Source organism: Anser brachyrhynchus (assembly GCF_964034855.1).
Source record: "Anser brachyrhynchus genome assembly, chromosome: W".
In the NCBI taxonomy this organism is placed as follows: Eukaryota; Metazoa; Chordata; class Aves; order Anseriformes; family Anatidae; genus Anser; species Anser brachyrhynchus.
In genome coordinates, this window is record NC_137704.1 from 15,222,262 (window position 1) to 15,488,257 (window position 265,996).

At 44.6% G+C, this 265,996-nt stretch overlaps 1 protein-coding gene and 1 long non-coding RNA gene across 5 annotated transcripts; one reads left to right on the forward strand and one right to left on the reverse strand.

Annotated features, from left to right (window-relative positions):
• Positions 1-61,008: 61,008 nt before the first annotated feature.
• On the reverse strand, positions 61,009-62,316 carry LOC308184868. Of its 2 annotated transcripts, none has more exons than XR_013942974.1 (3): positions 62,270-62,316; positions 61,920-62,148; positions 61,009-61,823 (listed from the first exon to the last, which is right to left on the reverse strand). It is a non-coding gene; the product is annotated as an uncharacterized lncRNA (long non-coding RNA). The 2 variants fall into 2 exon arrangements; XR_013942975.1 differs by having other exon boundaries at positions 62,273-62,309.
• A 15,028-nt stretch (positions 62,317-77,344) lies between these two features.
• LOC308184778 (guanine nucleotide-binding protein G(q) subunit alpha-like) lies at positions 77,345-212,779 on the forward strand. 3 transcript variants are annotated; one of them, XM_080572318.1, is made up of 8 exons: positions 77,345-77,430; positions 77,971-78,115; positions 96,302-96,486; positions 136,323-136,477; positions 168,745-168,873; positions 170,859-170,988; positions 199,351-199,504; positions 209,868-212,779. In XM_080572318.1, exons 2-8 carry the CDS (start codon positions 77,980-77,982, stop codon positions 210,056-210,058), a joined length of 1,080 nt encoding a protein of 359 aa, XP_080428444.1. In that variant the 5' UTR covers positions 77,345-77,430; positions 77,971-77,979; the 3' UTR covers positions 210,059-212,779. The 3 variants fall into 3 exon arrangements, with proteins under 3 accessions (XP_080428444.1, XP_080428443.1, XP_080428445.1); XM_080572317.1 differs by lacking the exon at positions 77,345-77,430 and adding an exon at positions 77,440-77,554; XM_080572319.1 differs by lacking the exon at positions 77,345-77,430 and adding an exon at positions 78,643-78,746 and having other exon boundaries at positions 77,978-78,115.
• The last annotated feature ends 53,217 nt before the right edge of the window (positions 212,780-265,996 follow it).

Below are 265,996 nucleotides of genomic sequence, written 5' to 3' on the forward strand. Positions count from 1 at the left end.
GTACAAATTCACTCCAGGTTGGAATGGGGGAGTGTGGATTTCGCCTATGACCACGATCACCATCCCTACGAGCAGCTTGTATGTGATCCTGGGTATTTGCTATGAACATCTTAAGACAATCAGGGAGTCCACAGATGAGAGAGGTTAATCGAGCTGGGTCAATAGGAGCTAATATCGGGGATTTCCTGAATTCATCTCTTTCATATATCGCCTGAATGCAGGCAGCTTTCTGTACTGCTACAGCCAGGTCAGAATAGCTTGCGGCTCTAATTTCTAGTGGTTCCCCTCTCCCCTGGGGATCTGCACCACCTGCCCAGTATGCAGCCTGTGCAGTTATAGAGTAATTATGGTCTCCTAGTGTGGTAGTTAAAAATACTCCAGGTCCCCAAAAGCCTCCTGCCTCTTCCTCACTCAACATAATTCACTCTCCTCCTTCAAGAGAAACTCGCCACACATACTCAACTTCCGATTCTCCTGACCGCCTTGAGAACTTCTCCTGTATTTTAACCAACTCTGCTGGTGACCATGGAATTATTCTCACAGTAGTGCAGATTTAATCATCATCATCAATGGTAGTCTCCTTTTTAACCAAAGGTCTCAAGGAAGTCGATTGAGGTTCAGAATCGGCAATCTCTTTGACATCATCATCCCTGTCAAACCAAAAATCACCATTCCAGCTTTCAGGGTCTGCACTATGCATCAGTCTATGAACCTGCTTAACTGGAGCAGAAGGCTGTGTTCTATTTAACAGATGGCTAAACCTCTCCAGCAACTGTTTAAGATGATCATTCTCACTCACAAGTTTATAATTTTCAGTCACAAGTTTGTTATACTCATACCAACATGAAAACCAATATGAAAAAATGGTTTAGAGAGTCAGATCGTTTAGAACGCAGAACAACTCCTACTAAGACTACATATGGAGAAGACGAGGCTGGACCTCAGAGGAAAAGGAAGACGAAGATGAAGATGTCAAAAAAACATCAATAACTACCCGAAACCTATACCAGCATGAGCTACGAGATGTGCGAAAAGATTTCGGTTGTTGTCTAGGTAAGCATCTCATCACCTGGCTGCTCCAGCGCTGGGACACCGGAGCCAATTGTCTGGAATTAGAGGGCAGGGAAGCCAGGCGGCTGGGATCCATTGCTAGGGACGCAGGCATTGAAAAAGCAATTGGAAGTGGAGAACAAGGCTTGAGCCTCTGGAGGCGTCTCCTGTCAGGCGTGAAGGAAAGGTATCCCTTCAAGGAAGATCTTGTATGTCTACCGGGCAAGTGGACCACCATGGAGAGGGGAATCCAGTACCTGAGGGAATTAGCCGTACGGGAGGTGATTTATAGGGACCTAGACAACGAACAGCTATCCAAAGATCCAGATAAAGTCAAGTGTACATGACCTATGTGGCAGAAGTTTGTACGGAGTGCACCATCATCATATTCCAGCTGATTGGCAGTAATGACCTGGAAGAACCATGAGGAACCCACAGTGGATGAATTAACTAAACAACTCCGGCAGTATGAGGAAAGTCTCTCCTCTTCCCTACAGGCCAGCGTCTCGGCTGCGGAAAAACTTCCTCAAGAGTTCCACCTACTAAAAGAGAATAATTTGGAGAAACTTTCTGAAAAGGTCCACCAACTTAGAATTTATCTTCCTCCCCACCTTTACAAACCAGTGTCTCAGCTATCAGGGGTAAGCATCCTTCTGAGCAAGGAACTCAATATAGTGGGTACACACCCCATGCCACCCTGTGGTTTTACCTACATGACCATGGAGAGGACATGAGAAAATGGGATGGAAAATCTACCGCGACCCTAGAGGCACGGGTACGTCAGTTGCAAGGAAAAACAGTCGGGAAAAAGGGGTTCTCTGAGAAGCTTGCTGCTCCTATTTCCAGCGGGCAGTCCTCCAGACACAGGAATGAAGATTCTGATAAGGACTAGAGGGGCCCTGCCTCCAGCCAGGGGGAGGAAAGGGACAATCGGGTTTATTGGACTGTGTGGATTCGATGGCCTCGCACATCAGACGCACAGAAGTATAAGGCTTTAGTAGACACCGGTGCACAATGTACTCTAATGCCATCAAGCTATAAAGGGCCAGAGCCCATCTGTATTTATGGGGTGACGGGGGGATCCCAGCAGTTAACTGTATTGGAGGCTGAAGTGAGTCTAACTGGGAATGAGTGGCAAAAGCACCGTATTGTGACTGGCCTGGATGCTCCGTGCATCCTTGGCATAGACTGTCTCAGGAGGGGATATTTCAAGGACCCAAAAGGGTTCCGCTGGGCTTTTGGCATAGCTGCCTTAGAGACAGAGGACATGAAACAGTTGTCTACCGTGCCGGGTCTCTCAGAGGACCCTTCTGTTGTGGGGCTGCTGAGGGTTGAAGAACAGCAAGTGCCAATTGCTACCACAACTGTGCACTGGCGGCAATATCGCACCAACCGAGACTCCCTGATTCCCATCCATAAGCTAATTCGTCAACTGGAGAGCCAAGGAGTGATCAGCAAGACTCATTCACCTTTTAATAGTCCCATATGGCCAGTGCGAAAGTCTAATGGTGAGTGGAGACTAACAGTGGACTATCATGACCTGAACGAAGTCACGCCACCACTGAGTGATGCAGTGCCGGACATGCTAGAACTCCAGTACGAACTGGAATCAAAGGCAGCCAAGTGGTATGCCACAATTGATATCGCTAATGCATTTTTCTCCATCCCTCTAGCAGCACAGTGCAGGCCACAGTTTGCTTTCACTTGGAGGGGAGTCCAATACACCTGGAATCGGTTGACCCAGGGGTGGAAACACAGCCCTACCATTTGCCATGGACTGATCCAGTCTGCGCTGGAACAGGGGGAAGCTCCTGAACACCTGCAGTACACTGATGACATCAATGTGTGGGGTGACACTGCAGAGGAAGTTTTCGAGAAAGGGAAGAAAATAGTCCAAATCCTTCTGAAGGCCGGTTTTGCCATAAAACAAAATAAAGTTAAAGGACCTGCATGAGAGATCCAGTTTTTAGGAATGGAAAACTTTAAGACGGATGTCATCAAATCCCAATGGATGTGATCAACAAAATAACAGCTATGTCTGCACCAACTAACATAAAAGAAACACAAACTTTCCTAGGTGTCGTGGGGTTTTGGAGAATGCATATTCCAAACTTACAGTCTGATTGTAAACCCGCTCTACCAAGTAACCCATAAGTAGAACAATTTCGAATGGGGCCCTGAGCAACGACAAGCCTTTGAACAAATTAAGCAGGAAATAGTTCATGCAGTAGCCCTTGGGCCAGTCCGAACAGGACCAGATGTAAAGAATGTGCTCTACACCGCAGCCGGGGGGAATGGCCCCACCTGGAGCCTCTGGCAGGAAGAACCTGGGGAAACTCGAGGTCGACCCCTGGGGTTTTGGAGTCGGGGATACAGAGGATCTGAGGCCTGCTATACTCCAACCGAAAAGGAGATATTGGCAGCATATGAAGGAGTTCGATCTGCTTCGGAAGTGGTCAGTACTGAAGCGCAGCTCCTCCTGGCACCCCGACTGCCGGTACTGGGCTGGATGTTCAAAGGAAGGGTCCCCTCTACGCATCATGCAACTGATGCTACATGGAGCAAGTGGGTTGCACTGATTACTCAGCGGGCTCGAATAGGAAACCCCAGTCGCCCAGGAATCTTGGAAGTGATTATGGACTGGCCAGAAGGCAAATACTTTGGGATATCACCAGAGGAGGAGGTGGCCCGTGCTGAAGAAGCCCCATTGTACAACAAGCTGCCAGAAAATGAGAAGAAATATGCCTTGTTCACTGATGGGTCCTGTCGTATTGTGGGAAAGCATCAGAGATGGAAGGCTGCTGTATGGAGTCCTACACGACGAGTTGCAGAAGCTGCTGAGGGAGAAGGTGAATCGAGTCAGTTTGCAGAAGTGAAAGCCACTCAGCTGGCTTTAGATATTGCTGAACGAGAAAAGTGGCCAGTTCTCTCTCTATATACTGATTCATGGATGGTAGCTAATGCCCTGTGGGGGTGGTTACAGCAATGGAAGCAGAACAACTGGCAGCGCAGGGGCAAACCCTTCTGGGCTGCTGCACTGTGGCAAGATATTGCTGCCCGGGTAGAGAACCTGGTTGTAAAGGTACGCCATGTAGATGCTCATGTGCCCAAGAATCGGGCCACTGAAGAACATCAAAACAACCAGCAGGTGGATCAGGCTGCTAAGATTGAAGTGGCTCAGGTGGACCTGGACTGGCAACATAAAGGTGAATTATTTATAGCCCGATGGGCCCATGACACCTCGGGCCATCAAGGTAGAGATGCAACATACAGATGGGCTCGTGATCGAGGGGTGGACCTGACCATGGACACTATAGCACAGGTTATTCATGATTGTGAAACATGTGCTGCAGTCAAGCAAGCCAAGCGGTCAAAACCTCTTTGGTATGGAGGACGATGGCTGAAATATAAATATGGAGAGGCCTGGCAGATTGATTACATCACACTCCCTCAAACCTGCAACGGCAAGCGCCACGTACTTACAGTGGTGGAAGCAACCACCGGATGGCTGGAAACACATCCTGTGCCCCATGCCACCGCCCGGAACACTATCCTGGGCCTTGAAAAGCAAGCCCTATGGTGACATGGCACCCCAGAAAGAATTGAGTCAGACAATGGGACTCATTTCCAAAACAACCTTATGGACACTTGGGCCAAAGACCATGGTATTGAGTGGGTGTATCACATCCCCTATCATGCACCAGCCTCTGGGGAAGTTGAGCGATACAGTGGACTGTTAAAGACTACACTCAAAGCAATGGGTGCTGGGACATTCAAAAACTGGGACACGCATTTGGCAAAGGCCACCTGGTTAGTCAATACTAGGGGATCTGCCAACCGAGCTGGACCTGCCCAATCAAACCTGTTACGTACTGTAGAAGGGGATGAAGTTCCTGTAGTGCACATAAGAAACATGCTGGGTAAAACAGTCTGGGCTACCCCTGCCTCAGGAAAAGGCAAACCCATTCGTGGGATTGCTTTTGCTCAGGGACCTGGATGCACTTGGTGGGTAAAGCAAAAGAATGGGGAGGTCCGGTGTGTACCTCAAAGGGATTTAATACTGGGTGAGAATAGCCCATGAGTTTAATTGTATTTAGCACAACACAGGGGACGAGAGTGACCGAGAAGGAAAGGCAGAGAAGAAGCGCTATAGACTGACCATAACCCCGCATTCCCCCGTTCCCCTGCGCCGCTCGGGGGGAGGAGGTGGAAGAGGGTGGAGCGGGGGGAAGGTGCTTTTGGTTTCTTTCCTTTGTTTCTCGCTTCTCTAGCTTGTTAGTAATAAGCAATAAATCTTACTATCTCCCTATGCTGAATCTGTTTTGCCCGTCACGATAATTACTGTGTGATCTCCCTGTCCTTATCTCAACCCTTGAGCCCTTTTCATCGTATTTTCTCCCCGTTCCTCTTTGAGGAGGTGGAGTGAGAGAGCGGTTGTGGTGGAGCTCGGCCGCCCATCCGAGTAAAACCACCACAGTTTCCCAGCGAGGTTGTGGAGTCTCCTTCTCTGGAGATATTCAAAACCCACCTGGATGTCATCCTGTGCAATGTGCTCTAGGTGATCCTGCTTGGCAAGAGGTTCAGACTAGATGATCTTCAGAGGTCCCTTCTAACCTCGTCCATTCTGTGATTCTGTGCGAAGGAGGAACCTTACCCACTGAAATTCAAAAATTGATTTGGGATAACGCTTCAGAATTTGAAAAGGAGTTTCAAGCATGGTGGCAGTTAGTCAACTTTACCTATTATGCAGAAAATGGTAAAATTATTGCCTTTATACTTACCATAAGTAATTCCATTGTATACAATGTATATCCAATCATTGCATTAGGACTCAATCATAATGGAACTATGCTTTATCCTAAGGAGCATAAAGTATGGGCCCATCAAAAGGAAGGAAAGTGGCAGACAATTAATGTAAATGCATGTATTGTGAGCAAACAAAAAGGCTTCATTTGTGAAAGTAACACGCTCAAAGCCCAAGACATTTGCCTTGACACTGAACAAAATATTTGTCACTTTGAGATACATCCCGATGAACCCCCTGAAACTGTACTTGTATATATTGGAAAATGCTGTGTTTGCATGAGAATCTGTTGTGATTCTATAGTCATAGATAATACTACTGTAGATACCAGTAAGCACTCCAATGTTTGTGCTTATAACTTTGCAAAAATTCTAGGGTGTGATTTTATTTACTCAGCTCCCATCACGACTTAACAACTTATTACATCCGATTATACTTTACTTCATGACCTGCTGCCTACCTCTATTGGAATGGATGTTTAATCGATTTCCCTTAGGATCATAAGAGTCCTCTCTGCTTCCAAATTGCCCCGTGTACATGCACCAAAGGCATATTTTGAGTCTGTCCATATGTTAATTCTTTTCCCTTTTGCCAGCTCAAGAGCTCTTATCAAGGTGATGATTTCTGCCTTTTGGGCTGATGTTCCAGGGGAAAGCAGCTTCGCATCAATTACGTTATTAAGTGTTGTTACCGCATATCTTACAAGGCGAACTCCCTGGCAAACGAAGCTGCTGCCATCTATATACCAATCCTCCGCATCTTCTAGGGGTGTATCCTTTAAATCTGGTCGGCTGGAGTATACTGTTTCCATGGTCTCGATGGAATTGTGAACTGAGGAAAGAGGCTGGGTTCACAATATTAGTGAGTCATTGCTGTACCAGCTGGGCTTTCTGTTGAGAAACTCGATATCCAATTAATCCAAGAAAATTTAATAAACTAATAGTCCATTCTACACACTCCTTTTCTTCTTCGGTAGCTATCAACAGGTCATCTACGTATTGCAACAGTGTCTCCTTTCCCAGAGGGGTTTTCCAAGACTCAAGATCATGGGCTAGTTGGTTCCTGAATATGATGGGGCTATTCTTGAACCCCTGTGGTAACACCATCCAAGTAAGCTGAGTTTTTCTTCATGTATTGGGATTTTCCTATTCAAAGGCAAAGATTTTATGGCTTTCAGTCACCACGGGCAGGCAGGAAAAGGCATCCCTTAAATCTAGTACCGTGAACCAAACTTGACTGTTTTCTAATTTTGTCAAAAGGTTATAGGGGTTGGCTACTACAGGGTGTAAATCTTTTGTGATCCTATTTGATGGCCCTTAAGTCCTGGACTACACAATAGGTTTCATCTGCCTTTCTAACTGGGAGAATAGGAGTATTATATTCTGACTCACATTCTACTAATAGTCCATATTTAAGAAAGTTATTAATTATTCCTTCCATTCCCCTTCTGTCTTCCACCTTTAGCGGGTATTGCTTTTGGCATACCCTGGGAGCATTTTCCTTTAAATCAATTTTTACAGGTACTGCATTCTTTGCTCTCCCGGGTATTCCTGTAACCCAAACTCCCGGATACGCTTGGTTCATAATTACATCCATTCAGGCAGTCCTGCCTGGAGCTGCTTCTGGACTCGCCAGGGATAGACTTAAGAGTTTAATATGTTCATCATTGTCCTGGTTCCAGTTAGGACAGAGTTAAGTAGCTCATAGTAGCTGGTAGGGTGCTATGTTTTGGATTAGGATGAGAAGAGCTCTGATAACATGCTGATGTTTTAATTGTTGCAGAGCAGTGTTTACACCAGGCCAAGGACTTTTCGGCTTCTTGCTCTGTCCTGCCAGCGAGCAGGCTAGGGGTGCAGCAGGAGCTGGGAGGGGACAGACCCAGGACAGCTGACCCAAACTGGCCAAAGGGGTATTCCATACCATCTGACGTCATGCTAAACAATATATAGGGGTGGCTGGCCGGGGTGGGGGGCCGGCTGCTCGGGAACAGGCTGGGCATCGGTCAGCGGGTGGTGAGCAATTGCATTGTGCATCACTTGTTTTCTTACAAATTATTATTATTAATACTATTACCATTATCACTATTATTATTATTATTGTTATTATTATTTTCCTGTCTTAATAAACTGTCTTTATCTCAACTCACCGGCTTCTCTTTCCCGTTTCTCTCCCCCATCCCAGAGAGGGAGGGGGGAGGGTGAGCGAACGGCTGTGTGGTGTTTAGCTGCCAGCCGGGTTAAACCACAACAGTCTTTTTGGCGCCCAACGTGGGTCCCGAAGGGTTGAGATATCGACAAATCTGACCAGAGTGTGTTAAACTAAAATTGGTATAAGTATTGGACCTGCTTAATAGTTGCTAGTCACGATGTTGATTGCCTTAATCTCCAGTCTGCTGTACCTGTATTCCAAATTGAGTTTTATGGTGCGTTACTTTCTGTATGTGCTCCCTGTTGCACTGTTTATCCTTTCCGGGCCCTGGTTTAAGATTGTTATGGTACTGTGCGGTGTAGCAATGGCTTATGAAATGATGAGATATCTGGTCACGACTTTAACCTGGTATTTGTACTCAGCACTGACGTCGACTCTATACTTTGGAACCCATATCTCGGAAACTATTAGCAATTACACCTATTGCCTGTTTTCGTTAGGGAGCCAATCTGTGAAGGGGACAGGGGAAGACATGTTTCCCTACCTGTTCACTCTCCCTTTCTCCTTCACCACCACCCTCTTATCCCCCGAGTTAGTTACGGTGGTTCTCCGAGATGTTGAATATCCTTGGGATACTCAGACCAGCCTGCTCTTGTTGTTATGTCTCCTGAATGCGCTTCAGATTTTGTGGAGGGTTAAACAACTACTTAGGAATCTCATCCGGAGATCTGTCTTGAGGCGGGATAGTTGCGAGTGGCAGGGAGTGTGGGAGGATATGGGCAGGTTTCTAGAGCAGTGGTCACCTCCAGTGTTTTGGACATTCACCCCTGAACAACTGCAAAATCCTAAAAAGCTGGCAGAATGCTTGAAAAAAAGGTGTCATGACTCTGGCAGTTCCAAAGTGACACAAATCACTGTAGTGTGCTGGGGTCTGGCTTGTGCCTATCGAGCTGCAATTGATGCTACTAGCAACCTAGCTCCAGCTCCTGCAGCTGTTCCAGTTCCAGCTCCTGCAGCCGCTCCAGCTGCAGCTCCTGCAGCCGCTCCAGCTCCAGCTCCTGCAGCCGCTCCAGCTCCAGCTCCTGCAGCCGCTCGAGCTCCAGCTCCTGCAGCCGCTCCAGCTCCAGCTCCTGCAGCCGCTCCAGCTCCAGCTCCTGCAGCCGCTCCAGTTCCAGCTCCTGCAGCTACTCCAGCTCCAGCTCCTGCAGCCGCTCCAGCTCCTGCAGCCGTTCCAGTCCCAGCTCCTGCAGCCGCTCCAGCTCCTGCAGCCGTTCCGGCTCCTGCAGCCGCTCCAGCTCCAGCCCCTGCAGCCACTCCAGCTCCAGCTCCTGCAGCCGCTCCAGCTCCTGCAGCCGCTCCAGCCCCTGCAGCCACTCCAGCTCCAGCTCCTGCAGCCGCTCCAGCTCCAGCTCCTGCAGCCGTTCCGGCTCCTGCAGCCGCTCCAGCTCCAGCCCCTGCAGCCGCTCCAGCTCCAGCCCCTGCAGCCGCTCCAGCTCCTGCAGCTGCCCCAGCTCGTGCAGCTGCTCCCACTCCTGTGTCTGGGTCAGAGAAACGAGCTGTAGCAGTGCAAGTTGACCCCGCAGAGGGTATTCCAACCCCTGTGGCAGACCCTGCGTCTGGGTCAGAGAAACGAGCTGTAGCAGTGCAAGTTGACCCCGCAGAGGGTATTCCAACCCCTGTGGCAGACCCTGTGGCTGGGTCAGAGAAACGAGCTGTAGCAGTGCAAGTTGCCCCTGTAGACAAGGTGAAAAAATGGTATAGAGGCTCAGGTCGTTTAAAACGCAGACAGTCTTCTGCTAAGTCTGGGCGTAGTGAAGACGAGGCTGGGCCATCAAAGGTGCAGGAGACTGAAGATGAGGATGAGGATGGCGAAAAATCAACAGTAACTACCCGGACTCCATACCAGCCATCAAAGGTGCAGGAGACTGAAGATGAGGATGAGGATGTCGGAAAATCAACAGTAACTACCCGGACTCTACACCGGCCATCAAAGGTGCAGAAGACTGAAGATGAGGATGAGGATGTCGAAAAATCAACAGTAATTACCCGGACTCTATACCAGCGTGAGCTACGAGATGTGCGAAAAGATTTTGGTCGCTGTATAGGCGAGCAGCTTGTCACCTGGCTGCTCCGGTGCTGGGACACGGGAGCCAATTATGTGGAATTGGAGGGCAAGGAAGCCAGGCGGCTGGGATCCCTTGCTAGGGACGCATGCATTGACAAAGCAATTGGAGATGGAGCACAATCTCGCAGCCTCTGGAGGCGTCTCCTGTCAGCTGTGAAGGAAAGGTATCTCTTCAAGGAAGAACTTGTATGTTTACCAAGCAAATGGACCACCATGGAGAAGGGAATTCAGTACCTGAGGGAATTGGCCGTACGGGAAGTAATTTATAAGGACCTAGACGACGCACAAACATCCGCAGATCCAGATGCAGTCCGGTGTACACTACCCATGTGGCGGAAGTTTGTACAGAGTGCCCCATCATCATATGCCAGCTCATTGGCAATGCTAGCCTGGAAAACGGAGGAGAATCCCACAGTGAATGAAGTGACTAAAATACTCCGGCAGTACGAAGGAAATCTCTCCTCTTCCCTAAAGGCCTGTGTCTCAGCTGTGGAGAAACTCTCTGAAGAGGTCCACCAACTTAAAGAGAATTTATCTTCCCCTCCACCTGAACGAACCAGTGTCCACCAGCTAAAAGAGAATGCTTTAGAGAAACTTTCTGAAAAGATCCACCAACTTGAAGAAAGATTATCTTCCCCTTCACCTGAACGAACCAGTGTCCACCAGCTAAAAGAGAATGCTTTGGAGAAACTTTCTGAAAAGATCCACCAACTTGAAGAAAGATTATCTTCCCCTTCACCTGAACGAACCAATGTCCACCTACTAAAAGAGAATACCTTGGAGAAACTTTCTGAAGAGATCCACCAACTTAAAGAGAGTTTATTTTCCTCCCCACCTGTACAAACCACTGTCTCAGCTATTAGGGGTAAACGTTCATCTATGCAAGGAAGACAATATGGTGGGCACACACACCGCGCCACCCTGTGGTTTTACCTACGTGACCATGGAGAGGACATGAGAAAATGGGATGGAAAATCTACTGCGACCCTAGAGGCACGGGTACGTGAATTGCAAAGGAAAACAATTGGGAAAAAGGAGTTCTCTGAAAGGTTTGCTGCTCCAACTTCCAGCAGGCAGTCCTTTAAACACAGAAATGAAGATTCTGACCAGGACTAGAGGGGCCCTGCCTCCAGCCAGGGGGAGGAAAGGGACAATCGAGTTTATTGGACTGTGTGGATTCGATGGCCTGGCACGTCAGACGCACAGAAGTATAAGGCTTTGGTAGACACCGGTGCACAATGTACTCTAATGCCATCAAGCTATAAAGGGCCAGAGCCCATCTGTATTTATGGTGTGACGGGGGGATCCCAGCAGTTAACTGTATTGGAGGCTGAAGTGAGTCTAACCGGTAATGAGTGGCAAAAGCACCGTATTGTGACTGGCCCAGATGCTCCGTGCATCCTTGGCATAGACTATCTTAGAAGAGGATATTTCAAGGACCCAAAAGGGTTCCGCTGGGCTTTTGGCATAGCTGCTTTGGAGACAGAGGACATTAAACAGTTGTCTACCTTGCCTGGTCTCTCAGAGGACCCTTCTGTTGTGGGGTTGCTGAGGGTTGAAGAACAGCAAGTGCCGATCGCTACCACAACTGTGCACCGGCGGCAATATCGCACCAACCGAGACTCCCTGAGTCCCATCCATAAGCTAATTCGTCAACTGGAGAGCCAAGGAGTGATCAGCAAGACTCATTCACCTTTTAATAGTCCCATATGGCCAGTGCGAAAGTCTAATGGTGAGTGGAGACTAACAGTGGACTATCGTGGCCTGAACGAAGTCACGCCACCACTGAGTGCTGCAGTGCCGGACATGCTAGAACTCCAGTATGAACTGGAATCAAAGGCAGCCAAGTGGTATGCCACAATTGATATCGCTAATGCATTTTTCTCCATCCCTCTAGCAGCACAGTGCAGGCCACAGTTTGCTTTCACTTGGAGGGGAGTCCAATATACTTGGAATCGGCTGCCCCAGGGGTGGAAACACAGCCCTACCATTTGCCATGGACTGATCCAGTCTGCGCTGGAGCAGGGGGAAGCTCCTGAACACCTGCAGTACATCGATGACATCATTGTGTGGGGTGACACTGCAGAAGAAGTTTTCGAGAAAGGGAAGAAAATAGTCCAAATCCTTCTGAAGGCTGGTTTTGCCATAAAACAGAATAAAGTTAAAGGACCTGCACGAGAGATCCAGTTTTTAGGAATAAAATGGCAAGATGGACGCCGTGAAATCCCAATGGATGTGATCAACAAAATAACAGCTATGTCTCCACCAACTAGCAAAAAAGAAACACAAACTTTCCTAGGTGTCGTGGGGTTTTGGAGAATGCATATTCCAAATTACAGTCTGATTGTAAACCCGCTCTACCAAGTAACCCGTAAGAAGAATGCTTTTGAATGGGGCCCTGAGCAACGACAAGCCTTTGAACAAATTAAGCAGGAAATAGTTCATGCAGTAGCCCTCGGGCCAGTCCGAACAGGACCAGATGTAAAGAATGTGCTCTACACCGCAGCCGGAGAGAATGGTCCCACCTGGAGCCTCTGGCAGAAAGAACCTGGGGAAACTCGAGGTCGACCCCTGGGGTTTTGGAGTCGGGGATACAGAGGATCTGAAGCCCGCTATACTCCAACTGAAAAGGAGATATTGGCAGCATATGAAGGAGTTCGATCTGCTTCGGAAGTGGTCGGTACTGAAGCGCAGCTCCTCCTGGCACCCCGACTGCCGGTACTAGGCTGGATGTTCAAAGGAAGGGTCCCCTCTACGCATCATGCAACTGATGCTACATGGAGCAAGTGGGTTGCACTGATTACTCAGCGGGCTCGAATAGGAAACCCCAGTCGCCCAGGAATCTTGGAGGTGATTATGGACTGGCCAGAAGGCAAATACTTTGGGATATCATCAGAGGAGGAGGTGGTTCGTGCTGAAGAAGCCCCCCTGTACAACAAGCTACCAGAAAATGAGAAGAAATATGCCTTGTTCACTGACGGGTCCTGTCGTATTGTGGGAAAGCATCGGAGATGGAAAGCTGCTGTATGGAGTCCTACACGACGAGTTGCAGAAGCTGCTGAGGGAGAAGGTGAATCGAGTCAGTTTGCAGAAGTAAAAGCCATTCAGCTGGCTTTAGATATTGCTGAACGAGAAAAGTGGCCAGTTCTCTATCTCTATACTGATTCATGGATGGTAGCAAATGCCCTGTGGGGGTGGTTACAGCAATGGAAGCAGAACAACTGGCAGCGCAGGGGCAAGCCCATCTGGGCTGCGGCATTGTGGCAAGATATTGCTGCCCGGGTAGAGAACCTGGTTGTAAAGGTACGCCATGTAGATGCTCATGTGCCCAAGAATCGGGCTACTGAAGAACACCAAAACAACCAGCAGGTGGATCAGGCTGCTAAGATTGAAGTGGCTCAGGTGGACCTGGACTGGCAACATAAAGGTGAATTATTTATAGCCCGATGGGCCCATGACACCTCAGGCCATCAAGGTAGAGATGCAACCTACAGATGGGCTCGTGATCGAGGGGTGGACCTGACCATGGACACTATAGCACAGGTTATTCATGACTGTGAAACATGTGCTGCAATCAAGCAAGCCAAACGGTCAAAACCTCTTTGGTATGGAGGACGATGGCTGAAATATAAATATGGAGAGGCCTGGCAGATTGATTACATCACACTCCCTCAAACCCGCAACGGCAAGCGCCACGTACTTACAATGGTGGAAGCAACCACCGGATGGCTGAAACATATCCTGTGCCCCATGCCACCGCCCGGAACACTATCCTGGGCCTTGAAAAGCAAGTCTTATGGCGACATGGCACCCCAGAGAGAATTGAGTCAGACAACGGGACTCATTTCCGAAACAACCTTATAGACACTTGGGCCAAAGAACATGGTATTGAGTGGGTGTATCACATCCCCTATCATGCACCAGCCTCTGGAAAAGTTGAACGATACAATGGACTGTTGAAGACTACACTGAAAGCAATGGGTGCTGGGACATTCAAAAATTGGGATACACATTTGGCAAAGGCCACCTGGTTAGTCAATACCAGGGGATCTGCCAACCGAGCTGGACCTGCCCAATCAAACCTGTTACGCACTGTAGAAGGGGATAAAGTTCCTGTAGTGCACGTAAGAAACATGCTGGGTAAAACAGTCTGGGCTACTCCTGCCTCAGGAAAAGGCAAACCCATTCGTGGAATTGCTTTTGCTCAGGGACCTGGATGCACTTGGTGGGTAATGCAAAAGAATGGGGAGGTCCGGTGTGTACCTCAAGGGGATTTGATACTGGGTGAGAATAGCCCATGAGTTGAATTGTAGTATGTTAATTATTTTATAATAATGTATGTCATCACTACCATGATTGCTATATATCATAGATGAAAATGGTGATTAATTAGAATGTATTGGACAGAGTGTAACCTGAGCATGACATAAATGGTATGGAATAAGGGGTGGATATCTGTCCTGGTTCCAGTTAGGACAGAGTTAAGTAGCTCATAGTAGCTGGTAGGGTGCTATGTTTTGGATTAGGATGAGAAGAGCTCTGATAACATGCTGATGTTTTAATTGTTGCAGAGCAGTGTTTACACCAGGCCAAGGACTTTTCGGCTTCTTGCTCTGTCCTGCCAGCGAGCAGGCTGGGGGTGCAGCAGGAGCTGGGAGGGGACAGACCCAGGACAGCTGACCCAAACTGGCCAAAGGGGTATTCCATACCATCTGACATCATGCTAAACAATATATAGGGGTGGCTGGCCGGGGTGGGGGGCCGGCTGCTCGGGAATAGGCTGGGCATCGGTCAGCGGGTGGTGAGCAATTGCATTGTGCATCACTTGTTTTCTTACACATTATTATTGTTAATACTATTACCATTATCACTATTATTATTATTATTGTTATTATTATTTTCCTGTCTTAATAAACTGTCTTTATCTCAACTCACAGGCTTCACTTTCCCGTTTCTCTCCCCCATCCCAGAGAGGGAGGGGGGAGGGTGAGCGAACGGCTGTGTGGTGTTTAGCTGCCAGCCGGGTTAAACCACAACAATCATCCTTGACTTTTATTTCCATTTTCCCTTGTTCAAAAGAAATTTTTGCATCCAATTTTTCCAGCAAGTCCCTTCCTAAGAAGGGCCTTGGCGAATTGGGTAAAAAACTGGGACACGCATTTGGCAAAGGCCATCTGGTTAGTCAATACTAGGGGATCTGCCAACCGAGCTGGACCTGCCCAATCAAACCTGTTACGTACTGTAGAAGGGGATGAAGTTCCTGTAGTGCACATAAGAAACATGCTGGGTAAAACAGTCTGGGCTACCCCTACCTCAGGAAAAGGCAAACCCATTCGTGGGATTGCTTTTGCTCAGGGACCTGGATGCACTTGGTGGGTAAAGCAAAAGAATGGGGAGGTCCGGTGTGTACCTCAAGGGGATTTAATACTGGGTGAGAATAGCCCTTGAGTGTAATTGTATTATGTTAATTATTAAATAATACTGTATGTCATCACCATTGTGATTGCTATATGTTAATGTCCCATTAATCGTATCACAGGAACTGTCCAGCAGATAGCAACGAATGGATGTTAATAGAATTGGACAAGCACAGTGATGCAATGGAACCAGAACGAGCTTCAATGTGTGACAGTCCAACATCACACACCATCTCTTCTGCCCTGAAAGACTGCTGAGACAGATGGAGCTCGAATTCAGTCACAGACTAAACAAACTTAGTGGACATTTCATATACATATATGAAGGTGGTGACTAACTGGAATGTATTGGTAAGTGTGGGACCTAAGCATGAAATAAATGGTATGGAGTAAGGTGTGAGAAACTAAGTTGTGTTTTTGCAGTAGAGAACTAATTTTCTGTATTCAAAGGTAGTTGTGTAGTCATAACAAGGAGAAATGCTAAGTAGATAAGTGGACAGTAGAAGGCCTCACTGTTCCAAAATAAAGTAGAAGCTTGAGAAAAACAAGATGAGCAGTGTGAGAACAGTAAAACAAAGATGACAAGTTCTCAAAACATAAGAAAGGAGAAAAAAAAAAGAGAAAAATGAGAAATTAAAGGGTTGATCAGAAAAAAATGTACATATATGGTATAGAGGAGCATCGAGTAGGTTGTGAACCTGTAGTACTCAGCCAATGAGGAAACAGGGGAGGTGATCAGGTGTCGGGTAATAGGGAATAAAAAGTTATGATTTGTTTACTATAATGTGCTCCTAATTGGCAGGATGCCCGCCATTGCAATCGCGAATAAAATAGCTTCACAGAAGATCCTGTCTGAAGAAAATTATTGAGATTTTTCTCACAAAGGGGTGGATACTGTCCTGGTTTCAGCTAGGATAGAGTTAATTTTCCTCCTAGTAGATGGTAGGGTGCTGTTTTGGGGATTTAGGATGAGAATAATGTCGATAACACACTGATGTTTAATTGTTGCAGAGCAGTGCTTACACCAAGCCAAGGACTTTTCAGCTTCTCGCTCTGTCCTGCCAGCGGGCAAGCTGGGGGTGCATCAGGAGCTGGGAGGGGACAGACCCAGGACAGCTGACCAGAACTGGCCAAAGGGGTATTCCATACCATCTGACATCATGCTGAACAATTAATATGAATGGGTGGCCAGGGTGTGGGGACCGGCTTCTCGGGGATAGGCTGGGCATCTGTCAGCGGGTGGTGAGCAATTGCATTGTGCATCACTTGTTTGTACGCTTTATTAGTAGTAGTACTGTTATTATTGTTGTTATTATTCTCCTTTCTCTCCTGTCCTAATAAACTGACTTTATCTCAACCCACAGGTTTTCATTTCTTTCTGATTCTCTCCCCCATCCCAGAGAGGGAGCGGGGAATGGTGAGCAAATGGCTGTGTCGTGCTTAGCTGCCGGCCAGGTTAAACCACAACACTTTCTTAAATATGTTCTCACAGAGGTACAACCAATGTTGCAATGTAACTATTGACTCAGCTTTGGCCAGCGGTGGGACCCTGTTGGAGTCAGCTGGAACTGGCTCTTATCTAATAGGGGGCAGCTTCTGGAGACTTCTCACAGAGGCCACCCCTGCAGCCCTGCAGTTCCAAAACTGCCACATAAACCCATTCAGGTTTTCCATTAGGGGGAGCTTTGGAATACAGATAAATGGCATTTGAGCTTCTGCCCAATAGTGCATCTCTGGGGACCAGCAATGTGTGTAGTTTGGTCCTAACTGAGAACGCTGCAAGCTTCCCATCTGATTTTGTCGTGGTGACCCATTCATGCTCCCATATAGATCTCATATTAAAATCTGCTCTCTTTATGTTGGCCATATTTTGTTGTGCTGTGTAATATAAATACCCAAAGGTAGCCCCCATAGCCATCAGTGAGGAGGCTTCTGCTTGATATTCACCACCTTGTAACACATAATGGATTTGAATATTTTCCCTTTTGGGCACTGTCATGATCTAAAGGGATACCTGGCATGCAGGTGTATAGAGATTGCAACACTGGGTTCGTAGGTTTACATAACACACAAGGACACAGAGGGTTTATTTTAAAAAAAAAAAATTATTTATTACAGTTAACTATGTTAAGGGTGGTAAAGAAGAGCAACGAGAGCATGTGGCCACCTTCTCCAGCTACTCTGGCCCAGGACCTTTCCTATCTGACCACTGGGGCCCAGTCCAGTGTCTGGGGACCCAGGCTGAAGGATGCAGCTGCTGCTTTCCCCTTTTCAGGTTCAGATGGTAGCAAAGCTGAGCATGTATCCCAGAGACACACACAGACAGGACACTGACACGAGTGGCTAGAAAGGCTGCCCCGGCCAAGAGCTGCCTTCAACAGCACTTACATACAGGACTCACGCAAAATGGACACAGACAGCCAAGACCCCTTCCTCCTCTCCATCTGGTAGAGATAGAAGTTCACCTGTGAAGGCACACACACAGCATTCTCTAGGTTCACAAGCACACACATTCACAGATCCTTTGAGTACTTTGCACAGCCCCTCTGTCCACCTGGCACCCCTGCCTACATCCTCGTCCCTTTTACCTGCTTCACGGGTCGCCTACTCACCAGACAGTCCAGTTTGAAGTTTGCTGCAAATGCACACACTCATCTCTCATGCACACCACATTCTCAAGTCCCCCTGGGAGTACCAGCATGGACCCACTGTTCGCCTGATACCCCAGCCTGGAATTGAGTCCCCCACTACTCTCCAGCTAGTCCAGCTTAAAGTTTGCTACTGAATACACATGCACATCCCTCACACACCAGGTTTGGTGAAGATACAACAGCCTGCACCAAGCACTCAGGCTGTGACCTGCAGCCCTGCTCCAGCCGTCAGTGCAGAGCCCCACACTTGCCTCACTCACACCGGTCCCCTCCAATAACTAGTTTGGGAACACACGCTGTTCCTGCCCCAATGGCTGGGAGTAGAAGACCCCTCCAGAAGATGACACTAGGAACCTACTCGCTCCAGTAACTGGCACCACAGGCTGGGGGGTTCCTACACCCCCAGTCTGACTCCAATAGCTGGCACCCAGTCACAGAATCACAGAATTGTAGGGGTTGGAAGGGACCTCCAGAGATCATCGGGTCCAACCCCCCTGCCAGAGCAGGTTCCCTAGAGCAGGCTGCCCAGGTAGGCATCCAGATGGGCCTTGAATATCTCCAGAGAAGGAGACTCCACAACCTCCCCGGGCAGCCTGTTCCAGCGCTCCGTCACCCTCACCGTGAAGAAGTTCTTTCGCATGTTGGTGCGGAACTTCCTGTGATTCATTTTATGGCCATTGCCCCTTGTCCTATCCCCACAAACCACTGAAAAGAGGTTGGCCAAATCCCACTGTCTCCCACACTTAAGATATTTGTAATCATTGATAAGATCCCCTCTCAGTCTTCTCAAGGCTGAACAGACCCAGGTCTCTCAGTCTTTGCTCATAGGGGAGATGCTCCAGGCCCCGTATCACCTTTGTTGCCCTCCGCTGGACTCTTTCCAGGAGATCCCTGTCTCTTTTTGTACTGGGGAGCCCAGAACCGGACACGGTACTCCAGGCGAGGTCTGCCCAGGGCAGAGTAGAGGGGGAGGATCACCTCCCTTGACCTGCCGGCCACGCTCCTTTTAACGCACGCCAGGATCCCATTGGCCTTCTTGGCCACCAGGGCACGCCGCTGGCTCATGGTCAACCTGTCGTCCACCAGGACCCCCGGGTCCTTCTCCGCAGCGCTCCTCTCCAGCAGGTCATCCCCCAGCCTGTACTGATACGTGCGGTTGTTCCTTCCCAGGTGCAGGACTCTACGCTTGCTCTTGTTAAACTTCATTTGGCTTCTTCCTGCCCAGCTCTCCAGCCCGCCCAGGTCTCGCTGAATGGCAGCACAGCCTTCTGGCGTGTCGGCCACTCCTCCCAGCTTTGTATCATCGGCGTACTTGCTGAGGGTGGACACTATTCCCTTGTCAAGGTCGGCGATGAAGATGTTGAACAAGACCGGACCCAGCACCGACCCCTGGGGAACACCGCTCGTCACAGATTTCCATATGTTTGGATATGTTTGTGCCAATAACTTAAGGCTCCCAAAGCTTGTTGTAATTCCTTTACGCTAGGTCTTTGTCCATGTTCTATTTTTTCCAGGGTGTCCTGAGGAATAGAAGCAGCTTCATTAATGCACCAGACCCCCAGGAATTTAACTTCCTTTGCGGGTCCCTGACACTTTGAATTTGGGATTTCTAATCCTAAATCGAGCAGTGTCCTCCGAATGCTTTCCGTTGTGTCTCTTACACTTTTCTGACTCTTTCCCCCATCAGGATGTCATCAATATACTGATATATTGTACTATCATGTGAAATAGTAATCTCTGCTAAGATTTTAGCCAAAGCTTTGTGTGCAGTTGTGGGGGAGTGTTTATATCCTTGTGGAAGCCTGTTAAAAGTATATTGGATCCCTTTCCACGTAAAAACGCATGAAGATGAAAAAACACGATAAAGCAAACTGTGCTTTATCCTGTTGAAGGAGAGGAATCATAAAGAACATATCTTTAACATATAAGGCAGCCATCCAAGGACGGGAAGCGCCTTGTATCAATGTCACTATTTCTGCCATGTTTGGAACTGCGGCAGTCAAAGGTGTGGTGTTAGCATTTAACTGTTGGTAATATGCTGTAAAACGCCATTGCCCAGTTGGTTTCTTTACCAGCCACAACGGTGAACTGTAGGGTAAGTGGGTCCTTTTAATAATGCCTCTTTCTTCCAATTCTGTTACCACCCTGTCAATCCCCATAAGTGCTGCTGCTGGCAACAGATATTGCTGAACATTAGTGATTTTAGTGGGGGGTAAGGGTATGAATGTTTGTAACAGACTCCATCTCACTGTGCCTGAATCCCTTTGATGTGTTGCAAAACTCCACACAGTTCCATCTGGGAGTTTCCACATTCATCCACGCAGTATATCAAATCCTAAAATATTAGTATATGCAGCACAGACTAATACTTCTGCCCTGGTTAATTTTTGTTCCCCTGGCAGCCAGAGTGAAATTTTTGCAGTGGGGCATTGTTTTTCCACACCATCGATTCCTGTGAATTTAACCCTGCGTCGACCAGGTCTTGTGCCCGGGGTTTGTGCTGTCTCATGGATAATTACTGATATTTGGGCCCCAGTGTCAATGAGAAAGTTTACCAATATTTTTCAGGGTCCAACGGGACTGGTAATGGTAGGGTCAGAGTATTCATCAGAGAGACATTGAATTGCTAATACCCGCCGAGCAGGGTGGCTCACTGCCCTCCCTGGGGATAGGAGGGTTTTTTTGCTGAGATTCTGCCTCGTCAACTGGGCTCGGTGCAGAAGGTGCACTTTCCTTAAGGGTTGGGGTTTTTCCAGTTAGGCAATTCTCCCCAGCTGGAATATTTATCTTACCCAGAGATTGGACTAATGTATGGAGAACCTCCGTAAAGACACCACGCAAGATTGGTCGGGGTACACCCAAATCTAGGGCCTTATGCCACAACTCACCCTGTTCCTTATTAGTTTTGAACCTCTCTTTGAATTTTTGGTATCTGGGTTTTTGAGTATGGATTTGGCACACTCACCGGGAGTGATCTGAGGGCTTAGTACTGGATGAACTAATCCAGCCCATTCAGCATCCATACTTATCTATGGTTTGTACAAATTCACTCCAGGTGGGAATGGGGGAGTGCAGATTTCATCTACAACCGCGATCACCATCCCTACGAGCAGCTTGTATGCGATCCTGGGTATTTGCTACAAACATCCTAAGACAATCAGGGAGGCCACGAATAAGAGGGGTTAATTGAGCTGGGTGGATAGGAGCTAATATCGGGGATTTCCTGAATTCATCTCTTTCATATACCACCTGTATGCAGGATGCTTTCTGTACTGCTACAGCCAGGTCAGAATAGCCTGCGGCTCTAATTTCTAGTGGTTCCCCTCTCTCCTGGGGATCTATACCACCTGCCCAGTATGCAGCCTGTGCAGTTGAGGAGTAATTATGCTCTCCCGGTGTGGTAGTTAAAAATACTCCTGGTCCCAAAAGCCTCCCGCTTCTTCCTCACTCAACATAATTTGGTCAAAAAACACTGTATTTTTGCAGCAGCTTATCTATGGCAATCCTGCCGACTACGCCAATTTTTCTGTTGCGTTAAAGGTTAAAGTAATTGGGAGTGATGCCCAATTAGCCGGTTTAAGTCCGGTTGCGTTCAGTGTACTGAACTATCACGATTACGGATTCACAAATAACATAATACACTCTCAATCTAGTCACGGTCCATGAACTACCATGGCCACACTTAGAGTTTGGTTGTGTTCAGTGAGAACTATCACGGCCAGATTTAATGAGCAGTGCAATTTATTAAAGCAACAGATACACAGATGCTTTGGATAGCCGGTGATAAATTCACTGTCTGCAAAGCACATGCAAATACCAAAAGTATGAGTAATACAGCCTGGCTACAAATGCGTTAAAAGATATGAAGCACCTCTATAGAGATTTCTAAGTTTCCCGGGGAGGCACTTGGTGTAACCAAGTGTTCGAATCTTACCCAAAGGCGTCCCAGTGCGAGGGAAGAGAGGCTCAGCCCGTCGACTGATCCCAGGAGTCAGAAGGTATCTTTCAAGATGATCTCTCTTCCTTCACAATATCTTCCCTAACGTCCTCTCTTCCTTAAGCTAATTTATATTATTTCTTATCAGTCAGGTGGAGCTTGAATGACTCTAGTCATACATCCCTTTGTTACGATTGGTGCTAAATTTTCTCGCTTTTGTTTAAAGGTATAGGCTCCGAGAAATTCAGAGCACATGCTCAGTGAGGGGTGGTCGCACCTTGGAGGCGGGTAGCTTTTGGGATGGAGGTGCGTTTTGTTATTATAATGACATTATAATGAGCAAAGTTCACCAAAGTACAGCATTTTGTCAAAAACATGGCAGGTCGTTGGCCCACGGTAGCAAATATGCAGCTTATCGGTTCCAATGTACCTTTGAGTTCCCATCTTATCACAGAGCCTGGCCACGGTGTCTCCACTCCGCTCTACCCTCCATACAGTTCCTCTTAGAGTCAGCACGCCAAGTTCCCCTGGTGTGGCCAACATCTAAGGTTGAAGGCCTAGGGAACTTCTATGGAATGCAGCTAGACTCCACCCTGGAAGCTTCTTCAATGCTTTATCTTTTCTTAAAAATGTGAATATAAGCTTAATTTCTAAGTCACCTCAGGCAATTATTCCACACATCCTAACTCCAAATTTACACATAACCCTAATCCTAACCCTAAAAATGAACCCAAACACTCAGCCTAACCCCCTAACCTCTAACCATAACCCTAACCCAAAGCTAACCCAAACACTAATACTAACTGCTAACCCTAACTGTAACATAACCCATAACATTAACTCCAACTCTAAACCTAACACTAATCTAACCCGTAATGCTAACCCTAACACTAACCGTCTCCCTAACAACCTAACCTGAATTTACCCTTTACCCTAACTTTTTACCCTAACCTGAATTTAACCTTTACCCTAACCCTAACCTGAATCTATACTGCTAATAATAAACCCTAACCCTAATTTGTTCCTCTAACCCTAATACAAACCCAAAGCCTAACCGTAACACCTAACCCTAATCCTAATCAGAAGCCCAAACCTAAACCCTAACCCCAGCCCAAATGCATAATCCTAAAACTAAACCCTAACCCTAATGCTCTCCCCTGACCCTAATTTGAAACCCTAACCCTTAACCTAAACCTAATCTGAACCATAACCCTAACCGTAACACTAAACCCTAAATTTTACCCTAACTTGAATCTGAACCCGAATGTGAACCCTAACCCAAACCGGAACCTTTAGCCCTAACGCGAAATGCAAAACCAAACCAAAATGCTAACCTGAGCCTGAACTCTAACACGAACCCCGATCACTAAGATAACAATAATGTCCCCACAAACTAAGTAGAAAGAAACACAAACTTTCCTAGGCCTTGTGGGACTCTGGACAACGTATGCTCCAGGCTATAGTCAGTTTGTGAGCCCTCTATATCGAGTGACTCGAAAGAGGAACTATTTTGAGTGGGGTACAACAACAAGCCATTGAACAGATTAAACAGGAAAAAGCTTGTGCAGTATCCCTTGGGCCTATCTGTACAGGACCAGCTGTGCAAAACGTGCTTTATGCTGCAGCTGGGGAGCATGGCCTCACATGGAGCCCCTGGCAGAAAACCCCGGGAGAAACTTGAGGTCAACCTCTGGGGTTCTGGGCTATTGAGGATCAGAAGCCCAATACACCCTGCCTGAAAAGGAGATACGAACAGCATATGAGGGGGTTCGAACTGCTTCAGAAGTCACACTCAGCAATAAAAGCTGGGGAAGGGGAAGGGTGTGTGTCCCACTATGAAAACGTCCATCTTCCTGAGCAATGGCTGCACTTATTGAGGCCCTCCTTCCCAAGGACATGGCCAAACATTGCTCACTGATGGGAAGTAGAGAATAACTGTGTTGTTGTTGTTGTTGTTGTTGTTGTTGTTTTTCCCTCTTTGCTTCCACATGGTCTTTGCTTGTTTTTTCCCCTCTTTCTTTTCCCTTTAATTAAATTATCCTTATCTCAACCTGTGAGCCTTTTTCTTTCCATCATACTTTCTTCTCCCCCTCTTCTTTTGAGCAGGGGGGGTGAGAGAGCAGTTGTGGTGGAGTTTAGCTGCCCAGCAGAGTAAAACCACCACAATCTCCTTAACTTACGTGAGAAACACTCCGTAGCCAATAACTTAGGCTCAGGCGAGGATCTCAGTGTAGTAATTTATTCGCGATTGCAATGGCGGGCGTCCCACAAGCAGGAGAGCACCGCACCTACTAGTCACACAGTAAGGTTTATATACTATATTTCTCAATGACCAGGACCCTCCCCTGTTTCCCCATTGACTGGGTAATCCAGGTTCACAACCTATCTGATGCTTCACAGACAATACATGGCCTTCAGTTGCTGGCCTGTTAAATTTCAAATTTCTTTTGACTTTTTTACTGTTTGAAGTGGTAATGTTTCTTCACTTATCTGACTTGACACTGTGATTTTCACCTAATTGTTCTAAGGAGTCTGGTTGTCTGCATTTTACAAGGTCGCCTGCTAAGCTTTCTTATCACTGCAAGCATATCTCAATACCACATTCCTTACCTTTAAACAATGTAACTCTGCAAAAACATTTTTATTCCCACAATTCCCCCCTTTTCTTCTTTTTTTATAAATTGTTGATTTTTGCAAAACTTTTCTCTAAGGTGTAATTTGGTAGATATCTTCTTCTTCTTCACCTTCTTTAACTCGATCCACATTCTTATTGATTGTTACCCACCAGAACAGTGACTCAAACCCTGCAGCAATTTGATTCCTGGCTCCCTGTTCATCGGGAACTCCTCTAGGCACCCCAATAGAATCTATGTACGCTCTATCATCAAATGATACTCCTAAGCTTCTTTTACTTCTTCTGGGTATTTGTGATGTTTCTCTTTCAAATGCCAGGGTGAAGGGTATAGCTAATTGAACAAGTGTACAAGTGCCTCCCCAGTTACATGGTAGGGTGGACCGTAAGATCTTCCCTCCACAGTACCACCAGAGATCTGCCCTGGGGATCTCAAGTCTTGAGCAGTTTCCCATCAAGTCCTTGGTAGCATTCAAGGTCCTCGTGCACAAGGCAAATTCTCCCAGATGCCGGGTAGCACTCACACCCTGCCGTGAGAGGCAAGCTGTACGGTTACCTATAGCTGTAGAGAATACAGGGGGAACCCTGATATTGCTATCATGCAAGGAAGGGAACAGCAAAGAGAGAGACAGGCCTCATTTACAGGCAGTCTTTTCTTGGTACAATGCAATCATACATCGCATCCCCTGGGAATCCTTGGTCCACCCCAATGGGCAGGGCACTATCTGGGCAATCAGTCATCCCGAGGCACAAGCATAGCAATTGCTATGGTTGAGACTCTGGACAGTATATTTGACCCATTCTATCCAGGCATTCACATCCCCATACCCTGTTTCAATCTCAAATGTTTGAACTGCCACATTTCAAAGAGGGCCTCCTGTTTTCTCTCCTGTTTTCTCCTTGAGTTTCTCCCTTTCTCTGATGGCAATAGAGGATCGTTTCCATACAGCTATTCTCAATCTGGCTGTTGGGTCTCTACCAGTTATTTGTTCTCTCTGCTCAATTGTCATTGGGCATTTAAATCTCCACAAGCTAAAACCTCACAAGCATCAAACATGACAGATTGTGGTACGTAACCCTCTGTCACATTCACCCATATTTTGACAGGGTATCCCGTCTTACTGTTATCTGGTCATGCCTTTTCCAAGTTGCCAATTGACCAAGGCCTTCTCTGAGGTCTACAGTCACTAGAAACAAAAATTAATAATTGATTTTTCCCTGTCATTATTTTTAAACCTTAGGTTTCCAAATAATTGTCGATACAAAGAATAAGAAATATGTACACTACTACTAGAACAAAAACCCCGTGGGAGCACTTCAATTCGCTATAGTCCAGTCCTTTCTCTCACTCGCAAGTCACACTCATTAGTTACCTGTGAAAATAAAAGGTTAGTTTACAATTGTAAGCTTTTATCCTGCTCAGAGTCTATTATGAGATTTTTCTCTTCAATTTCAACTTCCAACAAGTCTTCTGTAGAAACAGCTTCCAAGGTACTAGGGTCGACGGATGCCTTCACTCGAGTATAGTGAGTCCAACCTTTTTCCGCAGTTCTTATGGCTGTTTCAGTGGTTAGTAGTACTTGGAATAGTCCTTCCCATTCAGGCCAGAGTTTTGATTCTTTCCAGGTCCGAATCAGGACCCAATTTCCTGGTTGATGGTGGTGAATGGGGAATTCCAAAGGTGGGGGTTGAGCCAACAACCCACAGGTCCTGAAAGATAACAAAGAAGAGGACAACCCCAGAATACAGTTCTTAAGAAAACTCTCTTGTTTTGAATTGTGGTATTCCATCCCTTCTGCCCAGAAAGGGCAATCCGAACAGCATCTCATATGGTGAAATTCCTATATCCTTTCTTGGTGCTGTTTGAACCTGTAGGAGTGCTAAAGGTAAGCATTTTACCCAAGGAAGTTGGGTTTCTAACACTAATTTAGTTAATGGCTTCTTTAACGTCTGGTTCATTCGCTCCACCTTCCCAGAAGAGGAGGGGTGCCAGGGGGTGTAAAAATTCCACTCAATCTCTAAGGCCTGCATTAACCCTTGCAGTACTTGTGAAGTGAAATGACCTCCTTGATCTGAATCAATGTTTTCAGCTATCCCATATCTAGGGACTATTTGCTCCAGTGATACCTTAGCCACCGTGTTTGCAGTGGCAGATATGGAGGGGAAAGCTTACACCCATCCAGTCACGTGGTCAATTAGGACAAACAAGTATTTAAGTCTCCCTCCTTTAGGTAACTCAGTAAAGTCTACCTGTATACTTTGAAAAAGTCGAATCTCTGGCTCCCATCCCCCTCTAGGTGGGTTACGGATGACCTTTTTATTTACCTTTTGACATATGGCACATCCTCTGCATATTTGCTTCACTGAAGTGTATATTCCTACATAGACATACTTACTTTTTTTAGCACAACATCACACATTGCTTGCACCCCCCAATGACTCTCTTGATGTAAAACGATTAATATTTACCTCATTGGTGCTTTATTCAGCATTTCTCTCCCATCAGGGAGTATCCATTTTCCCTCAGACTTCGTGGCTCCTGATTCCTTAAAAAAAAATCTTTCTCTTAAAACTTTTTAGTTCTTTCTTAGTTTTCAACAATTCCCTGAATCCTCTCTGGATTTATTCTCAGTTTTCCCTCAGACATTAGATGCCTTAAATACCTGACTTCTCTTTCTACATATTGTAATTTATTTTTCAATACTCCCAAGCCCTGCTTTCCCAGAAAGTTGAATAGCTTGTTAGTAGCTTCCTTCACAACTTTCTCCTGTCCTGACAATAAAAGATCATCTACATATTTGTAACAGTAATACCTCCTCAGGAGGTTGGAATTGCTCCAAAATCTGTTCGAGAAATTGCCCAAATAAATCGGTGGCTCTGTAAACCCCTGAGGTAAAACTGTCCATCTGTATTGTTGCTTCCGCCCCCATTTCAGGGTCTTTCCAGTCAGAGGTGAATATATCTTTGCTCTCAGGGCCTGAGAGCCCTCCATTAATACCACTGTTATTCCAGTCTAACAATTTACTATTTGAATGCCCAATTTCATCATCAAATCCCTTCCCAACAAGTTAGTCCCTGCCTTGGGTACATACAATAATTGCCCAGAGATCATTTTATCCCCTAGTCTCAGCTTGGTATCCCCCAAAGGTGGCACTGTTATCCCAGCCCCTTCTACCCCCATCACTTGTTAGGGTTTCATTAGTTAATTTAATCCCTGATACTTTACAGGCAAGTAATGACCTAGCTGCCCCACTGTATTGGGTTCACATGGCAAGGTTCGTGGGGGTGGGGGGGGGAGGCTGCAGTGGCAGCCCCCACGAGGAGAATCCAGAAGCCTCCCCATGGCAGATAAGGGACAATTTCATCCGGCCCCAGAGGGGCCCACCGCTGCCCAGAGCCAAGCCGTGAGCAACACAGTCCGTGCCTCTGTGAGAGCACATCCAAGGAAACAAAAACAAACAAACAAACAAAAACCTGCTGCTCAACAGCAGCTGGGAGAGCGAGGAGCGAGAAACCTCCCCGCAGACACCAAAGTCAGTGCAGAAGGAGGGGGAGGAGGCGCTCCAGGCACCGGAGCCGAAGACCCCTGCAGCCTGTGGAGAGGCCCCTGGTGGAGCAGGCTGCCCCCCCCCCCGTCCCCCCCCCTTCCCGATACTTGGGAAACTGACCAAACACCACAGCAAATATACCAAAACTTCTAGACTGTTACTTAGATAATGCCTACATCCTCTTTCCCTGCTCATTCAACTTTCCCAACCCATTCAAAAAACAGCTCTGTCAAACATTACATACCACACCTTTAACACCTTCAATAACCCTTTTTAACACTTCTTCTTATCTTTCTCCAGCCTGTACTTTCCCATTTTCCTTCTCTCCTCCTGTTCCTATTTGAAGTGGCCAGCCTGGCCACACTTCAAAGCCTGTACCTGAGCTTTCCTTGCCTGCCGTTCCTTCATCTCTCTTCCTCTCCTTTCCATCCTGGCCCTGACTCCTCCTGAAAAATTTCTTCCTCTTTCTCCAATCCTCTGCCTCACTACCAGGTACACTGTCAATACCATTAGTTTCGCTCTCTGCTTTTCCTTCTCATCTCCCCTCCTGACATACAACTTCAGGGCCTCCCTCAGGAGGGCCCCCCACAGTGACTGTTCACTACATCCTCCCACCCTCCGGAGCTTTTTCTGTGTATCTGGGCAGGCTTTAATCACAAAATGAACTTTCAAGAGCCCCCAGGACACCGGGTCCCCGGGTCTCACCCCGAGCACTCCCCCACCCCGACCCCAAGTCTCCCACATGACCCCTGTGTAGCGCACTATCACCACTCCAGCCAGGATCGGCAAGTGGGCACCCCTGCTCTGCAGGTATTACCCCTGGTCCTGGAGGATGAGCTCCTTCCCATTCTTGTATAGCAGCTCTCCTCCTGATCATTCTCATTTCTTCCCCTGTAAACAACATACTTAGTATAGACATCATTTCCCCCCAAGAGTATAAGTTAGGTCCTAGGAACTGGTCTAATTGTTCAGCTAGCCTGATGGGGTCCTCAATTAAAGACTTCATCTCCTTCTTAAAACCCCTAACACCTCTCTGCCGGTAAGGAGAGGGGGGAGTTCACCGAAGAGGATACACAGTTAGCGTTAGTACTGTTAGTATCAGGGAAGGCAAAATTCTCAGTATCTCTTCTACATTGTTCTAATTTTTACCAGAGCCTAGAGTACGCTCCTTCTCTAGGGACAGTGTTAATCACAGTCCCTGTCTCCCTTCCTGGAGCGACTGCTGCTGCCATCGGTGCAATATTAGGATTATAGGGAGCATAACTTGGCTCCTTCTCTGAAAAAGGAATCTTATTGTTTACATGTAAATTTAAAGCCTGAATTTTCATCAGACCCGTGTTTTGGCCAAAATACTGCTGTTTCCTTAATTGGTTCTTTTGTCCAGACTGATACACAATATTTAACCATTTTCTTCTTTTATCATCTCCTCTAATTTTGGGATTATTTTTCCAATTTCTTATCATTCTTCAGGAAGAACTGTCGGTAGGCACTCCCCCAGGGATATCCCCCTGTCCTCTGGAACCCATATTTTCCCATTTTTCCTAGCCCTTGTCAGTGTGCTGCTACAGAAATTTCCCTCCTGCAGGGTACCACACACTAATGTTCCGATTCTGGAAAATGGGGGTGTACTGCCAAGCACTTCACCGTGCAAGGGGTACCGTACACCAAATTTCCCGAGACACTTCCTTTCTCTCCCTTATCTCACGCTTCGTCCATCTCCAGCCGCGCCCTTCAAGGAGCTACGGAACCGCGGATCAGGACTCCACACTCGCTCCGTACAAAAGTACATCTCAATCACACGTCACACAGAGTCTCACCCGACCCCCAAGGCAATACTTAATATTTCTTACCTTGGCCTGTGCACAGAGCTACCAAATCAGTTCTTAAACCCCAAGTGCCTACCTTCTTCCCTTCCCCACTACTTCACGGATCCTGCCTCTTTAATCAGTCTCGGGCCCTCTGTCAGCTCTCTGCAGAACCGCCACTGTTGATGCACAGGACCGCTGAAATCAGCAGGGCATGCCTTCCTGCTGCTGCGGCGGTGGGGCTCCCCCGTAGGTGACTGGATCCCGGACCAGCCCCCAAATTGTGAGAAACACTCTGTAGCCAGTAACTTAGGCTCAGGCGAGGATCTCAGTGAAGAAGTAATTTATTCGCGATTGCAATGGCGGGCGTCCCACAAGCAGGAGTGCACCTACTAGTCACACAGTACGGTTTATATACTTTATTTCTCGATGACCAGGACCCTCCCCTGTTTCCCCATTGACTGGGTAATCCAGGTTCACAACCTATCCGATGCTTCACAGACAATACATGGCCTTCAGTTGCTGGCCTGTTAAAATTCAAATTTCTTTTTCTTTTTTCTTTTTTTTCTTTTTTTTCTTTTTTTCTTTTTTTCAATTTCTTTTTTACTGTTTGAAGTGGTAAAGTTTCTTCACTTATCTGACTTGACTTGACACCGTGATTTTCACCTAATTGCTCTAAGGAGTCTGGTTGTCTGCATTTTACAAGGTCACCTGCTAAATTTTCTTATCACTGCAAGTATATCTCAATACCACATTCCTTACCTTTAAACAATGTAACTCTGCAAAAACAACATTTTTATTCCCACAGTGACTAACAGGGTAGTGGATTTTCCCCCTCTCCCCCTGCACTTCTATATTAAGAATCTCCTTTTCCTCTCTTTCCCTAAAGGCTTTTCTAACTTAGACATAAAATATCAACCAATAAAATATGACCCTGTTGTTCTTGCCTTTTTGAATTTAAAAATACATTTGGTCAAATTTAGAAATGGAAAAGGAGAGTTAGACTTAGCTTAGCATAATTTGTTCTCTTAACAGATGCCAGTATGTATTTTGCTTTGAGAATGGCATTTTAGTTGTTTTAATTTAAAAACGGCCTTATATTCAATCACACAAGATTACACTTCAGATTTGTTACAATGCAGAGAAATGGGAAAACATTACTGATATCCATTGTGCACCAATGTGTAAGTAAAATCTGTGTACCTAAGCTCCTGGTCTTGAATTATTCCTCTGAATCTTCCTGGTAGCCAGCACATGAAGTTTGAAGTCACTCTGCCATGAGCTGCATTGCCACCTATCTGAAATGAACCACGTTGTAAGTTTTTTCCGTAAGTTTCACAGAGCAAAGCATATTCTGTTTTACCATTTTGTAGTTTCATTTTTCAGGATTTGCACCAAGAAAAATAGCAGCAATGCAATAAACTGTGCATGATGTTTGTGTATAAGGGGTTAATGCTGCATTTAAGCAATTTGACTTCCTTCCCAGCTCTGCTATCAGTAAAATCCACGCTCCACCAGGAATAATGCTGTAATCATTGCAGCTTTGTTTAGCTAACCCTGGGGATTCATTATGCCCAACTTTTCCTTGATTTGTTGTAGTTAACAACCTTGCTTGTTTTTTTTCCCCCAACTATTCTAGTTGTGGGGGAAGTATCTGAGCAAATCCCTGGAGGCATGCATGTATTTTGTGTTCTGCCACTACTAAGAAGCTTTCTTTTTACCTAAAGAGGATTTTTTACAGACATACTTTACTTCATAAGTAAAAAAAAAACAAACAATACTTTAAACTTTCTCTGTGTGCTTTTCTTGTCAGTTACAGTTTAAAAATATTGACTTTCTTCCCCTTGATCATAACAATCTAAGAGAAGCTATTAATGTGAAGATTTGATAAGTTCCTGCATATTGTGCTGAAAATGACCATGTTCCCTTCCTAATAATTTCTGTGCAATCCCGTAAATTTTATTATATCTATCATTCATATTCTTTTATTCTATTTTGGTGCATTCTGTGCTGGAAACTTTCCACGATTTCCTTTTTTACTAGGACTGCTTTTCACACTTTGCTCCTGTACATGTGATGCTACATGCAGTTAAGGAGGACTCAAAATGTTCTCATCATTGTTGCTGCTGGATTAACCACAAAAATTACAGTCTGTGGGAAGAAACAGGATGGTTTTTGAGCATTGGCCTGAGAAGGGGCAAAACTGAGGAAGCACACGAGCAGAGAGAAATAACATTTCTATACATGTACATATAGTATTATACATTGTGCGTGTGTGTGGCTATATGAAAAAAGACATTGGGTCCAACCCTGTCCATTTACAGACTTCCAGAAAAGCTGAAGATAGGAGTAAAAATAGTTTTAATACAGAACCAGTGAATCGTAATCTTTGCAAATTTTGGTATACCTTTAGATCGTGAAATATAATTTGTTATCAGCCTTTGGCTGACAGAGCCTTAGTATAGTACCACCCAATTAAAGAATCACAAAGCTGAACAAGGTCTAGACTCCTTATGTTTTACATACTCCTCTGGATTTTTGTTTGCCTATATATTGCAATTTCTATAGACTCATTTTCAAAGTGTAAATAATCTGAAATAGTCTTCTCTACTGTAATGCAGTTGGCTTTATTGGCATGTTTTCTTTTCAATTGTGTGTGATTTTGATTGCTACCTAAACTCCCAGTAAAGAATTAAAAGAATCACAAGGTCTGATTTTTATTTCATTTTATTTTTAAACAAAGTATATGATACAAACATGTTCTTACCATCTCAGTTGCTAAATTTGCATTTTGTGATTCTTTTTGAAGGGATATGGATTCCCTCTTAAAGAAGCATCATGTTAACCAAAAATGGAAGTTACTTTGTGTTCCAATGATTTACAGTCATTTGGTGCAAATTATTTTTTTTATGTATTAGTTAAAGCAAAATTCTCATTTGTTAATCATGTCAAAAAGACATGCCACATACTATTCTGTGTTTTATGGGTTCACAGACTTTTGTACCTAAATGTGTGGTGTATATTTTGTGGGAAAAACTGAAAAATATTACAGAATGTGTGATATGCTATTTTATTTCACTTCATATATAAAAACATGACTCCATTGTGTAGGTTTCAGAGAAAGGGAAAAACTGAGATCTAAGGGTAGCCAAAACCTATTTTTAGTATGCAGTAGTTCTGTATTGCCTAAGTCTGTAATTTTATAAACTTGAGAAGTCATGTTCTTTCCCCTCTGGTAGATTACATCCTGGTGGCCAGTCAGTACCTTGCAGAGATGGTCTGTGTATTTGGTGCTCTGTATCTAACATTGTGCTTGACTTTCTGGGAATGTGTGTGTAAGGAAGACTTGTTTTAGAAGTTTGTTTTCTACACGTGGGAGATGGGGCTGAAGGTTTCAAAACGAAGTCCATGGTAAAAGCAAAAGATTTTAGAGGCTTCCAGGTTAGATTTTGCAATGTGCTACCTCAGAAGGACTTAAGGGTTGCCAGCGCAGCATTGTGCTTTAACATTGCATTGCATTGCTTGTGTAATACTCTACTCTGAGACACCAAAAACATCATGTAAAGCATAAGGCTTCCTTTGTCCTAGGAGCCAAGTATTATGGCATGAATCCAGGCTGAAAGGCTGAGAAGCACTGCATGCAGGTAAATGCATTGCATTTTGTGGAGGGCTAAGTAGCTAGGCAAACATACAGCATTCATATGGCTGTGCAACTGTTCGTTCTAAATTTCGATTTCTCTTTATAAATTATTCATATGTTTGCTTAGATAAGCTCTCCTAATCACAGAGGATGAGGTCACTGAATTGGGCCAAAGAAAAAGATGCTGCGTGATATATTCTGTGAAATTCCCAACAAGCAGATCTTAACTTTAAATTTACAAACATTCAGAATGTTAACTTAAAAACTTATTATTTGTGCTTTGTGTAAAGTACAAAGATGCAAAGAAATTTAAAGGAAGGAATGACTGCCCATTAAAAAATATGAGCCAAATTTTAATTAAAATGGATTTTATATGTTTCTGAGGTAAAGATTGCAGAACTGTAATTATATAGAACTAATTGCCTTTCTAACATTTATGTATTGGTTGTATACCAATTGTTGCTTATCATAATGTCCTGAAGGTTGGCCAAGCAAGATTTCTTTTTCTTACTCTATGAGTAAAAACCTATCATAGTAATTCCCCAACATTAGATGTTGTTGAGAACTATATCTTCAGGAATGGGGATTTATGGTTATATGGTTATAATTTTAAATACGCAATGGTATATTATAGATATTTTGGAGTGTATATTTTGTTTTAGTTATTAGCTATTAACTAGCTCATTGCTATCTATTTCTATTTCTATTTTGTCTTCAAAATAAAAGTTTTAATTCGGTGTTGCTTCAGTTGTTACTATAATACTGCTGTTTTGATGTTTAACTTGTCCTTGTAGTCACCATGTAAGCAACGCAACCACTTGACAATGTTCTGTCCTGCACTGAACAAGCTGTCTGCTTTGTGCAGAAAAGTCATCTCTCTGTCCAGTGGCTGAAGTATATTCTTCTTATTTGTCTTGCAGGCACAGGAGAGAGTGGCAAAAGCACGTTCATCAAACAGATGAGAATCATCCACGGATCAGGTTATTCTGATGAAGACAAAAGGGGCTTTACAAAACTGGTGTACCAGAATATATTTACAGCAACGCAGGCCATGATCAGAGCCATGGATACCCTCAAAATACCATACAAATATGAACATAATAAGGTGAGATTTTTGTTTATTTCCATAGCTGAAGCTTTTCCTCTTTTACCTTTAGGGAGCGTACTGAAGGTCTCTAAAAATTATACATCGTGTACAAATTATATTCTACCTAAAATTTAGAAGAAAAGGGCTTCTTCCAGTCCTGCCTTGACTTCCCTGCCATTTGCACTGCTCTGACAGCACAGAGGTGCTGCTCTTAAGAAGATATCTGGGGGTGGGAGGGTTGTCATAGCAAGAGGGTTAAGGGGTTAAGAGCAGGCTGGCATTTGCCTGTGACTTGAGTTGCCTCTTTTCCTTTCCTCCCATTCCATGTTGTTGTGGTTTAACCCGGCTGGCAGCTTAACACCACACAGCCGTTTGCTCACCCTCCCCCCTCCCTCTCTGGGATGGGGGAGAGAAACGGGAAAGTGAAGCCTGTGAGTTGAGATAAAGACAGTTTATTAAGACAGGAAAATAATAATAACAATAATATTGATAATAGTACAACTAATAATAATGTGTACGAAACAAGTGATGCACAATTGCAATTGCTCACCACCCGCTGACCGATGCCCAGCCTATCCCCGAGCAGCCGGCCCCCCCACCCCCCCTGGCTAGCCACCCCTATATATTGTTTAGCATGACGTCAGATGGTATGGAATACCCCTTTGGCCAGTTTGGGTCAGCTGTCCTGGGTCTGTCCCCTCCCAGCTCCTGCTGCACCCCTAGCCTGCCCGCTGGCAGGACAGAGCGAGAAGCTGAAAAGTTCTTGGCCTGGTGTAAGCACTGCTCTGCAACAATTAAAACATCAGCATGTTATCAGCGCTCTTCTCATCCTAATCCAAAACATAGCACCCTACCAGCTACTAGGAGGAAAATTAACTCTGTCCTAACTGAAACCAGGACACATGTCTGGGCCAGAGCACAGTTAAGACATTCTTCTGGTTTGTACCAGTACTATTTAAGACTTTCCATTAATATTATGTGGGGAAAAATCAAATTTATTAGAAAAATAGGTGGGGATATCTTGTTGAGTGTGAGTATATTATGAAATAAAACTTTTGACAGAAGGCCTTAGAATAAGCCAATTCTTTTGAAAGTGATGATATCGCTGAAATTTAGAAAAATAAAATACCTTTAAAGCATTTTGTAAGTTTTATCTTTGGTTAGCCTGACTTTGTTTATTTTTTATTTTTTTAAATATTTCCTTTCTAATAGAAAGGGAACTGGCATGCTAGAAACCTTCCCATGGAAGGCACTGAGGTTGTCAGATTTTGGCAAGCACAACAAATATTCCACCATGCTTCATACAGACACTGAGCCCAGCCAAGCTGAAAACTGAAGGCACGGATTCTTTCTTCACCTGAGCAAGTACCCAATAGGTAAGAGCAAGCAGTGCCTTTCCTATGGGTGAATGCAGGCATTCCCCTAACACCAGGTGAAAATGTCTTAAAAGAATTAAATACAAATTTGAGAAACATCTAAATCTCTCTGCATACCTGGTGTACATCCGATCTAAGGATATCAAGTCAAATCTTAGCTCTTTTCTGACTTAGGCAAACAGACAAGTAATTCAAAATGGCTGAAAATCCAGCTCCTACTTTGGCAAGTCAGTTCAGGCTAATCTCAAACCAGTGCACGCTAGTAAGCATCAACCCTAGATCCTACATAATCCCTTTCAGAGGGGACTATCACAACCCTCTTCACAAAGCAAGCTGCTCCTCTAGGAAAACACCCACTATTTTGACATCAGCACAACAGTACAAGGTAAGAATATCGCAGGCAGCCTCTGAGTAAAGTAACACTTCCTCCTGAACTACTACAATACAGAAATCTATAATTGTAAAGAGTTGGATTAAAGACATGACAGAATGCTACAAGTACTGGCACAAGGCAGTAACAGGCATTATGAAAATCAGCTGTGATTAAATTCAGTTAATAGCTCACAGTTTACAGAAGTAATATGGTCTTGTTCATGCTTTACTTTGCATAAATTCAATATCCACGAGGTTCTCATTGAATGGGAAACTGGCACAGGCCTGCTGGATGAAGCTGAGCCACCCTTCCCCCTTTCATTTCTCTCAGTCTTGACTACACTTTCGTGTTTCACAGCTGAGAAACAACATACTCAGCAACTTGAAAAATACATCATCGCCTTGTCTTTCTCATTCCCCTTTGTTTTTCTCCAATGTAAGTTGATTTTAAAAGTGGAGAGAGAGAGCTTAAGAAAGCCAGGGAAATGCTACCACAGGACCTCTACTTTAACTGATGATTACTAAAAATAAATCAGTACTAGAGTTGTTTGTTAAGTGACAGAACTGCTCTTCCATTTATTTCAAATCAAACTGATTCTAAACTTGATTCATTAACAACTTAATTTTTCATACAGACAGGTTCTGTAAGATTGATAGCCTTAGCACATGGCAGTTTAGAGGTTGCTGTATAACAAGCAACTTGCTAACACTTAAGACTTCATACAAAATTGAGATGGATTTTTTTTTTAACAGTACCAGAAATGTTCCATCATAAATCATTGCTTGTCGATACTACGGAGTATTCTGTGACCAGCAGTCACCTGCAGGAAAAACAGACATCTTCCCCACACTCCCAACTAAGCTATCATTCTCAGGTCAGATATACTTAAGCGAAAGTTTTTAGAACCATTCAGTATTGGATGCCTGCCACTGGCACAGCTCTTAACTAACAGGGGAAAGCAGCTACAGTCCATTTCATGCTTTCATAAACTAAGGCTTCTTTGCAACTCATAAGTGTTCATACACTGTCCAGCTTCTTCAGGATGAAAGGAGCTGAAAAGAGAAAGCAAAACATCATGAACTCAGTTCAGCTGAAGATAACAATTAGGCTACAGCAAGTCTGTGGTGAAACTGCAGCACATCTGAAATATTTAGACTCTGGGTGAGTTATCATTACCCGCCTCCCACCTAGCTCCTTCTCTCCTGGCATCATTGCTTTAATAGGTGAGGCAGTGAGATGCAAAAGGGCTCAGGCACACCTGCATGTGCTGCAGTTCAGAGCCTTGCACCTGTTCTGCACACCACCTCGGGGGGAGGTGTGAATCACCTAAACGTGACATTTTGTTTTCTGAAAAGAACTGCATCCCGAAAGTTGTAAGCTTCTGATGCTGCACACTAAAGCACTGCCTACAAAGCACAAAGCAGCGTGATCCTGTTTTTTCATGGCCTAGAAAACTACAACAGCACCATTGCTCACCCAAGCATTTCACCTCAGGCGACTCAGGCCCCTCCTGGCACTGTTGGGATGCAGAACCTGCCCCACCTTCCTAATGCTTCAGGGAGCTCCCTGGGACTGGGCCGGGCTCTGGACAGGAAAAGCTCTCTAGCAGTCCCCACTGACGCAGCCGGGAGACTGCCAGAAGCAAAGGCAGCCCTACGGGATGTAGGGGGCACAGGCCACAGCCTCCCCATGGGGCTTGCCCCACGCGCTTGCTGATCCGCAACAGTGCCACAGATGAATTAGTCGCGGATAGAGGTAAAGACATCGCGGCATATCATGCATCTCAGCTCCTCTGGGTCCATCTTGAGCCCCAGCCCCTTGATGTGGAACATGCTACTGACCACTGCGCATAACCTGCTCTGTGCTGCTACAGCTGCTGAGCAGGGACATGTAGCACCTCACGTGACTGGAGCCTGGGGTTGAGGCCATGTACATGCGCATGGAGGCACGGCAGACGCTGCCCTCAGTGGGGTGGTTGCCAGGCTGTGAGAGGCCGCTGGGAGCTGCACTCACCCCAGAGGGGATGGTTGACCCTAGGCTGCTGGGAGAGGAGCGCCCTGCCCCACTGGTAGCACTAGGGCAGCGATGCAGAGAGCAGCCTGCAGCCTCCTCTGAGAGGCAGTGGCAGCCCCTGTTTGTGCCCAGGTCTGATCGGGTGATCTCCACAGACAGTGTCCCCAGGCCCAGCCCTCAGCAGGCCACACCTTTTGCTGTGCTGGGCTGTTGACAGAGTGTCCTACCTCTCACGGCAGAGAGAGTGGAGGTGCCACTGGAGCCCCCTCTGTGCCGGAGCTGGAAAGCAGCTCTCTCTTCCTGGGGCTATGGCAGCAGCAGCATAGTCCTGGTGCAGGTGCCCCTAGCTGTCATCTCAACAAGCCTTTGTGTTGGCAGCACAATGGCAGGAGCCCTCCTGTCTCAGGCTTGTAGTTGTCCTGGAGGAGAGTCACGCGGACCACCAGGAATCTCTGTCCTCAGCCAAGTGCACTACTATAGTAAGTAGGGAGCAGACAGAGCAGGTACAAAGCAACCATGCAATGCCTGTCACTGTGTTGTACTTGGAGAACATGTTGCTGACAAGGCCTGTGACTGGTGATGGACTTGAGGAGCTGCAGTCACGTCTGGGTGGTGGGTAGCAGATACTTGCCCTGGGGATGGGAACCCATCATAAAGCTTGGTGTAGGGGAGACAAATGAAGCAGAGCCTGCTTTTACAGATTACACCTCATAACAATTCACAGCAAGTCACAGCACAACAGCCTTAAGCTCTGTACCTCTTGCCTTGTCATCACATGCCCTGCTGCAAACCCTGCTGGCTTCCAAGTCTGTGTGGTACCACTGTGTGAGGTACACGTGAGAACAGTCCTGAGGAGCAGCCTCAGAGGTTTGATCGCTGGGGAGAGAAGTTCATCAGCCACAGCAGGCAGAAGAAGAGGTTGCCTCGTAGGCCCCTCTGAACATTTCCCTGTGCCTTCATTCTGGGTAATATGTTTACACTGGGCCTTGTCCTGGTTTTGGTTAAACCACTACAGTCTTTTTGGTGCCCAATGTGGGGCCCAAAGGGTTGAGATAACGACAGATCTGACCAGGGTGTGTTAAACTAAAATTGGTATAAGCATTAGATCTACTTAATAGTTGCTAGTCACAGTGTTGATTTTTTTGATCTCAGGTCTGCTGTTTCTGTTTTCTGAACTGAGTTACTGTTGTGGTTTAACCCGGTCGGCAACTAAACAGCACACAGCCGTTCGCTCACCCTCCCCCCTCCCTCTCTGGGATGGGGGAGAGAAATGGGAAAGTGAAGCCTGTAAGTTGAGATAAAGACAGTTTATTAAGACAGGAAAATAATAATAATAATAATAATAATAATAATAATAATAATAATAACGATAATATTACTACTAATAATAATGTGTATGAAACAAGTGATGCACAATGCAGTTGCTCACCACCCGCTGACCGATGCCCAGCCTATTCCCGAGCAGCCGGCCCCCCCACCCCCCCTGGCTAGCCACCCCTATATATTGTTCAGCATGACGTCAGATGGTATGGAATACCCCTTTGGCCAGTTTGGGTCAGCTGTCCCGGATCTGTCCCCTCCCAGATCCTGCTGAACCCCTAGCCTGCTCGCTGGCAGGACAGAGCGAGAAGCTGAAAAGTCCTTGGCTTGGTGTAAGCACTGCTCTGCAACAATTAAAACATCAGCATGTTATCAGCGCTCTTCTCATCCTAATCCAAAACATAGCACCCTACCAACTACTATGAGGAAAATTAACTCTGTCCTAACTGGAACCAGGACAGTTATATAGCACATTACTTACCGTATGTGTTCCCTGTTGTGCTGCTTATCTTTTCCAGGGGCTGGTTTAGGGTTATTATTTTGCTGTACTGTGTGATAAAACTACTGGCCATGAGACTGATCTGGTATTTGTATTCAGCATTGCCGTCAACTCCATACTTTGGAAACCGTATCTCAGAAACTATTAATAATTATACCTTTTACCCTTTTTCTTCAGGGAGCCAATCTGTGGAGGGGACAGGGGGAGATGATTTTTCCCACTTGTTCACTCTCCCTTTCTCCTTAACCCCCTTTGTCTCCTCCAGGCTAGTTACGATAGCTCTTCATAACTTTGAATATCCCTGGGATGTTCAGACCAGCATGTTCTTACTGTTATGTCTCCAGAATGCGCTTCAGGTTTTGTTTAAGGTTAAACAAATACTTAAGAATGTCATCCAGAGATCTGTCCTGAGGCAGGATAGTTATGAGTGGCAGGGAGAGTGGGAGGATACGGGTAGGCATCTAGAGCAGTGGGCACCTCCAGTGCTTTGGAAATTCACTCCTGAACAACTGAAAAAGCTTGCTGATCCAATTTCCAGCGGGCAGTCCTCCAGACACAGAAATGAAGATTCTGACCAGGATTAGAAGGTTCTTGCCTCCAGCCAGGGGGAGGAAAGGGACAATCGAGTTTATTGGACTGTGTGGATTCGATGGCACAGAAGTATAAGGCTTTAGTAGACACAGGTGCACAGTGTATTGTAATGCCATCAAGCTATAAAGGGCCAGAACCCATCTGTATTTATGGGGTGACGGGGGGATCCCATCAGTTAACTGCATTGGAGGCTGAAGTGAGTCTAACTGGGAAGGAGTGGCAAAAGCACCGTATTGTGACTGGCCCGGATGCTCCGTGCATCCTTGGCATAGACTACCTCAGGAGGGGATATTTCAAGGACCCAAAAGGGTTCCGCTGGGCTTTTGGCATAGCTGCCTTGGAGACAGAGGACATTAAACAGTTGTCTACCTTGCCTGGTCTCTTGGAGGACCCTTCTGTTGTGGGGTTGCTGAGGGTTGAAGAACAGCAGGTGCCAATTGCTACCACAGCTGTGCACCGGCGGCAATATCGCGCCAACCGAGACTCCCTGATTCCCATCCATGAGTTGGTTCATCGACTGGAGAGCCAAGGAGTGATCAGCAAGACTCATTCACCTTTTACTAGTCCCATATGGCCAGTGCGAAAGTCTAATGGTGAGTGGAGACAAACAGTGGACTATCGTGGCCTGAACGAAGTCACGCCACCACTGAGTGCTGCAGTGCCGGACATGCTAGAACTCCAGTACGAACTGGAATCAAAGGCAGCCAAGTGGTATGCCACAATTAATATCGCTAATGCATTTTTCTCCATCCCTCTAGCAGCAGAGTGCAGGCCACAGTTTGCTTTCACTTGGAGGGGAGTCCAATATACTTGGAATCGGCTGCCCCAGGGGTGGAAACACAGCCCTACCAATTAGCCATGGACTGATCCAGTCTGCGCTGGAGCCGGGGGAAGCTCCTGAACACCTGCAGTACATCGATGACATCACTGTGTGGGGTGACACAGCAGAGGACGTTTTCGAGAAAGGGAAGAAAATAGTCCAAATCATTCTGAAGGCCGGTTTTGCCATAAAACAAAATAAAGTTAAAGGACCTGCATGAGAGATCCAGTTTTTAGGAATAAAATGGCAAGATGGACGTCGTCAAATCCCAATGGATGTGATCAACAAAATAACAGCTATGTCTCCACCAACTAGCAAAAAAGAAACACAAACTTTCCTAGGTGTCGTGGGGTTTTGGAGAACGCACATTCCAATTTACAGTCTGACTGTAAACCCACTCCATCAAGTAACCCGTAAGAAGAACAATTTCAAATGGGGCCCTGAGCAAAGACAAGCCTTTGAACAAATTAAACGGGAGCTAGTTCATGCAGTAGCCCTTGGGCCAGTCCGAACAGGACCAGATGTAAAGAATGTGCTCTACACCGCAGCCAGAGAGAATGGCCCCACCTGGAGCCTCTAACAGAAAGAAACTGGGGAAACTCGAGGTCGACCCCTGGGGTTTTGGAGTTGGGGATACAGAGGATCTGAGGCCCGCTATACTCCAACTGAAAAGGAGATATTGGCAGCATATGAAGGAGTTCGATCTGCTTCGGAAGTGGTCGGTACTGAAGCGCAGCTCCTCCTGACACCCCGACTGCCGGTACTGGGCTGGATGTTCAAAGAAAGCGTCCCTTCTACACATCATGCAACTGATGCTACATGGAGCAAGTGGGTTGCACTAATTACTCAGCGGGCTCGAATAGGAAACCCCAGTCACCCAGGAATCCTGGAAGTGATTGTGGACTGTCCAGAAGGCAAATATTTTCGGATATCACCAGAGGAGGAGGAGGTGCCAGAAAGCTGCCAGAAAATGAGAAGAAATATGCCTCATTCACTGATGGGTCCTGTCGTATTGTGGGAAAGCATCGGAGATGGAAAGCTGCTGTATGGAGTCCTACACGACGAGCTGCAGAAGCTGCTGAGGGAGAAGGTGAATCGAGTCAGTCTGCAGAAATGAAAGCCACTCAGCTGGCTTTAGATATTGCTGAACGAGAAAAGTGGCCAGTTCTCTATCTCTATACTGATTCATGGATGGTAGCAAATGCCCTGTGGGCGTTTTTACAGCCATGGAAGCAGAACAACCGGCAGAGCAGAGGTAAACCCATCTGGGCTGCTGCATTGTGGCAAGATATTGTTGCCTGGGTAGAGAACCTGGTTGTAAAATTACGCCATGTAGATGCTCACGTACCCAAGAATCGGGTCACTGAAGAACATCAAAACAACCAGCAGGTGGATCAGGCTGCTAAGATTGAAGTGGCTCAGGTGGACCTGGACTGGCAACATAAAGGTGAATTATTTATAGCCCGATGGGCCCATGACACCTCAGGCCATCAAGGTAGAGATGCAACATACAGATGGGCTCGTGATCGAGGGGTGGACCTGACCATGGACACTATAGCACAGGTTATTCATGATTGTGAAACATGTGCTGCAGTCAAGCAAGCCAAGCGGTCAAAGCCTCTTTGGTATGGAGGACGATGGCTGAAATATAAATATGGAGAGGCCTGGCAGATTGATTGCTCCCTCACACTCCCTCAAACCCGCAATGGCAAGCGCCACGTACTTACAGTGGTGGAAGCAACCACCGGATGTCTAGAAACATACCCTGTGCCCCATGCCACCGCCCGGAACACTATCCTGGGCCTTGAAAAGCAAGTCCTATGGCGACATGGCACCCCAGAGAGAATTGAGTCAGACAATGGGACTCATTTCCGAAACAACCTTATAGACACTTGGGCCAAAGACCATGGTATTGAGTGGGTGTATCACATCCCCTATCATGCACCAGTCTCCGGAAATATCGAGCGATACAATGGATTGTTAAATACTACACTGAAAGCAATGGGTGCTGGGACATTCAAAAATTGGGATACGCATTTGGCAAAGGCCACCTGGTTAGTCAATACTAGGGGATCTGCCAACCGAGCCTGACCTGCCCAGTCAAGCCTGTTACGCACTGTAGAATGGGATACAGTCCCTGTAGTGCTGATCTGTGTTTTGTTGCTGTCCTGGTTCTGTCCCCTTCCAGCTCCTGCTGCATGCCCCTTGATCATCTGCCAGTAAGATACAGAGAAGTTCCAGAAATCTCCAATGATGGAGTCAAATCGGGATGTTTGTCACTGATATGTACCAAAGGGATTTTAGAGGCCAACGGGAAGCCTTGCAGAAGTACGAGGGGGAGGCAAAGTGGATAATGCTGGAGCCTTGGTGCTACCTACCATGTTGACCCTTTCGCCGCATCAAAAGAATCAATACTGATACATACACTTGCCTTTGTGCAAACAAAAATAATTTATCTATCTTTGTCTGGCCAATAAATTTCCGTTTGCCATTCTGTATTCTCTCTCTGTAGACTTCACACAGTTGGTCAGACTGTGCGTGCATTTTCTGGGTTTCATCAAGCCTGCTTAAAAAGCAAATGAATGTGGTTGCCAATTCAAGCTGAAGGGACAGTTCCCACACACCTCAGTGATGCCTCCATGGTTCTCATATTTGGTGTATGTCCATGCCATCTTTCCTAGTATGCATGTTGAGTGTAGGACTGATGCATTGTATTATTGGGCTTACATGGCAAGGTTTTGTTAGCAGGGGGGCTGTAGGGCTGGCTGCCCCATATTAGATAAGAGCCAGTTCCAGACAGCTCCAAAAGGGACCTTCTGCCAGCCAAAGCTGAGCCAATGAGCAATGCTGGTTGTGCCTCTGTGAGAGCATATTTAAGAAAGGGAAAAAGCTGCTGCACAACAGCAGCTGGGAGAGAGAAGAGTGAGAAACAACCCTGCAGACACCAATGTCAGTGAAGAAGGAGGGGGAGGAGGTGCTCCAGGTGGTGGAGCAGAAATTCCCTTGCAGCCCATGCCATGAATATGCTCTCACAGAGGCACAACCAGAGTCATGCTTTGGCCAGCAGTAGGTTACTTTTGGAGCCATCTGGAACTAACGTAACATGGGGCAGCTTCTGGACTCTTCTCACAGAGGCCAGCCCAACAGCCCACCCGTTAACAAAACCTTGCCATATAAGCCTAATACAGAAGAGCAGCAGAGAAGAAGAATTATCAGCTGACCACAACCTCCATTCCCCTGTACCACTTGGGGGGAGGAGGAGATAGAAGGTGGTGTGGTGGTTTTACCCAGCTGGGCAGCTGAGCTCCACCACAACCGCTCTCTCACTACCCCTCTTCAAAGGGAAAGGAGGAAAAAATAAAATGAGAAGGGCTCAAGGGTTGAGATAAGGACAGGGAGATCACTCAACAATTATTGTCACGGGCAAAACTGACTCAGCATAGGGAGATTAATAAAATTTATTGCCTATTACTAACAAACTAGAGCAGTGAGAAACAAACTAATTAAAATCACCTTCCCTACATCCACCCTCTTCTGCTTCCCCCCCCCCCCCCAAGCGGCACAGGAGAATGGGGAATAGGGTTTGTGGTCAGTCTGTGTGAGAAACAATCTGCAGCCAATAACACAGGCACAGGCGAGGATCTCAGTGAAGTAGCATTTCTATTCGCGATTGCAATGGAGGGCGTCCTGCAAGCAGGAGCGCCCAGTAAAAGTTTATCATAACCTTATATTCCCTGTTACCCGATGCTTGATTCCTCCCCTGTTTCTTCATTGGCTGTGTACTACAGGTTCACAAACTACTTGATGCTTGTTACTATACCATATATGTACAATTTTATTTTACCAACCCTTAATTTCTCCTTTTCCTTTTTTTTTTCCCTCATTCTCTCATGAGTAGATGGCCCGTGATTCTTTGTTTTTATTGATTTCGCACTGCTCGCCCTGTTTTTCTTAGCTATCCTCCTTATTTTGGGACAGTGGGACCTTCCCCTTATCTGCTTAACATACTTTTCTCCTGTTGCATTGTTGGAAAGCATTGGAGATGGAAGACTGCTTTATGGAGTCCTACACGATGAGTTGCAGAAGCTGCTGAGGGAGAAGGTGAATCGAGTCAGTCTGCAGAACTGAAACCATCCCGCTGTCTTTAGATATCGCTGAACGAGAAAAGCGGCCAGGTCTCTATCTCTATACTGATGGTAGCAAATGTCCTGTGGGGGTGGTTACAGAGCAATGGAAGCAGAGGAACTGGCAGCACAGAGGCAAACCCATCTAGGCTGCTGCATTGTAGCAAGATATTGCTGCCTGGGTAGAGAAGCTGGTTGTAAAAGTATGCCATGTAGATGCTCACGTACCCAAGAATCAGGATACTGAAGAACATCGAAACAACCAGCAGGTGGATCAGGCTGCTAAGATTGAAGTGGCTCAGGTGGATCTGGACTGGCAACATAAGGGTGAATTTGCTGAGGCGATCGGCTCCAGGGCAAACGTGTTCTGCAGCGGAGAGGGGGATTGTGGGGGGGCAGTGATGAGGTGGCAAAGAGAAGCCCAAGAGTGATCAAAAGGGACTTTAGGGCTTTGGGGCGATTGGTTGAAGGATCAGGTGCACAAGTAGTGTTTTCCTCCATCCTTCCAGTTGTGGGGATCAATACTGAAAGAAACAGGCAAACCCAGATGATCAATACGTTGCTCCAAGGCTGGTGCCACCAACACAGTTTTGGGTTTCTTGATCATGGGAAGGTCTACATGACACCGAGCCTATTGACTTCTGATGGGGAGCACCTTTCTCTGAGGGGGAAAAGGATTTTTGCCCGGGAGTTAACAGGGCTGATTGACAGGGCTTGAAACTAGATTTGAAGGGGGAATGGGACAAAACCATGACCACCAGTGTTAAGCTATGGGACTGCACGCCAATTTTTGAGGAACTGCATGCTGGGGAGGCCCTTCAGTCTGCCCCATGAGGGGATGAGTTGAATGAAAGACATCTCGAGTGTTTCTATACATACACACACAGCATGAGAGAGAAGCATTTCAGCTCCCTGAAATGGTTGTATACTAATGCGCGTAGTATGGGAAACAATCGGGAAGAACTGGAAATCTGCGTGCCGTCCCAAGGCTATGATCTCTTTGCAATCACAGAGACATGGTGGGATAGCTTGCATGAGTCAGCAATGTGCCCTTGTGGCCAAGAAGGCCAACGGTATCCTGGGGTGCATTCGGAAGAGTGTTGCCAGCAGGTCAAGGGAGGTGAGCCTCCCCCTCTACTCAGCCTTGGTTAGGCCACACCTGGAGTATTGTGTCCAGTTCTGAGCTCCCCAGTACAAGAGGGACATAGAACTACTGGAATGAGTTCAGAGGAGGGCTACTAAGATGATTAGAGGACTGGAGCACCTGTCGTATGAGGACAGGCTGAAAGAACTGTGCCTGTTTAGCCTGGAAGAGAGAAGACTGAGGGGAGACCTCATTAATGTATATAAATATCTGAGGGGAGGGTGTCGAGAGGATGGAGCCGGTCTTTTTTCTGTTGTGCCCAGTGAGAGGACGAGAGGCAATGGGTACAAACTGAAGCACAGGAGGTTCTGCCTGAATATGAGGGGGCACTTCATTACTGTGAGGGTGACAGAGCACTGGAGCAGGTTGCCCAGAGAGGCTGTGGAGTCTCCTTCTCTGGAGATATTCAAAATCCGCCTAGATGCCATCCTGAGCAACATGCTCAAGGTGATCCTGCTAGGCAGGGGGGGTTGGACTAGATGATCTTCAGAGGTCCCTTCCAACCTCACCCATTCTGTGATTCTGTGATTCTGTGAATTATTTATAGCACAGTGGGCCCATGACACCTCAGGACATCAAGGAAGAGGTGCAACATATCAAGGGGTGGTGATCAAGGGGTGGACTTGACCATGAGCACTTTTGCACAGGTTATCCATGACTGCGAAACATGTGCTGCAATCAAGTAAGCCAAGTGGTTAAAACCTCTGGTATGGAGGATGATGGCTGATATATGGGGAAGTCTGGCAGTTATATCACACTCCCTCAAACCTGCAATGGCAAGCACTATGTACTTACAGTGGTGGAAGCAACCACCAGATGGCTGGAAACATCCTGTGCCTCATGACACTGCCCAGAAGAGTATCCTGGGCCTTGAAAGACAAGTCTTTTGGTAACATGGTCCCCCGGGGAAGAATTCAGACAACAGGACTCATTTCTGAAACAGCCTCATAGACACCTTGCCAGAAGAGGACGGTATTGAGTGGATATATCCCATTCCCCATAATCATGCACCAACCTCCAGCAAAATCAAATGATACAATGGACTGTTAGACTACACAGAAAACCATGAATACTGGGACATGCAAGCATTGGGGTACACATTTAGGAAAAGCCACCTGGTTAGTCAACACTAGTGGATCTGCCAAACAAGCTGGCCTTGCTCAATGAAAACACCTATGTACTGCAAAAGGGTATGAAGCCCCTGCACAATAAAAAAACGTGCTGGGAAATACCTCTGCCTCAGGCAAAGGCAAAACCATCTGTGGGACTGCTGTTTCTCAAGGCCCAGGGTGCAATTGGTTGGTAATTTGTAAGGATGGGGCATCTGATGTGTACCTCAAAGGGATCTGGGGTGAGAATAGCCAAAGATATGAATTGTATGATGTTAATTGCTATGTAATGCTTTATGTCATTAGTACTATGGCTCCTATATGCCATATTAATGGTATTACAATAAGAGTCACCCAGATAATGACAAATGAATTTTGATAGAACCAGAGAAGTGCAGTGGTGATGGAATCAGAACTGACTTCAACATGCAACAGTCCAACACCACACACAATCTCTTCTGCCCTGAAAGAGTGTTATGACGGATGGAGCCCAAAGTGATGGACTAAACAAACTCAACGGACATTTTAGAAGGATGGCCTATAGACTAAGAAAATGATAACTGTATGTGTGCATATATTTATATATTTTTTTATATATGGATAGGAAAAGTTTTTTGTTTTTTTTAATTGGGATGTGTTGGAAAGTGTGGGACCCGAGCATGACATAAATGGTCTAGAATAAGGGGTGGATATTGTCCTGGTTTTGGCTGGGATAGAGTTAATTTTCCTCCTACTTACTGGTATGTTGCTGTGGTTAGGATTTAGGAGGAAAATAATGCTGATAGCACACTGGTGTTTTAGTTGTTGCAGAGCAGTGCTTACAGAGTCAAGGACTTTTCAGCTTCTCATACTGCCCTTCCAGTGAGCATGCTGGGGGTGTACAAGAAGCTGGGAGGGGACAGAACCAGGACAGCTGACCCAAACTGGCTAAAGGGATATTCCATACCATATGACATCATGCTGAACAATTAATATGGGGTGGCTGGCTGGGGTGGGGGGGACTGCTGCTTCGGTGGTGCATCGGTGGTGAACAATTGTATTGTGCATCATTTGCTTTGTACATTCTATTATCACCATCATCAGTATTGTTATTATTTCTCTCCCTTTTCTGTCCTATTAAACCATCTTTATCTCAACCCATGAGCTTTTTTTTTTTTTTTTTTTCCCTCACGATTCTCTCCCCCATCCCACTGGGAGTTGGGGGGATGTGAATGGAAAAGGTGCTTAGCTGCCTGCCAGGCTAAACAACAACACTACTTCAGAGAGACAGTACTGTTTCATCTGATTAGTAAAAGTTCACTAACTGCTTCTGGGGTTGCACTGTAGTTGCTCTTCTGATATACATAGTACTATATGTTTTTATCAGAACTCACAAATGATTAATGAGATTGAGCAAATTCTAATTCTTTCTCTGTATAGATTTAATGCCTTATCCCTATTTGACACTGATTTCCCTTACACTTCATTGGTCTCTATATATTGCAATGTGACTAAAGTGCCTTAGTTGCAAAAGCTAATAAAGAATCCTGCCTAGATGTAGGTACCTAAACATACTTCTAGACACATTTAACGAAAAAAAAAGAATCTTATTATCAGAATCCCTTTGGAATCCTTTTAGAAAATCCACCTTTAGACTCAGTTGTATAACATTCTAACTTAAATAGTAGGAATTCTTAACTTTGTTACTATACTCTCTTGATGCAGCCCAGGATGCAGTTGGCCTTCCGGGCTGCAAGCACGCACTGCTGGCTCATGTCAAGCTTTTTGTCCACCAGAACCCCCCAAATCCCTCTCCGCAAGGCCGCTCTCAATGAGTTCTTCTCCTAGTTTGTACTCACATCCGGGATTGCCCCGGCCCAGGTGCAGCACCCTGTATCTGGACTTGTTGAACCTCATTAGGTTCACGTGGGCCCACTTCTCCAGCCTGTCCAGGTCCCTTTGGATGGCATCCCTTCCTTCTATCCTATCAACTGCACCACTCAGCTTGGTGTCATCTGCAAATTTGCTGAGGGTGCACTCAATCCCACTGTCTATGTTGTTGATGAAGATATTAAACAGTACCGGTTCAAGGACAGACCCCTGAGGTACACCACTTGTCACCGGCCTCCACTTGGACATAGATCCATGGATCACAACTCTCTGGGTGCGACCTTCAAGCCAATTCCTTATCCACTGAATAGTTCACCCATCAAATCCATCTCTCTCCAATTTGGAGACCAGGATGTCAGGTGGGACTGTATCAAAGACCTTGCAGAAGTCCAGATAGATGACGTCGATCGGTCTTCCTTTGTCAACAGATACAGTCACTCCATCATAGAAAGCCACCAGATTGATCAGGCGTGATTTACTCTTGGTGAAGCCATTCTGGCTGTCTTGGATCACCTTTTTGTCTTTGTATAGACTAGAAGAATTTAAAGCGCAAGCTCAGTGAGGCTTGGTTACACCTTGGAGGCGGGTAGCCTTTGGGATGGAGGTGTATTTTGGTATTATAATGATATTATAGTGGGAAAAGTTCTCACAGAGAACTTTCTTCTCACAGAGGCCACCCTCCCAGCTACAAAAACTTTGCCACATAAGCCCAGTACAACAACTTTAATTCTTCCTTAGCTTAGATGCATTGAATTGTCCAAGTTGCTGTTTGTCTTAATGATGCTGCATATTGTGAAGTTCTATCAGCGGCAATAGAAGCCCAAAAGTGTTGTATTTTTAAGGAAATGTGACGGTATTCTATGCAAATAAGCAGCATTATTTATCAGCGACACGTGAAAATTTTCTGTTCCACTTCAGGAACCTCAGCTCCCATATGGGTTTCACTTTTGCAAAGTGGTGAAAGGACTCTTCCAATCTGCTAGGCACAAAGTAATATGGGCATGCATTTATCATGGGACAAAAAAGTGCAACCCAAGCAGACTAGGAAGAAACTTGAAAATAATAATGGAGTAAAAAGCAGAAGGCAGAAAAAATAAATACAGTACAAGAAACATCAACTATTTAAATAAAAGTAGGGATGGTGTCAGAGAGATCTTAATGTATCTAATTGCCACTGATAGACCCTTTGCTCCAGACAAAGTTAGAAAAGCATTGAATTAATTCTCCTTTATTCATTGCTTTCACTGAATTTCTGAGGAAACGGGACAATTTTTCAGTTGTTTTAATTCAGTATTAACTCTTTGTACAGCTGTTACTTTGCAGTGTTTGGTTGAAAAAGATAAATGTACTGAGTAGGGTTGAGCAAACAACTGTGGGTGTCCTTTTCACTATTATAATGAGGAAAGTTCACCTTCAGGGCATCAGTGCTTCCCTTTGTCTTGCCAGTTTGTCCCAGTTGCCCAGAGCATGTTGATTACCACATCCAAGTTCCTTATATTCCAGGATATTCTACACAGTAGATTATGCTAGTTCTACATTTTCATAATCCAGGTTACGGAACAGTGACTGGACCTAATAATAGTTACCCTGGTAGCAGTGAGAGTCTGGCAAAGAATCATCCTCCCCCTCTACTCTGCCCTGGTCAGGCCTCACCTGGAGTACTGTGTCCAGTTCTGGGCTCCCCAGTACAAAAAGGCCAGGGATCTCCTGGAAAGAGTCCAGCGGAGGGCCACAAAGATGATACGGGGCCTGGAGCATCTTCCCTATGAGGAAAGGCTGAGAGACCTGGGTCTGTTCAGCCTTGAGAAAAGAAGACTGAGAGGGGATCTCATCAATGTGTATAAATACCTGAGGTGTGGGAGACAGAGGGATTTGGCCAACCTCTTTTCAGTGGTCTGTTGGGACAGGACAAGGGGCAATGGCCATAAAATGAATCACAGGAAGTTCCGCACCAACATGCGAAAGAACTTCTTCACGGTGAGGGTGACGGAGCGCTGGAACAGGCTGCCCGGGGAGGTTGTGGAGTCTCCTTCTCTGGAGATATTCAAGGCCCGTCTGGACGCCTACCTGGGCAACCTGCTCTAGGGAACCTGCTCTGGCAGGGGGGTTGGACCCAATGATCTTTCGAGGTCCCTTCCAACCCCTACAATTCTGTGATTCTGTGATTCTGTGATTTTCTGACACAGCTTCTAGTCACTAATGAAATCCAATACATAAATGCTTTACAATCTATTATGTGAAATATTTCCTATGATCTTACCCTGAAATTCTAAAAAATGTGAGTAATATGAAAAAAAATAGAACAGATATTCAAATTATTATGTTTTAATATATTTTTTAAAGTAGGAAATTTTTGACAGAACCAGGGTATACCAAATATTTTTGTGACCAGTTTATTATCATAGAATATCTGAGTTGTAAGGGACCCACAAGGATCATTGAGTCCAAACTGAATCCTGACTGAATCCCTTAAATTCATGAAGAATTTAGGGAGTGATGACAGCTGTTGTAAAGAAAGCTGAACTTAACACAAGGGGGATCTGAAGGTGGCCTTTCTTTTAGAACAATGAATGTATCAGTTGAGTGAATCAACTGGTTGTGTAAATGGCCTTCTCAGAGTTAACCAAAAAGATGTGAATATCTTCCTGAGCTAGCCAGACCAGAGTGGGGGGAAGTGTATGCATGGCTCAGCCGAACATAAATTATAAAAACTGAAGCAGCTACAAAATGAACTGTGAAGAGAGCAACAGACTTGAGGTGGCTTCAACCCATGCATTCCTTCTTGGAGACTGGGAACACCCAGGATCATGGCAGTGACCATCTGTGATGGTGAGAGACTGGTAACGGGAATCACATTTGTATTTTGATTCAACTGTACATTGCAATTGCTATATTATGCTTGTGTTGTGATTTCAGCACATTGCTGTGTCACTCTGCTAAATCAAAATCCCATATAACATTAAATGCGGATTGTCTAAAAAAACCTGGTCAAATTATTGGACTCTGACAACTAGGCCATTCACAGTTAACATTATTAACAAATTATCCAGTGCTTTTTCTGCTAGCCCTAGTTTTGAAACAGCGGGGGGGGGGGGGGGGGGGGGGAGGAGGAGCTCTTCAAGAACTGGAGAACAGGAATCTCCTTAATATAAAACCCCTTCTGGTTTACAAGAACAGAATAGCTAGGAAGCTAGGATGGTTGAAATACAATGCAATGCGCATAGCGTCATACAGCTACACTTTTTTTTTCTTTGAGATTGATTTATTTTGCATTTTGGGTAGCTGATGAACTGAAACGATGCAACAAAATCAACAAATCAAGATGATATTTCTGTCTTTTCCATGTATTTTGAAGTTTTTAAGTCACCCATCTATCAACAATAAATACACCAATTCTTACGGTTGTCTAATCTACAAAAACGTGGACTACCTCAAGCTGTCATTCAAGGACACTTTAAAGACTCTTGTAGAGTTGAAGAGGGTCTTGAAGTAGAATGTGAAGGTTCCGTCCAAAAGAATTTGTGATGAAGAAGAAACATGGGATTTAAATAGGACATATCTATTTAATAGAAAATACCTTACAGAAAAAACTAACTCTCATACCATCCAACTTCAGAGTTGTCTAACTGCTACCACAGCCCCTCCCTCTCAGTTAGACAAGCATTCATACCTTTATGGGACTGGACTTTATGGAAAGTGTAGTGGTGACCACTGTTCTATCAAACTACTGTGGGTGATGTCACATCCCCACTCTCTCCCACAGCCTTTAAAAAGAACAAAATTAAACCACCAATTAGTGGCACAGCACTTACTGAAGAACTGAAGCATGCAGGCTCAGTAACTCATAAGCCTGGAGTTATCAAGCACACATCTCCCACTTCCAAGAAGACTGCCCTGACTTCTAAATTCTTCTAATTCTAGCCCCATGCTTGTAAGCATGGTGACACACTTTTCAATTAAATGATCACGCATGACTTTTTTTCTGCAGGACACTTGCATCAAAGGATGGGCTGGGCTACACATTCCTCCAACTTCAATATTGTACCACAAGGGTGGTAAGGGAGAAGCATGCTGAATACAAGGACAATATTTACAAATATAATATTTAGAACATTTACAAAAAAAGATGCCAGTAATAATACTTCCAGTATATAAAAATATTTCATAGATTATTTTGGCCATGGTGAGTGAGTTACCTCATCCCTTTCTTTTTTCCCCAAAAAACATAATTGTTCCACCAAAAGGAAGAACAGTTGCGTTTGTTCATTTGATTGAGAGATATCTCTATAAACTCTGAGAACTACTTTTGCTAAGTTTACTAGGAAAAAAAGAATTCATTCTGAAGCAGACACCTTGAACAGACAATTCAGCTGGAGCTGCTGAAGTTCAACAAAACTGTAAGCAATTAAAACCAGACTTTCAAAAGAATCCTAATTTATAGATTCAATTTCATCAAATCATTACACTTACTGTAAGAAAATTAAAAATTACATTTGTTGGTGTACTTCTTTCAGTGGCAATGAAAAGATGCATCTTTATTAATTATAAAGGTTCTATAATTACTGCTATGGGATGAGATGACATCTAATTAAAGGATGAAGCACTTAAAAACAGAGTAAAGCCCTCTTATGAAATGACCCTTTTGGATAAACCTTTAATACAATTTTCTTATGGCAATTCACAGAATCACAGAATCACAGAATAGTCTAGGTTGGAAGAGACCTCCAAGGTCACCTAGTCCAACCTCTGACCTAACACTAACAAGTCCTCCACTAAACCATATCACTAAGTGCTACATCTAAACGTCTCTTAAAGACCTCCAGGGATGGGGACTCAACCACTTCCCTGGGCAGCCCATTCCAATGCCTAACAACCCTTTCAGTAAAGAAGTTCTTCCTAACATCCAACCTAAACCTCCCCTGGCGCAACTTTAGCCCATTCCCCCTCATCCTGTCACCAGGCACATGGGAGAATAGACCAACCCCCACCTCGCTACAGCCTCCTTTAAGGTACCTCTAGAGAGAGAGAAGGTCGCCCTGAGCCTCCTCTTCTCCAGGCTGAACAATCCCAGCTCCCTCAGCCGCTCCTCGTAAGACTTGTTCTCCAGACCCCTCACTAGCTTTGTTGCCCTTCTCTGGACTTGCTCGAGCACCTCCATGTCCTTCTTGTAGTGAGGGGCCCAAAACTGAACACAGTACTCGAGGTGCGGCCTCACCAGAGCCGAGTACAGGGGGACAATCACTTCCCTAGACCTGCTGGCCACACTGTTTCTGGTACAAGCCAGGATGCTGTTGGCCTTCTTGGCCACCTGAGCACACTGCTGGCTCATATTCAGCCGACTATCAACCAATACTCCCAGGTCCTTCTCTGCGAGGCAGCTTTCCAGCCACTCATCTCTCAGCCTGTAGCTCTGCTTGGGGTTGTTGTGCCCCAGGTGCAGGACCCGGCACTTGGCCTTGTTGAACTTCATACAGTTGGCCTCAGCCCATCGGTCCAGCCTATCCAGATCCTCCTGCAGAGCCTTCCTACCCTCGAGCAGATCGACACATGCACCTAACTTGGTGTCATCTGCAAATTTACTGAGGGTACACTCGATCCCCTCATCCAGATCATTGATAAAGATATTGAAGAGAACTGGCCCCAGTACTGAGCCCTGGGGGACTCCACTAGTGACCGGCCTCCAAGTGGATTTAACTCCATTCACCATGACTCTTTGGGCCCAGATACCCAGCCAGTTTTTAAACTAACGAAGCATACGCCAGTCCAAGCCAGGAGCGGCCAGTTTCTTGAGGAGAATGCTCCAGGAAACAGTGTCAAAAGCCTTACTGAAGTCAAGGTAGACCACATCCACAGCCTTTCCCTCATCCACTAAGCGCGTCACTTTGTCATAGAAGGAGATCAGGTTCGTCAAGCAGGACCTGCCTTTCATAAACCCATGCTGACTGGGCCTGATCGCCTGGTTGCCCTGCAAGTGCCGCATGATGACACTCAAAATAATCAGATTTCAATAAACTGAATATAATGTCATCTTTATTAGGGATTTTTTTTGGCACCTTATTATTTTCTGTCTTTCAGTCAGGTCATATTTTCTAAGCAGCCTCAGGAAGATTAATTTTTATTAATGAAAGCTGAGTTCCTCATACACTTTAAGGAAAATGATTTAGGGAGCAGTGGCTTCAACCTCCACCACCACCACCACCACTACCACCACCCCCGCCCCACATGGTGGTTTTACTCGGCTGGGCAGCTGAGCTCCACCACAACTCCTCTCTCACTCCCCTCTTCAAAGGGAAAGGGGGAGAAAACTTTCTCCTGTTTTTTTGTTTTGTTTTGTTTTTTTGAACTGAAGGGGCCCAAGATTTCGTAGCTGCTTGTTCTTGCTGATTCCGCAACTGCTTGTCTTGTTTTTCTTAGCCATCCTCCTTCTTTTGGGACAGTGGGACCTTCCACTGTTCCCTTATCCGCTTCACATACCCCCCCACTGTTATGCCACTGTTATGCTTGCACAATCACTTTTGAATATACAAGGTTAGTGGAATTTTCCACTGCAAAAACACAACTTTAAGTCTCAGAATTAAATTAATTAATTAAAGGTTGGTCAAATAAAACTGTACATACAGGGCATAGTAATAAGTGTCAGGTAGGTTGTGAACCTGTAGTACTCAGGGCAGGAATCAAGTGTTGGGTAATAGGGGATATAAAGTTATGATACAGTTCTGCTGTGTGCTCCTGCTTGCAGGACTCCCACCATTGCAATCGCAAATAAAAATGCTACTTCCTTGCCTGAGCCTGTGTTATTGTCTGTAGATTGTTTCTCACAAACTGGGGGTTTGTCCAGAAGCCAGTCGACTGCTGGTGAGCCCTGTTACCACCACAGCAAGATGGCATGCCCTGCTGATTTCAGCGGTCCTGTGCATTGGTGATGGTGGTTCTTCAGGGAGCTGACAGAGGGCCCGAGACTGGTTAAGAAGGCAGAAGAATTAGGGAAGAAAGGGGAAGAAAGGAAGGCAGGCACACCGTTTTCGATTATTGACCCAGTAACTCTGTGCACAGACCAAGGTAAGAAATATTAAGTATTGCCTTTGGGGTCGGGTAAGATTCTTATGTGAAGTGTGATTGAGATGTACTTTTGTACGAAGCAAATGTGGATTCCCGATCCGCGGTTCCATAGCTCTGTGAGGGGCGCAGCTGGAGATGGACAAAGCGAGAGGTAGAAGGGAGAAAGGAAGAGTCTTGGAGAAATCTGGTGTACAGTACCCCGTGCATGGTAAAGTGCTCAGCAATACACCCCCATGAGGGTTCCAGGGGACAAGGAGCTATCCCTGGGGCAGTGCCTACCAACAGTCCTTCCAGAAGAATGATAAGAAATTGGAAAAATAATCCCAAAACTATGGGAAATGATAAAAAGAAAATGATTAAATACTGTGTATTTATCTGGACAAAGGAACCAATTGGGGGAATAGCAGTATTTTGGCCAAAATACGTATCTGATGAAAATTGGGTTTGTCAGGCTTTGAATTTATGTGTAAACGATAAGACCCTTTTTTTGGAGGAGGAGTCAAGTTATGCTGCTTGCTGGGTGCAGGGGGTAAGTCAGGTTTTATTGAAAAAGGATCAGGACCAGAAGAAAGAGGAGTCAGAGAGAAGGATGGGTCGATGACAACCTTTGGATAATTTACCCTGCCCAACCCCCCCCATAATCCTAATATTGCAGTGGTGGCAGCAGCAGTCACTCCAGGAAAGGAGCCAGGGACTGCAATTAACACTGTCCCTAGAGAAGGAGTGCACTCCAGGTTCTGTCAAGAATTAGAACAATGTAGACGAGAAAGTGAGAATTTCCCCATTCCCTGATACTAACAGTACTAATACTGCTATGTATCCTCTTAGGGAGGTCCCAGTGGGATAAGGATAAATAGGTTATGTGAACTCCCCCCCCTTACCAGTGGAGAGGTTAGGAGTTTTAAGAAGGAAATTAAGTCTTTAACTGAGGACCCCATAGGACTACAGAACAGTTAGAGGAAAAGGAAAAGGAAAAGCAGAGAGCGAAACTTATGGTCTTCACCATGGACCAGGTAGTGAGGCGGAGGGTTGGAGACGGAGGAAGAAAACTTTCAGGGGAAGCTGGGCCCAGGATGGAAGGGAGAGGAAAAAAGAGAAAGGAATGACAAGCAGGGAAAGCTACATGTGTTGCAGCCTAAATTCCAGCAGGGACAGGCTTTGAGAAGATGTTTTCAGTGTGTACGGGCCAGCCTCTTCAAACGGGAGTGTCTGGAGTGGAAGAAGGATGAGAGATTGTTTACTGTCATAAATTCAGAATAGGGGAGTCACGGCTTTTCAGAAAGCTGGTCCCACTGAGAGCCCTTGATAAATGTAGTGGTGGGATCTAATGAAGAATAAGTAGTACTTCTAGTATATGCTGGGTGCGGTGGTTTTACCCAGATGGGCAGCTAAGCTCCAACACAACCGCTCCCTCACTCCCCCTCCTCAAAGGGAAAGGGAGAGAAAATATGATGAAAAAGGCTCAAGGTGTGGGAATAAAAATGTTGGTTTTGCACAGAGTTACGTTGTTTAAAGGTAAGGAATGGGGTATTGAAATATGCTTGCAGTGATAAGAAAGCTTAGCAGGCAACCTTGTAAAATGCAGACAACCAGACTCCTTAGAGCAATTAGGTGAAAATCACGGTGTCAAGTCAGATAAGTGAAGAAACTTTACCACTTCAAACAGTAAAAATGTCAAAAGAAATTTGAAATTTAACAGGCCAGCAACTGAAGGCCATGTATTGTCTGTGAAGCATCGGATAGGTTGTGAACCTGGATTACCCAGTCAATGGGGAAACAGGGGAGGGTCCTGGTCATCGAGAAATAAAGTATATAAACCGTACTGTGTGACTAGTAGGTGCACTCCTGCTTGTGGGACGCCCGCCATTGCAATCGCAAATAAATTACTTCTTCACTGAGATCCTCGCCTGAGCCTAAGTTACTGGCTACAGAGTGTTTCTCACAATTTGGGGGCTGGTCCGGGATCCAGTCACCTACGGGGGAGCCCCACCGCCGCAGCAGCAGGAAGGCATGCCCTGCTGATTTCAGCGGTCCTGTGCATCAACAGTGGCGGTTCTGCAGAGAGCTGACAGAGGGCCCGAGACTGATTAAAGAGGCAGGATCCATGAAGTAGTGGGGAAGGGAAGAAGGTAGGCACTTGGGGTTTAAGAACTGATTTGGTAGCTCTGTGCACAGGCCAAGGTAAGAAATATTAAGTATTGCCTTGGGGGTCGGGTGAGACTCTGTGTGACGTGTGATTGAGATGTACTTTTGTACGAAGCGAGTGTGGAGTCCTGATCCGCGGTTCCGTAGCTCCTTGAAGGGTGCGGCCGGAGATGGACGAAGCGTGAGATAAGGGAGAGAAAGGAAGTGTCTCGGGAAATTTGGTGTACGGTACCCCTTGCACGGTGAAGTGCTTGGCAGTACACCAGGGAATCTGGTAAACTCATAGGTGTGCGGTACCCCTTGCACGGTGAAGTGCTTGGCAGTACACCCCCATTTTCCAGAATCGGAACATTAGTCTGTGGTACCCTGCAGGAGGGAAATTTCTGTAGCAGCACACTGACAAGGGCTAGGAAAAATGGGAAAATATGGGTTCCAGGGGACAGGGGGATATCCCTGGGGGAGTGCCTACCGACAGTTCTTCCTGAAGAATGATAAGAAATTGGAAAAATAATCCCAAAATTAGAGGAGATGATAAAAGAAGAAAATGGTTAAATATTGTGTATCAGTCTGGACAAAAGAACCAATTAAGGAAACAGCAGTATTTTGGCCAAAATACGGGTCTGATGAAAATTCAGGCTTTAAATTTACATGTAAACAATAAGATTCTTTTTTCAGAGAAGGAGCCAAGTTATGCTCCCTATAATCCTAATATTGCACCGATGGCAGCAGCAGTCGCTCCAGGAAGGGAGACAGGGACTGTGATTAACACTGTCCCTAGAGAAGGAGCGTACTCTAGGCTCTGGTAAAAATTAGAACAATGTAGAAGAGATACTGAGAATTTTGCCTTCCCTGATACTAACAGTACTAACGCTAACTGTGTATCCTCTTAGGTGAACTCCCCCCTCTCCTTACCGGCAGAGAGGTGTTAGGGGTTTTAAGAAGGAGATGAAGTCTTTAATTGAGGACCCCATCAGGCTAGCTGAACAATTAGACCAGTTCCTAGGACCTAACTTATACTCTTGGGGGGAAATGATGTCTATACTAAGTATGTTGTTTACAGGGGAAGAAATGAGAATGATCAGGAGGAGAGCTGCTATACAAGAATGGGAAGGAGCTCATCCTCCAGGACCAGGGGTAATACCTGCAGAGCAGGGGTGCCCACTTGCCGATCCTGGCTGGAGTGGTGATAGTGCGCTACACAGGGGTCATGTGGGAGACTTGGGGTCGGGGTGGGGGAGTGCTCGGGGTGAGACCCGGGGACCCGGTGTCCTGGGGGCTCTTGAAAGTTCATTTTGTGATTAAAGCCTGCCCAGATACACAGAAAAAGCTCCGGAGGGTGGGAGGATGTAGTGAACAGTCACTGTGGGGGGCCCTCCTGAGGGAGGCCCTGAAGTTGTATGTCAGGAGGGGAGATGAGAAGGAAAAGCAGAGAGCGAAACTAATGGTATTGACAGTGTACCTGGTAGTGAGGCAGAGGATTGGAGAAAGAGGAAGAAATTTTTCAGGAGGAGTCAGGGCCAGGATGGAAAGGAGAGGAAGAGGAAGGAATGGCAGGCAAGGAAAGCTACCTGTGTTGCAGCCTGAATCCTAGCAGGGACAGGCTTTGATAAGATGCTTTAAGTGTGGCCAGACAGGCCACTTCAAATAGGAATATCCAGAGTGGAAGGAGGAGAGAAGGGAAATGGGATGAAATATGGTGTTATAAAAGAAGATACAACTCAGTCTGAATTTAGTAATATTTATAAAAGGCAAGTAAACAGCGCTGGGTACGCGGGGAGTCTACGCTCTACCAACATGCACACACAACCATCGAACTTTCTAAATATATAGAACATTGCTTTTACATATTCATAAGAAACCCGAGTACGCCTATACATATGTACAATCAGAAAAGGTATCAATTGAAACATAAACATGGCAAAGTTTTCTGAATTCTGGAAGTGTTTAACAAACAATCCGTTAAGTCTGTTACTATTAATGTGCATGACCGGAGGAGCATAGTTGGAGATGGTAATCCTGGTCGAAGTGCTCCCATATCTTCCATGACTTCATTAAGTTTTCTCAGGTCATATAGCAGTCTCCATTTTCCATTCCTTTTCTTGATTACAAACCCCGGAGAGTTCCAGGGCAAGTCGTGGGAACAATATGTCTCGCTTTAAGCTGTTAAGCAACTCGGCCTTCGGGCCTTGTGTATCCTATTCCTCCCGGATCGAAGGGAAACAGATCCGTCTCCTTTTCAGGGCCTATAGGGCCTGGATCAAAAGGAACGTTCAGGTCACCAGGGGGCGTAACAGCAAAGGCCTGCGATGGCAGTAGCGGCGGGGGGGCCGATGGTGTAGCAGAAGGATCAGTAAACGAGCCCGCAGCTCCCTCACTGTCTGGCAAACCACACGTTTCCGATTGTGGTCCCACATGGCTCTTTAAGGCCTCAGAGACTGCTCGCCAGGTGCCGAGCAATCCCGCCGCAACCTTGTCATTTTTAGTAGCAGAGTCCCACACTTTGACCTCAATTTGGTCCCATGTTTCAGGATCGTAAACTGTCCGATTCGTAATAAAGGAAATAAGCTGTAAGGTTACCAGGACATTTTGTGTTTCTAAGGACATATGATTCCCCATAGCGCGCAACTGCTTACCTTCGGCCAGTGAGGGGCAGTTGTGTGCACGGGTCCGCTTCTCTCAGCTTGAGCTTCCTTCCAGCTCGAGTGCGCCTATTTCCAGCGACTTTCAGGACGAGCTTCTTTGAGCGGTTTGCTGAGTTTGTGTTGTGGTTTAGCCCGGCTGGCAGCTAAACACCACACAGCCGTTCGCTCACCCTCCCCCCCTCCCTCTCTGGGATGGGGGAGAGGAACAGGAAAGTGAAGCCTGTGAGTTGAGATAAAGACAGTTTATTAAGACAGGAAAATAATAATAACAATAATAATAATAATAGTATTAATAATAATAATGTGTAAGAAACAAGTGAAGAAACAATGCAATTGCTCACCACCTGCTGACCGATGCCCAGCCTATCCCCGAGCAGCCGGCCCCCCCACCCCCCCGGCTAGCCACCCCTATATATTGTTTAGCATGACGTCAGATGGCATGGAATACCCCTTTGGCCAGTTTGGGTCAGCTGTCCTGGGTCTGTCCCCTCCCAGCTCCTGCTGCACCCCTAGCCTGCTCGCTGGCAGGACAGAGCGAGAAGCCGAAAAGTCCTTGGCCTGGTGTAAACACTGCTCTGCAGCAATTAAAACATCAGAATGTTATCAGCACTCTTCTCACCGTGATCCAAAACATAGCACCCTACCAGCTACTAGGAGGAAAATTAACTCTGTCCTAACTGGAACCAGGACAGATATCCACCCCTTATTCCATACCATTTATGTCATGCTCAGGTTACACTCTTTCCAATACCTTCTAATTAATCACAATTTTCATCTATGATATATAGCAATCATGGTAGTGATGACATACAGTATTATATAATAATTAACATAATACAATTCAACTCATGGGCTATTCTGAACCAGAATTAAATATCCCTGTACAGATATTTCCTGATAAACCTTCTCTGTAACATCATTAATCTTATATTCCTCTATCCAAGTAGTCTCCAGTACATGGTTTAAAGCAAACCTGTTGCCAGAAAGATTTTATAATGTTGCTCACTGCTACAGGAAATTCAACAGATAAAGTGAGACTGTCAGAGAGAGCAAAGTGCGATATTAAACATGCTGCATCTTCTGTGTTCTTGCTCATGAGCCAAAAAAAAAAACTTTGGGGAACCACCACACTATCATCTTTTTATCTTCCTTTGCACTGATCAAGCCCAGTCTTTCAGTGTGGTGGTTTTACTCAGATGGGCAGCTGAGCTCCGCCACAACCACTCTCTCACTCCCCCTCCTCAAAGGGAAAGGGGAGAAACTACAATAAAAAGGGCTCAAGGTTTGAGATAAGGATGGGGAAATCACTCAACAATTATTGTCACAGGCAAAACCAACTCAGAGTAGGGAGACAGTAAGATTTATTGCCTATTACTCCTCAAAGAGGAAGGGGGAGAAAATATGACACAAAGAGCTCAAGGTCTGAGATCAGAATGATTTAAATAAAGGGAAAGGGAATGGGGAAAAAAGAAAAAAAAACAAAACCAAAACAAAACACAACAAAAAACAAGGCCGCGCGGAAGCACAGAGAGAAAGGGAAAAAAATGTTATTCTCTACTTCCCATCAATGAGCGATGTTCGGCCACGTCCTGGGAAGCAGGGCCTCAAAACACGTAATGGTTGTTTGGGAGGACAGCCCCCTCCCCCACGAGAGCCCCCCTTTTATTGCTCAGTGTGACATCATGTGTTACGGAATATCCCTTTGGTTGGTTTAGGTCACCTGCCCTGGTGATGTCCCCTCCCCATCACTTGCCCACCCCCAGCCTGCTGGCTCTTGGGGGCTTGGAGGGAGTCCTGAAGCTGTGCCAGTACTATGCAGCAATAGACACAACACTGGAGTGATACCAGTGCTGTTCCAGCTACGAGTGCAGAGCACAGCACTATGTGGGCTGCTGCAGGGAAAGGTGACTCCATCCCAGACAGACCCAGCACAACCTCCACCCCTTATTTCATAACATTTGTGTCACACTCAGGTCCCACATACTTTAGTATATAGATATTCTCATCACCATCGTTCCCTGTCCATTAAAATATTTATAGGTCTGTACTTCTTTTCATTCCATAGGCCTTTCCCCAGAATGTTCATAAAAACTGTTGATGGTTTCAGCTTCATCTGTCAAAGTAGTCACTCAGGGCAGGCGATGTTGGTTTTCTTGACACCAGCACCAGCTTAGCTCACGTCACTGTTGCACTTGCCCCGATCCTTTCAAAGTTGACCTGTCATTGGTTCTGCAGAGCCTTCCTACAACACATAGCTTAGATTACAGATTATTTTTCTCCCAAGGTTAAATCTGCTTGAGGCACACACCTGATATCCCCATCCTTTTGCATTACCCACCAGGTATACCTCGGTCCTCGGGCGAAGACAATCCCACGAGTGGGTTTGCCTCTTCCCATGGCAGGAGCAACCCACACTGCCTTCCCCATCCACTTCCCTACATGCACTACAGGGACTTTAGCTTCTCCCACAGTGTGTAGGGGTTTTGTTTCAGCAGGACCAGGATGGCTGTCAGACCCCCTGTTGTTAACTAGCCAAGTGGCCTCTGATAGATTTCTGTCCCAATGTTTCCACGTCCCAGCACCCAGTGCTCGTAACATAGTTTTTAACAGTCCATTGTACCTCTCAACCTTCCCAGAGGCTTGTGGGTGATAAGGGATGTGATACACCCACTCAATGCCATGTCTCTTGGCCCAGGAGGTGACCAAATTGTTTTGGAAGTGACTCCCATTGTCGGACTCAATTCTCTCTGGTGTACCATGTCGCCACAGCACTTGTCTTTCCCGGCCCAAGATAGTGTTTCGTCCAGTGGCATGGTTTACGGGGTATGTTTCCAGCCACCCAGTAGTTGCTTCTACCATGGTGAGTATGTAACGTTTGCCTTGGCGGGGTTGTGGGAGTGGTCCGATGTAGTCAATCTGCCAGGCCTCACCGTATTGAAATCCAAGCCATCTTCCCCTGTTCCAGGGAGACTTTACCCTCATGGCTCATTTGATTGCAGCACAGGTCTCACACTCAAGGGTAACCTGTGTGATGGCCTCAATGGTCAGGTCCACCCCTCGATCACGAGCCCATCTGTATGTTGCATCTCTGCCTTGATGGCCCGAGGTGTCGTGGGCCCATCGGGCTATCAATAATTCACCTTTATGTTGCCAGTCCAGGTCCACCTGAGCCACTTCAATCTTAGCAGCCTGATCCACCTGCTGGTTGTTTTGATGTTCTTCAGTAGCCCGATTCTTGGGCACATGAGCATCTACGTGGCGTACCTTTACAACCAGGTTCTCTACCCGGGCAGCAATATCTTGCCACAATGCCGCAGCCCAGATGGGTTTGCCCCTGCGCTGCCAGTTGTTCTGCTTCCATTGCTGTAACCACCCCCACAGGGCATTTGCTACTGGCCACTTTTCTCATTCAGCAATATCTAAAGCCAGCTGAATGGCTTTCACTTCTGCAAACTGACTCGAGTCACCTTCTCCCTCAGCGGGAGGCATCCCTCCCTAGATGTCCCGATGTTTCATGGGCCCATCGAGCTACAAACAGCTCACCCTTACGTCCCCAGTCCAGATCCACCTGAGCCACTTCAATTTTCGAAGCTCAATCCACCTCTGCGTTATTCTGATGTTCTTCAGTGGCACGATTCTTAGGCATGTGAGCATGTACATGACATACCTTTACATCCAGGTTTTCTACCCGAGCAGCAATATCTTGCCACAGGGTAGCAGCCCAGATAGGTTTACCTCTGCGCTGCCAGTTGCTCTGTTTCCATTGCTGCAGCCACCCCCACAGAGCATTTGCCACCATCCATGAGTCAGCGTAGAGATACAGTACTGGCCATTTTTCTCTTTCGGCAATTTCTAGGGCCAGTTGTATGGCTTTCACTTCTGCATACTGACTCGACTTGCCTTCCCCTTCCATGGCCTCCACGACTTGTCGCGTGGGACTCCACACAGCAGCTTTCCATTTCCGATGGCTCCCTACCACACGGCAGGATCCGTCAGTGAACACCACATACTGCTTTCTGTCTTCTGGCAACTCGTTATATGGTGGTGCCTCTTCAGCACGGGTTACCTCTTCTGTCGGCACTCCTAAATCTTTGCTTTCCGGCCAGTCCACGATCTCTTCCAGGATTCCTGGGCGGTTGGGTTTCCCCATTCGAGCTCGCTGTGTAATTAACGCTACCCACTTACTCCATGTAGCGTCGGTTGCATGTTGGGTAGTGGGTATTTTCCCTTTGAACATCCAATGTAACACAGGTAGCCGTGGGGCCAAGAGGAGCTGTGCTTCTGTACCAACAACTTCTGAAGTGGCTCGAATCCCCTCATATGCTGTTAATATCTCTTTTTCAGTTGGGGTGTAATTGGCTTCTGATCCTCAATAGCCCCGGCTCCAGAACCCCAGAGGTTGACCTCGAGTTTCTCCTGGGGTTTTCTGCCAGAGGCTCCAGGTGAGGCCATGCTCCCCAGCTGCAGTGTAAAGTACATTTTGCACAGCTGGTCTGGTACACACAGGCCCAAGGGCCACTGCACGAGCTATTTCTTGTTTGATTTGTTCAAAGGCCTGTTGTTGCTCGGGGCCCCACTCAAAATAGTTCCTCTTTCGAGTGTTGTGGTTTAACCCGGCTGGCAGCTAAACACCACACAGCCGTTCGCTCACCCTCCCCCCTCCCTCTCTGGGATGGGGGAGAGAAACGGGAAAGTGAAGCCGGTGAGTTGAGATAAAGACAGTTTATTAAGACAGGAATATAATAATAACAATAATATTGATAATAGTGATAATGATAATAGTATTAATAATAATAATGTGTAAGAAAACAAGTGATGCACAATGCAATTGCTCACCACCCGCTGACCGATGCCCAGCCTATCCCCGAGCAGCCGGCCGCCCCCACCCCGGCCAGCCACCCCTATATATTGTTTAGCATGACGTCAGATGGTATGGAATACCCCTTTGGCCAGTTTGGGTCAGCTGTCCTGGGTCTGTCCCCTCCCAGCTCCTGCTGCACCCCCAGCCTGCTCGCTGGCAGGACAGAGCGAGAAGCCGAAAAGTCCTTGGCCTGGTGTAAACACTGCTCTGCAACAATTAAAACATCAGCATGTTATCAGTGCTCTTCTCATCCTAATCCAAAACATAGCACCCTACCAGCTACTATGAGGGAAAATTAACTCTGTCCTAACTGGAACCAGGACATCGAGTCACTCGATATAGAGGACTCACAAGCTGACTATAGCCTGGAACATGCATTCTCCAGAACCCCACAAGGCCTAGGAAAGCTTGCGTTTCTTTTTTGCTAGTTGGCGGAGACATTGCCGTTATTTTGTTGATCACATCCATCGGAATGTGGCGACATCCATCCCGCCATTTTACCCCCAAGAACTGGATTTCCTGTGCGGGTCCCTTGACCTTATTCTGTTTAATAGCAAAACCAGCTTTCAGGAGAATTTGAATTATTTTCTTCCCTTTCTCAAAAACTTCTTCTGCTCTATTACCCCACATGATGATATCATCGATGTACTGCAGGTGTTCAGGAGCGTCCCCCTGTTCCAGTGTCATCTGGATCAGTCCATGGCAAATGGTAGGGCTGTGTTTCCACCCCTGGGGCAGTCGATTCCAAGTGTACCGAATGCCTCTCCAAGTGAAAGCAAACTGTGGCCTGCATGCTGCTGCCAGAGGGATGGAGAAAAATGCATTATTAAATAATAAAGATAATAGTACTACTAATAATAATGTGTACAAAACAAGTGATGCACAATGCAATTGCTCACCACCCGCTGACCGATGCCTAGCCTATCCCTGAGCAGCCGGTCCCCCCACTCCGGCCAGCCACCCCATATTAATTGTTCAGCATGACACCATATGGTATGGAATACACCTTTGGCCAGTTTGGGTCACCTGTCCTGGTTCTGTCCCCTCTGCCAGCACAATACCACCTACTAGGAGGAAAATTAACTCTATCCTGACTGAAACCAAGACATATACCCACCCCTTATTCCATACCATTTATGTCATGCTTAGGTTACACCCTTTCCAATACATTCTAATTAGTCACCATTTTCATCTATGGTATATAGAATGTCCACTGAGTTTGCATATTCTGTGACTGACTTCAGGCTCCATCTGTCACGGCAGTCTTTTAGGGCAGAAGACATGGTGTGTGATGTTGGATTATCACATGCTGAAGCCCGTTTTCGTTCCATCACATCTCTGTGCTTGTCCATTTCTATCAAAATTAATTCATTATTATCTGCGTGGCTGTTACTGTGATACCATTAATAGGATCTTGACATATAGCAATCATGGTAGTGATGACATACAGTATTATATAATAATTAACATACTACAATTCAACTCATGGGCTATTCTCACGTAGTATTAAATCCCCTTGAGGTACACACCGGACCTCCCCATTCTTTTGCATTACCCACCAAGTGCATCCAGGTCCCTGAGCAAAAGCAATCCCACGAATGGGTTTGCCTTTTCCTGAGGCAGGAGTAGCCCAGACTGTTTTACCCAGCATGTTTCTTACGTGCACTACAGGAACTTTATCCCCTTCTACAGTGCGTAACAGGTTTGATTGGGCAGGTCCAGCACGGTTGGCAGATCCCCTAGTATTGACTAACCAGGTGGCCTTTGCCAAATGTGTATCCCAGTTTTTGAATGTCCCAGCACCCATTGCTTTCAATGTAGTCTTCAACAGTCCACTGTATCGTTCAACTTTTCCAGAGGCTGGTGCATGATAGGGGATGTGATACACCCACTCAATACCATGTTCTTTGGCCCAAGTGTCTATAAGGTTGTTTTGGAAATGAGTCCCATTGTCTGACTCAATTCTCTCTGGGGTGCCATGTCGCCATAGGACTTGCTTTTCAAGGCCCAGGATAGTGTTCCGGGCGGTGGCATGGGGCACAGGATGTGTTTCCAGCCATCCGGTGGTTGCTTCCACCGCTGTAAGTACGTGGCGCTTGCTGCTGCGGGTTTGAGGGAGTGTGATGTAATCAATCTGCCAGGCCTCTCCATATTTATATTTCAGCCATCGTCCTCCATACCAAAGAGGCTTTGACCGTTTGGCTTGCTTGACTGCAGCACATGTTTCACAATCATGAATAACCTGTGCTATAGTGTCCATGGTCAGGTCCACCCCTCGATCACGAGCCCATCTGTATGTTGCATCTCTGCCTTGATGGCCCGAGGTGTCGTGGGCCCATCGGGCTATCAATAATTCACCTTTATGTTGCCAGTCCAGGTCCACCTGAGCCACTTCAATCTTAGCAGCCTGATCCACCTGCTGGTTGTTTTGATGTTCTTCAGTAGCCCGATTCTTGGGCACGTGAGCATCTACATGGCGTACCTTTACAACCAGGTTCTCGACCCGGGCAGCAATATCTTGCCACAATGCCGCAGCCCAGATGGGTTTGCCCCTGCGCTGCCAGTTGTTCTGCTTCCATTGCTGTAACCACCCCCACAGGGCATTTGCTACTGGCCACTTTTCTCATTCAGCAATATCTAAAGCCAGCTGAATGGCTTTCACTTCTGCAAACTGACTCGAGTCACCTTCTCCCTCAGCGGCTTCTGCAACTCATCGTGTAGGACTCCATACAGCAGCTTTCCATCTCCGATGCTTTCCCACAATACTACAGGACCCATCAGTGAACAGGGCATATTTCTTCTCATTTTCTGGCAGCTTCTTATACAGTGGGGCTTCTTCAGCACGGACCACCTCCTCCTCTGGTGATATCCCAAAATATTTGCCTTCTGGCCAGTCCATAATAACTTCCAAGATTCTTGGTTGACTGGGGTTTCCTATTCGAGCCCGCTGAGTAATCAGTGCAACCCACTTGCTCCATGTAGCATCAGTTGCATGATGTGTAGAGGGGACCCTTCGTTTGAACATCCAGCCTAGTACCGGCAGTCGGGGTGCCAGGAGGAGCTGCGCTTCAGTGCCGACCACTTCTGAAGCAGATCGAACTCCTTCATATGCTGCCAATATCTCCTTTTCAGTTGGAGTATAGCGGGCCTCAGATCCTCTGTATCCCCGACTCCAAAACCCCAGGGGTCGACCTCGAGTTTCCCCAGTTTCTTTCTGCCAGAGGCTCCAGGTGGGACCATTCTCTCTGGCCGCGGTGTAGAGCACATTCTTTACATCTGGTCCTGTTCGGACTGGCCCGAGGGCTACTGCATGAACTATTTCCTGCTTAATTTGTTCAAAGGCTTGTCGTTGCTCAGGGCCCCATTCAAAAGCATTCTTCTTACGGGTTACTTGGTAGAGCGGGTTTACAATCAGACTGTAAATTGGAATGTGCATTCTCCAAAACCCCACGACACCTAGGAAAGTTTGTGTTTCTTTTTTGCTAGTTGGTGGAGACATAGCTGTTATTTTGTTGATCACATCCATTGGGATTTGACGACGTCCATCTTGCCATTTTATTCCTAAAAACTGGATCTCTCATGCAGGTCCTTTAACTTTATTTCGTTTTATGGCAAAACCGGCCTTCAGAAGGATTTGGACTATTTTCTTCCCTTTCTCGAAAACTTCTTCTGCAGTGTCACCCCACACAATGATGTCATTGATGTACTGCAGGTGTTCAGGAGCTTCCCCCTGTTCCAGCGCAGACTGGATCAGTCCATTGCAAATGGTAGGGCTGTGTTTCCACCCCTGGGGCAACTGATTCCAGGTGTATTGGACTGCCCTCCAAGTGAAAGCAAACTGTGGCCTGCACTCTGCTGCTAGAGGGATGGAGAAAAATGCATTAGTGATATCAATTGTGGCGTACAACTTGGCTGCCTTTGATTCCAGTTCGTACTGGAGTTCTAGTGTGTCCGGCACTGCAGCACTCAGTGGTGGCGTGACTTCGTTCAGGCCACGATAGTCCACTGTTTGCCTCCACTCAACATTAGACTTTCGCACTGGCCATATGGGACTATTAAAAGGTGAATAAGTCTTGCTGATCACTCCTTGGCTCTCCAGTTGACGAATTAGCTTATGGATGGGAATCAGGGAGTCTCGGTTGGTGCGATATTGCCACCGGTGCACAGCTGTGGTAGCGATTGGCACCTGCTGTTCTTCAACCCTCAGCAACCCCACAACAGAAGGGTCCTCCAAGAGACCAGGCAAGGTAGACAACTGTTTAATGACCCCTCTCTCTAAGGCAGCTATGCCAAAAGCCCAGCGGAACCCTTTTGGGTCCTTGAAATATCCCCTCCTGAGGTAGTCTATGCCAAGGATGCACGGAGCATCCGGGCCAGTCACAATACGGTGCTTTTGCCACTCCTTCCCAGTTAGACTCACTTCAGCCTCCAATGCAGTTAACTGATGGGATCCCCCCGTCACCCCATAAATACAGATGGGTTCTGGCCCTTTATAGCTTGATGGCATTACAGTACACTATGCACGGGTGTCTACTAAAGCCTTATACTTCTGTGTGTCTGACGTGCCAGGCCATCGAATCCACACAGACCAATAAACTCGATTGTCCCTTTCCTCCTCCTGGCTGGAGGCAGGGCCCATCTAATCCTGGTCAGAATCTTCGTTTCTGTGTCTAAAGGACTGCCTGCTGGAAGTTGGAGCAGCAAGCTTTTCAGAGAACCCCTTTTTCCCGATTGTTTTCTTTTGCAACTCACATACCTGTGCCTCTAAGGTCGGCATATGATGATGGTGCACTCCGTACAAACTTCCGCCACATGGGTCGTGTACACTGGACTTCATCTGGATCTGTGGATATTTGTCCGTTGTCTAGGTCCTCATAAATCACCTCCCGTATGGCTAATTCCCTCAGGTACTGGATTACCTTCTCCATGGTGGTCCACTTGCCTGGTAGACATACAAGTTCTTCCTTGAAGGGATACCTTTCCTTCACAGCTGACAGGAGACGCCTCCAGAGGCTGTGAGATCGTGCTCCATCTCCAATTGCTTTGTCAATGCCTGCATCTCTAGCAAGGGATCCCAGCCGCCTGGCTTCCCTGCCCTCTAATTCCACACAATTGGCTCCCGTGTCCCAGCACCGGAGCAGCCAGGTGACAAGCTGCTCACCTATGCAGCGACCAAAATCTTTTCGCACATCTCGTAGCTCACGCTGGTATAGGGTTCAGGTAGTTACTGTTGATTTTTCGACATCTTCATCTTCATCCTCCTGCACCTTTGATTGCCCAGCCTTGTCTTCTCTATACCTAGACCTAGCAGAAGACTGTCTGCGTTCTAAATGACCTGAGTCTCTATACCATTTTTTCACCTTGTCTACAGGGGCAACTTGCACTGCTACAGCTTGTTTCTCTGACCCAGCCACAGGGTCTGCCACAGGGGTTGGAATACCCTCTGCAGGGGCAACTTGCACTGCTACAGCTCGTTTCTCTGACCCAGCCACAGGGCCTGCCACAGGGGTTGGAATACACGCTGGGCCCATCACAGGGGTAGGAGCGGCTGCGGGAGACGGAGCAGCTGCGGGAGACGGAGCAGCTTCAGGGTCCATCGTAGGGGTTGGACTGGTCGATGGGCCTGTCACAGGACTTGGAGTGGCCGCAGGGTCTGTCACTAGGTTGATAGTAGCATCAATTGGAGCTCGATAGGCATAAGCCAGACCCCAGCACGCTACAGTGATTTGTGTCTCTTTGGAACTGCCAGAGTCATGACACCCTTTTTTCAAGCATTCTACCAGTTTTTTAGGATTTTGCAGTTGTTCAGGGGTGAATGTCCAAAACACTGGAGGTGCCCACTGCTCTTGAAACCTGCCCATATCCTCCCACACTCCCTGCCATTCACAACTATCCCACCTCAAGACAGATCGCTGGATGAGATTCCTAAGTAGTTGTTTAATCTTAAACAAAACCTGAAGTGCATTCTGGAGACATAACAACAAGAACATGCTAGTCTGAACATCCCAAGGATATTCAGCACCTTGGAGAACTATCGTAACTAGCTCGGGGGATAAGAGGGTGGTGAAGGAGAAAGGAAGAGTAAACAAGTAGGAAAAAATATCTTCCCCTGTCCCCTCCACAGATTGGCTCCCTGACGAAAAAAGGCAATAGGTGTAATTGTTAATAGTTTCTGAGACATGGTTTCCAAAGTATAGAGTTGACGTCAGTGCTGAGTACAAATACCAGGTTAGGGTCATGACCAGAAATTTCATCATATCATAAGCCATTGTTACACCGCACAGTACCATAATGATCTTAAACCAGGGCCCGGAAAGGATAAACAGCGCGACAGGGAGCACATACAGAAAGTAACGTGCTATAAAACTCAATTTGGAAAACAGGCACAGCAGACTTGAGATCAAGGCAATCAACATTGTGACTAGCAACTATTAAGCAGGTCCAATACTTATACCAATTTTCGTTTAACACACTCTGGTCAGATCTGTCGTTATCTCAACCCTTCGAGCCCCACGTTGGGCGCCAAAAGGACTGTTGCGGTTTAACCCGGCTGGCAGCTAAACACCACACAGCCGTTCGCTCACCCTCCCCCCTCCCTCTCCGGGATGGGGGAGAGAAACGGGAAAGTGAAGCCTGTGAGTTGAGATAAAGACAGTTTATTAAGACAGGAAAATAATAATAATAATAGCTATAATAGTACTACTATTAATAATGTGGACAAAACAAGTGATGCACAATGCAATTGCTCACCACCTGCTGACTGATGCCCAGCCTATCCCCGAGCAGCTGGCCCCCCCACTCCGGCTAGCCACCCCTATATATTGTTTAGCATGACGTCAGATGGTATGGAATACCCCTTTGGCCAGTTTGGGTCAGCTGTCCTGGGTCTGTCCCCTCCCAGATCCTGCTGCACCCCTAGCCTGCCCGCTGGCAGGACAGAGCGAGAAGCTGAAAAGTCCTTGGCCTGGTGTAAGCACTGCTCTGCAACAATTAAAACATCAGCATGTTATCAGCGCTCTTCTCATCCTAATCCAAAACATAGCACCCTACCAGCTACTAGGAGGAAAATTAACTCTATCCTAACTGAAACCAGGACATCCATTATGGGTGTTCTTCTGACTTCTAAGAAGTCATAAAGCAAATGGGTAAAACAGTGTGTAATGGCTATCAGCTGATGACAGATTCAGGACTAGATGGTTCATCCATTAAGAATCTGAAGATATGTATTCAGTAATGATTTTTGACTCCAGTGATGCCAATGTGACTGGTACATACAGATTAAATTTATGGCCCTTTGTTATGTTTTAACTCTATCAGGCAGCTAAATGCCACATGGTCACTCATTCACTCACTCTCCTCAGGAGGTAGGGGGGAGAGAATCAGAAAGGTAGAAGTTAGAGGTCTCATGGTTTGAGATAAAGACAGTTTACTAGGTAAAGCAAAAGCCATGCATGGAAGGAAAACAAAATAAGGAATTCATTTGCTACTTCCATTCAGCAAGCAGATGCTCTGCCACTTTCAGGAAAGCAGGGCTAATCGCATGTAATGGTTTCTTGGGAAGACAAATGTCACCACTCTGAATGCCCTCCCCCCCCCCCTTTACTCTAGCTTTTATTACTGAGTATGATGTCATATGGCATGGAAAATCTCTTTGGTCAGCCTGGGTCATCTGTCCTGGCTGTGTCCCCTCCCAGCTTAACTTATTGCCCACCCCCCTCCTTGCTGGCAGGGCAGCATAAGAAGCAGAAGAGACTTTGGCTCCATGTGAGCACTGCTCTGCAACAACTAAAGACACTGTTGTGTTATCACTGCTTTTTTCCTCAGAAATCCAAAACACAGCATTGTGTGAGCCTATACAAATAAAATTAACTCTGTTCCAGCCAAAACCATGACATCCTTGTGATGTTTTTTCTTATTAAAAAGGCAAAATTAAATCACAGTCGAGGTACATAGTTCATGCTTTCTACACTGAGCATGTAAAAGAGTTGGTTAAAAAAGCTAAATCAGACTTCCTCTAATGGGGAAGATTACAGTATTTTTTGAAGTTAGTAGATTTTTAAGAGGACTACTGTGCCCTCAGTTTGAGGAGGGATTTTAATCGGTTGATCCATATGTTGCAAATTCATTGACTTGTGCATATCTTTTCTTTAGACTTGTTGCCAGATGCTGCTTGCTGTGGACTTCAACTCAGTGCGGCAGTGTTTCAGACACAGAGCAGTTGTACATCCATTGAATATTTCTTGTAACCTGCACCACAAACCCATTTTCACATTTTTGTGAAAACCCATTTTCACAGCTTTTAGGAGCTGTTGTGGTTTAACCAGGCAGGCAGCTAAGCACCACGCATGCGTTTGCTCAACCCCCCCCCCCCCCAGTGGGATGGAGGACAGAATCGTGAGGAAAAAAAAAAGAAAAGGTAAAAGCTCATGGGTTAAAATAAAAACAGTTTAATAAGACAGAAAAGGAGGGGTAATAATAATAATAGAATGCAGAAAGCAAGCGATGTATAATGCAATTGCTTACCACCTGCTGACCAGTGACCAGCTTGTTCCTGAACAGCGGCGCCCCCCACCCCATATTTAATTTGTCAGCATGATGTCATATGGTATGGAATATCCCTTTGGCCAGTTTGGGTCAGTTGTCCTGGGTCTGTCCCCTCCCAGCTCCTCATGAACCCCAGCCTTCTTTCTGGCAGAGTGGTATGAGAAGCAGAAAAGTCCTTGACTTAGTGTAAGTACTGCTCTGCAACAACTAAACATCAGTGTGTTATCAGCATTATTCTCATCCTAAATCCAAAACACAGCACCCTACCAGCTACTAGGAGGAAAATTAACTCTATCCCAGACAAAACCAGGGCAGAAAGAAATTCTGATGTGTTGAGAATTTATTTCATGAAGAAAATCTTTTTCCATTTGGTTACTTATTTGCATTTTTACATTTACCCAGTCTATAACTCAGTGTATAGAAATCTTTATTGCTGAAATTAACACAGTAATCTGGGATGGAGATAAATACATACATATACTTACATGCATATAAATTTTAAAATCCACATCAGGTAAATAGAGAAGATGCTCACTCATACTGAGATATCATTTTTAATAATAATAGGATTATAAAATGTAGACTAAAATTCACATATTTACTGGAATAAGCATACTTCTAAAAATATATTTTTTTTTAAATGGCTTTGTGTATATATAATATTTCCTTTCAGTACCTAAAGGGGGCCTACAAGAAAGCTAGGGAGGGACTCTTTGTCAGGGAGTATAGTGATAGGACAAGGAGTAATGGCTTTAAACTAAAAGAGGACAAATTTAGTTTAGATATAAGGAAGAAATTATTTACTCTGAGGGTGGCGAGGCACTGGAACAGGTTGCCCTGAGAAGTTGTGGATGCCCCCTCCCTGGAAGTATTCAAGGCCAGGTTGGATGGGGCATTAGGCAACCGGACCTATTGGAAGGTATTCCAGCCCATGGCAGAGGGGTTGGAACTAGATGATCTTTAAGGTCCCTTCCAACCTAAACTACTCTATTATTCTATAGATTCACACTAAAACTGATAACTATATTATTGTATTGATTATTGCATTTTCATTTTTTAATTCTCTCTTAGTCTTATGCCTTATGGTAGGCTCTACTTAATTCATATTGTCAGTATATGAACAGGTGTAAGAAAGAAGACATGATTTTCAAAACAGAGGACAATAGGTGCTGGAAAGGACAACACACAATAAGCTAGATATAGTGATGCAACCCTCTACCTACTTAATAGACTACTATGACTTTCTTGGAAGATTTTTCAACCTTCCCAAACAGCTAATTTAATGTGGAGGTGGAAAAAAGGTAATGACAGGTGGGAGAATTTTGCAGAGATTTCACAAATTCACAAGAACTAGAACACAATACATCCACTGAATTGAGTGCCACCACTCTGAGTGATGCTAAAGGTCACATTAAAATATTTTCTAGTACTGTAATTGAAGGCAAGCTGGTTTGGGGTTGGGAAAAAGGATGGCAGTTAAAAGCATTGGTTGAATAAAAGTCACAACAACAGAATATAAAATACAATATACTCATGACAATAGAACATTAGGCTCTTATAAGCAAGGGAAGACACTTCTCTCCTCGTGTAAGTTACTCTATTTTACAAATAAGAGAATTATATTTCACAAGTATAATTTATTTTACAGATAAAATACTGTATTTTACAAATAAGGCTGTTTCACATGGCTGTTTGGTGTGAGAAACCATCCATATTCCCCTTCCCGACAGCTGTGGGCCTGGTAGGTGAGACCTTCAAGGACCAGACTTGGTCAGACACAGCATCCCAGAGTTAGCTTAATTCCACTCCCGACACGCAGCGGTGTGAAAGAGTGAGAGAGCCAGTAGAAGAGAGAGTTCGCCGTATTTCTGCCTAACCATGCCTACAGAGCCAAGCTATTGAAAACCCTAGCAAACTGGGTTCATGCTGTACATGCTCTAGCCGTACTTACTTTCTCTCTTCTCTTCCTTGTAAGAGGAACAAGCTGCGACGGCTCTCCAGTACCAGCTCTCCCCGCGAGAGGGACGGGCGACCGTACCGTGAATAAAGGCCTACCGTAAAGAAGTTCTCTCTACAGACACGTACTGAGATTGCCAGGTGACGTCGGGCTTGCCTGCTTTTGGAGGAGCCGAACTCTCGCTTTCGGACGGAGAGAGACGGATGAGGGCGGGGCGGAGGAAGAGAAAGACAGGATTAGCAGCCATTAGGATTTCCGTGGGAGGTGGTTACTTCGGAGGGTGGTGGTGGGGGACGTTTGGGGACTGCGTTGGTTGCAGTAGGAGGAAGCAGTGAGGGAAGGAGGGGTAGCTGTACTGAGTAGCTCGTCTCGTGTAGGTAGCGCTGCAAGGGCTTCTCCAGGGGTTGCTTATACGTTGTTTGGTGTATGATTTAGAGGAGAGAAGGAGTTGAAAGCGGTCGCTATTTAGAGGCAGGGAACGCGGGATCTGTGCTGCTGGGAGGGCTGTCGCTTTTTCCGTGCCCGTGTGTGGTATCGAGACAGCTCTGTGCTTACCCTTCAGTGCCCAGGTTGGATCTCTCGGGCAGAGAACGTCTGTGTCCCCTAGGGCTAGTGCTGTGGTGGTGGGTGTGTGCGCGAGCATACGTTTTTACGGGGGGTGGGGGTTGTGTCTGAAGCAGTTACGAAGAATGACTTTGGAGTCCATCATGGCGTGCTGCCTGAGTGAGGAAGCCAAGGAAGCCCGGCGGATTAATGACGAGATCGAGCGGCAGCTGCGTCGGGACAAGCGGGACGCCCGCCGGGAGCTGAAGCTGCTTCTGCTGGGTGAGTGCGGGTTGTCCCCAGCAGATACGCCTGAAGTGCCGCTGGAGGTGCAGCCTAGCCATCGCTGCCTCAGGCTCCTTCTGGCTGGTCCCGCCTGTGTGTTACATGGCGCGGTCGGGTTCGGTCGCGGTCTGGGCACTTGCTACCTTCGCCGCGGAGTGGCCGTGTCGTTGGCAGCGGGGACGTTCCTCCGCCTCCGTGTTGTGTGTGCGCACTCGCATACAGGCTTCGCCGAGGCGCTTGTAGTTGGATAAATAACTGGTTCCTGTGGGTGGGTTTGATATGCAAAGAAACCCGGCCTTCCAAAATGGAGAGGGAAAGGAAGGCTGGAGAGGGAGAGAGATCGCTGATGATGGGTGTAGGAAAGTGATGTAAGGCAGCAGGTTAAGGAAAGGACTAGAAGGGAAGTTGCTTTGCAGACTGATGGTGACAGGCTTTAATATCTGCGTTGTTCTGTGAGCCTTGGAAAGGTTGTTGGGTCACCGGTTGCAATTTTTTTTATCCTCATTTTTATTTCATGAGGTCAGCTGGGATAAGGGGTTTATGCCCAGACCGATTTCAAAAGCAAAAGAAGAAATCAAAGCCCCAGATGCATGCATGAAGCTCAAGAGTAACCTGAAGTATGCTGGAGGTTAGCAGGATTTTTAATACCTTTGGAATCCATCTAGTGTTTAGGAAATAAAATCTATTGTATCATTTCTCTTTAATTAAAATAGAGGTGGTTATTTTGGAGCCACGAGTGTGCAAAGGCATTGTTTGTTTGATAGGAGTTTGGCTTGTGTTAAGATAAGCCTTTTGAATTAAAATGCAGTTGTCCATATCTGATGTGCTCTACTATGTTGTGTAGTTCCTGGGGTAATACAGCTTCTTCCTTAGACTAGCAGGTCTTGAAATATGTATGCACCAGTGTCTGGTGTGTGGATGAATGGGGATGTTTCAAATGGATGTGGGATGTTTGTCTTGGGTCACGTGCATGAAAGTAGTGACTTACATTGGGGGAATAAACTGCCTTTTCCTTTCATCTCTCCTTACCTCATTGAAAAGTCAGGTTTTATTTAAATGCTTGCTCATGTATGTCCTATTTCCTACATTAAATATTACAGTTGGTCTTCTGTATATGGAGAAGGGTGTTGGGTTTCTTAACTGGTGTTTAGAAAAAAAAAAAAAAAGATGGGTGGAGACAGGTATAATGCTACCAGTAATAACGTTGTCTCATTTTGGCCTAATTTTGGTTGGTGAAAGTGTTAGCTGCTGTTTCAAAATCCAAGACCAAGATAAAATAGAAGACACCTTGGATTTGTTTAATTTTATAGATGTTTAAGTATAATTATTTAACTATATGTTTGCTTCAGGAGAGGTAGATGGCACATTTGTTACTCAGGTCAAAACTGTTTCTGCATTTTCCTGATTTTTCTTGTTGTAATGCTAGAGGTTTCTCCCAAGTGTTTTTATTTTTTTTCCAAATGCATGAAACATTAAATCCCTTCTCTGTGGGATATATATTAGCATCATTCAGAGATTTGGTTCAAGGACAAAACCACTTCAAAAAAATATGAAAATATTCATTAAAATGGTGAGGTTGGGAACATGAATATCTGAAACTGCTTCAAGACATCCTTTTTTTAATTGACTAGACTTCTACTGTCCTATTACATGTCTCTTTCCCTCAAAACTTAAAGTAGTAGTATTGTTTTAACTTTATTTTATGTAAATGTTAGCAAACTTTTCTCAAAAGTGCTGACTTCTCAGTCCCCCGTTTAAAAAGTGTTGTTGGACTGAAAAGCCTAAGTGTGTTACAGACTTCTGAACATGGGATAAAGGTATATCTGTTTCATTGTAAGGAGAGAACTAACACAGCTTAATTTGAGCTGTGTTAATTGACTGCATGCACTTAAAATTTTTTGCAAGTGCAAAGTAAAAGGTATTAACTCTGAAGGTTTTAAGGAACAAATGAGCAAATCTATGCCATGTTTATTTTCTTGCTTAAAAATTAGATGTATATACAAATACACATGTAGCAAGTATAAAGAAAAAAATCTGTGTCACAAAAGAGGATTTTTTTTTAACCTCCTTAACTTGCATAAATTATAGTGCTTCCTTGCAAAATGAAATACTTCCTTCCTAACTGTAGGTTATTGTTACTTTGTGACATGTACTGTGCCATATACACCCTTCTTGTGTGTTAATATCTTTTTACTTTTCGTGGGATCAAAGAGTTTAAAATGTTAAGTCATTTCTGGAAAACTTATTTTGCACAGTAAGATTAATCATGGAGATGGTTTATTTTTAAAGTAAACATTAAAATACCACTTCTAGGTACTGTATTGCACATCATTGTCCTGTTCTAATCTGTTTTAAAATTAAGCATTTTTTTTTAATTATTGTAATTTTAAGAAATTAAAACTCAGACATATGCATTGAAGTGTATTACAAGGACATGGTAATAGTTTAGCCACTGCGACTTAGATGTAATATTTAAGGTACTTTGGAACAAATTCAGTCATATACTGAATTTGGTTTTAATCTCCTGTATTATTCAAACTCTTCCAGATTTCATGCCTGCAGAATGCTTTGTAAAACCTGGTGTGGTTTAACCTGGCAGGCAGCTAAGTGCCATGTAGCCAGTCACTTACTCTCCCTAGGTGGGATGGGGGAGAGGATCAGAAAGGCAGAAGTGAGAGAACTCATGGGTTGAGACAAAAACAGTTTACTAGGTAAAACAAAAGCAGCATGTGCAAGCAAAGCAAAACAAGGAATTCATTTGCTACTTGCCATCAGCAGGCAGATACTCAGCCACTTCCAGGAAAGCAGGGCTCATCACGTGTAATGGTTTCTTGGGAAGACAAATGCCATCATATTGCTCTGAACGCCTACCCCCTTCCTTCTTCTTTACTCTAGCTTTTATTACCAAGCATGATGTCATATGGTATGGAATCACTTTGGTCAGCCTGGGTCGCTAGTCCTGGCTGTGTCCCCTCCCAGCTTCTGGTGCTCCCCAAGCCTCCTTGCTGACAGCAGCATAAAAAGCAAAAAGAAGTGCTTGGAGAATCAAGGACTGCTCTGCAACAACTGAAAGCATTGTTGTTAGAAAACTAACTCTGTCCCAGTCAAAACCATGACAGTGGGGCAGCATAAGAAGCAAAAAAAAAAAAAAATCCTTGATGCAGTGTAAGCACTGCTCAGGAACAGCTAAAACATCAGTGTGTTATCAAAACTATTTTCACCCTAAATCCAAAACAAAACACCATACCAGCTACTATGAGGAAAGTTAAGTCTATCTTGGCCATGAGCAGGACCCCACTGAACTTTAACTCATGTAACTCTGTTATACCTGCCTGTTCAAATTTACTCTGTATACTAGCATTTTTAAATTTATGATTTGGAAGAATCAAAACAACTGGTTTCATAGTAAATCTGAAGTATCATCATTAGGTACTCACAGATTACGTGTTGTGGTGGTTTTACTCGGGTGGGCAGCTGAGTTCCACCACAGCTGCTTTCTCATTTCCCCCTCCTCAAAGAGGAAGGGGGAGAAAATACGATGAAAAGGGCTCAAGGTTTGAGATAAGGACAGGGAGATCGCTCAACAATTATCGTAACGGGCAAAACAGACTCAGAGTAGGGAGGTAGTAAGATTTATTGCCTATTACTAACAAGGTAGAGAAGTGAGAAACAAAGGAAAGAAACCAAAAACACCTTTCCCACATCCACCCTCTTCCACCTCCTCCCCCCAAGCGGTGCGGGGGAATGGGGATTGCAGTCAGTCTATAGCACTTCATCTCCACTGTTCCTTCACGGTCACTCTCATCCCCTGCACTGTGGGGTCCCTCCCAGGGGATGCAGTCCTTCCCGAACTGATCCTGTGTGGGCTTCCCACAGGTAGCAGCTCTTCAAGAACTGCTCCAAATATGGGTCCGTACCACGGGGTCCATCCGTCAGGAGCACACTGCTCCAGCCTGGGTCCCCTACGGGCAGCAGCTCCTGCCAGGTCACCTGCTCCTATGTGGTCTCCTCTCCATGGGCTACAGGTTTGGCCCGGAATCTGCTCTGGTGGGGGTCCTCCACAGGCTGCAGCCTCTGTCGGTGCAGGTCCACCTGCTCCACCGTGGTCTCCTCCACGGGCTGTAGTGTGGAACCCTGCTCCAGCGTGGTACTCCATGGGCTGCAGGGGGACAGCCTGCTTCACCATGGTCCTTACCACAGGCCACAGGGGACTTCAGCTCTGGTTCCTGGAGCACCTCCTCCCCCTCCTTCTTCACTGACCTTGGTGTCTGCAAGGCTGTTTCTCACTCCTCTCAGTCTCCCAGCTGCTGTGTAGTAGTGTTTTTATTTTTTTTCCCCTGTCTTAAATATGCTCTCACAGAGGTGCAAAACAACATCACTTATTGGCTTGTCTCTGGTCAGCAGTGGGGCCCTTACCTAACATGGGGCAGCTTCTAGATTCTTCTCACGGAAGCCGCCCCTGCAGCCCCCCTGCTACCAAAACCTTGCCACGTAAACCCACTACACATTCAATTTTGCTGTTAATAGCTGTGTTAAATAGAGTTGAGCATGCCCCTTGATCTATTGGCAGGTATTCGGTTGCATCCAAATACGGTCCATTTCACTTCAATGAAGTAGCTGTCCCAGCTGTCTGCAGCTGCACCTTGGCATCCCAGCTGTCTGCACCTCCACCAGTGCCTCACCAACCTCAGAGTAAAGAATTTCTTCCTTATAGGTAATCTAAATCTACCTTTTTTTAGTTTAAAGCCATTACTTTGTCCTATCACTATAATCCCTGATGAAGAGCCCCTCCCCAGCTTTTCTGTAGGCCTTGAGCTACTAGAAGGCTGTTCTAAGGTCTCCCTGAAGCATTCTCTTCTCCTGTCCGAACAACCCCAACTCCCTCAACCTATCTTCATAGGAGAGGTTCTCTGGTCCTTTGATCACCTTTGTGGCCCTCCTCTGGACTCATTCTAACACATCCATGTCCTTCTTGTGCAGGGGGCCCTAGAGTAGTATGCAGTACTCCAGATAGGGTCTGATAAGAGCAGAGGGGGAAAATCATCTCCATTGACCTGCTGGCCATGCTTCTTCTGATGCAGCCCAGGATACCGTTGGCTTTCTGGGCTGCAAGTGCACATTGCTGGCTCATATTGAGCTTCTCATTCACCAACACCTACAGGCCCTTCTCATCAGGGCTGCTCTCAATCCATTATCTTCCCAGCCTGTATTTGTGCTTGGGATTGCCCCAGCCCAAATATAGGACCTTGCACTTGGCCTTGTTGAACCTCATGAGGTTCGCGCAGGCCCACCTCTCAAGCTTGTCCAGGTCCCTCTGGGTGGCGTCCCTTCCCTCCAGCATGTCAACCACACCACCCAGCTTGGTGCCTTTGGCACTCAGTCTCACTGTCCATATCACCGACAAAGATGTTAAACAGTGCTGGTCCCAATACCGACCCCTCAGGAACAGCACTTGGTCTCCACTTGGACACTGAGCTGTTGACCTCAACTCTTTGAAAGCAACCATCCAACCAATTCCTTACCCACTGAGTGGCCCATCCATCAAATCCGTGTCTCTAATTTAGAGACAAGGATATCATGGGGGACAGTGTCAAATGCTTTGCTCAAGTCCAGGTAGATGATGTCAGTTGCTCTTCCTCTATCTGCCAGTGCTGTAACCCCATCATAGAAGGCCACCAGACTTGTCAGGTGTGATCTGCCGTTAGTGAAGCCACGTTGGCTGTCACCCATCCCCTCCTTATTTTCCATGTGCTTTAGCATAGTTTCCAGGAGGATCTGCTCCATGGTTTTGCTAGACACAGCAGTGAGACTGACTGGCCTTGTAGTTGCCTGGGTCTTCCTTTTTTCCTTTTTTGAAAATGGGGGTTATGTTTTTCCTCTTCCAGTCAGCGGGATCTTCACCACGCTGGCACAAAATGCACAAAGGATAAAAATCTGTCAATAATCACCTTTCAGTTTAGCCTCTGTATCAACATTATTCATTGGGGGAAGCAATGTGCTTTCAGAACACTTATGATTTAACCTTAAATTAAGCCTGAAAAGAAAAAAAAAATTGTTTGTGGAACTTCCCCAGTAACTTTTAAAACTTTCCAAAGTGTAATATCACATTAATACTGAAGGACATGGGTTTATCTCATTTAACAGTATTCATGGCTAATAGTATTCCTGGCTGCATTAGGCAAAGTATCACCAGCAGGTCAAGAGAGGTGATCCTTCTCCTCTTCTCAGCATTGGTAAGGCCATACCTGGAGTCCTGCATTCAGTTCTGGGCCTCTCAGTACAAGAGAGACATGGGCATACTGGAAAAAGTCCAATGGAGGACCACCAAGATGATTAAGGAGCACCTCTCCTTATCATTAGGTATGGATGTATGTCTATATATGATAGAATATATCAATGTTTATCTTCAAGAGTCAAATTAGACAACCTTAGAAACAGCTTCTCCAAAGAGATACTTACCAATCTAGTTTCACTGAACAAACAACAAGAAACATATTAAGTATTTGTTCCTTTTCTAGTTGTAAACATATACTTTAGCAACTACCTAAAATTATTTTCAAGTGTTAATTGTTAGTATACAGATGGCTCAATAAAAGATAATAAGAAAAGGTTGCAATGCTTTCAAAATAATTACATTTCCTGCTTTAATGAAGAGCAAAGAAAATAGCCAATTAAAATATGCTATCCAATATCACCTTTTTTAAGCTGTGTGCATACAACTGAAGTATAGTAACAGTTTACCTACTTATATAAGTTGAGGAGACTGTCTATTTGCATAGGTATTTCAGATTACAGAAGGACAGGGAGTTTGTTGGTTGGTTGGTCTTCTGCCTCTTCAAGGTTTAGGGCTTGTTTTGGTTTGTTTGTTTTTTGTTTGGTTGGTCGGTTGTTTTAAAGTCTATGTCTTTGCTAATTCCCCAAGTTCTGCATGTGAATCTTTCATTCAGTTAAAACAGGTATAAGGAAAAAAAAATCCTCCCCCGAAAAAAAGTTCCAAAGATAACTAAAATCAGTTGCAATTAATGTTAATTCAAATGGTTTACCTCCTACCTGTTTGCTTCTGTAACACATAGAGAATGAAAGGATACTCATCCCACATGTTGCTTCATAAACATGTAGTATTTCAAACAAAAAGAACACCTCCCCTTAAGACCTGTGTTTTGCACATCAAAATACCAGCAAGCATGACAAAAAAGCCAATGCACTGTGTTGTGATTTAACCTGGCTGGTAGCTAAACACCACAAAGTAGTTTGCTTACCCTCCCCAAGCCCCCCTCTGTGGGATGGGGGGGAGAATAGGAAAAAAAAGTGAAACCTTATGGGTTGAGATAAAGACAGCTTATTAGGATAGAAAATAAAGGAAAATAATAATGATAATAGTAATACTGTTAATAATGTATACAAAACAAGTGATGCATAATGCAATTGCTTACCACCCGCTGACCAATGCCCAGCCTATCCCTGAGCAGCTGATCCTCTCACCCCGGCCATCCACCTCGTATTCATTATTCAGCATGACGTCAGATGGTATGGAATACCCCTTTGGCCAGTTTGGGTCAGCTGTCCTGGGTCTGTCCCCTCCCAGCTCCTGCTGTACCCCCAGCCTGCCCGCTGGCAGGACAGAGCGAGAAGCTGAAAAGTCCTTGGCTTGGTGTAAGCACTGCTCTGCAACAATTAAAACATCAGCATGTTATCAGCGCTCTTCTCATCCTAATCCAAAACATAGCACCCTACCAGCTACTATGAGGGAAAATTAACTCTGTCCTAACTGGAACCAGGACAGATATCCACCCCTTATTCCATACCATTTATGTCATGATTGGGTCCCAGATTTTCTGATATATGAGAAGTGGTGATTAATTGGGATATATGTGTATAAAATGTCCGCTGACTTTTTTTAGTCTGTGACTGACTTCAGGCTCCATCTGTCACAGCAGTCTTTCAGGGCAGAAGAGATGGTGCGTGATGTTGGCTTGTTACACTTCGGAGCTCGTTCTGGTTCCATTGCACAGCTGTGTTTGTCCAGTTCTATAAAAATTCATTTGTTGTTATCATTACCCACCATGTGTCCAGGTACCTGAGCAAAAGCAATCCCACAAATGGGTTTGTCTTTTCCTGAGGCAGGAGTAGCCCAGACTCTTTTCCCCAGCATGTTCCTTACATGCACTATAGGAAATTTATGCCCTTCTACATTACAGAACAGGTTTGATTGGGCAGGTCCAGCACGGTTGGCAGATCCCCTAGTATTGACTAACCAGGTGGCCTTTGCTAAATGTGTATCCCAATTTTTGAATGTCCCAGCACCTGTTGCCGTCAGTGTAGTCTTTAACAATCCATTGTATCGTTCAACTTTCCCAGAGGCTGGTGCATGATAGGGGATGTGATACACCCACTCAATACCATGTTCTTTGGCCCAAGTGTCTATGAGGTTGTTTTGGAAATGAGTCCCATTATCTGACTCAATTCTTTCTGGGGTGCCATGTCACCATAGGACTTGCTTTTCAAGGCCCAGGATAGTGTTCCGGGCGGTGGCATGGGGCACAGGATATGTTTCCAGCCATCCGGTGGTTGCTTCCACCACTGTAAGTACGTGGCGCTTGCTGCTGCGGGTTTGAGGGAGTGTGATGTAATCAATCTGCCAGGCCTCTCCATATTTATATTTCAGCCATCGTCCTCCATACCAAAGAGGCTTTGACCGCTTGGCTTGCTTGACTGCAGCACATGTTTCACAATCATGAATAACCTGTGCTATAGTGTCCATGGTCAGGTCCACCCCTCGATCACGAGCCCATCTGTATGTTGCATCTCTACCTTGATGGCCTGAGGTGTCATGGGCCCATCGGGCTATCAATAATTCACCTTTATGTTGCCAGTCCAGGTCCACCTGAGCCACTTCAATCTTAGCAGCCTGATCCACCTGCTGGTTGTTTTGATGTTCTTCAGTAGCCCGATCCTTGGGCACGTGAGCATCTACATGGCGTACTTTTATAACCAGGATCTCTCCCCGGGTGGCAATATCTTACGACAGTGCAGCAGCGCAGATGGGTGGCCCAGGTTGGACCACCTCCTCCTCCAGTGATATCCCAAAATATTTGCCTTCTGGCCAGTCCACAATCACTTCCAGGAGTCCTGTGCAACTGGGATTTCCTATTCGAGCCTGCTGAGTGATCAGTGCAATACACTTTCTCCATGTAGCATCAGTTGCATGATGTTGTAGATGGGGCCAGTCCTTTGAACATCCAGCCCAGTACTGGCAGTCGGGGTGCTATAGGAGCTGTGATTCAGTACGAACCACTTCCGAAGCAGATCAAACCCCTTCATATGCTGCCAATATCTCTTTCTCGGTTGCAGGCTTCAGATCCTGTGTATCCCCGCCTCCAAAACCCAAGGGGTTGACCTTGAGTTTCCCCAGGCTGTCAGAGGCTGCAGTTGGGGCTGTTCTCCCTGGCTTCAGCCTAAAGCACATTCTTTACATCTTGTCCTGCTTGGACTGGCCCAAGGGCTACTGCATGAACTATCTCCCGTTTAATTTGTTCAAAGGCTTGTCATTGCTCTGGGACCCATTTGAAATCGTTCTTCTTATGGGTTACTAGATAGAGTGGGTTTATAATCAGACTGTAAATTGGAATGTGCATTCTCCAAAAACTCAAAAAAAACTAGGAAAGTTTGTGTTTCTTTTTTGCTAGTTGGTGGAGACATAGCTGTTATTTTGTTGATCACATCCTTTGGGGTTTGATGACATCCATCATGCCATTTTATTCCTAAAAAATAGATCTTCGCACATCTTTTGACTTTATCTTGTTTTATGGCAAAACCAGCCTTCAGAAGGATTTGGACTATTTTCTTCCCTTTCTTGAAAACGTCTTCTGCTGTGTCACCCCACACATTGTTGTGATCAATGTACTGCAGGTGTTCAAGAGCTTCCCCCTGTTCCAGCGCAGACTGGATCAGTCCATGGCAAATGGTAGGGCTGTGTTTCCACCCCTGGGGCAGCCGATTCCAGGTGTATTGGACTGCCCTCCAAGTGAAAGCAAACTGTGGCCTGCACTCTGCAGGGATGGAGAAAAATGCATTAGCGATATCAATTGTGGCGTACCACTTGGCTGCCTTTGTTCCAGTTCGTACTGGAGTTCTAGCATGTCCGGCACTGCATCACTCAGTGGTGGCGTGACTTCATTCAGGCCATGATAGTCCACTGTTTGCCTCCACTCACCATGAGACTTTCACACTGGCCATATAGTTCAATAAGGTTCAACAAGGCCAAGTCCCTGGTCCTACACTTTGGTCACAACAATCCCATGCAACTCTACACGTTTGGGACACAGTTGTTAGAGAGTTGTAGAGGAAAAGTATCTGGGGGTGTTGGTCAATGGTCGCTTGAACATGAGCCGACAGTGTGCCCTGGTGGCCAAGAAGGCCAACGGCATCCTGGCTTGTACCAGGAATAGTGTAGCCAGCAGGGCCAGGGAGGTGATCGTCCCCCTGTATTCTGCTCTGGTGAGGCTGCACCTCGAGTACTGCATTCACTTTTGGGCCCCTCACTACAAGAAGGACATCGAGGCCCTGGAACGTGTCCAGAGAAGGGCTACAAAGCTGGTGAAGGGCCTGGAACACAAGTCCTATGAGGAGCAGCTGAGCGAACTGGGTTTCTTTAGTCTGGAGAAGAGGAGGGTCAGGGGAGACGTTACAGCTCTGTACCTGGAAGGAGGTTGTGGGGCGCTGAGGGTCGGCCTCTTCTCGCAGATATCCAGTGATAGGATTAGAGGGAATGGCCTCAAGTTGCGAAATTATGAGATATTTCTTCTCAGAAAGAGTAGTCAGGCATTGGAAGGGGTTGGCCAGGGAAGTGGTGCAGTCACTGTCCCTGGGGGTGTTTAAGGTTGGAGGTTGGATGTGGTGCTTAGGGATGTGGTTTAGTGGGTGACATTGCTGGTAGGGGGACAGTTGGAAGAGATGATCTTGGAGGTCTTTTCGAACCTTAATGATTCTATGATACCAATAAAGTGTGAGTTAGTCTTGCTGATCGCTCCTTTGCTCTCCAGTTAATGAATCAGTTTATGGATGGGAATCGGGGAGTCTCGGTTGGTGCGATATTGCTGCTGGTGCATCACTGTGGTAGAGATTGGCACCTGCTGTTCTTCGACCTTCAGCAACCCCACAACAGAAGGGTCCTCCGAGAGACCGGGCAAGGTAGACAACTGTTTAATGTCCTCTGTCTCTAAGGCAGCTATGCCAGAAGCCCACTAGTACCCTTTTGGGATGAGGCCTTCCTTCAGCTACAAGAAGCGTGATGCTTGCATGCTCTCATCCTGACGGGTCACTTCATCCCCCCAGATGTCTGCTGGAAAAGCTACACAGCAGGCTGTAAGCAATCCAGGAGACTCTTGGAGTTATCCTGAGGATAGTTATCTGGAGGCAGTCTGGGCTGCAGTGACCATGCCCTGGTTGAGTTTGTGATCTTGAGGCATATGGGCTTGGCAAAGAGCAAAGTCAGGACCCTGAACTTCCAAAGAGCGAACTTCCAGATGTTTAAAGACCTAGTGGACAAGATCCCCTGGAACACTGTCCTCAGGGACAAAGGAGCTGAGCAGAGCTGGCAACTCTTTAAGGATGTTTTCCTCAGAGCACAAGAACTCTCCATCCCCCTGTGTATGAAAGCGGTCAGGGAGGGCAGACAACCGGGATGGCTGTGCAAGGACCTGCTGGACAAACTGAGGCACAAGAAGGAAATACTGAAAGGACAAACAATAAAATTAATCAGTCTTTCTGTGACTTTAGATACTTTCAGCTGTTATGCCTTTGCTATTGCTTTCTATGACAAGAACGCGGCTAAATTTTGGAGGCACATCCTAATTCTGTTAATTACTCTAAGCAGACTAATTAAGAAAAAAACAACCCACACCTCTGGAAAGAGAACTGATAAATCCACATTCAATATGATAAAAATCTTCCTGAACTCACAGCTCTACAAAGCAAATACTGACATTTAGATTTTGTATTATATAATATAGCGTTGCTTTTTTTGTATGTTTTACCAAAAGATCTCAAAATGCATTACAGAGGTCATAAATGAGATGATAAAATGAATAACATTGATATTAGTTGAACTGAGGCACAAGAAGGAAATGCACAGGCACTGGAAGTAGGGACACGTGGCCTGGGAAGATTACAGGGATGCAGTCTGGATGTGTAGGGATTGGATCAGGAAGGCCAAGGCACAGATGGAACTGATCTTGGCAAGGGATACAAAAAATAACAAGAAGGGATTCTATAGGAACATTGGCCAGAAAAGAAAGGCCAAGGAGAGTGTTCCTCCTCTGATAAATGAGAAGGGAGAACTAGTAATGACAGACATGGAGAAGGCTGAGGGTACTCAACAACTTCTTTGCCTCAGTCTTCACTGCCAGTTAGGATTCTCAAGTCTTTCATTTCCCTGAACCCATAGATGGAGGCTGGAGGAGCAAAGTCCCACCCACTGTAAGCGAACAGCAGGTTTGAGACCACCTGATGAAACTGAACAGGTACAAGTCTATGGGGCCTGATGACATGCATCCCAGGGTCCTGAGGGAATCGGCTGATATAGTTGCAAAGACTCTCTCCATCATATTAGAAAAGTCCTGGCAGTCAGGCGAAGTCCCTGGTGACTGGGAAAAGGGAAACATCACTCCCATTTTTAAAAAGGGTAGAAAGGAGGACCCGGGGAACTACAGACTGGTGAGCCTCAACCTCTGTGCCTAGGAAGATCATCAGAAAGATCCTCCTGGAAGCAATGTCAAGGCACTTGGAAGACAAGGAAGTGATCCGAGACAGCCATCATGGCTTCACTAAGGGCAAGTTGTGCCTGACCAATCTGGCGGCCTTTTATGGTGGAGTCACTGCATCAGTTGATAAGGGAAGACCAACCAATGTCATCTACCTGGACTTCTGTAAGGCCTTTGATATGGTCCCACATGACATCCTGATCTCCAAACTGGAGAGAGATGGATTTGAAGCGCAGAACATTGAGTAGATAAGGAATTGGCTTGAAGGTCGCACCCAGAGAGTGGTGGTCAATGGCTTTATGTCCAGGTGGAGGCCAGTGATGAGTGCTGTCCTTCAGGGGTCTGTATTGGGACCGGTACTGTTTAATATCTCTATCAACAACATAGACAGTGGGATCGAGTGCACCCTCAGCAAGTTTGCAGATGACACCAAGCTGAGTGGTGCAGTCTATACAAGAGAAAGAAGGGATGCCATCCAAAGGCACATGGACAAGCTAGAAAAGTGTGCCCATGTGAACCTAATGAGATTCAACAAGTCAAAGTGCAAGGTGCTGCACCTGGGTTGGGTCAATCCCAGACGTGAGTATAGAGTGGGAAAAGAACTCGCTGAGAGCAGCTCTGCAGAGAAGGACCTGGGGGTTCTGGTGGATGAAAAGCTCGACATGATTTGGCAGTACGCATTTATCAGAAGTGTTTTACAAAGGCTTTATATATTTTAAATTTTCTAATCCATTAATGGTGTTTCAGATGTCTTTTGCCTTGTTTATATAATCATAGAATCACAGAATATCCCGAGTTGGAAGGGACCCACAAGGATCATCAAGTCCAACTCCTGGCACTACGCAGGTCTACACAAAAATTCAGACCATATCACTAAGAGCATACTCCAAATGCTTCTTAAACTCCAACAGGCTTGGTGCAGTGACTGTGTCCCTGGGGAGCCTGTTCCAGTGTGCGACAACCCTCCTGGTGAAGAACCTCTTCCTGATATTCAGCCTGAACCTCCCCTGTCGCAGCTTGACTCCATTCCCTCGGGTCCTATCACTGGTCACTAAAGAGAATAGATCAGTGCCTGCCCCTCCACTCCCTGTCGTGAGGAAGCTGTAGACTGTGATGAGGTCTCCCCTCAGCCTCCTCTTTTCCAGGCTGAACAGGCCAAGTGACCTCAGCCGCTCCTCATACCTCTTCCCCTCTAGGCCCTTCACCATCTTTGTCGCCCTCCTCTGGACGCTCTCCAACAGTTTCACATCCTTTTTGTACTGTGGTGCCCAAAACTGCACACAGTACTCGAGGTGAGGCCGCACCAGCGCAGAGTAGAGCGGGACAATCACTTCCCTCGACCGACTAGCGATGCCGTGCTTGATGCACCCCAGGATACGGTTGGCCCTCCTGGCTACCAGGACACACTGCTGGTTCATATTCAGCTTGCTATCAGCCAAAACCCCCAGATCCCTCTCTGCAGGGCTGCTCTCCAGCATCTCATCGCCCAGTCTGTACGTATAGCCAGGGTTGCCCCTTCCCAGGTGCAGGACCTGGCACTTGCTCTTGTTAAACTTCATGTGGTTGGTGATCGCCCAGCTCTCCAGTCTGTCCAGATCTCTCTGCAAGGCCTTTCCACCCTCAACAGAGTCAGCAACTCCTCCCAGCTTAGTATCATCAGCAAATTTACTCAAAACACCCTCTAGTCCTACATCCAAATCGTTTATGAAAACACTGAAAAGAAGCGGCCCTAAAATGGATCCTTGAGGGACCCCACTGGTGACTGGCCGCCAGCCAGATGTAACCCCATTTACCATAACCCTTTGAGCCCTGCCCGTCAGCCAATTGTTCACCCATTGTATGATGCTTTTATTTAGCTGTATGCTGGACATTTTGTCCAGCAGGAATCTATGGGAAACTGTGTTGAAAGCTTTACTGAAATCCAAAAAGATCACATCAGCTGGTTTCCCTTGATCGATTAGATGGGTGATCTTTTCATAAGAAGAAATCAAGTTAGTCAAACAGGACCTACCCCTTGTGAACCCATGTTGGCTGGGACCAATGACTTCTTTGTCCCCCAGGTGCACTTCAATAACTCCCAGGATAATTTCCATAATTTTACCAGGCAAAATATTGTTTTCCATGTTAGACTGTAGAAAATTTATATGGTAACCTAATTAATTGATTAATTATGATGGTGAAGGGTCTAGAGTGAAAGATATATGAGGAGCAGCTGAGGATACTTGGTTTGTTCAGCTTAGAGAAGAGAAGATTGAGGGGTGACCTCACTGTGGTTTACAGCTTCCTCGTGATGGGGAGCAGAGGGGAAAGTGCCAATTTCTTCTCTCTGGTGACCAGAGATAGAACCTGAGGGAACGGCATGAAGCTGCATCAGGGGAGGTTCTGATTGGATATTAGGAAACAGTTATTCACTGAGAGGGTGGTCAGGCACTGGAACAGGCTCCCCAAGGAAGTGGTCATGGCACCAAGCACCAAGCCAAGGCACGGATGGAAGTGAGCTTGGTAAGGGATGCGAAGAATAAAAGGAAGGGATTCTGTGGCTGGGGGAGCAAAGTCCCACCCACTCTAAGCAAAGAGCAAGTTCGGGACCACGTGATGAAACTAAACAAGTACAAGTCTATGGGGCCTGATGACAACAGGAGTGGCCAGCAGGTTGAGGGAGGTGATTGTCCCCCTCTACTCTGCCCTCATGAGTCCCTACTTGGAGTACTGCATCCAGGTTTGGGGCTTCCAGCATAAGAAGGATGTGCATCTGCTAGAGAAGGTCCAGAGGAGGGCCATGAAGACGACCATGTGGCTGGAGCACCTCTCCTATGAAGAAAGGCTGAGAGAGTTGGGTCTGTTCAGCCTACAGAAGAGAAAGCTCTGGGTTGACCTTCTTGTGGCTTTTCAGTACTGAAAGGGGGGTTATAAAAAAGATGGAGAAAAACTTTTTGATCAGGCAGACAATGGCAGGGCAAAGGGAAATGGCTTTAAACTAAAAGAGGGGAGATTTAGAATAGAGGTCAGGAGGAAATTCTTCACTCAGAGGTTGGTGAGGCACTGGAAGAGCTTGCCCAGAGAGGTTGTGGATGCCTCATCCCTGGAGGTGTTCAATACCAGGCTGGTCGAGGCCCTGGGCACCCTGATCTAGTGGGTGGCATCCCTGCCCATTGTAGGGGGGTTGAAACTAGATGATCTTTAAGGTCCCTTCCTACCCGAGCGTGGTTTTTTACTCAGGTGGGCAGCCGAGTTCCACCACGGCCACTCTCTTGCTCCCCCTCCTAAAAGGGGAAGGGAGAAAATACGACACAAAGGGCTCAAGGTTTGAGATAAGGATTATTTAATTAAAGGGAAAAGGAAGAGGGAAGAAGAAAAAACACAACAAAGGCCACGTGGAAGCACAGAGAGAGAAAAGCATTTACTCTCTACTTCCCATCAGTGAGCGATGTTCGGCCACGTCCTGGGAAGCAGGGCCTCAGTACACGTAGCGGTTGTTTGGGAGGACAGACTCTTCCACGAGAGCCCCCCCTCTCTTTCCCCTTTCCCACCTTTTATTTCTGAGTGTGACATCATATGGCATGGAATATCCCTTTGGTCAGTTTAGGTCAGTTGCCCTAGTGATGTCCCCTCCCCATCACTTGCCCACCCCCAGCCTGCTGGCTCTTGGGGGGTTGGAGGGAGTCCTGATGTGGTACCAGTATTGCACAGCAATAGACAAAACACTGGAGTGATGCCAGTGCTGTTCCAGCTACAAGTGCAGAGCACAGCACTCTATAGGCTGCTGCAGGGAAAGTTAACTCCATCCCAGCCAGACCCAGGACACTGAGCCATTCTAAGTTTCTATGATTCTATTCTGTGCTTTATGGTTTCTCAGACTTTTGTACTAAATATGTGGAGTATATCTTTGTGGGAAAAACTGAAAAATATTACAGAATGTGTGATATGCTATTTTATTTCACTTCATATATAAAAACATGACTCCATTGTGTAGGTTTCAGAGAAAGGGAAAAACTGAGATCTAAGGGTAGCCAAAACCTATTTTTAGTATGCAGTAGTTCTGTATTGCCTAAGTCTGTAATTTTATAAACTTGAGAAGTCATGTTCTTTCCCCTCTGGTAGATTACATCCTGGTGGCCAGTCAGTACCTTGCAGAGATGGTCTGTGTATTTGGTGCTCTGTATCTAACATTGTGCTTGACTTTCTGGGAATGCGTGTGTAAGGAAGACTTGTTTTAGAAGTTTGTTTTCTACACGTGGGAGATGGGGCTGAAGGTTTCAAAACGAAGTCCATGGTAAAGGCAAAAGATTTTAGAGGCTTCCAGGTTAGATTTTGCAATGTGCTACCTCAGAAGGACTTAAGGGTTGCCAGCGCAGCATTGTGCTTTAACATTGCATTGCATTGCTTGTGTAATACTCTACTCTGAGACACCAAAAACATCATGTAAAGCATAAGGCTTCCTTTGTCCTAGGAGCCAAGTATTATGGCATGAATCCAGGCTGAAAGGCTGAGAAGCACTGCATGCAGGTAAATGCATTGCATTTTGTGGAGGGCTAAGTAGCTAGGCAAACATACAGCATTCATATGGCTGTGCAACTGTTCGTTCTAAATTTCGATTTCTCTTTATAAATTATTCATATGTTTGCTTAGATAAGCTCTCCTAATCACAGAGGATGAGGTCACTGAATTGGGCCAAAGAAAAAAATGCTGCGTGATATATTCTGTGAAATTCCCAACAAGCAGATCTTAACTTTAAATTTACAAACATTCAGAATGTTAACTTAAAAACTTATTATTTGTGCTTTGTGTAAAGTACAAAGATGCAAAGAAATTTAAAGGAAGGAATGACTGCCCATTAAAAAATATGAGCCAAATTTTAATTAAAATGGATTTTATATGTTTCTGAGGTAAAGATTGCAGAACTGTAATTATATAGAACTAATTGCCTTTCTAACATTTATGTATTGGTTGTATACCAATTGTTGCTTATCATAATGTCCTGAAGGTTGGCCAAGCAAGATTTCTTTTTCTTACTCTATGAGTAAAAACCTATCATAGTAATTCCCCAACATTAGATGTTGTTGAGAACTATATCTTCAGGAATGGGGATTTATGGTTATATGGTTATAATTTTAAATACGCAATGGTATATTATAGATATTTTGGAGTGTATATTTTGTTTTAGTTATTAGCTATTAACTAGCTCATTGCTATCTATTTCTATTTCTATTTTGTCTTCAAAATAAAAGTTTTAATTCGGTGTTGCTTCAGTTGTTACTATAATACTGCTGTTTTGATGTTTAACTTGTCCTTGTAGTCACCATGTAAGCAACGTAACCACTTGACAATGTTCTGTCCTGCACTGAACAAGCTGTCTGCTTTGTGCAGAAAAGTCATCTCTCTGTCCAGTGGCTGAAGTATATTCTTCTTATTTGTCTTGCAGGCACAGGAGAGAGTGGCAAAAGCACGTTCATCAAACAGATGAGAATCATCCACGGATCAGGTTACTCTGATGAAGACAAAAGGGGCTTTACAAAACTGGTGTACCAGAATATATTTACAGCAATGCAGGCCATGATCAGAGCCATGGATACCCTCAAAATACCATACAAATATGAACATAATAAGGTGAGATTTTTGTTTATTTCCATAGCTGAAGCTTTTCCTCTTTTACCTTTAGGGAGCGTACTGAAGGTCTCTAAAAATTATACATCGTGTACAAATTATATTCTACCTAAAATTTAGAAGAAAAGGGCTTCTTCCAGTCCTGCCTTGACTTCCCTGCCATTTGCACTGCTCTGACAGCACAGAGGTGCTGCTCTTAAGAAGATATCTGGGGGTGGGAGGGTTGTCATAGCAAGAGGGTTAAGGGGTTAAGAGCAGGCTGGCATTTGCCTGTGACTTGAGTTGCCTCTTTTCCTTTCCTCCCATTCCATGTTGTTGTGGTTTAACCCGGCTGGCAGCTTAACACCACACAGCCGTTTGCTCACCCTCCCCCCTCCCTCTCTGGGATGGGGGAGAGAAACGGGAAAGTGAAGCCTGTGAGTTGAGATAAAGACAGTTTATTAAGACAGGAAAATAATAATAACAATAATATTGATAATAGTACAACTAATAATAATGTGTACGAAACAAGTGATGCACAATGCAATTGCTCACCACCCACTGACCGATGCCCAGCCTATCCCCGAGCAGCCGGCCCCCCCACCCCCCCCCGGCTAGCCACCCCTATATATTGTTTAGCATGACGTCAGATGGTATGGAATACCCCTTTGGCCAGTTTGGGTCAGCTGTCCTGGGTCTGTCCCCTCCCAGCTCCTGCTGCACCCCTAGCCTGCTCGCTGGCAGGACAGAGCGAGAAGCTGAAAAGTCCTTGGCCTGGTGTAAGCACTGCTCTGCAACAATTAAAACATCAGCATGTTATCAGCGCTCTTCTCATCCTAATCCAAAACATAGCACCCTACCAGCTACTAGGAGGAAAATTAACTCTGTCCTAACTGAAACCAGGACACATGTCTGGGCCAGAGCACAGTTAAGACATTCTTCTGGTTTGTACCAGTACTATTTAAGACTTTCCATTAATATTATGTGGGGAAAAATCAAATTTATTAGAAAAATAGGTGGGGATATCTTGTTGAGTGTGAGTATATTATGAAATAAAACTTTTGACAGAAGGCCTTAGAATAAGCCAATTCTTTTGAAAGTGATGATATCGCTGAAATTTAGAAAAATAAAATACCTTTAAAGCATTTTTTTTAATATTTAATTAAAATATAACATATTTTAAAGTTTCCATGAAAGAGGGTGAAGCATTTAATACAAGTGATGTTTTTTGCATGGGGAGGCAAAGGATTATATGGCTGTATCTCCCGTTCCTTTCCATTGGGGTGTTCTGTCTTTGAGAACAGTTCCTGAGAACTGGTCCTGATATTTACTACTGACTCTTACTACTGACTCTCAGTAACTTTGTCAGATGGAGAGATTAAGATCTCTTATGAGTGAAAGGCTTGCCTTTGAATCTTGTGAAAGGAGATTTAATGATTATTTAGTAATCCTGGATGAAAATTATACTTGTAAATATTTTATTATTTGCTTAAATATCAGAAGGTATGTAAAAGCACGGAAATTGGCAATAAGGAAGTAAGCTTCTGTTAACTAGGACAGACAAGATGAAAAAAGTATGTTGATAGAAGTTGTGGTGGTTTTATCTTGCTGGGCAGCTGAACTCCACTACAACCTCCTCAGAAGAAGAGGGGGAGCAGAGAGTATGCTGGGAAGAGGAAAAAAAAAAAAAGTCTCACGGATTGAGATAAGGATAGAATCATTAAGGTTGGAAAAGACCTCCAAGATCATCTGGTCCAACCATTACCCTACTACCAATGTTACCGACTAAACCATGTCCCTAAGCACCACATCCAGCCTTTCCTTAAACACCCCCAGGGACAGTGATGCCACCACTTCCCTGGGCAACCTGTTCCAATGCCTGAAATTAAAGAGAAAAGGAAGAAGGAAAAAACAAGCAAATGCTGTGCAGAAGCACAATGAGAGAAATAAAATATTCTCTACTTCCCATCAACGAGCAATGTTCGGCTAATCCTGGAAAGCAGGCTATCAATATGCATAGCGGTTGTTTGGGAAGACATATGTCTTCATAATGAGAGCCCTCTCTACACCCCCTTTCCTTCCCCTTTCCCACCTTTTATTGCCGAGTCTGACATCATATGGTATGGAATGTCCCTTTGGTTGGTTTAGGTCAGCTGCCCTGGTGATGTCCCCTCCCCACTTCTTGCCAACTCCCAGCCTACTGTCTCTGGGGGAGTTTAGAGGGATTCTTGATGCTGTGCCAGCATTGCTCAACAATAGACAAAACATTGGTGTGATACCAATGCTGTTCTAGCTACAAGTGCAGAGCACATCACTCTATGGGCTGCCGCAGGGAAAGTTAACTCCATCCCAGCCAGACCCAGTACAGAAGTCTTTTGTGTTTACATATATGAAATTTAATTATTAGAATTGATCTGCAGTGTATGTTTGAAGGGATCTTATTTAGAAGTAGGAAAAGTGAAGCTTATTATCAGGTGAAGGCTTAGTTTCTCCATTTGTGTCCACCAAAGTCATTGCAGCTGATTACCACATTGTGATGTAATGGTACGGTAACCAAAGAATCTTGCAGGAGCCTGGCTTTATACAGTGGCAAGTTAGGCAGGTCCTGTCAAAATCAATATTGGTAACTTTCTTTAATGTGTTTTTGGGGTTTCTGAGCTTATGAAAATGTTCGGAAATTTTGAAAAATTTGTCCTAAATAGAATGTTGATCTGAACCTCCTAGTTGGATTGTATTTTTGAGCTGTCTGATTTCCCCTTGCCCCTCAGAAATCAAAATCAAATGTATAACTCATGTAACTAGTATTAAAAAGGAAATTACATTTGTATGTGTATTTCAGCTTCATGTTTTTACTGTACATAAAGTACTGAATTTCCTATCAAAATGACTTTAAATGTTAATTGATTGTGAAGCACACGTTTTTCTTCTGTATTGGTATTGACCGTCTCTTTGCTGTACTATATGGAAGTCCATTATAAATCCTTGTATTATGCTACAGAGTATATATTCTATAGTTATTATTTAAATTGAGTGTTGAATTTATATAGAATATTTTTATATAGTTGAAGTGAATGTTAGATGCGGCATATCTGTATACATGTGACCAGGCCTTTCTAGTTATAGCTGTTCACTTTTTATATATAAAAATAACTTTCTTGAAAGTGAGAAAGTCTATCTTTGTGCTCAGCTACTTCACAAGCGTTCCCATCAGTTCTAATAGGGCTATGTGTGTAGTAAAGTGCCAAAGCTGACAGGTTCTAGATGCAGTTCCTTTATAAACTCTGCGGGATTTTTTTAATTCAGGGGAATTAAAAAATACAATCTTTTTTTTTTTTTTTTACTTTTTTTTTTTTACCTTTTTTTTTTTGCATTGAAAACAAACTCGTTAGCCTTGCAGCCTAGAAAACACAGGAAGGGCACTTCCTATGAAATTGAATCTCATATCAGGAAATTCAGTCTCGGGAAATAATATCTCAAAGTTTGAGTAACAGCATATTCTTAGCACAGTACTTGTTTTGCACAATATCTTAGAAACCTACAGCTCAAGCTGCTACTTATATGGCTGTGCCTAAAGAAATGGGAATGAAGTGACCCTTTTATCAAATTCAAAAAGTTCAGTTAAGTAGGCAGTTGGGATCTTTGTACAGTGTAAAACAACGACATCTAGGCTGGATTATTTTAATATCAGCATAGGAAGAAGCAAGTTTTAAGTTAAGGCAGTTAGTTCTTCCAGTATTGTGTTGGCTTTATAGTCACCAATATAATTAAATTGGCAAACTCTGAAATGCTTTGTCCTATATTATGACAGTCTAAGTTCTTTGAAAGATTTATTATCAGAACAGTGAAAGTCAATTGAGAAACGTAAATGTTAGTGTTTAAATTGTAATGTCTGATTACTGATGGTAGGGCACTATCACGTAAAACATTTCTCTTGTTAACTGCAGAATGTGAGCTCTATTGAGGTTTAAGATAACAGGTGAGGGTGATCTCTTCTCTAAGGAAATGGTGGCTTATGGATTGGTTTTTTTAGTTTCCTTTTGAGTAAATGTTACTGTGTTTCCATTATTTTTTAAATATAAGTTGTGAAGTTTTTATATGCATATTGAATTTTGGAGAAGCAGTTTATAAAATATAGAAAAGCCTTAGGGTGTTCTTTTTGTTTCTCAGAATTGCCTGTCTGCAAAATTTTTGTGAGTGTACAATAGTAACTCATGTGCAAGCACTAACATTCGCATGCACATTTTTAAAATCTAAAATATATATTTTAAAATCTTTTTTAAAACCATCTTTTTAGAATTTTGACCTGTGTATCTATGTTTCTGTCAGTCCATCCAAGTTAATTAATACTGAATGAAGAAAACCATTAACTGTAAATATTTTTTTAACTTTTGACTTAACTTTGGTGTGGTATCTCCATTCTTGGAGATATTCAAAAGCCACCTGGACATGGTCCTGGGCAACTGGTTCTAGGTGACCCTGCTTGATCAGGGATTGGACCAGATGACCTCCAAAGGTCCCTTCCATCCTTATCCATTCTGTGATTCTGACATTCCTAGTGTTGTCCATAGTGGCTTAGAAGCCATTGTTCTAGGTAATGTAGTCCCCATTTCTCCTGTTCTATCTTTTTTCATGTCTAATATTGCTGCAGGATGTGTTTTTTTTTGTTTGTTTTTGTTTTTTTCTCTCCTGTTGTTACAAAAGTTCTACTAAATAAATCTACTCCTGTACTAAAGAACTACTACCAGTTTTACCCCTTATTGTTCCTTTTCAGTGTAATTTCCAGAACACAGTTACCTCTTCTTATAGACTGCCTGGAAGTTGTCATTCATTAGTGGTTAACAGGCAGGAAATCTTAATTGAATATGATGCCAAGAATTTCCTGTGAGACTTCTTAAATATTCATAACAAGTTACCCAATGTGAGTAAGCTACAAGAACAGAGAGACTGAAAACATAAAATCAACTCTTAGTATAGACAAAGAAGTTTGCTCTCTAAGTTTCAAAGAGTAGTTCCACTGATGAAGTTGTTTCCGTATTTAAGCCTATTCCCTATAGGGAATGTTTAAAAATGAAAATAAGCAAGTATGGGAAAATGCTTTTAAAGTCCAAAATCTCACTGATGTTCTCTTCAAGGCCAAGTTTACTTTGTTGATAGCTTTTTTTTCCCCCAAGTCGAATGAATCTATTGTAACAAACAGACAAAAGTAAGATACTAGGAGCAGGTATGGAGTCAGATTACATAAATCTCAAGTGAACAGTTTTGAGTTTTAAATGTTTTGGATCTCTTCAGTGACATTTGATGTTCAGCAAACATAAGTTGGAGAAAAGGACCTCCCTCATACCTCACCTGATATGCAAATAATGTGAAGGACTGAATACCAAGCAGCAGTGTGCTAATTGTGTGTGAGATCCATTGACTCTCAGATGATGTAGTATGTATGGTAGTTATTGTCTTTTTTGAAAGAAGGATATTCTGAGGATGTTGAAATGAAATGCTTCTAAAGAATAGTTTATTGGTTTGGAACACACATAATAAAGTGCCTCTTCAAGTAGATGGAGAAAACTGAACTGTGCCATCCGCACAAACAGTAGTATTCTTCAGTGTCTCATACTTGAAGAAGAGAGCTTAAAAGCAGGTTGCGGGAAAAAGGGATTTATACTAGTCATGTTAGTTAGTATTCAGCACATCCTAGTACTCTCAGATGTCTTACTCCAGACACATAAAAATAAAGAAAAATTACCTAGTAAATAGAAGTTTTGCAGACTGTTAAATGCTTCGAATAATGTGAAGCTTCTGATGCAATTTTTTGGCAAGAAATAGAATACCTAAAAGCCAGCCAATGTGGAAGAGAGCATAGTAAGATTTCAAGTATCGTAATCAATTAACTTTTATTCAGATACAGGAATTAAAGATGACTTTTTTTTTTCAGGAGCCTTGTTTGACGTGAGGTAAAACCTGGCTCCCCAATAGCTTTACATTTCCTCCCATGATGGCGTTCATCAAAGATCTTTAGGGGCTCCAATAAAGCCATGAACAATTTCTTCCTCAGTGCTTCATAAAGAATGTTGGTAAGGACTTCCACAATCCTAAATAGATCTCAGTCTCTCCCCAACTGGTTTTCTTCTATTTTAAGTCTCCTTCTGTCAGTCATTTGCTCCTCTGATGCCTAGCTTGCCTATCTCCAGTCTTTATACATTTAACCTTAGAAAGTCCTTATCTATTTACCTGTGACCTTACCATATTGTCCTACTCTCTACTGTTTTTGTTTTCCATTATATTTGAATCAAACTTTAAAAAATAATAACCTTTTTATAAATGTGTTAACTTATATTCTGTCCTCCTACTACCATTTCACTCATTTGCTTACCCCTTGGTTAGAGCAGAGATTTCTTGCGTTTGTCAGTATTACTCCAATGAATTTGTAAATTACTTGTTTCCTCTGTTATGTTCTGCATTACTATTTCATATGTTATTCCAACAGAATTGACTTTTAGATTTTTTTCTAAGTGTAGGAAAATGATTATGTATCAGAGATAAGGTAGGTTAGCAAGGTTGCTTGAAATGCTGAGAATATCTGTATTTTTAAGAAACATAAATAAACAAGCAAATATTCTTCAACTTCCCAGTAAAATTATATGTAATTTCACCTATATGAAAAGAGAAGACTGTCTCAGCCTTCAGTTATGCAACCTTACTTAAATTTTCACATTTTAGAAACAGCTGCAAGACCAAAAAATTCAATTAATTAATCACATTTAGGTTCATGCATGTGTTAACATTTAATTCTGAAAAGAGTAGGACTTTGATTATGGAGCATGTATGACAGATACAGAATACTGTAGACATAAATTTGAAAACTCAATGTTAGCAGTGCATTATTGCTTATTTTTTTTTAAATATAACATTTTGTTGATTAACTGCCTTTTGCTAACAGGAAGTGGTAATTCGTATACAAAATCACGTGTATGGGGTGTGATGTCCATGTTTTATCTTTTTACTGCTTCTGGTAGTGGGGAGAATGGGTGGTAGAAATGCTTGCTTACAGATTCTTGTAGATTTTGAGATCATTCATGCAGTAGTTAGAGGACCATGACTATAGGAAGATGTTTTTAGCATTTTTTTTGTTTCTTTTTATAAGTATTCTTTCTCTTTTACTTCAGATCTGTTTGTCACATAGTTATTTTGCTTAGAAAGCATATTGTGTGTCTGAAAGGAAACATTCATGTAAGCATGCATGCTTTCTGACAATAAAAATGTGAAATGCTCACAGAGCAACTTCTGTATGTGTTAGAAGTCTGGAGTTTATTTTAAGGTAATGAATGAGGTTTCACACTGAAAATGATTCTGACTTTTCCTTTATTAGCAGCAACTATATAATTATACAGGTATTTATATTACATATAATATTTAATATACAAATATAGCTATGCTTTGCTAGAGTAAAATATTTGTTAACACTAATAGCTTCCTAATTAGTTCATTCATTAGTGCAAGATAAGTATTTAGATTATCCAGCATTGATATCTGAAATAATTTTAGATTTAAATATTTTCTTAAAATTCCTCAGAAACTTTAAGAAAGTATTTCCTATGCACAGTAAGCATTTTGGGGGGAAACTGACTGATCCAATTATGTTCCATTTATGTTATATGAAATGACTAAAAACTCTTCAGTATCATTATTCTGTCATCAGTCTTCATTATTCATTTCTACTAACTGATTACTAACTAATTATTCATTTCTACTAACTCACAAGATTTTCTTGAAATAAGATTTACTGCCATGAATTAAGAAATCATCGGCTAAAATAGGCCATTTTTTCTGAAGGTTTTGTCAATATCTGTTTTTCAGTTTGTACTTCCTATTTGTTAAAAGTCATAAAGTCCAAGATGCAAGAAAGCTTCCTCTTATTATACAGTTCAGCTTTGGTTTAGAAAATTGGCTATTGTTAAGCAAAAGAGTTATGTTTAAGAAACAACAGAAATCCACAACTGTTTTTATCAAGTGTTTGTTTTTATTATAATTATTGTTTTATTTTTGTAGTGGGATGCTTTGCCTGATATCTGTATGCACATAATTACTTTGATTGTCTGCTTCCTTTGAAAGTTCTCTTGCATTTTTTTTCTCCTTGATCAAAGCAGGCATAAAGTCTGAATATTAGAGTTGATCACATATTCACACTATGTGAGTCCAATCACGTCTGTTTTCAGTTAGTGAAAACAGTTGCCTAACTGTTTTTAGTTAGTTTTAAGTGACTATACAGAGGTGAGGCATGAGACAAAGGTCCAGTGTTTTATTTACAGAAAAGGAGTATGGCAAAGGACAATCTAAGTATGACATTATCAGTGTTTGTTTTAATTTCCTATTGACAATATTATTTTCCAGAATCAAAACACAAAACCTCTGTTGCATGCCTCAACTTTGGCCACAAAATATATACATTTTGACTGGTTTATATAGATTATTTAATATTATGGTGGGCCTGTGATATTGGATAAGTAGAAAATGATGTTATGATCAGGTCACTTTTATGAACACTCTTGAGTATAACAAAACAGAGCTACATATTAGGTTAAAAGGGTAACAGAGACAGGGAGTTGCTTTGAATACTCTCTTACACTTCTTTAATTCTCATGTGTCTCTCAGTTTCTCAGCTCTTAGTCCCTATTGTACATGAGAGTTCATGAGATGTATGCCTTGTCTGGGGCAAGTAATACTGTGGAAAAGCTGTTACAATTGTTGGGTGTGTGTCATGATAATTTTTTTCAGGTTGATGACTTTCCATTTTTCTTCATGTAACCAACAGGGTAGAGTTAAAATTTGGAACATTTTTTAGTTAACCTGGTAAGCTAAATTGTAGATAGAGTGTTAACAATAGACTGCATGTACGTTTGGCAAATTTACTGTTTTTCTTGAAAATTTTCAAAATGTAAATGTAAATTATGTGCCAAATTGTTTATGTTCCTCTATTCTTAGATATATTTTTTTAATAAACTATGACCAATTGTGGTGGTTTTATGCTGCTATGCAGCTGAAATCCACAACAACCGCTCTCTCACTCAAGGAGAAAATATGATGGAAGGGGCTCAAGGGTTGATATAAGGACAAGGAGATCACTCAACAATTATTGTCACAGGCAAAACAGGCTCAGAACAGGAAGATTAATGTAATTAGTTGCCTATGACTAGCAGACCAGAACAGTGATAAATTAAAAGCAAACGAAAAACACCTTCACCCCCATCCACCCTCTTCTACCTCCTCCCCCCAGAGTGGCACAGGGGAACGGGGAATGGGGGTTGCAGTCAGTCCATAACACTTCGTCTCTGCCACTCCTTCACACTCACTCTCTTTCCCTGCTCCAACATGGGGTCCCTCCCATGGGATACAGTCCTTCCCAAATTGATCCGACATGGGCTTCCCACAGGCAGCAGCTCTTCAAGAACTGCTCCAAATATGGGTCCGTACCATGGGGTCCATCCATCAGGAGCACACTGCTCCAACCTGGGTCCTCCACAGGCAGCAGCTCCTGCCAGATCACCTGCTCCTGCATGGGCTCCTCTCCAGGAGCCACAGGTTCAGACTGGAGTCTGCTCTGGTTGGGGCTCTCCATAGGCCACAGCCTCCTTCAGGGCAGATCCACCTGCTCCATCATGGTCTCCTCCACAGGCTGCAGCATGAAAATCTGCTCCACCATGGTACACCATGGGCTGCAGGGGGACAACCTTCTCCACTATGGTCTTCTCCACAGGCTGCAGGGGAACATCAGCTCCAGTGCCCGGAGCACCTCCTTCCACTCCTTCTTCACTGACATTGGTGTCTGCGGGGCTGTTTCTCACTCCTCAGTCTCCCAGGTGCTGTTGTGCAGCAGTTTTTTCCCTTTCTTAAATATGCTCTCACAGAGGCACAACCAACATCACTCATTGGCTTGGCTCTGGCCAGCAGCGAGTTCCTTTTGGAGCTGGCTGAAACTGGCTCTTATCTAACAGGGTGGCAGTTTCTGGATTCTTCTCACAGAGGCCACCCCTGCAGCCCCCTGCTACCAAAACCTTGCCACGTAAACCCAATACACCAATTATTTGAGAACCTATGCTTTCTGTATTTGTTGTTAGTAGTACAAGAAGATAAATGAGTCCTCTTGGTGTGTGCATTTGTTCTTTGTATCTTGCCTACAGTCCTTATCCAGCTATTTTTTGGACCAGCAAACCAAGTGCTGTCAATTATATAGGATGTACAAAAAAGTAACTGTCACTGGAGTATAAAAAGTCTTGGGCACATTTGCTTCCCTTCTGGACTCCAGTACAGCCATATGTGGAAGAAGAATGGGAACATGTCACAGAGTAAGAGGTATTAACACAGCAGTTGTGTAACCCTGGTGAATCCCATTGTGCTCTTTGTGGTTCCAGTTGTACCACTTCGTGGATCTTTTAATGTTTGTATTACTATTTATCAAAAAAAAAACCACCACACACACACACAAAAAAAACCCCACAGCTATCAAAAATATTGCCATTGGATTTTGTTTGGTCATATTTTCTTATCTAGTCCATATCTATATCTACAGAGGCTTTACTGGATATTTCATAGAAGAGCGCCATCTTGACCTTGGAAATTCTGACTGTAAACTCGTTTTTTCTAACTGTATCATTTGTATGGCCACACTATGTCATTTACATTTGTGAAGAGGTTTAGAACAAAATGAAAATTAAATTTTTGTGTGCTCATTTCTATTAGTGTGTTTATTCAATTATGATTATTTTTGAGATAGTCCACTAGTTTATTCTTTACTGCTGGTTCTGCTCAAATAGTTGTTTCACATTGGAGAAACATGGTGGCACCAATTATTCAAGGTACCTTCAAGGATTGTTTAAAACAGGAATCTCCTGAGTACTAAACAGGCATAGCTTTTAGACATGCAGGGTTCACTAAGTAAACTCTTATTACATTGGCAACTTGTAGTTGTGTATAAACATGATTTATGTCCCATCTAAGTATTTTAACCAGTGTTCTGACATAACAGCATTTTTCTGCAGTGTATTCTAATATTTCTTTTGAGCTGGGTGTAGATGCAAAGGTAGTATAAGTTATAAATCCACTTTTTCAGAAACTGAAAATATGTGAATAGTTTGGAATGAAATGTTTTTCTTTTCTGTTACAATTTTTATTAAGAGTAGGAATCATGCTGACATTCAAAAAAAAAAAAACAACCCACCAAACACCTCAATTTCTATTTAAACCATAACATAATATGTTCATATATAATTTGGTAATAAAACTAAGGCGAGAATAATTCATTGTACCAGGCTCTGAAAGCTAAACTTGCTTCTTATAAAGCACATGTCATAACCAAATAAGAAGAATCTTGTGTAATTTAAGCTCTTGACAATTTTGTTTTTACTGAATTCATAAAACAATATAATCATAAAATCGTGTGTGTTTTCTGGGATGCAATATTTTTAAGAAACATTTTATATATTTTTTGTATGTTTCCTTTGATGACCCTATGTTATTTTTTATATATTTTTTAAAGCTGGTTTCATTGAAACTCTGGATTGAAATCTTTTGCAGTAAGTCTTTTTAATGACTTTTTTTTTCTCCATACAATGAGAACTTTCTTGGTTTCCCTTGATTCTTTTTTCACCTTTCCTTTCTTCTACTTTCTCTCTGTCAGTCTGGAATGCTTCAATATTGCCTTGACCTTTGAAAATTTAAAACACTAAAAAGAAGGGATTGAAAATAAAGCTACTCAAAACAGTGTAAAAACTTGTTGTATATTGTAAATTCTCTTGCAGTCAGTCTGCACATGAAAATAAGACCATAGGGAAGAATGAAATGTAACAATTTTCAAAAATAGCTTGTGGAACTTTTAATTTAAATGTGTGATAACATTTTGGGGAAGAAAGTAACTTCAACATTTTTAAAAGATTTTTTTCAACTACCTGCCATTTTATAACTAGCTTGAGTTTTTTAAGCCTTTTCTGTAGCAAAAAAAAAAGTTAACTGCTTCTGTGATAATGCAGGTGCCAACAACACTGGACTGAGATATCACTAAAAGATATGAAGAATGTTTGACTAGTACATGTATGTAATTTGGCAGACAGTATAAAATGGACTTTTCTAAAAGAAAATCAGAGTTATTTCTCTGTTTCAAATTTGCTTATGGGGGGAAGCTGTTTAAGGTTATTGAAGGACAAACTGAAGTCATAATTGCTCAGCACTGGTAAACTGACAGAGGAATGAGCTGATGTAGCATGCAAGAATACCTCACCTGACCGGAAATGGGAATGAAAACTCCATGTAAGAGAGAAAAGGTTCCTTTCTGATGAGATATGAAAAGCTGGAGTATTCTCTTGAAACAGTCATGGAATGTGAGTGGTCAGGGGCTGATTTTGGTAGAGAACCGGCACTGAGGGGATGAACCAAAAGCAAGGTTAAGGCACCTGGTGCTGTTTCTCATATAATTGGTTGGTTTAGGTCAGCTGCCCTGGTGGTGTCTCCTCCCCACCTCTTATCCACTCCCAGCCTGCTGGCTCTTGGGGAGATTGCAGGGAGTCCTGATGCTGTGCCAGTCTTGCTCAGCAGTAGACAAAACACTGGTGTGATACCAATGCTATTCTAGCTACAAGTGCAGAGCACATCACTCTATGGGCTGCCGCAGGGAAAGTTAACTCCATCCCAGCCAGACCCAGTACAGAAGTCTTTTGTGTTTACATATATGAAATTTAATTATTAGAATTGATCTGCAGTGTATGTTTGAAGGGATCTTATTTAGACCCAGTACACTACAGTACATAACAGGTTTGATTGGGCAGGTCCAGCTCGGTTGGCAGATCCCCTAGTGTTGACTAACCAGGTGGCCTTTGCCAAATGTGATTCCCAATTTTTGAATGTCCCATTGCATTCAGTGTAGTCTTTAACAGTCCATTGTATCGCTCAACTTTACCAGATGCTGGTGCATGATAGGGGATGTGATACACCCACTTAATACTCTTTGGCCCAAGTGCCTATGAGGTCATTTTGGAAATGAGTCCAATTGTCTGACTCAATTCTTTTCTGGGGTGCCATGTTGCCCATGACTTTCTTTTCAAGGCCCAGGATAATGTTCCAGGCGGTGGCATGGGGCACAGGATATGTTTCCAGCCATCCGGTGGTTGCTTCCACCATTGTAAGTACGTGGCGCTTGCTGCTGCGGGTTTGAGGGAGTGTGATGTAATCAATCTGCCAGGCCTCTCCATATTTATATTTCAGCCATCGTCCTCCATACCAAAGAGGCTTTGACCGTTTGGCTTGCTTGACTGCAGCACATGTTTCACAATCATGAATAACCTGTGCTATAGTGTCCATGGTCAGGTCCACCCCTCGATCAGGAGCCCATCTGTATGTTGCACCTTGATGGCCTCTGGTGCAATCAGGCTATAAATAATTCACCCTTATGTTGCCAGTCCAGGTCCACCTGAGCCACTTCAATCTTAGCAGCCCAACCCACCTGCTGGTTGTTTTGATGTTCTTCAGTAGCTTCAGAAAGCTGGATGGCTTTCACTTCTGCAAACTGACTCGATTCACCTTCTCCCTCAGCAGCTTCTGCAACTCATCGTGTAGGACTCCATACAGCAGCCTTCCATCTCCGATGCTTTCCCACAATACGACAGGACCCATCAGTGAACAGGGCATATTTCTTCTCATTTTCTGGCAGCTTCTTATACAGTGGGGCTTCTTCAGCACGGGCCACCTCCTCCTCTGGTGTTGTGGTTTAACCCGGCTGGCAGCTAAACACCACACAGCCGTTCGCTCACACTCCCCCCTCCCTCTCTGGGATGGGGGAGAGAAACGGGAAAGTGAAGCCGGTGAGTTGAGATAAAGACAGTTTATTAAGACAGGAATATAATAATATAAGGAATATAAGGAATATAATAATAACAATAATAATAATAATAGTGATAATGATAATAGTATTAACAATAATAATGTGTAAGAAAACAAGTGATGCACAATGCAATTGCTCACCACCCGCTGACCGATGCCCAGCCTATTCCCGAGCAGCCGGCCCCCCCCACCCCGGCCAGCCACCCCTATATATTGTTTAGCATGACGTCAGATGGTATGGAATACCCCTTTTGCCAGTTTGGGTCAGCTGTCCTGGGTCTGTCCCCTCCCAGCTCCTGCTGCACCCCCAGCCTGCTCGCTGGCAGGACAGAGCGAGAAGCTGAAAAGTCCTTGGCCTGGTGTAAACACTGCTCTGCAACAATTAAAACATCAGCATGTTATCAGCGCTCTTCTCATCCTAATCCAAAACATAGCACCCTACCAGCTACTATGAGGGAAAATTAACTCTGTCCTAACTGGAACCAGGACATCTGGTGATATCCCAAAGTATTTGCCTTCTGGCCAGTCCATAATCACCTCCAAGATTCCTGGGTGTCTGGGGTTTCCTATTCGAGCCCGCTGAGTAATCAGTGCAACCCACTTGCTCCATGTAGCATCAGTTGCATGATGTGTAAAGGGGGTCCTTCCTTTGAACATCCAGCCCAGCACCAGCAATCGGGGTGCCAAGAAGAGGTATGCTTCAGTACCAACCACTTCTGAAGCAGATCGAGCTCCCTCATATACTGCCAATATCTCCTTTTGAGTTGGAGTGTAGCAGGCCTTGGATCCTGTGTATCCTTGACTCCAAAACCCTAGGGGTCGACCTTGACTTCCCCAGGCTCTTTCTGCCAGAGGCTCCAGGTGGGGCCATTCTCCCCGGCTGCGGTGTAGAGCACATTCTTTACATCTTGTCCTGCTTGGACTGGTCCAAGGGCTACTGCATATATTATCTCCAGTTTAATTTGTTCAAAGGCTTGTCGTTGCTCAGGGCCCCATTCAAAAGCATTCTTCTTACGGGTTACTTGGTAGAGCGGGTTTACAATCAGACTGTAATTTGTAATGTGCATTCCCCAAAAACTCACAAAACCTAGGAAAGTTTGTGTTTCTTTTTTGCTAGTTGGTGGAGACATAGCTGTTATTTTGATCACATCCATTGGAATCTGATGACATCCATCTTGCCATTTTAATCTTAATATCTGGATCTCTTGTGCAGGACCTTTGACTTTTTTTTTTTTTATATGGCAAAACCAGCATTCAGAAAGTGTACTGAATGCCCCTGAAAAGTGCAAGTAAACTGTGACCTGCACTCTGCTGCTAAAGGGATGGAGAAAAATGCATTAGCGATATCCACTGTGGCATACCACTTGGCTGCCTTCCAGTACATATTGCCTGATTCCAGTATGTATTGGAGTTCTAGCATGTCCAGCACTGCAGCATTCAGCGGTGGTGTGACTTCATTCAGGCCACAGTAGTTCACTGTTAGTCTCCACTCACCATGAGACTTTTGCACTGGCCATATGGGACTATGAAAGGGTGAGTGAGTCTTGCTGATCACTCCTTGGCTCTCCAGTTGACGAATTAGCTTATGGATGGGAATCAGGGAGTCTCGGTTGGTGCGATATTGCTGCTGGTGCACCGTTTTGGTAGCAATTGGCACCTGCTGTTCTTTGACCCTCAGCAGCCCCACAAGAGAAGGGTCCTCCGAGAGACTGGGCAAGGTAGACAACCATTTAGTGGTCAGTGGTTCTATGTCCAGGTGGAGACCATTGATGAGCAGTGTCCCACGGGGGTCTGTCTTGGGACCCGTGCTTTTCAATATCTTCATCAATGACATAGACAATGGGATTGATTGCACCCTCAGTAAGTTTGCAGATGACACCAAGCTAAGTGGTGTGGTTGATACAACAGAAGGAAGGGATGCCATCCAAAGGGACTTGGTCAGGATGGAGAAGTGGGCACATGTGAACTGCATGAGGCTGAACAAGTCTAAGTGCAACCTGCTACACCTGGGTCAGGGCAATCCCAGACATGAGTACAGGCATGGAGAAGAACTCACTGAGAGGAGCCCTGCAGAGAAGGAGTTGGGGGTTCTGGTAGACGAAAGGCTCAACATGAGCCAGCAGTTTGCGCTTCCAGCCCAGAAGGCCGACTGCATCCTGGGCTGCATCAAAAGAGGAGTGGCCAGCAGGTTGAGAGAGGTGATTATCCCCTTCTACTCTGCCCTCATGAGGCCCCACTTGGAGTACTGTGTCCAGGTCTGGGGCCCCCAGCACAAGAAAGATGTGGATCTGTTAGAGCAATTCCAGAGGACGGCCACAGAATTGATCAGAGGGCTGCAGCATCTCTCCTACAAAGATGGGCTGAGAGAGCTGGGGCTGTTCAGCCTACAGAAGAGAAGGCTCTGGGGTGACCTCATTGCAACATTTCAGTACTAAAAGGGATTTATAAAAAGGATGGAGAAGGACACTTTACTCAGGTAGATAACGATAGGATAAGAGGAATGGTCTTAAACTAAAAGAGGACAGATTTAGAATAGACATTAGGAGGAAATTCTTCACTCAGAGAGTGGTGAGACACTGGAACAGGTTGCCCAGAGAGGTTGTAGATGCCCCATCCCTGGAGGCGTTCAAGACCAGGATGGATGGGGCCTTGGCCAACCTGATCTAGTGTGTGGCATCCCTGTCCATGGCAGGGGGGTTGGAGTTAGATGATCTTTAAGGTCCCTTCCAACCTGAGCCACTCTATGATTCCATGATTTAATGTCCTCCGTCTCCAAGCAACTGTGCCAAAAGCCCACCAGTACCCTTTTGAGTCCTTGAAGTATCCTGTCCTGAGGTAGTCTATGCGAAGGATACACGGAGCATCTGAGCCACTCATGATGGGGTGCTTTTGCCATTCATTCCCAGTTTAGCTCACTTCAACCTCCAATACAGTTAACTGCTGGGATCCCCCTGTCACTCCAGAAATAGGAATGCGTTCTGGCCCTTTATTGATTGATGGCATTACAGTACACCGTGCTCTGGTGTCTACTAAAGCCTTATACTTCTGTGGGTCTGACGTGCCAGGCCATCGAATCCACACAGTCCAATAAACCCAATTGTCCCTTTCCTCCCCCTGGCTGGAGGCAAGGCCCCTCTAATCCTGGTCATAATATTCATTACTGTGTCTTGGGGACTGCCTGCTGGAAGTTGGAGCAGCAAGCTTCTCAGACAACCCCTGTTTTCCGACTGTTTTCTTTTGCAGCTCAGGTACCCATGCCTCTAAGGTCACAGTAGATTTTCCATCCCATTTTCTCATGTCCTCTTCATGGTCATGTAGGTAAAACCACAGGGTGGCACGGGGTGTGTACCCACCATATCGTCTTCCTTGCATGGATGAACGCTTACCCCTGATAGCTGAGACACTGGTTCATACGTGTGGGGAGGAAGATATATTCTCTTTGAGTTGGTGGACCTCTTAAGAAAGCTTCTCCATAGCCAAGACGCAGGCCTGTAGGGAAGAAAAGAGACTTTGTTTGTACTGCCAGAGTCATCTAGTCAATTCATCTATGGTGGGTTCCTCTCAGTTTTTCCAGGTCATTACTGCCAATGAGCTGGCATATGATGATGGTGCACTCCGTACAAACTTCCGCCACATGAGTCGTGTACACTTGACTTCATCTAGATATCTGTTTGTTGTCTACATCATCATAAATTACCTCCCGTACGGCTAATTCCCTCAGGTACTGAATTCCCTTCTCCATGGTGGTCCATTTGCCTAGTTGACATACAAGATCTTCCTTGAAGGGATACCTTTCCTTCACAGCTGACAGGAGATACCTCCAGAGGGTGAAGATTTGTTCTCCTTTTCCAATTGCTTTGTCAATGCCCCCTTCCCTAGCGAGGGATCCTGGCTGCCTGGTTTCCCTGCCCTCTAATTCTAGGCTATTGACACCGCTATCCCAGCACCAGAGCAGCCAGGTGACAAGGTGCTCACCTAGATGACAACTGAAATCTTTTTGCATATCTCGTAGCTCATGCTAGGATAGGCCTAGGGTAGTTATTGATGCTTTTATGATATCTTACTCTTTGTCTTCCTGTTCCTCTGATGGCCCAGCCACTTCAGAGTAGTCTGCCTCGTCTTATTCTTCCTCCCCTGTCTGAGTAGAAGTTCCTCTGCTTCAGGAGACATAACAATAAGAACATGCTGGTTTGAACATCCCAAGGATATTCAAAGATTTGAAGAGCTATTGTAACTAGCTGGGAGGAGAAGGGAGAGGTGAAGGAGAAAGGGAGGATGAACAAGCGGGGAAAAGTATTCCCCCCGTCCCCTCCATAGATTGGCTCCCTGAGGAGAAAAGATAAAAGGTGTAATTATTAATACTTTCTGAGATATGGTTTCCAAAGTATAGAAGTGATGGCAATACTGAGTTCAAATACCAAATTAGTCTCATGACCAGTAATTTTATCATATCATAAGCCAGTGTGACATGGTACAGCAAAATAACCTTAAACCAGCCCCCAGAAAGGATAAGCAGCACGACAGGGAACACATACAGTAAGTCATGTGCTATGTAACTAAATTCAGAAAACAGGCATAGCAGACCTGAGATCAAAAAAATCAACATTGTGATTAGCAACAATTTTGTTTTAACACGCCCTGGTCAGATCTGTTATTATCCCAACCCTTCGGGTCCCACCTTGGTTATCAAAAGGACTAAGGAGTGTTCTGATTTAACCCAGCAGGGAGCGAAGCACCACACAGCCATTCGCTCACACTTCCCCCTGAAAAGTGGGATGGGGGAGAGAATCAAAAAAAAAAAAAGTAAAAGCTTGTGGGTTGAGATAAAGGCATTTCAACAGGAAAGAAAAGAAATAATAATAATAGTAATAATAATATGTACAAGACAAGTGTTGCACAATGCAATTGCTCACCACCTGCTGACTGATGCCAAGCCTGTCCCTGAGCAGTGGTCTTCCCCACCCTGGCCCGCTACCACATATTACTTGTTCAGCATGACGTCAGATGGTATGGTATACCCCTTTGGCCAGTCTAGGTCAGCTGTCCTGGTTCTGTCCCCTCCAAGCTTCTTGTGCACCCCCAGCCTCCTCACTGGCAGGGTGATATGAGAGGCTGAAAAGTCCTTGGCTTAGTGTAAGCACTGCTCTGCAACAATTAAAATATCAGTGTGTTATCAACATTCTTCTCATCCTAAATCCCAAACGCAGTACCATACCAGGATGAAAATTAACTCTACCCTAGCCAAAAACAGGACACATCTTCTGCCCTTAGAGAAGCATACTGGATTTACGTGGCAACGTTTTGGTAGCTGGGGGCTTCAGGGGTGGCCTCTGTGAGAAGAGTCCAGAAGATGCCCCATGTTAGATAAGTGCCAGTTCCAGCCAGCTCCAAAAGGGACCCGCTGCTGGATAGAGCTGAGCCAACAAGCGATGTTGTTTGCACCTCTGTGAGAGCATATTTGAGAAAGGAAAAAAACTGCTGTACAGCAGCAGCTGGGAAAGCGAGGAGTGAGAAACAGCCCTGCAGACATTAAGGGCCCAGAAACTTGGCCAACTCAATTAGGGAGCAATGGTATCACCTATCACCTGAGAGGCCACAGCCCCTCAGAGCTTAGCACCCCCCACATGCAATACAGCCTCCCAGACAGAGTTCCAGGGGGAATACGCTGCCACCTAAGTGTCAGGCCACAGGGCGTGCCCTACTCTTACACCAGTTCAGGACAGCAGGAATAAGCACACCTGTGGGAGGTGTGCACAGGTGGAGGCACTCCTCCACCTAGTGACAGAGCTCCAGGAAGAGGTAAATAGGCTAAGGAGTACAAGGGAGCTTGAAGCAGAAGTTAGAGTATGGGAGCTGTTCTCTACCTTTTCTGAGACAGGCTCAGCAAGCAGAAGGGATACCTCAGTAGAGGGGTTTCCCTAACTTCTCTTCACCTGGCTGAAAGCACTGACTGTAGTGGGTTTTATGTGGCAAGGTTTTGGAACCAGGGAGCTATAAGGATGCATTCTACGAGAAGAATCCAGAAGCTGCCCTATGTTAGATAAGGGCCCTGCTTTTGGCCAGAGCCAAGCCAATAAGTGATGTTGTTTGTGCCTCTGTGAGAGCATATTTAAGACAAGGGAAAAAAAACTGCTGGGGAACAGCAGCTGGAAGAGAGAGAGGAGTGAGAAACAGCCTTGCAGACACCAAGGTCAGTGAAGAAGGAGGGGGAGGAGGTGCTCCAAATACTGGAGCAGAAGTTCCCCTGTGGCCTGTGGTAAGGACCATGGTGAAGCAGGTTGTCCCCCTGCAGCCCATGGAGTACCACGCTGGAGCAGGGTTCCACACTACAGCCCGTGGAGGAGACCACGGTGGAGCAGGTGGACCTGCACCGACGGAGGCTGCAGCCTGTGGAGGACCCCCGCCAGAGCAGATTCCGGGCCAAACCTGTAGCCCATGGAGAGGAGACCACGTAGGAGCAGGTGACCTGGCAGGAGCTGCTGCCCGTAGGGGACCCAGGCTGGAGCAGTTGGCTCCTGACAGATGGACCCTGTGGTACAGACCCATATTGGAGCAGTTCTTGAAGATCTGCTGCCCGTGGGAAGCCCACCCAAGATCAGTTTGAGAAGGCCTGTATCCCATGGGAGGGACCCCACATGGGAGCATGGGAAGAGAGTGACTGTGAAAGAGTGGCAAAGGCGAAGCATTATGGACTGGTTGCAGCCCCCATCCCCTGTTCCCTTCCACTGCTTGGGGGAGGACATAGGAAAGGGTGGATGAGGGTGAAGATGTTTTTAATTTTTTTTTTTTTTAGTTTCTCACTGCTCTAGCATGTTAGTAATAGGCAATAAATTACACTGAACTCCCTATGCTTATCCTGTTTTGCCTGTGACAATAATTGTTGAGTGATCCTGTCCTTATCTCAGTCCCTGAGCCCTTTGCATAGTATTTTCTCCCCCTTTCCCTTTGAGGAGGGGGAATGAAAGAATGGTTGTGGTGGAGTTCAGCTGCCCAGCTGAATAAAAACACCACGTGAAGCCGTGTTGGCTGTCACCAATCACCTCTGTGTGCCTTAGCGTAGTTCCCAGGAGGATCTGCTCCATGATTTTTGCCAGGCACAGAGGTGAGACTGACTGTCCTGTAGTTCCCAGGGTCTGCCTTGTTTTTGCACTTAAAAATGGGGTTATGTTTCCCCTCTTCCAGTCAGTGGGAAATTCACCAGATTATCATGACTGCTGTAATATTAGGGATAGTACCTTAGCAGCTTAATCTGCCAGTTCCCTCAGGACCCTCAGATGCATCTCATCAGGTCCCATGGACTTGTGCACCTTTAGGTTCCTTAGATGGTCTCAAAGATGATCTACAGTGGGCATTTCTTCATTCTCCCACTCTCTGCCTTTGCCTTCTGTGACTTGGGTGGTGTGGCTAGAACACTTGCTGGTGTGTTACCAACACTGTTTTAGTCACAAATGTAAAACATAGAACCATATGAGCTTCTATGAAGAAAATTAACTCCATCTCAGCCAAAACCAGCACAGTGTATTTAAATCAATAATTTAAATATATATGTATATGTATTATATGTATATATATATCATCAAAATAATAATATGAAGGAAAGTGTAGCAAAGCACAAAGTGGCAGATCCATGTGCCTATCATTTACAGCTTTCCAGCCTTTTAAAAATTTGTCACCTTCTAATAACATTTCCAAGTAGGATTTGCAGTTATTCAGACTAAGGAAGAGATCTTATACTGTACAAGTCTCCTACTACTTCCTATGTACTCCAGAGGTTGGTTGGGGGTGGTAAATGTAGAATACCTGAATGTAGAGACTGACAGTTGCTAACTGTGGCATAGGCCCTGTCCTGGTTTCAGTTAGGACAGAGTTAATTTTCGTGCCATGTCGCCATAGGACTTGCTTTTCAAGGCCCAGGATAGTGTTCCGGGCGGTGGCATGGGGCACAGGATGTGTTTCCAGCCATCCGGTGGTTGCTTCCACCACTGTAAGTACGTGGCGCTTGCCGTTGCGGGTTTGAGGGAGTGTGATGTAATCAATCTGCCAGGCCTCTCCATATTTATATTTCAGCCATCGTCCTCCATACCAAAGAGGCTTTGACCGTTTGGCTTGCTTGATTGCAGCACATGTTTCACAATCATGAATAACCTGTGCTATAGTGTCCATGGTCAGGTCCACCCCTCGATCACGAGCCCATCTGTATGTTGCATCTCTACCTTGATGGCCTGAGGTGTCATGGGCCCATCAGGCTATAAATAATTCACCTTTATGTTGCCAGTCCAGGTCCACCTGAGCCACTTCAATCTTAGCAGCCTGATCCACCTGCTGGTTGTCCTGATGTTCTTCAGTAGCCCGATTCTTGGGCACATGAGCATCTACATGGCGTACCTTTACAACCAGGTTCTCTACCCGGGCAGCAATATCTTGCCACAGTGCAGCAGCCCAGATGGGTTTGCCCCTGCGCTGCCAGTTGTTCTGCTTCCATTGCTGTAACCACCCCCACAGGGCATTTGCTACCATCCATGAATCAGTATAGAGAGAGAGAACTGGCCACTTTTCTCGTTCAGCAATATCTAAAGCCAGCTGAGTGGCTTTCACTTCTGCAAACTGACTCGATTCACCTTCTCCCTCAGCAGCTTCTGCAACTCGTCGTGTAGGACTCCATACAGCAGCCTTCCATCTCTGATGCTTTCCCACAATACGACAGGACCCATCAGTGAACAGGGCATGTTTCTTCTCATTTTCTGGTAGCTTGTTGTACAGTGGGGCTTCTTCAGCACGGACCACCTCCTCCTCTGATGATATCCCAAAGTATTTGCCTTCTGGCCAGTCCGTAATAACTTCCAAGATTCCTGGGTGTCTGGGGTTTCCTATTCGAGCCCGCTGAGTAATCAGTGCAACCCACTTGCTCCATGTAGCATCAGTTGCATGATGTGTAGAGGGGACCCTTCCTTTGAACATCCAGCCTAGTACCGGCAGTCGGGGTGCCAGGAGGAGCTGCGCTTCAGTACCGACCACTTCTGAAGCAGATCAAACTCCCTCATATGCTGCCAATATCTCCTTTTCGGTTGGAGTATAGCGGGCCTCAGATCCTCTGTATCCCTGACTCCAAAACCCCAGGGGTCGACCTTGAGTTTCCCCAGTTTCTTCCTGCCAGAGGCTCCAGGTGGGACCATTCTCCCCGGCTGCGGTGTAGAGCACATTCTTTACATCTGGTCCTGTTCGGACTGGCCCGAGGGCTACTGCATGAACTAGTTCCTGCTTAATTTGTTCAAAGGCTTGTCGTTGCTCAGGGCCCCATTCAAAAGCATTCTTCTTACGGGTTACTTGGTAGAGCGGGTTTACAATCAGACTGTAATTTGGAATATGCATTCTCCAAAACCCCACGACACCTAGGAAAGTTTGTGTTTCTTTTTTGCTAGTTGGTGGAGACATAGCTGTTATTTTGTTGATCACATCCATTGGGATTTGACGACGTCCATCTTGCCATTTTATTCCTAAAAACTGGATCTCTCATGCAGGTCCTTTAACTTTATTTTGTTTTATGGCAAAACCGGCCTTCAGAAGGATTTGGACTATTTTCTTCCCTTTCTCGAAAACTTCTTCTGCAGTGTCACCCCACACAATGATGTCATCGATGTACTGCAGGTGTTCAGGAGCTTCCCCCTGTTCCAGCGCAGACTGGATCAGTCCATGGCAAATGGTAGGGCTATGTTTCCACCCCTGGGGCAGCCGATTCCAGGTGTATTGGACTCCCCTCCAAGTGAAAGCAAACTGTGGCCTGCACTGTGCTGCTAGAGGGATGGAGAAAAATGCGTTAGCGATATCAATTGTGGCATACCACTTGGCTGCCTTTGATTCCAGTTCGTACTGGAGTTCTAGCATGTCCAGCACTGCAGCATTCAGCGGTGGTGTGACTTCGTTCAGGCCACGATAGTTCACTGTTAGTCTCCACTCACCATTAGACATTTGCACTGGCCATATGGGATTATGAAAGGGTGAGTGAGTCTTGCTGATCAGTCCTTGGCTCTCCAGTTGACGAATTAGCTTATGGATGTGAATAAGGGAGTCTCGGTTGGTGCGATATTGCTGCTGGTGCACTGTTTTGGTAGCAATTGGCACCTGCTGTTCTTTGACCCTCAGCAACCCCACAAGAGAAGGGTCCTCCGAGAGACTGGGCAAGGTAGACAACTGTTTCATGTCCTCTGTCTCTAAGGCAGCTATGCCAAAAGCCCACTGGAACCCTTTTGGGTCCTTGAAATATCCTCTTCTAAGAGGAAATATCCTCTTCTATGCCAAGGATGCACGGAGCATCCGGGCCAGTCACAATACGGTGCTTTTGCCACTCATTTCCGGTTAGACTCACTTCAGCCTCCAATGCAGTTAACTGATGGGATCCCCCCATCACTCCATAAATACAGATGGGCTCTGGCCCTTTATAGCTTGATGGCATTATAGTACATTGTGCACCGGTGTCTACTAAAGCCTTATACTTCTGTGGGTCTGACGTGCCAGGCCATCGAATCCACACAGTCCAATAAACTCGATTGTCCCTTTCCTCCTCCTGGCTGGAGGCAGGGCCCCTCTAGTCCTGGTCAGAATCTTCGTTTCTGTGTCTAAAGGACTGCCTGCTGGAAGTTGGAGCAGCAAACTTTTCAGAGAACCCCTTTTTCCCAATTGTTTTCTTTTGCAACTCACGTACCCGTGCCTCTAGGGTCGCAGTAGATTTTACATCCCATTTTCCATGTCCTCTCCATGGTCGCGTAGGTAAAACCACAGGGTGGTGCGGGGTGTGTACCCATTATATCGTCTTCCTTGCATGGATGAACGCTTACCCCTGATAGCTGAGACACTGGTTCATACGGGTGGGGAGGAAGATAAATTCTCTTCAAGTTGGTGGAACTCTTCAGAGAACTTCTCCACAGCCGAGACGCAGGCCTGTAGGGAAGAGGAAAGACTTTCTTCGTACTGCCGGAGTTGTTTAGCCACTTCATCCACTGTGGGTTCCTCATCCTCTTTCCAGGCTATTATTTCCAATGACCTGGCATATGATGATGGTGCACTCCGTACAAACTTCCGTCACATGGGTCGTGTACACTGGACTTCATCTGTATCTGTGGATATTTGTGCATCGTCTAGGTCCTTATAAATTACTTCCCGTACGGCTAATTCCCTCAGGTACTGAATTCCCTTCTCCATGGTGGTCCATTTGCCTGGTAGACATACAAGTTCTTCCTTGAAGGGATACCTTTCCTTCACAGCTGACAGGAGACGCCTCCAGAGGCTGTGAGATCGTGCTCCATCTCCAATTACTTTGTCCATGCCTGCATCTCTAGCAAGGGATCCCAGCCGCCTGGCTTCCCTGCCCTCTAATTCCACACAATTGGCTCCGGTGTCCCAGCACCGGAGCAGCCAGGTGACAAGCTGCTCACCTATGCAGCGACCAAAATCTTTTCGCACATCTCGTAGCTCACGCTGGTATAGGGTTCGGGTAGTTACTGTTGATTTTTCGACATCCTCATCTTCATCTTCATCCTCCTGCACCTTTAATTGCCCAGCCTTGTCTTCTCTATACCTAGACCTAGCAGAAGACTGTCTGCGTTCTAAACGACCTGAGTCTCTATACCATTTTTTCACCTTGTCTACAGGGGCAACTTGCACTGCTACAGCTTGTTTCTCTGACCCAGCCACAGGGTCTGCCACAGGGGTTGGAATACCCTCTGCAGGGGCAACTTGCACTGCTACAGCTCGTTTCTCTAACCCAGCCACAGGGTCTGCCACAGGGGTTGGAATACCCTCTGCAGGGGCAACTTGCGCTGCTACAGCTCGTTTCTCTGACCCAGCCACAGGAGCGGGAGCAGCTGCAGGAGCTGGAGCGGCTGTGGGAGCTGGAGCTGGAGCAGCTGCTGGAACTGGAACAGCTGCAGGAGCTGGAACTGGAACGGCTGCAGGAGCTGGAGCGGCTGTGGGAGCTGGAACTGGAGCGGCTGCGGGAGCTGGAGCGACTGCAGGGTCTGTCACTAGGCTGATAGTAGCATCAATTGCAGCTCGATAGGCACAAGCCAGACCCCAGCACGCTACAGTGATTTGTGTCTCTTTGGAACTGCCAGAGTCAGGACACCTTTTTTTCAAGCATTCTGCCAGCTTTTTAGGATTTTGCAGTTGTTCAGGGGTGAATGTCCAAAACACTGGAGGTGCCCACTGCTCTAGAAACCTGCCCATATCCTCCCACATTCCGTGCCACTCACAACTATCCTGCCTCAAGACAGATCTCTGGATGAGATTACTAAGTAGTTGTTTAATCTTAAACAAAACCTGAAGCGCATTCTGGAGACATAACAACAAGAACATGCTAGTCTGAACATCCCAAGGATATTCAACATCTTGGAGAACTACCGTAACTAGCTCGGGGGATAAGAGGGTGGTGAAGGAGAAAGGGAGAGTGAACACGTAGGAAAAAATATCTTCCCCTGTCCCCTTCACAGATTGGCTCCCTGACGAAAACAGGCAATAGGTGTAATTGTTAATAGTTTCCCAGATATGGTTTCCAAAGTATAGAGTCGACGTCAGTGCTGAGTACAAATACCAGGTTAGAGTCATGAAGTTATGACCAGAAATCTCATCATATTAGAAGCCATTGTTACACCACACAGTACCATAACAATCTTAAACCAGGGCCCGGAAAGGATAAACAGCGCGACAGGGAGCACATACAGAAAGTAACGTGCTATAAAACTCAGTTTGGAAAACAGGCACAGCAGACTTGAGATCAAGGCAATCAACATTGTGACTAGCAACTATTAAGCAGGTCCAATACTTATACCAATTTTAGTTTAACACCCTCTGGTCAAATCTGTCGATATCTCAACCCTTCATGCCCCACGTTGGGCACCAAAAGGACTGTTGTGGTTTAACCCGGCCGGCAGCTAAACACCACACAGCCGTTCGCTCACCCTCCCCCCTCCCTCTCCGGGATGGGGGAGAGAAACGGGAAAGTGAAGCCTGTGAGTTGAGATAAAGACAGTTTATTAAGACAGGAAAATAATAATAATAATAATAATAGTGATAATGATAATCGTGCTACTAATAATAATGTGTACGAAACAAGTGATGCACAATGCAATTGCTCACCACCCGCTGACCGATGCCCAGCCTATCCCCGAGCAGCCGGCCCCCCCACCCCCCGGCTAGCCACCCCTATATATTGTTCAGCATGACGTCAGATGGTATGGAATACCCCTTTGGCCAGTTTGGGTCAGCTGTCCTGGGTCTGTCCCCTCCCAGCTCCTGCTGCACCCCTAGCCTGCTCGCTGGCAGGACAGAGCGAGAAGCTGAAAAGTCCTTGGCCTGGTGTAAGCACTGCTCTGCAACAATTAAAGCATTGGTGTGTTATCAACATCCTTCTCATCCTAATCCAAAACATAGCACCCTACCAGCTACTAGGAGGAAAATTAACTCTGTCCTAACTGAAACCTGGACAGGCCCTCACTGTACTAATCACCAACATACATTAGAGTGACTGTGAGGCTACTGTGCTTTTGCTACAGATTCAGTAACTCCAAGAACAGTGTTAGATGGGAGCAAAACTAACATAAAACTTCTAATTAATTCCTTCCCCTCACCTATGCTCTCTTTAATCCGATTAATAATGTCCTGACCTATCTATAGACAGGCAAAACACTAGAGGGTGGAAAGGCCTTGCAGAGAGATCTGGACAGATTGGAGAGCTGGGCGATCACCAACCACATGAAGTTTAACAAGAGCAAGTGCCAGGTCCTGCACCTGGGAAGGGGCAACCCTGGCTATACGTACAGACTGGGCGATGAGATGCTGGGGAGCAGCCCCGCAGAGAGGGATCTGGGGGTTTTGGCTGATAGCAAGCTGAATATGAGCCAGCAGTGTGTCCTGGTAGCCAGGAGGGCCAACCGTATCCTGGGGTGCATCAAGCACGGCATCGCTAGTCGGTCGAGGGAAGTGATTGTCCCGCTCTACTCTGCGCTGGTGCGGCCTCACCTCGAGTACTGTGTGCAGTTTTGGGCACCACAGTACAAAAAGGATGTGAAACTGTTGGAGAGCGTCCAGAGGAGGGCGACAAAGATGGTGAAGGGCCTAGAGGGGAAGAGGTATGAGGAGCGGCTGAGGTCACTTGGCCTGTTCAGCCTGGAAAAGAGGAGGCTGAGGGGAGACCTCATCACAGTCTACAGCTTCCTCACGACAGGGAGTGGAGGGGCAGGCACTGATCTATTCTCTTTAGTGACCAGTGATAGGACCCGAGGGAATGGAGTCAAGCTGCGACAGGGGAGGTTCAGGCTGAATATCAGGAAGAGGTTCTTCACCAGGAGGGTTGTCGCACACTGGAACAGGCTCCCCAGGGACACAGTCACTGCACCAAGCCTGTTGGAGTTTAAGAAGCATTTGGAGTATGCTCTTAGTGATATGGTCTGAATTTTTGTGTAGACCTGCGTAGTGCCAGGAGTTGGACTTGATGATCCTTGTGGGTTTCTTCCAACTCAGAGTATTCTATGATTCTATGAAAAGTGTTCCTAGTTTAATATTTGTTCTGTGGGGAGTTTGGTTTCATGTAATCCAAGTACTATAATGATCCAGTGAAGATAAAATATTGTTCACCTTTAATCCAATTTGTCATTCATTTTAGTCCTGAAGTTTTTCTGAATTAAAATAATTATTTGGTAGGTCCAAAAAGGAATTACAATCATTTTCCTATTGAGAAGGATTTTAAAGCTCACTGAAGAAAATAAAAATCTTAATTATAACATCAGTTACTACTGGATCAGGTCAATAATGTTTTGCAGGCTTTTTCAATATAATACTCTCTTGTTCCTTAAGGTGAATTAATGTTATCTTCTCTTTTGACTTGCAGGTTACCTTCCTATCCATCTAGTTAAATCTTAATACCAGCATTTATATTAAAACTTTAATTCCAATTCACAGTGTTTTTGTATGTGAGTGGTAGCTGCATGCTGATTTCTTAAGTAGTCTTTCTTTGATAGTACTTATGAACCAAGTAAATAGGCCCTATTAATATCCTTTTTTTTTCTTGATAGTAGAATGTAACAAGCAGCCTTTCTTGTCTGCATCAGTACTTTCCCTGAATTAACTTGATAAATTTGTCTGCCAGATTTTCTGGGAAATTACTCTGGGCATTTCTGAAAGAATTATTATGGGAGTAAATTCAGAACATCTGTGGCTAAGTAGAACTTTTGACTCTAAGAGTTTTGATAAGAATATGCCTGTATTTCACTGTTAACTTGTTCCAAGATCTTCAGCTCCTTGTTGCATCCTGGAGAATCTACGGAGTATATTGCACTGAAGGATTAAGCAATTAGTATATAATTCCTTCTATACTAATGAGAATACTTTTTTTTTTTATCAGTAGACTATGTTGTCCCTTTTCTATTCTTTTTGTTCAGTTCCCAAAAGCTTCTTCCAGGTGTAATTGAAATTAATTCCAAAAAGCTCAGTTTTGCTTTCCTTCGCATATTTAACACTCACTGTAAATATGGGCTTGCTAGAAATATAATACAAACGAACAAAACAAATCTCCAAAACCCTGTTTTTATGACTAATGGTCCATTTATATGGACAGTGTCCAGTTTTGGCTAGCATCTTGGGAGTATACTCCATTTATGCTTTAGCAGATCAATATACCTTCCCAAATGATTGTTAAATAACCTACCTTGGCCTTTCCCTATAAATACTGATTAGTAAAACAGTCAATTACTAAACAGAATTAATCACTTTAAAACACGTTAATTTGATTAAGTCAGAGTATGGATCAATTTTATACACACCAGGCAACAAAGGAAGAAACTTTCAAGCTCTTGTATAAATAAGACTCAATTTATTGCAAATAAGAAAGATGTGCTTTTATTTGTTTTCATTCCTCCTTCCTCAATAGGGAAGTTGGCACCATGTTTCAAGAAAGTGGTAGTGGCCTGAAGCCTTGAAAAACAAGTCAGCAGTGCTTTGCTTTCCTTCTTTAAATGAGCTCTGCTTGGCATCTGTTATATGTTTCTAGCAATTAGAAGGTTGTGCCTAATTTATAAAGAAAGACACTTTTTATGTCAAATGGCATAAAACTTTCATCTACCTCAAGGCCCGTTTCAAATAGCTACTCATCACTATGCTATAATATGTCTGTGGTTACTCTGGAGAAAATAATGTTGGGTTGTATCTTTAACATGACTAAATTCATTCTTCTGTGACCCTGTTCAAGACAACAACTTTTCATTTGAGATTAAATTTTACCATTTAGTCCTTCCAGTTCTTTACTCCATGCAAATGCTCACATAAAGGGCTTAGGGAAAGCACCAGAAATAAGTAGGTGATAAACTACTATGTAGCTTTAAATGCCTAGGATAAATCTGAAGCTAATTTTCAGAGTTCATTTCAAAAAAAAAAAAAAAAGAGGTAATTGTTTAGAAAGGCAACAATCTTGGTTAGAAAATACACAAATGCAGCTATTTAAGCTTGATGCATTTTTTTTTCCAGAGGAAAATTCCTACTGGAATCATTCATTATTTTCAATCATTTCAATATTTCACAATCCTTTGATATTTCTATATCAGTTTGAAATTATTGCTGTCTCTGTTATGAGTTAAACAGCAGAGGGCAATCTCTTCCTTTAAAAATACAAGAAAGTATGGCTTAAAATTACAGAGAATAAATGCTTTTCTTTGCAGTGCTTTTGACTTATCTCACAGTTTTGAATTTCATAGATATTTATAAGTGCAATGTTATTTTTAATGTAATACTTCTAAACTGAAACAGAAATATGCTTTTTTTAGAAATATGGCTTTTTTTTTCTTTTTTTCTAAGAGCTGGGCAGCTGAGCTCTGCCAGAACCGCACTCTCTGTCCTCAAAGGGAAAGGGGGAGAAAATACAGTGAAAAAGGCTCAAGGGTTGAGATAAGGACAGGGAGATCACTCAACAATTATTGTCACAGGCAAAATAGGATCAGCATAGGGAGATAAATGTAATTTATTACCTATTACTAACAAGCTAGAGCAGTGAGAAACTAAAAACTAACTAAAAACACTTTCCCCCCCATCCACCTTCTTCTACATCCTCCCTCTAAGCAGTGCAGGGGAATGGGGAATGGGGGCTGCGATCAGTCTGTAACACTTTGTCTCTACCGCTCCTTCATGGTCACGCTCTTCCTTTGTTCCCACGTGGGGTCCCTCCCATGGGATACAGTCCTTCCTGAACTGATCCTGCGTGGGCTTTCCACAGGTAGCAGCTTGTGTAAGATGCATTCAGGCTTTGTACAGGAATGAGGCTCAGGAGGACTTCTGTGCATGTGCAGTTCTTAGGTGAGAATTCACATAGACTCCTTTTTTTAAAATGCACTCACTATTGTATTGCAGTGGTTGACTGAACCAATAGATTCTTGAGTTTTTGTCACGTACAGCCTCTTTTTCACTTGAAAATGGAATGAAAATTTGAGTATGTTCATGTTTGCATAAAAGTCTCTTTAATAACCCCAACTTTATTACTATATAAAAATAATATTGTGGAAAAAATGCCATTACTTACAATACTAATATTGAACATCATTCCTTAAAAACAGGTGCTAGGATATGAAGCCTGCTATAAAGCTCTTAATACCCATGATGAGTGTAAAACAAGAGAAAGCGCTGCTTAGCAACAACTAAAACATAAGTGTGTTATCAACATTATTTTTCTCCTAAATCCAAAACATGTCACCATATCAGCCACTATGAAGAAAATTAACCCTATCTCAGCTGAAACCAGTGCACACAGCTTCTAAAATATATTGGATAGTACCTTAGCAACTTCATCCGCCAGTTCCCTCAGGATCCTCAGATGCATCTCATCAGGTCGTATGGACTTGTGCACGTTCAGGTTCCTTAGACAGTCTCAAACCTGATCTCCTACAGTGGGCGGTTCTTCATTCTCACAGTCTTGCCTTTGCCTTCTGCCACTTGGGCTGTGTGGCTAGAACACTTGCTGGTGAAGACTGAGGCAAAAAGTGCCAAAAGTTGTTCAATACCTCAACCTTCTCCATATCCTTGGTAGCCAGGTCTTCCGTTTCCTTCAGGAGAGAGCTCACATTTTCCCTAGTCTTCGTTTTATCACTGATATACTTCTAGAATCCCTTCATGTTGCCCTTGATGTCTCTGGCCAGATTCAATTCTGTCTGGGCTTTAGCTTTCCTAACTTGATCCCTGGCTGCTTGGATAATGTCTCTTTATTCCTCCCAGGTTACCTGTCCTTGCTTCCACCCTCTGTAGGCTTGCTTTTTGTGCTTGAGCTTGACCAGGCACTCCTCATTCATCCATGCAGACCTCTCAGTGTTTTTGCCTGACTTCCTCTTTGTTGGAATGCATCGCTCCTGAGCTTGGAGTGGGTGATCCTTAAATATTAGCCAACTTCCTTGTAACCCTCTTCCCTCCAGTGCTTTATCCCACTCTTCCAAGCAGATTCCTGAAGAGGCCAAAGTCTGCTCTCCCAAAGTCCAGGGTTTTGAGCTTGCTGTGCACCTTCCTCACTGCCCTCAGGATCTTGAACTCCATCATTTCATGGTCACTGCAGCCAAGGCTGCCTTTGATCTTCACATTCTCCACAAGCCCCTCCATCTCCAGCCAGAGCTCCATGCACTCCAGCTGGTCATTGACATCCCCTCCTTGTCTCCTCCTGAGTGACATCCCCTCCTCATCTCCTCTGCCTGTCCTTCCTAAAGAGCCTATATCCTTCCTTTACAACACTCATCTGCAAACTTGCTGAGGGTGCACTCTTCCCCTTCATCCAGGTCATTAATGAAGATGTTAAACAAGACTGGAGCCAGTATTGAACCCTGGGGTGCACCACTAGTGACATGCTTCCAACTGGTCTTTTATGGTAAATCACAAGATTAGATTGGATGATTGGAATCTACCACGTTTTCGTCACGGTTCTTTGCCTTCATTGTCCATTGATCTGTTAAATGAAGTTTAACAAACAGGAGAGGGAAATATTAAGAAAAAAAAAAGAAATAAGAATTACCCTCTTTCATATCCTGGAGGCATAGTGTTCTTAAACACTTCTCTTAAAACTAAATAGCACACTTAAATAGTACACTATAGCAAAATGAAAAAATGTCTTTGAGCAGTAAACAGAAAGCTGTCCTGAAAAACAAAGGAAAATTTTATTCAAATATGCACAAATACATTTACCTAAACTGAAGTGATTGTTTAGACAAAGTGTATTTATGTATTCAGGGATCTGTAGCAACATATGTGTACGTGTTTATGTGTGAGTATTTGAGTAACATGGTATGTTATGTCATTTAATATTTCTGTGGCTAGTGATATAGGCAGATCAGGTTTTGTACCGTGTCAGTAACAGAAATATTTATAGAACATTTTTTACCATTTTAAGTTGACATTTTTCTTTGACAGGACTATAACCAAGTTCATTATGAGTTATATATATACCTGTACTGTTGACATTTTATCCTAATGGATCTATTAGTCACTAGAAAATAGTTTTCTCTTAAGTTTGAGAAATAGCTTTTTGTGCCTTTTCATCAGTTTGCATTTACCAAAGTTTTTTCATAATCATAGAATTATAGAATCATAGAACGGCTTGGGTTGGAAGGGACCTTAAAGATCATCTATTTCCAACCCCCCTGCCATTGGCAGGGATGCCACCCACTAGATCAGGTTGCCCAGGGCCAAATCCAACCAGATCTTGAAAGAAAGACACAGTGAAAGTCACAGAAAGACTGATTCATTTTACTGTTTGTCCTTTTAGTAGAGAATAAATTGCATACGGATACTTCATTTCTGTTTTTCTCCCTGTTTTGTTTTGAAAACCTCATTTTTTCTACAGAGATTGATTGCCAACAGTGTCTGTTGAAGAAGTTGTTTCATTTAATGGAAATATTCTTATGGATATGTTTTTTTTTGGTGGGGAGGAAAGGTATGAATAGAGATAAAAGTGATAATTCAGGCCTTTATAATCAGATATTCTATAAAAATGCAGTAATGAACATGCTGATAAATTTATGTAGCTTTATTTGTTAGGCAACAGCTTAAGTGATAGTCAGGCAACCTGAAGTTTATATATGGGAAACATGAAAGCTGGAGAGTAAGTGACAAAACAGTCACACCCTTTTTTTGCCCTGTAGTGTGATTTGCATTAGCAGAACTAGTCTGTGTATGTTAGCTTTGGAGTCAAACAGAATCACAGAATCATCTAGGATGAAAGAGACCTCCAAGATCACCTAGTCCAACCTCTGACCTAACACTAACAAGTCCTCCACTAAACCGTATCACTAAGTGCTACATCCAAATGTCTTTTAAAGACCTCCAGGGATGGTGACTCAACCACTTCCCTGGGCAGCCCATTCCAATGCCTAACAACCCTTTCAGTAAAGAAGTTCTTCCTAATATCCAACCTAAACCTCCCCTGGTGCAACTTTAGCCCATTCCCTCTCGTCCTATCACTGGGCACGTGGGAGAATAGACCAACCCCCACCTCTCTACAGCCTCCTTTAATGTACCTCTAGAGAGCGATAAGGTCTCCCCTGAGCCTCCTCTTCTCCAGACTGAACAATCCCAGCTCCCTCAGCCACTCCTCGTAAGACTTGTTCTCCAGACCCCTCATCAGCTTCGTTGCCCTTCTCTGGACTCGCTCGAGCACCTCCATGTCCTTCTTGTAGCGAGGGGCCCAAAACTGAACACAGTACTCGAGGTGCAGCCTCACCAGAGCCGAGTACAGGGGGACAATCACCTCCCTAGACCTGCTGGCCACACTATTTCTGATACAAGCCAGGATGCTGTTGGCCTTCTTGGCCACCTGAGCACACTGCTGGCTCATATTTAGCCAGCTATCGATGAATATCCCCAGGTCCTTCTCGGCCAGGCAGCTTTCCAGCCACTCATCTCCCAGCCTGTAGCTCTGCATGGGGTTGTTGCGACCCAGGTGCAGGACCCGGCACTTGGCCTTGTTGAACTTCATACAGTTGACCTCAGCCCATCACTCCAGCCTATCCAGATCCTCCTGCAGAGCCTTCCTACCCTCGAGCAGATCGACACACGCACTTAGCTTGGTGTCATCTGCAAACTTACTGAGGGTGCACTCGATCCCCTCATCCAGATCATCAATAAAGATATTTAAAGAGAACTGGCCCCAGTACTGAGCCCTGGGGGACTCCACTAGTGACTGGCCTCCAACTGGATTTGACTCCAGGCCTATCTAGGTCTAGACCTATTTACTTCTAAACCTATTTACTTCTAAATAGTATCTAAATTGCGCTGCTGTAATTGCATCTTCTTATATCTTTCCTTTCCCTAAATAAACAAATGATATGTTCCATATCATAGAAGGGCACCTCACATTTAATGAGTAAAAGTTGTATTTTATATACTTACCCATACTGGATGGACTAGTTATTAGTGACTAAGGTAACTTTTTACTCTTCTGAGTGACATCAGAAAACTACTTATTTTGTTGCTAATAAAAACTTTTGCTTATAAAAAAAGGATTGAAAACTTTATGAGAGAATACTAGGATAACTGTAAAAGTACATATATCAAGATATTGGTTCTGTATTTGAATTGTGCACCTAACCTCCCCTCTCTCCTTCTTTGGCATGGCTCACATTGTGTGACTAACACCTGCAAGAGAAATCTGCTAGAGGAATGAGTTGTGTTTCATGGTGCTTCTCTTGCTCTGTAACTGAAAAGGATTTTTTTTCAAGGAGTATGTTATTAGTGATAATATGACCTTTAAAATGCAATTTTCAGAAGCTTTTTCTATTATCTATATAGATAGTGATATATTCCTAGATAACAGCTTGCTTGAATGTTTTGGTTGCAGCTCCATAGCAATGGCAGCAATGGCATAGTGTTTGTTGTCTTTCATATCTGATGCAGCTTAAAAGTAAATAAGAAATCAGGAAAATTCAGGGCACCAATTTCAGTTTAGAAATAAATTTCTGATATATTCAGCTACTATCTAAGCTTTCTCTGAGCCCTATTAACAAAAAATCAGGTGTAGACATCACTTTTCTTCTATTATTCCAGTGATTTGTTATATAAAAATATTATAAGTAGAGTATAACAATACATTTTTTACTGAGTCATTTTCAAATGAAGTCACAAAATATTTTAAATCATTATTGTTTTATTGTAGTGCCCATGGGTCATGGGTTAGGACTGATTATTCAAAGCATTTTACTGACAATGAACAGTAACAACAAAAATATTTTCTACAAACTCAAATTTTTAGATTCTGTTATGTGTCCGTGGAATTCTTTTTCAAAGAGGATATGCTATTTTGCCTATTTAGAACTTGGAATGTAAAATAGGAAAGGATGACAAATTCGTATTTAGGCAGTTTTGATACCCCATTCACCTTTTTCAGTAACTGCAGGATGATTAGCATTGTACCAAGCCTCCTTCCAGCAAGTCACAATGTATTTTATTAATTTAAATATAGTTCTTAAGTATAGCACACCATGAAACCTCTTCCCTATTTAACCTGATCCGTTCTGTGCTTCATGGTTGCTCAAAGGAAACAACTACCTCTCTACAGTTCTCTTCCAAAATAGTTCTCTCAGACTGTTATGTAAATCTACTTTCCTACCTTGGACTGATCATCAGAGTTCTGCTTTCTGACACGTTAAGTAACACATCCTCAGCCTGTTACATGTTCGAGACAGTGAAATATAGCCTAGTATTAATCTCCTTGAATGTTACACCTGTTTCGAATATGTGTAGGTTTGCAGGAAAGCCTTTATTTTTGCATTTGCTCTTGATTTAGTAGGTCCAAGGAAAAGGAAAAGGGCAAAGGATAGATGAAGATTTCCTCCAAAGCTGCATGTCTTGCTATACAGCCCAATAAGGCAAGGTATTTGTATGAACCACAGCTGAAGATTACAAGTCATCAGGGTCTGAACCTGTAAATGACTCATGACTTTTGTTGACTGGCTTAAATAATTGTTTCTGCTATAAGCAAGAGCTACATTCTCAAGAAATTAATCACTTTGGATTTGTAATCCTCTCAAGACAAGAGAGACAAATTCTTTGTCGTGATGATGTTTTTTTGTACAGACTTCCATTCAGCTCCCAGACTGTTTCGATCTCATGCTACTGCTGTCAGTTATGCAGTCTATGTAAATTATACCATCCAGACCTAGCTGAATCATCAAGCACAGTGATATTAATTACTGACAGGCCAAACACTACAACCACAGTCCTTTACATATAGGTTTGGGAAATCCTGTTACAAAACAGAAAATATTTGCTAAGATGTATTTTTCCATGTTGTCCTGGTTCCAGTTAGGACAGAGTTAAGTAGCTCATAGTAGCTGGTAGGGTGCTATGTTTTGGATTAGGATGAGAAGAGCGCTGATAACATGCTGATGTTTTAATTGTTGCAGAGCAGTGTTTACACCAGGCCAAGGACTTTTCGGCTTCTTGCTCTGTCCTGCCAGCGAGCAGGCTGGGGGTGCAGCAGGATCTGGGAGGGGACAGACCCAGGACAGCTGACCCAAACTGGCCAAAGGGGTATTCCATACCATCTGACGTCATGCTAAACAATATATAGGGGTGGCTGGCCGGGGTGGGGGGGCCGGCTGCTCGGGAATAGGCTGGGCATCGGTCAGCGGGTGGTGAGCAATTGCATTGTGCATCACTTGTTTTCTTACACATTATTATTGTTAATACTATTATCATTATTATTATTATTATTATTATTGTTATTATTATATTCCTTATATTCCTTATATTCCTGTCTTAATAAACTGTCTTTATCTCAACTCACCGGCTTCACTTTCCCGTTTCTCTCCCCCATCCCAGAGAGGGAGGGGGGAGGGTGAGCGAACGGCTGTGTGGTGTTTAGCTGCCAGCCGGGTTAAACCACAACACATGTGAGAGAGATTCTTTAAATGGGCATCTTAAAATTGGCATCTTAAAATGGGCTAGTCCACACAAACCATTGATATGAAAAAAACCTTGCCTACTGCATCTCAATCATATGGCTTTCTTCTGTGGATTTAAGATCATGTCCTGGTTTTGGCTAGGATAGAGTTAATTTTCCTCCTAGTAGCTGGTAGGGTGCTGTGTTTTGGATTAGGATGAGAAGGATGTTGATAACACACCAATGCTTTAATTGTTGCAGAGCAGTGCTTATACTAAGCCAAGGACTTTTCAGCTTCTCACACTGTCCTGCCAGCAGACAGGCTAGGGGTGCAGCAGGATCTGGGAGGGGACAGATCCAGGACAGCTGACCCAAACTGGCCAAAGGGGTATTCCATACTATCTGACGTCATGCTGAACAATATATAGGGGTGGCTAGCTGGGTGGGGGGGGTGGGGGGTGGCTACTCGGGGGTAGGCTGGGCATCGGTCAGCAGGTGGTGAGCAATTGCATTGTGTATCACTTGTTTGTACACATTATTATTAGTAGTACTGTTATTAGTATTATTTTCCTTTCTTTCCTGTCCTAATAAACAGTCTTTATCTCAACCCACAGGTTTTCATTTCTTTCTAATTCTTTCCCCCTATCCCACAGAGGGAGGGGGGAGGGTGAGCGAACGGCTCTGTGGTGCTTAGCTGCCAGCTGGGTTAAACCATAACAGATCAGAAGAAGAAATTATTTTGAAATAGACTGTGCATGTCTCCCTCATAAATCTTTCTTTTAGGCTAGAAAGCTAGCTTGGAAAAATTATATAGACAATATCAAAAGGAATATAAAAACTTGAACTTTTTTCCAAGCTTGCTCCAACATTGACTGTAACCACTGTTGTAAGATTCCAAAAGGTTGATGTATGTATGGAGAGAATATGGAAACAGACCTATTTGCTGGCCCAGCTGGACATAATTTCAGAGCTCAAGAATAATAATTTAAAAAGAATAATCAATATCTGAATATATTGCTATATCATTTTGTCATAAGTAGTGAACAAATACTTGGGGCATCATTCTTTGGGAAGAATACAAAGCCAAAAGAATACATAATTGAGTTTGAGAACAAATATACGATCTTCTCCAAAAATAAAACAAATCTTCCTGTTTCACAAAAACTTTGGTTTGTGCTTAGTAGAATAACATTTCTTGTTACTAGCTGTGAAATGGTAGAGACCCTTCATGATTTGTCCAGACATTCAGGATGGGTGGGTATGATGTTCCAAAAGAAAATATACTTTCTTAGAAGTTGCAGACTTGGGTTCTAATAATAGAGAACATATGTTCTCCATATCTCTAAGACGCACATTTTTCACGTTGAACTTGGAGTTCTTGATTTCTGCTCGAGTAAACTAGTTGCAGGTATAAAGTTTTGTTAAGTAAGGAGTAGTAGCATCATTCTCCCAGGCCATCTAAAAAGGGGTGTGGGGGGTTGTATGTTTGTTAGCAGGATAAATTTCTTTAATAAGAACAACTCCCTATTTGAAGAGATTACTTTGTACTGTAAATTATGAAGATTTTTAAAAAGTAACTGGTAATCATTCCTAAGAATCTAGCTTTTCTTTTTTAATGGTAGCTTCTGTTATGTTTGTGGTAACATTAAAACTTCTTTTTTTTTTAATGAATCTATTTGAAAGGCAAATCTCCTCCTCCCCATTCTCTGTACTTCATCAGTTTAACTCTGCCAAGGTAACATCATTAAAAAGCAGGTATTTTATATGCACTAAAATCATATCTGAAAAATGAAAGCTTTCTTTAAAATTAGCTTAAATATAATTTTTAATGTGAACATTTTATTCATTTCAGCTAAATAGTATTGGATTAGGATAAGTTTATTCTGAAATAAGGGCCCATATACAAATTCATTAGTTCTCCTTTTTGTGTAATATCATCCCTATTACTATTTTTCTTAGTTTGAACACATCTTATCATCATTCATTCATAACCTCACATTGGTGAGATGGCCAGTCTGAAAAATTATTCCTGTTAATCTTTTTCACTGCGCATGAACTCTTTGTAAACATAGAAAATGAAGTAAATTTTATTGTTTTCTTTGTTTCAAATTAGGTTCATGCACTGTTAGTTCGAGAAGTCGATGTAGAAAAGGTGTCAACTTTTGGGAACCCCTATGTAGATGCAATAAGAAGTTTATGGAATGACCCTGGAATCCAGGAATGTTATGACAGACGACGGGAATATCAGTTATCAGATTCAACTAAGTAGTAAGTATATAGTGGCTACAACTCTTATTTTCTGTTTTTTCTAACAAAGCAATTCTTTTTATTATATTTTTTGTATACATATCTGTATGGTGTTTTTGTGTGTGTGCATGCATATGAGGCAGAAACATACTCTTAATAACTTGAACGTAAAGGCTACTTTAAGGATGGTAGTGTATCTAGTAGGAGTGTGTTTGTTTCCCAAAACATAAGCCTATGATCATTTGAAATCTTACAGTAAGTTTATTACTAGGGAGAGTTAATTGCTGTTAATTGCTGATGTTTTTTCTTGTTCTTTTGTTAGTTCTGTTCAAGCCCTTACTCTCCTCTGACATAAACTCACAGATGCAAGCTGGGCAAAAGTACTTTCATGGAGTATAATGACAGCAGTGAACACTGGGAAGTGTAACCAAGGGAAGCCCTCCATGCAATTCATACAAATTATAATGCCATAGAACTTCTGTTTTATATTTTATTTTCTTCCCCTTTCCTTTCTTTCCCTTTTCTTTTGCAGTCCTGGTGATGAGGTAAATAGTACCAAGCAAGTATTCTTGTGTCTTGTACGATTACATCTTCTATACAAAAAAGGACTAATCTTGAAAGAACATGGCTAAGAAGGCAAACATATAACTGAAAACAGATTTCAATTTGTAAAGTGTTTTTTTTTAAAGCATTTTAAGTTAAATCCTATTTGTTATAGATCAACTATACATGCGACTAAACCTGGTCTTGAATGCTATGTATCTACTCTCTTGTGGCCAAATTCTGATAAAATAGCAATGTGGAATTTAACATTGGACCCTGAGGGCTGCCTAAAGATTGGCTCCAAGAAATTCAGTTGCCCTGAGGAATGTAGTATATAGATCTGTTGAAATTTTTTGTCTGTTGCTGGGGGGGGAGGGGAGAGAAAAATGATGGAAGGAGAGGATGACCTTTTGGTGTTGCCCATTATTTTAAGTTACCTAATTTGGTTATTAGAACTATGGCAAAAGCTTCCACGGTCTCCACTGAAACTTTTATATTAGCTATGAAAATTAATGATTATATCATTCCAGACTCCATTTGTCAGGTTGGCATGAATGGAAGTCTCTCACTGAGGAAAGTGCAGAAGACATTGAAAAACACCATGAAGGTTCCATTTAAAGTCATTGGAACTTGGCCTTACTCACAACAGAGCTCTGGGGTGAGATTTATCTGCACAGTAGTCTGAGGATCCTTATCTAGCAGAACCCTATATACGTGAGTGAATCAAGACAAACTTAAAATTTTGCTGATGCAATTTAGGCAGCTAGAAAGCTACTGGTACATGAATTAGGTCTGCTCGTATTTGCTCTGATACTCTATTATCACAAAGCATTCTGATTTATAAACACCACATACAGGATTCATGTTTTCCCATGCAATCTGCTGTCCCGTAGAGCTAGTTGCCTTCCCAATATATCACTTTTATTATTTGCATGTGCATATTTCATTGCAGTGGTGCAAAGTACAGTAAAAACTCTCTTGTATTGCATGGGTTCTCAGTGTCCCCAAATATACAATATTGTATTTTCAGTGGTAAGAAAGCTAATAATCATAGGACGTTCCATATAAGTGACAGATAATCTTTAGGGTACATAAGCAGTGAAAGAAAATTTTAAGAGACTAATTAGGCTGACAATATACTTTCAGATTGTGTTCATTTTGAAATGAACAGCAAATGTAAGTAGAAGTTGAAACAGAATTTTTCTTATACTTTGAATTTCTTATATTTGTAGGTCCTAATTTTATTTCAGTTTTGAAAACAGTATCACATCTATTGTGGAATCAATCCATATATTTTAATGGTTGCCTTAGAGGACTAGAATTAGTAAGTCTCTAAAGTAGGAAATAAGCATCTAATGCTAATTATCAGAGTCCAGTACTCTCTGACTAGGTTATTTTAGATATTCCATGCATGGAGGGTGTAATGTTTAATATCAAATTTACTTATTTGAAGATAGTTGCTGTTACATGGGATTTCTGATTTAGCAGAGTGATATAAAGTATACTGAAATCACAATACAAATGTAAGTTACACTTAGCAAAATATAACGATTGCAATACACAGTTCAATCACATTAACAACACAATAGCATACAGTGCTGCCACTCCATAATATTACTGTATTGCCTGTTGAATGGTGAATTTCTTTAAATCCCTGGTTTCATAGAATCATGGAATCACTTGGAAAAGACCTCTAAGATAATCTAGTCCAAATATCCCCCTACCACCAATATTGCCCACTAAACTATGTCCCTAAGTACCACATCTACCCTTTCCTCCTTTGCCTCAGTCTTCACTGACAGTCAGGATTCCCAAGTCTTTTGTTTCCCTGAACCCATAGATGGAGGCTGTGGGAGCAAAGTCCCACCCACTGTAAGTGAAGAGCAGGTTCGAGACCACCTGATGAAACTAAACAAATACAAGTCTATGGGGCCTGATGACCTGTATCCCAGGGTCCTGAGGGAACTGGCTGATATAGTTGCAAAGACTCTCTCCATCATATTAGAAAATTCCTGGCGGTCAGGCGAAGTCCCTGGTGACTGGAAAAAGGGAAACGTCACTCCCATTTTTAAAAAGGGTAGAAAGGAGGACCCAGGGAACTACAGACTGGTGAGCCTCAACCTCTGTGCCTAGGAAGATCATCGAAAAGATCCTCCTGGAAGCAATGTCAAGGCACATGCAAGGCAAAGAGGTGAACCGAGACAGCAAGCATGGCTTCACCAAGGGTAAATAGTGCCTGACCAATCTGGTGGCCTTCCATGATGGAGTGACTGCATCAGTTGACAAAGGAAGACCGACCAATGTAATCTACCTGTACTTCTGCAAGGCCTCTAACACTGTTCCACATGACATCCTGATCTCCAGGTTGGAGAGATATGGATTTGATGGGTGGACCATTCAGTGAATAAAGAGTTGGCTTGAAGGTCGCACCCAGAGAGTGGTGGTCAATGGCTCTATGTCCAAGTGGAAGCTGGTGACGAGTGGTGTACCTCAGGGATCATTCTTGGGACCAGTACTGTTTAATATCTTTATCCATGATGTAGACAGTGGGATCGAGTGCACCCTCAGCAAGTTTGCAGATGACACCAAGCTGAGTGGTGGAGTTGATACGATAGAAGGAAGGGATGCCATTCAAAGGGACCTGGACAAGCTTGAGAAGTGGACCCACATGAACCTAATGAGATTCAACAAGTCAAAGTGCAAGGTGCTGCACCTGGGTTGGGGCAATCCCAGACATGAGTACAGACTGGGAGAAGAACTCACTGAGAGCAGCCCTGCAGAGAAGGACCTGGGGGTTCTGGTGCACAAAAAGCTCGACATGAGCCAGCAGTGTGCACTTGTAGCCCGGAAGGCCAACTGCATCCCGGGCTGCATCAAAAGAGGAGTGGCCAGCAGGTCAAGGGAGGTGATTGTCCCCCTCTACTCTGCCCTTGTGAAGACCCACTTGGAGTACTGCGTCCAGGTCTGGAGCCCCCAGCACAAGAAGGATATCAATCTGTTAGAACGGGTCCAGAGGAGGGCCACAAAGATGATCAAGGGGCTGGAGCACCTCTCCTATGAAGAAAGTCTGAGAGAGCTGGGTCTGTTCAGCTGACAGAAGAGAAGGCTTCGGGGTGACCTCATTGCAGCCTTTCAGTACTTAAAGGGGGCATATAAAAGATGGAGAGCAACTCTTTGCTCAATCAGATAATGACAGGACAAAGGGGAATGGTTTTAAACTAAAAGAGGGGAGATTTTGATTAGAGCTTAGGAGGAAATTCTTCACTCAGAGGGTGGTAAGGCACTGAAACAGGTTGCCCAGAGAGGTTGTGGATGCCCCATCCCTGGAGGTGTTCAAGACCAGGTTGAACGAGGCCCTGGGCAACCTGCTCCAGTGGGTGGCATCCCTGCCCATTGTAGGGGGGGGTTGAAACTAGATGATCTTTAAGGTCCCTTCCGTCCCAAGCTGTTCTATGATTCTACGATTCCTTAAACACCTCCAAGGACAGTGACTCCAACATTTCCCTAGGCAACCTGTTCTAAGGAACAGGTTTCATATGGAAAAAAAAAAAGTAAATTTCCAACCCTTTTGCTTTAAAGAAGCCTTGAGTATAATTCACTGCAATAATAGTTATAAACTACGATAAAACAAATAAATGAATTTCTAAATTTTCTGTTACAATAGCAGCTATAATAATGATATTTGAAAATTATGCGGGGGGTTAGTATGTATTTAAATAATAATGGCATTCCCGTTATCTTTTCCTTTGTATGTAAATAATCAGTTTTCTTTATTTACACATTCCATACTCCCTTTCAACATTTTGAAAAAGTCTGTCAACCCAACAAGTAAATTATTTTAAAAAGAAAATCAAACCATCACTCCATCCCTCCTAATGGAAAATTTCTTGGTTTTATGTATGCAGTTCTATAGACATAAAGGTGCGCTGTTATGCAGTTAATACAAACATGATTATAATGATATTGAGCATGTTTGTTAATTTGTTCCAACTGTTTTTTGAGGGGGAAGATTGCATATGACAAAAGAGTTGACGATCCATTTCTGTAATATAGCAAAATTTTCAGATGTGGTAGAGAACAGTGGATACAGTAGAGCAGAAAGACTCTGATGTCAATCCTAATGATACATATGCTCACACAAGGATTTTTTTTGTTGTTGTTATTTTTTATCAGAGGGGACATGAGTTTTAAAGAGAGACTTAAGCAGATTGTAGTGGTTTTAGAGTGTCTTGAAAGTGTCAGAGAATATCAGGACTCCAAGTGCATAATAACACAAGTACAATTTAAAACAGGTCAGACAGAAGCTTTATTAATTATGTTCATAGTGAGAAAACACTCAAGCAGCATTTCCCCCTCTGCGCCCCTGTCCTCTGCCGAGTGATTGCAGAGATCTCTGGTGGTTTTACTCAGGTAGACAGCCGAACTCCACCTCAGCCGCTCTCTCACTCCCCCTCCTCAAAGGGAAAAGGGGAGAAAATACGATGCAAAGGGCTCAAGGGTTGAGATAAGGATGGGGAGATCGCTCAGCAATTATCGTGATGGGCAAAACAGACTCAGAGTAGGGAGACAGTAAGATTTATTGCCTATTACTAACAAGCTAGAGAAGCGAGAAACAAAGAAAACACCTTCCCATCATCCACCTTCTTCTACCTCCTCCCCCCTGAGCGGCGCAGGGTAACGGGGGAATGGGGGTTGCGGTCAATCTGTAGCACTTGGTCTCCGCTTCTCCTTCTCGGTCACTCTCTCTTGTTGTGGTTTAAACCGGCTGGCAGCTAAACACCACACAGCCGTTCGCTCACCCTCCCCCCTCCCTCTCTGGGATGGGGGAGAGAAACGGGAAAGTGAAGCCTGTGAGTTGAGATAAAGACAGTTTATTAAGACAGGAATATAATAATAACAACAATAATAATAGTGATAATGATAATAGTATTAATAATAATAATGTGTAAGAAACAAGTGATGCACAATGCAATTGCTCACCACCCGCTGACCGATGCCCAGCCTATCCCCGAGCAGCCGGCCCCCCACCCCGGCTAGCCACCCCTATATATTGTTTAGCATGACGTCAGATGGTATGGAATACCCCTTTGGCCAGTTTGGGTCAGCTGTCCTGGGTCTGTCCCCTCCCAGATCCTGCTGCACCCCTAGCCTGCTCGCTGGCAGGACAGAGCGAGAAGCTGAAAAGTCCTTGGCCTGGTGTAAACACTGCTCTGCAACAATTAAAACATCAGCATGTTATCAGCGCTCTTCTCATCCTAATCCAAAACATAGCACCCTACCAGCTACTATGAGGGAAAATTAACTCTGTCCTAACTGGAACCAGGACAGATATCCACCCCTTATTCCATACCATTTATGTCATGCTCAGGTTACGCTCTTTCCAATACATTCTAATTAATCACCATTTTCATCTATGATATATAGCAATCATGGTAGTGATGACATACAGTATTATATAATAATTAACATACTACAATTCAACTCATGGGCTATTCTCACCCAGTATTAAATCCCCTTGAGGTACACACCGGACCTCCCCATTCTTTTGCATTACCCACCAAGTGCATCCAGGTCCCTGAGCAAAAGCAATTCCACGAATGGGTTTGCCTTTTCCTGAGGCAGGAGTAGCCCAGACTGTTTTACCCAGCATGTTTCTTACGTGCACTACAGGAACTTTATCCCCTTCTACAGTGCGTAACAGGTTTGATTGGGCAGGTCCAGCTCGGTTGGCAGATCCCCTAGTATTGACTAACCAGGTGGCCTTTGCCAAATATGTATCCCAATTTTTGAACATCCCAGCACCCATTGCTTTCATTATAGTCTTCAACAGTCCATTGTATCGTTCAACTTTCCCAGAGGCTGGTGCATGATAGGGGATGTGATACACCCACTCAATACCATGTTCTTTGGCCCAAGTGTCTATGAGGTTGTTTTGGAAATGAGTCCCGTTGTCTGACTCAATTCTTTCTGGGGTGCCATGTCGCCATAGGACTTGCTTTTCAAGGCCCAGGATAGTGTTCCGGGCGGTGGCATGGGGCACAGGATATGTTTCCAGCCATCCGGTGGTTGCTTCCACCATTGTAAGTACGTGGCGCTTGCCGTTGCGGGTTTGAGGGAGTGTGATGTAATCAATCTGCCAGGCCTCTCCATATTTATATTTCAGCCATCGTCCTCCATACCAAAGAGGCTTTGACCGTTTGGCTTGCTTGATTGCAGCACATGTTTCACAATCATGAATAACCTGTGCTATAGTGTCCATGGTCAGGTCCACCCCTCGATCACGAGCCCATCTGTATGTTGCATCTCTACCTTGATGGCCTGAGGTGTCATGGGCCCATCGGGCTATAAATAATTCACCTTTATGTTGCCAGTCCAGGTCCAACTGAGCCACTTCAATCTTAGCAGCCTGATCCATCTGCTGGTTGTTTTGATGTTCTTCAGTAGCCCGATTCTTGGGCACATGAGCATCTAAATGGCGTACCTTTACAACCAGGTTCTCTACCTGGGCAGCAATATCTTGCCACAATGCAGCAGCCCAGATGGCTTTGCCCCTGCGCTGCCAGTTGTTCTGCTTCCATTGCTGTAACCACCCCCACAGGGCATTTGCTACCATCCATGAATCAGTATAGAGAGAGAGAACTGGCCACTTTTCTCGTTCAGCAATATCTAAAGCCAGCTGAGTGGCTTTCACTTCTGCAAACTGACTCGATTCACCTTCTCCCTCAGCAGCTTCTGCAACTCGTCGTGTAGGACTCCATACAGCAGCTTTCCATCTCCGATGCTTTCCCACAATACGACAGGACCCATCAGTGAACAAGGCATATTTCTTCTCATTTTCCGGTAGCTTGTTGTACAGTGGGGCTTCTTCAGCACGGACCACCTCCTCCTCTGATGATATCCCAAAGTATTTGCCTTCTGGCCAGTCCATAATAACTTCCAAGATTCCTGGGTGTCTGGGGTTTCCTATTCGAGCCCGCTGAGTAATCAGTGCAACCCACTTGCTCCATGTATCATCAGTTGCATGATGTGTAGAGGGGACCCTTCCTTTGAACATCCAGCCTAGTACCGGCAGTCAGGGTGCCAGGAGGAGCTGCGCTTCAGTACCGACCACTTCCGAAGCAGATCGAACTCCTTCATATGCTGCCAATATCTCCTTTTCAGTTGGAGTATAGCGGGCCTCAGATCCTCTGTATCCCCGACTCCAAAACCCCAGGGGTCGACCTCGAGTTTCCCCAGTTTCTTTCTGCCAGAGGCTCCAGGTGGGACCATTCTCTCTGGCCGCGGTGTAGAGCACATTCTTTACATCTGGTCCTGTTCGGACTGGCCCGAGGGCTACTGCATGAACTATTTCCTGCTTAATTTGTTCAAAGGCTTGTCGTTGCTCAGGGCCCCATTCAAAAGCATTCTTCTTACGGGTTACTTGGTAGAGCGGGTTTACAATCAGACTGTAATTTGGAATATGCATTCTCCAAAACCCCACGACACCTAGGAAAGTTTGAGTTTCTTTTTTGCTAGTTGGTGGAGACATAGCTGTTATTTTGTTGATCACATCCATTGGGATTTGACGACGTCCATCTTGCCATTTTATTCCTAAAAACTGGATCTCTCATGCAGGTCCTTTGACTTTATTTTGTTTTATGGCAAAACCGGCCTTCAGAAGGATTTGGACTATTTTCTTCCCTTTCTCGAAAACTTCTTCTGCAGTGTCACCCCACACAATGATGTCATTGATGTACTGCAGGTGTTCAGGAGCTTCCCCCTGTTCCAGCGCAGACTGGATCAGTCCATGGCAAATGGTAGGGCTGTGTTTCCACCCCTGGGGCAACTGATTCCAGGTGTATTGGACTCCCCTCCAAGTTAAAGCAAACTGTGGCCTGCACTCTGCTGCTAGAGGGATGGAGAAAAATGCCTTAGCGATATCAGTTGTGGCATACCACTTGGCTGCCTTTGATTCCAGTTCATACTGGAGTTCTAGCATGTCCGGCACTGCAGCACTCAGTGGTGGCGTGACTTCGTTCAGGCCACGATAGTCCACTGTTAGTCTCCACTCACCATTAGACTTTCGCACTGGCCATATGGGACTATTGAAAGGTGAATGAGTCTTGCTGATCACTCCTTGGCTCTCCAGTTGACGAATTAGCTTATGGATGGGAATCAGGGAGTCTCGGTTGGTGCGATATTGCCGCCGGTGCACAGTTGTGGTAGCGATCGGCACTTGCTGTTCTTCAACCCTCAGCAACCCCACAACAGAAGGGTCCTCTGAGAGACCAGGCAAGGTAGACAACTGTTTAATGTCCTCTGTCTCTAAGGCAGCTATGCCAAAAGCCCAGCGGAACCCTTTTGGGTCCTTGAAATATCCTCTTCTAAGATAGTCTATGCCAAGGATGCACGGAGCATCCGGGCCAGTCACAATACGGTGCTTTTGCCACTCATTACCGGTTAGACTCACTTCAGCCTCCAATAAAGTTAACTGCTGGGATCCCCCCGTCACACCATAAATACAGATGGGCTCTGGCTCTTTATAGCTTGATGGCATTAGAGTACATTGTGCACCGGTGTCTACTAAAGCCTTATCACAGTATCACAGTATCACAGATTTCTAGGTTGGAAGAGACCTCAAGATCATCGAGTCCAACCTCCGACCTAACACTATGTACTCCACTAAACCATATCGCTAAGCTCTACATCTAAACGTCTTTTAAAGACCTCCAGGGATGGTGACTCCACCACCTCCCTGGGCAGCCCATTCCAATGCTTAATAACCCTTTCGGTAAAGAAGTACTTCCTAACATCCAACCTAAAACTCCCCTGTCGCAACTTTCGCCCATTCCCCCTCGTACTGTCACCAGGCACGTGGGAGAACAGACCAACCCCCACCTCTCTACAGCCTCCTTTAAGGTAACTGTAGAGAGCGATAAGGTCGCCCCTGAGCCTCCTCTTCTCCAGGCTGAACAAGCCCAGCTCCCTCAGCCGCTCCTCGTAAGACTTGTTCTCCAGACCGCTCACCAGCTTGGTCGCCCTTCTCTGGACTCTCTTGAGCACGTCCATGTCCTTCCTTTAGTGAGGGGCCCAAAACTGAACACAGTACTCAAGGTGCGGCCTCACCAGAGCTGAGTACAGGGGCACAATCACTTCCCTAGACCTGCTGGCCACACTGCTTCTTATACAGTCCAGGATGCTGTTCGCCTTCTTGGCCACCTGAGCACACTGCTGGCTCATATTCAGCCAACTATCAACCAATACTCCCAGGTCCTTCTCGGCCAGGCAGCTTTCCAGCCACTCATCTCCCAGCCTGTAGCTCTGCATGGGGTTGTTGCGACCCAGGTGCAGGACCCGGCACTTGGCCTTGTTGAACTTCATACAGTTGACCTCAGCCCATCACTCCAGCCTATCCAGATCCTCCTGCAGAGCCTTCCTACCCTCGAGCAGATCGACACACGCACTTAGCTTGGTGTCATCTGCAAACTTACTGAGGGTGCACTGGACGCCCTCATCCAGATCATCGATAAAGATATTAAAGAGGACCGGCCCCAGTACCGAGCCCTGGGGGACTCCACTAGTGACCAGCCTCCAACCAGATTTGACTCCATTCACCACTTATACTTCTGTGGGTCTGACGTGCCAGGCCATCGAATCCACACAGTCCAATAAACTCGATTGTCCCTTTCCTCCCCCTGGCTGGAGGCAGGGCCCCTCTAGTCCTGGTCAGAATCTTCGTTTCTGTGTCTAAAGGACTGCCTGCTGGAAGTTGGAGCAGCAAACTTTTCAGAGAATTCCTTTTTCCCACTTGTTTTCCTTTGCAATTCACGTACCCGTGCCTCTAGGGTCGCAGTAGATTTTCCATCCCATTTTCTCATGTCCTCTCCATGGTCACGTAGGTAAAACCACAGGGTGGCGCGGTGTGTGTGCCCACCATATTGTCTTCCTTGTATAGATGAACGTTTACCCCTAATAGCTGAGACACTGGTTTGTACAGGTGGGGAGGAAAATAATCTTTCTTCACGTTGGTGGATCTTTTCAGAAAGTTTCTCCAAAGTATTCTCTTTTAGTTGGTGGACACTGGTTCGTTCAGGTGGAGGGGAAGATAAATTCTCTTTAAGTTGGTGGACCTCTTCAGAGAGTTTCTCCACAGCCGAGACACAGGCCTGTAGGGAAGAGGAGAGATTTCCTTCGTACTGCCGGAGTATTTTAGTCACTTCATCCACTGTGGGATTCTCCTCCTCTTTCCAGGTTAGTATTGCCAATGAGCTGGCATATGATGATGGTGCACTCCGTACAAACTTCCGCCACATAGGTGGTGTACACCGGGCTTCATCTGGATCTGTGGATGTTTGTGCATCGTCTAGGTCCTTATATATTACTTCCCGTACGGCCAATTCCCTCAGGTACTGAATTCCCTTCTCCATGGTGGTCCATTTGCCTGGTAGACATACAAGTTCTTCCTTGAAGGGATACCTTTCCTGCACAGCTGACAGGAGACACCTCCAGAGGCTGCGAGATCGTGCTCCATCTCCAATTGCTTTGTCAATGCATGCGTCCCTAGCAAGGGATCCCAGCCGCCTGGCTTCCTTGCCCTCTAATTCCACACAATTGGCTCCGGTGTCCCAGCACCGGAGCAGCCAGGTGACAAGCTGCTCACCTATGCAGCGACCAAAATCTTTTCGCACATCTCGTAGCTCACGCTGGTATAGAGTCCGGGTAGTTACTGTTGATTTTTTGACATCCTCTTCTTCATCCTCCTGCACCTTTGATGGCCCAGCCTCGTCTTCACTATGCCCAGACTTAGCAGAAGACCGTCTGCGTTCTAAACGACCTGAGTCTCTATACCATTTTTTCACCTTGTCTACAGGGGCAACTTGCACTGCTACAGCTCGTTTCTCTGACCCAGCCACAGGGTCTGCCACAGGGGTTGGAATACCCTCTGTGGGGTCAACTTGCACTGCTACAGCTCGTTTCTCTGACCCAGCCACAGGAGTGGGAGCAGCTGCAGGAGCTGGAGCTGCTGCAGGGGCTGGAGTGGCTGCGGGAGCTGGAGCTGGAGCGGCTGCAGGACCTATAGCGGATGCAGGGGCTGGAACTGGAGCGGCTGCAGGACCTGGAGCGGTTGCAGGAGCTGGAACTGGAACAGCTGCAGTAGCTGGAGCGGCTGCAGGAGCTGGAACTGGAGCGGCTGCAGGATCTGGAGCGGCTGCAGGAGCTGGAACTGGAGCGGCTGCAGGAGCTGGAGCTGGAGCGGCTGCAGGATCTGGAGCGGCTGCAGGAGCTGGAGCTGGAGCGGCTGCAGGAGCTGGAGCGGCTGCAGGAGCTGGAGCTGGAGCGGCTGCAGGAGCTGGAGCGGCTGCAGGAGCTGGAACTGGAACAGCTGCAGGAGCTGGAGCGGCTGCAGGAGCTGGAGCTGGAGCGGCTGCAGGGGCTGGAGCTAGGTTGATAGTAGCATCAATTGCAGCTCGATAGGCACAAGCCAGACCCCAGCACGCTACAGTGATTTGTGTCACTTTGGAACTGCCAGAGTCATGACACCTTTTTTTCAAGCATTCTGCCAGCTTTTTAGGATTTTGCAGTTGTTCAGGGGTGAATGTCCAAAACACTGGAGGTGACCACTGCTCTAGAAACCTGCCCATATCCTCCCACACTCCCTGCCACTCGCAACTATCCCGCCTCAAGACAGATCTCTGGGTGAGATTCCTAAGTAGTTGTTTAACCCTCACCAAAACCTGAAGCGCATTCAGGAGACATAACAGCAAGAGCAGGCTGGTCTGAGTATCCCAAGGATATTCAACATCTCGGAGAACCACCGTAACTAGCTCGGGGGATAAGAGGGTGGTGAAGGAGAAAGGGAGAGTGAACAGGTAGGGAAACATGTCTTCCCCTGTCCCCTTCACAGATTGGCTCCCTAACGAAAACAGGCAATAGGTGTAATTGCTAATAGTTTCCGAGATATGGGTTCCAAAGTATAGAGTCGACGTCAGTGCTGAGTACAAATACCAGGTTAGAGTCGTGACCAGATATTTCATCATTTCATAAGCCATTGTTACACCGCACAGTACCATAACAATCTTAAACCAGGGCCCAGAAAGGATAAACAGCGCGACAGGGAGCACATACAGAAAGTAACGTGCTATAAAACTCAATTTGGAAAACAGGCACAGCAGACTTGAGATCAAGGCAATCAACATTGTGACTAGCAACTATTAAGCAGGTCCAATACTTATACCAATTTTAGTTTAACACCCTCTGGTCAAATCTGTCGATATCTCAACCCTTCGAGCCCCACGTTGGGCACCAAAAGGACTGTTGTGGTTTAACCGGGCTGGCAGCTAAACACCACACAGCCGTTCGCTCACCCTCCCCCCTCCCTCTCTGGGATGGGGGAGAGAAACGGGAAAGTGAAGCCTGTGAGTTGAGATAAAGACAGTTTATTAAGACAGGAATATAATAATAACAATAATAATAATAATAGTGATAATGATAATAGTATTAATAATAATAATGTGTAAGAAACAAGTGATGCACAGTGCAATTGCTCACCACCCGCTGACCGATGTCCAGCCTATCCCCGAGCAGCCGGCCCCCCACCCCGGCCAGCCACCCCTATATATTGTTTAGCATGACGTCAGATGGTATGGAATACCCCTTTGGCCAGTTTGGGTCAGCTGTCCTGGGTCTGTCCCCTCCCAGCTCCTGCTGCACCCCTAGCCTGCTCGCTGGCAGGACAGAGCGAGAAGCTGAAAAGTCCTTGGCCTGGTGTAAACACTGCTCTGCAACAATTAAAACATCAGCATGTTATCAGCGCTCTTCTCATCCTAATCCAAAACATAGCACCCTACCAGCTACTATGAGGAAAAATTAACTCTGTCCTAACTGGAACCAGGACATCTCTCTTCCCCTCCTCCGTGTGGGGTCCCTCCCATGGGATGCAGTCCTTCCCGAACTGATCCTGTGTGGGCTTCCCACAGGCAGCAGCTCTTGAAGAACTGCTCCAAATATGGGTCTGTACCATGGGGTCCATCTGTCAGGAGCCAACTGCTCCAGCCTGGGTCCCCCACGGGCAGCAGCTTCTGCCAGGTCACCTGCTCCTGCGTGGTCTCCTCTCCACGGGCTACAGGTCCGGCCCAGAATCTGCTCTGGGGTGGTCCTCCACAGGCCGCAGCCTCTGTCGGTGCAGGTCCACCTGCTCCACCGTGGTCTCCTCCACGGGCTGCAGGATGGAAACCTGCTCCACTGTGGTACTCCATGGGCTGCAGGGGGACAGCCTGCTTCACCATGGTCCTTACCACAGGCCACAGGGGAACATCAGCTCTGGAACCTGGAGCACCTCTCCCCCTCCTTCTTCACTGACTTCTTCACTTGCGCCTGCAAGGCTGTTTCTCCCTCCTCTCTCTCTCCCATCTGCTGTTCCCCAGCAGATTTTTTTTTCCCTTGTCTTAAATATGCTCTCACAGAGGTGCAAAGAATATCGCATATTGCCCCGGCTCTGGCCAGTGGCGGGGCCCTTATCTGACATGGGGCAGCTTCTGGACTCTTCTCACAGAAGCCACCCCTATGGCCCCCCTGCTACCAAAACCTTGCCATGTAAACCCACTACAAGATCCCACTTATATACTGTTTCAAATAAATGAAAGAGGTGGGGAAAATCATTCTAATGTTAACAAAGTCAGGTGTGCATTCTTGGATGGGATAAATCCAGAAAATCATTTATGTGTTAGGCCAAGTATACATACCTGGTAGATATGGACTCCTTAAGTAGCTTCTTAACTATCACAACTGAAAATATGGAGAGGTGGCTCTTGATGTAGCCTGTAGGAGTAGCATGCCCAGTATTATCTTAAGTCAGAAGTTGGGGTTGAAAACAATCAGACTTAGCTTTTCGTTGAAAGGAATGTTCTTTTTGTTAGAATAAACTTCTTAACTAGATCTCACAAATCTTAAATATTAAAAATTTTACCACCACAAAAGGAATTTTGTGTTGCTCACGGAGGCAAAGCTTTCAGTCTGATTTTCAGCAACCATTGTGGTTTAACCCAGCCGGCAGCCAAGCACCACACAGCTGTTCGCTCACCCTCCCCTCTCACTTTCTGGGATGGGGGAGAGAATCAGAAAAAAATGAAAGCCTGTGGGTTGAGATAAAGACTGTTTATTAGGACAGAAATGAAAGGAAAATAATAATAATAATGATAATAGTACTACTACTAATAATATGTACAAAGCAAGAGATGCACAATGGAGTTGCTCACCACCCGCTGACCGATGCCCAGCCTATCCCCGAGCAGCCCGTTCCCCCACCCCAGCCAGCCCCATATTAATTGTTCAGCATGATGTCATATGGTATGGAATACCAATTTGGCCAGTTTGGGTCAGCTGTCCTGGGCCTGTCCCCTCCCAGATCCTGATGCACACCCAGCCTGCTCAATGGCAGGACAGAGTGGGAAGCTGAAAAGTCCTTGGCTTAGTGTAAGCACTGCTCTGCAACAATTAAAACATCAGCATGTTATCAACATTATTCTCATCCTAAATCTAAAACACAGCACCGTACCAGCTACTAGGAGGAAAATTACCTCTATCCTAGCCGAAACCAGGACATCAGGAAATTTTAATATTTGGACAATGAGGAGGGAGCATGTATAATTTTTTTAAAAAAAGTAGTCATTGGAATAATACATCTATCTAATATTTATCATAATAAGAAACATTTTGGGAGAACATTAAGGCCAAATATATTTCAGAAATATGTCAAAGAACTAAGATAGTAATAGTACAAATTTATGGCCAAAAATACTGTATTTTTAAAGAGCAAGATTTTAAAGAACAGTTTTATACATATTTTTTTTTCAAAAAACAAAAACAAAACCAAAACAAAACCAAACACTACACTCTATTTTGGTTCCCCAAACAGTAGACAGTGCTTGCGATTAAATGACACTTTAAGAATAGCAAATATCTTTATTTTTTTTAAAACACTGCAAGTTTAAAAATGTCTCTCATAACCCCCACAAATATAATGGCCAAATAAGGATTTTCTTCAGTATGGTAAATGAGGAATCCAGAAATAGACTTCAGCTTAGACAATCTTTTGAGAGAAATAATAAACAACGGCTTTACAGTAAGATTGATCTGGCTGAATTCTCTTGTATTTTTGACACTGTCTTCAACATTAACTTTGCCCAAATAATTCCTCTGTTCCTTTCTTTCCTGCAGCACGGCTACTGTGAAAAAGATTGAGTGAAAGTTACAGTAATAAACATTTAACTAGTTAAATAATGACCCTCAATAGATTACTGATTACATGGAAATGTTTGCTTTGATTGATACAACTCAAAATACTACGGGTAAATAAAAGCCAAAAAAAAGAGGAGATATCGGTGCTTCTTCTTATTAAACCAAAACATATGGTTTTGCAAGATCTCTACTAAACTAACAAATTGGACAGGGACAGATGACCTTAGGTGTTTATCTCAAAAGGACTGTATTTACAAAAGCGTGAATGTCTAAAATAGTCATTAATAATTAACAACATGCCATTTTAATTTTCTAAGAGATTTTCTCCAAAACATATTTACTTTATTGGTTTCTTAACTAGAGGTAGGTCATTTGTAGGTCTTGTTAATATACTGTGCGCACTTCATTAGTTTATTAATAGACTAATATGCAGTAACCATGAACAGCACTCCAGGAACAGCAGCACATAAAATAATTTGGATAAATTTTATTTTTTCATGTTGGTTTCATGTTTTCTCTTGTTATTTCATTGTTTTGTGAAGAATGCATAACTAGGGAAGGGACAGTAGTCTGAGAAATCTGAAAATCTTTTGCATTTTATAACCAAAGGCTGGGAGTCTAGCAATGTCTTCATATGCAGCCCGTTTCCTCCCATTTAAAGTTTTTGCAAATCATGCAGTCAGTTCTGACTGATAGCCAGCATAAAGTCTCTTCTCAACTTTCAAACTTAAAAAAAATGTTTCACAATCATGTGGCAGTATAATTAAAAATGACATTTCATATACTTTGACAATCAAAAGAGTCTAAATGATAAGAAGTAAACTGCCCTTATAGCTGCATCATCCTATATATGTCATTACAGTGCCAGTTACTTAGTGAAAAAGCAAATTTAAGGTTTTGTAAAACGCATATTACAGCTTTCTTGTGCTAGCGAACACCTAAAATACTCAGGTTCCCAAGATGTTTTCCTTCCCTCCTACCCCATTTAAGACATTCAATGAAATCACATATCACATAAAGTAAAAGGGTTTGTGTCTTGTGTTTGCCTTCAGTTTCATGTTAGAGGCACAAACTTCTGGGCTCAAGCGCTATAACCCATACTGGAAACCACCAATTAAAACAACAACGGAATATATTGCAAGTGGGAACAGCTATGTCATTTAAAAAGGAAACGTTTTTGCAAAAACTGTCACACTGCAGTGCTGTTAGGTGATTCATATAAAGCTTGCATTAGCATGCTGAATATATATTTTTTTCAGAATATGCTCAAATGATCTAATCATTGCCACAGGTTTGCTCACTTAAAATATACCAGAAGTAGCCCAGTGGCACAACCTCTTGAATGTTGCAATTACAATATAAGTATAATGCATGAGAAAACTTTTGTTTATTTTTTATACAAAACAAAAAACCCCATTCCCCTTCCCCAATACCCCACAACAAAACAAACAAAAAAACACCAAACCTTCATAAGACACCACTTGCTTTTTTTTTTTTTTCGCTTTTTTTTTTTTCCTACAGTTCTATTTATATCACTAAATCCAGAAATCCAGGGTGGCCAATATATTCCCAGGTTAAAAGAAGGGATATTATCATGCACTCCATAGTTAACAGTAGACACAGAAGCTTTATGTTTTTAAGCAAGATCAGGACCAGTTTTATAATGCCATATATAACAACATTAACTACTCTGATCACCTATTTAGAATGTCAGTGTCACTTTTTATAACATACAACTACCTGCTTTAGCTTTATTAAATAAAATTTTTAACTCCTTAAAATTGTTAACGCTAATGAGTTTTTTGTTGCTAGATCCAAGGTTTCTGTAATTTCTGAAATAATGTTTAATTGATCTGATGTTCTGTATTTTTTCATGATTATTTTTAGGGAAATAGCATATGCCCATTAGTACTTATGTTCACTGATTTGAAATGTCTCTAAATTAACTTTTCTAATAAAGGCCACTAGAAAGGTAAAATTAATCAAAGCTGAATCTGCCAAATACAAATTCATATTTGAGAGCTTATTTTCCAATCCTAGATATAATGGCATATGTTCTTCTAACAAAACTGGTTTCTACATTTGTATAAAGCCCTCACAAGATTTAAGCATTGTTTTGAATGTGAATGTCCTTTGCATGTATACAATTTATTTCTACTCGGGAATGTACAAATAATTTTATACAGTACGATGCTAGTACTGCTCTGTACTTTATATATATATATATATATTTAAATAAAAACAAGTCCCCAGTCAGAAATAAACTGACAAAATTTACATTCTTTTCTCTTAAAAAGTAAATAAAATAGCATTATTTAAAATGTGAATTAGCTATGACATACAGTACAACTACATAGATACATATCAACACAGCACATTCAATTTGCCAAAAATTAATAATTACAAAGATAATATGGATGCTGCCATATATATATATGTATGTATGTACAACCAGATTTTAATTATAAGATGTTTTATAAGGGAGAAAAAAGTATCAGCTGTTCTTATTATTGTTGTTATGGAGCTGGGAGGGTTAAGGATGAAAAACAATTCATTAGTCTTTATTGTTAACTTCATTACTCAACTAATAAGCCATTCTTTTTTCCACTTCCCCTACGCTGCTGAGAGGCAGCAATTTCTGTGTTAAGTGGCTTGCAGTTACTTGGCATTGCAGACAATCCAATTACATATCTGAGTTCTCTGTAGCTTGCCAGCAATAATGCACCTGGTCAAAAAACACCTTCTTTCAACTTAAGCTGTAGAATAAAGACTCATCAATGAGTGCTGCATTTTTGTTGTTAAAAAATGGCACGTTTAAATTTCTAGAGCGATTTTCTCAATGTTTCATTTATATTCATAGCTCTTTCTAAAGAATATCAAGGCTTTTATATTAAGCCTATCAAATGTCTGTGATTCAGTGAACAAGCAACCAGTGAACAAGCATTTCATGTTGTAAAACTAAAGATGCCTTGATATTATTACGGAACACGTTGTATGCAATCTCATGTCATCTCTGACATAAGGAGTTAAACTGTCTTTTATACACATGTATCTATTATCATATTCATTCACACTGTTGTTTTTGGCAATAGAAAATGGAACACTTTCTAAAATGGGATTGTAGGAACTGAAACTATGTTTGTTTATCACTTGGCAGTTGACTCAATCAGGTCAGTTCCCAATCCATCACTTTGGTATTTCATTCAGTATCTTATATTTCAAAATATCGGTTTTATAAAAAGACAGATTTGGCAAGATTAATTTTATATATATAAAAAAAAATTCTAATGTGGAAAAACACATTTAGAAAAGCTCTAACTTAAGAAAAAAACCCACACAACTGAAAAAAAAAACACAACCCACACTGTTTCAGTCTGTAGCTACTGGGAAAAATGTAGTGTTCATGACATTTCTGTTTGACATTTGTGAATAAAGAAAAGAGAAAAAAACGGCACATGTCAATTAAAAAGAGATTCTGTGATATTCCATGTACATCCTAGGTTTGTGTTAGGTATTTCATTACTGTCTTCTGTGAATCTTTCTAAACTGTGAAAGCATGGTTAAATTTTACATCCATACACATCTGTATTTCTATTTTGCAATCCCAATATTCCAGCCTCAGAAGTGAAGACAGAATGAAAACACCCATGTCAAGAATTTAAAAATCATACTATCAATACTTTTGATCCTTCAGAAAAAGTACATTTTGTAAAATTAGAATGACTGATATTTTAAATATTGATGATAGCATTTTTCCTGACCAAATCACTCAATAGAAAATATTTTACCAAGAAATGCAACTGGGAAAAAGGCCATTATACCTTTAAAAACATAAAGCGGGAAGGGAAGGAAGGAGAGAGAAATGGTCAGGGAAAGAGGAAACCGGATTGACTTTGCTTCAGTATCAAAAAAAAAAAAACATCCTTTGTGAGAGTATGACTGAGAATTTAAAACACATTGAGTCATGAGGCTTTGCCTAAAAGATAAGGAAATGTGCTGTGAATGTAGTTCAGCATCTTTTGTTTTTTCTCCATATAGTTTAAATAAAAACATAATATTAACTACAAACTCTGTGGATGTTCAGAGTGAATATAATTTCAGCAATAAATTAGTATTATGCAAATTGTTTTCACAGATAATACAGTCCCTCTTCTGTATCTTCAGTCACGTAAAGGTGATTTTGCAGGGCCTCCTTGGCACAATTAAACCAGGTTGTACTCCTTCAGGTTTAACTGTAGGATTGTATCCTTGACAGCAGCAAAGACGAAGCGTATATTCTCTGTGTCTGTAGCACATGTGAAGTGGGAGTAGATAATTTTGTCACTGTCTGGATTCAGGTCTACAAACATCTTCAAGATGAACTCTCGTGCTGCTTGTGCATCCCGTTGTGGTCCTAATAATTAAGAAGAGAAAGTCAGTTTTCTTATAGTCAATTCAAAATTTGAGCTTCTTTAAGAGGGAACCTTAGGAGCAGAAAACAGAAGAAAGATTCAGTCTGTGATCCTCACATAAGAGAAGGGAACATTTTTACTAATAAATACTATTATATAGTATTTTTTTTCCAGTAGGAACCATTAAAAAATAAAAATGGAATGAAATTCCAGAAGTTGATCATGCAAGAGCTGGTTTTTTTTCCTGCTTACTATCCTTTCTTCCATAAAATAATGTCTAAAATGGAGAGATGAATTGGATGATCTGTAACCACACAAAATGAACAACAGAAATATTAGTTACATTATACTAATAAATCATTATAAAATTAATAGAATTGTTCAATTTTCATTCTATACCTACTGTATTTAAACTGTATTTTTAAAAAGCATAAACAAGTTATATCCTAAATTGGTCTGACACTCCAATAGAATTTCATTTAATTAGTGATAAAAAACATATGCCCTCTAGTTGAAGCTGGTCAACTGCAAAATGTTACTGTTCTAACAAATCAGTTATCTAAATTGCATAAGATAATGATCCTGTTAAATCTATATTGAGGTTGTAATTCTCAGAAGAACACAAAGTCTATGTAACCAAACTACATGTTCTACTTTACACAAGAGTCAATCTAGAAAAGTGAAGATTAACCTGCTGGACGTCATCTAGGGCATCTGTCACATGAAATAAACTCAAAAAGACAAGAATATTTTCAATTCTCTTGAATTCTCTTCTAAATAGTTCTCTTCTGTATAGTACTACTTGCAGATGACACCAAGCTGAGTGGTGCAGTTGACATGCTGGAGGGAAGGGATGCCACCCAGAGGGACCTTGACAGGCTTGAGAGGTGGGCCTGTGTGAACCTCGTGAATGTTAACGAGGCTAAGTGCAAGGTCCTGCACCTGGGTCGGGGCAATCCTTAGGCTGGGCAATGAGTGGATTGAGAGCAGCCCTGAGGAGAAGGACTTGGGGGTTACTGGTGGACGAAAAACTGAATATGAGTTAACAATGTGTGCTTACAGACTAGAAAGCCAATCGTATCCTGGTCTGCATCAAAAGAAGTGTGAGGTGATTCTCCCCCTCTACTCTGCTCTCATAAGACTCTACCTGGAGTGCTGCGTCCAGCTCTGGGGCCCCCAGCATAACAAAGGCATGCACCTGTTAGAGCGGGTCAAGGAAAGCCACGAAGATGATCAGAGGGCTAGGGCACCTCCCCTATGAAGATAGGCTGAGGAAGAGAAGCCTGGAGAAGAGAAGGCTCCAGGGAAACCTTATAGCGGCCTTGCAATACTTCAAGGGGGCCTACATGAAAGATGGGGAGAGACTATCAGGGAGTGTGCCGATAGGACAAGGGGTCATGGTTTTAAACTAAATAGGGTATGTTTAGATTAGTTATTAGGAAGAAATTCTTCATGGTGAGGGTGGTGAGGCACTGGAAGTTACCCAGAGAAGTTGTGGATGCCCCATTCCTGGAAGTGTTTAAGGCCAGGCTTGATGGGGCTTTGAGCAACCTGGTCTTGTGGAAGGTATCCCTGCCCATGGCAGGGGGGTTGGAACTAGATGATCTTTAAGGTCCCTTCCAACTCAAACCATTCTATGACTGGGCTGGTAGGAAGACTGGACACTCTTCAAGAAGGTAATCTTAAAGGCACAGGAGCAGGCCATTGCAATGTGCCGAAAGATGAGCTGGCAGGGGAGAAGACTGGCCTGGGTGAAGAGATACCTTTGTCTAGAACCCAGGAAAGAACTCAGGAGAATTTATGACCTTTGGAAGAAGGGGCAGGCCACTCAGGAGGACTACAAAAGTGTTGTGGGGCTATGCAGGGAGAAAATTAGAAAGCCCAAAGCCCAACTGGAAATTAATGTCTGCTGCCGTCAAAGACAATAAAAAATACTTCTATAAATACATTACCAACAAAAGGAGGACTAAAGGGAATCTCCATCCTTTATTGGATGTGGGGGGAAACATAGAGACAAGGGATGAGGAAAAGGCTGAGGTACTTAATGCCTTCTTTGCCTCTGCCTTAGTAAGACCAATTATTCTTGGGGTACCCAGCCCACTGAGCTGGAAGACAGAGACAGGGAGAAGAATGAAGCCCTTATAATCCAGGGGGAAATGGTTAGTGACCTACTATACCACTTGGACATGCACAAATCTATGGGGTACATCCAAGGGTGCTGAAGGAGCTAGCCAAAGTGCTCAACAAGCCACTTTCAATAATTTATCAGCAGTCCTGGCTGTCCAGGGAGGTCCCAGTTGAATGGAGGTTGGTGAATGTGACGCCCATCTACAAGAAGGGCAGGAAGGAGGATCTGGGGAATTACAGGCCTGTCAGTCTGACCTCGGTGCCAGGGAAGGTCATGGAGCAGATCATCTTGAGTGCCATCTTCTGGCACACGCAGGATAACCAGGTGATCAGACTCAATCAGCATGGTTTTATGAAATGCAAATCCTGCTTGACTAACCGATGCCCAGCCTATCCCCGAGCAGCCGGTTCCCCCACCCCTGCCACCCCCTCATTTCAATTGTTCAGCATGACGTCAGATGGTATGGAATACCAATTTGGCCAGTTTGGGTCAGCTGTCCTGGGTCTGTCCCCTCCCAGCTCCTGCTGCACCCCTAGCCTGCTCGCTGGCAGGACAGAGCGAAAGCTGAAAAGTCCTTGGCTTAGTGCAAGCACTGCTCTGCAACAATTAAAACATCAGTGTGTTATCAACATTATTCTCATCCTAAATCCCAAACAGGGCACCCTACCAGCTACTAGGAGGAAAATTACCTCTATCCTAGCTGAAACTAGGAAAATATCTACCCCTTATTCCAAACCATTTATGTCATGCTCGGGTCCCACACTTCCCAATACATTCCAGTTAATCACCACCTTCATACATGTATATAAAATGTCCATTAAGTTTAGTCTGTGACTGACTTCAGGCTCCATCTGTCCCAGCAGTCTTTCAGGGCAGAAGAGATGGTGTGTGATGTTGGATCGTCACACGTTGAAGCCTGTTCTCGTTCCATCATACCGCTGTGCTTGTCCAATTCTATTAACATTCATTCATTGTTATCTGCCAGACAGTTACTGTGATACCATTAATGGGACATTAACATATAGCAATCACGATGGTGATGACATACCGTATTAGGTAATAATTAACATGATACAATTCAACTCAAGGGCTATTCTCACCCAATATTAAATCCCCTTGAGGTACATGCCGGACCTCCCCATTCTTTAGCATTACCCACCAAGTGCACCCAGGTCCTTGGCACCCTGGTAGCTTCTTATACAGTGCGGCTTCTTCAGCACAGGCTACCTCATCTTCCGGTGATATCCCAAAATATTTGCCTTCTGGCCAGTCCACAATCACTTCCAGGATTCCTGGGTGACTGGAGTTTCCTATTCGAGCCTGCTGAGTAATCAGTGCAACCCACTTGCTCCATGTAGCATCAGTTGCATAATGTGTAGAGGGGGTCCTTCCTTTGAACACCTAGCCCAGTACCGGCAGTCGGGGTGCCAGGAGGAGCTGCGCTTCAGTACCGACCACTTCCGAAAGCAGATCGAACTCCTTCATATGCTGCCAATATCTCCTTTTCGGTTGGAGTGTAGCGGGCCTCAGATCCTCTGTATCCCCGACTCCAAAACCCCAGGGGTCGACCTCGAGTTTCCCCAGGTTCTTTCTGCCAGAGGCTCCAGGTGGGACCATTCCCCCCGGCTGCGGTGTAGAGCACATTCTTTACATCTGGTCCTGTTCGGACTGGCCCAAGGGCTACTGCATGAACTATTTCCTGCTTAATTTGTTCAAAGGCTTGTCGTTGCTCGGGGACCCATTCAAAATGATTCTTATTATGGGTTACTTGGTAGAGCGGGTTTACAATCAGACTGTAATTTGGAATGTGCATTCTCCAAAACCCCACGACACCTAGGAAAGTTTGTGTTTCTTTTTTGCTAATTGGTGGAGACATAGCTGTTATTTTGTTGATCACATCCATTGGGATTTGACGACGTCCATCTTGCCATTTTATTCCTAAAAACTGGATCTCTCGTGCAGGTCCTTTGACTTTATTTTGTTTTATTGCAAATCCAGCATTCAGAAGGATTTGGACTATTTTCTTCCCTTTCTCAAAAACTTCTTCTGCAGTGTCACCCCACACAATGATGTCATCAGTGTACTGCAGGTGTTATATATTGTATATGTATATTCCCTGTTACCCGACGCTTAATTCCCCCCCTATTTCCTCATTGGCTGAGTACTACAGCTTCACAAAGTACTCGATACTTATTACTGTAACATATATGTACAATTTAATTTGACAAACCGTTAATTTCACCTTTTCCTTTTTTTTTCCTTCTTCTCTCATTACTAGAGGGCCCGTGATTTTTGTTTTTGATGATTTCGTACTGCTCATCCTGTTTTTCTTAGCTACCCTCCTTATTTTGGGACAGTGGGACCTTCCCCTTATCTGCTTAACGTACTCCACACTGCTATGCTGCACAATCATTTTTGAATACACAAGGTTAGTGGAATTCTCCACTGCAAAAACACCTTCTATTGCAAAAACACAACTTTGTTTCTCACAATTCCCCCCTCTTCTTTTCTTACTCTTACTGTTGTTTTTCACATACCCCACTCTTGAGTTTTTCCAACATTAAGGTGCAGTATTCTTCGAATGTCATGGGGGATGACAGATATACAATGCCATTATTATTGTAATACCAACAAATAGTTGTTTGAGCCAATTCCATTCAGGTAACCACGAAGTTAGTTTCTCCCAAATGTTTCTAAATCCCCAGGAAGTGTCATCTTGAGCCACTCTATGTAGGATCTTGTTGTGTTTTTTTTTTTCCCAAATATTTTTGAGATCAGTCAAATTTGTCCCATTTGATCTAGATATATACAGCAACTAGCACTAATTACAGTGCACACTCCTTCTTGTGAGGTTATTAATAAATTTAATACCGTTTGATTCTAGAGTACTATTTTTGCAAATTTATCTCCTTTTTCTTTCATCCAGACTGTTACCTATTACTAACAAGCTAGAGAAGTGAGAAACAAAGGAAAGAAACCAAAAGCACCTTCCCCCCATCCACCTTCTTCCACCTCCTCCCCCCAAGCAGCGCAGGGGAATGGGGGAATGGGGGTTATGGTCAGTCTATAGCGCTTCTTCGCCGCCGCTCCTTCTTGGTAACTCTTGTCCCCTGTGCTGTGGGGTCCCTCCCACGGGATGCAGTCCTTGCTGAACTGATCCTGCGTGTGCTTCCCACAGGCAGCAGCTCTTCAAGAACTGCTCCAAATATGGGTCCATACCACGGGGTCCATCCATCAGGAGCACACTGCTCCAGCCTGGGTCCCCCACGGGCAGCAGCTCCTGCCAGGTCACCTGCTCCTGCGTGGTCTCCTCTCCACGGGCTACAGGTCCGGCCCAGAATCTGCTCTGGCAGGGGTCCTCCACAGGCCGCAGCCTCTGTCGGTGCAGGTCCACCTGCTCCACCGTGGTCTCCTCCACGGGCTGCAGCATGGAAACCTGCTCCACCGTGGTACTCCATGGGCTGCAGGGGGACAGCCTGCTTCACCATGGTCCTTACCACAGGCCGCAGGGGACTTCTGCTCCGGCGCCTGGAGCACCTCTCCCCCTCCTTCTTCACTGACCTTGGTGCCTGCAAGGCTGTTTCTCCCTCCTCTCACTCTCCCAGCTGCTGTGTGGCGCAGCATTTTTTTTTCCCTTGTCTTAAATATGCTCTCACAGAGGTGCAAAGAATATCGCATATTGCCCCGGCTCTGGCCAGTGGCGGGGCCCTTATCTCACATGGGGCAGCTTCTGGATTCTTCTCACAGAAGCCACCCCTATGGCCCCCCTGCTACCAAAACCTTGCCACTTAAACCCACTACATAAGTGCAGATATCTAGGGAAGGAAATAGGACTCTATAAGGATATGTAAGGCTTCTGTATAAACTTCAGAAGGTGCTACTGGTGAAATGAATAAGACTGTTTCCATTTAGTACATGGGTAAGAGCAGAACTTGAGCAGAAATGAATGAGTATGACGAAAAGATATGTAATTTTAAATGATAAATTAGTGCTTCTAGAACTTAATTAAAACAGTGATTTGTGTTAGGAGAGAAAAAATCCCATCTGCTCTTTAAATGGTTTCCAGTAACACAAATGAGACTTTGCTATTTATTAATGTCCCTTTAAATTACTGTCCTTCTAAAAAAAGATGTGAGCTTGTGTGAGTCAGCACAGGTAGGCAGCAGGAACAACCACAGACTCACGGCTAAAACGCAAAGAGTAGATTTATTCTTGTTACCTCACCAATGAGGGAATCCCTGGCGCAACACCTGAGAGGAAGCACACAGGTGGAGGCACGCAAGCAGGGATGCAGGAAATGCTAACAGGGTCCATGCTAGGAGATCACCAGCCTGCTGGTTTCACCTGTTTTTGTCAAGGGTTCATGCACACGCTGTTTTTACCACCGTGCTGTGATCCTCAATGTTCTTCTTTGATCATCTCTGTACCAAGGCCAGGAGCTCAAGTGCATCTGATAGGGTGCCTCTGAGTCTACCAAACACTACCCATTTTATCTATGCACAGATGTGCTGCTTGCCAAGCACACAGAACATAAACAGCAGCAGACATAATTTAAATGTTTTTCTACATTGCTGCTCTCCAGACTGCGCATTCTCAGCTGCAAGGTCACTTGAGCCTATTTACAATCCTCCTCACCAGTCTTTTGTTTTTAAACCATTCCTCCCAACAGGACTACTGCATATCTTAGTAATATGTCCACTGTGCTCATGGTGCAGAGGTACAGTAACTAGGTTTGCACATTAGATATTACAGTAGAGGCTTTCCAAAGGAATGCAACAAGACAATTGCATGAACGGGTCCCCTACAAATTTATTCTCTTAAAATTCTCCTGTTTTCATGAATACCACTATAACATATAATGATCTTTCTCGTACCTTTCTTTTTTCCCAAATAAAGTCACAAAATAAAAATAAAACCTATGTTTTTGGTGGTGATACCAGTGTATAGTTAACTCTGTTTTGTGTGAAAGAAATAAAATATGTACTTTGAGGAAAAGGCAAGATGACCCAGGCCTTGGAGATGTCTAAAGGATGATTAACTGAGGCACTGCTAACCAGGAAGACAATTATGTTGACATTCTTGAGGGAAACATTCTGAATTATGTCTTTGAATCAATCATCAATCAACCTGTCATGAATAGTTGGCTGAAAAACAAAGATTAGGAGCATTCTAATGTGATGTCTCTGTGAACTATCCTCATTATAATAGTAAAAATCATGCCCCTGGGCTGGGACACCCCAGCCCAACAAGGGACCATTCCTTTCTGAGGATGCGCAGAATGATTCTGTCATGTCAGCATTATGCTAATTATGTAACCAATCGGAGGCTAGGGGATTGTACAAACATGTAAATGTATTGATAAGGAACTGTATAAAGAGTGGTGCAGAAAATCCTTAGGTGTGCCAGCTTTGTGAGAAACCACCTGGTACCCAGACTTCTGCAACTCTGAAATAAACAATATCTCAATCTAGTGTGTGGATTGGCTTATTGCACACTGGCTAACAAATCCAAACTTTTTATTGGACAACAATTTTTGGTGACACAGATGGGACAGCCTTAGAGCCTTTCCCAGATCGTCTTGCTGGCTGCCAGTGGGGAGAAGGGATTTGCAGGACTCCAGCGTGAACCGACCATTTTGATCGGGGACTCCCGGGATCCTCTCCCTGTCCGGAAGCAGTAAGCGACTCAGTGGTGCAATGCCAAATGTGGGTGAGGTATTATTTTTGGTTAAGGTTGTAAAGGGGGGTTAGGAGGCTTTGTTAAAGAGTTTTGGTTTGGGCCAGCATTTGTAATAAATAATTTCATGCATGTAGATGGTGACATCCAGAGTGTATGAAGTTGTGGGTCAGTTGTAATATTGTTAAGTAGTTTCATACACATAGATGGCAGCGACCAGAGTTGTGGGTATAGACCATTTCGTGTGGTAAAATGGGGACTAGTCCTTCCTCAGAACCAACTCCTTGTTCACCTTTAGGATGCATCCCTAAGAACTGGAATAAGTTTGGTGGGGATCCCCTAAATAAAGGAAAACTGAAGCAATATTGCATGCAGTGGTGGACTAAATACAAATTAGATGATAGGGAAAAATGACTGAGATTGGGTACTTTGCATTATAATACTATTTTATAACTGATGTTATTTTGTCAAAACAGGCAAATGGGATAAATAGGTAATTAAGCACCTTATTTAGATTTTTTTTTCTTTATGGGATGATCATGAGACTAGGAAAAATGTAAACTGTTAATCAATGATGGTAATGTAATGATGATGATGTCTGATAAAGAGATTAAGCATCTATCTAGGTGTTGCTCAGCATGTAGTATCAGAAAGAGGTGTTTGAAACAAGGTGAAGAGGAAGAGGATGTACAGCTTTTGGTATCCAATGAAAGAGATTCAGATCGAGGAAGCATTGTAGATGAAAGGCAAGGGAGTGAAGACTTTAGGGGAGTGGTAGGATTTAGTCCAATTGCAGGGAGAATTGAGGGCACAAAATCCGGTAGCATTTCAGGCCCCACTTCGGGAAGCAGTATGACCCCAGGGATTAATGTTTTTTGTAAAAGTACCATTATAAATTGGAAAGAGTCAGCCGCGTCCTACAGAGAAAATCCTGAGAAGGTCATTTCAAATGACTGTACTTAATCACAATCCTGACTGGAAGACATGCAGGTTTTGTTAAATGTTGAAAGAGAGACAGTTGGTGTTAGAGAAGGCTAATGAGGAAAATAGGAAGATTAATGTAAGGGAAGGGCTGGAGAGGTTCATGCCAGAGCAAGAACCTCCTTGGGATCCAAATATAGATGGAGGTAAAACGCTTGTAAAACCATATCAGCAGTTAATTTTGTATGGGATTGTGGAAAACACTCTGTGGCCAATAACATAGGCTCAGGCGAGGATCTCAGTGAAGTAGCATTTTTATTCACAATTGCAATGGCGGGTGTCCTGCAAGCAGGAGCGTGCCTTTTAATTACATAGCACAGTTTATATACTTTCTCTCTCAATGAGTGGGACCCTCCCCTGTTTCCCCATTGACTGGGTACTCCAGATTCACAACCTATCCGACGCTTCACAGATAATACATGGCTTTCAGTTGCCAGCCTGTTATTTTTCAATTTTCTTGTGACTTTTTACTCTATGAGGTGGCAATATTCCTTCCCTTATCTGACTTGAGTTGACACTGTGATTTTCGCTTAATTGCACTAAGGAGTCTTGTTGTCTGCATTTTACAAGGTTGTCTGGTAAGCTTTCTTATCACTGCAAGCATATCTCAATACCACATTCCTTCCTCCTAAACAATGTAACATCTCTTTACAAAAACACAAAAACACTCTTTCTTACAGGATTAAGCATGGGTACTGAAGCCTAAGAATATTTCTAAATTATATCAAGTAACTCAGGGTCCTGATGAGCACCAGTCAGCATTTTATGAAAGATTATGCGAAGTAGCTAGGAAATGGATGGACTTAAATCCTGTTGAGGCAAATAAAGTAACATTTAATATGCTGTTTATAGGACAATCAGCCCCCGATATCCATTAGAAGTTGCAGAGAGGAGATGGAGTTTCAGGAATGTCTATTTCCTAATTAATTGAGATGAGATGAAGTAGAAAGGGAGAAAAGACAAAAAGAGAAACAGAAGAATGCAAAAATGCAGGAAAGTTTGCTTGCAACAGCTATGGTTCAAACCCAAACATCGTCAAGTGGTAAAGGATTTCAAAAAGGAGGAAGAGGCAGGTTGATGGGAAATCGAAGCAGAGGAAGAGGACAAGGGATAATATATATATAATATATAATATCTACCCCTTGCCCATCTGACTCATTGGGATTAAATCAGAGCACATCTTGTCAGGAGGAGGGGCATTGAAGGAATGAATGCCCAAAACTGAACCAATCCAGAGAGACAAAATTAACAAGTGTTCCTGATGAGGACTTGTTAATGATTGGTACGGAAGAATCAGATTGAAGGGAACCGGGGTCAGAATTATCCAGTATCCCAGCAGAGCCCCTGGTTCCAGTAAAGCCAGGGAATGAGATTACAGTTTTTTTTAGTAGATACAGCAAACACTTATTTGGTAGTAAACATTTGCAAGGGACCATTGAGTAAATTCTCTATGTCAGTGATTGGGGCCATGGGAAAGTGAGAGTTTAAACCCTTCTTGCAACCAATTAAATGTGAAATTAAGAAATGAGTTTTGACTCATGAATTTTTATACTTGCTGCAATGTCCCCTTCCTCTGTTTAGGGCGAGACCTATTAAATAAACCAGGTGCCCAAATAACCTTCGAGAAAGGAAAAATCCAAGTACATATTCCAGACAACAGAGGGGTGGGAGGAAAAAAGAGGTCAATTAGTGTTTCAGTGTCTCTTTGGATTTCCTCCTGTGGTTATCCATAACAAATCCACACACCCCGCAACAAATTGATGATCAGCTTATCTATTCTGCTTTTTGTGTAAAACATCTAAGGGCAGATGAAATGCTCGGATTTTCAAGCCCTTTTTCCCATTGGCAGAAACTAGTTCTGAGAAAATATTCAAAAAAAAAAATAGAAAAACCCTAGAAAACCCTAGAAATAGTGTTCTGAGAAAATTTTATCAGAGTACTAACTTCTGAATATATTTTTTTCTAAGATATATGGTTCAATACATCTTTCTTATTATGTGTAATATTCTCATATTCAACGTTTACTGTCAGCTTAATCTTTCATGAATAAAATCATAGTGAAGAAAATTTGATAATATTTTTGGCTCTCTGCAAGGGTTAACAAATTAATTCTTCTGTATTTATACTGTAAATTAGAATTCAAATTGCTGTTTCTGTCATTGTTCATGACAACATTCACTATTTCATAGCAAATCATTCCGAGTATCTAGAAGTAGCCTAGTTATTTTTTATGTGAATTTATTTTTTAAAATAACACCTTAAATAATAACTATGAAGAAAAGAATATATTCAGAGCTTAGTGATATTCAGTAATTTGATAAACTGCACAGAGTCTATTGGTGTCTTCCCCTAGAATGAATCATGGTAGCCTTAGGTTATTTTATCAGTGACTAACTCTGACCAAGTAGGTCATCCTTGTGCTTGGAAGTAATCAAATACACAAAAACTTCATTTCCTACAGCAGACATCTAGCCTGGGGAGAGCCCAAACTGCCTGGTGCACTAAATTTGCGTGCAACTGCTGGATCCAAACAAATTTTTTTTTTTGAAGCATCTTTTATGAAAGTTAACTAAAACCTCCAGTGCACTGCTGCTTTATGGTTGAAAACCACCATTAAGCAATAGCAGAAGAGTTGTTGTAGTTAAAAAGTCATTACAGTTTTATTGCAGTTTCAGATTATTTGCTAACTGACTTGGATGCATTTCACGTACTGTAGGCTTAATAACTTTATCAGAACTTTCTGCCTGGATGAAGGAATTTCAGGTGCCAGACATCACACTAGATGATCATAGCTCTCCCTTCTGATAACAATATCCGGAGAGATTTTTTTTAATCAGTCAGTGTGAGTTTGTTTCTTTTAGCTCCAAAGAGTGCGATTTATCCTCCTACCATTTTGTAACTGATAATGATCTCTGCTAAATGAGTTAACTGTCACTTAAGAGATTCATGTTTCTCTATCCATGTGTCTGTGTTGACACTACAGAGTAAATATCAAGAAAAAGATATTTTCAGATAAAATTATATTGGTTTATATTTCTTAGACATTTTATCATATTATTTGTCTTTACCCAGAATTTAATAATTAAAAATTCTGAATTGTTGGTAGTTCCATGTGTGAAATCCAAGCAAATTTATATGAAAATCATAATGATTATGCTGTCCTTTTGTACTATTTACTGGAAGCTATGAAAATGTCCATTTTCTTCCCTCTTTTATGCCAATATTGCTCTTTTTTCTGTTGCACTTCTTCCTATCCCACATCCTACTTCTTTTCCCAAGTCTTCCCTTCTCTTCTCCTCAGTAGTATAATGGTGTCACTGTCTTGCATTCCTGTTGTTTCTCCCTGTCTTTAGTTATCTTAACGATTTGGACCGCATAGCAGATTCAACCTACCTGCCAACTCAGCAAGATGTGCTTAGAGTTCGAGTCCCAACAACAGGGATCATTGAATATCCATTCGACTTACAAAGCGTCATTTTCAGGTAGAAAAAAGTAGACAGATGCTTTGTTTCTTTTTATTCTTTTCCTTTTATATTAGTAATACCATGTACAGGGTATTGGTTAAAAGTACAAATTATTCTATGTTTAAAGTTTGAGATAATTTTATGTAATTTTATGTTTTTGTCCATATATGAAGGGCAGCTATCATTAAAGATGTCAAGAGGATGAGAGACAAATAGACTTTTTCTGAAGTGAATTACTGACAGAAAAACTGGAAGCAATTTTTCAGTAGAATGAGTATAGCTGTTTCATTATGAATAATAATAAGAAAATGCAATCACATTTCCTTCTGATTCATGTAAATTATGAAATGTGAAGGTACCACTTCTGTACTTGATTTTTAGAGAGAAGTGATATTTTGTGAGTTTACTACCGCTCCAACAAATGATTTTCCCCACAGCTCATTCTGAGTGCAAAAACAGTTGCTTAAAGAATAACTATCAATTACAATTGCAATTAAGACACCCGAGTGTCTAGTTACATTGAGATGCCTAATGAATTAGGAGTACACTCTGCAGGCAAATTTCAGTTTTTATTTTGGCTATTAAGTTTAGTAAATACATTGTATTCAGTTTATGCTCTTAAAATTAGGCAGCTGTAATAAGCTGGGCAACTTTAATCCTAACCCATAAGCTCTCAGTCAGCTCCTCCCTCATCCATCTCCAGGCAGAGCTCCATGCACTCTAGCTCACATAGAAAACAAGACCCCCCTCCTCATCTCCCCAGCCTGTCCTTCCTAAAAAGCCTGTATATTTTCATTGCAACATTTCAGTCATGGGAATTATCCCACCGTGTCCATGATCCCAGAAAGATTGTAGCCCTGCAACTGTATGCACTTCTCTAACTCATCTTGTTTATTTCCCATCCTACATGCATACATGTATACAGGCAATTTAGAGACGCACCCCAACATGTTGGATGTGGGGGACTTATCCATAATGGTGCCTTGTAGACACATCCTTGCTTACCTGCAAGTGCTGGAGGTGACCCTGCTTAACCCCCATTTTGTTGATTTTGCAATTCCTCCCTTTCACATTACCCCATGCCCTTTGTTCAGCAGCCCTGTCTATGAGTCCCTCACAGGACTGCTGGTTACTCTCTCCCTCCCCCCCCTTTGTTCCTCCCCTGGGGAGGAACAAACTCATGCACCAGTATATCCTGGGAGCCACACAGAGTCTATTGCTGCTTTTCTGTCAAGCTGCTTGACAGAAAATGACCTAGGGGATTCTGGTGGACACCAAGTTGAACATGAGCCAGCAATGTGCCCTTGCCACAAAGAAGAAATCCTGGGCTGCATTAGGCAAAGTACTGCCAACAGGTCAAGAGAGGTGATCCTTTCCCTCTATTCAGCATTGGTGAGGCTGCATCTCTGTTTGGTTCTGGGCTCCCCATTAGAAGAGAGACATGGAGCTACTGGAAAGAGTTCAACGAAGGGCCATGAAGATGATCAAGGGACTGGAGTATCTTTCCTAGGAGGAAAGGCTAAGAGAGTTGGGACTGTTCAGCCTAGAGAAGGCTCAGATAGGATCTCATCAATGTCTATAAATACTTGAAAGGAGGCTGCAATGAAGACAGATCCAGGCTCTTTTCATTGGTGCCCAGTGTCAGAACAAGAGGCAATGGGCACAAACTTCTTTACTGTGCGGGTGACTGAGCACTTGAAGAGGTTGCCCAGAGAGGTTGTGGAGTCTCCCTCTTTGGAGATCTTCAAAAGCTGTCTGGACTTGGTCCTGGGCAAGTGGTCCTGCTTGAGCCAGGCAGGTTGGACCAGATGACCTCCAGAGGTCCCTTCCAACCTGAACAATTCTACAATTCTGTGAAATATTAATGGAATTATTATTTTTTTAAGAAAAACAAACCAAACTGTGTTTTCATCTAAATTCTTGAATTCAATGTTCCATATGTGACTGTATGTTTATCTGCTAAGGTATTTGTAGAATTTATGTGGTCATTGTTAATTTTGCAGAATGGTGGATGTAGGAGGCCAACGATCAGAAAGAAGAAAATGGATACATTGCTTTGAAAATGTCACATCTATCATGTTCCTAGTAGCCCTTAGTGAATATGATCAAGTGCTTGTGGAGTCAGACAATGAGGTAAGAAAACATCAGCATAAACGACCAGCTTTGAAGAAAAAATAATTCCACTAAAAATTATTTTAAATTTTATTTAAAATTTGGTTAAAACACAAGTTTTTGGAAAGCTTCAGTAGAAATGTGTGTGTTTTTACATAATTATTTGGAGATTAAAATTGTTGGACTAGTAAAGTATACTGATTGAACAGTTTGTGCTAAACATCAAAATTCAAATTTGTTAGTTCTTCTAAGACATTTTCAAAGCAGACTGGCTTGTCAAGGCCCATCTGTTTTCCAAATGTCTACCAGCAGTTGTATGCAACTGCATGTAATAGAATGAGAAGTTCTACAGGGATCAAGAGGGTAAGCCTCAAATAATATGACACAAACCGATCTCCTCAATGGAGAGTCAGTGCAACCTATCTATTTTGTGTTAAAGTGGATTGGAATTGACCGTAGAGAGATGTTCTTACTGTAGCTAATTGTACAGTTAATGTTGTGTAGCAGAGCCATAAAAATCTGCAGTGGGAATGAAAACAATTCATAAGTTATTTGACCCTATGGGTTCACAATCCTAGGGTTTTATGATCCTAAAGTACTAAACTTCATTATATTGACTTAAAGTATAAGATTTATATTCACTTATATTTTCTAATTGTATTGTTATTTCAAAGAATAACAGAAGTAAGAAGTTAGTGATGTTTGAATTAAGCAGGCAAAATGTAGTAGTGCCCAATGTTTTGTATACAGTTTACAGAGTAGGAAGCTTATTTAATACTTGGATTTTTTTTCCTTCATGAAGACTATTCCAGTTATTCAGCAAACTTCTTTTTATTTTTGTATTCCTCTAATGTCGCAGGTATCAGAAATTTTTTATTTCTTTTCCTAAGACATACATCTTTGATGTTTTGTTAATTATTTTTCTCAGCATAATGATCTAACAGAATGACGCTAACAGTATTGTGCTTTTAACTAGAACCCAAGTATAGAACATAGGGTGGAATATGAATGTCACAAGAAAAATAGTAGTGCAAATAGCCTGCAGCATAAAATACATCCTGCTTTGTGGGGTAGGGAAAGCATTTATACTCTTCTAGAGATTAATTTAAGACTGTAATGTGTGCTATAAATAGGCTCCTAGTCTTTGAACATTTTGGTTTATGGTAAATGTAAATCATTGAAATAGTCTTTTGAGGAGGAGATAACAGAAACCTCACTTTCACAATTTTGCATATATGTTAGTGTGTTAAATTATTTCTTACTGTGGTGGGTTAACCTTGGCTGGTAGCCAGGTGCTCATCAAGCTTCTCTCTCACTCCCCCTGCTCAGCAAGACAGGGGAGAAAAATAAGATGAAAAGGCTTGTGGGTTGAGATAAGGACAGGGAGCTCACTCAGGAATTATTGTCGTGGGCAAAACAGACTCGACTTGGTGAAGATTCATTTAATTTATTGCCAGTTAATAGTAGAATAGGATAGTGAGAACTAAAAAAAACCCAAACTAACTAAAAACACCTACCCACCACCCACCACCCTTCTTCCCAGGCTAAAATTCACCCCCGATTCTTCTACCTCCTCCCCCTCAATTTGCATGGGGGGTAGAGAATGGGGGTTGCGGCAGTTCATAACAGTACATCTCTGCAGCTCCTTCCTCTCCACACTCTTCCCCTGCTCCAGTGTGGGGTCCCTCCCACTGGACACAGTCCTTCAGGAAGTGCTCCAACATGGATCCTTCCTGTGGGATGCAGTTCTTCAAGAACTGCTCCAGCATGGGTCCATACCATGGAGTACAGTTCTTCAGGAATGGACTACTCCAGCGTGGGTCCCCTACAGAGCTACCGTTCCTGCCATGAGCCCACTCTTTAATTGAACTTTCCAGAGGCTTCAGTTTCCTTCAGGGCATATCCACCTGCTCTGGCATGGGGTCCGCCACAGACTGCACTTTGGACATCTGCTCCGCTGTGGTCCTCCATGGTCTTCAGGGGGACAACCTGCTTAACCATGGTCTTCTCCATGGGTTGCAGGGGAATCTCTGCTTCAGCGTCTTGAGCACCTCCTCCCCTTGCTTCTTCACTGACCTTGGTGTCTTGAGAGTTTTCTCTCACATCTTTTCTTACTCTTCTCTCTCACAGCTGCTGCACAGCATTTTTTTCCCCTTTCTTAAATATGTCAACACAAAAGCACAACCAGCATCACTCATTGTCTAAGCTTTGGCCAGTGGTGGGTCCCTTTTGGAGATGGCTGGAACTGGCTGTGTCAGACATAGCGGCAGCTCCTGGTCTCACAGATGACATCTTTGCAGCCTCTTCTACGCACACACCCCCCCCCCCCCCCCGCCCCCTGCTCCTGCTACCAAAACCTTCCCACATAAACCCAATACAATAACTTAGACGTTCTTTAGAAGCTGGAACAATATCTTCCTGGGCTTTCCAAGTATACAATCTTGCCCTGTGTTCTCATCAGCTACAACTGTTCACATGTTACAAACTGAATGGAATATATGGACTGAACACTTCCCTTCTGTCCTGGGCTCTACTACCACTTTAAAATGACTGAAGTGATACTTTTCAATGATTTTTTTTTCAACTCTTATAAAAAAGATCTTACTCATAAAGCTCTCCTGATTTCTTAAGTTTTCACTTTCAAAATGTTTTGTGGAGGTAAAAGCTCTAAAACTCTTCTTTCTCTCGAAGATGGTTCTTCTACCTCACTGATAAACTATTTAAGTTTCTTAATAACAACAGTGAAAAACTTTTGAACCTTTTTGTCTTTCAGTTTGAAATGTTCATAACTTAATTCAAACCATTTTTTTTCTAAGTGTCCTGGTTTCAGTTAGGACAGAGTTAATTTTCCTCCTAGTAGCTGGTAGGGTGCTATGTTTTGGATTAGGATGAGAAGAGAGCTGATAACATGCTGATGTTTTAATTGTTGCAGAGCAGTGCTTACACCAGGCCAAGGACTTTTCAGCTTCTCGCTCTGTCCTGCCAGCGAGCAGGCTAGGGGTGCAGCAGGAGCTGGGAGGGGACAGACCCAGGACAGCTGACCCAAACTGGCCAAAGGGGTATTCCATACCATCTGACGTCATGCTAAACAATATATAGGGGTGGCTAGCCGGGGTGGGGGGGCTGGCTGCTCGGGGATAGGCTGGGCATCGGTCAGCGGGTGGTGAGCAATTGCATTGTGCATCATTGTTTCGTACACATTATTATTAATACTATTATCATTATTATTATTATTGTTATTATTATTATTTTCCTGTCTTAATAAACTGTCTTTATCTCAACTCACAGGTTTCACTTTCCCGTTTCTCTCCCCCATCCCAGAGAGGGAGGGGGAGGGTGAGTGAACGGCTGTGTGGTGTTTAGCTGCCGGCCGGGTTAAACCACAACAGTAAGTCATACATACAGCAAAGCCTTTGACACGGTCTCTCACCATATTCTCCAGGAGAAACTGGAAGCTCATGGCTTGGACAGGTACACTCTTTGCTGGGTTAAAAACTGTTTGGATGGCCAGGCCCAGAGAGTGGTGGTGAATGGAGTGAAATCCAGCTGGAGACCGATCACGAATGGTGTTCCCCAGAGGTCGGTGTTGGGGCCCATCCTCTTTAATATCTTTACTGATGATTTGGGTGAGGAAATTGAGTTTACCCTCAGTAAGTTGGCAGGCGACACCAAGTTGGGGGGAAGTGTCGATCTGCGGGAGGGTAGGAAGGCCCTACAGAGGGACCTGGACAGGATGGGTTGATGGGCAGAGGCCAATGGGATGAGGTTCAACAAGACTAAGTGCCAGGTCCTGCGCTTCGGTCACAATAACCCCATGCAGCGCTACAGGCTTGGGGCAGAGTGGCTGGAAAGCTGTGCAGAGGAGATCACAGGGAGATCACTCAATAATTATTGTCACGGGCAAAACAGACTCACCATAGGAAGATTAATTTTTATTTTTTTTTTGCCTCTTACTAACAAGCTATAGGAGTGAGAAACAAAGAAAACAAACTAAAAGCACCTTCCCACTATCGACCCTCTTCCACCTCTTCCCCCCAAGCAGCACAGGGGAATGGGGGAATGGGGGTTGCTGCCGTTCTATAGCTTCTCCTCTACCGCTCCTTCACAGTCACTCTCTTCCCTTTCGCCAGCATAGGGTCCCTACCATGGGATGCAGTCCTTCTCAAACTGATTCTACGTGGGCTTCCCACAGGCAGCAGCTCTTCAAGAACTGCTCCAAATATGGGTTCATAACACGGGGTCTATCCAGGAGCACACTGCTCCAACCTGGGTCCCCCACAGGCAGCGTCTCCTGCCAGATCACCTGCTCCTGTGTGGGCTCCTCTCCATGGGCTACAGGTCTGACCCCAAGTCTGCTCTGGTAGGGGATCTCCATAGGCCGCAGCCTCCTTCAGGTCAGATCCACCTGCTCCACCGTGGTCTCCTCCACGGGCTGCAGCGTGGAACCCTGCTCTACCGTGGTACACCATGGGCTGCAGGAGGACAGCCTGCTTCACCATGGTCCTCTCCACAGGCCACAGGGGATCTTCTGCTCTGGTGCCTGGAGCACCTTCTCCCCCTCCTTCTTCATTGACCTTGGTGTCTGCAAGACTGTTCATCACTCCTCACTCTCCCAGCTGCTGTTCTGCAGCAGTTTTTTCCCTTTCTCAAATATGGTCTCGCAGAGGTACAAACAACATCACTTATTTGCTCAGATCTGGCCAGCGGCAGGGCCCTTTGGAGTATGCTGAAACTGGCCCTTATCTAACATGTGGCAGCTTCTGGATTCTTCTCACAGAAGCCACCCCTACAGCCCCCCACTACCAAAACCTTGCCATGTATACTCACTACACACTGTACTCTGCTCTGGTGAGGCCGCACCTTGAGTACTGTGTTCAGTTTTGGGCCCGTCACTAAAAAAAAAAAGACATTGAGGCCCTGGAACATGTCCAGAGAAGGGCTACAAAGCTGGTGAAGGGTCTGGAACACAAGTCCTATGAGGAGCAGCTGAGGGAACTGGGGTTGTTTAGTTTGGAGGAGAGGAGGCTCAAGGGAGACCTTGTTGCTCTCTACAACTACCTGAAAGGCCTCTTCTCACAGTTAACTAGTGATAGGACAGGAGGGAATGACCTCACGTTGCTCCAGGGGAGGTTTAGGTTGGAAATTAGGAGAAATTTCTTCTCAGAAAGAGTAGTCAGGCATTGGAACAGGTTGCCCAGGGAGGTGGTGGAGTCACCATCCTTGGGGGTGTTTAAGGAAAGGCTGGACGTGGTTCTTAGGGACATGGTTTAGTGGGTGATATTGGTGGTAGGGTAATGGTTGGACCAGATGATCTTGGAGGTCTTTTCCAACCTTAATGATTCTATGATTTTATACAAAACCTTGGGGCACATACTAGCAGCCTTACCTCTGGGGTGGATCGAGTCTTTCTTGGAGCTAAGCACCAATCTGGGCAACTTAGTTTTGGCTTTCAGTAAGCTGTAGCCTCTCTATATAGTTTTGGGTTTTTTTTGGTATACCAGAACACTGCTTTATTCCCATCCTTTTCCCTTCTCCAGTCCCATAAATCATGAATGCATTTATTCCACATAAAGAAAAGTGTATTTTTCTCTGAACGTGGGTGTGACAAATATAACATTTGTGTTATTTCTCACCTGAAATTAAACTATTTACAAGAAACATTGCTTTTATTCCTCACTGTGGTGTAACAGGTTCATTAGGAAAGACAATAACTGAACTTGAGTGCTTTGTTAATCAGTCAATGAATATTTTTCACTCTGTAAAATTCAAATAACTTTTAAATTGTGAAATGGTATTAAAATTTCAGCACGAAAGTGAGAGTGTGAATAAATGCCCGACTTTCTTCTTATGCACAGCATCAGCGTGATACTGTGGTAGAATCTAATCCTTCTTTGATCGTTATGCCTGTCTTCTTTTTAAGAAATGTGACTCAAAAACTTGCACTGTTCTGCTACTCCTCTTGCATTGCTTTCAATGGCCTGATTAAACAGTATGTTTTTTGTAAGATGGCCTACTTTCTTCTTCTAATTAGTCCACTTCATGATATCGCCTGTCTTATTCCTTGTACCTTGCTTTAACAAAGAAAACTATACTTTTAAATTATCTGTGCAATTATTTTCAGTTAACACATAGTTTCATTAATCTCATTTTCTTTTATAAATTTACACCTATAACAACTACTATTTGCCATTCAGCACATCTGTGTTTGTTTTATGAACGGTCATCAGTCTGAAACTATTAGAACTCTTAAGACTGAGGTTTGTATTTTCAAAATGTAGTGCATAATAGACTAGCTGCTGTAAATGGGTTTCTTCCCTTGTTTAGCTTACTCAAGAGAAATGAATTTGGATTATAAATCAGATGAGTCTACAGTAATTTGAGAGGTATCGCTAGTATATCTCAAGGGCTTTTTACTCACTGGATATGTGTAAGGTTGAGTTAAACACAATTTCTGACTTCATACACTTGGAGGAATTAAGTATTCAAAGTTCAGAGGAATGTACTATAACTACTCTCTAAGGGTATCATAGAATCATAGAACGGCTTGGGATGGAAGGGACCTTAAAGATCATCTAGTTTCAACCCCCCTGCCATGGACAGGGATGCAACCACTAGAGCAGGTTGCCCAGGGCCTTGTCCAACCTGGTCTTGAACACCTCCAGGGATGGGGCATCCACAACCTCTCTGGGCAACCTGTTCCACTGCCTCACCACCCTCTGAGGGAAGAACTTCCTCCTAACCTCTATTCTAAATCTCCCTTCTTTTAGATTAAAGCCATTTCCCCTTGTCCTGTCACTGTCTGCCTGAGCAAAAAGTTGTTCTCCATCTTTTTGAAGAGGGTGAAAAATGAGTGGAGAGCTTGTGGGTGAGAATTAAGGGGCAGGCTACTAAGGGTGACACTGTTGTGGGGGTCCCCTGCTGAATGAGGAGGGTGTCCTGGTAACGGGGGACGCTGAGAAGGCAGAGATACTGAATGCCTTCTTTGCTTTGGTCTTTGCTTCAAAGACTCCCCCCCGGGACTCCTGGACCCTGGAGGGAGGAAAAAGAGTCTGGGAAATGGAGACCTCCCCCCTGGTTGACGAGGGAGTGGTTCGGGAGCATCTGAGTGGGATCAATGAACACAAATCCACGGGCTCCAATGGGATGCATCCATGTGTGATGAGGGAGTTAGCGGAGGTGATCGCTGAACCGCTCTCTATCATCTTTGAAAGGTCCTGGAGAACAGGAGAGGTGCCTGAAGACTGGAGGATAGCCAGTGTCACTCCGGTCTTCAAGAAGGGAAAGGAGGAGGATCCGGGAAACTACAGGCCAGTCAGTCTCACCTCTGTCCCTGGAAAGGTGTTGGAACAGCTTGTTCTGGATGCCATCTCCAAGCAATTGGAAGAGAAGAATGTTATGAGGAGTAGTCAGCATGGATTCACCAAGGGGAAATCGTGCTTGACCAACCTCCTTGCCTTCTATGATGGCATCACCAGCTGGGTAGACGGGGGGATAGCAGTGGATGTCATCTACCTTGACTTTAGCAAGGCTTCTGATACTGTCTCCCACGATGTCCTGCTAGCAAAGCTGACAAAGTGTGGGATAGATGAGTGGACAGTAAGGTGGGTTGAGAACTGGCTGACTGGCTGAGCTCAGAGGGTGGTGATCGGCGGCACAGAGTCCGGCTGCAGCCCTGTGACTAGCGGTGTTCCCCAGGGGTCGGTGCTGGGTCCGGTCTTGTTCAACATCTTCATCGACATGCAGAGAAAGTCTTGGGGTCCTGGTGGATGACAGGTTGACCATGAGCAGTGTGCCCTGGTGGCCAAGAAGGCCAATGGGATCCTGGCGTGCATTAAAGGGAGCGTGGCCAGCAGGTCAAGGGAGGTGATCCTGTCCCTCTACTCTGCCCTGGTCAGACCTCACCTGGAGTACTGTGTCCAGTTCTGGGCTCCCCGGTACAAAAAAGACAGGGATCTCCTGGAAAGAGTCCAGCTGAGAGCAACAAAGATGATACGGGACCTGAAGCATCTTCCCTATGAGGAAAGACTGAGAGACCTGGGTCTGTTCAGCCTTGAGAAGACTGAGAGGGGATCTTATCAATGATTACAAATATCTTAAGTGTGGGAGACAGTGGGATTTGGCCACCCTCTTTTCAGTGGTTTGTGGGGATAGGACAAGGGGCAACGGCCAAAAACTGGAGCACAGGAAGTTCCGCACCAACATGCGAAAGAACTTCTTCACGGTGAGGGTGATGGAGCGCTGGAACAGGCTGCCCGGGGAGGTTGTGGAGTCTCCTTCTCTGGAGATATTCAAGGCCCGTCTGGACGCCTACCTGGGCAGCCTGCTCTAGGGAACCTGTTTTGGCAGGGGGGTTGGACCCGATGGTCTCTTGAGGTCGATTCCAACCCCTACAATTCTGTGATTCTGTGATTTTTTGAGTCCCCTTTCAGTACTGAAAAGCTGCAAGGAGGTCACCCCGGAGCCTTCTCTTCTGTCAGCTGAATAGCCACAGCTCTTTCAGCCTTTCTTCATAGGAGAGATGCTCCAGCCCCTTGATCATCTTCATGGCCCTCCTCTGGACCTGCTCTAAGAGATCCACATCTTTCTTGTGCTGGAGGCTCCAGACCTGGATGCAGTACTCCAAGTGGGGCCTCACAAGGGCAGAACAGAGGGGGACAATCACCTCCCTTGACCTGCTGGCCACTCCTCTTTTGATGTAGCTCAGGATGCCGCTAGCCTTCTGCTGTCAATGAGTTTTTCTCCCAGTCTGTACTCATGTCTGGGATTGCCCCAACCCAGGTGCAGCACCTTGCACTTTGACTTGTTGAACCTCATTAGGTTCACATGGGTCCACTTCTCAAGCTTGTCCAGGTCCCTTTGAATGGCATCCCTTCCTTCTGTTGTATCGACTGCACTATTCAGCTTGGTGTCATCTGCAAACTTGCTGAGGGTGCGCTCAATCCCATTGTCTATATCACTGATAAAGACATTAAACAGTACTAGTCCCAAGACACACCTGAGGGACACCACTCGTCACTGGTTTCCACCTGGACATAGAGCCATTGACCACCACTCTCTGGGTGCGGCCTTCAAGCCAATTCCTTATCCACTCAATGGTCCACCCTTCAAATCCATCTCCAGTTTGGAGACCAGGATGTCAGGTGGGACCATGCCACAGGCCTTACAGAAGTCCAGGTAGATGACATCGGTAGGTCTTCCCTTATCAGCTGATGCAGTGACTCCATTATAGAAGGCCGCCAGATTGATCGGGCACAATTTGCCCTTGGTGAAGCCATGCTGGCTTTCTCAGATCACCTCCTGGTTTTTGAAGTGCCTCAACATTGCTTCCAGAAAAATCTTTCTGATGATCTTGCCAGGCACAGAGGTTGAGGCTCACCGGTCTGTAATTCCCCAGGTCTTCCTTTCCCTCCTTTTTAAAAATGGGAGTGATGGTTGGCTTTTTCCAGTCACCAGGGACTTCTCCTGACCGCCAAGACTTTTCTAATATGATGGAGATAGTCTTTGCAACTACATTAGCCACTTCCCTCAGGACCGGGTGGTCTCGAACCTGGGATGTCATGCATAGAAATGCGACAAGTGTTCAGACTGCCTGTCATTGAGAGCCCTGTGTAGGATGTTGCTTAAATGAAGCAAAAATGAAGCAAATCCATGAAATTGCAGTCTAGTGACAAAGATCTGTAATTAAAAAATTGGAGGTTTCAAACCTGAAGAAAAGCATGCATGGCTGCACAAGCTGTATTTTAACTATGACTCTTAACAAGCAATGCTCAGAAACAATGTAATCACTCCTCTCTTAAGTATATGTACAGTTTGTAAATAATTAAGCATCTGATTTTGGTGCATAAATACACAATGTGAAAAATTTAAACATCTCTTTCAAAAAGTTCAGATGGTATACTCGGAAATACAGTACAGCTCAGAGGAAGCAGTCTAGGAGGTTTCTGGAGAGTGTGGAAGATAGCTTCCTGATGCAGCTGGTTAGTGAGCCTACCAGGGGAGGTGCCCCGCTTGACCTTCTCTTCACAAACAGAGAAGGACTGGTGGGAGATGTGGTGATCGGGAGCTGTCTTGGGCAGAGTGAGCATGAAATGGTAGAGTTCTCTATTCTTGGCCAGGTCAGGAGGGGGATCAGTAAAACTGCTATCTTGGACTTCCGGAGGGCAGACTGAGCTGTTCAGGACACTGGTTGGCAGAGTCCCTTGGGAGGCAGTTCTGAAGGGCAGAGGAGTCCGGGAAGGCTGGGCACTCTTCAAGAAGGAAATCTTAAAGGCTCAGGAGCGGTCTGTCTCCACGTGCCCAAAGACAAGCCAGCGCGGAAGAAGACTGGCCTGGATGAACAGAGTTGTAGCTAGAGCTTAGGAAAAAAAAAGAGGGTTTATGACCTTTGGAGAAGAGGGCGGGCCACTCAGGAGGACTATAAGGATGTTGTAAGGCAGTGCAGGGACAAAATTAGAAAGGCCAAAGCTCATCTGGAGCTCAATCTGGCTACTGCCGTTAAAGATAACAGAAAATGTTTTTATAAATATGTAAACACAAAAAGGAGGACTAAGGAGAATCTCCACCCTTTACCGGATGCAGGCGGAGACTTAGTGACAAGAGATGAGGAAAAGGCTGAGGCGCTTAATGCCTTCTTTCTCTCAGTCTTTAGTGGCAAGACCAGTTGTTATCTGGATACCCAGTACCCTGAGCTGGTGGAAGGGGATGGTGAGTAGAATGTGGCCCTCATAATCCAAGAGGAAATGGTTGGCGACCTGCTACAGCACTTGGATGTACGCAAGCCGATGGGGCCGGATGGGACCCACCCAAGGGTGCTGAGAGAACTGGCGGAAGAGCTGGCCAAGCTGCTTTCCGTCATTTATCAGCAGTCCTGGCTATCAGGGGAGGTCCCAGTCGACTGGCGGCTAGCAAATGTGACGCCCATCTACAAGAAGGGCCCGAGGGTAGACCCGGGGAACTATAGGCCTGTTAGTTTGACTTCAGTGCCAGGGAAGCTCATGGAGCAGATTATCTTGAGTGTCATCAGGCGGCACTTGCAGGGCAACCAGGCGATCAGGCCCAGTCAGCATGGGTTTATGAAAGGCAGGTCCTGCTTGACAAACCTGATCTCCTTCTATGACAAAGTGACGCGCTTAGTGGATGAGGGAAAGGCTGTGGATGTGGTCTACCTTGACGTCAGTAAGGCTTTTGACACCGTTTCCCACAACATTCTCCTCAAGAAACTGGTTGCTCTTGGCTTGGACTGGCGTACGCTTCGTTGGGTTAAAAACTGGCTGGATAGCCGGGCCCAAAGAGTCGTGGTGAATGGAGTCAAATCCACTTGGAGGCCGGTCACTAGTGGAGTCCCCCAGGGCTCAGTACTGGGGCCAGTCCTCTTCAATATCTTTATCGATGATCTGGATGAGGGGATTGAGTGCACCCTCAGTAAGTTTGCAGATGACACCAAGTTAGGTGCATGTGTCGATCTGCTCGAGGGTAGGAAGGCTCTGCAGGAGGATCTGGATAGGCTGGACCGATGGGCTGAGGCCAACTGTATGAAGTTCAACAAGGCCAAGTGCCGGGTCCTGCACCTGGGGCACAACAACCCCAAGCAGCGCTACAGGCTGGGAGATGAGTGGCTGGAAAGCTGCCTGGCAGAGAAGGACCTGGGAGTATTGGTTGATAGTCGGCTGAATATGAGCCAGCAGTGTGCTCAGGTGGCCAAGAAGGCCAACAGCATCCTGGCTTGTACCAGAAACAGTGTGGCCAGCAGGTCTAGGGAAATGATTGTGCCCCTGTACTCGGCTCTGGTGAGGCCGCACCTTGAGTACTGTGTTCAGTTTTGGGCCCCTCGCTACAAGAAGGACATGGAGGTGCTCGAGCATGTCCAGAGAAGGGCAACGAAGCTGATGAGGGGTCTGGAGAACAAGTCTTATGAGAAGCGGCTGAGGGAGCTGGGATTGTTCAGTCTGGAGAAGAGGAGGCTCAGGGCGACCTTATCGCTCTCTAGAGGTACCTTAAAGGAGGCTGTAGCGAGGTGGGGATTGGTCTATTCTCCCATGTGCCTGGTGACAGGACGAGGGGGAATGGGCTAAAGTTGCGCCAAGGGAGGTTTAGGTTGGATATTAGGAAGAACTTCTTTACTGAAAGGGTTGTTAGGCATTGGAATGGGCTGCCCAGGGAAGTGGTTGAGTCACCATCCCTGGAGGTGTTTAAGAGATGTTTAGATGTTGAACTTAGTGATATGGTTTAGTGGAGGACTTGTTAGTGTTAGGTCAGAGGTTGGACCAGGTGATCTTGGAGGTCTCTTCCAACCTAGATTATTCTGTGATTCTGTGATTCTGTACACATATTTGAAACACCTCTCTCTTCTTAAGCATATATAAAATGCATTTAGATACATTCATGGGTACTCAGGTGTTCCAAATTCTGCCCCTAATAAAACAGTAAGTCTGTCTAGACTCATTGGTGGAAATGAACAAAAAATTGATCCAGAGAACATAATATATTCATTGCATTATTAGTACTGTAAATTAAGTAAATCTTCCCTCAGTTTGATATGATGTGATGAAAGGAAACCTAAGTTACATAATCAGATGTGTTTGACATTTTCACTTTTCCAGAAAAGTCTGACAGAATTAGTGGTGAGAAGAAAAATGAAGGGATCAGCTCTCTGATACATTTATGTGTTATGTCTTATAGGTAAATTTTTCCCTGAGTTGTACCAGTGGATCTGGAGAAATAATTTTTAAAAAAAAGCAGAATTTAGATCTTTTCAATGTATTTAAATCAGCTTTTTTTCTTAAATAAAGGATTTTTTCCTATATATATGTTCCTATATTTTTCCTATATATACTCCTACATATATTCTATATTCCAGGATAAGCTACATTCAAATATGGATCACAGGTAGTTCTCCTAAACATATAAAACCTCATGGTCTCAGAGCAGTACATACAGAAGTGAGTTCCAGCTTTCCAGGAGAACTATTAAGCACTTGTAATGATGGTTGGACTAGAGACAGCAGAATATAGTTTTAAATCTGGGTTTATAGGACAGAAGTTTTCATGACTTTTGCAGAGTTCATTAAGTAGTTACTACTAACATGAATAGCAAAACAAAAAAAATGTATTTATTGGTGTTTGGACAAATGTCTTTTCTACATTAACATGCTAAAAGTCAAACAGTTATATGATTTCATACAACTTCTGAAGGTCTATGGTAGTCTCTGAAAGTGTGGGCTTTTTTGTATAGAAGGATCTTTCTTTTACTGTATTCCCAGAGGAAAACAAAAAAGATACTTAGGATACAATTTCCTCAGTTGAGCTAAATTGATAGATTAAACATTGCTTAATTTACATAGGCTAAATGAAATTTTGAAATTTTTTAAGCTATCAAAAAGCAAAAGTATTTTCTGAGATGTCATTGGACACTGAAAATCTACAGAGGAAATGGATGGCATAAAATATTCATTGATAAAAGGTTATTTTCTGAAGTAAAGCAGTAGGAGTGGTCTGAACATCGATCACCCAAAGTAAATTGGGGAAGAAGAGCTATTCTATAGGCAACTGGGAGAAATCTCGGGCTTTTGGAACTGGTTGCCCTCATCCTTATGGGAGACTTCCACTTCTGTTGTGGTTTAACCCGGCTGGCAGCTAAACACCACACAGCCGTTCGCTCACCCTCCCCCCTCCCTCTCTGGGATGGGGGAGAGAAACGGGAAAGTGAAGCCTGTGAGTTGAGATAAAGACAGTTTATTAAGACAGGAAAATAATAATAATAACAACAATAATAATAGTGATAATGATAATAGTATTAATAATAATAATGTGTAAGAAACAAGTGATGCACAATGCAATTGCTCACCACCCGCTGACCGATGCCCAGCCTATCCCCGAGCAGCCGGCCCCCCCACCCCGGCTAGCCACCCTATATATTGTTTAGCATGACGTCAGATGGTATGGAATACCCCTTTGGCCAGTTTGGGTCAGCTGTCCTGGGTCTGTCCCCTCCCAGCTCCTGCTGCACCCCTAGCCTGCTCGCTGGCAGGACAGAGCGAGAAGCTGAAAAGTCCTTGGCTTGGTGTAAGCACTGCTCTGCAACAATTAAAACATCAGCATGTTATCAGCGCTCTTCTCATCCTAATCCAAAACATAGCACCCTACCAGCTACTAGGAGGAAAATTAACTCTGTCCTAACTGGAACCAGGACAACTTCCCACATATAAACTGGAAATATCATACTGCTGCAACAAATAAGGCTTGGAAATTCCTAAATCATGTTGAAGATAACTTCCTGTCACAAGTACTGAGTGAGTTAACTAGGAATGTTGCCTGGCCCTTATCTGTTGTTTGAGAATAGGGGAGGCCTTGTGGGGAGAGGTGACGGTAGGTGGCTGTCTTGGCTATAGTGATCATGAATTAGTTGAGTTCAAAATTTTTGGTGTAAGGAGAAAAATGTTCAGCAGAGTTGCCACTGTGAACTTTACGACTGCAAACTTTAACCTTCTCAGGAAGCTAGTTAGCAATGTCCCCTGGGAATCTGCTCTAGAGGGTTTACGGGTCCATGAGAACTGATCACTTTTCAAGAACCACCTTTTAAAAGCCCAGGAGCAGGCAATCCCACTGTGCCGCAAATCGAGCAAGCAGAGCAGAAGACTGGCCTGGCTGAACTGGGAACCCCTCCTCGAACTAGGGCAGAAAAAGAAAATATATAACCTCTGGAAGCAAGGAGAGTACAGAGCTACAGTTCCCGTCTTCAAGGAGAAAATGAGAAAAGCCAAAGCCCAACTTGAGTGGACACTGGCCACTGTGGTATCAGACAACAAAAAAGGCTTCTTCAAGTTTGTTAACAGCAGGAGGAGGTCAAAGGAAACTATTGGAATGATACTTGGAGCGGATGGTCACCTAACAAGGAGGAGGAAAAGACAGAGGCATTTAATGCCTTTCTTTTTCTCAGTATTTAATAGTAACAACAGATCTTGGGCTGCCCAGACCTCAGAGACGGAGGACCATGACGGGGGGAGCAGTGACTTTCGATCTGTGGTCACCAAAATTGTAAGGGAACAGTTGTATCAGCTCAGTATTCATAAGCCCATGGGGCCTGACAGGATTCACCCCAGAGTGCTGAAGGAATTAGTGGACATTATAGCTGGACCTCTCTCAACAATTTATCAAAAGTCGTGGGAGTCTGGGGAGGTCCCCACTGACTGGAAGCTAGGCAATGTAATACCCATCTGCAAAAGGGCATGAGAGAAGACCCTGGTAACTACAGACTTGTTGACTAACCTCAGTCCCTGGAAAAGTTCTGGAGAAGATTGTCCTGGGGGATAGTGGAAGGCATTTAGAGAACAAAACTCATCAAGGTACATTGGGTTTATGTGGCAAGGTTTTAGTAGTGGGGGGCTTCAGGGGTGGCATCTATAAGAAGAGTCCAGAAGCTGCCCCATGTTAAATAAGGGCCAATTTCAGCCAGCTCCAAAGGGACCTGTCGCTGGCCAGAGCTGAGCCAATGAGCGATGCTGGCTGTGCCTCTGCGAGAGCGTATTTAAGAAAGGAAAAAAACAAAACAAAACAAAACTAATGGGGAACAGCATCTGGGAGAGTAAGGAGAGAGAAACAGTAAGGAGAGAGAAACACACCAAGATCAGGAGGAGGGGGAGAAGGTGCTCCAGGCACCAGAGCAGAAGATCCCCTGCGGCCTGTGGAGAGGACCATGGTGAAGCACGTTGTCCCCCTGCAGCCTATGGTGTACCACAGCGGAGCAGATTTCCATGCTGCAGCCTGTGGAGGAGACCACAGTGAAGCAGGTGGATCTGACCTGAAGGAGGCTGTGTCCTATGGAGAACCCCCACCAGATCAGACTCCGGGCCGGACCTGTAGACCGTGGAGAGGAGCCCAAACAAGAGCAGGTAGGATCAGTTCAGGAAGGACTGTATCCCATGGGAGGGACCCCACTTTGGAGCAGGGGAAGAGAGTGACCGTGAAGGAGCGAAGTGCTACAGACTGACCGCAACCCACATTTCCCCATTCCCCTGTTTCTCTGCACTGCTCAGGGGGAGAACATAGAAGAAGGTGGATGGGAGGAAGGTGTTTTTAGTTTGTTTTTAGTTTCTCACTGCTTTAATTTGTTAGTAATAAGTAATAAATTACATTAACTCCCTATGCTGATTCTGTTTTGCCCATGATGATAACTGTTGAGTGATCTCTCTGTCCTTATCTCAACCCTTGAGCCCTTTTCATTGTATTTTCTCCCCCTTTCCCTTTGAGGAGGAGAGTGAGAGAGCAGTGGTGGTGGGGTTCAGCTGCCCAACTGTGTAAAACCACCACATGGAGTTAAATCCAGCTGGAGGCCCGTCACTAGTGATGTCCCCCAGGGCTCAGTATTGGGGAAAGTTACCTTCAATATCTTCATCATTGAGCTGGATGAGGGGATCGAGTGCACCCTCAGTAAGTTTGCAGATGACACCAAGTTAGAGGTGACTGTTGATTTGCTTAAAGGTAGGAGGGCTCTGCAGAGGAATGTGGATAGATGGGCTGAGGCCAACTGTATGAGGTTCAACGAGGCCAAGTGCCGGGTCCTGCACGTGTAGCACAACAACCCCAAGCAGAGCTACAGGCTGGGAGATGAGTGGCTGGAAAGCTGCCTGGCAGAGAAGGACCTGGGAGTATTGGTTAATAGTTGGCTGAATATGAGCCAGCAGTGTGCTCAGGTGACCAAGAAGGCCAACAGCATCCTGGCTTGTACCAGAAATAGTGTGGCCAGCAGGTCTAGGGAAGTGATTGTCCCCCTGTACTCGGATCTGGTGAGGCTGCACCCTGAATACTGTGTTCAGTTTTGGGCCCCTCACTACAAGAAGGACATCGAGGTGCTGGAGTGTGTCCAAAGAAAGCTAACAAAGCTGGTGAAGGGTCTGGAGAACGTGTCTTGTGAGGAGTGACTGAGGGAGCTGGGGTTGTTTAGCTTGGAGAAAAGAAGGCTTGGGGGACACCTTATCATGCTCTACATTTACCTTAAAGGAGGCTATAGAGAGGTGGGGATCGTGCTCTTCTCCCAAGCTCCAAGTGATAAGACATGGTGAAATGGTCTCAAGTTGCCTCAAGGGAGGTTCAGGTTGGATATTGGGAGAAATTTCTTTGCTGAAAGGATTGTGCATCATTGGAATAGGCTGTCCAGGGAAGTGGTTGAATCACCATCCTTGGAGTTCTTCAAGAAATGTGCAGATTTATAACTTAGTAGCATGGTTTAGTGGTGGATTTTAGTACTAGGTTAATGGTTGGACTAGATGATCTTAGAGGTCTTTTCCAACCTGAATGACTCAATGATTCTATGATTTATATATTATATGTATCCTATATATATACATAGATATATACTTATATCATATATCATTTATCCATCTCTATGCCTTAGGAAAATAACATTTTCTCCATTATTTTACTTGCTAAGTGTTGTGGTTTAACCCGGCTGGCAGCTAAACACCACACAGCCGTTCGCTCACCCTCCCCCCTCCCTCTCTGGGATGGGGGAGAGAAACGGGAAAGTGAAGCCTGTGAGTTGAGATAAAGACAGTTTATTAAGACAGGAATATAATAATAACAATAATAATAATAGTGATAATGATAATAGTATTAATAATAATAATGTGTAAGAAACAAGTGATGCACAGTGCAATTGCTCACCACCCGCTGACCGATGCCCAGCCTATCCCCAAGCAGCCGGCCCCCCACCCCGGCCAGCCACCCTATATATTGTTTAGCATGACGTCAGATGGTATGGAATACCCCTTTGGCCAGTTTGGGTCAGCTGTCCTGGGTCTGTCCCCTCCCAGATCCTGCTGCACCCCTAGCCTGCCCGCTGGCAGGACAGAGCGAGAAGCTGAAAAGTCCTTGGCCTGGTGTAAACACTGCTCTGCAACAATTGAAACATCAGCATGTTATCAGCGTTCTTCTCATCCTAATCCAAAACATAGCACCCTACCAGCTACTATGAGGAAAAATTAACTCTGTCCTAACTGGAACCAGGACACTAAGAAATTTCTTTTCATTAATAAATGAAATCACATATAAAAGAATCATTGAAATGCCTCTGTTGACACAGATATCTGAGAATATTAACATTAATAGCATTTTAAAAGCTTGTATTTTATAGGAGGTTTACTTGCTGGGTTTTCACTGACTGAGTAACAAAGCCATTTGACCTCATTGTCTTTTCTTTTAAGATTTAATTCATTTATAGGTCCTATGCAGATGGGCTATTTGTAACCCTTTTAAGAGAGTCGTTTACATTACTGTTTTTTGTTAATAAGAGATGGAAAAGGTTCTTTTAAAATAAAGATTTTTGCTCTTTTTTCAAGCTTTTATTTGGGTTCTCAAGATCATATTGCATATTAATAAATTACATGATTATGCTGCAGCTAAGATTTGCATTTTAAAATGCTAATTTGGGAGGAGAAGAAGTGGCAACGTGTAGCCTAATAGCAATCAAAAGGGACTTCAAGGAATTGGGACAGATGATCAGGAATTCGGGTGCGCAAGTCATCTTCTCCTCCGTTCTCCCTAGTACTGACAGTGACAGGAACAAAAGGATAGCATCCATTAACACATGGCTCCGTGGCTGGTGTCATCGCCAAAATTTTGTGTTTTTTTTTTGTCGACAGGAAGCCTTACATAGTACCAGGCTTGCTGGCATCAGATGGGATTCATCTTTCCCCAAGGGGGAAGAGGGTCCTTGGTCATGAGTTGGCGGGGCTCATTGATTGGGCTTTCGACTAGATTCAGTTGGGGAGGGGGATATCATCAAGGATGCTGACGATAAGGTACGGGATGACATGCCATTCCACTCATGCCAGCTGAACACCACAGCCAGCAAAGGATGCCCAGAACCTAGAGAGGGAACAGAGCTTAACAGGAGAGCTACCATAGGCCCACATGGACGAGTTATAGTTGCCCCATCCAGAAAGGCAGATGCATTGGGAGCCCAACTCAAATGCCTCTATGTAAACACATGCAGCATGGGGAATAAACAAGGGGAACTGGAGATGTTCATGCAGTTGCAGGGCTATGATCTTGTCGCAATTACTGAGACATGGTGGGACAGCTCTCATGACTGGAATGTGGCAATGGACGGCTTTGTGCTTTTTAGGAAGGACAGGCCAGGAAGGCGAGGTGGTGGAGTTGCTCTTTATGTGAGTGAGCAACTGGAATGTATGCAGCTCAGAATAGGGGGGACGAAGTGCGAGTCAAGGGCCTATGGGTGAGGATTAAAGGGCAGGGCAACAGGGGTGACATCGTGGTGGGTGTTTACTACAGGCCACCGGATCAGGAAGAGGAAGTGGATGAGGCCTTCTACAGGCAGCTGCAAGTTGCCTCACGTTCGCAGGCCCTGGTTCTTAGGGGAGACTTTAACCACCCCGATATTTGCTGGGAAGACAACACAGCTCAGAACAAACAGTCCAGGAGGTTACTGCAGAACACTGAGGATAACTTCTTGACACAGGTGGTAGGTGAGCCAACAAGGAGAGGGGCGCTGCTGGACCTGGTACTAACAAACAGAGATGGTCTAGTTGGAAAAGTGAAGGTTGAGAGCCGGCTCAGCTGCAGTGATCATGAGATGTTGGAGTTCAAGATCCTGCAAGGAGGAAGCAGGGCAAAAAGGAGGATCGCAACCCTGGATTTCAAGAGAGCTAACTTTGACCTCTTCAGGGACCTAATTGGAGGAATCCCCTGGGCCAGGGCCCTAGAGGGAAAGGGGGCCCAGCAGAGTTGGCTAATATTCAAGCACCACTTCCTCCAAACTCAGGATTGGTGGATCCCTACGAGAAAGAAGTCGAGCAAGGGGGGCAGGAGACCTTCATGGATGAGCAAGGAGCTCTTGGGAAAACTTAAACAGAAGAAGAAAGCGTACATGATGTTGAAGAAGGGACAGACCAGTTGGTCTAGGAACATTGTCAGAGAATGCAGGGATGCAATGAGGAAGGCCAAGGCCCAGTTAGAATTAAATTTAGCAAGAGACATCAAGGACAACAAGAAGGGCTTCTTCAAATACATCAGCAGCAAAAGGAAGGCTAAGGAAAATGTGTGTGTGCTGCTAAATGAGGCGGTGCCTTGGTGACGGCGGATACAGAGAAGGCGGAGTTACTGAATGCCTTCTTTGCTTCAGTCTTCACTGCTAAGGCTAGCCCCCATGCACTACTGAGCCCGGAAACAAGAGAGAAAACCCAGAGAGAGGAAGACTTTCCCCTGGTCGAAGAGGATTGGGTTAGAGGTTATTTAGGCAAGCTAGACACCCACAAATCTATGGGCCCCGATGGGATGCACCTGAGGGTGCTGAGGGAGGTGGCCAATGTTATTGCTGAACCTCTCTCTATCATCTTCGAAAGGTCTTGGAGAACAGTAGAGGTGCCTGAGGACTGGACGAAAGCCAACATTACTCTAGTCTTCAAGAAGGGCAAGAAGGAAGACCCAGGAAACTACAGGCCAGTCAGCCTCACCTCCATCCCTGGAAAGGTGATGGAGCAGCTCATCCTTGAGGCCATCTCTAAGCACGTGGAGGAAAAGAAGGTGATCAGAAGCAGTCAGCATGGATTCATCAAGGGGAAGTCATGTTTAACCAACCTGATAGCCTTATATGATGAGATGACTGGCTGGATGGATGAGGGGAGAGCAGTGGATGTTGTCTACCTTGACTTCAGCAAAGCTTTTGACCCTGTTTCCCATAACATCCTCCTGGGCAAGCTCCAGAAGTGTGCGATCTATGAGTGGACAGTGGGGTGGATCGAGAACTGGCTGGATGGCAGATCTCAGAAGGTTGTGCTCAATGTTGCCGAGTCTAGTTGGAAGCCTGTGACTAGTGGTGTCCCCCAGGGGTCAGTACTAGGTCCAGTGCTATTCAACTTATTCATCAATAAAATAATAATGTGTAATTGAATTTCTCTTAAACCAATATTTCCTTCCCTTTTGTGATCTTTACAAATGCCACATTGCTCAATGTATATCCACAAAAATGCTGCCACAAAGATAATTTTCCCAGCTTCTTGCTTTTACTATATGTGTGTCTTTCTACTGTCTTTCACTTCCTTGCCATGTGGAACCAAATTATTTGTCTGCTTTTAAGGACCTTCATCATCTAACCTGATAGGATAATCAGACTGATTTTTTTTTTCAGCCAGTTTTGATCAGCCATTTGTAAAATATTCCAACAAATATTTTTACAGTTATTACCTTTCTCTTAATTTTGAATAAAAATAATTCCCCAGAAACTTGCCTAGATCTGCTATGTAGCTGATATGTAATCTCCATTCTTCTGAGTTCTCTACAGTGGTAAAACAGAGTCCTGTCATGACTGCTTCTCACAATGATCATAATTCTGTTACTATAATGTGATGGTCTCTCATTCTGTTTTCAGTATCCAGTTACAAACTCTTAAAGCAATTACTGTTATTTAGGAACATATGTGCAAAGCTGTGGTCCACCACTGGATCTAATAGGTTTCTGAAATGTAGAATAGTGGGTTTATTTAGCAGTAGCTGGATATTTGCATGGCCCTACCAGTAGGAAAGGTAACATTTTTACTGTGAGTAATGTAATGGAACCAGTAGGTCTGGAAGTAACAGAAGCAATGTTTCCAAAAGTCATTGAATAAATATTGTGGTTTAACTCAGCAGGCAGCTAAGTACCACACAGCCGTTTTTTCACTCCCTCCACTCCCCCCAGTGGGATGGGGAAGATGGTCAGCAGAAAAAAATAATAAAATAAAACTTGTGGGTTGAGATAAAGACAATTTAATAGGACAGAAAATGAAGGAAAATGATAATAATTATGATAAAGGAATACACAAAACAAGTAATGTGCAATGCGATTGCTCACCACCCGCTGACTGATGACCGCCTGTCTCCACGCAGCAGCCACACCTCCTGGCCAACTCCCCCCATTTTATTGTTCAGCATGATGTCATATGGTAAGGAATATCTCTTTGGCCAGTTTGGATCAGCTGTCCTGGGTCTGTCTCCTCCCAGCTTCGTGTACCCCCAGCCTCTTTGCTGCTAGGGCAGTATGAGAAGCTGAAAAGTCCTTGACTTAGTGTAAGCATTGCTCAGCAGCTACTAAAACATCAGTGTATTATCAGCATTATTCTCACCCTAAATCCAAGACACAGCACCATACCAGCTACTAGGAAGAAAACTAACCCTATCCCAGCCAAAACCAGGACAGTAAATAAACACAAGAAGGTCCTTCCAATCAGAGAAGTGGAAGAGGGGTGAGGGAAGGAAGAAGGGGCCTGTAACTAGTGGAGTCCTTTTCAGAAACAGTGTAGATCTAAAAGGTCTGGGAAAATCTCTTAAAAATGCTCTGTCCAAAACACTACCACCAGGGGGATGCTAAAACTATCTAATGATTCATCCTTGTCTATAAATACAGTGACCCTCAGTAAAATGGCATTTAGTTTGGTCTTCAGGGCTGAAAGATGACTACAGATGAGTGAAGTAGAACAGGTTGCCCAGAGAGCTTGTGGGATTTCCATTCTAGGAGCTGGTCAAAGCTTGACTGGACTAAATTAGTCCTGCTGGGAGCAAAGATTTGGACCTAGTGACTTTCACAGGTCCTTTCTGTGATTCTAAGCAGAAAAATCTTAGTTGAATTTGTCTAGTGAAAGGGAAATTATTTTGTTCTTTGGGGTGCCTTTGTACTCATGCAATGAGGTTTTACCATAGCTTCTTTAAAATCCTGAAGAACTCCACTTTATTAGATTGAGGATATTTGAATTAATGGGGTTAATTTGAATTAATGGGGAAAATTAACTCTATCCTAACTGAAACCAGGACACATTCACAGTACTTAATTTATGTTGAACTGCTATTTTACCATAAATAATACTTGTATGTTGTGGGTTAACCCCAGTAGACTGCTAAGCACCACACAGCTGCTTGCTCACTTTCCCCACCCCACCCCAGTGGGATGGTGGAAGAGGCAGAGGAAGAGTAAAAGCAAGAAAAAAATATAAAAATGGCTAAGCCCTAAACCCCACTCTTTACTGCTGAGCACGATGTTTATATGCATGGAATAGGCATACATCTTCATAGGCATGGAATATCTCTTTGGTTAGTTAGGGTCATCTGCTTGCTTGTGCCCCATCCCAACCTTTTGCCCGCCCCCAGCCTATTTCCTTGCGGAAGTAAGAAACAGAGAGGGTGTTGACACTGTGCAAACACAGTTCAGCCATAGCTAAAACATTAGTGTGTTATCAGCATTGTTTGGGTCACAAATCTAAAACACAGCACCCTACCAGCTACTATGAAGAAAATTAACTCCATCCCAGCCAGACCGAGTACACTGCATGATGGCAGAACAGAGTATTTAGAAAACTAGGGCTTCTGTACCTCAGCCACAACTACAAATTTAAATGGAAAGAACTTTATAAGAGCTTTTCTATGATATGTTTGTGCTACAAGTACTTAATAAAGGCACTGTGCAGTGACATGAGTGTTTTCAATTTATAGGAAACTTTACTATCCTTAAGTTGTCCTAGGTAGAATAGACTGGTGCTGCTTAGACTGTTAAAAATAGAATCATAGAATCATAAACTCATAGAATATCCCGAGTTGGAAGGGGCCCATAAGGATCATCGAGTCTAACTCCTGGCATCACACAGGTCTACAAAAAATTTTAGACCATGTGACTAAGTGCACAGTCCAAACGCTTCTTAAATTCAGACAGGCTTGGTGCAGTGACTACTTCCCTGGGGAGCCTGTTACAGTGTGCAACAACCCTCCTGGTGAAGAACCTCTTCCTGATGTCTAGCCTAAACCTCCCCTGCCTCAGTTTGACACCATTCCCGCGGGTCCTATCACTGGTCACTAAAGAGAATAGATCAGTGCCTGCCCCTCCACTCCCTGTCGTGAGGAAGCTGTAGACTGTGATGAGGTCTCCCCTCAGCCTCCTCTTTTCCAGGCTGAACAGGCCAAGTGACCTCAGCCGCTCCTCATACCTCTTCCCCTCTAGGCCCTTCACCATCTTTGTCGCCCTCCTCTGGACACTCTCCAACAGTTTCACATCCTTTTTGTACTGTGGTGCCCAGAACTGCACACAGTACTCAAGGTGAGGCCGCACCAGCGCAGAGTAGAGCGGGACAATCACTTCCCTCGACCGACTAGCGATGCCGTGCTTGATGCACCCCAGGATACAGTTGGCCCTCCTGGCTACCAGGACACACTGCTGGCTCATATTCAGCTTGCTATCAGCCAAAACCCCCAGATCCCCCTCTGCGGGGCTGCTCCCCAGCATCTCATCGCCCAGTCTGTATGTATAGCCAGGGTTGCCCCTTCCCAGGTGCAGGACCCGGCACTTGCTCTTGTTAAACTTCATGTGGTTGGTGATCGCCCAGCTCTCCAATCTGTCCAGATCTCTCTGCAAGGCCTTTCCAACCTCATCCAAGTCCACAACTCCTCCAAGTTTGGTGTCGTCGGCAAATTTGCTCAAAACACCTTCTAGTCCTACATCCAAATCATTTAAAAAACACTGAAGAGGACTGGCCCTAAAATGGATCCTTGAGGGACCCCACTAGTGACCATCCGCCAGCCTGATGTGGCCCCATTTACCACAACCCTTTGAGCCCTGCCCGTCAGCCAATTGCTCACCCATCTTGTGATGTTTTTGTTTAGTTGCATGCTGGACATTTTGTTGGACCTTGCTGACTAGTTCCCTGAGCAGCCTGAAGTCTGCTTTCCCCATATCCAGGGCTGAAGTTTTGGTGACAGTTTTCCTTCTGTCACCATAAATTCTAAACTCAACCACTTCATGGTCACTATGACCGAGACAGCCGCCAATTGCCACGTCCCCCACAAGGCCCTCTCTGTTCTCCAGCAACAGATCTAGGAGGGCACCTTTCCTAGTTGGCTCCCTTAGCACCTGCACCAAGAAGTTATCATCTAGGTGTTTTATGAACCTCCTGGACTTGCTCGTGTCAGCTGTGTGGTGATCCCAGTTGATGTCTGGCAAGTTGAAATCCCCCATAAGGACAAGGGGAGTTGATCTTGAGGCATCTCGTAGTTCCTCAAAGAATAATTCATCAGCATTGTCGTCCTGGCTGGGTGGTCTATAATAGACTCCCACAACAACATCCCCTTTATTTGTTCGTCCCTTAATCCTTACACAGAGGATTTTGCCCTTGAAGTTCCACACAGTCCAGCCCATGCTTCACATACATCACCACCCCCACCACCTCACCTGCCCTGCCTGTCCCTCCTGAGGAGCCTGTAACCATCTATTGTAACACGCCAGTCACAGGACTCATCCCACCGAGTTTCGCTTATGCTGATCATAGAATCATAGAATCATAGAATATCCTGAGTTGGAAGGGACCCTTAAGGATCATCAAGTCCAACTCTTGATACCGCACAGGTCTACCCAAAAGTTCAGACCATGTGACTAAGTGCACAGTCCAATCTCTTCTTAAATTCAGACAGGCTCGGTGCAGTGACCACTTCCCTGGGGAGCCTGTTCCAGTGTGCAACCACCCTCTCTGTGAAGAACCCCCTCCTGATGTCGAGCCTAAATTTCCCCTGCCTCAGCTTAACCCCGTTCCCGCGGGTCCTGTCACTGGTGTTAATGGAGAAAAGGTCTCCTGCCTCTCCACACCCCCTTACGAGGAAGTTGTAGACTGTGATGAGGTCTCCCCTCAGCCTCCTCTTCTCCAGGCTGAACAGGCCCAGTGACCTCAGCCGTTCCTCGTACGTCTTCCCCTCCAGGCCTTTCACCATCTTCGTAGCCCTCCTCTGTACACTCTCCAACAGTTTCATGTCCTTTTTATACTGTGGTGCCCAGAACTGCACACAGTACTCGAGGTGAGGCCGCACCAGCGCAGAGTAGAGCGGGACAATCACCTCCCTTGACCTACTAGCGATGCCGTGCTTGATGCACCCCAGGACACGGTTGGCCCTCCTGGCCGCCAGGGCACACTGCTGGCTCATATTCAACTTGCTGTCTACCACGACCCCCAGATCCCTCTCTTCTAGGCTGCTCTCTAGCGTCTCATCGCCCAGTCTGTATGTGCAGCCAGGGTTTCCCCGTCCCAGGTGCAGGACCCGACACTTGCTCTTGTTAAACTTCATGCGGTTGGTGATCGCCCAGCTCTCCAACCTATCCAGATCCCTCTGCAAGGCCTTTCCACCCTCATTCGAGTCCACAACTCCTCCAAGTTTGGTGTCATCAGCAAACCTGCTCAAAATACCTTCTATTCCTACATCCAGATCGTTTATAAAAAGATTGAAAAGTACCGGCCCTAAAATGGAGCCTTGAGGGACCCCACTGGTGACCGCCTGCCAGCCTGACGCAGCCCCATTTACCATAACCCTTTGGGCCCTGCCCGTTAGCCAATTGCTCACCCATCGTATGATGTTTTTATTTAGCTGTATGGTGGACATTTTGTCCAGTAGGATCCTATGGGAAACCGTGTCAAAAGCCTTGCTGAAGTCCAAAAAAATCACATCAGCTGGTTTCCCTTGGTCCATCATACGGGTGATCTTATCATAAAAGGAAATCAGGTTAGTTAGGCAGGACCTGTCCTTCACAAACCCATGCTGGCTGGGACCAATGACTACTTTGTCCCCCAGGTGAGCCTCAATAAGTTCGAGAACCATCTTCTCCATGATTTTACCAGGCACTGACGTGAGACTGACAGGCCTGTAATTGCTAGGGTCTTCTTTCTGACCCTTCTTGTAAATCGGCACAACATTTGCCAGCTTCCAGTCTACCGGGACCTCTCCAAATTCCCAGGATCGTTGAAAAATAATTGAGAGAGGTTCCGCGATGACGTCCGCCAGCTCTTTCAGCACCCGGGGATGAATCCCATCCGGACCCATGGACTTGTAGGGATCCAGGTGGAGTAGCAAATCCCGCACACGTTCAGGGTCGGTTGATATTCATGTTCAAGTCTATTGTGCTAAAATTACATGAAATACATGAATACAGAATAGGCGTTTTTAGTGTGTATTCATTTGTGTTTGTATACAGATTTGTAGATGCAGGTCTACATACTCATGTTTTGAATCAGGACAAAATACATCTGTAAAATAGATGAGTATCCAAAGCCTAGATGGAACTTCTGTAGCATTCATTAGTGTGCTCTCTTAATGGATGACAAATTAGTACAATGTCCCAGTCACACTTTCTTTTGATGTGGGCCAAAAATATGAAATTACATGAGGCCACAGAGTTGAGAATACTTTTACTGTTCGTGGAGGCAATTATCTAAATAACTTTTTTTTTTTCCAAGAGCCTTCTCTTCTCCAGGATGAACAACCCCAATTCTCTCAGCCTACCTTCATAGGAGGGGTGCTCCAGCCCTCTGATCATCTTCATGGCCCTCCTCTGGACGCGTTCTAGTACGTCCCCGTCCTTCTTGTGCTGGGGGACCCAGAGCTGAACACAGTACTCTAGGTGGGGTCTCACAGGAGCAGAGTAGACGGGGAGAATCACCTCCCTCAATATTCTGGCCATGCTCCTTTTGATGCAGCCCAGTGTATGGTTGACTTTCTGGGCTGCAAGCACACATTGCCATGTCATGTTGAGCTTCCCATCAACCAACACCCCCAGGTCTTTCTCCTCAGATCTGCTCTTAACTCATTCTCCACCCTGCCTGGATTTGTGTTTAAGATTTCCTCAGGCCCCTTGCACTTGGCCTTGTTGAACTTCACCCTAGCAGTTCTTCAGAATTGTATCAAAATGAAACATAAAGTGTGAGAAATCCCTTAGAAACAGAACTGTATGCTTCACTTACATTTCAACTGTAATGCTAAATGTTTTTCAGGAGCAATTAAGTAATTTATGTAAAGGCTAACCCAAGGACATTAGGAAGAAATTTATCGTTTGTAAGATTTTATGTCATAAGCTTTTGATTTGGGGAAATATTCTCAGGTTACCAATAGATTCCAGTTTTACCTGGAACTATTTTAAAGATAATCTCTTTCAAAAAATTAGGGATTACTTGCACTTAAAGTTCACGAAAGGCATAAAAATAAATAAGGTTCTTAAAACTTGAATTTGTTATTATGTCTTTTTTTATGCTTGTCTCTGCCTTGAACCACATGTATTTCAATACCCATGAGTTTGTTGGCTGAGCATAACTGTGCATAGTCAGTCTTTACAACATTACCTGTTACAGCTATCATGTTCAAGACCTGTGTTTTAAAGAATAATTATGCTTATTATGTTTCTGTTATTGAGATTGCAAAAGGAAGCTGCCTACATATTTAACAGCTTACATATAAACTGTAATTAAATCAGTTAGATACTACAAGATTCAAAACATGAAATGGATCTGTTTAGTAAATAAAATGGAATTGCATGTATTGATTTAATTTAAAAAAAAAAATACAACCAAATAAATTAATCTTTTTTTTTTTAATTCTAGAATCGAATGGAAGAAAGCAAAGCACTCTTTAGAACAATTATTACATATCCATGGTTCCAGAATTCTTCGGTTATTCTGTTCTTAAATAAAAAAGATCTCTTAGAGGAGAAAATTTTGTACTCCCATCTAGTTGATTATTTCCCAGAGTATGATGGTAAGTATATTTACACCAGAGCTCATGCTCCATTAACACTCCAGTAATGACAAATTATCACCCATTCTTCATTGCATCCATATTCTTCATTACAAACTGTACTTAGTACACCAAATGGTTAGTTTTTTGTTGAGTGGCTTGCTGGTCATATTTTCTTTTTAATTATATGAAAAGAAAAAATGATTAAAAATAGCAATTTCTAATACTTGAAATTTTTAAAGTCACTGAAATCTTGAGGTATTTTCTAGATTTCTAGGATTTCATTTTATAACTCCATTAACTGTGGATAGGATGGCAGTACCTTTCATGTGAAATTATTGCTTTTAGATGAGTAACAGCATATTAGCAATGAACCTTATTCTGTTCTTATTCCTAAGTTGAGGTGACTGCTTGAAGTGAAGTATAAAGTTAAAAATAAATAAAACCACATTTCTTCTCATTTTTACTCATAGTCTTTTTGAGGATTTTTGTTTGTTTGTTTGTTTAAGCCTGTATATTTAAATAGAAGTGTCATAAATTCTTGATATAAATGCATAAATGCTTGAAGTGAAGTATAAAGTTAAAAATAATGTTGTGGTTTAACCGGGCTGGCAGCTAAACACCACACAGCCGTTCGCTCACCCTCCCCCCTCCCTCTCTGGGATGGGGGAGAGAAACGGGAAAGTGAAGCCGGTGAGTTGAGATAAAGACAGTTTATTAAGACAGGAATATAATAATATAAGGAATATAAGGAATATAATAATAACAATAATAATAATAATAGTGATAATGATAATAGTATTAACAATAATAATGTGTAAGAAAACAAGTGATGCACAAGTGATGCTACAGTGATTTGTGTCACTTTGGAACTGCCAGAGTCATGACACCTTTTTTTCAAGCATTCTGCCAGCTTTTTAGGATTTTGCAGTTGTTCAGGGGTGAATGTCCAAAACACTGGAGGTGACCACTGCTCTAGAAACCTGCCCATATCCTCCCACACTCCCTGCCACTCGCAGCTATCCCGCCTCAAGACAGATCTCCGGATGAGATTCCTAAGTAGTTGTTTAACCCTCCACAAAATCTGAAGCGCATTCAGGAGACATAACTACAAGAGCAGGCTGGTCTGAGTATCCCAAGGATATTCAACATCTCGGAGAACCACCGTAACTAGCTCGGGGGATAAGAGGGTGGTGGTGAAGGAGAAAGGGAGAGTGAACAGGTAGGGAAACATGTCTTCCCCTGTCCCCTTCACAGATTGGCTCCCTAACGAAAACAGGCAATAGGTGTAATTGCTAATAGTTTCCGAGATATGGGTTCCAAAGTATAGAGTCGACGTCAGTGCTGAGTACAAATACCAGGTTAGAGTCGTGACCAGATATTTCATCATTTCATAAGCCATTGCTACACCGCACAGTACCATAACAATCTTAAACCAGGGCCCGGAAAGGATAAACAGTGCAACAGGGAGCACATACAGAAAGTAACGTGCTATAAAACTCAATTTGGAAAACAGGCACAGCAGACTGGAGATTAAGGCAATCAACATCGTGACTAGCACCTATTAAGCAGGTCCAATACTTATACCAATTTTAGTTTAACACACTCTGGTCAGATTTGTCGATATCTCAACCCTTCGAGCCCCACGTTGGGCGCCAAAAGGACTGTTGTGGTTTAACCCGGCTGGCAGCTAAACACCACACAGCCGTTCGCTCACCCTCCCCCCTCCCTCTCTGGGATGGGGGAGAGAAACGGGAAAGTGAAGCCGGTGAGTTGAGATTAAGACAGTTTATTAAGACAGGAATATAATAATATAAGGAATATAAGGAATATAATAATAACAATAATAATAATAATAGTGATTATGATAATAGTATTAACAATAATAATGTGTAAGAAAACAAGTGATGCACAATGCAATTGCTCACCACCCGCTGACCGATGCCCAGCCTATTCCCGAGCAGCCGGCCCCCCCACCCCGGCCAGCCACCCCTATATATTGTTTAGCATGACGTCAGATGGTATGGAATACCCCTTTGGCCAGTTTGGGTCAGCTGTCCTGGGTCTGTCCCCTCCCAGCTCCTGCTGCACCCCCAGCCTGCTCGCTGGCAGGACAGAGCGAGAAGCCGAAAAGTCCTTGGCCTGGTGTAAACACTGCTCTGCAACAATTAAAACATCAGCATGTTATCAGCGCTCTTCTCATCCTAATCCAAAACATAGCACCCTACCAGCTACTATGAGCTACTTAACTCTGTCCTAACTGGAACCAGGACAGATTTCATTTTATAACTCCATTAACTGTGGATAGGATGGCAGTACCTTTCATGTGAAATTATTGCTTTTAGATGAGTAACAGCATATTAGCAATGAACCTTATTCTGTTCTTATTCCTAAGTTGAGGTGAATGCTTGAAGTGAAGTATAAAGTTAAAAATAAATAAAACCACATTTCTTCTCATTTTTACTCATAGTCTTTTTTGAGGATTTTTGTTTGTTTGTTTGTTTAAGCCTGTATATTTAAATAGAAGTGTCATAAATTCTCTGGGGTTGTCAGAGAGACCAGTATCACTCCTGCCACTCTTTCATTATACCATTTCTTTCTTGTTTTCTTTATTTTACTTATGTAAAATGTAATGTGCTTGTCTCAGAAAACATTATGTGAAACATTCCTAAGGAAATTGTACTTTTATAAAGTGCTCCTGAGGTAAAAAGTAAGGTATTTTAAGGTACTTTTTAGGAGTTGGACTCAATGATCCTTCTGGATCCCTTCCAACTCAGGGTATTCTGTGATTCTATGAACTGAGTGGAGTCTTTAGTAACAGGGGAAAAATCAAATTCATATAATAAAATCTCTTTTGTCTCACCAGAGAGTGAACAGCAGATTTGAAAGCTACAAAAAAAAAAAGATTAAATTTCTCATTTTCAAAACTAAAGTGATAATAGGAAAAAGTTACAGGTATTTTTCCTATTTGAGAGGAAAGGATGTGTTCACAGTAAACAGCCTGGAGGATCAGCCAATACTTATTTATGAGTCACTCTAAGTTTTGTTTGATCATAGAAGAGAATCATAGAATCATTTAGGTTGGAAAAGACCCTTAAGATCATCAAGTGATCCATCAACCTAACCATCACCTAACACTACCAACTCCACCACTAAACCGTGTCCCCAAGCACCACATCCACACGTCTCTTAAATACCTTCAGGGATGGTGACTCCACCACTTCCCTGAGTAGCCCATTCCAATGCCTAATCACCCTTTCCATTAAAAAATTCTTCCTGACATCCTATCTAAACATCCCCTGATGCGTCCTATCACTTGTCACCTGAGAAAAGAGACCAATACCCACCTTGCTGAAACCTCCTTTCAGGTAGTTGTAGAGAACAATGAGGTCTCCCCTCAGTCCCCTCTTCTCAAGACTAAACAACCCCAGTTCCCTCAAACGCTCCCTCATAAGACTTGTTCTCCAGACCCTTCAGCAGATTTGTTGCTCCTTTTTAAATGCAAGTTCCAGCAAATCAATATCCTTCTTGTAGTGGGGGGTCCAAAAGTGAACACAGTACTTGAGGTGTGGTCTCACCAGTGCCGAGTACAGAGGGACAATCACTTCCCTAGTCCTGCTGGCCACACTATTTCTGATGGCCTTCTTGGCTACCTGGGCACGCTGTTGTCTCATGTTCAGCTGGCTGTCAACCGACACCCCCAGGTCATTTTCTGCTGCGCAAATTTTCAGCCACTCTTCTCCAAGTCATACTACTGCATGGGATTGTTACGACCCAAGTGCAGGACCCGGCACTTACCCTTGTTGAATGTCATGCAATTGGACTTGGCCCATTGATCTAGCCTTTCCATATCCCTCTGCAGAGCCTTGCTACCTTCAAGCAGATCAACACTCTTGCCCAACTTCGTGTCATCTGCAAACTTACTGAGGATGCACTTGATCCCCTCATCCAGATCTTTAACAAAAATGTTAAATGTAACTGGCCCCAATACTGAGCCTTGGGGAACACCACTGGTGATCAGCCACCAACCAGATTTAACTCCATTCACAATGACCTTTTGGGCCTGACTATCCAGGCAGTTTTTTACCCAGCAGACAGTACATCCTTTGAAGACATGAGCATCCAGTTTCTCCAAGAGAAGGCTGTAGGAGACAGCATCAGATGCCTTGAGGTCACAGAATAGATTTTACAAAACTTTAATGTAGTAGTAATTTAGGATTTATTTTATACTTTTATAGTAAATCACAAGAATAGATTGTATGATTCTTAACAGCACTTAATCAGCATTTAAGCATCAGCCAATTTAACACAATGATTTCAACAGAATTTGCTACAGTTGAAACAGCAACATAGTTAAAGATTCAAGAATGGCAAGGTTTGCCCAAGATTTACTGCAGGGGGGGGTTCTAAACTCAGTCTCACGCTTTCAAGATTCCCCCCTTTTAGTGAATCACTCACCCTTCTCCCTCATCAGCGTTTGTCCACAGACGAGCTTTTATCCTCGAGGAGTCAGTCCTGAGAGACATCTTACCTCAGGGGTACCCTGAGAGACGTCCCGGATTGGTGGGAGATCAATTGATTGGAGATTGGGAGTGGGAGATTGGTGGGTCACGGCCTGCTGCGGTCCCTGGAGAGCTTGCTTGGGATCACTATAGGATTGCTAGATGATTGACTTTTAGTCAGCAATTTTCCAGGATCCATTTCTTTTTTCACTTTGGCTATCATTCAAGTTGTGCAACACACACACACACACACCCTTAGCAAATAATTGCGCCTTTCTCAATTAGTCATGTCACAGGGGCTTTGGATACATACAGTCAGGGGGAGGCCTTCTTGTCCTGTGCCTGTAATGTACAAATAACAGGGGAATGAGGCAGTGTCAGGCTTCACCACACTCTGTAGATAACAGAGGAATGATGCCATGATGGCTTTTCCTTGAATCATAGATAACAAAGGAATGATTCTGCACTATATTAGATAAAGTGATTGACTCATAGTCAAGTTCAGATTCCTTATCATGTTGATCTTGGACTCTGATATGATTCATCATTTTCCCATGAGGAATTTCCTGGCATCAGGTGTCTGCCTGGCACTCCATTATTAAAGAGCTGTCCAGTTCAAGGAACGATCACATTGAGGCCTACTTGTGGCTCATAAGCCTGAGCAAGACATGTCAAGTGCAGGATTAAAGCATATCCACCACACTTGTTAAAGTCCAGGTAAATAATATCCAATGCCTTTCCATCATACACCATGTCATCTTATCATAGAAGATCAGGTTAGTCAAGCAAGATTTGCATTTGATAAAACCATGCTGATTGAGTCTGATCACCGGGATGAAAGAAAAAGGAGATAAATTTGCAAAAATAGTACTCTAGAATCAAACGGTATTAAATTTATTAATAACCTCACAAGAAGGAGTGTGCACTGTAATTAGTGCTAGTTGCTGTATATATCTAGATCAAATGGGACAAATTTGACTGATCTCAAAAATATTTGGGAAAAAAAAAAACACAACAAGATCCTACATAGAGTGGCTCAAGATGACACTTCCTGGGGATTTAGAAACATTTGGGAGAAACTAACTTCGTGGTTACCTGAATGGAATTGGCTCAAACAACTATTTGTTGGTATTACAATAATAATGGCATTGTATATCTGTCATCCCCCATGACATTCGAAGAATACTGCACCTTAATGTTGGAAAAACTCAAGAGTGGGGTATGTGAAAAACAACAGTAAGAGTAAGAAAAGAAGAGGGGGGAATTGTGAGAAACAAAGTTGTGTTTTTGCAATAGAAGGTGTTTTTGCAGTGGAGAATTCCACTAACCTTGTGTATTCAAAAATGATTGTGCAGCATAGCAGTGTGGAGTACGTTAAGCAGATAAGGGGAAGGTCCCACTGTCCCAAAATAAGGAGGGTAGCTAAGAAAAACAGGATGAGCAGTACGAAATCATCAAAAACAAAAATCACGGGCCCTCTAGTAATGAGAGAAGAAGGAAAAAAAAAGGAAAAGGTGAAATTAACGGTTTGTCAAATTAAATTGTACATATATGTTACAGTAATAAGTATCGAGTACTTTGTGAAGCTGTAGTACTCAGCCAATGAGGAAATAGGGGGGGAATTAAGCGTCGGGTAACAGGGAATATACATATACAATATATAACACCTGCAGTACACTGATGACATCATTGTGTGGGGTGACACTGCAGAAGAAGTTTTTGAGAAAGGGAAGAAAATAGTCCAAATCCTTCTGAATGCTGGATTTGCAATAAAACAAAATAAAGTCAAAGGACCTGCACGAGAGATCCAGTTTTTAGGAATAAAATGGCAAGATGGACGTCGTCAAATCCCAATGGATGTGATCAACAAAATAACAGCTATGTCTCCACCAATTAGCAAAAAAGAAACACAAACTTTCCTAGGTGTCGTGGGGTTTTGGAGAATGCACATTCCAAATTACAGTCTGATTGTAAACCCGCTCTACCAAGTAACCCATAATAAGAATCATTTTGAATGGGTCCCCGAGCAACGACAAGCCTTTGAACAAATTAAGCAGGAAATAGTTCATGCAGTAGCCCTTGGGCCAGTCCGAACAGGACCAGATGTAAAGAATGTGCTCTACACCGCAGCCGGGGAGAATGGTCCCACCTGGAGCCTCTGGCAGAAAGAACCTGGGGAAACTCGAGGTCGACCCCTGGGGTTTTGGAGTCGGGGATACAGAGGATCTGAGGCCCGCTACACTCCAACCGAAAAGGAGATATTGGCAGCATATGAAGGAGTTCGATCTGCTTTCGGAAGTGGTCGGTACTGAAGCGCAGCTCCTCCTGGCACCCCGACTGCCGGTACTGGGCTAGGTGTTCAAAGGAAGGACCCCCTCTACACATTATGCAACTGATGCTACATGGAGTAAGTGGGTTGCACTGATTACTCAGCAGGCTCGAATAGGAAACTCCAGTCACCCAGGAATCCTGGAAGTGATTGTGGACTGGCCAGAAGGCAAATATTTTGGGATATCACCGGAAGATGAGGTAGCCTGTGCTGAAGAAGCCGCACTGTATAAGAAGCTACCAGGGTGCCAAGGACCTGGGTGCACTTGGTGGGTAATGCTAAAGAATGGGGAGGTCCGGCGTGTACCTCAAGGGGATTTAATATTGGGTGAGAATAGCCCTTGAGTTGAATTGTATCATGTTAATTATTACCTAATACGGTATGTCATCACCATCGTGATTGCTATATGTTAATGTCCCATTAATGGTATCACAGTAACTGTCTGGCAGATAACAATGAATGAATGTTAATAGAATTGGACAAGCACAGCGGTATGATGGAACGAGAACAGGCTTCAACGTGTGACGATCCAACATCACACACCATCTCTTCTGCCCTGAAAGACTGCTGGGACAGATGGAGCCTGAAGTCAGTCACAGACTAAACTTAATGGACATTTTATATACATGTATGAAGGTGGTGATTAACTGGAATGTATTGGGAAGTGTGGGACCCGAGCATGACATAAATGGTTTGGAATAAGGGGTAGATATTTTCCTAGTTTCAGCTAGGATAGAGGTAATTTTCCTCCTAGTAGCTGGTAGGGTGCCCTGTTTGGGATTTAGGATGAGAATAATGTTGATAACACACTGATGTTTTAATTGTTGCAGAGCAGTGCTTGCACTAAGCCAAGGACTTTTCAGCTTTCGCTCTGTCCTGCCAGCGAGCAGGCTAGGGGTGCAGCAGGAGCTGGGAGGGGACAGACCCAGGACAGCTGACCCAAACTGGCCAAATTGGTATTCCATACCATCTGACGTCATGCTGAACAATTGAAATGAGGGGGTGGCAGGGGTGGGGGAACCGGCTGCTCGGGGATAGGCTGGGCATCGGTTAGTCAAGCAGGATTTGCATTTCATAAAACCATGCTGATTGAGTCTGATCACCTGGTTATCCTGCGTGTGCCAGAAGATGGCACTCAAGATGATCTGCTCCATGACCTTCCCTGGCACCGAGGTCAGACTGACAGGCCTGTAATTCCCCAGATCCTCCTTCCTGCCCTTCTTGTAGATGGGCGTCACATTCACCAACCTCCATTCAACTGGGACCTCCCTGGACAGCCAGGACTGCTGATAAATTATTGAAAGTGGCTTGTTGAGCACTTTGGCTAGCTCCTTCAGCACCCTTGGATGTACCCCATAGATTTGTGCATGTCCAAGTGGTATAGTAGGTCACTAACCATTTCCCCCTGGATTATAAGGGCTTCATTCTTCTCCCTGTCTCTGTCTTCCAGCTCAGTGGGCTGGGTACCCCAAGAATAATTGGTCTTACTAAGGCAGAGGCAAAGAAGGCATTAAGTACCTCAGCCTTTTCCTCATCCCTTGTCTCTATGTTTCCCCCCACATCCAATAAAGGATGGAGATTCCCTTTAGTCCTCCTTTTGTTGGTAATGTATTTATAGAAGTATTTTTTATTGTCTTTGACGGCAGCAGACATTAATTTCCAGTTGGGCTTTGGGCTTTCTAATTTTCTCCCTGCATAGCCCCACAACACTTTTGTAGTCCTCCTGAGTGGCCTGCCCCTTCTTCCAAAGGTCATAAATTCTCCTGAGTTCTTTCCTGGGTTCTAGACAAAGGTATCTCTTCACCCAGGCCAGTCTTCTCCCCTGCCAGCTCATCTTTCGGCACATTGCAATGGCCTGCTCCTGTGCCTTTAAGATTACCTTCTTGAAGAGTGTCCAGTCTTCCTACCAGCCCAGTCATAGAATGGTTTGAGTTGGAAGGGACCTTAAAGATCATCTAGTTCCAACCCCCCTGCCATGGGCAGGGATACCTTCCACAAGACCAGGTTGCTCAAAGCCCCATCAAGCCTGGCCTTAAACACTTCCAGGAATGGGGCATCCACAACTTCTCTGGGTAACTTCCAGTGCCTCACCACCCTCACCATGAAGAATTTCTTCCTAATAACTAATCTAAACATACCCTATTTAGTTTAAAACCATGACCCCTTGTCCTATCGGCACACTCCCTGATAGTCTCTCCCCATCTTTCATGTAGGCCCCCTTGAAGTATTGCAAGGCCGCTATAAGGTTTCCCTGGAGCCTTCTCTTCTCCAGGCTTCTCTTCCTCAGCCTATCTTCATAGGGGAGGTGCCCTAGCCCTCTGATCATCTTCGTGGCTTTCCTTGACCCGCTCTAACAGGTGCATGCCTTTGTTATGCTGGGGGCCCCAGAGCTGGACGCAGCACTCCAGGTAGAGTCTTATGAGAGCAGAGTAGAGGGGGAGAATCACCTCACACTTCTTTTGATGCAGACCAGGATACGATTGGCTTTCTAGTCTGTAAGCACACATTGTTAACTCATATTCAGTTTTTCGTCCACCAGTAACCCCCAAGTCCTTCTCCTCAGGGCTGCTCTCAATCCACTCATTGCCCAGCCTAAGGATTGCCCCGACCCAGGTGCAGGACCTTGCACTTAGCCTCGTTAACATTCACGAGGTTCACAAAGGCCCACCTCTCAAGCCTGTCAAGGTCCCTCTGGGTGGCATCCCTTCCCTCCAGCATGTCAACTGCACCACTCAGCTTGGTGTCATCTGCAAGTAGTACTATACAGAAGAGAACTATTTAGAAGAGAATTCAAGAGAATTGAAAATATTCTTGTCTTTTTGAGTTTATTTCATGTGACAGATGCCCTAGATGACGTCCAGCAGGTTAATCTTCACTTTTCTAGATTGACTCTTGTGTAAAGTAGAACATGTAGTTTGGTTACATAGACTTTGTGTTCTTCTGAGAATTACAACCTCAATATAGATTTAACAGGATCATTATCTTATGCAATTTAGATAACTGATTTGTTAGAACAGTAACATTTTGCAGTTGACCAGCTTCAACTAGAGGGCATATGTTTTTTATCACTAATTAAATGAAATTCTATTGGAGTGTCAGACCAATTTAGGATATAACTTGTTTATGCTTTTTAAAAATACAGTTTAAATACAGTAGGTATAGAATGAAAATTGAACAATTCTATTAATTTTATAATGATTTATTAGTATAATGTAACTAATATTTCTGTTGTTCATTTTGTGTGGTTACAGATCATCCAATTCATCTCTCCATTTTAGACATTATTTTATGGAAGAAAGGATAGTAAGCAGGAAAAAAAACCAGCTCTTGCATGATCAACTTCTGGAATTTCATTCCATTTTTATTTTTTAATGGTTCCTACTGGAAAAAAAATACTATATAATAGTATTTATTAGTAAAAATGTTCCCTTCTCTTATGTGAGGATCACAGACTGAATCTTTCTTCTGTTTTCTGCTCCTAAGGTTCCCTCTTAAAGAAGCTCAAATTTTGAATTGACTATAAGAAAACTGACTTTCTCTTCTTAATTATTAGGACCACAACGGGATGCACAAGCAGCACGAGAGTTCATCTTGAAGATGTTTGTAGACCTGAATCCAGACAGTGACAAAATTATCTACTCCCACTTCACATGTGCTACAGACACAGAGAATATACGCTTCGTCTTTGCTGCTGTCAAGGATACAATCCTACAGTTAAACCTGAAGGAGTACAACCTGGTTTAATTGTGCCAAGGAGGCCCTGCAAAATCACCTTTACGTGACTGAAGATACAGAAGAGGGACTGTATTATCTGTGAAAACAATTTGCATAATACTAATTTATTGCTGAAATTATATTCACTCTGAACATCCACAGAGTTTGTAGTTAATATTATGTTTTTATTTAAACTATATGGAGAAAAAACAAAAGATGCTGAACTACATTCACAGCACATTTCCTTATCTTTTAGGCAAAGCCTCATGACTCAATGTGTTTTAAATTCTCAGTCATACTCTCACAAAGGATGTTTTTTTTTTTTTGATACTGAAGCAAAGTCAATCCGGTTTCCTCTTTCCCTGACCATTTCTCTCTCCTTCCTTCCCTTCCCGCTTTATGTTTTTAAAGGTATAATGGCCTTTTTCCCAGTTGCATTTCTTGGTAAAATATTTTCTATTGAGTGATTTGGTCAGGAAAAATGCTATCATCAATATTTAAAATATCAGTCATTCTAATTTTACAAAATGTACTTTTTCTGAAGGATCAAAAGTATTGATAGTATGATTTTTAAATTCTTGACATGGGTGTTTTCATTCTGTCTTCACTTCTGAGGCTGGAATATTGGGATTGCAAAATAGAAATACAGATGTGTATGGATGTAAAATTTAACCATGCTTTCACAGTTTAGAAAGATTCACAGAAGACAGTAATGAAATACCTAACACAAACCTAGGATGTACATGGAATATCACAGAATCTCTTTTTAATTGACATGTGCCATTTTTTTCTCTTTTCTTTATTCACAAATGTCAAACAGAAATGTCATGAACACTACATTTTTCCCAGTAGCTACAGACTGAAACAGTGTGGGTTGTGTTTTTTTTTTCAGTTGTGTGGGTTTTTTTCTTAAGTTAGAGCTTTTCTAAATGTGTTTTTCCACATTAGAATTTTTTTTTATATATATAAAATTAATCTTGCCAAATCTGTCTTTTTATAAAACCGATATTTTGAAATATAAGATACTGAATGAAATACCAAAGTGATGGATTGGGAACTGACCTGATTGAGTCAACTGCCAAGTGATAAACAAACATAGTTTCAGTTCCTACAATCCCATTTTAGAAAGTGTTCCATTTTCTATTGCCAAAAACAACAGTGTGAATGAATATGATAATAGATACATGTGTATAAAAGACAGTTTAACTCCTTATGTCAGAGATGACATGAGATTGCATACAACGTGTTCCGTAATAATATCAAGGCATCTTTAGTTTTACAACATGAAATGCTTGTTCACTGGTTGCTTGTTCACTGAATCACAGACATTTGATAGGCTTAATATAAAAGCCTTGATATTCTTTAGAAAGAGCTATGAATATAAATGAAACATTGAGAAAATCGCTCTAGAAATTTAAACGTGCCATTTTTTAACAACAAAAATGCAGCACTCATTGATGAGTCTTTATTCTACAGCTTAAGTTGAAAGAAGGTGTTTTTTGACCAGGTGCATTATTGCTGGCAAGCTACAGAGAACTCAGATATGTAATTGGATTGTCTGCAATGCCAAGTAACTGCAAGCCACTTAACACAGAAATTGCTGCCTCTCAGCAGCGTAGGGGAAGTGGAAAAAAGAATGGCTTATTAGTTGAGTAATGAAGTTAACAATAAAGACTAATGAATTGTTTTTCATCCTTAACCCTCCCAGCTCCATAACAACAATAATAAGAACAGCTGATACTTTTTTCTCCCTTATAAAACATCTTATAATTAAAATCTGGTTGTACATACATACATATATATATATGGCAGCATCCATATTATCTTTGTAATTATTAATTTTTGGCAAATTGAATGTGCTGTGTTGATATGTATCTATGTAGTTGTACTGTATGTCATAGCTAATTCACATTTTAAATAATGCTATTTTATTTACTTTTTAAGAGAAAAGAATGTAAATTTTGTCAGTTTATTTCTGACTGGGGACTTGTTTTTATTTAAATATATATATATATATATAAAGTACAGAGCAGTACTAGCATCGTACTGTATAAAATTATTTGTACATTCCCGAGTAGAAATAAATTGTATACATGCAAAGGACATTCACATTCAAAACAATGCTTAAATCTTGTGAGGGCTTTATACAAATGTAGAAACCAGTTTTGTTAGAAGAACATATGCCATTATATCTAGGATTGGAAAATAAGCTCTCAAATATGAATTTGTATTTGGCAGATTCAGCTTTGATTAATTTTACCTTTCTAGTGGCCTTTATTAGAAAAGTTAATTTAGAGACATTTCAAATCAGTGAACATAAGTACTAATGGGCATATGCTATTTCCCTAAAAATAATCATGAAAAAATACAGAACATCAGATCAATTAAACATTATTTCAGAAATTACAGAAACCTTGGATCTAGCAACAAAAAACTCATTAGCGTTAACAATTTTAAGGAGTTAAAAATTTTATTTAATAAAGCTAAAGCAGGTAGTTGTATGTTATAAAAAGTGACACTGACATTCTAAATAGGTGATCAGAGTAGTTAATGTTGTTATATATGGCATTATAAAACTGGTCCTGATCTTGCTTAAAAACATAAAGCTTCTGTGTCTACTGTTAACTATGGAGTGCATGATAATATCCCTTCTTTTAACCTGGGAATATATTGGCCACCCTGGATTTCTGGATTTAGTGATATAAATAGAACTGTAGGAAAAAAAAAAAGCGAAAAAAAAAAAAAAAGCAAGTGGTGTCTTATGAAGGTTTGGTGTTTTTTTGTTTGTTTTGTTGTGGGGTATTGGGGAAGGGGAATGGGGTTTTTTGTTTTGTATAAAAAATAAACAAAAGTTTTCTCATGCATTATACTTATATTGTAATTGCAACATTCAAGAGGTTGTGCCACTGGGCTACTTCTGGTATATTTTAAGTGAGCAAACCTGTGGCAATGATTAGATCATTTGAGCATATTCTGAAAAAAATATATATTCAGCATGCTAATGCAAGCTTTATATGAATCACCTAACAGCACTGCAGTGTGACAGTTTTTGCAAAAACGTTTCCTTTTTAAATGACATAGCTGTTCCCACTTGCAATATATTCCGTTGTTGTTTTAATTGGTGGTTTCCAGTATGGGTTATAGCGCTTGAGCCCAGAAGTTTGTGCCTCTAACATGAAACTGAAGGCAAACACAAGACACAAACCCTTTTACTTTATGTGATATGTGATTTCATTGAATGTCTTAAATGGGGTAGGAGGGAAGGAAAACATCTTGGGAACCTGAGTATTTTAGGTGTTCGCTAGCACAAGAAAGCTGTAATATGCGTTTTACAAAACCTTAAATTTGCTTTTTCACTAAGTAACTGGCACTGTAATGACATATATAGGATGATGCAGCTATAAGGGCAGTTTACTTCTTATCATTTAGACTCTTTTGATTGTCAAAGTATATGAAATGTCATTTTTAATTATACTGCCACATGATTGTGAAACATTTTTTTTAAGTTTGAAAGTTGAGAAGAGACTTTATGCTGGCTATCAGTCAGAACTGACTGCATGATTTGCAAAAACTTTAAATGGGAGGAAACGGGCTGCATATGAAGACATTGCTAGACTCCCAGCCTTTGGTTATAAAATGCAAAAGATTTTCAGATTTCTCAGACTACTGTCCCTTCCCTAGTTATGCATTCTTCACAAAACAATGAAATAACAAGAGAAAACATGAAACCAACATGAAAAAATAAAATTTATCCAAATTATTTTATGTGCTGCTGTTCCTGGAGTGCTGTTCATGGTTACTGCATATTAGTCTATTAATAAACTAATGAAGTGCGCACAGTATATTAACAAGACCTACAAATGACCTACCTCTAGTTAAGAAACCAATAAAGTAAATATGTTTTGGAGAAAATCTCTTAGAAAATTAAAATGGCATGTTGTTAATTATTAATGACTATTTTAGACATTCACGCTTTTGTAAATACAGTCCTTTTGAGATAAACACCTAAGGTCATCTGTCCCTGTCCAATTTGTTAGTTTAGTAGAGATCTTGCAAAACCATATGTTTTGGTTTAATAAGAAGAAGCACCGATATCTCCTCTTTTTTTTGGCTTTTATTTACCCGTAGTATTTTGAGTTGTATCAATCAAAGCAAACATTTCCATGTAATCAGTAATCTATTGAGGGTCATTATTTAACTAGTTAAATGTTTATTACTGTAACTTTCACTCAATCTTTTTCACAGTAGCCGTGCTGCAGGAAAGAAAGGAACAGAGGAATTATTTGGGCAAAGTTAATGTTGAAGACAGTGTCAAAAATACAAGAGAATTCAGCCAGATCAATCTTACTGTAAAGCCGTTGTTTATTATTTCTCTCAAAAGATTGTCTAAGCTGAAGTCTATTTCTGGATTCCTCATTTACCATACTGAAGAAAATCCTTATTTGGCCATTATATTTGTGGGGGTTATGAGAGACATTTTTAAACTTGCAGTGTTTTAAAAAAAATAAAGATATTTGCTATTCTTAAAGTGTCATTTAATCGCAAGCACTGTCTACTGTTTGGGGAACCAAAATAGAGTGTAGTGTTTGGTTTTGTTTTGGTTTTGTTTTTGTTTTTTGAAAAAAAAAATATGTATAAAACTGTTCTTTAAAATCTTGCTCTTTAAAAATACAGTATTTTTGGCCATAAATTTGTACTATTACTATCTTAGTTCTTTGACATATTTCTGAAATATATTTGGCCTTAATGTTCTCCCAAAATGTTTCTTATTATGATAAATATTAGATAGATGTATTATTCCAATGACTACTTTTTTTAAAAAAATTATACATGCTCCCTCCTCATTGTCCAAATATTAAAATTTCCTGATGTCCTGGTTTCGGCTAGGATAGAGGTAATTTTCCTCCTAGTAGCTGGTACGGTGCTGTGTTTTAGATTTAGGATGAGAATAATGTTGATAACATGCTGATGTTTTAATTGTTGCAGAGCAGTGCTTACACTAAGCCAAGGACTTTTCAGCTTCCCACTCTGTCCTGCCATTGAGCAGGCTGGGTGTGCATCAGGATCTGGGAGGGGACAGGCCCAGGACAGCTGACCCAAACTGGCCAAATTGGTATTCCATACCATATGACATCATGCTGAACAATTAATATGGGGCTGGCTGGGGTGGGGGAACGGGCTGCTCGGGGATAGGCTGGGCATCGGTCAGCGGGTGGTGAGCAACTCCATTGTGCATCTCTTGCTTTGTACATATTATTAGTAGTAGTACTATTATCATTATTATTATTATTTTCCTTTCATTTCTGTCCTAATAAACAGTCTTTATCTCAACCCACAGGCTTTCATTTTTTTCTGATTCTCTCCCCCATCCCAGAAAGTGAGAGGGGAGGGTGAGCGAACAGCTGTGTGGTGCTTGGCTGCCGGCTGGGTTAAACCACAATGGTTGCTGAAAATCAGACTGAAAGCTTTGCCTCCGTGAGCAACACAAAATTCCTTTTGTGGTGGTAAAATTTTTAATATTTAAGATTTGTGAGATCTAGTTAAGAAGTTTATTCTAACAAAAAGAACATTCCTTTCAACGAAAAGCTAAGTCTGATTGTTTTCAACCCCAACTTCTGACTTAAGATAATACTGGGCATGCTACTCCTACAGGCTACATCAAGAGCCACCTCTCCATATTTTCAGTTGTGATAGTTAAGAAGCTACTTAAGGAGTCCATATCTACCAGGTATGTATACTTGGCCTAACACATAAATGATTTTCTGGATTTATCCCATCCAAGAATGCACACCTGACTTTGTTAACATTAGAATGATTTTCCCCACCTCTTTCATTTATTTGAAACAGTATATAAGTGGGATCTTGTAGTGGGTTTACATGGCAAGGTTTTGGTAGCAGGGGGGCCATAGGGGTGGCTTCTGTGAGAAGAGTCCAGAAGCTGCCCCATGTCAGATAAGGGCCCCGCCACTGGCCAGAGCCGGGGCAATATGCGATATTCTTTGCACCTCGGTGAGAGCATATTTAAGACAAGGGAAAAAAAAAATCTGCTGGGGAACAGCAGATGGGAGAGAGAGAGGAGGGAGAAACAGCCTTGCAGGCGCAAGTGAAGAAGTCAGTGAAGAAGGAGGGGGAGAGGTGCTCCAGGTTCCAGAGCTGATGTTCCCCTGTGGCCTGTGGTAAGGACCATGGTGAAGCAGGCTGTCCCCCTGCAGCCCATGGAGTACCACAGTGGAGCAGGTTTCCATCCTGCAGCCCGTGGAGGAGACCACGGTGGAGCAGGTGGACCTGCACCGACAGAGGCTGCGGCCTGTGGAGGACCACCCCAGAGCAGATTCTGGGCTGGACCTGTAGCCCGTGGAGAGGAGACCACGCAGGAGCAGGTGACCTGGCAGAAGCTGCTGCCCGTGGGGGACCCAGGCTGGAGCAGTGTGCTCCTGATGGATGGACCCCGTGGTACAGACCCATATTTGGAGCAGTTCTTGAAGAGCTGCTGCCTGTGGGAAGCCCATGCAGGATCAGTTTGGGAAGGAATCCCCCGTGGGAGGGACCCCACATGGAGGAGGGGAAGAGAGAGAGTGATCGAGAAGGAGAAGCGGAGATGAAGTGCTACAGATTGACCGCAACCCCCATTCCCCCGTTACCCTGCGCCGCTCAGGGGGGAGGAGGTAGAAGAAGGTGGATGATGGGAAGGTGTTTTCTTTGTTTCTCGCTTCTCTAGCTTGTTAGTAATAGGCAATAAATCTTACTGTCTCCCTACTCTGAGTCTGTTTTGCCCGTCACGATAATTGTTGAGCGATCTCCCTGTCCTTATCTCAACCCTTGAGCCCTTTGCATCGTATTTTCTCCCCTTTTCCCTTTGAAAGGGGTATTCCATACCATATGATGTCATGCTGAACAATTAATATGGGGTGGTTGGCCAGGGTGGGGAGTCTGGCTGCTCGGGGATAGGCTGGGCATCGGTCAACAGGTGGTGAGCAATTGCATTGTGCATCACTTGCTTTGTACATATTATTAATAGTACAATTATTATCATTATTATTATTGCTTTCCTTTCATTTCTGTCCTAATAAACTGTCTTCATCTCAACCCACAAGCTTTCACTTTTTTTTCGATTCTCTCCCGCATCCCACTTTGAGGGGGAAAGGGTGAGCGAATGACTCCGTGGTGCTTAGCTGCCGGTCGGGTTAAACCGCAACAGTCCTTTTGGTGCCCAATATGGGGCACGAACGGTTGAGATAATGACAGATCTGAGCAGAGCGTGTGTTGTGGTTTAACCCGGCTGGCAGCTAAACACCACACAGCCATTCGCTCACCCAATTTTAAACCAAAATTGTTATAAGCATTAGACCAGTTTAATAGTTGCTAATCACAATGTTGATTTTTTTGATCTCAGGTCTGCTGTGCCTGTTTTGCAAACTGAGTTATATAGCACATTACTTACTGTATGTGTCCCCTGTCGTGCTGTTTATCCTTTCCAGGGGCTGATTTAAGGTTATAATTTTGTGGTGATGTGTAACACTGGCACACAATGATAAAATTGCTGGTCATGAGACTAGTCGTATTTGTACTGAGCATTGCCGTCAACTCCATACTTTGGGAACCATATCTCAGAAACTAATAATAATTACACCTTTTACCCTTTTTCTTCAGGGCGCCAATCTATGGAGGGGACAGGGGGAGATGTCTTTTCCCACTTGTTCACTCTCCCTTTCTCCTTCACCCCCTTCTCCTCCTCCAGATGAGTTACGATAGCTTCTCAAAACTTTGAATATCCTTGGGATGTTCAGACCAGCATGTTCTTCATCCTGAATGCGCTACAGGTTTTGTTTAAAGTTAAACAACTACTTAGGAATGTCATCCAGAGATCTGTCCTGAGGCAGGACAGTTATGAGTGGCAGGGAGTGTGGGAGGATATGGGCAGGCATCTAGAGCAGTGGGCACCTCCAGTGCTTTGGAAATTCACACCTGAACAACTGCGAAATCCTGGAAACCTATCAGAATGCTTGAAAAAGGTGTGCCATCACCCTGGAAATTCCAGAGATACACAAATCACTGCAACGTGCTGGGGCTTGGCCTATGCCTACAGAGCTGCAATCGATGCCACTATAACCCCAGTGAAAGACCCTGCGACCACTCCAAGCCCTGTGACGGGCCCTGCAGCCATTCCAACCCCTGCGAGAGGACCTGTGGACATGGCAACCCCTGTTACAGGCCCTGCAGCCACTCCAACCTGTGTGACAGGCCCCAAGACTGAGCCAGGGAAACAGACTGTACCACTATCAGTTGCCCCTCTATCCGACATGAAAGAAGAGATGAGAAGATCAGGTCATTCAGAGAGCAGGGGAACTCCTGCTCAGACTAGGGATAAAGAAGAAGATGAGGCAGGCTACTCCAAAGTGGCTGGGCCATCAGACAAACAGGAAGATGAAGAGTAAGATATCATAAGAGCATGAATAACTACCCGAGGCTTATAACTGCGTGAGCTACAAGATATGTGAAAAGTTTTTGGTCATTGTCCAGGTGAGCACCTTGTCACCTGGCTGCTCCACTGCTGGGACACTGGAGCCAATAGTCTAGAATAAGAGGGCAGGAAAACCAGGCGTCTGGCATTCCTCGCTAGGGAAGCGGGCGCTGACAAAGCAATTCAAAAAGGAGCACAAGTCTTCACCCTCTGGAGGCATCTCCTGTCAGCTGTGAAGGAAAGGTATCCCTTCAAGGAAGAACTTGTATGTCAGCCAGGCAAGTGGACCACCATGGAGAGGGATTTCCAGTACCTGAGGGAATTAGCCATGCTGGAGGTGATTTATAAGGACCTAGACAACAAATAGCTATCCAAAGATCCAGATGAAGTTAAGTGTACAAGACCCATGTGACGAAAGCTTGTACGGAGTGCATCAACATCACATGCCAGCTGATTGGCAGTAATGACCTGGAAAGACCATGAGGAACCCACAGTGGATGAATCGACTAAACAACTCTGGCAGTACGAAGAAAGTCTCTCCTCTTCCCTACGGGCCTGCGTCTCGGCTGTGGAGAAGTTCTCTGAAGAGTTCCACCAACTTAAAGAGAATTTATCTTCCCCTCCACCTGAACGAACCAGTGTCCACCAACTAAAAGAGAATACTTTGGAGAAACTTTCTGAAGAGGTCCACCAACTTAAAGAGAGTTTATCTTCCTCCCCACCTGTACAAACCAGTGTCTCAGCTAGCAGGGGTAAACGTTCATCTATGCAAGGAAGACAATATGGTGGGTACACACCCCGCGCCACCCTGTGGTTTTACCTACGTGACCATGGAGAGGACATGAGAAAATGGGATGGAAAATCTACTGCGACCCTAGAGGCACGGGTACGTGAATTGCAAAGGAAAACAATTGGGAAAAAGGAGTTCTCTGAAAAGTTTGCTGCTCCAACTTCCAGCAGGCAGTCCTTTAGACACAGAAACGAAGATTCTGACCAGGACTAGAGGGGCCCTGCCTCCAGCCAGGGGGAGGAAAGGGACAATCGAGTTTATTGGACTGTGTGGATTCGATGGCCTGGCACGTCAGACGCACAGAAGTATAAGGCTTTAGTAGACACCGGTGCACAATGTACTCTAATGCCATCAAGCTATAAAGGGCCAGAGCCCATCTGTATTTATGGAGTGACGGGGGGATCCCAGCAGTTAACTGTATTGGAGGCTGAAGTGAGTCTAACCGGTAATGAGTGGCAAAAGCACCGTATTGTGACTGGCCCGGATGCTCCGTGCATCCTTGGCATAGACTATCTTAGAAGAGGATATTTCAAGGACCCAAAAGGGTTCCGCTGGGCTTTTGGCATAGCTGCCTTAGAGGCAGAGGACATTAAACAGTTGTCTACCTTGCCCGGTCTCTCGGAGGACCCTTCTGTTGTGGGGTTGCTGAGGGTTGAAGAACAGCAAGTGCCGATCGCTACCACAACTGTGCACCGGCGGCAATATCGCACCAACCGAGACTCCCTGAGTCCCATCCATAAGCTAATTCGTCAACTGGAGAGCCAAGGAGTGATCAGCAAGACTCATTCACCTTTTAATACTCCCATATGGCCAGTGCGAAAGCCTAATGGTGAGTGGAGACTAACAGTGAACTACTGTGGCCTGAAAGAAGTCACGCCACCACTGAGTGCTGCAGTGCTGGACACACTAGAACTCCAGTACGAACTGGAATCAAAGGCAGCCAAGTGGTATGCCACAATTGATATCGCTAATGCATTTTTCTCCATCCCTCTAGCAGCAGAGTGCAGGCCACAGTTTGCTTTCACTTGGAGGGGAGTCCAATATACTTGGAATTGGCTGCCCCAGGGGTGGAAACAGCCCTACCATTTGCCATGGCCTGATTCAGTCTGCGCTGGAACAGGGGGAAGCAGCAGAGTGCAGGCCACAGTTTGCTTTCACTTGGAGGGTGTTGTGGTTTAACCCCGCTGGCAGCTAAACACCACACAGCCGTTCGCTCACCCTCCCCCCTCCCTCTCTGGGATGGGGGAGAGAAACGGGAAAGTGAAGCTGGTGAGTTGAGATAAAGACAGTTTATTAAGACAGGAATATAATAATAACAATAATAATAATAATAGTGATAATGATAATAGTATTAACAATAATAATGTGTAAGAAAACAAGTGATGCACAATGCAATTGCTCACCACCCGCTGACCGATGCCCAGCCTATCCCCGAGCAGCCGGCCCCCCACCCCGGCCAGCCACCCCTATATATTGTTTAGCATGACGTCAGATGGTATGGAATACCCCTTTGGCCAGTTTGGGTCAGCTGTCCTGGGTCTGTCCCCTCCCAGCTCCTGCTGCACCCCTAGCCTGCTCGCTGGCAGGACAGAGCGAGAAGCCGAAAAGTCCTTGGCCTGGTGTAAGCACTGCTCTGCAACAATTAAAACATCAGCATGTTATCAGCGCTCTTCTCATCCTAATCCAAAACATAGCACCCTACCAGCTACTAGGAGGAAAAATTAACTCTGTCCTAACTGGAACCAGGACAGAGGGGAGTCCAATATACTTGGAACCGGCTGCCCCAGGGGTGGAAACATAGCCCTACCATTTGCCATGGACGGATTCAGTCTGCGCTGGAGCAGGGGGAAGCTCCTGAACACCTGCAGGACATCGATGACATCATTGTGTGGGGTGACACTGCAGAGGAAGTTTTCGAGAAAGGGAAGAAAATAGTCCAAATCCTTCTGAAGGCCGGTTTTGCCATAAAACAAAATAAAGTTAAAGGACCTGCATGAGAGATCCAGTTTTTAGGAATAAAACGGCAAGATGGACGTCGTCAAATGCCAACGGATGTGATCAACAAAATAACAGCTATGTCTCCACCAACTAGCAAAAAAGAAACACAAACTTTCGTAGGTGTCGTGGGGTTTTGGAGAATGCATATTCCAAATTACAGTCTGATTGTAAACCCGCTCTACCAAGTAACCCGTAAGAAGAATGCTTTTGAATGGGGCCCTGAGCAACGACAAGCCTTTGAACAAATTAAACGGGAGATAGTTCATGCAGTAGCCCTTGGGCCAGTCCGAACAGGACCAGATGTAAAGAATGTGCTCTACACCGCAGCCGGGGAGAATGGTCCCACCTGGAGCCTCTGGCAGAAAGAACCTGGGGAACCTCGAGGTCGACCCCTGGGGTTTTGGAGTCGGGGATACAGAGGATCTGAGGCCCGCTATACTCCAACCAAAAAAGAGATATTGGCAGCATATGAAGGAGTTCGATCTGCTTCGGAAGTGGTTGGTACTGAAGCGCAGCTCCTCCTGGCACCCCGACTGCCGGTACTGGGCTGGGTGTTCAAAGGAAGGACCCCCTCTACACATCATGCAACTGATGCTACATGGAGCAAGTGGGTTGCACTGATTACTCAGAGGGCTCGAATAGGAAATTCTAGTTTCCCAGGAATCCTGGAAGTGATGTCCTGCCAGCAGGCAGGTTAGGGGTGCAGCAGGAGTTGGGAAGGGACACACCCAGGACAGCTGACCCAAACTGGCCAAATTGGTATTCCATACCATATGACATCATGCTGAACAATTAATATGGGGCTGGCTGGGGTGGGGGAACGGGCTGCTCGGGGATAGGCTGGGCATCGGTCAGCGGGTGGTGAGCAACTCCATTGTGCATCTCTTGCTTTGTACATATTATTAGTAGTAGTAACATTATCATTATTATTATTTTCATTTCTTTTCTATCCTAATAAACTGTCTTTATCGCAGCCCACAGGCTTCTTTTTTTACTATGCTCTCCCCCATCCCAGAGAGGGAGGGGAGAGGGTGAGCGCATGGCTATGTGGTGCTTAGGTGCCTCCCAGGTTAAACCACAACAAGTAGCTTTGTTTTTTAAAAATTATGTCCACATGGGATCTGCCCCCTAGTAACGAAACTTTCTGATTCTATCCTTATTCACAATTTATTTTAATCTTTTTATATTTATTTTAACCCCGTGTTTTTGACAAACAGCATAGAGGAAATATATAGAAAAATAATCGGGCAAAATGGTAGAATGACATTGACAGAACAATAAGCAAGAAGCACTGATATTCTTCAGCTGTACTGCACTTCATGAATTGTTCAGTTTTAGAAGATCAAGTTACACAATGCAGAAGGATCAGAAAATATTTCAGAACGTACATAGATAAATCAGTACCATAAAAATATTTTCCTTAGATGACAGGAAGCAATTAATCAGTGTGATAGACAACTATTAAGGGTGGAGTGTTTTGGCCAAAGAGACACTAAACTGTGAATGTCATGCACACTGACATGGCATTTTTAAAATCTTCAGAAGGAAAACATTTTTTTTCTCTAAGATCTTATGGAAAATGAACAGGAACTTTTTTGTTTGGTTATTTGTTGTTTTTGTTTGTTTGTTTGTTTTTTCTTTTTTCTGTGAGACACGAAATCCCAATTCTTTTATTAAAACCAAGCATGACTTGCTGGCTTCAGTCTGACTACACTTGATTTTAGTCCATATTTACATAACCTTGTTATTCTTAAATGGAAGCAGAAAAGTTTTCCTTGTCGTACCATTCTTTAAGGTTTGTTTTTTTTTTCTGAATAAAAATTAAGTCAAGACCTTTCAAAGTGAAAATGGCAATTCTCCCAAGCCGGAATACCTAATAACCCATAAAGTGCATAAAACGAGGTGTTTAGATACTACTCACTTTTCATGGAAATTTCAGGATTAGCTTTTAAGAGGGGGGGAGTCTTACTCCTTGTTTTCAAACTTTTAAGTCTGTCTTTGGCCACAAACTTCTACTTTTTCCTTTTAGTCAGCTTAGCACTTGTCTGAACCATTGATTAGCCAAACTGCCCCCCCCAAAAAATGTAAAATAGGTTACTAAACAAGCCAAGCAAGAAAAGCAGAAATTGGTGGGGTTGCTTTTACTCATTTTACTGACTTACCAAGTGTGAGGGCTGACACAAGGGAGAGGGAAAGCACTATGTAGCTGAGATACAGGAACAGAGGAGGGATTAGAAGGTAGTTCATTTTGGCAGCAATGAGCCGTAAGATTGGTTCGGCTCCTTTGTGAAACATCATTGCAAATGATACCAGAAGTGTTCATGACGAACAGGTGACTGCATATTTTGTGACAGATGAAGCTTTCTCTATTTAGAAATACTCTGAAACTCCTAGATGTTTGGGACAGTATAGTCCAAAATAATTTGGCAATCAGGTGATAGTGATGCAAGTTTATATCACAGCAACGTACAATTTATCACACAAATATAATTTCAGCATCTGTTTCACATACCTAATTATCACAACTTGCACTGTATTTTTTAATGCTATCATCATGGAAACATAAAAGTAAAAAAAAAAAAAAACCTTCCTCACTGATCCTTCTTCCTTACATTCTGCAATATGAAAGAAAAATCAATAGCAATTCACAGAAGTCCTTACTTAGGCAAATAATTTGTATTACAAGAATCTTATTTAAACTATTGCAATCACATAATATAGACCAAAGTCATTTTTGCAAGTGGCCTGAAATTCTATTTTTTCATTAGTAAAGATTTGAGATCCACTGACTGTTGTTCAACTATGAGCCAGAATCCTGATAATCAAGACAAAGGCATCTTTTGTTTATTTCAATCATCAATTAAGCAAACAGAAAAGATAGCAGAAACAGTATGTCCTTGCAGTGCTACTGCAATCAGCCAAAGCACTTAAGAAATCCACCTCACAGCCTACAAACTCTGAAAGTTTTCTAATAGGACATAGATTGTTATTTATTTTACCGCATGCTTCTGAGTTTCTGTTGTACGCAAGTCAAAAAATCTTTAGTAATGCTGTCTGTTGTGGTTTAACCCATCCAGCAGCTAAGCACCACACAGCCATGCGCTCACGCTTCCCCCTCCCTCTGTGGGATGGGGGAGAGAATCAGAAAATAAGTGGAATCTGTATAGACATTGTGGGTCTTCCCTTCTGCTAACTCCAAGGCCCTAGGCAATTAATTCAGCTTTCTGTGATGAGGTGTTATGTGGTAGTGAGTTTGCTTCTACAATGTCCCAAAGGGTCAGGACCACATATCCTGCTTTACGCTGTCCCTTTTCCATGAAACTGCTACCATCCATAAAATACTCAAGATCTACGTTAATGATTGGTTCATCCTTAAGGCCAGCTCGACTGGCATATGTGTGCTCAGTAATAGCCACACAGTCATGATGGATTTCTCCTGCCTCCTTTTTTGGAAGAAGCGTAGCAGGGTTCAAGGTGCTGACCACGGACAGCTTTATGTCTCCTTGGTCTACTAATACAGCTTGATATTTAGCCATTCGACTTGGGGATAGCCAGCAGTTTCCTTTGGCTTCCATCACAGCTAGAACTGCATGTGGCACGAAGACCATCAAAGGTTGTCCCAAAGTCAGTTTTCTTGCTTCTTGGAGTAGGAATTCCTTCACTGCTACTGCCCTTAAACAAGACGGCCATCCTTTACTTGTTTCATCTAGTTGTTTGGAAAAGTAGGCCACAGGTCTCCTCCAGCTCCCCAACATCTGGGTCATTACCCTGGCTGCCACCCTCTTCATTCATGAACAAACAACTGGAAAGGTTTTTCCATGTTTGGCAGCCCTCGGGCTGGGGCTGACATCAGGGCCTTTTTTATATCATCAAATCCCTTTCGGCACTCAGCAGTCCACTCCAACATGTTTTCTGGCCCCTTTGTTGCTTCATACAACGGCTTTGCTATTAGTCCAAAATTGGCATCCAGATTCGACAAAAAAACTGCCATCCCCAGGAATCCTCTCAGTTGCTTTTTCGTTTTGGGGACAGCAATTCAGCATATAGCTTCTTTTTGCTCTGAACCTAATGCTCACTGTCCCTGAGAAATATCAAACCCCAGGTACTGCACTTTCTCCTGGGCTATCTGTGCATTTTTCTTGGATACTCGGTATCCGGCCGTTCCCAGGTAATTTAACAAGCTAATAGTCAACTGCATACATTTTTCTTTGGTTGGGGCTCCTAGTAGCAATCGTCAGCATACTGCAATAAGGTCCCTTCATTCTTGCTTTGCCAATTGTTTAAATCTGCCCCTAAGGCAGTCCCAAATATTGTGGGGCTAATTTGTTATTGTGGTACTCGTACAGGTATAGCTCCTGGTTTTAGTTCACTCTGAACTGGGAGTACATTTTTTACTCTCCTAGGCTGTTTTCCTGCCCATATGAAAGGAGCAACTGCATTCAACACCTCTCCAGGGATTTGCCACCTTTCCTGTCTTTGGCTCTGTCAATAACAAATTTTGGCTTTCCATGCATTCTCAGATGGAATTTTAGCTTTTATCCCATTTGTGAAGAAGGTTACCTGATCATGTAGTTTGCACAGCAGATCTCTTCCCAACAAAGGGAAAGGACTTTGAGGCATATATAAGAATTGGTGCATCAAAACCTTCCCTCCAATCTCACAATCCATGGGTTGTAAAAAGGGTCTTAAAGTCTGTTTCCCAGTCGCCCTGACAAATGGGACTTTTGCTTTCCTTAAAGGTCCTCTGCAATCTGTTACTACTGAATGAGTTCTAAAAGAAAATCACTTATTTCTTCCCCTAGCTTCACTGGAACCAGGGGATCTGCTGGGGAAACTGGAAGTTCATCCCCTGGTCCCCATCAGTCTGAGTCCTCCAGCATAATCAAAGCATGCGCTCTTTTCTCACTGCCTGCTTTCTTTTTCTTCCTCAGCGGGCACTGGCTCTTCTAGTGCCCCTCCTTCTTGCAGACAGCACACTGGTTGGGGCCCAAGCAAGCCGTTACCTGTGCTTCCCTTGCCTGTTTTTGTCCTTGCCTTCCTAAAAATTCCTTTCACCCCTACTCCTACGTCCGTTTCTCATAGCTGCTGCTATCAGTGATGCCTATACTCTCAGTCTTTCTCTCTCTCTTTACTTCCTGGTTATTATAAACCTTATAGGCTTTGTCAATCAGCTGGGATATTGACATTCTTCCATCCTCCTCCTCTTATCTTCTGCAGCTTTCTTCTAATGTCTGGGGCTGATTGCCTTATGAACAGCATGGCAAATAATCAATTATTCGCCTGCTCATCTGGGTTTAAATCTGTCCATTTTCTGGCTCCTTGACAGAGGATTTCAAAAAAAGCAGATGAGTTCTCATTCGTGCCCTAGAAGACCTCATATAATTTAGAGAGGTCTCTTGGTTTTGGTACTCCATGTTGAATTCCATACAGGATTAATTGCCAATATTGCTCTATTAACTGCTGACCCTTGCTAGTATTTGGGTCCCACTTAGGATCTTTCTTAATAGGTAACAATTCCTCTACCTCGTCTCTTGAGTACCTCTTCTTTGTTTCTGCCTGAACTTTTTCTAAAACCATTCTCCTCTCCTCTGTAGTCAAAAAGGTGTTTAATAGGGCTTGCGTATTCCCCCAGTTAGGGTTATGGGAAACGACAATAGTTTCTAACAACTCATAGAATCATAGAATCATAGAATATCCCGAGTTAGAAGGGACCCATAAGGATCACCAAGTCCAACTCCTGGCACCACGCAGGTCTACCCAAAAATTCAGACCATATGACTAAGAGCATAGTCCAAAAACTTCTTAAAATCCGACAGGCTCGGTGCAGTGACTACTTCACTGGGGAGCCTGTTCCAGTGTGCGACAACCCTCCTGGTGAAGAACCTCTTCCTGATATCCAGCCTAAACCTCCCCTGCCTCAGCTTGACTCCATTCCCTCGGGTCCTATCACTGGTCACTAAAGAGAATAGATCAGCGCCTGCCCTTCCACTCCCCCTCATGAGGAAGTTGCAGACTGCAGTGAGGTCTCCCCTCAGCCTCTTCTTTTCCAGGCTAAAGAGACCAAGTGACCTCAGCCGCTCCTCATATGTCTTCCCCTCTAGGCCCTTCACCATCTTTGTTGCCCTTCTCTGGACACTCTCCAACAGTTTCACATCAGTTTTCTACTGCAGTGCCCAAAACCTCACACAGTACTCGAGGTGAGGCCGCACCAGCGCAGAGTAGAGCGGGACAATCACTTCCCTCGACCGACTAGCGATGTCGTGCTTGATGCACCCCAGGATACGGTTGGCCCTCCTGGCTGCCAGGGCACACTGCTGGCTCATATTCAACTTGCTGTCAACCATAATTCCCAGATCCCTCTCTGCGGGGCTGCTCTCCAGCGTCTCATCGCCCAGTCTATACGTATAGCCAGGGTTGCCCCTTCCCAGGTGCAGGACCTGGCACTTGTTCTTGTTAAACTTCATGTGGTTGGTGATTGCCCAGCTCTCCAATCTGTCCAGACCTCTCTGCAAGGCCTTTCCACCCTCAACAGAGTCTACAGCTCCTCCCAGCTTAGTATCATCAGCAAATTTGCTCAAAACACCCTCTAGTCCTACATCCAAATCGTTTATGAAAACATAGAAAAGACCTGGCCCTAAAATGGATCCTTGAGGGACCCCACTGGTGACTGGCCGCCAGCCTGATGTAACCCCATTTACCATAACCCTTTGAGCCTTGCCCGTCAGCCAATTGCTCACCCATTGTATGATGTTTTTGTCTAGCTGTATGCTGGACATTTTGTCCAGTAGGATCCTATGGGAAACCATGTCAAAAGCTTTGCTGAAGTCCAAAAAGATCACATCAGCTGGTTTCCCTTGATCAACTAGATGGGAAATCAAATTTATTAGGCAGGACCTACCCCTCGTGAACCCAGGTTGGCTGGGACCAATGACTGCATTGTCCCCCAGGTGCGCTTCAGTAACTTCAGGGATTATCCTCTCCATAATTTTACCAGGCACTGACGTGAGACTGATAGGCCTGTAGTTGCTAGGGTCTTCTTTCTTACTCTTCTTGAAAATTGGCACAACATTTGCCAGCTTCCAGTCCAATGGGACCTCTCCAGATTCCCAAGATCGTTGAAAAATAATTGAGAGAGGTCCCGCGATGACGTCAGCCAGCTCTTTAAGCACCCTGGGATGAATCCCATCTGCACCCATGGACTTGTATGGATCCAGGTGGAGCAGCAAATCCCGCACACGTTCAGGGTCGGTTGAGAGTTTGTCATTCCCACCGTCATGGTCCTCCAGCTCAGGGCACCCTGGGTCCCGAAGCCCATCATTGGCATTGAAGACAGAGGCAAAGAAGGCATTAAACATCTCTGCTTTGCCTATGTCCTTGTCTGTGAGGTGACCATCCCCATGAAGTAGCGGACCTATGTTTTCTCTGGTCCTCCTTTTTCTGTTCACGTATTTTAAAAAGTCCTTTTTATTGTCTCCCACAGACCTGGCCAGCTTCAACTCTAGTTGGGCTTTGGCCGCCCTACAAAGGCAAACAGCATCCCTGTATTCCTTCCACATTGCCTGACCCTGCTTCCAGTAGCCGTACACTTTCTTTTTATGCCTAAGCTCCAGTAGAAGATCCCTGGTCAGCCAAGCTGGCCTTCTGCTCCACTGCATTGCTGCCAGGTTCTCCCTATAACATCCAACAGAGTGTTTCCAGTTTAACAAATCTGATGTTGTAAACGGATCATGAACAAAAACAGGTTTTCCTTCTGGTCCCCCTGCCTGTCTCAACGGAGCCTGGATAACTGGCCCCACTTTCTTTCAGGTGCAAAGTAATATTGGGTTAAAATTAGAATCGTCCTGGGCTTCAGGAGAGGTCTTCAATGTTCCTGCAGAAGCCTCTGCAGCTTTAGCCTCAAGAGAAGACTCTGATGTCTCCATAGAAAACTCTGCAGCCTGACCCCCAGGAGTGATCTCTGTCCCTGCAGAAACCTTGGCAGAAACACCCACAGCCCGAGCTTTGGGGGAGATTTCCAATGTTCTAGTAGAGACCTTGGAAATCCAACTCCCAGGGGAGGCTCTGATGTCCCCACAGAAGTCTCAGAGATAGAGGAAACCTCTGTTTTATACGGTGGTGGTGCCGAGGGTACCAAAAACTGAACTTCTTCTAGATCTGGATAGATTTTAGGGGGTTTATCATTCCCTTTCTTCCCTGTCTTTTTGGCGCATAACATAGCATGATCTTCCCACAATCCACACTTCATCTGACTTCTCAATTCCCAGTTCAATGACATGAAAGCACTAACGTACATCACTTTGTCCCATTTTCCCTCCCAACAGCAAAATAACATTAATTGCAATATGGTATCATACTTAAAGGATCTGTTTTCTGGGCATCATTTTCCATCATCCAATTTGTACTGAGTCCACTCCTGATTACAATATTGGACCGGACAAGACTAATTTAGGGGTCCCATCTGTTATCCATAGGTTCATGCCTGGTGCACCCTGCCAATAAGCACACAGAATCAGAATCCACATAAAGGTCTTTTAATTAGATAATTAATTATATAACTCTGCAGAGTCAGGTGCTTGGCGATCTTTCACAAAGCAAGTACACCTCTGGCTTGAATCAACGTTATTTATACACAGTAAACTTGTGAAACTATCTCTCTGGCTACTTTTAATTGGCTGTTTGAGCTTGCCTAACTTATCTCTACTGAGTTTGTGCATTACAGAGGACCAGCAGGGGGTGGGGGGGGTGGGGGGATGGACCAAATCCCAGCAAATCCCACATTAGCATACATTAGCACTTGATGGGTGTGGTTTTTAATATTTTAATGACCCTTAATGAGCAAAAGGTTACTGTAGGTCAGTCTGGAATCTTCCTGCACCTGTTTTTCTCCTTGCTTTTTACCTTTCATCCCTTATCTCCCTTGCTTCTGCTAGCTCAAGGCTACCAGTCTCCCTGATCTCTTTAAGGTTTCCTTATTTTCTCAGCTAAAGACTACACAAGGCTACAAGCCTCCCTATTTTCTTCAAGGTTTCCTTTTTTTCCCCAGCTTAAGACTACATTCTCACAGAGGCACAAACAACATTTCTTATTGGCGTGACTTTGGGCAGTGGCGGGTCCCTTTGGAACCATCTGAAATTGGCCCTTATCTAACATGGGGAAGCTTCTAGATTCTTCTCACAGAAGCCACCCCTGCAGCCCCCCTGCTACCAAAACCTTGCCACGTAAACCCACTACAGGGGCATCCACAACCTCTCTGGGCAACCTGTTCCAGTGCCTCACCACCCTCTGAGTGAAAAATTTCCTCCTAACCTCTAATCTAAATCTCCCCTCTTTTAGTTTAAAACCATTCCCCCTTGTCCTGTCATTATCTGATTGAGCAAAGAGTCGCTATCCATCTTTTTTATAAGTCCCCTTTAAGTACTGAAAGGTCATGATCAGATCACCCCGGAGCCTTCTCTTCTTTAGGCTGAACAGACCCAGCTCTCTCAGCCTTTCTTCATAGGAGAAGTGCTCCAGCCCTCTGATCATCTTCATGGCCCTCCTCCGGAACCGCTCTAACAGATCAACATCCTTCTTGTGCTGGGGGCCCCAGACCTGGACTCAGTAGTCCAAGTAGGGCCTCATAAGGTCACCTGAAATTTCCCAACTTTAACTTGCTAGTTTAAGTTCTGTAAGTAACAGAGTATGAAGCATTAGTGTAAAGAAAGCATGCATAACCATCACTTGCATAATTCTGACTCAAGGCTATGTGGCATTATTTAAAATATTTAGCAATGACTTGGAAATTCCTATACGGTACACTGCTGTTGCTGTTACCTCCTCTGCCACCTGTGAACCCAGGGTCCCAAAGGGTAGAAATTTTAACACAAAGTCTTAGTGTATGATGACTGATCATTAAAAGCAAGACTAGTTTTGCTATTCTTTTAGTGGAACAGAATTTCTTTACCTCAGAGATATTCTATTCACTTTCTCTCTTTATCCCTGTCTCTCATTTTCATAAAAAAATACTTCCAAGGGAACAAAGAAAGCTAATAACATATGTTGTGGTTTAACCCTCCTGGCAGCTAAGCACCACACAGCCGTTCGCTCACCCTCCCCCCTCCCTCTCTGGGATGGGGGAGAGAAACGGGAAAGTGAAGCCTGTGAGTTGAGATAAAGACAGTTTATTAAGACAGGAAAATAATAATAACAATAATAATAATAGTGATAATGATAATAGTATTAATAATAATAATGTGTATGAAACAAGTGATGCACAATGCAATTGCTCACCACCTGCTGACCGATGCCCAGCCTATCCCCAAGCAGCCGGCCCCCCCACCCCGACCAGCCACCCCTATATACTGTTTAGCATGACGTCAGATGGTATGGAATACCCCTTTGGCCAGTTTGGGTCAGCTGTCCTGGGTCTACCCCTCCCAGCTCCTGCTGCACCCCCAGCCTGCTCGCTGGCAGGACAGAGCGAGAAGCCGAAAAGTCCCAAACAGGGCACCCTACCAGCTACTAGGAGGAAAATTAACTCTGTCCTAACTGGAACCAGGACAGATATCCACCCCTTATTCCATACCATTTATGTCATGCTCAGGTTACACTCTTTCCAATACATTCTAATTAATCACCATTTTCATCTATGATATATAGCAATCATGGCAGTGATGACATACAGTATTATATGATAACTAACATAATACAATTCAACTCATGGGCTATTCTCACCCAGTATTAAATCCCCTTGAGGTACACACCGGACCTCCCCATTCTTTTGCATTACCCACCAAGTGCATCCAGGTCCCTGAGCAAAAGCAATTCCATGAATGGGTTTGCCTTTTCCTGAGGCAGGAGTAGCCCAGACTGTTTTACCCAGCATGTTTCTTACGTGCACTACAGGAACTTTATCCCCTTCTACAGTGCGTAACAGGTTTGATTGGGCAGGTCCAACTCGGTTGGCAGATCCCCTGGTATTGACTAACCAGGTGGCCTTTGCCAAATGTGTATCCCAAATTTTGAATGTCCCAGCACCCATTGCTTTCAGTGTAGTCTTTAACAGTCCATTGTATCGCTCAGCTTTCCCAGAGGCTGGTGCATGATAGGGGATGTGATACACCCACTCAATACCATGTTCTTTGGCCCAAGTGTCTATGAGGTTGTTTTGGAAATGAGTCTCATTGTCTGACTCAATTCGCTCTGGGGTGCCGTATCACCATAGGACTTGCTTTTCAAGGCCCAGGATAGTGTTCCGGGTGGTGGCATGGGGCACAGGATATGTTTCCAGCCATCCGGTGGTTGCTTCCACCACTGTAAGTACGTGGCGCTTGCCGTTGCGGGTTTGAGGGAATGTGATGTAATCAATCTGCCAGGCCTCTCCATATTTATATTTCAGCCATCGTCCTCCATACCAAAGACGCTTTGACCGTTTGGCTTGCTTGATTGCAGCACATGTTTCACAGTCATGAATAACCTGTGCTATAGTGTCCATGGTCAGGTCCACCCCTCGATCACGAGCCCATCTGTATGTTGCATCTCTGCCTTGATGGCCTGAGGTGTCATGGGCCCATCGGGCTATAAATAATTCACCTTTATGTTGCCAGTCCAGGTCCACCTGAGCCACTTCAATCTTAGCAGCCTGATCCACCTGCTGGTTGTTTTGATGTTCTTCAGTAGCCCGATTCTTGGGCACATGAGCATCTACATGGCGTACCTTTACAACCAGGTTCTCGACCCGGGCAGCAATATCTTGCCACAATGCAGCAGCCCAGATGGGTTTGCCCCTGCGCTGCCAGTTGTTCTGCTTCCATTGCTGTAACCACCCCCACAGGGCATTTGCTACCATCCATGAATCAGTATAGAGAGAGAGAACTGGCCACTTTTCTCGTTCAGCAATATCTAAAGCCAGCTGAACGGCTTTCACTTCTGCAAACTGACTCGATTCACCTTCTCCCTCAGCAGCTTCTGCAACTCGTCGTGTAGGACTCCATACAGCAGCTTTCCATCTCCGATGCTTTCCCACAATACGACAGGACCCATCAGTGAACAGGGCATATTTCTTCTCATTTTCTGGTAGCTTGTTGTACAGTGGGGCTTCTTCAGCACGGACCACCTCCTCCTCTGATGATATCCCAAAATATTTGCCTTCTGGCCAGTCCATAATCACCTCCAAGATTCCTGGGCGACTGGGGTTTCCTATTCGAGCCCGCTGAGTAATCAGTGCAACCCACTTGCTCCATGTAGCATCAGTTGCATGATGTGTAGAGGGGACCTTTCCTTTGAACATCCAGCCTAGTACCGGCAGTCGGGGTGCCAGGAGGAGCTGCGCTTCAGTACCGACCACTTCCGAAGCAGATCGAACTCCTTCATATGCTGCCAATATCTCCTTTTTGGTTGGAGTATAGCGGGCTTCAGATCCTCTGTATCCCCGACTCCAAAACGCCAGGGGTCGACCTCGAGGTTCCCCAGGTTCTTTCTGCCAGAGGCTCCAGGTGGGGCCATTCTCCCCGGCTGCGGTGTAGAGCACATTCTTTACATCTGGTCCTGTTCGGACTGGCCCGAGGGCTACTGCATGAACTATTTCCTGCTTAATTTGTTCAAAGGCTTGTCGTTGCTCAGGGCCCCATTCAAAAGCATTCTTCTTACGGGTTACTTGGTAGAGCGGGTTTACAATCAGACTGTAATTTGGAATATGCATTCTCCCCAAAACCCCACGACACCTAGGAAAGTTTGTGTTTCTTTTTTGCTAGTTGGTGGAGACATAGCTGTTATTTTGTTGATCACATCCGTTGGCATTTGACGACGTCCATCTTGCCGTTTTATTCCTAAAAACTGGATCTCTCATGCAGGTCCTTTAACTTTATTTTGTTTTATGGCAAAACTGGCCTTCAGAAGGATTTGGACTATTTTCTTCCCTTTCTCAAAAACTTCCTCTGCAGTGTCACCCCACACAATGATGTCATCGATGTCCTGCAGGTGTTCAGGAGCTTCCCCCTGTTCCAGCGCAGACTGAATCAGGCCATGGCAAATGGTAGGGCTGTTTCCACCCCTGGGGCAGCCGATTCCAAGTATATTGGACTCCCCTCCAAGTGAAAGCAAACTGTGGCCTGCGCTCTGCTGCTAGAGGGATGGAGAAAAATGCATTAGCGATATCAATTGTGGCATACCACTTGGCTGCCTTTGATTCCAGTTCATACTGGAGTTCTAGTGTGTCCGGCACTGCAGCACTCAGTGGTGGCGTGACTTCGTTCAGGCCACAGTAGTTCACTGTTAGTCTCCACTCACCATTAGGCTTTCGCACTGGCCATATGGGAGTATTAAAAGGTGAATGAGTCTTGCTGATCACTCCTTGGCTCTCCAGTTGACGAATTAGCTTATGGATGGGACTCAGGGAGTCTCGGTTGGTGCGATATTGCCGCCGGTGCACAGTTGTGGTAGCGATCGGCACTTGCTGTTCTTCAACCCTCAGCAACCCCACAACAGAAGGGTCCTCTGAGAGACCAGGCAAGGTAGACAACTGTTTAATGTCCTCTGTCTCCAAAGCAGCTATGCCAAAAGCCCAGCGGAACCCTTTTGGGTCCTTGAAATATCCTCTTCTAAGATAGTCTATGCCAAGGATGCACGGAGCATCCGGGCCAGTCACAATACGGTGCTTTTGCCACTCATTACCGGTTAGACTCACTTCAGCCTCCAATACAGTTAACTGCTGGGATCCCCCCGTCACGCCATAAATACAGATGGGCTCTGGCCCTTTATAGCTTGATGGCATTAGAGTACATTGTGCACCGGTGTCTACTAAAGCCTTATACTTCTGTGCGTCTGACGTGCCAGGCCATCGAATCCACACAGTCCAATAAACTCGATTGTCCCTTTCCTCCCCCTGGCTGGAGGCAAGAACCTTCTAATCCTGGTCAGAATCTTCGTTTCTGTGTTTAAAGGACTGCCTGCTGGAAGTTGGAGCAGCAAACTTTTCAGAGAACTCCTTTTTCCCAATTGTTTTCCTTTGCAATTCACGTACCCGTGCCTCTAGGGTCGCAGTAGATTTTCCATCCCATTTTCTCATGTCCTCTCCATGGTCACGTAGGTAAAACCACAGGGTGGCGCGGGGTGTGTACCCACCATATTGTCTTCCTTGCATAGATGAACGTTTACCCCTGCTAGCTGAGACACTGGTTTGTACAGGTGGGGAGGAAGATAAACTCTCTTTAAGTTGGTGGACCTCTTCAGAAAGTTTCTCCAAAGTATTCTCTTTTAGTTGGTGGACACTGGTTCGTTCAGGTGGAGGGGAAGATAAATTCTCTTTAAGTTGGTGGAACTCTTCAGAGAACTTCTCCACAGCCGAGACGCAGGCCTGTAGGGAAGAGGAGAGACTTTCTTCATACTGCCGTATTTATTTAGCCAATTCATCCACTGTGGGTTCCTCATCCTCTTTCCAGGTTATTATTGCCAATGAGCTGGCATATGATGATGGTGCACTTCGTACATACTTCCGCCACATGGGTCATGTACACTGGACTTCATCTGGATCTGTGGATGTTTGTGCATCGTCTAGGTCCTTATAAATCACCTCCCGTATGGCTAATTCCCTCAGGTACTGAATTCCCTTCTCCATGGTGGTCCACTTGCCTGGTAGACATACAAGTTCTTCCTTGAAGGGATACCTTTCCTTCACAGCTGACAGGAGATGCCTCCAGAGGGTGAAGACTTGTGCTCCTTTTTGAATTGCTTTGTCAGCGCCCGCTTCCCTAGCGAGGAATGCCAGCCGCCTGGCTTCCCTGCCCTCTAATTCCACACAATTGGCTCCGGTGTCCCAGCACCGGAGCAGCCAGGTGACAAGCTGCTCACCTATGCAGCGACCAAAATCCTTTCGCACATCTCGTAGCTCACGCTGGTATGGGGTTCGGGTAGTTACTGTTGATTTTTCGACATCCTCATCCTCATCTTCATCCTCCTGCACATTTGATGGCCCAGACTCGTCTTCTCTATACCTAGACCTAGCAGAAGACTGTCTGCGTTCTAAACGACCTGAGTCTCTATACCATTTTTTCACCTTGTCTACAGGGGCAACTTGCACTGCTACAGCTCGTTTCTCTCACTCAGCCACAGGGTCTGCCACAGGGGTTGGAATACCCTCTGCAGGGGCAACTTGCACTGCTACAGCTTGTTTCTCTGAACCAGCCACAGGGGTGGGAGCGGCTGCAGGAGCTGGAACTGGAGCGGCTGCAGGAGCTGGAGTGGCTGTGGGAGCTGGAGCGGCTGCGGGAGCTGGAGCGGCTGCAGGGTCTGTCACTACGTTGATAGTAGCATCAATTGCAGCTCGATAGGCACAAGCCAGACCCCAGCACGCTACAGTGATTTGTGTCTCTTTGGAACTGCCAGAGTCAGGACACCTTTTTTTCAAGCATTCTGCCAGCTTTTTAGGATTTTGCAGTTGTTCAGGGGTGAATGTCCAAAACACTGGAGGTGACCACTGCTCTAGAAACCTGCCCATATCCTCCCACACTCCCTGCCACTCACAACTATCCCGCCTCAAGACAGATCTCCGGATGAGATTCCTAAGTAGTTGTTTAACCTTAAACAAAACCTGAAGCGCATTCTGGAGACATAACAACAAGAACATGCTGGTCTGAATATCCCAAGGATATTCATCATCTTGGAGAACCACCGTAACTAGCTCGGGGGATAAGAGGGTGGTGAAGGAGAAAGGGAGAGTGAACAGGTAGGAAAAAATATCTTCCCCTGTCCCCTCCACAGATTGGCTCCCTGACGAAAAAAGGCAAGAGGTGTAATTGCTAATAGTTTCCGAGATATGGTTTCCAAAGTATAGAGTCGACGTCAGTGCTGAGTACAAATACCAGGTTAGAGTCATGACCAGATATTTCATCATTTCATAAGCCATTGTTACACCGCACAGTACCATAACAATCTTAAACCAGGGCCCGGAAAGGATAAACAGCGCGACAGGGAGCACATACAGTAAGTAACGTGCTATAAAACTCAATTTGGAAAACAGGCACAGCAGACTGGAGATTAAGGCAATCAACATCGTGACTAGCAACTATTAAGCAGGTCCAATACTTATACCAATTTTAGTTTAACACCCTCTGGTCAAATCTGTCGATATCTCAACCCTTCGAGCCCCACGTTAGGCGCCAAAAGGACTGTTGTGGTTTAACCCAGCCGGCAGCTAAGCACCACACAGCCGTTCGCTCACCCTCCCCCCTCCCTCTCTGGGATGGGGGAGAGAAACGGGAAAGTGAAGCCGGTGAGTTGAGATAAAGACAGTTTATTAAGACAGGAATATAATAATAACAACAATAATAATAGTGATAATGATAATAGTATTAATAATAATAATGTGTACGAAACAAGTGATGCACAATGCAATTGCTCACCACCCGCTGACCGATGCCCAGCCTATCCCCGAGCAGCCGGCCCCCCCACCCCGGCCAGCCACCCCTATATATTGTTTAGCATGACATCAGGTGGTATGGAATACCCCTTTGGCCAGTTTGGGTCAGCTGTCCTGGGTCTGTCCCCTCCCAGCTCCTGCTGCACCCCTAGCCTGCCCGCTGGCAGGACAGAGCGAGAAGCTGAAAAGTCCTTGGCTTAGTGTAAACACTGCTCTGCAACAATTAAAACATCAGCATGTTATCAGCGCTCTTCTCATCCTAATCCAAAACATAGCACCCTACCAGCTACTAGGAGGAAAATTAACTCTGTCCTAACTGGAACCAGGACAACATACTACACTCACATTCCAGATGACAATTTTCAGTAATCTTGTTATGACATCATAGGAATAGCTTAAATGTTGTGGGACAATTCACAACTGGAAGATCGCAATGGAAGGTTACGAGCTATTTTGAAAAGATAGATGAGGAAGAAGAGGAGGAGGGTTCATGCTCTATGTAAAGGAGAACCTTGAATGTATCGAAGTTAACTAGAATGACTGTGAAAACCCTATTGAATCAATATGTGGATCAAGATTAGAGGGGTCATCTCCAAGGCGGATCTTACATTAGGCATCTGTTACCGACCTCCTAATCAAGACAATAAGGCCAACAAAGCCTTATTTAGGTTACTTAAGCAAGCTTCAGGCCAACAGAATCTGGTTCTCATTGGTGACTACAACTGCCTGGACATTTGTTGGAAGAAGAATACAGCAGTGCACAAGTGCAGTTCTGGAATGTATAGAAGACTGCTTCCTGGCACAAATGTTAGATGTGCCCACTAGGAATGAGGCACTGCTGGACTTACTATTCACTAACTAAGAAATCTTGCTTGATAATACAACTGTTAATGATAGCCTTGGTTACAGTGACTACAATATTGTGGAATTTAAGATTCCACTGAGCCCGCTGACGTTTGGTAGTGAGACAAAGATTTTAGATTTTTAGCTCAGCAAACTTTAACATGCTCAGAGCTCAGTTAAGAGGGATTCAATGGGAAGCATCCATGGAGGATAAAGGAGCTTGTGAGTGTTGAGAGTTTTTCAAGAACACTCTCCTGGAAGCACAAGAACAGTCCATCCCTTTTAAAGGAAAGGGAAGTAGGCAAAGCAAGAGGCCACCTTGGCCAAACTGCAAGCTTCTGGGGCTGCTCAAAAGTGAAAAAGAAGCATACCAGAGATGGAAAAGTGGACAAATGCCCATTGAGAACTATAAGAGCATTGCTAAGGCATGCAGAGACACAGTTAGGAATGCAAAAGCCCAACTTGAACTGAAATTCCTGGGAGAGTTATGGGACAAATCTTCCTGGGAACTATTACAAGTCAAATGAAGCAGATGACTGGGAAAAGCTAGCACGGATTCACCAAGGGCAAATCATGCTTGACAAGAAATGCATGAAGTTCAGTAAAGACAAATGTAAGGTCCTGCACCTGGGATGGCATACTCCAAGTGTGCAGTACAGACTGGGATCTGCCTGGCTAGGGAGCAGCTCTGGAGTAAGGGACTTGGGGGTCCCAGTGGGTAATAAGGTCATTATGAGTGAACAGCACTGCTGCAGCAAAAAAAGCCAACAGGATTCTGGGTTGCATCAGCAAGGGCATTACCAGAATAGATAAGGAAGTGATTATTCCGTTCTGCTCAGCGCTTGTCAGGCCACACCTGGAATACTGTGTTTAGTTTTGGTCCCCACTATTCAAAAAAAGATGTGGACAGGCTGGAGAGGTTCCAAAGAAGAGCCACTAAGGTTTTCAAAGGACTGGAAAGCCTACAATATGAGGAAAGGCTGAAAGAACAGTGTTTGTTCAGCTTGGAAAAAAGAAGGCTCAGGGGAGACCTCATCACTATGTTCCAATATTTAAAGGATGGCTACAAAGAAAATGGATACTCCCTATTTACAAAGAGCCACATGGAAAATACAAGGGCAATGGGTACAAGTTGCACCGGGGAAGATTCCAATTGGACATGAGAAAAATTTTTTACTGTGAGAACAATCAATCACTGTAATAACCTCCCCAAGGATGTGGTGGATTCTCCAACACTTGAAACTTTTAAGGTTCGGCTAGACAAAGTGTTAGACAATCTTGTCTAGGCCCTGTTTTTATCATAAAAGGTTGGACCAGATGATCTCTGACATCCCTTCCAACCTGGGCTTTTCTTTGATTCCTTGCTTTTTAGCAAGATTACTTTAATGATACCCTACAAGGAGGTTTCAAATTTAGGATTTCTAAAGTGGCCAGAGAATAATTGATTATATATGGCTGTTGATAATATACGGCCATTAATGGTGTACCGAGATCTATAGTGAGAACAACCAGGAGACTAGGCCATGAATTATTCATACATTGAAGTAACTGATATGGGAGGGGAATTTCTTTCTGTGGAAAAATAATTTGATAGCTACGTAGCCTTAGGTCAAAAGTACACGCAGAAAATAGATATGTGAAAATCATCATAACACTTAATGAAAATTATTTTGAAAACACATAAAGGTAAAATCTGAGGCATTTTGCAAACAGAAGAAGTGAGGCTCAAGGTGGATTTTGAGGCTGCTAGTAAAGAAAATATGCATTCAGAATTTGTCTATGCAACCATATACTAGCTCACCATAAATGCAGGAGCTGTGACTGGCAGCATCATGGGAACATGGGAAATGACATATGTAATGACAAAGAGTTTAACAGATGACCAATTCCATGCCATGCAATTTTACATCTTTCATCACAGACAAGTATCAATATTTCTAAATATATTTATATACATGTACATGTACATTGCTATTGGCATAGCAAATAAAATCATAGAACTACAGAGTCATTTAGGTTGGAAAAGACCTCTAAGATCAAGTTCAACTGTTAACCCAGCACTGCCAAGGCTACCACTAAAATATGTCCTTAAGCAATTATAATGGGTTTATGGGGCAAGGTTTTGGTAGCAGGGGGGCCATAGGGGTGGCTTCTGTGAGAAGAATCCAGAAGCTGCCCCATGTTAGATAAGGGCCCTGCCACTGGCCAGAGCCGGGGCAATATGCGATATTCTTTGCACCTCTGTGAGAGCATATTTAAGACAAGGGAAAAAAAATCTGCTGGGGAACAGCAGATGGGAGAGAGAGAGGAGGGAGAAACAGCCTTGCAGGCACAAGTGAAGAAGTCAGTGAAGAAGGAGGGGGAAAGGTGCTCCAGGTTCCAGAGCTGATGTTCCCCTGCAGTGAGGCCCATGGTGAAGCAGGCTGTCCCCCTGCAGCCCATGGAGTACCACAGTGGAGCAGGGTTCCATCCTGCAGCCCACGGAGGAGACCACGCAGGAGCAAGTGACCTGGAAGGAGCTGCTGCCCATGGGGGACCCAGGCTGGAGCAGTTTGCTCCTGAGGGATGGACCCCCATGGTATGGACCCATATTTAGAGCAGTTCTTGAAGAGCTGCTGCCTGTGGGAAGCCCACGCAGGATCAGTTTGGGAAGGACTGCATCCCTTGGGAGGGACCCCATGTTGGAGCAGGGGAAGAGAGTGACTGAGAAGGAGCAGCGGAGACAAAGTGTTACAGAGTGACCTCAACCCCCATTCCACCATTCCCCTGTGCCGCTTGGGGGGAGGAGGTGGAAGAGGGTGGATGGGGGGAAGGCATTTTTGGTTTCTTTCCTTTGTTTCTCACTTCTCTACCTTGTTAGTAATAGGCAATAAATCTTACTGTCTCCCTACTCTGAGTATGTTTTGCCCATCACGATAATTGTTGAGCGATCTCCCCGTCCTTATCTCAACCCTTGAGCCCTTTTCATTGTATTTTCTCCCCGTTCCTCCTTGAGGAGGGAGAGTGAGAGAGCGGCCATGGTGGAACTTGGCTGCCCACTCAAGTAAAACCTCCACAGCAATACATCTACACATCTTTTAAATACTTCCAGAGATGGTGACTCAACCACTTCCCTTGGCAGCCTGTTCCAATGCCTCACAACTCTTTCAGTGAAGAAATTTTTCCTAATATCTAGTTTAAACCTACCCTGGTGCAACTTTAGGCCATTGCCTCTTGTCCTATCTCTTGTTGCTTGGGAGAAAAGACTGATCCCCACCTCACTACAACCTCCTTTGAGGTAATTGTAGAATGCAATAAGGTGTCCCCCGAGCCTCCTTTTCTCTATGCTAAATAACCCCAGATCCCTCAGCTACTCCTCATGTCTTGTTCTCTACACCATTCACCAGCTTCGTTGCCCTTCTTTGGACACACTCCAGAACCTCGATGTCCTTCTTGTAGCAAGGGGCCAAAAACAGAACACAGTATTCAAGGTGTGGCCTCACCAGAGTCAAGTACAAAGGGACAATCACTTCCCTAGACCTGCTGGCCACACTGCTTCTTATACAAGCCAGGATGCTGTTGGCCTTCTTGGTCACCTAAGCACACTGCTGGATCATATTCAGCCAGCTATCAACAAATATCCCCAGGTCCTTTTCCTCCAAGCAGCTTTCCAGCCACTCTTCCCCCAGCCTGTAGCATTGCATAGGGTTGTTGTGCCCCAAGTGCAGGACCTGGCACTTAGCCTCGTTGAACCTCATACAGTTGGCCTCAGCCCATCTATCCACATTCCTCTGCAGAGCCCTCCTACCTTTAAGCAAATCAACACTCACCTCTAACTTGGTGTCATCTGCAAACTTACTGAGGGTGCACTCGATCCCCTCATCCAGCTCAATGATGAAGATATTGAAGATAACTGGCCCCAATACTGAGCCCTGGGGGACATCACTAGTGACCGACCTCCAGCTGGATTTAACTCCATTCACCATGACTCTTTGAGCTCGGCCACCCAGACATCTTTTAAACCCAGCAAAGCATACACCCATCCAGGCCTTGAGCAGCCAGCTTCTTCAGAAGAATGCTGTTGGAAATGGTGTCAAAAGCCTTACTGAAGACTAAGTAGACCACATCCACAGCCTTTCCCTTGCCCTCTAAACCTGTCACCTTATCGTAGAAGGAGTTGAGGTTCATCAAGCAGGACCTGCCTTTGATAAACCCATGCTGACTGGACCTGATCACCTGGTTGCCATCTAAGTATTGTGTGATGGCACTCAAGATGATCTGCTCCATAAACTTCCTGGCACCGAGGTCAGACTGACAGGCCTGTAGTTCCCCAGGTCCTCCTTCTGGCTGTTGTGGTTTAACCCGGCTGGCAGCTAAACACCACACAGCCATTCGCTCACCCTCCCCCCTCCCTCTCTGGGATGGGGGAGAGAAACGGGAAAGTGAAGCCGGTGAGTTGAGATAAAGACAGTTTATTAAGACAGGAATATAATAATAACAATAATAATAATAATAGTGATAATGATAATAGTATTAATAATAATAATGTGTAAGAAAACAAGTGATGCACAATGCAATTGCTCACCACCCGCTGACCGATGCCCAGCCTATCCCCGAGCAGCCGGCCCCCCACCCCGGCCAGCCACCCCTATATATTGTTTAGCATGACGTCAGATGGTATGGAATACCCCTTTGGCCAGTTTGGGTCAGCTGTCCTGGGTCTGTCCCCTCCCAGCTCCTGCTGCACCCCCAGCCTGCTCGCTGGCAGGACAGAGCGAGAAGCCGAAAAGTCCTTGGCCTGGTGTAAACACTGCTCTGCAACAATTAAAACATCAGCATGTTATCAGCGCTCTTCTCATCCTAATCCAAAACATAGCACCCTACCAGCTACTAGGAGGAAAATTAACTCTGTCCTAACTGGAACCAGGACACTGGCCCTTCTTGTTGATGGGTGTCATATTCGCCATCCCCCATTCATCTTGGACTTCCCCAGATAGCCAGGACTGCTGATAAATTATTGAAAGTGGCTTGCTGAGCACTTCTGCCAGCTCCCTCAGTTCCCTTAGGTGGATCCCATCTGGCCCCGTAGACTTGCATACATCTAAGTGGAGTAGCAGGTTGCTAAACATTTCCTCATGGATTATGAGGGCTTCATTCTGCTCCCCATCCCTGTCTTCCAGCTCAGGGAACTGAGTACTTGGAGAACAACTGGTCTTGCTGCTAAAGACCGAGGCAAAGAAGACATTAAGTACTTCAGCTTTTTCCTCATCTCTTGTCACTATGTTTCCCCCCATATCCAATAAAGGATAGAGATTCTACTTAGTTCTCCTTTTCTTGTTTATATATTCATAGAAACATTTTTTATTGTCTTTAACCAGCAGTAGCCAGATTGAGCTCCAGCTGGGCTTTGGCCCTTCTAATTTTCTCTCTGCACAACCTTACAACATTTTTGTAATCTTCCTGAGTGGCCAGCCCCTTCTTCCAAAGTTCATAAACCCTCTTTTTTGTCCTGAGTTCTAGACAAAGTTCTCTGTTCAGCCACGGCTGGTCTTCTTCCCCACCAGCTCATCTTTCGTCACATGGGGATGGCCTGCTCCTGCACCTTTAAGATTTCCTTCTTGAAGAGTGTCCAGCCTTCCTGGACTGCCTCCCAAGGGACTCCACCAACCAGTCTCCTGAACTGGCTAAAGTCTGTCTTCCGGAAGTCCAGGGTGGCAGTTCTGCCAACACTCCTCCTTACTTTTCCAGGAATCAAAAACTCTATTATTTTGTGATTGATATGCCCAAGACAGCCTCCAACCTTCACATCACCCTCGAGTCCTTCTCTGTTCACAAGCAAAAGGTCCAGCGGGGCACCTTCCTTAGTTGGCTCACTCACCAGCTGTGTCAGGAAGTTATCTTCCACACGCTCCAGAAACCTCCTAGACTGTTTCCTCTCCACTGTGTTGTATTTCCAGCAGACATCTGGTAAATTGAAGTCCCACATGAGAACAAGAGCTAGCAATTGTGAGACTTCTCCCAGTTGCTTATAGAATATTTTGTCTGCCTCTTCATCTTGGTTGGGCAGTCTGTAAGACTCCCGCCATGAAATCTGTTTTGTTGGCCTTCCCCTGATTCTTACCCATAAACACTCAACCCTGTTGTCACTATCATTAAGCTCAAGACAATCAAAAGACTCCCTAACATACAGGGCTACTCCACCGTCCCTCCTTCCTATCCTATTCCTTCTGAAGAGTTTATAGCTATCCACTGCAGCACTCCAGTTGTGCAAGTCATGTGTGCCAAAAGGACTGTTGTGGTTTAACGCATCAGGCAGCTACCTCCATCACCTTCCCCATAGAGTTAAGAAACCCTTCTCTTTTTCTGAAGATTGTCTCTTATCCCATTTGCCATCACCTGCCCATCCCATCTAACTTATTCCTAGAGACTAGCTTTAGTTCATGGTAGTATTCACTGTTTGAACACAACTAAAGTACTGAAAACTACGGACACTTGTATGCATATGCAAGTGTTCATGTAAAATTCTGCCAGGGTAGTCATTGACTAGCACACATAGCAGAAGGCTTGAAAAGCATCTGAGTGTTTTCACTACAAAGACGTGGACAAATAAATACCATTGAGTGCATAACAGTTAGTTTCAGTGCTGTGATGCTCTTTACACTCCTTTAGGTAATAATGCCAACATTCAGTTAATAGCTCATGTTACTGGAGTTAAGGAGGGTTTGTGAATGCACTCAGCATTTAGGCATTCTTTTTGAAGTGCTGTCCATTATTCTCTCTGTTCATACAAATTGTTACACTGTACTCAATTGAAAAATCCATGCTATTACTCATAAAATCTTTTCAGTTCCCTTTGACTTGTACAATTAGACTTCTGTTTTCAAAGCATGCTTGCCAATTCCCAGGAATTTTCATCAGAAGTTTCAGCCAACTTGTTCAAAAACTATTTCAAATTAGAAAATTTCTTTAAAGAAATATTAGAAAATTCACAATTATAAAATGTCTAGAAAGTTAGGCATCTAAATATTAACTGTAGATGTAATGATAAATAGAATTTAAGAAAAAGTGACAGAGAAACATAGTCTATGAAAGATTTATTTCTGTTAATGAATAACAAAAAAAAAAAAAAAGAGCAGCAGCCCAAACACATATAAAACCACACCAGGAACAAAAAAGAAACATAAATTGTAAAACATGAAACTACTACGTTGAGATAGAGAAAGGAGAAGAGAGGGGGTAGAGGGGAGGGAGTAGAGGGGGAGAAAGATGGGTGCTCACCTGAATGGCAACTAAAATCTTTTTGCATGTCTCGTAGCTCACACTTGGACAGGCATCATGTAGGTATTGATGCTCTTATGATATCTTCCTCTTCATCTTCTTGTTCTTCTGATGGCTCAACCACTTAGGAGTAGCTTTCCTTGTCTTCTTCCTCCCCAGTCTGAGTAGGAGTTCCTCTGCTTTCTAAATGACCTGACCTTCTCATCCACTGTTTCATCTTGTATACAGGGGTAACTAACACTGCCACAGTTTGTTTCCCTGGCCCAACCTTGGGGCCTGTCACACAGGTTTGGGGTAGCTGCAGGGTCTGTCACAGAGGTTAGAATGGCTGCAGGGCCTATCACAGGGTTTGGAGCAGCCACATGCATATCTTGAAATACGCTCTCACAGAGATCCAAACAACATCGCTTATTGGCTCAGCTCTGGCCAGTGGCGGGTCCTTTTGGAGATGGCTGAAAGTGGCCCTTATCTAACATGGGGCAGCTTCTGTATTCTTCTCACAGAAGCCACCCCTGCAGCTCCCTCCCCCCCGCTACCAAAATTTTGCCACGTAAACCCACATCCTCCAGGCCTGGGTCATAATTTAAACATAAAAAGTTTCTAAACTTCCTTCTGTCTAAATAAACATAGTAAAGGTTTGGCCTATCTGTTCATGAAACATTTCAGATTTGGCTCTATTATTTTATCAGGGAGAAAACCATATGTCCTAACTCAGTATCAGTCTCACTCTCGATCTCTCTCTTTTTTGTTTTTGTTGTTTCCCCCTAACTGAAAATACTTATTTTAATTGGCATTAAATTATTTTTCCCCAAGTCGGGTCTGTTTTGCCCAGGATGGTAATTGGTAAATGATCTCCCTGTCTTTACCTCAACCCACTAGCTTTCTCATTCTTGTTTTTCCTATTTTGTTCCCCTCAGTCCACTGAGGCAGGGTAATAATTTTGACTGTTAGCCAAGGTTAACCAACCACACTGCCTCTTGGTGCTGCTGTCCGTCTCTCAGCCTCTATCAGTTTCTCGCTATCGGTCTCTGGGTCTCAGTTGGTGCCTCTCTCTCACGGCCTATCAGCCTCTCTTAGTCTTGGTGGCGCTCTCTCATAGCCCCCTGTCAGTCTTCGTGTTTCTCTCTCAGCATACTGGTGCCCCACCCCCAAGAGCCTCTGCCTCTCATGGTCTTCTCTTGCATGGTCTCTCTCACACAGTCCCATCCCCCTGCCCACCAGCCTTCCTTTCTCATCACCCCTCTCTCCATTTCTCCCTCTCCCCCCAACCCAACTCATGCTCTCTCCATTAGCCTCTCTTGGGTTCTCAGGCTCAGTTTTTCCCTGTGCCCCTCATGCATGCCCCCACCCCCTTTCATGTCTCACTCTTTCTTGGTGTCTCTCTGCCCATCTTTCTTAGTTCCTCAGCCACACTTTCAGCAGCACCCCCGGCATCTCTCATGAAAGTGCTCTCTTTGCATCTTTCAGTGTCTTGGGTTGCCTCAGTCTTTCTATCGGCCTCTCTTAGTCTTGGTGGCACAATCTCATAGCCCCTCTGTCAGTCTTCATGTTTCTCTCTCAGCATTCTCTCTCATCCTCACCTCCATCCCTGGTAAGGTGATGGAACAACTTATCCTTGACATTGTCTCCAGACATATCAGTGATAAAAGGGTCATTAGTCAACGTGGCTTCACCAAGGGGAAGTCGTGCTTGACCAACCTGATAGCCTTTTATGAAGACATAACCGGGTGGATAGATGATGGAAAGGCAGTGGACGTGGTGTATCTTGATTTCAGTAAAGCCTTTGACACCGTCTCCCACAGCATCCTCACAGCTAAACTGAGGAAGTGTGGTCTGGATGATCAGGTAGTGAGGTGGACTGTAAACCAGCTGAAGGGAAGAAGCCAGAGACTTGTGGTTAATGGGACGGAGTCGAGTTGGAGGCCTGTATCTAGTGGAGTACCTCAGGGGTTGGTACTGGGACCAGTACTGTTCAATATATTCATCAGTGACTTGGATGAGGGAATGGAGGGCGCTGTCAGCAAGTTTGATGATGACACTAAACTGGGAGGAGTGGCTGACATGCTGGAAGGCTGTGCTGCCAGCCAGCGGGACCTTGACAGGCTGGAGAATTGGGTGGGGAGAAACTTAATGAAATATAACGAGGGCAAGTGTAGAGTCCTGCATCTGGGCAAGAACAACCCCAGGCACCAGTATAAGTTGGGGACTGCCCTGCTGGAGAGCAGCATAGGGGAAAGGGACCTGGGGGTCCTGGTGGACAGCGGGATGACCATGAGCCAGCACTGTGCCCTTGTGGCCAAGAAGGCCAATGGCATCCTGGGATGTATTAGAAGGGGTGTGGTTACTAGGTCGAGAGAGGTTCCCCTCCCCTTCTACTCTGCCCTAATGAGACCACATCTAGAATATTGCATCCAGTTCTGGGCCCCTCAGTTCAAGAAGGACAGGGAACTGCTTGAGACAGTCCAGCGCAGAGCCACGAGGATGATTAAGGGAGTGGAGCATCTCCCTTATGAGGAAAGGCTGAGGGAGCTGGGTCTCTTTAGCTTGGAGAAGAGGAGACTGAGGGGTGACCTTATTAAAGTTTATAAATATGTAAAGGGTGAGTGTCAGGAGGACGGAACCAGGCTCTTCTCAGTGACATCTAAAGATAAGACAAGGGGCAATGGGTGCAAGCTGGAACATAGGAGGTTCTGCTTAAATGTGAGACGAAGCTTTTTTACGGTGAGGGTGACAGAACACTGGAACAGGCTGCCCAGGGGGATTGTGGAGTCTCCTTCTCTGGAGACCTTCAAAACTGTTGTGAGGTTGCAGTACATCACGATGCAGGACATCGATGACATCATTGTGTGGGGTGACAGCAGAGGAAGTTTTCGAGAAAGGGAAGAAAATAGTCCAAATCCTTCTGAAGGCCGGTTTTGCCATAAAACAAAATAAAGTCAAAGGACCTGCACGAGAGATCCAGTTTTTAGGAATAAAACGGCAAGATGGACGTCGTCAAATGCCAACGGATGTGATCAACAAAATAACAGCTATGTCTCCACCAACTAGCAAAAAAGAAACACAAACTTTCCTAGGTGTCGTGGGGTTTTGGAGAATGCACATTCCAAATTACAGTCTGTAAATCCACTCTATCAAGTAACCCATAAGAAGTACGATTTCAAATGGGGCCCCAAGCAACAACAAACCATTGAACAAATTAAATGGGAGATAGTTCATGCAGTAGCCCTTGGGCCAGTGCAAACAGGACCAGATGTAAAGAATGTGCTCTACACTGCAGCTGGGGAGAATGGCCCCACCTGGAGCCTCTGGCAGAAAGAACCTGGGGAAACTCGAGGTCGACCCCTGGGGTTTTGGAGTCGGGGATACAGAGGATCTGAGGCCCGCTACACTCCAACCAAAAAAGAGATATTGGCAGCATATGAAGGAGTTCGATCTGCTTCGGAAGTGGTTGGTACTGAAGAACAACTCTAACTGGCACCCCGACTGTTGGGACTGGGCTGGATGTTGTGGTGGTTTTACTCGGGTGGGAAGCCAAGCTCCACCACAGGCACTCTCTCACTCCCCCTCCTCAAAGGGAAAGGGGGAGAAAATACAGTGAAAAGGACTCAAGGGTTGAGAAAAGGATGGGGAGATTGCTCAACCCTTATCGTGATGGGCAAAACAGACTCAGAGTAGGGAGGTAGTAAGATTTGCTATATTTAACTATACTCTCACAGAGGCGCAAACAACACTGCTTATTCGCCCGGCTCTGACCAGCAGCGGGGCCCTTATCTAACATGGGGCAGCTTCTGGATTCTTCTCGCAGTAGCCATCCCTATGGCCCTTTGCTACCAAAACCTTGTCACATAAACCCACTACAGATGTTCAAAGGAACACATCATGCAACTGATGCTACATGGAGTAAGTGGGTTGCACTGATTACACAGCGGACTCGAGTAGGACACTCCAGTCGCCCAGGAATCTTGGAAGTGACTGTGGATTGGCCAGAAGGCAAATATTTTGGGATATCACTGGAGGAGGAGGTGGCCCGTGCAGAAGAAGCCCCACTGTGTAACAATCTACCAGAAAATGAGAAGAAATATGCCCTTTTCACTGTTGGGTCCTGTTGTATTGTGGGAAAGCATCATGGCACCCCAGAAAGAATTGAGTCAGACAATGGGACTCATTTCCAAAACAACCTTAGAGTCACTTGGGCCAAAGAACATGGTATTGAGTGGGTGTATCACATCCCCTATCATGCACCAGCCTCCGGGAAAATCGAGCGGTACAATGGATTGTTAAAGACTACACTGAAGGCAATGGGTGCTGGGGCATTCAAAATTTGTGATATATATTTGGCAAAGGCCACCTGGTTAGTCAACACTAGGGGATCCGCCAACCGAGTTGGACCTACCCAATCAAATTTAAGTACAATAATGTCCCTTTAGTGCATGTAAGAAACATGCTGGGTAAGACAGTCTGGGCTATTCCTGCCTTGGGAAAAGGCAAACCCATTCGTGGGATTGCTTTTGCTCAGGGACCTGGATGCACTTGGTGGGTAATGCAAAAGAATGGGGAGGTCCGGTGTGTACCTCAAGGGGATTTAATACTGGGTGAGAATAGCCCATGAGTTGTATTGTATTATGTTAATTATTATATAATACTGCATGTCATCGCTACTATGATTGCTGTATGTCAGTGTTCTATTAATGGTATCACAGTAACAGCCTCGCAAATAATGACAAATGAATTTTTATGTAACTGAGCAAGCACAGCAGTGTGATGGAACCAGAACGGGCTTCAGCATGCGACAGTCCAACATCACACACCATCTTGACCTTTTTAATGAGCTATTCCACGTTGGTGAGCACCAGGTCCAGTAATGCTTCTCCTCTGGTTGGCTTGTCTAATACCTGGTCCAGGAAGTTATCCTCAAAGCACTCTAGTAATCTCCTGGATTGCTTACAGCCTGCTGTGTAGTTTTCCCAGCAGACATAAGGGTGGTTGAAGTCCCCCATCAGGGTGAGAGCGTGCAAGCATGATGCTTCTTGTAGGTGAAGCAAGAATGCCTCATCCACAGGCTCCCCTTGATCAGGTGGCTTGTAGTAGACCCCAACCACAGGCTGTCCTTTATTGGTGTGGTCCTTAACTTTCACACACAAATTCTGTCACTACAGGGTCAAAAAAGTTGCCAAATCTGCCCAGTCATATTCAGGAAATAGTATGAAAATATAGAAAGAGAAATCTTTCACATACAAATGACAATAAAATAAATGTTAGGGAAGATATTCTGTTCTGGGCTCATCTTTTCTTTACAGTTTGCAAGCTGCAACACACACTAAAAATAGCAAGGGAAGATGAGCTAGTGAGTGCAGAACAGACCTATAAATTAGAAGCCCTGGACCTTCTCAATTTCCTTTGTAGTTCCAAGGTCAATGTAGCACCCAGTATCTCACTTTTTTTTTTTTCATATGTGAATTGGGGGTTACAGCTCTAATAAACGCATAATGGAAAAAAATTTAATAAAGTCTTTGAGGCGGCCATAAAAATAACAGTAAATGACAGCGAACCTGTTTTCTAGTTTAGATAATGAAGTGTGCCCAAACATTGCTACCATTAAATCATATTTTCAATCAGCAAGTGTATTGACAAATTGTATTAATCAGATCATCGAATTTGATCAAAGGCTATTAAATACAAAAATGCCTCTTTGGGCTTTGGAAGATCCTCAGTCATAAAAACTAGGACTGGGACACAGGATCACTAAGTGCTTGACTCTCGTATTCTTTGGGTACCTGCTATTAGCCAGCTGTCTGTCCCAGAATGCTTATTCTTATGCTTTTACTTATAATGATCTTCTGAAGGGATGAAAGGCACGGACTCCTGATGGCTCTTGAACAGGAGACATTTATTGCCCTTTCTCACTACTACATATACTTTCCCCGTAGCCCCATGTGCTGTCCACGTGCCTGAATCTGTCATACAATTGGTTAGAGACCCTCAGATGCGCGCCTCGAGCCAGCCAGCAATTGGCCACTGCCCAAAGCTCATCTTTAACACTGTAGCCAAGTTACTTTATCTCAACCTTGCTCAAGTTTTTGTTTCTACAGCTTGTTTCCTCATTATCTCTAATTCAGGGAAGTGTGAAACAGTGCAAAGCCACCTGCGAATTCCTTTCCCACAGTTCCCCCTTTTTTATTTTCAACCAACCAAATGCTTTCTACAGATTTTTCTAAGCACTGCAGACATTGCAATAAGCAAGCAACAGAGTGAGAATCACAAGAAGAATTACGATTGTAAAGTAGCGTGCCTACTAGAATCTACATCAGTCAACAAGCCACTAAGCGCTGGGGATGTTGCTTCCCAGCGATGCTGCGTCTCACTCGCACAGCACACTCACACAATCACGTAAAGAGGCCTCTTGCACTTCTCATTCATACCACAAGAAAATATCACTGAAAATAATTTATCCGTGGCTTCAGGAGGTCCTTGTCTACTCCTGTGGTGAGCGGCTGAGAGGGGAGACCCCTCCGAGGAAAATGCTCGGGGTGCACCTAGGGGCGTCCGCTCCACAGTCGATCCCACAGCCGAGCAGAGCGGCTCCTGGCGCAAGGAATGATGCTATTATAGTTTTGGATAATTACACCAAAGAGATGCATTGCGATAAGGAGCGAGTGTGGCGTTGACGATTTGTTTCATGGTTTGGCTTTTGTCCCCTTAATTGAACCTTATACATGCTGTTGCTGTTACACTTCCCAGGATATCTAATTCCTGTGGCTCTAGGGGAGCTTGCGTTAAGTAGAGAGTCCAATCTTTGTTATCTGCCGGGTTCCCCACCAGACATATCGTAAACGGGTCGTTAGCAGTAGCCAGGGACAGGCACATCGCTTCTTGTCCTGTCATGTTGGCGAGGGTGACCCAGATGTTGCGGCGTGGTTGGATGGAGACCCAGGGCTGGCAATAACCGACGACAGCGGCAATTGTGAGGAGGAGGCCAACCATGGCCTTACTCCCCTTGCTGGTACCCATCTTGGTCTGTGACCTGTGGAGACACAAGCATACCCTCGACCCCAAGTTATTAGAGGCTGGGGTCCCTCCCAAAGACCTGTATTTTTTGCCATTACTAAGGCCTGCTCTGATTGTGGCACCTGTGACAGCACGGAATTCATATTTTTGTAATGTTTTATTATGGGCGGTACCTCTTCGTGAGGAAATGGTAATGATAGGTGATTCATTACATAAAGTGCCTTTCCCAACCTGTTCTGTGGTGTTTCCTGGGTGTCTCCCCCTTTGTGTTTATTTAGCAGTGTTTTCAAGGTGCGATGTGTGCGCTCAACAATGGCTTGACCCGTGGGGGAATGAGGAATGCCTGTGATGTGTCGGTTACCCCAAATTTGAAAAAAGGTTTGAAGGGAGTGACTACCATAGGCGGGGACATTGTCGGTTTTTATTTCCTTTGGGATGCCTAGTGCTGCGAAAGCGACACAGAAGTGAGCCTGGACATGGCAGCTAGTTTCACCCGCTGCGGCTGTCACCCAAATAGCATGAGAGAAAGTGTCTACCAATACGTGAACATATTTCAAGCGACCAAATTCTGGAATATGCGTTACGTCGGTCTGCCATAACTATAAGGACCATAGACCTCTAGGGTTTACCGTTAAAGACGGGGTCGAAACATGTTGTTGACAGTCAGGACATGTTTGGATGATCAATTTGGCATCAGTGATCGATATAACGAATTGTTTCGCCAAGACTTTGGCGGATTGATGGAAAAAAGCATGGGATAACCGTGCTTGCTCCAGCACCTTAGGCACCGGGGCAGTCAGGGTCATATTAGTTAGCTGGTCAGCGCGTGCATTACCCTCTGAAAAAATACTGGGTAACATGGTGTGGCTCTGCATGTGAATAATACAATATGGGTGCACTCGCTGCTCTACCAAAAATAACAGCTCTTTAAATTTTAGAAACAGGTTTTCCTTTGGGATATATCTCAAATGTGCCCTCTCAACGCGACACGTGAGCGACACCTACAGCATATTGCGAATCCGATACAATATTCAAAGGTACTGTTTTTTTTCCTCTTTTTTCCCCTTTTTTCTTATTTTTCTCTTTTTTCCTTTTTTTCCTTTTTTCTCTTTTTTCTTTTTTTTCATTTTTTTTCTTTTTTCTCTTTTTTTGTTTGTTTTTTTTTTTTTTTGTCTGCAATGTCCTCGATCACTGCATTGATTCGTTGCAAATCATGCAGTAATCTCCATTTCCCGCTCTTCTTCTTGATGACAAACACTGGTGAATTCCATGGGCTGTTTGTCGGAACAATATGTCCTTGTTGGAGTTGTTCTTGAACCAACTCCTGCAGACTACTGCTCGGAAAACAATCAGTTGAGCAATTCTAGTTCCCTTTGGTATTGACAATGGTGGAGACGGTGTCCAAGCCATAGCTTGGATTTGTCCATTATAATCGGCATCAATTATCCCCGGCAAAACAAACAATCCGGTCAAAGTTGTACTTGATCGTCCTAGCAGCAATACACTACAGTCATTCCCGATTGGTCCTTTGATGTTCAATGGAATTTTATGAACGCGAGTATCCCACAAAGTGGCGTCTGTTACTGTGGAGACATTGTCCTGGTTCCTACGTGGACATGAGAAAATGGGATGGAAAATCTACTGCGACCCTAGAGGCACGGGTACGTGAATTGCAAAGGAAAACAATTGGGAAAAAGGAGTTCTCTGAAAAGTTTGCTGCTCCAACTTCCAGCAGGCAGTCCTTTAAACACAGAAATGAAGATTCTGACCAGGACTAGAGGGGCCCTGCCTCCAGCCAGGGGGAGGAAAGGGACAATCGAGTTTATTGGACTGTGTGGATTCGATGGCCTGGCACGTCAGACGCACAGAAGTATAAGGCTTTGGTAGACACCGGTGCACAATTTACTCTAATGCCATCAAGCTATAAAGGGCCAGAGCCCATCTGTATTTATGGTGTGACGGGGGGATCCCAGCAGTTAACTGTATTGGAGGCTGAAGTGAGTCTAACCGGTAATGAGTGGCAAAAGCACCGTATTGTGACTGGCCCAGATGCTCTGTGCATCCTTGGCATAGACTGTCTCAGGAGGGGATATTTCAAGGACCCAAAAGGGTTCCGCTGGGCTTTTGGCATAGCTGCCTTGGAGACAGAGGACATTAAACAGTTGTCTACCTTGCCTGGTCTCTCAGAGGACCCTTCTGTTGTGGGGTTGCTGAGGGTTGACAAGCCTTTGAACAAATTAAGCAGGAAATAGTTCATGCAGTAGCCCTCGGGCCAGTCCGAACAGGACCAGATGTAAAGAACGTGCTCTACACCGCAGCCGGGGAGAATGGTCCCACCTGGAGCCTCTGGCAGAAAGAACCTGGGGAAACTCGAGGTCGACCCCTGGGGTTTTGGAGTCGGGGATACAGAGGATCTGAAGCCCGCTATACTCCAACTGAAAAGGAGATATTGGCAGCATATGAAGGAGTTCGATCTGCTTCGGAAGTGGTCGGTACTGAAGCGCAGCTCCTCCTGGCACCCCGACTGCCAGTACTAGGCTGGATGTTCAAAGGAAGGGTCCCCTCTACGCATCATGCAACTGATGCTACATGGAGCAAGTAGGTTGCACTGATTACTCAGCGGGCTCGAATAGGAAACCCCAGTCGCCCAGGAATCTTGGAGGTGATTATGGACTGGCCAGAAGGCAAATACTTTGGGATATCATCAGAGGAGGAGGGGGTTCGTGCTGAAGAAGCCCCACTGTACAACAAGCTACCGGAAAATGAGAAGAAATATGCCTTGTTCACTGACGGGTCCTGTCGTATTGTGGGAAAGCATCGGAGATGGAAAGCTGCTGTATGGAGTCCTACACGACGAGTTGCAGAAGCTGCTGAGGGAGAAGGTGAATCGAGTCAGTTTGCAGAAGTGAAAGCCATTCAGCTGGCTTTAGATATTGCTGAACGAGAAAAGTGGCCAGTTCTCTATCTCTATACTGATTCATGGATGGTAGCAAATGCCCTGTGGGGGTGGTTACAGCAATGGAAGCAGAACAACTGGCAGCGCAGGGGCAAGCCCATCTGGGCTGCGGCATTGTGGCAAGATATTGCTGCCCGGGTAGAGAACCTGGTTGTAAAGGTACGCCATGTAGATGCTCATGTGCCCAAGAATCGGGCTACTGAAGAACATCAAAACAACCAGCAGGTGGATCAGGCTGCTAAGATTGAAGTGGCTCAGGTGGACCTGGACTGGCAACATAAAGGTGAATTATTTATAGCCCGATGGGCCCATGACACCTCAGGCCATCAAGGTAGAGATGCAACCTACAGATGGGCTCGTGATCGAGGGGTGGACCTGACCATGGACACTATAGCACAGGTTATTCAGGACTGTGAAACATGTGCTGCAATCAAGCAAGCCAAACGGTCAAAACCTCTTTGGTATGGAGGACGATGGCTGAAATATAAATATGGAGAGGCCTGGCAGATTGATTACATCACACTCCCTCAAACCCGCAACGGCAAGCGCCACGTACTTACAATGGTGGAAGCAACCACCGGATGGCTGGAAACATATCCTGTGCCCCATGCCACCGCCCGGAACACTCTCCTGGGCCTTGAAAAGCAAGTCCTATGGCGACATGGCACCCCAGAGAGAATTGAGTCAGACAACGGGACTCATTTCCGAAACAACCTTATAGACACTTGGGCCAAAGAACATGGTATTGAGTGGGTGTATCACATCCCCTATCATGCACCAGCCTCTGGAAAAGTTGAACGATACAATGGACTGTTGAAGACTACACTGAAAGCAATGGGTGCTGGGACATTCAAAAATTGGGATACACATTTGGCAAAGGCCACCTGGTTAGTCAATACCAGGGGATCTGCCAACCGAGTTGGACCTGCCCAATCAAACCTGTTACGCACTGTAGAAGGGGATAAAGTTCCTGTAGTGCACGTAAGAAACATGCTGGGTAAAACAGTCTGGGCTACTCCTGCCTCAGGAAAAGGCAAACCCATTCGTGGGATTGCTTTTGCTCAGGGACCTGGATGCACGTGGTGGGTAATGCAAAAGAATGGGGAAGTCCGGTGTGTACCTCAAGGGGATTTGATACTGGGTGAGAATAGCCCATGAGTTGAATTGTAGTATGTTAATTATTATATAATAATGTATGTCATCACTACCATGATTGCTATATATCATAGATGAAAATGGTGATTAATTAGAATGTATTGGAAAGAGCGTAACCTGAGCATGACATAAATGGTATGGAATAAGGGGTGGATATCTGTCCTGGTTCCAGTTAGGACAGAGTTAAGTAGCTCATAGTAGCTGGTAGGGTGCTATGTTTTGGATTAGGATGAGAAGAGCGCTGATAACATGCTGATGTTTTAATTGTTGCAGAGCAGTGTTTACACCAGGCCAAGGACTTTTCGGCTTCTCGCTCTGTCCTGCCAGCGAGCAGGCTGGGGGTGCAGCAGGAGCTGGGAGGGGACAGACCCAGGACAGCTGACCCAAACTGGCCAAAGGGGTATTCCATACCATCTGACATCATGCTAAACAATATATAGGGGTGGCTGGCCGGGGTGGGGGGGCCGGCTGCTCGGGAATAGGCTGGGCATCGGTCAGCGGGTGGTGAGCAATTGCATTGTGCATCACTTGTTTTCTTACACATTATTATTGTTAATACTATTATCATTATCACTATTATTATTATTGTTGTTATTATTATATTCCTGTCTTAATAAACTGTCTTTATCTCAACTCACCGGCTTCACTTTCCCGTTTCTCTCCCCCATCCCAGAGAGGGAAGGGGGAGGGTGAGCGAACGGCTGTGTGGTGTTTAGCTGCCAGCCGGGTTAAACCACAACAGACATCCACTCCGGCACTCCCTCTGGTTCTTACGGAGAGGGTGTCCACGGTGGTAACCGTGGCAGCGGGGCTGCAGCGCGGAACCCTGCTCCACCGTGGTACTCCATGGGCTGCAGGAGGACAGTCTGCTTCACCATGGTCCTCCCCACAGGCCGCAGGGGACTTCTACTGTGGCGCCTGGAGCACCTCTTCCCCTCCTTCTTCACTGACCTTGGCGCCTGCAAGGCTGTTTCTCACTCCTCTCACTCTCCCAGCTGCTGTGAAGCGCAGCGTGTTCTTTTTTCTCTTTTTTTTTTGTTTTGTTTTGTTTTCCTGTCTTAAATATGCTCTCACAGAGGCACAAACAACATCGCTTATTGGTTTTGGCTCTGGTCAGCAGCGGGACCCTTACCTAACGTGGGGCAGCTTCTAGATTCTTTTCACAAAAGCCACTCCTATTGCCCCCTGCTACCAAAACCTTGGCACTTAAAAGCACTACATTCCACCCCTCGCCTCTGTGAAAAGCATATTTAAGAATAATCAGAATATACTCTTTACAATCATCACAATCTTCACAAACCTCACTTACATCAAAAAGAAAAAGAATTCCCCACACCAAAATAAGCATTACATCATCACAACACCGACGAGGTGGACAATTTACACACACACCACCCCGCGTCCCTTCACCATGTTAGTGTTGGGGAGAATCGAATGGATGTTTTACTAATGTCTCTTAGGTGATGGGACATACAGTATAATTAAGCATTGCCAAATGTACTTACATTATCAATTAATCTATGTACACTGGAAACTTAGGGAGTACACTGAACATTTAAAGGAATCGTTGAAGGGGAACCCTGGGAGGGAACAGGTACAACCTGACCTTGGATAAGGGCCTGGAAATGCTGAAATGAGTTGAAGCAGAACCAAGTAGCGGAGGGAGCATGCGTCGAGTGAGAAAGGTGAAAAGTTTAGCGGAGAGGAAGACTCCTTACTTCATCTGGACGACCACCTGGACGACCACCAGAGTGCGCCACGCATGTGCAAAGGGGAGGGGAGCTAATTAGAATGGAATGCGAGGCTGATGTTGCAACCTGTAATGAATATGTATACCTTACGTAATGTTGGATGTATAAATAATGGCTGGGAAGTAACGGGACTTGAAGCCAGATTTGGGCACCTGCCCCGGCTTCCAGCGCTGAATAAAGCACCTTCATATAATCACTTGGTGGTTATGTGGTTGCTACGCTAACAACCACACTAATATGAAACATATTCCTCACAATTACTGCTTTCTTAAATTCTTCACAACTATTACATTCATAACAATCATCCAGTCCATGTATTGCCCCTAACTTCTCTCAACTATCATCCTTATCTCAAATTCCTAGAGCCCCATGTTGAGCGAATAAAAAACAGTAAGTTATCACAGATTTGGGGTAGGAGGTTTGAAGAAACCAATCTTCCGGCAGTATCGGACAATAAATGGCACAGAAACTATAGTAATGCTGATTTGTACTGGAGCAAACAGTTTGTGAATAGCATATGCCAACACAAATGTGCCTGTACCAGCAGCCCTTTTAGATTGCAGCGATGATTCACTGAAACCAAGTTTGAAGAGAACTGCAGTCATATCCACACCACTTGACACAGCCAGGTAGAAGATTCCTAGAGATACTAATGAAATTCCAACGTGGAATGAAACCCCTACAGCACCATATTCTTTGAAAACTTTTTTCAGCTGCTGGGATTTACTGAGTTTCTTGTTTTTACTGCTGAGATCTGTGGCTGCCTTTTCAGGGGATCTGTGATGTATAAGAAATGTTTGTTCATTATTTTTCGTGGCTATATTAAGAAGGGAACAAAAGGAGTTGCTCAAGCGGCGGTAAAAACCTTGAGACATCCTGCCTGTTGATGTCTCGGATATACGGTTAAGAGAACTTTGTGTAAACAGTACAATTGCCAACCCGATAACCCACTGCCCTATCTTAAGAAAAACTAACATGACCAAATAAGGAGGAGAAACGCTGCAAACTAAGCAGAGGAAGACTACTGCCTTCATCCGCGCGACCACCAGAGGGACAGAGACGACCCCCTAGCACCAATCGACGCAGCCGCAGTACTAGAAAGGGGCCACGTAACCCCGGAAGAACCTGATGATAAAAGGGGACTGCGAAAGGGGGAGGGTGCGCGCCGTTTGGTGGAGCATGGACTCCCCGGCCGCCCAGCGCTGTCTTGCTTGCTGATCGCTTACTCAATAAACTAATCGACTTACTATAAATTCTTTCTGGCTAAAGAGTAATTTATAACAGGATCCACCCACATCCTTGGCCGAGCTGCTGGCGGCGGCCCGCGGCGCCAGCAGAGGAGCCGGCGGGCTGAGGGGAGGCCGGCCCGGGGTGGGGGTTGAGGGGGATGTTGGGGGGGAAGCAGCCGCGGTGGCGGCGGCGGGCGGCGGCGAGCGGGGAGGCGGCGGCGGCGCTTGCGGCCGTGCGGGCTGTCGCGGAGCGCGGGCGGTGCGTGGCTCTGCCCGGCCACGCAGGGCGGACAGAGCGGGGGCCCGCGGGGCGGCGGGCCCGGGCGCAGCAGCAGGCGGAACATGGCAGCGCCCGGTGCGCGCGGGCGGGCGCCCAAACCGGAGAAACGCAGCAGCCGGCGGCGGGACGGGCGGGCGGGTGCCCGGAGCTGACAGCGGGGCGGGCGGCGGCGCTGGCGGCAATCGTACGGCACCAACAATTGACCAGTCATAACATTTTCTAACAATGACTGAGTAAATGGTGCGTGTAATCCATATGTAGTCACAGTCTTTCTTAATTCTTTAATTAGGTCCCAGTGGAAGGCATTATATTCATTTGGACCGTTGGGTCGCACCTGCACCGGGAAAGCCATTCCTACCGGGTCCCCGTCCTTTAGCGCTTCCCGGCACACCATCGTTCCCGCGGGTCGAAAGCTCGGGCCCGCAGGGAGGCATTATCGGGGGTAGGCAAGGCGGGAGCCGAGGGGGTCAGCGGGGAGGGGCTCTGCGGCGGCGGTCCGCGGCCCTCTTCCTTGTCATCCCCCAGGTCTATCAAATTGCACCGCTCTGGTGACCTTGCAGGCTCTGATCTCGGTTCGGCTGCTGTTATTGCCTGGGCAGCGGCGTTCTGTACTTCCTTTTCTGCCTGCCACGATCTTAAAGTCTCAGTCACCAGCCGCCACGTAGTCATCACCTCAGCAGCATTAGTATCCCCACTGGACTCTGCTTCCCATATTTTTTCCCCCGCTTGGTCCCAAGTTTTTACATCAAATACTGTGAAAGCCATTGAGGGGAACCCTTGTTCTCGCAAAAATTTCAATAATAGCTTTATCTTAAATGGATCAGATTTTACTCCCCTGTCTATTAGGAGTTGCGTTAGTACAGAAGCACAGAATCACTGAATCATCTAGGTTGGAAGAGACCTCCAAGACCACCTAGTCCAACCTCTGACCTAACACTAACAAGTTCTCCACTAAACCATATCACTAAGTGCTACATCTAAACATCTTTTAAAGACCTCCAGGGATGGTGACTCAACCACTTCCCTGGGCAGTCCATTCCAATGCCTAACAACCCTTTCAGTAAAGAAGTTCTTCCTAATATCTAACCTAAACCTCCCCTGGTGCAACTTTAGCCCATTCCCCCTCGCCCTGTCACCGGGCACGTGGGAGAATAGACCAATCCCCACCTCGCTACAGCCATCTTTAAGGTACCTCGAGAGAGAGAGAAGGTCTCCCCTGAGCCTCCTCTTCTCCAGGCTGAACAATCCCAGCTCCCTCAGCCGCTTCTCATAAGACTTGTTCTCCAGACCCCTCACCAGCTTTGTTGCCCTTCTCTGGACTCTCTCGAGCACCTCCATGTCCTTCTTGTAGTGAGGGGCCCAAAACTGAACACAGTACTCAAGGTGTGGCCTCACCAGAGCCGAGTACAGGGAGACAATCACTTCCCTAGACCTGCTGGCCACACTGCTTCTTATACAAGCCAGGATGCTGTTGGCCTTCTTGGCCACCTGAGCACACTGCTGGCTCATATTCAGCCGACTATCAGCCAGTACTCCCAGGTCCTTCTCTGCCAGGCAGCTTTCTAACCACTCATCTCCCAGCCTGTAGCTCTGCTTGGGGTTGTTGCGCCCCAGGTGCAGGACCCGGCACTTGGCCTTGTTGAACTTCATACAGTTGACCTCAGCCCATCGGTCCAGCCTATCCAGATCCTCCTGCAGAGCCTTCTTACCCTCAAGCAGATCGACACACGCACCTAACTTGGTGTCATCTGCAAACTTACTGAGGGTGCACTCAATCCCCTCATCCAGATCATCGATAAAGATATTGAAGAGGACTGGCCCCAGTACTGAGCCCTGGGGGACTCCACTAGTGACCGGCCTCCAACCAGATTTGACTCCATTCACCACTACTCTTTGGGCCCGGCTATCCAGCCAGTTCTTAACCCAACAAAGCGTACGCCAGTCCAAGCCAAGAGCAGCCAGTTTCTTGAGGAGAATGTTGTGGGAAACGGTATCAAAAGCCTTACTGAAGTCAAGGTAGACCACATCCACAGCCTTTCCCTCATCCCCTAAGCGCGTCACTTTGTCATAGAAGGAGATCAGGTTCGTCAAGCAGGACCTGCCTTTCATAAACCCATGCTGACTGGGCCTGATCGCCTGGTTGCCCTGCAAGTGCCGCCTGATGACACTCAAGATAATCTGCTCCATGAGCTTCCCTGGCACTGAAGTCAAAAATATTGATAAAGGTAATTGACAAAACTAAAATTTTCTTAACACATTTCTTTGAGAACAGAGACTAATAGCCAAATTCCTGTGGTCTGCTTACTTTATTCCTAAATCAATACAAAGTAACCTTTGTCCTGGTTCCAGTTCCTTGTTTTCTTACACATTATTATTGTTAATACTATTATCATTATAACTATTATTATTGTTATTGTTATTATTATATTCCTGTCTTAATAAACTGTCTTTATCTCAACTCACCGGCTTCACTTTCCCGTTTCTCTCCCCCATCCCAGAGAGGGAGGGGGGAGGGTGAGCGAACGGCTGTGTGGTGTTTAGCTGCCAGCCGGGTTAACCACAACACCTTTCAAAGCTTCAGCATGAGTTTCAAGTGCCTTTTTGACAGTTTCAATTTTGCTACAGATGCTTCACGCAAACATCTACGTGAAAAGATAAAAGGGGAGTTTTATCTTCTTTATCTAAGAAGAGACAGGAAAGAAAAGATAACTTTATCAAGGATTTCTTCTTAAGTTGTTTTATGATACGGTGTCAGAATCAGCATATATATAACCTTGGTTTACAGTGCATAAAATGGATATTCTGTTTTTATGTACAGTTCTTTTTGAGAGCAGCTAACCCAGTAAAATTGGATGTGCTCCATGTTTTCCTACTCAGCTTATTTTCTTTGAACATACTTGTTCACTTTTCAAACTGAAATACTAATTGTGCCATTGTCATTTATAATCTGTATTTGTAACAATGTAACATTGAACTTGCTAATAAAACAGTGAAACAGTTTACTGAGCAAAGGGGAATATTTCAAAAGCACTGTTTTGATAAAAAGCAAGGTACTCAGTGGTTCTCAGTATTCAATGCCTTATTTGCCTCAGTCTTTACCAGTAAAACTGGCCTTCAGGAACACCAGGCTTCTGAGACCAGAGGGAAAGTCTGGAGCAAGGAAGACTTACCGTCAGTGAAGGAGGACTAGGTTAGGAAGCACTTAAACAAACTGGAAATATATGAGACTGTGGGGCCTGACACTTCACACCAACAAGTGCTGAGGGAGCTGTCTGATATCATTGAGAGACCACTTTCAATTATCTTTCAACAGCCATGGCAACTGGGAGAGGTTCCTGAAGACTGGAAAGGAGAAAATGTCACTCCTACCTTCAAGAAGGGCAAGAAAGACCAGGGAACTACAGGCCATCAGCCTCACCTCAGTCCTTGGTAAGGTGATGGAGAAAATCCTCCTGAAAAGCATTTCCAAACACATGAAGGACAAGAAGGTAGTTGGTAGCAGTCAGCATGGGTTTAGGAAATCATGCTTGACCTATCTGATAGTCTTCTATAATGGGGCAACTAGCTTGATGGATGGGGGAGAGCAGCTGATGTTCTTTATCTTGACTTTACTGAAAACTTTGACACTGTCTCACTATCATCACAGACAAGCTGACAAAGTATGGGCTATATTAGTCGACGTTGAAGTGGACTGAAAACTGTCTGAATGGCCAGGCCCAGAGGGTGGTGATCAGTGGCACAAAGTCCAGTTGGACACTAGTCACTAGTGGTGTACCCCAGTGGTTGATATGGGGTTCAGTCCTTTTAAACTTCATTAATGGCTTGGATTCTGGGACCGAGTGCATCCTCAGCAAGTTTGGAGATAATACGAAATTGGGAGGACTGACTGATACACCAGAGGGTTGTTCTGTCATCCAGAGGGACCTGGACAGTCTGGAGAGATGAGCTGACCAGGACCTCATGAAGCTCAACAAGGAGAAGGCTCCCATCAAGGGCTGATGTTTGGCCACGTCCTAGGAAGCAGGGCCTCAATACGCCTAGAGGTTGTTTGGGAGGGCAGATGTCTTCATAATGAGAGCCCCCCCATACACACTTCCCCTTTCCCACCTTTTCTTGCCGAGTGTGACATCATATGGTATAGAGTATCCCTTTTGGTTGGTTTAGGTCAGCTGCCCTGGTGGTATTCCCTTCCCACTTCTTGCCCACCCCCAGCCTACTGGCTTTGGGGAGTTTGGAGAGAGTTTTGATGCTGTCTCAGCCCTTCTCAGCAATAGACAATACACTGGTGTGGTATCAGGGCTGTTCTAGCTACAAGTGCAGAGCACAATACTGTATGGGTCACTGCAGGGAAAGTTAGCTCCATCTCAAACGGACCCAGTACAGAGTCCAGCACAGGGCCACAAAGATGATTAAGGGACTGGAACATCTCTCCTATAAGGAAAGGATGAGGGAGCTGGGACCCTTCAGCCTGGAGAAGACACAGCCCAGGGAATCTCATCACTGTCTATAAATAACTGAAGGGAGGTAATGGAGAAGAGCGAGCCATACTCTTCTCAGTAGTGCCTGGTGACAGAAGAGGCAACAAGCACAAACTGAAACACAGTAAATTCCCTAAGGAAACACTTTTTTACTGTGAGGGTGGTCAAACACTGGAACAGGTTGCCTATAGAGGAGTTTCCATCCTAAAAACCTGTAGTGGGTTTATGTGGCAAGGTTTTGGTAGCAGGCGGGGCCGTAGGAGTGGCTTCTGTGAGAAGAATCCAGAAGCTACCCCATGTTAGGTAAGGGCCCCGCCACTGGCCAGAGCCGGGTCAATAAGCAATGCTGTTTGCACCTCTGTGAGAGCATATTTAAGACAGGGGGGAAAAAAAAAACTGCTGGGGAACAGCAGCTGGGAGAGAGAGAGGAGTGAGAAACAACTTTGCAGACACCAAGGTCAGTGAAGAAGGAGGGGGAGAGGTGCTCCAGGTACTGGAGCAGAAGTTTCCCTGTGGCCTGTGGTGAGGACCATGGGGAAGTAGGCTGTCCCCCTGCAGCCCATGGAGTATCACGATGAAGCCGGGTTCCACGCTGCAGCCCATGGAGGAGACCATGGTGGAGCAGGTGGACCTGCACGGATGGAGTCTGCAGTCTGTGGAGGACCCCCGCTGGAGCAGATTCCGGGCCAAACCTGTAGCCCGTGGAGAGGAGACCACGCAGGAGCCGGTGACCTGGCAGGAGCTGCTGCCCGTGGAGGACCCAGGCTGGAGCAGTGTGCTCCTGATGGATGGACCCCGTGGTACGGACCCATATTTGGAGCAGTTCTTGAAGAGCTGCTGCCTGTGGGAAGCCCACGCAGGATCAGTTTGGGAAGGACTGCATCCCTTGGGAGGGACCCCATGTTGGAGCAGGGGAAGAGAGCGACTGAGAAGGAGCAGCGGAGACAAAGTGTTACAGAGTGACCTCAACCCCCATTCCACCATTCCCCTGTGCCGCTTGGGGGGAGGAGGTGGAAGAGGGTGGATGGGGGGAAGGCATTTTTGGTTTCTTTCCTTTGTTTCTCACTTCTCTACCTTGTTAGTAATAGGCAATAAATCTTACTGTCTCCCTACTCTGAGTCTGTTTTGCCCGTCACGATAACTGTTGAGTGATCTCTCCATCCTTATCTCAGCCCTTGAGCCCTTTGTGTCATATTTTCTCCCCCTTTCCCTTTGAGGAGGGGGAGTGAGAGAGTGGCTGTGGTGGAAAAAAATCCTTTCCATTTGGTCTCAAAGCACTAAAGTAAATGCTTAAAACTAAGCTTAAAGTTAATTAGTGATTATTTTAAAAAATGCTAACAGGTTTTGCTAACTAGCACTGATCTTAAGCATA

What these genes read in the sequence shown, in the direction of transcription:
- LOC308184778 (XM_080572318.1), top strand. Translation starts at nt 77,980, where the DNA reads ATGACTTTGGAGTCCATCATGGCGTGCTGCCTGAGTGAGGAAGCCAAG. An exon ending in ACAAATATGAACATAATAAG is followed by an intron (nt 96,487 to 136,322) that starts GTGAGATTTTTG and finishes GTTTCAAATTAG; the next exon opens with GTTCATGCACTGTTAGTTCG. An exon ending in TTGTGGAGTCAGACAATGAG is followed by an intron (nt 170,989 to 199,350) that starts GTAAGAAAACAT and finishes TTTTAATTCTAG; the next exon opens with AATCGAATGGAAGAAAGCAA.